Source organism: Monodelphis domestica, chromosome 6 (assembly GCF_027887165.1).
Source record: "Monodelphis domestica isolate mMonDom1 chromosome 6, mMonDom1.pri, whole genome shotgun sequence".
Taxonomy (NCBI): domain Eukaryota; kingdom Metazoa; phylum Chordata; class Mammalia; order Didelphimorphia; family Didelphidae; genus Monodelphis; species Monodelphis domestica.
In genome coordinates this window covers 187,779,814-188,039,125 of record NC_077232.1, presented here as the reverse complement: position 1 = coordinate 188,039,125, position 259,312 = coordinate 187,779,814, and the positions used below count along the sequence as shown (strand labels likewise).

The 259,312-nt window shown below is 37.1% G+C and overlaps 2 protein-coding genes across 11 annotated transcripts; one reads left to right on the top strand and one right to left on the bottom strand.

Annotated features, from left to right (window-relative positions):
- Positions 1 to 35,629: 35,629 nt before the first annotated feature.
- ARFIP1 (ADP ribosylation factor interacting protein 1) lies at positions 35,630 to 209,669 on the bottom strand. 7 transcript variants are annotated; one of them, XM_016423169.2, is made up of 10 exons: positions 209,281 to 209,668; positions 194,633 to 194,706; positions 180,483 to 180,584; positions 143,283 to 143,391; positions 138,455 to 138,550; positions 136,610 to 136,722; positions 119,446 to 119,667; positions 106,144 to 106,301; positions 94,558 to 94,732; positions 35,630 to 37,468 (listed from the first exon to the last, which is right to left on the bottom strand). In XM_016423169.2, exons 2-10 carry the CDS (start codon positions 194,702 to 194,704, stop codon positions 37,313 to 37,315), a joined length of 1,203 nt encoding a protein of 400 aa, XP_016278655.1. In that variant the 5' UTR covers positions 194,705 to 194,706; positions 209,281 to 209,668; the 3' UTR covers positions 35,630 to 37,312. The 7 variants fall into 7 exon arrangements, with proteins under 7 accessions (XP_016278655.1, XP_056658752.1, XP_007496293.1 ...); XM_056802774.1 differs by lacking the exon at positions 194,633 to 194,706 and having other exon boundaries at positions 209,398 to 209,669; XM_007496231.3 differs by lacking the exon at positions 194,633 to 194,706 and having other exon boundaries at positions 209,281 to 209,666.
- On the top strand, positions 186,030 to 230,528 carry TIGD4 (tigger transposable element derived 4). Of its 4 annotated transcripts, XR_008912915.1 has the most exons (4): positions 186,030 to 186,375; positions 190,767 to 190,926; positions 196,689 to 197,931; positions 200,946 to 201,248. XR_008912915.1 is itself a non-coding variant. In XM_056802772.1 (3 exons), exon 3 carries the CDS (start codon positions 227,175 to 227,177, stop codon positions 228,705 to 228,707), a length of 1,533 nt encoding a protein of 510 aa, XP_056658750.1. In that variant the 5' UTR covers positions 186,032 to 186,375; positions 190,767 to 190,926; positions 226,587 to 227,174; the 3' UTR covers positions 228,708 to 230,528. The 4 variants fall into 4 exon arrangements, 2 of the variants coding, with proteins under 2 accessions (XP_056658750.1, XP_056658751.1); XM_056802772.1 differs by lacking the exons at positions 196,689 to 197,931; positions 200,946 to 201,248 and adding an exon at positions 226,587 to 230,528 and having other exon boundaries at positions 186,032 to 186,375; XR_008912914.1 differs by lacking the exon at positions 196,689 to 197,931 and having other exon boundaries at positions 186,060 to 186,375.
- The last annotated feature ends 28,784 nt before the right edge of the window (positions 230,529 to 259,312 follow it).

Sequence of the window (259,312 nt, the reverse complement as noted above, 5' to 3'; positions counted from 1 at the left end):
ATATAGAATATGTAGAGATATCTTCAAGACCAAAGCAAAGGCCTCATCCTTTAACCTCAAGTTGACTGGATTCCTCCTGGTCTCACATACAAACCCCTCCCTGTTAAACATTCTTTGCCTGCTCTCTCTACCTCTTCTCTCTTCCTGAATTCTGAATTTCTTCCCCATCATCTGGATTGCACAAAACAATCTTTTTTTTTTTAAGATAAATATAATTTTCCTTGATCTCTCTGCAGCCTATGATACTGAAACCCACTCCCTCCATCCATCTCTCCATGAAATTTTCTCTTTTTTTACCAGTTCTATCCTCTTGCTTCTTTTTTCTCCTTCATTTGTTGAATTAATCATTTCTCCCAACTCCTGCAATCATTTCTTTCTCTTTTTTTTAAACCCTTACCTTCTGTCTTAGAATTTGTGTCTTGGTTATAAGGCAGAAGGCCAGTAAAGGCTAAGCAAGGGGGGGCTGAATGACTTGCCCAGGGTCACACAGCTAGGAAATGTCTAAGGGCAGATTTGAACCCAGGACTTCCCTTCTCTAGGCTTAGCTCTTACCTACCTATTCCTTCTGTTAGATTTAAAATAGTTTTGAGCATTAAATAGTTGTAGATAAGACAGTGGGAGCCATAAACTGTGATAATTAAAATGTTTGGAAGCAAGGGAAATATATATATATGTATATGTATATATCAATTATGACCTCTGAAATATGTTTTCTACTGTGTCTTGGGTTTATATAAATATAAGATGGTCACCAGGGAATATATTCCCAATTTATGAATATGCCCAAGCCAACTGGGTTTTATAGAGAAATTTAATTTATAATACACTGATTAATCAATAGAAAAAGAGAGAAAGGAAGAAAGGAATAAGAATGAAGGGCCTCAAACCAATAAGGCCTAGACCTCAGTCCTAAGAGATAAATCAGTCAGTTGGTTTTATCACTCACCCAAGATCTCTCTAGGTAAGGCTTCTCATGCCAACCTCAGGCTCCACCTTCAAGAGAGCCTCCTTTCAAGAAATATTTCCAGAGAATTCTCCCCCTAACTCCTCCCGAGTTCTCCTTCCACAGCCTCCTTCAAGACCTCTCCAGGAGCTCTCCCTCCAGGACCTCTCTCCTCTCAGACCTCCTTCAGAGCAAAAAAAAAAAAAACCCTTCAGTCCTCAGACCCCGCTATCTTTAAGCAAACAATCTACGTTCCCTCCCCTCAGTTCTCACATCTACCAATCACTGTTGATGTCTCCCCTGTGCCAATGGTGGCTCTAGCTTAACCCAGGACTGCCCAGAGGTCTGTTTCCTTTGCACATGTCTGTTGAAGGTCATATTCTCAAATAATTAAATCTTGATCTATGCTGCAGCCCTTCCTAAATCCTGTTACTTTGAGTAGGGTGGAGATTGTAGTTTCCAAGACCTGGTTCTGTCATTCCAAGTATCTCTATTGTATCAATTCTAAAATCAATCATGACTCAAAGAACTTCCTGTTCTACGCTTAAGCATAGGTCAAAGCCCTTTCCATTGTTTAGCAAAAGGTTTCTGTCCTAAAGTAGTCTTAAGTAGGGAGGAGAAGGATCCTCCCATGCCAAGGAGTTTCATATTCCAATAGAGTTCTTACTATCAGTAGGAAATATTTTCAAGTATGAAATTTCCCAATGGTGAAATTTCCAACATTCATAAGTCTAAGAAATTTTAAGGTTTACATTCTGCTATCATTTCTATGATGACAACTCACAGAGCTTCACCTCCTCCCTTGACTTCTCACTGGAGCTCCAAGAAACATTCGTCTACCCAGAGGATATCTCCACTTGAATATCCCTGCCTAAAATCTCTGACTTTGAATTGATCTTACTTACTAACATTAATCTTCCTAAAATATAGCTTTCAACACATTATTCACCTTCTCCAGTCCTTCAGTGGTTTCCCATACTTATAGGATAATCCAAATTCCATATCCTGATATTCAAAGTCATCATCCTACCTGAAAGTACTCTACTTTTCCAACTTCCCTCTATATCTCCTGCTGGAAACATGACATTCAAGTCAGGTCTATCTCCTCATTATACCCTGAATATGTCATACTCATAGTATCATAGAGTTTAGAGAACTGAAAGGGACCTTGAAGACAACTTTGATGCCCATAGAGTTTTGGCCCAAGGTCATGCAAGTATTAAGAAGCAAAGATGAGAAAAAAAACTCCAAACTTAACCTTCTCCCCTATTCCATGGTGACTTCTCTTCCTCCTTTCCTACTGGATTCTAACAAGGTAAGGACTAGCTCTCTGAATAGGGGAAGAGAGAAAGCTGGACCAGTGTGGATAATTCCTAGGAAGAGAATTGATTAGGAAAGTTCCCTCCTAGATAGAATGGGGTAAATTATACAACATAAAGAAGCCTGAAAAATCATTATAGAGAAGGGAGTATAAGGATGGTGACAAACACTGCTTAAACTTTACTCTCATCATAAAGGGTGCAGAGTGGTAAAAACAAATGTACTCATTGGAGTATAGAATTATATCTTACCCTACAGAGAGGTAGAAGGAGAATAAAACAAGGGAAGGGGGAAATGGGGGAGGGTGATAAAAACAAAATACTGGTGAGGAGGAATAGAGTGAAAGGGAACAGAGTAGGATATAAAGGAGAAAATAAGATGGAAGGCAATACACAATTAGATCTTAACTCTGAATATGAATGGAATGAACTCACCCATAAAATGGAAACAGATGGCAAAGTAGATTAAAAACCAGAATCCCACTAAATGTTGTTTACAAGAAACACATTTGAGGTAAGGTGACACACACAAATTAAAGGTAAAAGGCTGAAGCAGAATTTATTATGCATCATCTAAAGTAAAAAAAGCAGGAGTAGTAACAATCATACTAGACAAAGCTAAAATAGAAATTGATATGCTTAAAAGAGATAAGGGAGGAAATTACATTTTGCTAAAAGGTACTATAAATAATGAAATAATATCATTACTAAACCCTTATGCACCAAATGGTAAAGCATCTAGATTTCTAAAAGGAAAGTTCCCTCCTCAAGTTTAAGAACCACTGCTGGGTCCAGGGAAGTTGGGATATTATGGCCTTTCCCTCTTCACTAAGGAACCCTTCTCAGTTTGAACCTAGCATGCAGGGATTGAATTCAGGCTAAAGGGAACCTGAACTCCATTGAGAGGAATTAGGTTCTTTTTTTTCTCATTGCCTTTTTGAACTCAGTTCTAGCACCCTAGGGAGAAAAAAACCCTAAGAAATAGATGATCTTTAAAGGTACTTATCAGTCTCTGGTTTGTCAATGAGGGATTTGGTGGGCATACTGTTGTAATTTTCAGAATCTTTTACAATTGGCTTTGTTGCCTTGTACATCCTTAGAGAAACTAGTGCTTAACAAGATTTAACATACATTTATTCTTAAAATGTAGAACATATAAAAATTTTATACTGAATAAATGATATTCATTAAGCTGGAGGAAAAGGAAGAATTTACAAGGGTTTTTTTTTCTTTTTTAACTACATTATCTTGAAATACAAATGAAGATTCTCATCCCTAAAAAATCTTTGAGTTGCATTTCTTCCTTTTCATTTTCCTGTATATTTCTTTTTTGTTGTTGTTGACTGTATTGGTAACCATTTTCCAAATCAATTCATAAACAACCATTTCCACACCTTGATTCATGAAGCAAATTGTGATTGGCTAGTCTCCCGAATAGAGCAAGACTTTATACATAGAGAACTAAGATTCTTCTCATTTCTACTATCTCCTCAAAGGGAAGTTTAGGAAAGTATTGAATAAAAATGTAAATCAGGTTTGGGACAACTATTTATTTCTTCCATGAAAAACAAATGCTAAACACAAAATGTTCTCACAGTCTCAAATTAACAAAGAACAGAAGCCTTACTACTATTATACTCTCCTGGAAGGGTGATACTTAAAACATGAAGATGATATAATGAGAAGGACTATTGAACAATCATTCTACATTTTGGTTCCGCTCTGTACACATGGCCCAGTTTCCTCCATGTTCTTGCCTTTTTGCAAGCCAGGAAAGAGGTTAGACTCATCCTCCAGCTGGTGGTTATCTTCTCCTGAAGGTCGAACTGTGGAAGTAGAGAGACTAGCTCTTATACAGGATGAAGGCCCAGACCTTGAACTCACAATGGATCTCTAATGCTAAAAATGTCCATTTCAAGGTGACCATTCAGTCTCCTATTATCAAGCAAAGAACATAGAGAAGAAGCAATAAAAGGTCCAAGGCTCACTCAAGATCACCCAGCAATTTGCCATTTCTGTGAGAGTTGGGAGAAGGATGGTTTGTTCCCCTATCTCTAAAGAATAAGACTATTTGGGGGGCAGCTGGGTGGCTCAGTGGGTTGAGAGCAGGCCCAGAGACAGGAGATCCTGGGTTCAAATTTGACCTCAGACACATCTTGGCTATGTGAACCTGGGCAAGTCACTTAACCCCCATTGCCTAGCCCTTACCTCTCTTTTGCCTTAGAACCAATACATAGTATTGATTCTAAGATGGAAGGTAGGGGTTTAAAAAAATAAAAGAAAACAAAAATAAAAGAATAGGGCTATTTACCAAACAGAAGGCTACAAAGAGAGAACAATCCACAGGTGTCTTTTCTTTCTAAATTCATGCAGTCCCTTCCTTGTCAATGTCATGGGGCAAAGCAACCAATGAAGTGATTACTTTATCATTGCAATGTACCTGATCCTCCAGAACTGAGCTAGCATAAAGCAATTGGCAAGTAGATTTGAACATTCTCCATGGAATGCAAATCCATATGACCCAAAAGGAGACTTCCTGAACTCTTTCCTGCCTCCTATTTAGAGAAGTGGGAATTTCCTGCACAATGTTAGTGTTTCTATATTACCTGTGAGGTGAAATAAAGGTTATCCTGCACCCGGTAACTGCATTTGTTACCTTCAGTGCCTGTATGGGAACTGAGGTCCCCCTTCAAACATATTGGTGGAAATCTAGACGTGTAAGTATATTCTAAGATTTCTCAAAGTAAACTAGGAGTGGGGTCATAATAATTAAGAAAGAGAGACAGAGATAGAGGAAGAGAGTTAGATTTTTTGACTGACCCCGAGATGGGACTGAGTGCATGTAAACTGAGTGCTGGGGGCCTTGAACCACAAATTATAGCAATAATTCATTTTTAGCTTGATACCTTAGTTCATGCTAATCATAGAATCATATAATATCAAGACTGAAAGGGACTTTAGAGATGACAGTCTAAATCTCTCATTTTACATATTGAGGAAACTAAGGTCTAAAGTATAAAGTAACTGGCTCATGGTCTCACAGGAATACTATTTAGCAACTAGCTCTGGGGTGTAGCGGGGGGATTTACACCTGATATATTTTAAATTTTAAGTGGTATTATTATTTTTATTTCTTTTTACAAATTTAAGTATTTTTCCATGGTTACGATTCATGTTCTCTTCCCTCCCCCTCCCAGAGTCAACAAGCAATTCCCCTGGATTATATCTATTTCCATATTATTCATTTTTGTAATAATCTTTTAAAAACTCAAACCCTACAATCAATATCCATATGAACTAGTGAATAATCAAATGTTTTCCTTCTGTGATTCTATCCCAACAGTTCCTTCTCTCCATGTGGCTAATATTCTTTCCCATAAGTCCCTTGGAATTATCCTGGATCATTGCATTGCTATCAATAGCAAGGTCGATTACATATGATCATCCCACAGTGTATCAGTCTCTGTGTACAATGTTCTCCTGGTTCTGCTCATTTCACTCTGCATCAGTTCATGGAGGTTCTTCTTGTTCACATGGAATTCCTCCAGTTCATCATTCCTTATCACACAATAGTATTCTATCACCATCATACACCACAATTTGTTCAGCCATTCCCCAAATGAGGGGACACCCCTTCATTTTCCAATTTTTTTGCCACCACAAAGAATGCAGCTATGAATATTTTTGTACAAACATTTCACCTCATTATCTTTTTAGGGTACAAGCCTTGAGGGATCAAAGAGTAGGCATTCTTTTAAAGCTTTTTGGGCATAATTCCAAATTGCCTTTCAGAATGGTTGGATCTAATTGGTTTTATTATTAACATTTTCTCTGTCACCTTTTCAGTCATATACAATCAGCAAAATAAGAACTCAAACTCTGATTTGTATCTTTTGCCAATTTTTAAGCTACAAACAGTCATACTGAAAAAGTAATGCTCCGCTCTTCTCATTTGAAGCCAGGCCAATATGTCTTGCCAAACAAGATAATTTCAGAAAAAACTGGAAAGATCTGCAAGCACTGATGTAGAGTGAAATAAGCAGAACTGGGTGGACATTGTACATAATAATATTGAATAATGATTATCTATGAAAACTTGGCTACTCTCCGCAACGCAATGATTTGGTACAATCCTGAAAAAGTTATAGCCACCTGCAGAGAAAGAACTGTTGGAATCATCTTTCATATCAGTGTATCCTTGGTTTTATTTTATTTGTGTGTGCTCTTACAGCAATGATCAATATGGAAGTGTGTTTTGCACAAGAATAAAATACAATTTAAAACTTTTTAAAAGGATATTAAAAAATGTTCATGTAGCAAGTTAATAAGTTGAGTCATGACTCCCACTCCAAATCTAGTTCCTTTTTCATTCTGCAGAGCTGCCAGTCATCTAGCACTCTTTTCCATCCTCCTATATGTTCATCCAAATCCTGCCCATATTTGGAGGCTAGAGTGAGTCCCACCTCTCTGTGACAACCACAGCAGCTTGTCCATACTGATCTCTCCCTCCTTTTCACTCTGATAGCATTCTTGTCTGTACCACTCATTTTGGCCCTTATTCATTTTGGCATTTGTACACACATGAGATAGTTCAGGAACAATGCAAGGCCGGATGGATTGTTTTCTCCACCAGATTTTGCAGGAGAGCAGAGACAAAATCATCTATTTTCCCTGTATTTCCCCATGGCACCAAGCTGCATTTCGTACTGAAAAGTTATCCTTTGAAAGCCCATGCTTAAGTATGGTGATAGTCAGATACATCCCCTATATATGGCCACTTCCATACTTGGATGGGTCTGAGATCTCATCCATGTGGACACTCCCTTCAGTGATGTAGATTGAGGCTCATCTTGTACAACTCAGGTCCGACTCCTCCTATAAACTCACCAAAGTGGGGAGATGAGAGGAGGAAGCGTTACCCTAATATGCTAGGGCTCTTCCTCTGGTCCAGGCATCTTAACATGATGTCTGTAAGTTAAAATATACTTATGGGTATGTGTGCATAAAAACTATTTCAATGGAATTGTTTTCTTTCCTTGTATTTTATGCATTCAAGTAACACTGACTGCCTGTACCTCTGTCCACAGCTGGATGACCCAAATTGCATCAGTCTTTGCTTACCTGCCAAGACATCCCTGTACTGCTTTCCCACTCAATCCTGCCTTCTGCTTCCTTATTCTTCTGACATTCCTCTTGCCTTACCTGTGGTGTGGTGGAGCAAGTCCTAGACTTGGAATCAGGCTTCCCACCCTGCCAGAACTGGCTCTATAACTTCTCAGAGCCAGAGTTTCCTCATCTATAAAACAAGGATAATCACATCTGCTCTTCCTGACTCACCTGAGGATCACTCCAAGGCCTTCCTACCTCTCTTGCTACCCAGCCACCACTACCAGCACTGACATTTCACCAGGTTCCTTCACCCCACTTGCCTATTGGTCCCGATTCCTTCTGGTTCATTTAGAACTATGCCCCCAAAGTGACTAAACTGTGCATGCCTTTGACCCAGCAATACTACTACTAAGGCTAAATTCCAAAGAGATAAAAAAAAGGAAATGTACACAGAAAAAGATTGATAGCATTTTGTTGTTGTTGTTGTGGCAAAGAACTAGAAAACAAGGAAGTATCCTTTAATCAGAGAATAGCTAGACAAATCATTCTAAATGAATAGAATGGAATACTACTGTACTGTAAGAAACAACAAAGGGCCAGGAGGACCTGGATCCAAATTTGACCTCAGATACCTTCTAGCTGTAGAACCCTGGGCAAGTCACTTAACCCCAATTACCCAGCCCTTAGCACGCTTCTGCCTTGGAACTGATACTTGTATCCTTTCTAAGACACAGAAGGTGAGGGTTTAAAGAAAAAGAGAAACCTGGGAAGGCTTTCATGAACTGTTGCAGAGCTAAGTGAGCAGAACCAAAACAATCTGTAATATAACAGAATTGCAAAAGGGAACAATTTTGAAAAATTTCTGAACTCTGATCAAGACAACAACCAACACAATTTCAGAGGATCAGTGAAGTACATGTTGTCTACTTTCACCGAGAGGTGACAGACTAACTATGAGAAACAAGACATTTTTAGAATGGGAATATAGAAATTTGTTTTGCTTGACTCTATAAGGATTTTGTCTTTTTTTATTCAGTGGGAGTGGGGAAAGAAAATAAATATATATGAATTTTTAAAAACTGTAAATCCTTCTTATTCTTTTCTCTAAGGCATTCCTTAATTTCTCATGACCAAGTTTTCTGGTTTGATAGTTTCTAAACAATGCTTTGACCCTCTGTTCTCATAGGTTTCCATTCCTCTCATAGGAAGCATTTCACTTTTAAATTTGCCTATAAAAATAACTTAAGCAAAGGCTTTAATCAGAGGGAAATAAATCAAGATCTGTGTATATACAATAATCTATAAATGATAACCATTCTTTTTAAGAATACTCTGTCAGTACTGAAATAATACTATCATTATGCTTGAAATTTGCTTAAGGGATGAACCTCAACCCATGACCTGACTTCACATAGTTTCTGGCCCTTTGGAAACCATGTTGGATGCATTTAAATAGCTCCCTGAGGCACCCAGTTAATGGACTAGCCTGATTTTGACATCAGTTTCATTACCGTCCTTTCAGCCTTTTGACACTGCCGACAAGGATTTCTTCTGCTTAAGTTTCTCCTATCAAATACTTTGTGGGCATCTTTGCACTAAGAAATAGAAAATGGGCAGTTGTAAGGAGGGAGGATGTTTGGGTTCCAGGCTTCTCTAACAAACCAGACTTCAATATCTGGATAATTCTGCAAGCATTCTATGAGTCCCTGCCATGTGGCACACACTGTGCTAGGCATTGGACATGCAAAGACAAGGCAACAATAACAACAAAAATGATAACAACTGCCCCTGCCCTCAAGGATCTTACATTCAATTATGGAGGATAAGAGGGACATATCTACTAACTAGCAGTAATTTGGGGATAGGGAGGACACTAAAAGCTGAGGAGAGCAATAAAAGCCCTCTGTGGAACCATATGGTCATAGTGATAAAGGCTAAAAGGTGATCATCTAACTCGACCCTTTTGACTTGACAAATGAGGAACTGATGCCCAGGGATGTTAAGGGACTATCTCAAGATCATCAAGTAGTAAATACAGAATGCAGGATTTAAACCCAAGTGAGGGTACGTACTGGGTCATGTTTTAAAGGAAGTTAAAGGTTCTTTATGGTGAAGGTGAGAAGAGAGTGATTGGCCCTTATAGATACATGGAAATAAGAGATAGGATGTCATGTGTGGGGGAATAGCAAGTAAGCCTATTTGTGTATGAGCAGGAGTGATTTGAGAAGTCTGGAATGACAGGTTAGAGTCAAATAACTGAAAGAGCTCTAAATGTAGCCATAAGAGTTTATGTTTTATCTCAAAGGTAATAGGGAATCATGGATGCTTCTTTTCCCCCTTTTTTCTTTTGATATTAATCTCCCCCCAATTACATGTAAAAAGTTTCCAACATTTTTCAAAGAATATTAAGTCTCTAATTCTCTCCCCTCCATCCCTCCAACTCCATATCCCCCTTGAGATGGTAAGCAGTCTCCTATAGATTTTACATGTACAATCATATAAAACATTTTTCCTATATTAATCCTTTTGTGAAAGAAAATTCAAATAGAAAAAAATCGAGAATTTGAAAAATTAAAAAATGGAAAAAATTTTGCTTTCAGACTCATCAGTTCTTTTTCTCTAGAAGTAGATGGCATTTTTTATCATGAGTTCTTTGAGATAGTTTTGAATCATCATATTGCTGAGAATAGCTGTAACTCACAGTTGTTCATTGTAAAGTATCCCTATCATTGTATGGCGTCCTCCTGGTTCTGCTTATTTCACTCTGCTTCAGTTCATGCAAATCTTTGCAGGTTTTTCTGAGTTCCTCCTGCTTGTCATTTCTTACAGCACACTATTATTCCATTACAGTCATATACTGTAACTTAGTCATTCTCCAATTGCTGGGTATGCCTCACTTCCCAAATCTTTGCTCCCCTAAAAAGAGCTGTTTTAAATATTTTTGTACATGTCAGTCCTTGCCCTTTTTGTTTTTTCACCTCTTTGGGATATAAACCTAATGATGGTACTGCTGGGCCAGAGGATATGTACTGTTTTATAGCCTTTTGGGCATAGGTCCAATCTAATGATTTAATCAGGATGATTAAATCAGTTCACAATCCTCTCAACAATGCATCTGTGTCCCAGCTTTCCCATATCACTTTCAAGGTTTGTCATTTTCCTTTTCTGTCACAACAGTTAACCTGATAGGTGATTTGCTTTAATGTGCATTTCTCTAATTAATAGTGATTTAGAGCATTTTTTGCATGACCAAAGAGAGTTTTAATTACTTTGTTTCAGAACTTCCTTCCCCTCCTATTTTCCTATAGGATAAAATAGTTTTCTAAACCCAATTGATTGTGTATGTTCTCTGTGAGCTAATTCTGATGAGCCTAAGGATCACATGTTTTCTTCTCTACCTTCTCCATTTGATCACTCTTCCATGCCTCTTTTATGTGCAGTAATTTAACCCATTCTATTTTCCCTTCCCCCTCCTCCCAATGCATTCCTCTTTCTCAGACCTTAATTTTATTCCATTTTTTATATCATCCCACCATAATCAACTCACACCCTCACCCTCTGTCTATGTGTATTTCTTTTAACTGTCCTAATAATGATAAAGTTCTTTGGCATTACAAGAATCATCTCCCTATGTAGTGATTTATACAATCTAACCTTATTGAATATCTTTTGATTATTTTTCCTGTTTGCCTTTTTATGCTTCTCTTGAATCTTGTATTTCAGAGTCAAATTTTCCATTCAGCTCTGATCTTTTCATCAGGAATGTCTGAAAGTCCGCTATCTCATTGAATACCCATTTCCCCCCCAAAGAAGTATGCTGTTTCACTGGGTAAATGATTCTTGTTTGAAGTCCTACTTCCTTTGCCCTCTTTAATGTTCTGATTCATTAATGCAGAAGCTAATGTCTTGTGTTATCCTGTCTGTGTCTCCATAATATTTGAATTGTTTCTTTTTGGCTGTTTGTAATATTTCCTTCTTGACATGGGGTTTCGGAATTTGGCTATGATATTCCTCAGAGTTATCCTTTTGGGATCTCTTTCAGGAGATGATTGGCAGATTCTTTCAATATTTATTTTTCTTCTGGTTCTAGAATATCAAGACAATTTTCCTTGATGATTTCTTGAAAGATGATATCCAAACTCTTTTTTTAAATCATGGCTTTCAGGTAGTCCAATAATTATTAAATTATCTCTCTTGGATTTATTTTCAGGTCAGTTGTTTTTCCCATGAGAGATTTCCTATTTTCTTATATTTTTTCATCCTTTTAACATTATTTGATTATTCCTTGATGTTTCATGTAGTCACAAACTTCCACTTCCCTCATTCTGATTTTTAAGAGTTTCTTGAGTGATCTTTTCTACCTTTCCCCCCATTTATCCAATTTTACTTTGTAAAGAGCTCTTTTCCACAGTGAATTTTTGTACCTCTTTTCCCACACGGCCAATTCTGTTTTTCTAAAGCATTTTTTGGGGGGTTCTTGGTTTGTTTTTTTTTTTTTTGGTGCCTCTTTTACTAATTGGCCTATTCTGTTTTTAAAGTATTAATTCCATTACTCAAATGTATAAGGTACTAAATCAATTGTATTAAAAAGCAAGCCATTCCCCAATTGAAAATGGGCAAAGGATATGAATAGGCAATTTTCAGATAAAGAAATCAAAACTATCAATAAGCACATGAAAAAGTGTTCTAAATCTCTTATAATTAGAGAAATGCAAATAAAAAAACTCTGAGGTACTACCTCACACCTAGCAGATTGGCTAATATGACAGCAAAGAAAAATAAGGCGCTGTTGGAGGGGTTGTGGAAAAATTGGGACACTAATGCATTGCTGGTGGAGTTGTGAACTGATCCAAGCATTCTGGAAGGCAATTAGGAACTCTGGCCAAAGGACGATAAAAGACTGTCTGCCCTTTGCTCTAGCCATAGCACTGCTGGGTTTGTACCCCAAAGAGATAATAAGGAAAAAGACTTGTACAAGAATATTTATAGCTACGCTGTTTGTGGTGGCAAAAAATTAGAAAATGAGGGGCTGCCCTTCAATTGGGGAATGACTGAACAAATTGTGGTATATGTTGGTGATGGAATACTATTGTGCTCAAAGGAATAATAAACTGGAGGAATTCCTTGTGAACTGAAAAGACCAAGGAATTGATGCAGAGTGAAAAGAGCAGAACCAGAAGAATATCACATACAGAAACGGATACACTGTGGCATAATTAAATGTAATGGACCTCTCTACTAGCAGCAATGCAATGATCCAGGATAATTCTGAGGGACTTATGAGAAAGAGGAATCCACATTCAGAGGAAAAACTGTGGGAGTAGAAACACAGGAGAAAAACATTTGCTTGATCTGATGGTTCGATGGGGATATGATTGGGGATATAGACTCTAAAAGATTACCATAGTACAGTTATCAATAATATGGAATTAGGTCTTGATCAATGATACACATAAAACCCGTGGAATTGCTCATTTACATCCCTTTTGAGCTACTTCATTAATTCCTTTTGAGTTTGAGAGAAATTCATATTTTCCTTGGAGGCTTTGGATGTAGCAGTATTGGCTTTGGTACATCTTCTGAGTTTGTATTTTGTTTTTCACTATCACCAAAATAATATTCTCTGTTGTTTCTTTTTTTGTCGTTTGCTCATTTTTCAGCCTTTTCCTTTTCTTTTAGTTTAAAAACTGTTAAAGTTGGGCTCTATAACTGAGGTGAAGGGAGCACTGTTCCAAGCTTCAGGTTCTTTATGCAGCTGCCTTCAGAGCTGGCCCTGGAGATCCATCTGCTTTCAGTTCTTCTAAGGTGGTATAATGTAAGGAGAGGTGTGTTTAATACTTGCCTGCCTGTTCTATCCTCTGTGAGTAACCCCAAGAACTCTTTTTTCCCTTAGAATTGTGACTAGGGTTCCCTGTTCCCCTGTGACTTCAAGTGCTAGTGTATGTTCTATCTATGGGCAATACAAGAGTCTAGTACCCAGAACAAGTAAAGGGACCCCTGTAATCTTCTTCTGAGCAATTGTCTGACATCCCCTTACTATCTGGGGCTGAGAATTCCAAAAGCATTGGCTATTGCTTCAGCTGGGTCCAAGCACTGTTGCTTTGGTGCTTGGGCCTGGGTTGGCCCTGGGGTCCTGCGCTCCATCTCTAACCTGGAACATTAAATCCCCTGTACCTGACTTCTAAGTTGTTGTGGGCTGAAAAATTACTTCCCCTTGTCTTTTTGCTCCAGAAATCAGTTTGAGGCATTATTTCATAGCTTCTTAGAGGAGAATTTGGAAGAGATCAGATGGGTCCCTGTACCTTCTCCACCATCTTCCATGGATGTTTCTTGAGCAGAGGAGTGATGTGGTCATACTTGTCCGTTTTGGAGCTCAATGGAGGATCCTTTGAAGAGTAAAGAGATTGAAGGAAAAGAGGTCATTTTACCTATTGTGAAAGTCTAGGCAAATGGGAGAAGGGTGTAGAAGGTTGGGTCTGTTAAAGAAGAGAAAAGATGAGACGGAGGAAAGATGTCATGGAGATAGAATTGGCAGAAACTGGAAACTCTTGAATGGGGGTGCATGAGGCAAAGGAAAAAACCAAGATAACACCAAAGTTATGAATCTGAGTGCCTGGAAGGATGGTGATGCCCTGGACAGAAATAGGGAAGCAAAGGAATCAGCATTTATAGAGTGCCTACTTTGTGCCAGGCATGAAGATAAGTAAGTACCTTACTCAGACCCAAAGAGATAGGCACTGTTATAGTCCCCATTTTGCAAATGAAGAAACTGAGACACAGAGAAGTAAAATGACTTGCCCAGGGTCACACAGGTAGGCAGTGTCTTAGACTAATTTGAACTCAGATTTTCCTGATTCCATACTCACGGAGGGGCAGGAAGGGAGAAAGAGGAGGGGTATCTATTCTGATATGTTGAGTTAAAAATACCTGGGGGGCAACCAGGAGATATCTAGCTAGCTAGGCAATTGATGATAGGTGATTGCAGCTCCAAAAGAGTTGGTAAGATTGATGGAAGAGGCATCTGGATAGAAATGATAATTAACCCCATGGGAGATGATGAGAGAATGTGTAAAGAGAGAAGAAAAGAGGGTCTTGAACAGAGAGAGCCCTGAGGAATATCCCCACATAAGGGGGAGGGGTGAGAAATGGAGGATGATCCCATGAAGGAGACTGAGAGGGAGTAGTCTGATAGGTAAGAGGAGAACCAGGAAAGCACAGGGCAACAAAAACCCAGAAAGAGGAAGGAAGCAGGAGGAAGTAGTCAAATATCAAAAGTGACGGAGGTCAAGAAGGATTAGAACTGAGAAAAGGCCTCTGTGTTTAAAAGTGAGGAGCTTTTTGGTAACCTTGGCAAGAAGTGTCAGTGGGGTCAGGAACAAAATCCAAGGGGTTAAAAAGTGATTGGGAGGTGGAAAAGTGGAGGAAAGGCATGGAAAGAGCTTTTTCTAAGAGTGTCAGTAAAAGGGAAGAGAGACAGAAGAGGATAGCTTAAGGGATGGGGAGATAGAAGGATAAGACTGAAGAAGAGCAAAAGGAAGGCATGGGGTCCAAGGCACTGGTGTTGGTCTTAGTAAGAAGAAGGACCACCTGGAACAATCTAAGTCCCTGGCTTCCCTCAGTGGGCCTCTGTGACACTGATTAAAGTCATTCTGCAGTGGTCAGCACATTCCCATCCGCTCCTACTGTCCCCATCCCAGTAATTCAAAACTATTTGCCCATTCCCAACTGCCAGCTTCCCCACTCCCATCCCCTTCATCTCTACTCCCTAAATGTCTTTCACCATATCTACCCACTATTTCCTTCCAATGTGTACTCTCAAATGCCTGCTCAATAATTAACAAATTTATGCACATCCCAAACCCTTCTCTTTTGCACAACTTTCATCTTCTGGCACTCACTGAGCCCTAGCTCCGTCCTGATGACACTGCCTCACTGGACACCCTTTTCAGAGCTGGCTGCACATTCACTCATATCCCTAGACCCACTGGTCCTGGTGCGGGAGTTAGAGTACTCTGCTTCCCTCTGCTTTTTCCAGATGATTCCTCAAACACCATCACTTAAAAATAACCTCTCCACCTTTGAGGTTCATACTATTCCAACTCACCATCCATTTTATTTTTATTTATTTAAAAAATCCTCGCCTTCTGTTTTAGAATCAATACTAAGTATCGGTTCCAAGGCAGAAGACTGATAAAGGCTAGGCAATCAGGGTTAAGTGACTTGACCAAGGTCACACAGCTAGGAAGTATTTGAGGTCACATTTGAACCCAAGACTTCCTGTCTCTGAGTCTGGTGAGCCACCTAGCTGCCTTTCACTGTCCATTTTAGATCCCAGAGTCTTTTATTTCTTTATCCCCACCATTTTCTCCTTCCTTCCTCAATGAGGTCAGTTACTACCTCCCCATTTTTCTTTCTTGTGCTTCATATTAGGAGACTTCAACAAACATAATGATACTCTCTCAAATCCCTCAACTTCCCAGTTTCTCAGTCTCCTCAATTCTCATGACCTACCTCTACTCTACACAGAATAGGTCATACTCATGATCATATGATTATCCACAATTGTTGCGTGAATTTTTGTTTTACTCCACCTTGCTTAGTCTTTAGAATTCTAGCAACCAGGGATGTATACACTCCCACTTAAGGATTAAGTATTGGGGAGGAAGGCCTATGACCAGCATGTGCTAGCAAGTGACAAATCAGAAACAACTGATGGACCCCCTGGGCTATCCTACGCCAAGCTTAAGCCACCATTGGTACATGTGAGACACAGGAAGTGATGTAAAGAACTGCCTTTATATTTTGCATCACTTCCTGTGAGAGAAACACTTGTTGAATTTGGCCCTGGAACTTGACCCTAGAGGAGCCCAGTGTGAGACCTCAGACCGCTTTCCTTGAGATGGTCATGTGGTGAATGATAAGGCTGACTCCTTTTTCCCTTGGCTTCTGCAGAGGTCCCTTGAACAAGGTCTCTGAACTCCTGTCTGGCTCAGCCCAGGCCAGAGCAGTTCAATTTCCTTCTCTCTCTCTCTCTCTCTCTCTCTCTCTCTCTCTCTCTCTCTCTCTCTGTCTGTCTGTCTGTCTCTCTCTCTCTCATTCTTAATGTCTTCCTTCTATTGTAAATAAACTGCCATAAATTCCATTCTGACTTGAGTATTTCATTGGGATTTAGAATTTAAGTCCCTGGTGACCAACTATAATTATATTCAATCTCAACCCCTAATTTTACCCTTAACAGTTGTTCTTTATGTTCATGAACTTTGAAATTCTTTTATCTGGTCCTAATCTTCTTTCATTCTATTTCCCCTCTATTATACCTCACCTAGGTTGGGTTTTTTTTTTTATCTTTACTTTCTCTCTTAATATCAATTTTAAGACAGAAACGTGACAATCAGGGTTAAGTGACTTGCCCAGGGTCACACAGCGAGGAAATATCTGATTTGAACCCAGTTCCTCCTCTCTATCCACTCAGTCACGGAGATATCCCATCTCAACTCTGCTCTTTATCCTTACCACAATCTCCAGTCTCTCAGTTCTTTCCCAGGCTATCACCCTATGCATTGATCACATTTTGTTCTGTCCCCTGTAACCCCTTGGTTAATCAGTTCAATTCTATACTCTTCTTCACATTGGAATTCCTTGTCTCCTTGCCCTGTCACTGATTAAGTTTTGCCAAACCTCAGCCTCTTAGATTAGTCTCTTCATCTTTGACTTCACTCCTATTGATTCATGGGATGCAGCACAGAGCTGGAGAAAGTCAAGAAAACATTCAGATAAAGTCCACTAGGAATATGTTACATCATCTCAGCTAGGCCCTTACTCTACAAGAGTGTCTGTTTATAGCTCTCTAATCCACTGACTGCTGCTGCCCAGAATGGCTCTTCTAACCCTTCCATCTCTCCTCAACCCTTCCATGGCACCTTCTACCCCCACCTTCTAGCTTGCCTCATGCTTCACCTTGCCAATTGAGACCTTCCTCTCTTCCTCTCTTATCTCACATCACTCCCATATGTCCTGGTATCATCTCTTCCTTCATCCTGAGAGTACACATAGAGTTAGCCCTTTTCCTGACCAAGGCAAACCTTTCTCATAAATCCTCCATGCCATCTCTTCCTGGTTTCTCCAGTAGATTGCCCCTTATCATTCTTATTCTGTTTGACTCTATTGCACTCATTCCAGACATACAAACCTGTGACGGAGTCTTTTGTCATTTTCACCATCACCATATCCTTCAGACCTATTCCCTTAGCTGTAGTCATATGTGGCACCTGGTGCAGGGCTTCATCACTGCATGCTAGACTATTGCTACAGGTTCCTGGTGGGCCTCATGGTGTCTTTGGGTTCTTATACAAGACTTATTTCCATGTTCAGCATGCCCGTCTCCTCTCAAATCTAATGCCTTCCCTCAGTTAACTTTTTCCTATTTATCCCATAGAGAGCTTGTTTGTATAGATTTGTTTGCCCATTGGCTCCTCATTTGATTGTAAATTCCCTGAGAGCTAGGACTGTCTTTTGTCTCTTTTTTAATCACCAGGGCTTAGCACAGTGCCTGGCACATTCATGGAAGATATTTCTAAATGTTTACTGATTGATTCATTGATTGATCAGTACATTTACTAGGGCTGAATAGTTGGCATCTAGGTGGCACAGTACTGGACTTGCAGTTGGGATGATCTGGTTGAATCCTACAAGCTGAGTGACTGGGCAAATCCATAAACCTCTTTAAATGACTTTCCTCATCTGTAAAATGGAGATACTTGTACTAGTATCACCTTACTCAGATTGTTTTGAGGAAAAAAAAAGATAAAGTATGTAAAGGACTTTATAATCTTAAACCACTTTATAAATGGTAGCTACTATTATTATATGTTAACATCAAGACCCAGTGATTTTATTGATAGTATTCCTACTGATTACTGCCTTAATTGAATCTCCTTGGCTAAAAAGCCAAGAATGATAAAAATCACATAACAAATATGTACATAGTCCAACAAACCAAATTCACTTTGGCTGTGATCAGAAACGTCTGAATCATTTTCCAGACTGAGTCCATCATCACTTTATCAGGAGGCTGGTGGCCAGTTTCATTTTCAGTCCTCTGGGCTTTTGTTTTATTTTTGCATTGATCAGAGTTCTAAAGTGTCTCTCAAAGATGTTTTTTGGTTCCTCTCATCTTAATTTGCACTAGTAGTTATAGGTCTTTCTTCCTAGTTACCCCTGGAATGGCCCCTTTCATTTCTTATGGAATAATAATATTCCGTGACATTCCTATACTATAATTGGTTTAATCATTCCCCAGTAGGTGGGCAGCCCCCTTCATTTCCAGTTTTGGATTACTGAGAAAGGAGCTGTTACAAATATCTTTGGATCCTTTATGGGTCTTTTCCCTCAAGCTCCGACCTCTTTGGGGCTAGTTATCTAGACATTTCTTTCAAAAACAAAACAAACAAACAAAAAGCTTCTGTGCCCTCGAGGTATGGAATGCAGCCCCGGCCCAAGGCTGCCACAAAGAATCCCAACCTTCCTTTAAGGCAAAGATTGGGGGAGGAGGTTGCGAGGTGGAAGCACTACTTCCTACCCGGAGCTTTCCAGGTCTGTACTCTCTTCTGGAAACCGCTTGGTGTTTGTTTGTTTTATTGGGATAGATGCTGAAGCCCCAACCCAGAGTGTACATGCTTCCTCCTCATTCCAGAGGAGAACCTAAACTTCTTTAGATCATTGACTAGACTCATGGCTCTTGTATCCCAGGGTGCCTTGCACAAGGCAATATGCTTGTTGAATAGAATGCTTCTTGATTATCGTCTGTCTATCTATCTATCTATCTATCTATCTATCTATCTATCTATCTATCTATCTATCTGTCTGTCTGTCTCTCCATTATCCATCTATCCATCCATCCATCCTCTCCCCCCCCATAGATATATATCAATAAATGCATCTTGAATAAAATTGAACAAAAATTTACATGTAAAAGAAACGGAACACTCACAATATTAATAATTGGAATCAGGATAGTTTTCCTGACTAAATAGTAGACAGTAAACAAATTTTGGCTCTTGCCAAAGAATTATGCAATTGCCAGTTTAAATTCGCTTTAAAGTTGTGGCCGTGGGCAGAAAAGAATCTCCCCATCAAGATATTTACCATTATAATTACAACACATAAGTAGCCCTCTCTGCCTGGAGGCTAGGGCTGAAGAGGAAGGGGAGGAGATGGAGGAGAAACAAAAGGAGTCTCCTAGTTAGGATCAAACCTAGGATTTCTCTGGCTTGATATCCAACTCTCGAGATTGTTGTCCCTTTAATCTTAATTTATGGGAATGTATTTTTCTCTTTTATTTCAAGACCTTTCTTCAGTTTGGTATTTTTATGTATATGAATTCTTCTGAATATGAGTCCTTTCCACTACCAGATACTCCGGAGGAAGAATCATTTATCTGGCATCCTCCTTAGCATGTCGCGGGAGGTGTGGATTTCAAGGTCTTGGACTAACCCCCCCCCCCCAAAAAAAAAAAAAGCAAATGACTTTATATCTTAAGTTTCCTTGTAATTTGGCTCCAATTATATGTGAAACCCAGCTAGGCACCAGCACTCCCTCTGCCTCCTTAGTGAACCAGCCCCAGTATCCTTCCGCCTTGGGACAGTCACTGCAGCCCCACTCTTCTTTCTTAGCTTCTCTCAGCTTCCAGCATCCCTGATGCTTCCACCCACCTGTGTGTGTGTGAGAGACAGAGATCGAGCGAGAGAGAGAGAGCGAGCGAGCGAAAGCGAGAGACAGAGAGAGAGAGAGGGCGAGCGGTCGGGGGTGGGGGTGGGGGGGTAAGGATGGAGGGGGTGGAGTGGAGAATTAGTTTAATTAGTTTAGATGGAAAAATTGCAGAGTTTATTTTTGCTGCAGATCCTCTGACTAGGAGGGAATGGGACAGTTTTGCTCTGATTCTCGCCTCTAGGACAAGCTGGCGTTAATTACGACGCCTTTCCTTTCTCCAGGCATAACACGCTGTTATAGAGAGATTACTGGACCAAGAGCCAGGGGACTTGCGCTGCATTTAAATCCTTGCTCTTCTAGGGCAAGGCACCACCTCTTTGGACGTGGGTTTTCTCCTTTATAAAATGAGAGGATTGAACTAAATGGTCTAAGGCGAAAGTGTCAAACCGTTGTCTTGCAGAACCCCTAATTGCAGCCCGAAGCAGGTTAAAAAGTAATTGGGGAATATTTAACATTGTTTTATTTATATTCCTATTATATTTCTGTCTATAGAGTATGCTTATATTGTATTAAGTAAATACAAACACAATAAAGCACAGATAATTTTAATAATGTTTTCGAAATCACTATGAGCTTCTCAAGAAGTGATTCAGTGCCCCTTGTTTCTAGTTGAGTCTGACACCTCTGCTCCAAAGTCATTTCCAGCTGTAAAGAGAAAATATCAAAAGGAGGAAAAAGAAGGGGCTCCAGGGACGGCACTATATTTTCTCCATACCACCTTTCGTCACTTTATTTGCCCTAAAAAGGGAGAAGTAAAATTTCCCTTTCTTCCTACAGTCTCCATACCCCCTTATCCATGGTTTCCCTTTTGGTCAACTCAAAGCGCTGGAGGTCACGGTCTGAAGCACCCGAAGTCTGCCCTAAAGCGCCTTGGAGACCCAAACTGAGGGGCGGAAGTGAGAGAGAAGGCACATATAGATGGGTTCTCTAGGTGTCCATGTTGGTCTTGGAACATATCTGGCTCTATTTAGTTCAGACAAGGAAATAAGGGGGAAAGTTGTAGTGGATAGAATGTTGGTCTTCAAGGCAGCAAGACCTGGGTTCAAGTTCTACCTCTGATTGTACTGATTGGCAATGGGATCTTGGACGGGACACAAACTCTCAATGCTCCCAGGCCACTTTCTAAGACTCTATTTGTATCTACTTAGACTATTATTGATGGCGGGACTTTTCAGATTTCCAAACCTGGTCCAAGTTAATGAGATCAGAGTTCTGCCCTTCGGAATTCCCTTCCAAGGGCAACTACTTATTATTGAGGATCCACCGGGCCTGGCAAAGTGCAAAGAGCGTTGGATTTGGAATTCGAATCCTTAGTTTCAAATTTTGACTCTGTCATTTATTATGCTCATGACCTTGAGCAATTACTTCGGACTCCTTATCCATAAAATGAGAAGGTTAGACTAGTTAGCTCAGTGCTTTCGAATATTTTTTTTTTGTTTCAGCAAAAAGTTTTGTGCATCCCCAGGGTAATTTAATGTCTTACTCAGAATCTTCTTTTACATTTATTCATTAATGCTTTTATTAACTATTTTTAAGTTTTATTAACTTTATTATTTTTATTGACTGATAATGACTTTTGCCCCTCAAATATCCCAAATATTCTAAGTTTAAATCTCCATTATATAATTATCAAGTAGAAAATGTTATTCTACCCAGAATTGCAAAAACTCTAAGTATTCTAAATGTGAAAGATTTCTAAATATTTTATGTGGAACATTTGGTAAGAACTAAAAGAAGTGCTCCAGCAGCTCCTCTGATGCTTAGTTCTATCTGTAAGACCTCACATTAAATCACTGGTGAATCAGACCTATAGTGCTTCATCCAGGCACTTGCTTGTTGTCCCAGAGGAAAAATATATTTGTAACATAACTGGGCAATTATTCATTGCTTCAGGTGCTTTTGAATAGTTTTTAATGTAAACATTTTGGATCATCATCATGAACCCCTAGGACTATCTTTGTGAATTTCTTTGATCGTTGTCATTAAACTCTAAATAAGAGCCTCTAAATTAGATTTTTAACTCTAAATTGATATCTGCATGAGTTCAAATACACCCTCACTCAAATATGAACTGTGTGACCCTGGGCAAGTCACTTAACCCTGTTTGCTTCATTTTCCTCATCTGTAAAATGAGCTGGAGAAGGAAATGGCAAACCACTCCACTATCTTTGCCAAGAGTTCAAGTCTGGCATCAGATAATTACTAGCTTTGTGATCCTGAGAAAGTCACTTGGCCCTATTTGCTTTAGTTTCCTCATCTGTCAAATGAACTGGAGAAGGAAATGGCAAGTCACTCCAGTATCTTTGCCAGAAAACCCCAAATGGGTTTAGGAAGAGTAGGACATGACTGAAAAGAATGAACAACAAATGATCATTCTGATGAGGCAGAGTTGGCATTTACTGGCATTGTGCATCTGAGGTCTGTATAGTGAAATGAATTCTGTCCAAGCATCCCTTGCAGTGCAAAGGACCCAGAAATCAGAGAGGGAGGCCCCTCCTGACTATCCTGTTGGTTGAAGGGCGTGGTAGGGCCAGCCTCCTGAGTCTGTAAGGATCTTGGATGCCAGGATAAGGAGAGGGGTCACTCTTGAAAAGAAATCTGATTGGTCTGGTAACAGAGTCAGAGAAGTGGGGCGACAGGAAATGGAGAGTTCGCTCCATCAGAGGTTTTCCAGAATCCTTGCTTAGATTCCAAACATTGACTGTAAGCCGAGAGTACATGGGATAATGGCTTGTAGTTTTGCGTACTATGAAATTAGGATTTTTTTTTGTTTAGCCAAGAATTCTGAGACAACCACATAATAAGACCTTGTCAGAAGCTTTTCCTCATCTCTCTAATTATTAGTACTCTTTCCTTTCCCTGATGATCATGTCTATACTTATCTGGGTACATGTTGTTTCCCTCCAGTAGAATATGTTCCTTGAGAAGAGGGACAGTTTCAGTTTTGCAGCCACAGTATCTAGCACAGGGTCTGGAATAGAGTAGGTGCTTACAAGTCTTGGCTGCCTTGAATCCATTCTCTTTCAAAGGGGTGCTTTTGTGGAAAGGCAGCTGAATTCCAAGTCCAAAGATTTGGTTTATTGTCTCTCCTTCTCATTTTACGGGTGAGAAAACTGAGGCCAGAGAAATGAAGGAACTTGTCTGAGGTCATCTGGATAATAAGTCAGTGCCTTCAAAGGCTCTGAGGGGTGATGTGGTACAATACAAATAGTCTGGATTTGGATTTGGAGTCAGAGAGTTCAAATCCTGCCTGGGTGACCTTGGATACATTACTTGTGTTACTCCTATAGGCATCAGTTTCCCTATTTGTAAAATGAAGGAGTTGAACAAATAACCCATACATTTTCTTCCAAATGAATTTTATGCACCTATGGAGAAAGTTATATTCAAAGTTCCAGGCTATTTAATAATCCTTTCCTCCAAGAGAATATGAATACCTGGAGGACAGGCACGCTTTGTGTTGTCTTTGTATCCTACAGGGCTTGGCTCTTTTTGAAAAAATCCTGGCTCTTTATCAGTTCTAAGACCCAAGAGTGGACAAGGTTAGGCAATTAGGGTTAAGTGACTTGTCACACAGCTAAGAAGTAGCTATGGTCCCATTTGAACCCAGAACCTCTTCTCTCTAGGCTGGCTCTCAATCTACCTTCCATGGCCCCTAGCTGCCCCCAGTGACTTACTCTTTATAAAGAAGCAGGTAAAAGGAAATGAAGCTGTTGTATCATACTGACAGGCAGAAGAGGGAACAGAATGTTCCAGGTACAAAGTGAGGTCTAGAAAGAAGTAATGCACCATACTGTTTCATTTTCTTTCAAAGCATGAGGCCTTGGATGACAGAATGTCAGGTTCAGTTACCAGGCACTGAAGGGCATTTACTTTTGTCCTAGCCTTCCTAAAAGGAAAGAGTCTCTGCGAGCTGGGGGCTCTGCTCCTCCAAGGTGGAAACTTGTCTGCTGGGAAATTAGTTGTTGTTTTTAATAAATTTGCTGATTGATTGATTGAGAATATTTTTCCAAGGTTCCATGATTCATGTTTTCTCCCTCCCCTCTTCCCTCCACCCTCCTAGGGCTGACAAGCAATTCCACTGGGTTATACATGTATTAATGCTCAACACCAGGAAATTAGTCTTTTGATGTGAAACATCTGAGGTGAATGGTCATGGGCCACACAGGCTTACAGCTGGCACATAGTTGTTGTCTTTTGTTTTTGAAGAGAGCCAATGACACCAGGGAGTGGTCTGGACGCTGGCATGAATTGGATTTAAGTGAGGCAGACTTGGGCAAAGCCATCAGCCTCCCTCTCTCTTCCAGAGGCATCAAAGTCCTGAGGCAAGGCAGAAGTGATGGCTCTGGAGGCAGTGGATGATGGTAGAGTCTTCAGTGTCCAAAGGAGCTCTAAGAGCTCCACAGCCATCTTCATGGCATTGGAAAATCTGCCAGGGAAAGTCTTTACATGTCTGGGGTAGACACTCCTCCAACTTACCAACAGGTTTTCAGTTCCATTGGTTATCCCCAACCTGCTGAGATGTATATCCTGGGATATGGCCACCATGCATGCTACAGCTTATTGGAGCCATAGGTGAGGACTGAAGGCTAAGTGTACATCAAGGGTGGATGAGCAGCCCTGGAAAGGGCTTGGCAAGCCCTCACACCAGAAGTGCTAGTTTTCCTTGAACCACCATATACCCCAGATTCTGGATATCTCAGTTGGTAGAGAAGAAGATATTTTATCTGAGAGTCCAGGGTTCAAGTTCCTGTTTGGTTTTAGCATAGCTTGGCACATAGTAGGATGCTTTTTAACCCTTGCCTTCTGTCTTGGAATCAATACTGTGAATTGAAGAAGAGCAGTAAGGGCTAGGCAGTGGGGATTAAATGACTTGCCCAGGGTCACACAGCTAGGAAGTGTCTAAAGTCAGATTTGAACAAGGACCTCCCATTTCTAGACCTGGCTCTCAGTCTGCTGAGCCACTCAGCTGCCCCTAGTAGGATGTTTAATAAAGGATTGTTGGTTGCCACGTCCTGGCTGTGTGACGCTGGGCAAGTCACTTATTCTCAATTGCCTAGCCCTTAGCATCCTTCTATCTTAAATGATACCATTCTAAGATAGAAGTCAAGAGTTTAAATAAAGACTCATTGCCTTTTTTTAATGGTGACAAGAATAGTAGGTGAGCACAGTGAAGCATTGCCGAGCATGGGGTTTTAGCCAGATGGAAGTCAAGTCTTGTTTTGAGATGGCTCCCATGGGGAACAGCAATCTCTTGCTTTGAGAGCTTGGGCAAGACCTTTCACATGAAGGAGTCTGGGCCATGAAATTAAGCAAAGGTGCCTGGGATTGAGTATCCAGGGGTGTACCCTCCACTCTTCTGGGAGTCTATGCCAAAGAAGTGTGAGTCCTCAAGCTCAGTAGTGTCCTAGAAGGAGCTACACCCTTCGGGAGACATCTGTATAACCAGGATCACAAACTGGGCTCCACCAAACCCATGGGTGAGGCCCTCAAGCCTCAGAAGCCAGGACAAGCACATTAAAAAAAGCAGCCCACAAAAGTCACCAGCCTGGCAATCCATTTCAGGCTGATGCATCTCAATTGAGTGGTCCTACTTTAGTCCCCCATGAAAAGAAATTCCCATAAAATTCCACTGCATAATTTATCTAGAGACAAGACTAAACTGGCAGAGATTTTCCTGGAAAAAAGCAAGGTCAGGGCTGAGGTCATCCGCAAGGAAGTTCGGGGCAGCCCAGACTGAAGCTGCTTGTGTTAGGGGAAAAAAGACTTGTTTTCATTGCTCCTGGTCATGAGCACAAATATTCACTCCAAATACTGGAAATCTCAAGCTAACACAACAGCCTTACATTATGTCATTGTATTACATTTTTTTTTAAAGGACAAAGGGGCAAGTTAAGACCAGTGTCTGGCTATGAAGCTTTAATACTGAACTTTGCCTTGCTTTATGGGTTCAGGCAAGGTCTTTGCCATTCATGATTTGGAGCAAGAAAATTAAAATTAACTCTTTGTTCATTTCCAATCGTTCCACATCCACTTGGTTCATTTTCTTTGTGGTAGGTTTGTTGGGAGAAAGCACCGGAGGACAACAGACCTAATTAACTTTTGGGACCATAAAGATAACAGGCTTTGGTTTGGTTTGGTTTGGAAGGGGGAGGCTTGGTCCCTGGAGGGAATGGAAAAATTAGAGTTCCAGAAAGAAACGATGAACATAAATTCAGAGAAGTGTTGTAGGAAAGGGCTGATTCAGATCGGCCTCCTGGTAGTTAGGATTCCAGTTCAGAATGAAGTGAGATACACATAGTCCATTTAACAAAAGGAGATTTATTTAGTTAGTGGTAGGAAGGCCAGGATGGTCAAGAATAGCAGGGACTCCTTGGTGATTCATCTTGGTGGCCTCTCAATTGCCCAGGAAGGTCAGCTGTTTGAGGATCAGTGGCCTTAATCATTCAGCAAACACTCAGAATAATTTAACCTTAGAAAAAGGACCAAAGCCTCCCATTCTTGTCCACCCTCACTCGTGGAAGTATCAATGACTATGTAGCATCTGAGAACATTTTTGTTTTGTTTTTCGGTCTGGACCTGTGATTTCACTGGTATGAGGAACTTCCAGTGTGGAAATGCTTTCACAGATATAAAGCTTCTTCAAAACTAGGTGTATTTCCTAGCTGTGTGACCTTGGGCAAGTCACTTAACTCACATTGTCTAGCTTTTACCACTCTTCTGCCTTGGAAACAATACACCGTAGTGATTCTAAGGTGGAAGAGAACAGTTAAAAAAAGCCAAACAACTAGGTATGATTTCCTATTTCTCTCTCTCCTACCCTCTCTTTTTAGAGAAACTAAAATTTTACAAATTCTGAAGATGAAATTGGGTGGGGGGAGGTGAATTTTACTTTTAAAAATGGAGGTTAAAATAGAGGGAATTTCTTTTTTTTTTTTTATGTGTTAGAACATTGTCCAAATGTGCCAATCTAGAATCAGTGTTGGCTTTGACCATGAAAGTGTATTATGTCTAAGTTGCCTTGCTCCAAAAATGGCCATGTATGGCATATTAAAAAGCAGAGTTTATCCAAAGAATTATTTTTGTTTAATTTACTTGTAAATATTTTAAATTTTGTTATAAATGGAATGTCAAAGAATCCAGCAGCTCCTGATTTTTGCCAGTTTCTGAGAAGCTGGGGAAAACTTGAGAAGTGAAGAAACCATCAATGTTATCGTAAAACAAAGAGAGCAATTATGCTTTTTGGATTTCATATCTTCTTCATGGTCAAATATATACAGAAGGCACTCAGTTTCAGAAAAAGAATTGGGAGGCTGGGGGAGGGAGAGAAAAAGCCCAAACCAAATGAATGCAACTTTTGCCATAAGGAATGTATCCATCTCAGTTTTTGAGCTAGAACTCTCAGCGATTTCATGTCTTCCCACCACCCTTCCAGATATCGAATTTAGATCATCCTTGAGGACTTTAGGAAATTGGTTTGCCTGAATCAAGGCAAGGTGTTTTGTTTTGTTTTGTTTTAAAATTGGGGACATTTCCCAACATTGAGCCATTGCTTTTGCCTGTTCAATGAAGATTCTGAAATTGGCAGGAAATAATAAGGGTTGGAGTTCGTGTGGTCCAAAGACCTTGCCACCATGGGGCAGAAAGAGATAGACATGGAAGAATCCCAGACTCTTCCTGGAGGATATTCGTTCCTATTTGGACCCTAAAAGGTTTATTCTGAGAATAGATCTATTCAGAATATACCCAAATGGCATATTCTACAGCACTATAATAAGTATATTTTGAACATGATGTGTCTTATGTAGAATCATATCTATTTCCTGATACACTCAATTGGTCAGGCAAACTAGGTAGCTTGAGTCAGGGAGACTTCAGTTCAAATCCAGCCTCAGACACTTATGATCTGTGGTGACCCCAGACAAGTCATTCAACCCTGTTTGACTCAGTTTCCTCATCTGTAGAATGAGCTAGAGAAGGAAATGGAATGTGTAACTAGATGTGTAACTAGAATCCATTCTCCTCCCCCCAGCTCATCCCACTTTGCTGCCTAACTGGATGTCATGAGAAGAGGTCACAGATGAAGAGCCCTAGAAACATGACCTGGAACTAAAGGTTAAGGGTCCAGATCAATAATAATGATAAAGGTGTGGAGCAAGACATGTCCAGTGTCTCTCTTCCCTTGGACAGGGCAGTGGAGAACCGTGGCTGAGAGAGACAGCCATGTGGAGAACCACGTGGTCAGGGGGAGGTTAAATTAGGCTTAAATCTCTATCTATCTGCTTTCTCTATTTCAAATGATTATTAATAAACTCTATGGAAAATAAGAACCTGGAGTTATTCATTTCAATCTAACACCACTCCAGTTGTTTGCCAAGAAACCCCCCAAACAGGGTCATGAAGAGTTGGACAGGACTGAGATGCTTGAACATTCTTGATGATATTGAGGCTGGTATTTCTGCCTTTGGATCCAGGTACTCCAAAGCAACACAAATTCTTCTGGGCTCAGTGCATGTTGTACTGAGCTTGAAGTCATCACTACTTGGGGTCAAAATCTCACATCTGCCACTACCTGTGTGACCCTGGGCCAAGTCACTTAAATGCTCTGAGCCTCAGATAAGATTTACTTACTGAATCAAAGTTGGGGGTGGGAGTTCCCTGCCTGATTAAAAGAAAAAAACCATCGATCGGATCCATGGAGTATGTGCATGTTTCATTATAATGATCGGACAACATAGATAATTTCATTATTTATTTATTTAGAATATTTTTTCCCATGGTTTCATGATTCATGATCTTTCCCTCCCCTTTTCCTTCCCTACTCCTAGAGCCTGACTAGCAATTCCACTGGGTTATACATATAAACATAGATAATTTTAGATAAAAATCACAGGACTTGGAGTTAGAAGTGCCCTCGCCTGCTAATGCATAAGCAATGGGAATCACCAGTGTCACGTACCTAACAGGTGTGCATCCTGCCCATGCTGGACCTCTATGGAGGAGCATCCTCCTAGTTTTTGAGATAGCCCTTTCCACTTCTGGAAGTCTTGTCACAGTTGATGTTTCCTATTTCAAGGGAAACAGAATATTAGGGATGACAGAGCTAGTCTGGCTCCTTCTTTTTACTGATGGAGAAACAGGTCTGGAGAGAAGCGATATTTCTGTTTCTTTTAATTGTTGTTATTGGTGTTGGTCCTTCATTTTCAAAATGCACCAACCAATGACATCATGGAAGATGTCTTGACTCATGCATGAATTGGATTTAATTCCATTTAGTTGCACAAACTATTATTAATTTTTTTTATCAATTACTCATAATAACAAATTTCCACTCAAGTTTTCCTTCATTATATGATTGAACTTATCTCCCTCCCTCCCTTTCCTTCTCCCTCCTGGTGCTGGCAGGCAGTTCAGTCTGGGTTATACATATATTACCACACAAACCTATTTCCATAATGTTCATTTTTTAAGTGAGTAATCTTATAAGACCAAACCCCTCAAATATAAACCCAAATAAACAAGTCAACAACCATATGCTTTCATCTGCATTCTGCCTCCAAAAGTTCTCTCTGGAGGTTGAGAGCATTTTTGCACACAGTATTCTTAGCAGATATTGAATCTAATTGAGCCCTGTAATTGAGGGGGCTTCAATTAAAAAAATGGACATGTTGGGGGCAGCTAAGTGGCTCAGTGGATTTTGGGATCCAGACTTGGATATGGGAGTTCCTGGGTTCAAATCTGACCTCAGACATTTCCTAGCTGTTTGACCCTGAGCAAGTCACTTAATCCCTATTGCCTAGCCCTTACTGCGCTTCTTCCTTGGAGCCAATACATGAGGTTAATTCTGAGATGGAAGGTATATAAATGAATGGCCATCTTGCCCTCCGTCAAGCACCATGCTAGATGCTGGGAAAACAAAGACTTGGACTAACGCACCCTTGCCCTCCAAGACTATGCCATCCAGCATAGACATAAGTAAAATGGAAGGAAAACTGAGGAGAGAGAAAACAATTGTAGAGCTCAGGGAAAGTCTCCCTTTGAAAGGAGGTGACCTCTCAGTGAGCCTTGGAAGAAGACAAAGATTCCGTGTGGCAGACAGGAGCAGGGAGTTTAGACAGAGGGGATGGCGTGTCTGAATGCAAAGGAGGAAGGTGGTGGAGTTCAGGGAATGGCATGCAGCCCAGTTTGGCTGGAACTTAGACTGGGAAGGGGAAGAGGAGGAAGTGAGACCAGAAAGAGATCAGAGCCCAAAGGTGTAAGGCTCAAACCAGGAGCTTGTCCTTGTTTCTTCTGTAGGTTTTTGAGCAGGAATGACACAGCCTGACCTATGCATTAGGAAAATGGTTTGGGCGCTCCGAGAAGTCAGATTATCAGCAAAGACGATTGGACTAGTTGAAGGAAGAGACAATTAGTGCCTCAACTAGGATGGTGGCCATACAGAGAGAAGGGGACCATCATGAGAGATGGTGATGAGGCAAAACTGTTCAGATTTGCCAGCTAATTGGATTATAAGGGATGAGGGAAAGCGAAGAGTCAAGGATGACTCCAGTGTTATGAACCTGGGGGACGGAGTGATATTCAAGAGAAATAGGAATGAGGGGAGTTAGGTGGCTTAGCGGATTGAGAACCAGGTTCAACTCTAGCCTCAGACACTTTCTAGCTGGGTGACCCTGGGCAAGTCACTTAACCCCCCACCCCCCATTTCCTAGCCCTTCCCACCCTTCTGCCTTGGAATCAGTATACAGTATTGATTCTAAGTCAGAAGCTAAGGGTTTTTTTTGGAGGATAGCTTAGGAGCAATGGTTATGGCTTCCATTTTGGAAAGACTGAGTTTGAGAAGCCTATAGGACACAGCCAGCAGGCACTTGACAGTGAGCAACTGGAGAGTAGGAGAAAGATTGGGGCTAAATATGTGGATCTGATAATCATCTCCATAGAGACAAGAGATGAAATCTCCAAGGTGGGGAGCTTGTAGTGTGGATAACTAGGTTTAGGAGATATAAGGCAAGAGGGAGAGATAAAAGAACAAGAAACTATGATGTGAAAGAAGGTCAGAGTTACAAGTTCTGGAGGTTGTTAACTAAGCTAGTTCAGGTCATGGAAATTCAAGAGGTTGAGCAATTTAAGAGGCTAGTAGCTAGGTGGAACAGTGGATAGGGTGCCAGGTTGGGAGGCAGGAAGACTCATCTTCCCAAGTTCAAATCCATCCTCAGATACTTCCTAGGCAAATCAATTAATCTTGTTTGCCTCCATTTACTCATCTGTAAAATGAGCTGGAGAAGGAAATGGTAAATGATTCCAGTATTTTTGCTAAGAAAAGTCCCTGAGAGATAGACATGACTGAACAACAACCAACTTGGAGGCCAGGGTATTTGAGAGAACATCATTGGTTGGTTAGTACAACACAGTGTTCTAAAGATGCAAGTCAGGTACTAAATTTCTTTTTTTTTTTTTGACTTTTTAAACATTATTTTATTTGGTTATTTACAAACATTATTCATTGGAAACAATGATCATTATCTTTTCTTCTCCCCACCCCCCTCCCACCACTTCTCCTATAGCCGGCGCACAATTCCACTGGGTTTCACATGTGTTCTTGGTTCAAACCCATTTCCATGTTGTTGGTATTTGCACTAGAATGTTCATTTAGAGTCTCTCCTCAGTCATTTCCTCTCAGACCCTGAAGTCAAGCAGTTGCTTTTCATCGGTGTTTTTACTCCCACAGTTTATCCTCTGCTTGTTAAATTTCTAAAGAAAGGAAACTAAGTGATCTAAAGGCTGGTAGAGCACATCAAGGAGAATCTGGTCAGTTGGAGTGAACTCCAAAAGTAAAGTTCATAGGATTATGAATTTAGAGCTGGAAAGAACCTTTGAGGTCATCTCAGCTTTTTCTCCTCAAAGATTAAATGGTGTTTTCGGAATGATTTCAGCCTTTATTTTATATCTGGAGACACTGAGGCCCAAAGAAATTAAGAGATTGTCCAACATGACCAAATTGCAAAACTGAGGTTGAGCCTAGGTTCCCAACTCTAAAGTCTTTGTTCTTTGGCCCACAAGCATGATGACAGATGGTGGCAGAAAGTCTGCATTTTGTACAATATAAAAAAAAATATATATTAAGCATAATATCTTCTTTCCTCTGATGTCAAAGTTATTTACCTTGAAGTTTTATACACACACACACACACACACACACACACTGTAAGATCCTAAGAAATATGGCTTAAGTACAGTTACCTAAAAAATTTTTTTTGTTTTTTTAACACTATCTGAACAGTATCTAGTTGTTCTTTTATCTAAATCATCATCTTCTATCATGGTAGAAGGAAGTAATACTGGAAAAGAATTTTTGTTATTAAAGCGAAGAGAAAGTTTTGATCAAACTGAGGTGGAGTGTCTTGCTCACCCATTGTGGAAGTTTCAGGCTTATGAAAATATCAGGGAAATCCTCTTGTTACCTTGACTTGGTATGTTGTTCACTCAACAGAATAGAAACTGTGGGCAGTTCTCACAGTCAACAATGTCATTCTGTAGGTAAGTATCACCTACCAAATGGTGGGATCAAAAAAGAAATACCCCCAGAGTTAATCAATAAGTGAATCCTTATTAGGAAGAGTCGAATTTTATTCCTCACACAAAAGTAGTTTACAGTTCTTGGTACATTGAAGAATGTCACACAGCAATTTATTGTAAAGGATCGTTTGTGCGAAGAAACCTGTTGAGCAGGAAAATTTTATAACAATTTAACCCAAGCCCTGGAAATACAAGTATCTTAAAAACCAGAAACACTGATTATCTTCATTTTATTATTATTCAGGAAAGTTTTGCTTTAGTCTAAATTACTTGATAGAAAACTACAAGTTTTTTTTTTCCTTCCCAGTAAAACCTGCAACCATAATGCAAGGCAGAAGAGAATTTGGGATTAAGAGAATAGCATAACCCATCCAAATGCAAGAGTCAAAGGCAATGGAATACTTCCACCTCTATTTGGCTAGAATGAGATGACGAGGGCTCAAGTGCTCACTCAGTTCTTGTGGCCAATGATTGCAGTACCGACAGTCTAACACTAAGAGTACACCTTGTAGGAGAAATTTTGGAACACAACTGTGCTAGAACGATTGTATTTCTCTCTGAGGAAAAACTTGAACTAATGAAATAAAATGAACTCACTGTGCTAATGGTACTAGTTTATTATAGAGACCTCCGATGGAATCTCTGGGGTATCTGTGTAACGTGGGATGAGTCCCTCGACCTCCCTGGTACTCAGTTTCTTGACAAGATGATGTCCAAGGTCCATTTTGGCTCAGTCTATGTAACAGAAAAAAGCAGTCAGAAGACTTACATTCCAGGCTCTGTTCTGCTTCTACCTGTGTGACCTCGGATGAAACAACCTCAATGGGCTTCACCTTCCTTAACAAGGCAATGAGGATCTTAGATAAGATGATCACTAAGGTTTTCCCATAGGGCTAATATTCTAGAATTATATATTTTTTAAGATTTTTTTTCATAGCAATAAACAATTTTCACCTGGGAGAACTATTGAAAAGAAGTGAATAGATGATACCTTTTATTAAGGCGGATAAAACTTTTCTAATTTGATTATCCATTTAGTATACATTGAGTATTATCTGATTTTGAAGTTGCTGAATTATTATAATGCATTCTTATTCACAATCTTAGTTTTACTATTAGGAATAGTATTCTATTTCTATTCTATGTCATAATAGGAAACTATTATGACAATGGACACAATTCATTTTTTTAGAGAATGACTTGTTTGAAAGTGGCCTTAAATATTTTAAACTTTGGGGGAAAAGTCAGAATCCTCAATATTATTTGTAGACATTTACTATAAAATAAACAAGGTACTCTTTGCCCATTGTTTCTAATTTTATGGTTTGAATTTTAATAGATATTTCAAGTGATCTCACCTTTATATGGTTTAATTTGTTGGCACTTCAAGGCTAATAAGTCATTACTTATAAACAACACATACACAAAAATATACAACTCTATAACTTCTGATGTAGGCAGCAAATCTATTATTTTATTTAATCCCTCATAGTTAAAACATTTTCAGTTCCCCATGACAGGACTTTCTTCTAATCATTGGTTCCTAGCAAAATATGGCACTGGAGCAAGAGAGATCTTAGCCTGTGGCTTTCCCGGCTTGTCCCTGTTGCCAGAATAAGCCCTAAAATAGAAAAGGTGGCAAAGAACTATGTTGTTCTTTATCTTGTGAAAAGTTTTCAACTGAGTCTGCAAAGGGCATTTTTTAAAATGAGGGGAAGGAGGAAGGTCCTTATTTTATAACAGATCAGTGACAAAATTCAGCATTCTGTCATTTAAGATCTAAAGTGCTGAATGGGAACGGCAGATGTTCAAGGGCAGTAAGAGGTCATCTTAAAGCCATGGATGGAAGACAAATAGTTCCAAGTGAATGGTGGCATGAGATAGATTTCATGCACACTAGAACGAAAGGCTTTTCCCTTTGTGATATGTTTTAAGTGTAATTAGAGAATCCATACTTTTGTTTTGATGGGCTTAGAGGACCATAAAGCAAAGAACCCAAGGGGATCTTACTCATTTGAGTCACATATTTGACTTTCCTTAGCGAGAGATGTAATATTGTAGGCAAGTTTCTGAAACACAATCACAGTTGTGTCACAAGTCTTGGAAATCTTGGTTTCTAAATTCTGCAAACATAGTATTTTTTTTTAGGTCCTAGTTTTTCTTCTCTGTACATTCTTCATTCTAGACCAGAAAAACCTGTATATTTTTCATGGATAATTTAAATTTTAAGGGGAGACTTATAGGCTAACATTTTTTCCTATTTCTGTCCAAAAGATTCTTTCCCTGAGTCAATTTACTTTTTTTGGTTAAATACTAACCATGAAACTGCTTCATGTAGATCCCCCCTTCATTTTGTTGCCATCTAAGTGGTCAGAGCACCTGGACTGGAGTCAGGAAGCCACAAGTTCAAATCTGCCCTTAGATATCTACTAGCTACGTGACTCTAGGTAAGTCCCTTAACCTTTTTGTCTTAGCCTCTCCTCTATAAAATGGAGATAATAATAGCACCTACTTCTTAGGGTTGTTGTGAGAATCAAAAGAGATAGTAATCGTTAAGTGCTTAGGCCCAGTGTCTTGCACATAGGAAGCACTGTATCAGTGTTAGCTATTATAATTTGTATATTTCATTCACAAAAACATCAATAACTATATTAAAGAAAGTAAACTCATGAAATAGTTTACTCTGCTAACTAAGGCAATCTTCACTATGCTAACATGTTCCTGCTGTCTAAAGATGTTCACTTCCCAAATGAGATTCAGTCCAAATGAGAGAAAACAATTAGTCAAAGAAGAGAGAGAAATTTTAAGGTGGCAGAATTTTTCTATTAAACATCACATACAAATAAGTTATTGTAAGCTGATGGTATTGCTTCTAAGGGTATCCATAGCCTAAACCAGCAAGAGCCGAGAAACGAGGTAGCACAGTAGACATCTTTAATAAGAATATAAAATTCACAATGGAGGCACATTCTGGGAGATATAAATGAACTATTATCACAAGAAGAAATTGTGCCAGAAGAATAAACCAAGGCTCTGACAGAATACAAATATGCAGTAAGGAATGATTTTAAAATAGGTTTATGATTTACAATCACGTTACATCGTGTTAGGCATCGAAAACAGACATAATAATTCAAAATGTCTTTCAGCTAAAAGGCTGAAGTTGAACACATATAACAAATCATAAAGTTGACATGGTTGTAAATAACGGCAATTTTTGAGTACTTCATTTCAACACACAATAAATGGACATCTGCAAGAGATACCTCTCAAAATAATATTAATTTATAATGTCTATGATAAAAAATTTAACAGAGGATTTACATTTAATAAGGATTACACTATGGATGAAGAAAAACAAGATGTCACTCACATGAAGTCAACACTGCCCAGTAACTAAAAGATTACTGGTTTTACTTATTACTGTTGCCTTTCTTCCTCCTACAACCCAAACTGCACCACCCCACTCTCCCATCAAAAAAGGAAAAAAAAAGGCCTTTCCACTTTATTATTCCTCCAAAGGAATAAAATGTTAAAAAGTGATTTTTCCATAAACTTTAAACTTGGTTTAGCAAGAACAAAGTATTTCAGCTTTTCTACAGTGCCCCATTCTGCTAGAGACAGACACAGCAAACATTATTTGGAAGGGGCTGCACTATAGAGTATGTACACTGGTTCAAAGAGAGTTATTGTATCTAAGAAGGCACTTCTCTGTGATTTAAGGCTAGTATGGCATTATTACAGTGAAATCTGTTTGGGAATCTACTTTATTGAAAGGACAACACTGCCTAAAAATTTTCTATCACAGATTTTTAGACTAGAAATGCCCAAGAACTTGTATTCCAAAGTTTACTTATCAAAATGCCCAAGATCAACCAAATGGCAAGAGGGTGGTCTCTTCAAGCAGCTTTCATTTTATAAAAAATGAAATCTCTAATGAGAACCACCCAATCAAAGTCTCATGTAATATAAGTGTGATCTTGGAGCTTTGGGTGATTCTTGTTTGTTCAAAAATTTTAAAACAAACTTCTAGTGGTGCAGCTCCATCCTTAAAGGAGGGATCTGTCAATTAGCCATCACTTACAGCTACTTTCTCTGCTTGGATGCTGCATAAATGCCCTATAATTTTATTCTATAAAATAGTATTACTCTATTCTTTAAAATAACACATGGAAAAGAATCTTTTAAAGATGTTTAATATATTCATATATAAAATATTAGATGTTGATACAAATCATGTAAACCTCCCTTTGGAAAAATCATAACTGGCCCATCCTGAGGACCAGAAACCACAAATTTCTATCTTGTCAGTGCAAAGCTCTTTTAGATGTTTCCAAACTACAGAAATAGCCAACAACCCTCACAATACAAAAGAAGTTCTCCAAAAGAAAAGCTATGTTTGGATTATAGAAATTATGTTTACAGTAAAGCCACACCCACCTTCCCCTCAAATTGAACAGTTCAACTGTTAAAGTATTAAAAGGGAAAAATTAAAGCTCTTTGTGCAAGAATCAATATAAGGGTCCTCTCTCCTCCCCTCCCCTTTTTAATGCTTATTAGGTTCTCAGATCACAATGGGTCTTTTTCTTCCAGGTCCTGATTACTGTTCTTCAAGCCAGGATGGGGCATCCACTCCAGGAGTTTTCAATTTGATGTGGAACTGTTTGAGTGTCTGTTCAAGCTGCTTCTGATTCCCAGCAAAGTAAGCTGTGATGGCATTGTGGAAAAGGACTAGCTGATTGTGCAATACTTTAACCTGTGGACAAAAGCAGAGAGTTAAAAGACTGACACTGAGCTGGAAGGTAATTTATTACATGCCTTAATGAAGTAGCACAAGTCATCGCCCTCCTTCAGAAAGTTATTCAGTAGTGATTTAGTATTCCATGCAGCCTGGGAAGAGATCCTCACTGCATACTTCATGTTTTGATGGTTACTGAAGGGGTAAGTCCAACAGCTGACCAATTCTAAAAACGACACCTACATTTCAGTATTTCCAAGCCCTCTTGGATGCATTCATTGACCGCCCCCCCCCCCCCCCATGAAGTTTGTTCAGAATCATGTAGGATGTCAGCTGGGTACGGTGCAGCCTACACAACTACTCTCACCAAAGAAAAGACTCAGCTTCACATGAAGTGGCTGCTTAGGAGGAAAAAAAAACTGGATACAAATGTAAAACTGAGCAATATGGTTCTTTTCAAATAATTTATAATTACTAAACCACTTGCCCTTAAAAATTAAACTAAGAACAGTCGATGCTTTTCATAAAGCCAATTTATTTCAACCTCATATGACTTGCTTAGCCATTTTCAAACATTTGGTTCTTCCAGTGATTTATATTAACAGGTTTTCCTTAGCCAGGGAACTGAAGCTGCTCAGCTTAAACATTTTTTTTTAATAACTATTTCAATATAGTTGATTTCCTTCTTAATTTTATATACTTTATACTTTATTCATTTAAAAACATTTGGAGAAGGGGTCCACGGGTTTCACTAGATTGTAAAAAGGGGTCTCTCATACTATTTCTAGAACAATTTAAAGTTTAGAGGAACTACCATATAACCCTTAAAGTGATTTTAATATTTTTACACAAAAGAACATCCCTTGCCTAATCTGAATGTTCCAGATTTCCTTCTCAATATCTCACAAAATTGAAAAGGGGAAAGATGTACAACTTTTCCCAGGAAGAAAGAAGCTGCATTTATCAAGGTACAAACATTTTTACATCAGAATGCAATGTTGTTTTGGTAGCTTACTACAAAGAGCAAATATTTAGAAAGGGTAGAGCGATTTTAATGATCTGTGCTATCTATGTAGTTTAATTATACTTTTAAAGTTTGGAGAGGTTGAATCCATTTTTATTTGTGATTTGTTCAGCCTTTGAAATTAGACCAAGAAATAAAAGGCTAACCTACTATGAGCTCCACTGTCCCACCTTGCCTTCTAAACAACTATGACTCACTGCACCTGGCCAGATGATTTAGTACGACACCACCAAAGAAACACACAAAGCTTCTTTCCTGAAAAGATCCCCAGGATCAGAACTCTTCTGAGCTGGCTTTTGTACAACTGCCCTGAATGACTTTTGAGAAGGGGGTAGGGAGGGACAGGAGAAAATAATGGTAATGGGAACAATAAGTAGTGGAAAGATGATTTTCCAACATATTTCTGTTGGATACATGTAGCCCTCAAACTTGGAAAAAGTGTGGGTTCCAACAATTTGTTTTTAGATTGGTTATTTATGATTTGGGATGTGTTTTCTTACTCTGTTTTTTTGTTAAAAGATATTTTGTTGGGGGCAGCTAGGTAGCTCAGTGGATTGAGAGCCAGGTCTACAGATGGGAGGTCCTAGGTTCAAATTGGGCCTTAGACACTTCCCAGCTGAGTGACCCTGGGCAAGTCACTTGACCCCCATTGCCTAGCCCTTACCACTCTTCTGCCTTGGAACCAATACACAGTATTGATTTCAAGATGGAAGGTAAGGGTTTTAATAAAAAAACTTAAGAAATAAGATCAAGTCTCCCTCTTTCTTCCTTCCCCCATCCCAGAAATAGTAAGCAAAATTTGATCCATGTTATACATGCATTATCATTTAAAACACACTTCCACATGGGTCACTGTTGTAAGAGAATATTCATATAAAACCAAGACCCCCAAATAAAAACATAAATTAATGTGAAAATAGTATGCATTGCTCTGCATTCTGACTGCAATAGTTCTTTCTCTGGGAGTGGAGAGCATTCTTTGTCATAAGTAATTCAGAATTGTCCAGGATTATTGTATTGCTGAGAGTAGCTAAGTCTTTCACCGTTGATCATTCCACAATATTGCTGTCCTGCTTCTGCTTATTTTGCTCTGCATCAGTTTATGTAGTTCTTTCCAGCTTTTTCTGAAATCACCCTGCTTATCATTTCTTGTGGTACAATAATATGCCATCATCATCATATACCACAATTTGTCCTGCCATTCCCTAATTGATGCCCCCCTTCCAATTTCCAATTCTTTGCCAACACAAAAAGAGTTGCTATAAATATTTTTGTACAAGTAGGTCTTTTCACCTTTTTTTTTTATGATTTCTTGGGTTACATATCTAGTAGTGTTATTACAGAATCAAAGAGTAATAAGCAGTTTTATAGCCTTTTGGGCATAGTTCCAAATTGCCCTCCAGAATAGCTGGATCAGTTCACAACTCTACCAATAATGCATTAGTGTCCGAATTTTGCTACAACTCCTCCAGTATTTTTCACTTTCCTTTACTGTCATATTGACCAATCTTGATAGGTATGAGGTGGTCTCTCAGCATTCTTTTAATTTGCATTTCTCTAAACAAGCATGATTAAGAACATTTTTCCATATGATTATTGATAACTTTGATTTCATCTGAAAACTACTTATTCATATCCTTTGATCAATTGTCAATTGGTGAATGACTTGTATTCTTATAAAATTGACTTTTGATAAATTTGATTATTTTGACTATTTTGACTATTTGATAAATTAGACCTTTATCAGAAAAATTTGTTTTAAATATTTTTATTAGGATTCATTTTCTCATGGAAACAATATTGTTCAAGGTGCTTAAGATGTTTTTCTGGCCAGTATACAAAAACTAACCTAGAGATTGTCCTAAGAGACTGCAAAATGTAAACTATCATATCAAATAATGTTTCTATAGGAAAATGAACCCAGAAAGCCCATTTAGGGTCCCACCAGGAATTTCCCTATCAATCCAGAAATGGAAGTGGGAACTTGAATGGTTTTAAGTCCCTGAGGCTGGCTTGCCATGGGCAAGAGTCCAGCAGGAAAGGAAAACAAAACAAAACAAAACAAAAAAAGCCATGAAGCAACTGAGGTCTTGGTAATAAAGTACCCATAAGAATACTAGTTCTCTAATGACCTTAAAAAATTGTGGGGGGGGAAGGGGAAATCAGTTAGGTGACTCAGTGGATTGAGAGCCAGGCCCAAAGATGGGAGGTCCTAGGTTAAAATCTGGCCTCACACTTCCTAGCTGTGTGACCCTGGGCAAGTCACTTAACCCCCATTGCCTATCCCTTAGCACTTTTCTGCTCTAGAACCAATACCCAGAATTGATTCTAAGATGGAAGGTAAGGGTTTAAAAAAAAATGAGAGTACCCCAAGGTTTGATTGCTTATCTGCTTTCTTGTTCCTGCTACCACCTGTTGTTTCTGACAAAAGTCTTTATTCTTCTTGGCCCAGTGAATACATGATTTTTTTTTTTGGCTTTTGCTTTCTAAGGGAAACTGAAACAATTAATCAATAAGCACTTATTGAACACCGACTACATGCTAGGTGAGGGGGAAATGAAATTCCTACTCTTAAAGGGCTTATGGTCTATGGGGGCCAGTGAGGAGGGGAACAATGACAAGATGTAAAAATAAGCATATGCAGAATAAATATAAGATAGTTAAAACAAATGTCCTTAGGGCAACTGGGGGAGAATCATAAAAGGCATGTAGAGGATGAGGAAAAATGCTAGGGAAGTTGGGGCCCAGAAAGTTGAGAGGAACAGTCTTAAGGATTTCCTCTCTTTACCTCCTCCCTTTTAGTAGGGCTGCTACTAATGAACCTGGCAGGGTTTGAGGGAAATAAGGGCTATCCCAAGAAGCAAGAATGAGCAGGAGAAGGGAGTTCATTTAACTAGGAAAGCTGCTTTAGGGACATGATTCATATGTAAGGGACATAAGTCAGTGACTGCCTATGCAGGTTGAAGTCATCAATTTAGTACATTCCAAGTTGCTAGAGAAAGTGGGACAGTTTGGCACAAAGCCAGAATCGGAATATTAACTCTCGAAAACCAAATGGAGCAATACAATATCCCAGGCTGGGCTGAGATGTACTCCAGTTTCATTTGCTTTTGGAGGGACACTTCTGTTCATTTCTATGGAATCCTAGGAAAACAAATTCTGTTTTTTTCTATTCCAAAAGGCAAGGGAGGAGAGAAGAGCAGCTGAGATCAGTGACCAACCCACACTGCTGAAGCTACAGCATAGGACAAGTCTGTGCATTTTAATCTGAAAATGTTTAACTGAGGATCACCACCTGAGTCATACTCAGTAGAGTCACACTGTCAACATAGTACAGCTTGGATCCACCTTTCATTTCAGTGAATTACTTTATCTATCTCACAGGACCCTTGGTGGGTGGAAAAAATAAGTCATTTCCCCCAAATAACCTCCTAGATAAATGTGATATAGTCAGTAAATCAATAGGCAAAGAAACATTATTATAATGATTTTTTTTTATACTGCTCATCCCAAAGAGAGTTATACAAGGAGGGGAACTGGGTGGTACAGGCATTCCTGGCAACTGAGAACAAGAGGGTAAGGTAAGCTCTTCAACTCTTCAAGCCTCTCGGGTATCTAACAGTGTTGATTCACCCCAAGGTCTCAAAACAAAAGGATTTTTCCACTTTTCCTCTGACAGAGATAAGATAGCAGATAAGGAGTATCTTGAAGAGAGCTACTTCAACAGGAAGGAGTTAAAAGCATCAAGCAACAACATGGAAAACAGCAGCTATCTGCACAATTAACACCAGTCATCTTGGGCTATCCCAGAACAGAAAGCCCAATGAACTTTCTCAAATGAAATCCTTCAATCTAGAAAGAACACAGGGCTATAGAGTTATAGAAGCTAAGCAGTTGGCACAAGTGATTTTTAAATATTAAAAACCTTTTCTTTTTCACGTCAGAAAAAATCCTACTTTAATTTAAGGATTTTCATTTGCTTTGGCTAAGAATGACAGTAAGCTAATATTAACAAACAAGCATGTAAAAATGCCACTTTCTAATAGCCCACAAATATTTATGTCCTAAGTCAAGACTCCTATAGGTTATAACGGGGAGGGGGGGATGGGTAAGAGAAGAGACTATAGACACAGGCTGCAATTTCCCAGTCTTGCCTGGAGCATACAAATGTCTTTTATTAACTCTGCCCTATAGCCTACTCTGAAATCATCAACCATTCTTCTTGTGTAGCACATAAATGTTTTAATTTAAAAATGACAAAAATGTTTATGTCCCTTTATCTACCAGATGTCATGTACTCCATGGTGGTCAAAGACAGAAAGAAAAGCACCACATATATCAAATACTCCCTGCAGCATTTTTGTGGCGGTAAAGAAATTGGAAAGAAGTTAGGGTTAAGTGAAGAACAGCCAAACAAGCCTATACAATGTAATGGATTATTGCTCTGAAAAAAAATCAATAAATATGTAGAATTCTGAAAAACAAGGGAAAGTATATATGGACTGATCCAGCATGAAGTAAACAGAACCAAGAAAATAATATGCTGGGGGCAGCTAGGTGGCTCAGTGGATAGAGCTGGGACTAGAGATGGGGAGTCCTGGGTTCAAATTTGACCTCAGACACTTCCCAGCTGTGTAACCCTGGGCAAGTCACTTGACCCCCATTGCCTAGCCCTTACCACTCTTCTGCCTTGGAACCAATACAGTTTTAATTCTAAGTTAGAAGGTAAGGGTCTAAAAAAAAATGCTAATAGCTACAACAATGTAAATGGCAATAAGAAAACGAAATGACTACTATATAATTTTAATAACCAAAACTGAGAAGAGTTGAAACAATGCATTTCTGGACCCTCTATGAAGATGAGGACTACCATGGTAGACTACTTCAGAGGGTGTTGGGCATCATGCATGTGCCAGTAGGTTTTGTGAAATGATTTCTCTTTTTCCTTTTTAAACTCTGTTAAAAGAAAGGCCTGATAAACTGAAAGATGGGAGTGGGGTACTGTTGGAGACGAATGTGATGTTTAAACAAAGACATCATCAATACTTTAAAAAACAATTCTAATTTAAGTTTACAACCAGGGCATACATTATAAAGTCAGAGGAGGTGAGATTTCAAGGATGAAAGGAAGGCCTCCAGTCTTCTATAATAGTTCCTTCAAAAGAGCTGGCAAATGATAAAATTCCAGCTACAGAGTTTCATTACTTAAAATGTAAATATTTAGCATAATATACATTTTAGTCTGAAGAGTGAGGTTTTCATCTGGGGAAAGAGATGAGGAAGGGGAAAGGAGGAAGACAGACTCCAAAGGTAATGGGGATCTGAAGAAGGGAGGGAGAGGAAGAAAATCTGTTTTACTCAAAGTCTTGGGTATCCAGTAAGGCAGAAAGAGGGCAGGAGTCACAGAGAACTTGGAACTAAACTGGGACAAGAACCTGGGTTTTATTTAGGCTTACAGTTAGTTATAGCACTCTTTACTTAAACAATAAAGCACTGAAACCTTGGCATGGTATTCACAGAAATGTACTTTTTAAATATGCTGTTTCACTTAAATGGAATCTTTTCATCCCCAAAGTTCTTTTCAGTTTCTAATCACTAACCAAGTCGTAAATACATTATACCTACAAATAGGTAAGCATCTTTGCACACAAAAGCCTTGGAGCTGCAAAGACATTCCAAACCTGTTCTCTAAATTCAGCTTATCTTTTAATTCTTATGTTGAGCCTGCTCAGAACCTAAAGAAACATCCTCTACCTATACTCCCCAACCTTAAATTCCTCTGTCCAAATGAAGCTTTCTTAGCAAAAGAGGTGGAGGTAGAGAGAAAGGGTGAATGCACATTTTCTAACCAGAGAAACAATTCATCCTATTTGCTGCTTTTAAAATTCAATAAATGGCTGTTCTCTGACAGCACAAATCCTGTTCAGGACTTGCCCAGTGAATTACAGGAGGAGATAGTGTGATGAAGCATAAAATGGGTACCAGGAGGTCTTGGGGATAAAGTTCCAGCTAGCAGGTGTGACTCTGAGCAAATTACACAGCCCTACTGAACCTCAATTTCTCTTCTTTAAAATGAGGCTGGATGAGATGATATTCAAGATTTTTATAACTTAAAATTCTATGATTGTAACTAAAACTTTGACTTCTACTTTTTCATGATTCTGTCTTATGAAAAGACAGTTTTCTCAAGCAGATCTATATTTTTGGAACCTTAAATGTGAAAGTTGTCCTATTTCTTCCAAGAAAATTTATCCAAATTCAGTGGAGGATGAGGGTTGTTGGCTTTTTCTCACTTAGATAAGTCATACTGTGTATGCATGAGAAATACTTGGGCACTAATGGTGCACACGACTCAGATCAGAAAGACCTGGGTTCAAATCCAGACTGTGACACTGGCTTTATGAAGACCCCAGACAATGAGCTTGATTTCTCTGAGCTTGTTTCCTCATCCATGAAATGTTCTAAGTCCTTTAAGTTCCCTTCTGAGTCTAAATGTATAAGCTTGTGATTCTTGAGCTATTCAAGATTCCATGATCTTGCTTCTCTCATTATAGGTATTTATAGCCCACTTATAGACACTGGGCACAAGTGACTTGTGGGGGTCACAAAGTGGCTTTCCACAATGCTTTACTAGTATTGGTAGGGCGGTTTTCTTAGTTTTCACATTCAGGAGAGTCTCATCATAATTAGTCAGTGTAATTTATGGGTCTGAACCAGAAGGTTTTTCCAGAGACTGGGAAAGGCCAGGAAGAAAGGGAACATTAAATTGCTGATTTTACTGATATTCACAGACCTTTCCAGACCTCCTCTCTGTGAGGGTGGTAAAGTGAACTAGATGGAGGTGGTGGGAAAGATTTTACTTGTGTCTGATGAAGACTTGACACAATGCAAATAAAGCTTAGACACTGTGTGCAAAGCTGTGTGTGAGTGATCCCTTCCCCCCCAGATGGAACTTGGTTTCTTAGAAACCATGAGACATCAAGTGACTTTTTAGGAGGAATTTTAGTTTCCAAAACAGAAGGATACACTATATGTTTACCTAAACTCACCTGAGAAACTTAGTTGAAATGGAAATATAGAAGACAAGCTTAAATTCCTCTAGGTAGCCAAAGTCCAGACCAGTTCTCTAATAAGACTCTTTATGCTACTTTGCAATTGTCAAAGGTGGAAAAGACACAAATCCACATGGAAACTTAATACAGTGTTTCCCTTCTGAATTCTAGTCACTTTTTTTAACCAAATAAACTTGTAACATTGTTTCAAACCCTCAAATTTTCATATCACACCCAAACTGACAAATCCAGATTCCAAGAGCCTCCTAGCTGCAATTCTGCTAGCACTTTATATATAATGAATATTACATTAAAATACTGCTGAATTCCAGTACTTTCCTATGAAATTCAGATATGACTCTAAATAAGAATGCTAAATTGCCACCTTATTCCACCACGAAAATGCAAAAATGAAAAAGTCAGAGTATCAGAACACAATGAAATCATTTTACTTCAAATCAATCCCCCAGATCATTTCTGAACAGAAACATACTAAATTTGGCACCAGGAGAAGACTAAGCTTTTCTGCATATAATCTTTGTAGTCTTTGTTAACAAAGAAGCGGCCCTGTAACATGCATTAATATGCAGAAAACTAGTCCACTCTGAACACTACTCTGTCTAGTGTTTTTTTTTTTTTGAGATACCCATTGAGGATATTTTGGATATTAAAATAAATTTTAATTGATATTTTTTAGTTTTATGTTGCCAAAATTTGCTCCTTTATTCCTACCCTTCCCTCTTCTAGAAAGCTATTATAAAGTAACAAGGTTTAAATTTTTACTGTTACTACTAAAAGCGTAAGAGAGGAGAGGAAGCATTGTAAAGTGGAAAATGGGTGGAGTAGACTGGGCTTGAGAAGACACATTCTATTTTTTTTTCTTTTTTTCTTTTCTTTAAACCCTTACCTTCTGTCTTAGAATGGATACTAAGTACTGGTTTCAAGGTAGAAGAGTGGTAAGGGTTAGGCGATGGGAATTAAGTGACTTGCTAAAGGACACCCAGCTAGAGAGTGTCTGAGACCAGATTTTTTTTTCTAATTTTTTTTTATTTAAAAATTTCCCCATTTTTTATTGTAATGCTTCTATGTTGGTCACTGTTGTAAGAGCAAAGTTATACATAACCCAAACCCCAAAATAAAACCAAAGATACACTAATATGAAAGACAACACCAACAGTTCTTTCTCTGGAGATGGATAGCATTCCCCATCATAAGTCTTTTAGGATTATCCCAGATCAGTGCACTGATGAGAGTAGTCAAGTTTTCATAGATAACCATCATCTAATATTGCTGTTATTGTGTACAGAATTCTCCCAGTTCTGCTTATCTCACTCTGCATCAGTTCCTGCAGATCTTTCCAGTTATTTTTTCTGAAATCATCTCAATTATCATTATAGCACAATATTCCATTACTCATATTACCACAATTTGTTTGGACATCCTCTAATAAATGGACATCTCAATTTCTAATTCTTTGCCACCACAAAAAGAGCTCTTAAAAATTTTTTGTCTAAGTAGGCCCTTTCCCCTTTTTTATTATCTCTTTGGGATACAGACCCAGCAGTGGCATTAGTGGATCAAAGGATATGCACAGTTTTATAGCCCTTTGGGTACAGTTCCAAATTACCCTGAGGCTAGATTTGAAGGTAGAACTTCCAGTCTCCAGGCCTGGCTCTCTAACCACTGAACCATCTAGCTTCCCCCATTCTATTTTTTTGAATCTTATTTTATTTTATTTTATTTATTTATTTATTTTTTTATTTTTTTAAAACCCTTAACTTCCATCTTGGAGTCAATACCATGTATTGGCTCCAAGGCAGAAGAGTGGTAAGGGCTAGGCAATGGGGGTCAAGTGACTTGCCCAGGGTCACCCAGCTGGGAAGTGTCTGAGGCCAGATTTGAACCTAGGACCTCCCATCTCTAGGCCTGGCTCTCAATCCACTGAGCTACACAGCTGCCCCCTGAATCTTATTTTAATCTGTAAAATTAGGATAATTTATATGGTCTCTACTTACAACTCATTTTTTCAAATTAACTAAAAATGCTTTTTAGGAAAGTGCTAAAAATGAGATATTACTTTATATTACTATGATTTTATTTTTAAAATATTTTTCCATGTTTACATGATTCACTTTCTTTACCTCCCTGCCTCCCAGAGCTGACAAGCAATTCAACTGGGTTATACAAATGTTAATGCTTGATACCTAATTCCATATTATTCATTTTTGCTATAGCATGATTAATTTCTATTAGTATGATCTGCTATGCTACTAATTTCTTGCCAGTATCAATAAGATTAAAATAAAACTACTAATAATAATCTAATTGTATTAATCAGTTTTATTTCACTACTGATATTAAGGAGTAATACAAAGGAATCTAATCTCTTAAGTAAGGTAAGTTTAGGGTAAGAAGATATAAAAGGCTAGATGAGTGGTCTAGGAGCATTGATAGAAATTAAAAAAATATAATCTTAATTAATTAGGTTTGACTAGCTTGAGCGATAATAGATGAATTGACCCAGTGACAAGAAAATTAGCAGATTTTTTTTTAAAGCAACAAAACAGAAAAGTAAGAAAACATCAGGTTATGAAGGGTTTTAAAGACCAAAGAGAGGATTTTATATTTGATCCTAGAGGTAATAAGGAGCTACTAGAGTTGAGAGAGAGAGAGAGAGAGAGAGAGAGAGAGAGAGACAGAGACAGAGACAGAGAGACAGAGAGACAGAGAGAGACAGAGAGAGACAGAGACAGAGAGAGACAAGGAAAAAGGCCTGTGCTTTGAGGAAGGTCAATTTGAGTTTCAGATAAAAGTGAACGAGAAGAGACTTGCAAAGTCCAGGCATGAGGCAATGAAGTCCTGCACTAGAATGGTAGCAGTGACACAGGGGAGAAGCAAGTGTACATGAGAGATGCTACTAAAGCAGAATAAACAAGATTTGGCAACAGATTAATATGGGGAGTGGATCATTACACCAAGGTTGTAAGCCTAGGTGATTGGGAGGATGCTGGTAACTTTGGAAAGTAACAGGGAAGTTAGGCAAGGGAAAAGTTTTAGGAGAGATAATGATTTCAGTTTGGTTATGTTCAGATGTCTATGAGATATATAGTAGGTGATGGGAAATGTGAGCCTGGAAGTTGAGAGAATTGAGGGCTAGATTAAGTAGAATTGAGAATCATCTGCATAGTGTATAGATAGAATTTTCTCCCCAGGACTTCTTACCCAGCATCCGCTTTACGTGCTCATACTGAGTGCAAACACTGTGTGAGTATATAAGGAAGATAAAGTTTTGGGTCTGACTCTGCCTCTCTCTCTCTCTTCTTCCTGGAACTCAGCTGTGGAGAGTGGGGGGAGAGCTTGGCAGGAAAGTTTACTCACATGGTCATACTTAAGCTTTGTACTTCTATTTTTTTTCTTCTACTTCAAGTGATTACTAATAAATTTTATAAAATATAATACTTGGAGTTATTGATATTAATTTAATCCTTACAATAGAGATAACTAAATCTATATGAACTAATGAAGTCACTAAGTAAAAGCATGTAGAAGAAAAAGAGAAGAGAATTCAGGGTACACCCATGTGGTTATTGGGCATGACCTGGATGAAGATCCAGCAAAGGTAACAGAAAAGGAGAGACCAGGAAAGAGTGGTGCCACAAAAAGCTAAAGAGAAGAAAATATCAAGTAGAAAAGGGTGACAATAGTGTCAAAGGATGAAGAGAGATTAAGAAGGAAAAGTCTGATTACAGCAATATATGGAATCACAAAGATCATACATCAGGTGGAATTTATAATAAGAATGCAGGGCTGGATCAATATTAGGAAAATTATCAGCAAAATTGATCATGTCAATAATAAAAACAAAAACCACATGATTATGTCAATAGATGCAGAAAAATAACACTAGAAAGCATAGGAATCAATGAAGCCTTTCTTAAAATGATAAGCAGTACCTATTTAAAATCAAGAGTAGCTATTATCTATTATTATTGTTATTAGTTTGATCAACCCAAAGATCCAAGCCTTTGGAACAAGAATGCATCATTTAAGAGAAATTTTTAGGAAAACTGGAAAGCAATTGGGCAGAAATTAGGCATAGAAAAACATCTCATTGTACAGTAAAATGTTAAAATAGATAAATTTATGTCTAAATCATAAGTAAATCATGGGAGCATGGAAAAATTTACAGTCAGATTTATGGATAAAGGAAGAGTTTATAATCAAATAAGTAGTGAGGATCACAGGAAATGAAATGTAATTTTTTGATTACATGAAATTAAAAATCTTTTGCATAAACATAAAATGCAGCCAAAATTAAAAGGAAAACAGGCAACTATGAAAAAATTTCATAGCAAGTTTCTCTGATAAAGGCTTCACTTCTCAAATATGAGACAAATTTTTAAAAGTAAGAGTCATCCCCCAATTGATAAATGGTCAAAGGACTTGCACAGGAAGTTTTCAGAAGAAGAAATCAAAGTATTAGTATTATTGTAACACATGTACACAAAAACATAAACATGGTTAGGATACATTGATTCACTAGTTGAATGAGTGAAACAATGTATAGCTAGATACTAATAACAATGTTATAATTATTTATAAAGTAGTTAATCACTAACAAAAATAGCTACTTAGTTTAGAATAGTAATAGTATAGGTAGATAAGATTAGTTTTAGGAGATTTTATTAAGATAGGGCTCGTAGTTAGATTAGAGTTTAAGACTGATAAGACAGGTAAGACTGAATTGCATTACAAAATACACTACAACATACATTACATAGCACATGACATATAACATCACGTATCACACAAAAATGTAAATACACATGTAAATAGTGTATATAGATCATATTTGCCAAGTTCTTAACATAGAATATGGTTATATTTAATTTTCATCTATTGTTAAATGTATTTTGCATATGTAAGTTTGATGGTTTGGTTTAATTAAAAAAATCTTATGCAATATTGTATTTACTGTATTTTTCAAAGTTTTGTCTGCTATTTATGCACTGCAATAGTAGGGTTTTCTGTATTAGTTGATAAGTTGATAAGATAGTATTTTATAATTTTAATGTTTTGCATGAATTTGTGTTTATATTTTGATTTTGATGTTATTTTTTTGTTTTGCTTTTGCATATGTTGGATCTGTATTTTGAACTTTGTAATTGTTCATTGTATACTTCCCCTTTTTTCCTTTCCTTGATTAAATCCCTAGAATAGGATAGTATTAAATAGGATAAGATAGATGATTATAGGTTATTTGTTATTTTGGGTAGAAATTTTAGTTTAAGGAAAATATAACTTTGTTAGTGCACAAATGCCAAAATAGTGTTTTCAACATAATTTTGGCTTTGTGCAAAGGGGGGAATTGTTGTAAGGGATTTTTAGCAGGAGCAAGCTGAAAGCAGGAGATCCTACCGGCCAACATTCTGGGGCTCTCAGGAGCTGAGGAACTGATAACTCAGTTTTTGGGAGCAGTTGGTTGTCTTCTCTGAAGAGGAGAGGGAGCCTTGAAGCTGCCAGGAGATTGGACCTTCCTACAATCAAAATCATCTTAAGGAAATGGTGGAGATAATAGATAACATTACAACAGTGGATGGTGTGTGTTAATCCATCACTCCCCTTCTGATCCTGATTCCTGTAGTGCTACTCTTCATACTGGTACTTCTGCTTGACCCAAAGTGGACTCCAGTTGTGTGAGATTAGCTTTGACTCTTATTCTTGTTTCTACCAAACCCTCCCAATATTAATTAGTAATTAAGGTGTTAGTTTAGAATAGGTATAAAGGGTTGTTAGGATTTTAGTCTCTGATTTGGGTGTAAAGTTAGATGTTCCCTGATCCCCTTTCCCTTCTCCCTTTAGTTAAAAAAATCTGTTCTTTTGTTATATATATTCAGTTTGAACCCTTATTTAATCCACCTACCTATTTCAGTATTCACATGAAAAAATGCTCTAACTTATCACTGATTAGAGAAATGTGAAATAAAACAAGTCTGAGATACAATCTCATACTTATTGCATTGCCTAGCATGACAAGAAAAAAATGACAAATGTGGAAGGGAATGTGGAAAAACAAAACACTAATGCATTGCTGTTAGAGTAGCGAGCTGATCCAACCATTGTGAAGAACAATTTGGAACTATGCTCAGAGGATTATAAAACTGTGCATATACTTTGACCAGAGAGAGAACTGATAAACTCTTCTGTACAAATTGGAGCATGCTTTTCTCATTTTTCTTTATTAAACTTTTTTAAAATTTTAGTATATGTGTTTTCTTTTGCAACATGGCTAATATGGAGATGTTTTGCATGGCATCAAACATAAACAATATTATATTGCTTGACTTCTTAATGGTTAGAGAGGGGCAGAAGAGAAGGACAGAATTTTGGAACTTCAAATAAAAAAATGAATGTTAAAAATTTTTAATGTAATTGAGAAATATTTAATGAGATAGATTTTTAAAAATTCTTCTAAAAGGAGGCTGAGAATGTGAAAAAGGCATTTGATGTGGCAATTCAGAGATCACTGGTAATTTTGGAGAGAGCTGTTTCAAGTTGAATGATGAAATTGGAAGCCAGACTCTAGGATTAGCATGAGAGTGACAGGAAAGGAAGGAGAGGTACCGAACTATGAGAAAATAGCTAGAGGGAATGGACAAAATCTAATGAGGGTTTTTTTTTTTTTTGAGGATGGGGGAGACATGGATATGTTTTTAGGCAGCAGGAAAGCAGCCAGTAAATAGGGATAAACTGAAGATTAGTGAGATATTGATTTTCCTAGGCTGTCTATTGGGTATTGATATCTGCAATAGTGGTTACAACACAGCAGAAAAAAAGAATCTAAGACCTGGAAAGAAACTTAAATCATCTAGTTTAAACTCTCCACTTTATAGATGAGGAGCACGTCACCAGGACTTGACTAAGGTTAGCTGTTTACAAGATGGGCCAGTATGGTGCTCTTTGCACATATCACATTGCTTCTCAAAGGAAGACTAAACTCCATTTGGAATAACATACATATTAAATAAAACATTTAAGAATGATTTCAACAGTTTTACAATCTAAAGGGAAGGAGAAGAGTGGAAGGGTACCAAAGATAACCTTTCACCTGCTTCACAATTCTGTCCAGTGGCTTATCTGGGCTAGGTGGGAAGAAATACCAAAAGCTAAATCTGATTTCTAAAGCTAGGATAACAATACAGTACTGAATTTTCACTAAAGTCCTCCATTTTGAAGGAATAGAAATCAACACTCATTCTCTTATCAGAAATGATATGACACATTTGGCAGATTCTCTAAACTTAATACCAGAAACAATTTTTGCCAATTCAATTATAATAAACTTTTGATCAACCAAATTCAGAACAGTCCCAAGTATAAACACAAGTTGGAATAATTTTGGAGTAATATTTGCTGAGACCTAAATTATAATAAAAAATAGTTTAATTGGTGGCTGAAAAAACAAATACCAATATTCATGGGTAAGGACAGAGAGCTCAAAAGAGTTTAAAGTGGAAACTAGGTGACGAATAAATCCCCAAAGATGAACTGATAGCTGTGCCAAATGGATTAGATTGGAAACTTCACTATTATATGTAGTTAATGGCTTTTAAAATAGGCTTTAAATATATGTTGTATGTGACCCTAGGCAAGTCATTTATCCCTTAGTATCCAGAACATTCTCTAAGTGGAATATGGACTAATCTGCACTGGAAAGGAAGTGTTCTCCCTTCAAGTTTGCTCTATCAATGAAATCATAGTCTGTTTTGTTTTGTTTTGAAGCTAGGGTAGGCACCAAAGCCGTAAATTGCCTTTTATTCCCACCCACTTGAGCTTTTTTACGCAGGCCTCATTTAGCTAATTAGTACAAGTACATCTACTTAACAACAGATATTCATATAATAAACACAGAAGCAAAGACATTTCCTTGTTGTTAAAAATGAGTTACCAAATGTGAATGTGGTATATAAATGTTAAGTATTTCACAAAAAAACTATTAATTCTCTTAGTAAGCCTATAAGGTAGTGACAGTATTACCTATAGAAACACCAAACCAAGGCAAATGTTTCAGCTTTGTGGAACAGAAGCAATACACGAAAAATTTTAGAAATTTCGACTTTTTGTTTTACTCTGATGATTCTTAAATATACTGAAAGTTGGAATAAGGACTGTAGCTATATAAAGTTCTTTATTATTCCTCTTTTCCCAGCAGATAAGAAACCAGGAGAAAAGCACACAAAAAAGCAGCAACCTATTGTTCTGAATTCCATTAGCTTCATGAGGTATTATAATTTTATTAGTCCATTAATATTTTTGGAACTACCTGTCATGTCAGAGCAATCTTGAGTTGGGGAAGAAGAGAAGTAGCATCAGGAATATGGGTGTGGGCACTGTGAACAGAGTAAGAGAAGCAAAGCCAAATCTGAACTGCCAATGGGGGTGGAAGAATAGATTTGACTTTTCTGACTCATAGAGAAGTTTCAGCACATCACTGACAGTCAAGGTAAGAAAACAGGAAATCCTAGAAAAGATGGCAGCTTCCTGTTCTGAAAAGTTTCTGCAAGTATTACTGATGAGGCAACACCTCATCTGTAAAAACCAAGGCAAATTATAAAGTTCCAATTTATGTTTTGGGAGTTGGCAAGTCATAATAAGTTTTATGATCTCTCCATCCATAGGAAGGGTGAAAATACAAATGTTCACCAATGAAAGGCATTTGCAAACTCTCCTCCATAAATTTGTGTTTGTTTTTCTTGTATAAGAGTTAGGAGATGCATCGTTTTTTGTTTTGCTTTTGTTCTCTAATTTTAAACTCTGTTCTAAGAGATTAATGTCTCTTTGTAAACAATCCAACACAGAGCTCCCTCCTAATGTATGGTAATAAGCAATAAACTTGTTACCTGGAGGTCATCTGTCATTAAGCAGACAATTCTGGCTGTTGGATACATTGTTGAGCATCTTGAAATAATGAATTGTGGTAAGGACCATGGGGGATTTGGAAGTTTTGTACCCCAGAAAGTACAGAATGTGAAGAGTCAAGGAGGGGTCTCGGTAATCACCTGGTCCTAAGCATCTGTGAACAAGAAATACTTCTATAGAGTAGCTGTCAAGTGGTTATTCAGGCTTTGCTTGAAGATCTTCAGGGAGGGGGAATCTATGATGTCAAAATTAGTCCATTCCACTTTTGAATAATTTTGATAAGAAGTTCTTCACAATATCAAACCTCAATTTCACTACTTTGTGACCTGGAAAACCTGTAGGAGGGTTGGCCAGTACTGCATACTTTTCGGTGCTTTCAATTGCCATACAGGAGGCTTGGAAAGAAAGAATAGAAAGAACTTGGAGTTGCCTACTTTTGGTAGAGCAGGATTCAGACTGTGAATCTGCCTAAGACCCAAAGGGACTTCCTATGACAACTGTGAATTATTTGCATTTTCCACTCTGGTGTGGCTCCAGAAGACTATAAAATTACTAGGTGAAAGCAAATTGGGCATTCAAAATGCTAAAATTCTATGGATGGTGGGGACTTATTTCTACCTTTGAAACACTCCCAGGGACTGTCTAATGTTAGTGTCCTCCAATATCTATAGAAGGCCTTTAGATTGTGTGAATTAAATATTTATAGGTCCCCCAATCCTGGAAGACTCATCTAATGGGGAAGGGGAACGGTGATGTGTCTTAATTTGCAAGCATGCTAGGCAAAATTCCTGACTGGCAGAAGGCAAGAGATGTGATGATCTTGGGCAAATGGTTTAGACTGAACTTAAAAAGCTAGTTTGTGAAGTGGGCTGGGGTTCTCTGTCATTTTTTTGGCTTGTGGAAGAAGTTCTCTCACTGCTGAGCAGTCCCAGTACATTATCTCTGGCAAGCTGAGCAGCAGGAGGCTGGCACAACACTGGACCATCTTGCTTGCTGACATTTGAGTCCTACTCTTAGCACTGTCTATTGCATTGAAGGGTAATAACTGCATATAATTTCTCTGCTAAATTAAAACAACATTAAAATGTATTTAGACTCATATGAGAAGCAGCAAGGTGACTCAGTGGATAGAAAACAAGGTCTGGAGTCAGGAAGACCTGAGTTCAAATTCAGCCTCAGACATCTAACTGTATGACCCTGGGCAAGTCATGTAACTTCTTTTTGCTCTAATCTACTGAAGAAGGAAATGGCAAACTATTCCAGAATCTTCACCAAGAAAATTAAATAAACAGAATGGTCCCTGTGAGTCACGAAGAGTTGGACACAACTGAATTGATATTAAATGCAATAACCAATCTTTGTTCCAGAAGAATGATGTTGAAATACATTTCTCCTTGGGAGTAAAGGAGGCCAATGGGTGTGGGATTCTGCATGCACTTGAAGACATGGCCAGTGACCAGTGTGGTTTAGCTTTTTTTTATCTCTTCCCACAACAAATGAAGGTTGATATGAGATGAATGGGCGACACACACACACATGCATACATATATGCACATACACATGGTACTTAAGTAAAACAAAAAAAAAATCAACACAATTTTTTAGAAGTCCCTCTCTCCTCATGGATCAGAGAAGGGCCTACTTAGAGGTAGAGTGGAGAAGTCTTTAAATGACATGTTTGCATATTACATAATAGCTACTCTAAAATTTAAGCCTATTTTCCAATGAAGGAGAGGGAAGGAGAGGAGAAAGAACAAAAACGCTTAAGGAGAAGGTAAAAAGGTAGGAGGCAACTTATTGCAAGTGCAAGGAAAGGCTACAGGTTCTGGAATCAGAGGACTTGGATTCAGGTCCTGCTTCTGACCATGGCCTGTGATGTCTAATATGAGCCACAACTTTCCGGGCCTCAATCTCTTCATCTGTAAAATTAGGGAGTTAGACTAGAATACATTAAAGGTGCTGATGAGGTGAGGAAAACTGGAGCTAACTCTTATGTGGGACAGCGGCTACAATCTTTCTCCAAGGGCCTTGGTCAAAAGGGATTCTATCCTATCCAATCCTATCCAATCCTATCCTATCCTATCCTATCCTATCCTATCCTATCCTATCCTATCCTATCCTATCCTATCCTATCCTATCCTATACCAGTAAGTACTAAAGCTTTTGCTTCAAAAAAGCACAGGGAATAAGAGGAATTTTATACGTTCTACAGTTCTACGCCAACCCTGCATGTGATACAAGAGATCTATCTAGTCAAATAATGTTAGCCATGCTCAGACTGCTGGCTGCTCTGGCCTTCCTCACAGAAGAGCAGGTGAAGGGCCTCGAAAGCCAGCTTCTTCTGTGTATTAAGGAGAAAAACATGAAGAAATCAGAGGGGAAAGGGTAAACTGGGACAAACAAGGAATATTGCCAACAGAGTAAATTGTGGATCACCTGGAAAGAAAAAATAGATGAGAAGTTCAGGAAAAGCACAAGACTAGCAAGAGCACGAAGGCATACTATAATGAGTCATGGAGGGCTTCAAATATTCAGATGCCTTGTGAAGCCCTGCCACTGACAAAAATAGTAACGAATAATTAGTGGGAATTTTATCCTTCAAAAGTTGAGGAATCAAGGAAAGGAACTACCATTCTGGACAAGAACCTCAACAATAAGGAGGAAGTGGTTGCTGGAGTAGAAAAGATAAGAAACATGGATGGGGGGGGGGCAAGGACGGCGGTGTGACCATACTATCTTGGAATTTGTGAAAGAGAAGAGGAAACTTCAGATTCTGGCATAGACCTCAGAACTGGTCAGATTTAAGAGGAAGGATGAAAGCTCTCAAGAGGACAATTCTAAAAACATAATGTGAAACTCATAGAAAAGCCTAGCTCTCCCAAGAAAGAAGCCCCCAGCAAAACACCCCCCACCATCCCAGAAAAACTAATGATAAAATTGGGGGTGGGTGAGGGGCTCTTCTAAAGTAAGTTTCTCTATCTGGTCCAGAACTGCAGAAGAAAGCCAGAAGAGGTAGGTGAGGAGGAAGACCATGGGTTGTGGGACTGTCTCATTAGGGAAGCTAACTCAGTCTCCAGTAAGCCAGAAGGAAGCTGGGAAGAGGAACTAACCAGCAAAGGATCCAGCTAGTAAAGAAGAGAGGAGGAATTGTGATGAGGTCCTGCAAATGGAATTGAAAACAGCCAGGCAGTGCATTCAGGGTGGAGGTTAGTGAAAGTCATCACAAGCACTATTAAAATGGAACTGAAAGCAGATCCTGACCCTGGCTTCTAAGGACAGAGGCAGAGACAAAGGCCAACCCCCAAAGGTCACTGTTCAGGGAGATCTGTGTCTGGAGGGGCCCTCCTCAGAGCACTAAGGGCCTCGGCAGTAGACAGGGACAGCTCAGGGTCTGGGGCTCCAGCACCAGGAGAGCTGTGCAGCAGGTCTGAGATTAGCATATCACCAGGCTGTCAGGACCACAGCAGAGGATGGAATGAGCTTCCAATTGGGGATCAAGCAAGGAGAAGTTACAGTTCAGCTGAGGCCAAAACCCAGCGTACCACCAGGAGCCTGATACAGAAGCTAGACACTAAGACAGAGGATGGAGCCTAATAGCAGTCATGACATCTGGATTGACACTGACAACAGAATGCTAAAAAGAAAATGGGACCAAACAAAGCCGAAACAACTCATCCAATTTTATTTACATATGGAAATCCAAAGCGACTCAAAATAATATAACAATAGAAGCTAGAATTTATATAGCACTCTAAGGTTTGAAAAATGCTTTACAAATAAATCTATCTCTACAGAGATAAAAAATCTTTTTTTTTTACCCTTACTATTATTAACCCCAAAGTAAGAGAAGTTAAATGAATTGCCCACTGTTGATCACCCAGAGAAAAAAGTATGTGAGGCAAGATTTGAATTTAGCTTTTCCTGGCTCCAGGTCTAGTACTCAGTACCCACTGCACTATCTAGTTATCTCTGAAGGTAAAAAATCTCCAGCTATTAATGTCTTTTTTTTTCAATTTACAATCTTAAGAGTTGCCTAGAGGGCTGAGAAATTTAATTGACTTGACTGGGGTCATAAGAACCAGTATAAGTAACAGGCAGGATCTGAACCCAGGCTTTCCTATCTTCAAGGCCAACTCTCTATCTACTATGCCACAGGTCTCCCTCTTGTAAAGGTAACTACATAAATCAGTTAAGCAAGGAAGGAAGTACCTTTCAAGACTATAAACAGATGAAAGAGAACTTAAATAACCTAAGGCCTGAAAAAGATCACAGTAGATAAATGGACAATTTTGATTCTAATAAACTGAAAATTTCTGCACACACAGAATCAATCAAGCAGAAGAGCAATGTTTAATGAGGGAGAAAAAGTCTTTGTAGCAAGTTTCTCTGATATAAGTCAGCTATCGATAACCTGCTTCTGGGTAACTAGGGTGGCAGCGTAGACCCAGGACTCTTCCTCTCCTCACCACCTACCGATATAGACAATCTCAAAAGACCAAAAAACCAAATTCATGTGAACAAAGGGACTCTACAGTAGGGCGCAGCATTGAAGGTATGTGGATTTGGGCATTTCCACACAATAAGGGGGTGAAATAGCTCCCATCAAAATGCAAACTGATCAACCCTCCCCCACCCCACCTATGGAGCCAGAGTCAGAGCCAGTGCGCTAGAATCAGTGAGTGAGTGAGGGGCACCACTAGAGAAAGTGAGAGGCACCTCTAGGTCCTAGTAGTTGACTAAGACCACCAAAGACCTATCCCTGAGAGCAGCTAGACCTGAGACCCCAACAGGCTGAAGAATACAAACCTTGGGCACCCACACAGAGATAGCTCAGGGAAGGGTGGCACACAGTAGAAGCTGGGGAGATTCAAGAGATGGCCTCAGGCAAAAACCACACTCCTTACCTTCATACACAGAGCCTGCCTTCCTCACATAGACTTCTGACTGGAAAAGGAAGGAAAAACCATCATAGTGATGTCAAACAATGCTCAGGAAAAACAACTTCCCAATACCAAGAAAAATAAGAAGGCATTGACCCTGGATAATTTTTATGAAGGAAAAATCCAGACTACAAAGGAAATAGCAGAAGAGGACATACAAATAAATGCACCCAAACCTTCCAAAACAAAATATGGAAACTGGCCACAAGCTCTTGAAGAATTTAAATCAGAGCTTATCAAAAAGATGGAAGGATTTTGGCATGAAAAGTGGGAAATAGTTCAAAAAGAAAATAATAGTTTAAAGGACAGGAACTCCCAATTGGAGAAACAACTAGAAGCCACGAAAAGCAGGATAGACCAAAACGAAAAGGAAAATCAAAAGATTATAGCAGAAAACCAGTCCTTAAAGACCAGAATCAGGCAATTGGAAACCAATGATCTTGAAAAACAGCAAGAATTAATAAAGCAAAGTCAAAAGACTGACAAAATAGAAGAAAACATAAACTATCTCAATGACAAGATGATAGATCAGGAAAACTAGTCTTGAAGAGATAATCTGAGAAAAATTGGTCTACTTGAAAACCCACATATAAACAGAAATATTGACATCATACTACAAGAAATTATCCAAGAAAATTGCCCTGATGTTCTTGAACAAGGCAAGTGGGCAAAATAGATATTGAAAGAGTTTACAGAACACCCTCTACACTAAATTCTCAAAAGACAACCCCCAGGAATGTAATTGTCAAATTTAAGAGCTTCCAAGCTAAGGAGAAAATTTTACAAGAAGCAAAAAAAAAAAAGACAATTCAGATATCAAGGAGCACCAATCAGGATTACACAATTTGGTAGCTTCCACACTAAAGGACCACAAGGCTTGGAATATGATATTTGGAAAGGTAAGAGAATTGGATCTTCAACCAAGGATCACCTACCCATCAAAACTGACTATATACTTCCAACAAAATAGAAGATTTCTAAGAAATTGTAAAGAAAAGAACAGAACTAAGTGGGAATTTTGATATCCAAACACAAAAATCAAGAGAAACATGAAAAGGTAAATAAGAGAGGGGGCAGGGAAAAACTGTCTTCTTATTTAAATTTTCTTCTTTAAGGGCTTCAATAAGATCAAACTGTTTATATTAATATATGGAAAAATGTTATTTGTAACTCTCAAAAATTATATTCACTATTATAGTAATAGAAGAATCATTCACAGGTAGAGATTGGGGTAATAAATGGCATAAGATGATATGCAAAAAAAGAAAAAGGGAGGGGGAAATAGAAGATGGCACCAAGAGAAATATGAAGGAGTAAGAGAAATAGGATAATCTATATTACACAAAGAGGCATATGGGAAGGGGAGGGGACGAATACTATTATAAGGAGAGGAAGAGAGTGCTAATATGTAATACTTAAACCTTGCTCTCAGTGAAATCAGTTCTGAGAGGGAAGAGCATCTAGATCCATTGGGGTATGGATTTCTACCTTAACCTACAGGGAAAGTGAGAAGGGAAAACCAATGGGGGAGTGGGGCGGGGAGTAAAAGGAGATATGGAAAGGGGGGGGGTAGGGAACTAAATAGACCCTAAAAAAATAGATGAATAAGGGAACAAAAAGGGAGGGAGCAGAAAGGGAAGTATAATAAGGGTGGGGATTAGGGGGGACTGAGTAAAAACAAACTACTGGTTTAAAAGGATAAAGTGAAAGAAGAAAGGGCAGAATTAGGAGACAATATCAAAATGTTGAGGAATACACAAGTGGCAATCATAACTTTGAATGTGAATGGGATGAACTCAACCATAAAATGAAAGCAAATAGCAAGAGTGGATTAGAAACCAAAACCCTACCATATGTTGTCTACAAGAAACACAAGTGAGGTGGGTAGACACTCACAGGGTTAGAGTTAAAGGCTGGAGCAAAATCTTTTGGCCCTCAACTGAGAAAAAGAAGGCAGGAGTTGCAATCATGATATCTGCCAAAGTAAAAATAGATCTGATTAAAAGAGATAGGGAAGGTAATTACATCCTGATAAAAGGCAGTATAGACAATGAGGAAATATCAACACTCAACATGTATGCACCAAATGGCATCTCATCCAAATTTCTAAAGGAGAAACTATTGGAGTTGAAGGAGGAAATAGATACTAAAATTATACTAGTGGAAGACCTGAACTTACCACTATCAAATCTAGATAAATCAAATAAAAAATAAATAAGAAAGAGGTAAGATATGTGAATGAAATCTTGGAAAAATTAGAATTAATAGATATATGGAGAAAAATGAATATGGACAAAAAGGAATACACCTTCGGTTCAGCAGCACATGGTACATTGACAAAGACAGAACATATACTAGAGCACAAAAACATGGCCAACAAGTGCAAAAGGGCAGAAATAATAAATACAATCTTTTCAGATCATAATGCAACAAAAATAATAATTAGTTAGGGTACATGGAGAGCCAAATAAAAAATTAATTGGAAATTAAATAATATGATTCTCTAAAATTGGTTAAAGAAAAAATCATAGAAACAATTAATCATTGAAGAAAATGACAATGATGAGACATCCTTTCAAAATCTATGGGATACAGCCAAAGCAGTACTCAGGGGGAAATTTATATCCCTGAGTTCATATATTAACAAATTAGGGTGGGCAGAGGTCAACAAATTGGACATGCAAATCAGAAGACTTGAAAGTGAACAAATTAAAAATCCCCAGATGGAAACTAAATTAGAGATCCTAAAAATTAAAGGACAAATTAATAAAATTGAAAGTGAAAGAACCATTGAATTAATAAAGACTAGAAACTGGTCTTTTGAAAAAACAAATAAAATAGACAAAGTACTGGTCAATCTAATAAAAAAAAACAGAAAGAAGAAAACCAAATTAATAGTATCAAAGATGAAAAGGGAGACCTCACCACTAATGAAGAGGAAACTAAGGCAATCATTAAAAACTACTTTGTCTAATTATATGGCAACAAATATGGCAATCTAGGTGATATGGATGAATATTTACAAAAATATAAATTGCCTAGATTAACAGAAGAAGAAATAGAATATTTAAATAATCCCACATCAGAAAACAGAAATTGAACAAGCCATCAAAGAACTCCCTAAGAAAAAATCCCCAGGGCCTGATGGATTCACAAGTGAATTCTATCAAACATTCAAACAACTAATCACAATAGTATATAAACTATTTGAAATTATGAGCAAATAAAGAGTTCTACCAAATTCCTTTATGACACAACTATGATACTGATTCCAAGCCAGGCAGGGCAAAAACAGAAAAAGAAAACTACAGACCAATCTCCTCAATGAACATAGATGTGAAAATCTTAAATAGAATACTAGCAAAAAGACTCCAGCAATTGATCACAAGGGTTATTCATTATGATTGGGTAAGATTTATACCAGGAATGCAAGGATGGTTAAATATTAGGAAAATCATCCACATAATTGACCACATCAACAAGCAAAACAACAAAAATCACATGATTATCTCAATAGATGCAGAAAAAGCCTTTGACAAAATACAGCACTCATTCTTATTGAAAACACTAGAAAGTATAGGAATAGAAGGGCCTTTCCTAAAAATAATAAACAGTATATATCTAAAACTATCAGCTAACATCATCTGCAATGGGGATAAACTAGATGCATTCCCAATAAGATCAGGAGTCAAACAAGGATCCCATTATCCCCTCTATTATTTATATTGTACTAGAAACACTAGCAGTAGCAATTAGAGAAGAAGAAGAAATTGAAGGTATTAAAATTGGTAATGAGGAGACCAAGCTACCAGTCTTTGCAGATGATATGATGGTCTACTTAAAGAATTCTAGAGAATCCACTAAAAAGCTAGTGGAAATAATCAACAACTTTAGCAAAGTAGCAGCATACAAAATAAACCCACATAAGTCATCAGCATTTCTATATATCTCCAACACAGCTCAGCAGCAAGAGTTAGAAAGAAAAATTCCATTTAAAATCACCCTAGACAATATAAAATACTTAGGAATCTATCTGCTGAGACACAGGAACTAAATGAACACAACTATAAAACACTTTCCACACAATTACAACTAGATCTAAATAACTTGAAAAACATTAATTGCTCATGGGTAGGATGAGCTAACATAATAAAAATGACAATCCTACCCAAAAAAATTTACTTATTTAGTGCCATACCCAAAGAACTTCCAAAAAAAACTTTTTACTGAATTAGAAAAAAGCCATAACAAATTTCATTTGGAAGAACAAAAGATCAAGGATATCCAGGGAAATAATGAAAAAAATATGGGAAGGAAGGTAGCCTAGCAGTACCAGACCTCAAACTATACTATAAAGCAGTGGTCATCAAAACACTATGGACCTGGCTAAGAGAGAGAAAGGAGGATCTGTGGAATAAACTTGGGGTAAGTGACCTCAGCAAGACAGTCTATGATAAACCCAAAGATTCCAGCTTTTGGGACCAAAATCCACTATTTGATAAAAACTGCTGGGAAAATTGGAAGGCAGTATGGGAGAGAATGGCGTTGGATCAACATCTTACACCCTACACCAAGATAAACTCAGAATAGGTGAATGACCTGAATATAAAGAAAGAAACTATAAGTAAATTAGGTGAACACAGAATAGTATACATGTCAGATCTTTGGAAAAGGAAAGACTAAGACCAAGCAAGAGTTACAAATTGGGAAAAAAAATCTTCATAACAAAAACCTCTGACAAAGGTCTAATTACTCAAATTTACAGAGAACTAGATCCATTCTACAAAAAAATCAAGAAATTCCCCAATTGATAAATGGGCAAGGGACACGAATAGGCAATTTTCAGATAAAGAAATCAAAACTATTAATAAGCACATGAAAAAGTGTTCTAAATCTTCTATAATCAGAGAAATGCAAATCAAAACAATTCTGAGGTACCATACCTCACACCCAGCATATTGGCTAATATGACAGCAAAGGAAATTAATGAATGTTGGAGGGAATGTGGCAAAATTGGGACATTAATTCATTGCTGGTGGAGTTGTGAATTGATCCAACCATTCTGGAGGGCAATTTGGAACTATGCCCAAAGGGTGCTAAAAGACTGTCTGCCCTTTGATCCAGCCATAGCACTGCTGGGTTTGTACCCCAAAAAGATAATAAGGAAAAAGACTTGTACAAGAATATTCCTAGCTGCACTCCTTGTAGTGGCCAAAAATTGGAAAATGAGGGGATACCCTTCAATTAGGGAATGGCTGAACAAATTGTGGTATATGTTGGTGATGGAATACTATTGTGCTCAAAGGAATAATGAACTGGAGGAATTCCATGTGAACTGGAATGACCTCCAGGATTTGATGCAGAGTGAAGGAGCAGAACTAGGAGAATATTGTACACAGAAGCTGATACACTGTGGTACAATTGAATATAATGGATTTCTCTAGTAGTAGCAATGCAATGATCCAGAACAATTTTGGAGGGATTAATGAGAAAGAACACTATCCATATCCAAAGGAAGAACTGTGGGAGCAGAAATGCAGAAGAAAAACAACTGCTTGATCACATGGGTCGATGCGGATATGATTAGGGGTGCAGACTTTAAATGATTACCCTAATGCAAACATCAACAATATGGAAACATGTTTTGATCAAAGACACATGTAAAACCCAGTGTAATAGCGCATCAGTTATGGGAGGGGAGGGAAAGAAGATGACTCTTGTAACCAAGGAAAAATATTCTAAATTGACTTATTAAATAAAAATTTCAAAAAAAAATTATAACCTCTAAAAAACAAACAAATAAATGAAGGTCAGATATCTAAGACATGTAAGGCATTGATATAAAAGACAACAAGTTATTCCCTAATAGATAAATGATTAGATTATGAAGAGTCAGTACTCAAAAGAAGAAATGAAAGTTAATGACCGCCAATTACAAATTAAAATGGCTCTATATAACAACTATCAGATTGGCAAAGATGAAAAAAGGAAAATGGCATTTCTTGGAGGTGCCATGGGTCGATAGGCATACTAACAGACTTGAGAAAAAACTTTAGTTATTAATAATTATTATAATTATTTTTAATGAATATTTATCAATTTGATATCTTTTTCTTTGATAACAATAAAAAAGACCCTTGTTACAAGTGACCTATATTGTTGGTATGCATTAATATATTATGACATGTTATATATTATGCACATAATTATATAATATTAAAAATATATAACTAGTTTTTATAATTGAATCAATTAACAATATATTAATATATAGTCAAGCAAATAAAATTTCTGCATTGGCTAGGTTCAAATATCTGTCTATCTTGAGTCTATCATTATCACTGACCTGAAATTGTGGTTGGTCATTGTATTGCTCAGAGTTCTTAAATCTTTTAAAAGTGATTGTTTTAACAATGTTATTATGTAAATTATTCTACCGGTTTTATTGTCTTAATTCTACATTAGTTCATTCAAGTCCTACAATATTTCCTTGAAAATCACTCACTTCATCATTTTTCTTAACAATGGTATTCTATTATATTCATATCATATTCTATTCAGCTATTCTCCAAATGATGAACACCTCCCCCCTTTTTTTCCATTCAAAACAAAACTTCTATCAGTCATTTTTTGAAGAAAAAAACAAAACAAAACTTTTGTTCATGAAAACTATAACTTGTATGTAAAAAATCTTTCTCTTTGGGAAAACTCTGAAGACTTGTATGGGTATGTCTTTCACAAATATTTCCAAGTTAGAAATCTTAATAAATCCGGAAACTCATTATGGCATAAGAAAACTACGTTTCCATTCCTAACTGACAAACAGATTTTAAAGCTAATTAATTTCAGATAGATAGGGCTGGAGTAGTTCCAATTTCCAAAACAAAACAACAAACATTGCCTATGTTCCTTTTTAACGTTTTAGTTTATATGAAGGTGAGTCTTTTCTGTTCCATTCTAAAGACAGAAAGCAGGCAATGCAGATCATTTGTAACTTTTCCCCATGGTATCTGGAAGGCAATTCAAACTTTCCTTAAGTTAGATATAGCATTATATTGAATTCTTTGTATTTTTTTCATATGAGTTTTTGCTGAGATAAGGGTTTGGAGAATCTTGTTTCTCATAATCTAGAATCTATTTTGATAAAATTGGTTAGTAAGAATTTAACAGTATTTGTTTAGTGAATGAAGGATGGTGAAATTTAATTCATGCATTTCTGAGTTGCCAAACTAAAGCTCCTTTAAAATTCCTATTTAATTTCTTATGCTGACCCACAATATATTGAAATCATCATGGGAAAAGTGTTTTTTTTTTTTAAGTTTTTAAAACATTATTTTAGTTGGTCATTTTCATACATTATTCATTGGAAACAGAGATCATTTTCTTTTCCTCCCCACCCTCCTCCCAGGACCCTTCCCCTAGCAGACACATGATTCTACTGGGTATCACATGTGTTCTTGTTCCGAACCCATTTCCTTGTTGTTGGTATTTGCAATGGGGTGCTCATTTAGAGTCTCTCCTCAATCATGTCCCCTCAACCTCTGTAGTCAAGCAGTTGCCTTTCCTCGGTGTTTTTACTCCCACAGTTTGTCCTCTGCTTAAGGATAGTGTTTTTTCTCATAGATCCCTGCAGATTGTTCAGGGACATTGGATTGCCTTTAATGGAGAAGTCCATTACATTCGATTTGTACCACAGTATATAAGTCTCTGTGTACAATGTTCTCCTGGCTCTGCTCTTCTCACTCTGCATCACTGGAGGTTGTTCCAGCCTCCATGGAATTCCTCCACTTTATTATTCCTTTTAGCACAATAGTATTCCATCACCAATATATACCACAATTTGTTCAGCCATTCCCCAATTGAAGGGCATCCCTTCATTTTCCAATTTTTGGCCACCACAAAGAGCGCAGCTATGAATATTCTTCTACAAGTCTTTTTCCTTATTATCTTTTTTGGGTACAAACGCAGCAGTGCTATGGCTGGATCAAAGGGCAGTCTTTATTGCCCTTTGGGCATAGTTCCAAATTGCCTTCCAGAATGGTTGGATCAATTCACAACTCCACCAGCAATGAATTAATGTCCCTACTTTGCCACATCTCCTCCACCATTCATTACTTTCCTTTGCTGTCATGTTGAACAATCTGCTAGGTGTGAGGTGATACCTCAAAGTTGTTTTGATTTGCATCACTCTGATTATAAGAGATCTAGAACACTTTTTCATGTGCTTCTTAATAGTCTTGATTTCTTTAACTGAAAATTGCCTATTCATGTCCCTTGCCCATTTTTCAATTGGAGAATGGCTTGATTTTTTGTACAACTGGTTTAGCTCTTTATAGATTTGAGTAATTAGACCTTTGTCAGAGGTTTTTGTTATGAAGATTGTTCCCCAATTTGTTGCTTCCCTTCTAATTTTAGTTACATTGGTTTTGTTTGTACAAAAACTTTTAAATTTGATGTAGTAAAAATTATTTATTTTACATTTTGTGACTCTAAGTCTTGCTTGGTTTTAAAATCTTTCCCTTCTCAAAGGTCTGACATGTCTTCTGACATCTGTGTTCACCTAAATTACTTATAGTTTCCTTCTTTATATTCAAGTAATTCACCCATTCTGAGTTTATCTTGGTGTAGGGTGTTGATCCAAACCTAATCTCTCCCACACTGTCTTCCAATTTTCCCAGCAGTTTTTATCAAATAGTGGTTTTTTGTCCCAAAAGCTGGGGTCTTTGGGTTTATCATAGACTGTCTTGCTGAGGTCATTTACCCCAAGTCTATTCCACTGATCCTCCTTTCTATCTCTTAAGCCAGTACCAAATTGTTTTGATGACTACTGCTCTGTAATATAGTTTGAGATTTGGGACTGCAAGGCTACCTTCCTTTGTGTGTTTTTTTTTCATTACTTCCCTGGATATTCTTGATCCTTTGTTCTTCCAAATGAACTTTCTTATGGTTTTTTCTAATTCAGTAAAAAAGCTTTTTGGAAGTTCAATGGGAAGTTTGGGTAGGATGGTCATTTTTATTGTTAGCTCGTCCCACCCATGAGCAATCAATGTTTTTCCAATTGTTTAGATCTAGTATTGTGTGGAGAGTGTTTTGTAGTTGTGTTCATATAGTTTCTGTGTTTGTCTCGGCAGATGGATTCCTAAGTATTTTATATTGTCTAAGGTGATTTTAAATGGAATTTCTCTTTCTAATTCTTGCTGCTGAGCTGGGTTGGAGATATATAGAAATGCTGATGACTTATGCAGGTTTATTTTGTATCCTGCAACTTTGCTAAAGTTGTTGATTATTTCCACTAGCTTTTTGGTTGATTTCCTAGGATTCTTTAAGTAAATCATCATATCATCCGCCAAGAGTGACAGCTTGGTCTCCTCATTGCCAATTTTAATACCTTCAATTTCTTTTTCTTCTCTAATTGCTATTGCTAGTGTTTCTAGTACAATATTAAATAATAAAGGTGATAATGGGCATCCTTGTTTGACTCCTGATCTTATTGGGAAGGCTTCAAGTTTATCCTCATTGCAGATGATGTTTGCTGATGGTTTTAGATATATACTGTTTATTATTTTTAGGAAAGGCCCTTCTATTCCTATACTTTCTAGTTTTTTCAATAGGAATGAGTGTTGTATTTTGTCAAAGGCTTTTTCTGCATCTATTGAGATAATCATGTAATTTTTGTTAGTTTGCTTGTTAATATGGTCAATTATGTGGATGGTTTTCCTAATATTGAACCATCCTTGCATTCCTGGTATGAATCCTACCTGATCATAGTGAATAACCCTTGTGATGACTTGCTGGAGTCTTTTTGCTAGTATCCTATTTAAGATTTTTGTATCTATATTCATTAGGGAGATTGGCCTATAGTTTTCTTTCTCTATTTTTAACCTGCCTGGCTTTGGGATCAGTACCATATTTGTGTCGTAAAAAGAATTTGGTAGAACCCCTTCTTGGCTTATTCTGTCAAATAGTTCATATAATATTGGGATCAGTTGTTCTTTGAATGTTTGATAGAATTCATTTGTGAATCCGTCTGGACCTGGGGATTTTTTCTTAGGGAGTTCTTTGAAGGCTTGTTCAATTTCTTTTTCTGATATAGGGTTGTTTAGGTAATTTATTTCTTCTTTTAGTCTAGGCAATTTATATTTTTGTAAGTATTAATCCATATCACTTAGATTGTCATATTTGTTGCCATATAATTGGGCATAGTAGTTTTTAATGATTGCCTTAGTTTCCTCTTCATTAGAGGTGATGTCTCCCTTTTCATCTTGGATACTGTCAATTTGGTTTTTTTCTTTCCTTTTTTTAATTAGACTGACTAGTACTTTGTCTATTTTATTTGTTTTTTCAACCAGCTTCTAATCTTATTTATTAAGTCAATAGTTCTTTGACTTTCAATTTTACTAATTTCTCCTTTGATTTTTAGGATCTCTAATTTAGTCTTCATCTGAGGATTTTTAATTTTTTCACTTTCTCGTTTTTTAATTTGCATGCCCAATTCATTGACCTCTGCCCTTCTTAATTTGTTTATATATGAACTCAAGGATATACATTTCCCTGAGTACTGCTTTGCTGCATCCCTTAGATTTTGAAAGGATGTCTCATCATTGTCATTTTCTTCAATGAAGTTATGGTTTCTACAATTTGTTCTTTAGCCGGTTTTGGAGAATCATATTGTTTAATTTCAAATTAATTTTTTATTTACCTCTCCATGTTCCCTTACTATTATTTTTATTGCATTGTGGTCTGAGAAGGTTGCATTTATTATTTCTGCCCTTTTGCACTTGTTTGTAATGATTTTGTGCCCTAATACATGGTCAATTTTTGTGAATGTACCATGTGCTGCAGAAAAGAAGGTGTATTCCTTTTTGTCCCTATTTATTTTTCTCCATATGTCTACTAACTCTAGTTTTTCTAAGATTTCATTTGCTTCTCTCACCTCTGTCTTATTTATATTTTGGTTTGATTTATCTAGTTCGGATAAGAGGAAGGTTCAGATCTCCCACCAGTATAGGTTTTTTATTTATTTCATCCTTGAGTTCCTCTAGTTTCTCCTTTAGAAATTTGGATGCTATGCCATTTGGTGCATACATATTGAGTACAGATATTTCCTCGTTGTCTATACTGCCTTTTATCAGGATGTAATTACCTTCCCTATCTCTTTTAACTAGATTTATTTTTACTTTGGCTTTGTCAGATATCATGATTGTGACTCCTGCCTTCTTTTTATCAGTTGATGCCTGATAGATTTGGTTCCATCCTCTTACTTACACCCTATGCATATCTACCTTCCTCATGTGTTTCTTGCAGACAGCATATGGTAGGGTTTTGGATTCTCATCCACTCTGCCATTTGCTTGCGTTTTATTGGTGAGTTCATTCCATTCACATTCAGAGTAATGATTACTAGCTGTGTATTTCCCAGTATTTTGATTTCTACTCCTGGTCCTGCCTTTTCTTCTTTCACTATTTCCTTCTACAGCAATGTTTGTTTATAGTCAGTCCCCCTAGTTCCCACCTTTATTTTACTTCAATTTCTACCCCCCCTCCGTTCTTATTCCCTCATAGTCTTTTAAAAATTTCTCCCCTACCCTGCTTCCCTCCCCACCAGTCCGTTTTTTACCCTTCTACTCCCCTATAGGGCGCAAATCTATTCTCTTCCCCAATGGATTGGATTGTTCTTCCCTCTTTGGGTCAGTTTCAAAGCACATAAGAGTTGAGTGTTTATCTCCAACCTCTTTACCCTTCCAGTGTATCGATATTCTCCCCCCTCCCGCCATGAGCTTCTTTATGACATATAAATTTACCCTATTTGTTTCTTTTCCCATTTCTTTTAGCATTAACCTCTTTTTTTTTTAGCTCTGGTTGTATATATATATATGTGAACATATATATATATATATACACACATACACATGTATATATATTTATGCATGTATATGTCTATGTACCTATTTATGTCTTGTCCTTTCATCCTATACAGTTTGTCACTGTTTCCCTCTAAGTGTAATTCTTCTAGCTGTCCAGGTGATAGCAACAGTTTTTAAGATCTACCAATGACCTCTTTTCTTATAGGGATACATATCATTTTAACTTATTGAGTCTCTTAAAAATTTTTGTTGTTGTTGTTGTTTTGTTTTTCTTTTCCCCCTCTTTTTAAATTACCTTTTGATGATTCTCTTGAGTTCTGTGCTTGGACATCGAATTTTCTGTTCAGATATGGCCTTTTCTTTACGAATGCTTGGAATTCTTCTATTGTGTTGAATGACCATACTTTTCCCCTGTAAGAATATAGTCAGTTTTGATGGGTATTTTATTCTTGGTTGTAGACCTAGTTCCCTTGCTTTCCAGAATATCGTATTCCATGCCTTTCGGTCCTTCAGTGTGGATGCAGCCAGATCCTGTGTTATCCTCACCGTGTTTCCGTGGTATCTGAATGGCTTCTTCTTGGCAGGTTGTAATATCTTTTCTTTGGTCTGATAGTTTTTGAATTTGGCTATAACATTTCTGGGTGTTGTCAGTTGGGGATTAAATACAGGAGGTGATCTGTGGATTCTTTTGATCTCCACTTTCCCCTCTTGTTCTAGGATATCAGGACAGTTTTCCTGAATAATTTCCTGTAGTATTATGTCCAGGCTGTTCTTTTGTCATGGTCTTCTGGTAGTCCAATGATTCTTAAATTGTCTCTTCTTGAACGATTTTCTAAATCGTTTGTTTTGTGAATGAGATGCTTCACATTTTCCTCAGTTTTTTCATTCTTTTTTTTTTAGTGTCCTGCTGCCTTATGAGGTCACTTAATTCCAGTTGTTGTATTCTGGTTCTTAAAGATTGGATTTCATCTCTGGCTTTTTTGGTCATCCTTTTCCTTCTGGTCTGATTTTCTTTGAAGATCGTTTTTCATCTTCTTTACCTCGTCTTTCATCTCCTTTGCCTCATCTTTCATCTTCTTTGCCTCATTTTCCAGCTGGTTGATTTTGGCTTTCAAGACACTATTTTCTCGTTTTATTTCAAGTGCCTGTTTCTAGATGACTTATCTTAATTTTTAAGTTCTTTTCCCAATTGTATTCAGCCTCTCTTAGTTGTGTTTTGAGTTCTTCCAGTCTGTATCTAATTCGCTGGGATTTCTGATTTATTGTTAATCTCTCCCCCTCTGTTCCATTTGCTGAGTAGAAGCTGTCTATTGTAGTTTCTTTCTTCTTTTTCCGTTGTTTCCTCAAATTCACCTCTTCTTTACTTCCCGTATTTTTCTGTGCTCTTGCTCCTCTCACTTTTTTTTTGCTTTTTGGGGGCTTCTATCTGTCTCCCCTCTTAGAGCTTTAACAGAAGATCTCTTGGTATAGTCTCTGGGGGAGGGTTGTTGGGGCTTTGAGCTTCCCTGTCCTCTGGAGGCTTTTGATTGGCTTAAAGTCCAGCAGTCAATGAGGATGGGTGTGGAGCCTGGGTTTCCCTGAGTTCCGGAGACTTTTAATGGGATTTAAGTTCAGATTAGTTGGGCTGGGTGTGTTCTGAGTCCTAAACTTCCTGGAAGGTTGGAGCAAATATGGAGGATCTCCAAATCTCTAGCCAAGCTGCCAGGTCTATGCTCTCTCTAGCTCCTTCCCCGCCATCTGTGTTGGACGCTCTGAACTTGGCACAGTCCTGCTCTCAAGCTTTGCCCTTTAGACCAGCACCTTTGCCTGCCCAGAAGTTCCCACTGCTGCTGGAATCTCAGCACTCTGGATGGGAGGGGGGATGGGTCCTGGGACCTTCCTTTTGTCTTCCCCTTAAACCCGAGTGTTCTCGGATTCAGGCTTTTCAGGGGCTTCCCTTTTGAATTGAGTCTATCAGGAGGGTTCCTTGATTCTGTCTTGTTGTTAAGTTTGGTTTTCAGGCCTCTGGGAGAATTCAGTTTGTGATCGGTAAGGAAGGGTTTTCAGAGGTCTGAACTTCTGCTCCTTCTAGGCTGCCATCTTGAGTTTGCCTCCTCGAAAAGTGTTTTTTTGGAGGGAATACTTGTAATATGTTCATGTATAGCTGTACTAGCTAGACGTGTTATTTTTGTTTAATTAAAGCAACTGTAAATTCAGCAATAATTCTACCCAATTTGATAAGTAATTTCTCCAACCTTTCCCCCTCTCCCCCATACCATCAAGCTTAACCATGGATATAAAAAATAAGAAAAACTGCTGAATGAAAAATCCTCTTCTTAATTCTTAATTTTCCAGTAGTGGGAGGCCAATGGTAAATGTGAATTTCAAAACTACTCCACCCTATTCAGACCATCCTTCAGAAGACAGGATTTAGCTATTTCCTGATCAATAACAATAGAGATACTTGGAATAACAGAATCAGGTCTTAGAAACTACAATCTCCACCCTACTCAGGGTAACAAGATTAGGAAGGGCTGTAGCAAAACTCAATATTTAATTATTTGAGAATATGGCCTTCAACAGACATGCAAAAAGGACAGACCTCTGGGAGGTCCTAGGTCAAGCTAGAGCCACCATTGGCACATGTGAGACGCAGGAAGTGAGGTAGAGAACAGCCTCTGGAGTTCTTATGACTTCCTTTGAGGAGGGCTAGAGGCAGTTGGAGGCTGGTGCTTGGAGTTGGAGGAGCCTGGGGACTGTTTTTCTCCAGATTGGTCACGTGAGTGATAAGGACTGATCTCTTTCCTTGCCTTGGCTATCCAGGGCCTTAAAGCCTGCTTTGGCTCAGGCTGAGCCAAAGTGGGTATTTAAACCCTCTATCCTTCTTTCCCTCTTCCTTCTCTCTCTCTCTCTCTCTCTCTCTCTCTCTCTCTCTCTCTCTCTCTCTCTCTCTCTCTCTCTCTCTCTCTCTCTCTCTCTCTCTCTCTCTCTCTCTCTCTCTCTCTCTCTCTCCCTCTAATAATTTCTTCCTCCTGTTTGTAATTAAACACCATAAAAAAGGTTGGCAGCTGACTTGAGTGTTTCATTTAGGAATTACATAAGTGAATTCCCTGGCGACTTTAAATTAATATATATCAGTCTTTTAAAGTGATTTCAATATCACATAAAGAGACAAATAACTCATACACAGGCATACAACAAACATTTATTAAGCACCTACATCATTCTAAGCACTGGGGATAAAAAAAAACATGCACATGCATACATATAACTTAATAACTACAGAAATCAAATATCCTTTCAAGAAAGGTCAAATTAACTTAAAAATTCCTGCATAGTAGCTGGAATACCAAAGGGTATCTTGTAATACTTTCCCATATATGGAAAGGATATACTAATGAAACAGGATTTCACGGTTTGAAGGGGCCTCAGATACCATCTACCTGGAACAAGAATCTCTTGAATATTTCCTTGAAAACCTCTAAGAAGGTGGAACACACTACTGCCTTAGATAACCAAGTTCCACTTGGATAGTTCTTTTATGAAATTATTCCATAAATTGAGATTAAATTTGCTTTTCTATAATTTCTACCCTTTGAGGGGATCTTGGCCTCAGCAAATAATCTGTTTTTCTTCATATTCTTATGGTAGAAAAATCTGGGGAAGTCAAATGTTCCCAATTATCTTTAGGATAAAATAGAGACTCTTCTGTTTATTTATTTATTTTTAACCCTTACCTTCCATCATAGAATCAATACTGTGTATTAACTGGTTCCAAGGCAGAAGAGCAGTAAGGACTAGTCAATGGGGATTAAGTGACTTGTCCAGGGTCACATATCTAGGAAGTGTCTAAGGCTAGATTTGAACTGAGAACCTCTTGTCTCTAAGTCTGGCTCTCAATCCACTGAGCCATCTAGCTGCCCCCTTAAAAAAAATCAATCAATCAAACAAAAAACCCTCACCTTCTATCTTAGAATTGATAGTTAAGTATTGATTCTAAGGCTTGCTCAGGGTCACACAGTAGGAATTAATTGTCTGAAGCCAGATTTGAATTTGGCTTTTTAAAAGCCATTCCCAATCTGGCTCCGGTGTATATTTCTAAATTTATAAAAAAATGAAAGAATGGCTAATATATGTTTACTATGTTATAGACGCTATATGTGCTAAGCACTGGGGATACATAAGAAAGCCCTTGACTTCAAAGAGGGGAAGACAACATGTATAAGGGAGGTCCAGAGGAGTAGTTTGTATAGGGAAATCAGAGAGAATGGTGACTGAGGATTATTAAGGCAAACTGGTTGGGACAAGCTTCTCAGGAATGGTAGTGTTAATTTGATTTCTCTTCTGTCCTAGAATGGATTCTAAGACAGACAGGCAGCAAGGATTAGGCAACTGGGATTGTGATTTGCCCAGAATCACACAGCTAGGAAGTGTCTGAGGCCAGATTTGAAACCAAAATTTCCTGACTCCATATCTGGGGCCCTCTATCCACTGTGCCCCATATGATGATGTTTTACTCTGATGTAATATTTATAGAGAACTTGAAGGAGAGGATATTTTTGGTCTCTTCTTTATATTCCTGGTACCAAGCTTAGGGCCTGGCACACAAGTAGGTCCTTAAAGGTTTGTCAAACAAATTGTTCAAAGGGTAACGTGCTTGCATGCTTAAAGGAAGCCCACAAATAATAATACTGATTTATATCAGTATAAATCATTTATAGTTTATTACAACATACTTCCCCATATGATATGTCACCTGATCTTCCCAGTAATTATCTTGTGGGGTAGGGCAGATTAAGGGATATTCTCTAGTCTTGTAGTTGAGGAAATTAGTATCACAAAAGTTCAATGACCTAAACAATGTAATGGGCAAGAAGTGATGGATTGTGGACTTAAATCCAGTCTTCTCAGTTCTAGTTCAGTGTTTTTACCTAAGTAGAACAGTTAAAAACAGCCCACAAATTCAAATTGTACATATTAAGGTTCATTTGGCACTAATGTAAGGCCAATAAGGAAACCCTTAGACTAGAAATGCAGAGGCTGAGGGTGATTAGTCATCTAACAATGTGTCCTGAGGAATGCAGCTGTAAAGTACAATTACATTAACTGATTACCACCTGGCCTTGACAAATGATAAATACCAGAGATAACCAATTGAAAATTGAGGGCTTCTTGCAAAGACTGAACCATTTAGTTTAAAAATTTTAAACCAGGAAAAGGATTAGTGAAAAAAAATGTTGTGAAGTCCAGATATATATATAAGAATTCTGAGTGTATGTAGTAATTCAAATGTGGATTCTAACCTCTAATGCTCACAATTTGGAAAGTATAATTCAAAATAAATCCAAGAGAGGTCCCTGTACAGTTAAGGGCCTGGAGTTCATTCAATATAAGGATCAGCTGAAAGAAAAAGAAAGGTTCAGAGCAAAGAACTGCAGACTTAGGAGACACATGACACTTGTCTTCAAGGACTTGAAATACTGTCACCTACAATAGGGACTGGACTTATTCTGTTTGGCACAAGAAGACAGAACCTAGAACAATGGAGAGGAGCTCCAAAGTGGCCAATTTAGGTCTGATCTAGGTAAAAACTTTTAAACACTAACAATGGTTCAAAAGTAGAGTGATATGCTTTAGGAGGTAGTGAGCTCTCCTTAAATGGGAGGTCTTTAAACAAAGAGGGGAGTATCTGGCAGAAAGTGTTCAGATATGGGCTGAATTACAGATGAGTCCTTTCAATTCTGAAATTCCATAATATCAAAACACAAGTCAAAGTAAGCAGAAACATACTCAAGAGTAACACAAATATGCTATATAATGGAGATTACTATTAAAATAGGTCAAACTATTTTGGGTGAAGATGGTTCTTTTAAGGAGGCTGCAAAATTTGGAACTATGCCCAAAGGGCGATAAAAGACTGTCTGCCCTTTGATCCAGCCATAGCACTGCTGGGTTTGTACCCCAAAGAGATAATAAAGAAAAAGACTTGTACAAGAATATTCATAGCTGCACTCTTTGTGGTGGCCAAAAACTAGAAAATGAGGGGATGCCCTTCAATTGGGGAATGGCTGAACAAATTGTGGTATATGTTGGTGATGGAATACTATTGTGCTCAAAGGAATAATAAAGTGGAGGAATTCCATGGAGACTGGAACAACCTCCAGGAAGCGATGCAGAGCGAAAGGAGCAGAACCAGGAAAACATTGTACACAGAGACTGACACACTGCGGTACAATCGAAGGTAATGGACTTCTCCATTAGTGGCAATGTAGTGTCCCTGAACAATCTGCAGGGATCTAAAAAACACTATCCACAAGCAGAAGATAAACTGTGGGAGTAAAAACACTGATGAAAAGCAACTGCTTGACTACAGGGGTGGAGTGATATGACTGAGGAGAGACTCTAAATGAACACTCTAATGCAAATACCAACAACATGGAAATGGGTTTGAATCAAGAACACATGTGATACCCAGTGGAATTGTGCGTGGGCTATGGGAGAGGTGGTGGGAGGGAAGAAAAGAAAATGATCTTTGTTTCCAATGAATAATGTTTGGAAATGACCAAATAAAAATTTAAAAAAAAAAGGAGGCTGCAAAGTCCTGGAGCTTAATGCAATCAGCACATCATCTGCAAACAGGACCTCACAATACATGTTGCCCTTAATCTCAAGGTATTCTTGTTTTATGTCTTGCCTGATATTAATGGGGAGTGTCCTTGGGCCTTGAACAAACTCCCTCCACATTGTTATGACTAAAATTTTCTGAAGACCGCATCTTAATTCATAATTATTTATTAAGCATTAAATAATAAAAAGCGGGCCAGAGAAAGAGAAAGCACCAGCCTTGAATAGTCAGCTGCCTGCTGCCTTCCATTCTGGGAAGTCACTGACCACACACCTACTCACTTTAGATTCCAAAGAAAAAAGCCTCTAATTCCTTCCTGTACTCTTTGGTGATGGTGATGTCCCATTTCTAATCCCCAGTGATTGGAGCACTCCAACCTCACTTTGGACAAGAGGAGGATCTTCCCAACACAAGGAGTCATGAGATCTTTAGAATAGCCTCTTTACATAGTGACATGTCCACTTTTCTCTGCTACATTATCTATCTTAAGAGGCTAGTTTACAGATAAATAAAAAAGCTTTGTCTCACCCCAATTCAGCAAGCAGTTCGGGGGAGAAGAACATTAATATTCAGCATTTAGTTTCAATAGCTTAAATCTTAAGATTAAACTTTTTTCCTCTTTAAGACCCAAGGGTTGTCTTGGGGTGCTGGAAAGAGAGGTACAGGGGTTAGTGTGAAATGTCCACAACATCTTTACCTTTTAGAAGTGTTAGTTGGAGGGGCAGTGCACCTTGAGGGAGTGCCACTCTGTCTCCTCACACTCTCAATCTTATCACTCAATCAAGCATTTATTAAGGGTCTATTATGTTTCAGGCACAATGCTGAGCACTGGGGATAAAGGGACAAAGAATGAAACAATCTCTACTCACAATGAGCTTAAATTCTAATGTGAACATTATATCTATATCTATCTATCTATCTATCTATCTATCTATCTATCTATCTATCTATCTATCTATCTATCTATCTATCTATCTATCTCTGAAATAAAAGGTAATTTGGAAAGAAGAAAAGTAGCTTGGGGGAACAAGAATAGTGTGCTGCATCTTAAAGGAATAGAGATGGAGCTAAGGAGGAAGTGTATAAAGGAAGAGATATGACAAGTACAAAGCACCAAGCCAAGAGATGTAGTGTTGTGAGGAACAAAGAGAAGACCAATCTGGCTGGATCACAGAGTGTGGGAGGGGTATTAATGCCAATGAGTGAGGAAAGATAGAAGGAAAAGGGAGCAGCTGGAATTGACTGAGTTGGGGAAATCACATTGAAAGATCTGTGCTCATTATAAACTCTCTGAGGGCAAGGACTATCTTTTGCTTCCTTCTGTATTTCTAGCATTTAGCACAGTGCCTGGAACATGGTAGGCACTTAATACATGTTTACTGACTGGCAGCTTAAGGAAAATTACTTTTTTTAATGTTTTATTTTTATTTTAATAACAACTTTCTACATAAGTTTTTCCAAGGTTATATGATTCATGTTGATGCCTTTCCTTTTTCTGCCCCCCCCCCCCTCCAGGAGTTGACAAGAAATTCAGTCTGGGTGGTACATGTATTATCATCCAAAATGTATTTCCATATTATTCATTTTGTAAGTGAATAATCATATAAAACCAAAGCCCCAAATCATTTGTCAAATAAACAAGTGATACATCATATGTTTTCATCTGCATTTCTTCTCCAACAGCTCTTTCTCTAGAAGTGGATAGCATTCTTTATCACAAGTCTATGGGAAATTATTTTGGCAGCAATGTGTAGGATGGATTGGAATTTTTATGTTCAGATGATTTTAATTTACAAATGACATAATTTGTTGTAGGGAAACCTTTAAAATAGCATCTTGCTCTGCTGAATCAAATGTTTTATAAATCAAAATTTGACCAGTCTTTTGATTAAAGAAATGCAAATTAAAACAATTCCAAGGTGCCACTTTATATCTAGCAGACTGGCTAATATGACAGAAGACAAAAATGACAAATGCTAGAGGGGATGTGGCAAAATTGGGATACTAGGGAAGTTGTGAACTGCACAGATGGAAAACCTGCAACACCTGAGCAATATTCCCAGCATCCTCTTAAGTTACGTCCTCATTTTATGTAAGGATGCTTAGGAGATAAACTCAGGCTGTGAGGCTCTTTTTTTTCAGAGCTTGTGCTTTTGGTAAAGTGTTGTAGGTGTGAGTCTCTGTCTCTCTTTGCTCTGCTCACTTCACTGAAAACCTTTTTTTCTTTTTCCTCTTTTGATTTGGTATTAAAATCATACATATTTTTAAATACTAGGAGTATTTATTCATTTTTACTCCTACCGAGCCAATCATTCTACAGAGCAATTTAGAGCTCAAAGGGCTAGAAAATTGTGCATATCCTTTGACCCAGCAATACTACTATTAGGTCTATGTTCCAAAGATTTAAAAAAAAAACAAAAAAAAGAACCTACTTATATAAAAATTTGCATAGCAGCTTTTTGTGGTGGCAAATGATTGTAAAATAAGGGTATGCCCACCAATTGGGAATGGCTGAACAAGTATATCATTGTGATAGAATACTATTGTGCTATAAGAAACGACGAGCAGGATGCTTTCAGAAAAATCTGGAAAGACCTACATGAACTGATGCTAAGTGAAGTGAGTAGAAGTAGGAGAATATTGTACACAGAAATAGAAATATTTTATGATGAACAACTGTGAATGACTTTGCTATTCTTAGCAATATGGTGATCCAAGACAATTCAGGAGGACTTACAATGAAAAATGCTATCTGCCCCTAGAGATGGAACTGATAAAGTTTGTATGCAGAAGAAAGCATACTTTTACTTTATTTTTCTTTTCTTTCTCTCTCTTTTTTTGGTCTGTATTTTCTTTAACAACATGATTAATATGGAAATGTGTCTTGTATGACATCACACATGTATTAATCGATATCAAATTGCTTGCTTTCTCATGAGAGGAAAGACAGGGAGGGAAAAAATTAAAATTAAAAAAACAAAACAATGTTAATTGTTTTTACATGTAACTGGAAAAAAAAAAAAGAGTAGACCAGCCTAAGCTTTCCAGAATGACCAGAGATTGCTTCTATTTCTAGAGGAAACTAGCAGAAGGCATCCCTGAGGAAGCTCCAGGATGGTTAGCTGGGCCATTTATCAGCACTCAGAAAGGGAACTCAGATTAGGAAAGCCCAAGCCTAGAGGTTGGCTCTGAGGTACCTAGCCCCTGGTCTTGAGGGGTATTAAGGAAGTTAAATAAGAGAAATGGAGGCCCAGGTTGGGTGGGTTGGAGGTTCAGATTAGTTTAGTAGGTTTGAAGGGGAGATAGAAAAGAGAATTCAATACACACCAAGAGTTTGGTGTAGAACTATAGCAAACTCAACTAAGGAGAAAAAATGGCAGGGTTAGGAAGCTAATAATGGGGAGAGAATAGCTGCAAGCAAAATAAATTCTTTGATTCTGAAGGAAGGAATAAAAGAAGGAGAAAGGAATTTGAATCAAAGGAGGCACTTTAGATTGCTTCCTGGACAACTAGGGAACTGACTGGTACAGGAATGGAATGGAATGTTATTGTGTTGGATGTAATGGCAAAGGAGAGAATCCTGATAACATGAATCAAAAGAGTGAAATGAGAAGAACCTGAAGAACAATTTATTCACAAGTGACCATATGTAAAGAAAAGTAATGCTAAACAATTTAAGAACTTTAATTAAGGCAATGACCAGCCCTATCTTCAGAGGACATAGGATGAAATGTTTATCCATCTCCTGGCAGAAGTGATGGATGCAAGGTACAGAGTCATACATTACTGAATGTGACTAATGGATGGATTTGTTTTGCTGACAATGCTTTTTTTTTTTTTTAAACCCTTACCTTCTGTCTTGGAATCAATACTGTGTAAGGGCTAGGCAATGGGGGTCAAGTGACTTGCCCTGGGTCACACAGCTAGGAAGTGTCTGAGGCCAGATTTGAACCTAGGACCTCCAGTCTCTAGGCCTGACTCTTAATCCACTGAGCTACCCAGCTGCCCCTACCTTCTGTCTTAAGACTTATTCTAAGGCAGAAGAGTGGCAAGGGCTAGGTAACTGAAGTTAAGTAATTTGCCCGAAGTAACACAGCTAGGAAGTATCTGAGGTCAAATTTAAACCCAGGACTTCCAGGCCTGGTTCTCTATCCATTGTCCTACCCAGCTGTTCTAACAATGATTATTTGTTACAAGAGTTTTACTTCACTCTTTCTCTTGGTTAATTTGGAAAAAAGAGTTGAAGGAAGTTAGTAGGAAGAATGCCAAGAAAAGGAGGACCATTGAAATACTTTTAAAAATGAATAAAAGCAAACAAAATAAAGTTCAAAAGGAAAGAGGATAGTTTTGAAAGTAACATGTACAATTTAATATATACTTTTAAAAAGGCAAGCGGCTTGACATTGAGAGTCATAGTTTCACAGAGGATTCTATTTTGGAGTTTGTTATGTGTTTGAGGATTTTTTTTGGTGTTAAGGATAAAAATTTAAAATAAATCAGCAAACAGTAAACACAGTGGGAACAAGTAGATGAAGAATGCTTCTTGTTTAGATTACAGCATAATAACGAAGGTAGTTCCTCTCTATAGTGGATTGTTAAGTTTGTAAAGCCCCTTTTTATACATTTTCTCATTGATCCTCATAATAATTTTGTGAGGTTGAGGCTACTACTCCATTTTAGAGATGAGGAAACTGATTTTCATAGAGGCTAGGAGATTTATTCATGACCATACAACTAGTAAATATCTTCGCTGAAATTTGGTTTTATTTATGTCTTCCTTACTCCAATAATACAAATTGTGGAACTTGTCTATCAGTATAAAACATCTTGGGCAGAGTTCAAATGTACAAGTTGGCCTAGAAATAAAAAGAGGGGAAAGCCAGCTTGATTCTTTTCAGGAAATTTCAAAGCTACATTAATGATTCCAAACATCTCAGAAGCATAGGCCCATCTTCTTCATGTTAAGATTCTAATGGTACTGTTGTAGAATACTATACTCTCCGAAGAATTAAAAATAAGTAGCACTCAGAGGGCAGTGGAGAGGCACATGGTAGATGCAAGCAGGTTATAATGAGGAACTATGAGAAAAGATATCATACATAACACATAAAAATATATACACAGGAAATATGGGCTGATCATTGATGTCTGGAGAAGACAAAGAAGACCCTATCATATCATGTGACCTAATGGGAAGGCATCAACAAGATGGACAGGCAGGGTTGGATTGTGGCCTGCCTCTTTGGCAGGAACATCCATATCACTGAGATCACAAATCTTATTGATATTTGAGTTTTATCATGTTCAAGTAACAAAAAATATGGTGAAGCTCTCTCCTCAGGAATCAGCCTAAGAGCTTTTCCCACAGAAACAGAAGTTAACAAGGCTGAGGCCTATCAAGGTAAACTCTCTTGTCTCAGGCCATTCTGCCAGTCTGTGACAGAACCAAGTCTAGAACTCAGATCTTTTCATTTCTAGTTTGGAGCCTTCAGGACATGGAGTGAGTTTGCTCCTTATAACCTCCAAGTCAAGGTTTCAGTAATTAAGCCTGCAATGAATGTGTCTATGTGCTTTTATTTTATCTACATAATAAATCTGCAGTCCTCTTTTAGATTTTTAAATTAATCCAAAGAATCACATTATGTACATCCAATATCTGTTCCTTTGACATAGGTCAGTTCTGAAACTTGGAAACATGTACACTCTCATGTGGAAAAGAATCCTATGCATAACAACAACAAATAATAAAAATGCAAAAAAGATAGGTGGCAGCACAATGGGGTGGAAGGAACACTAAGAACAGCATGGACCCTGCTACTAGTTAGTTGTCTCATCTTGGACAAATCACAACTTCTTTGGTCTTAATTTCAGTATTTCTAAAATGGGGGGGAAAGTTAGGCTAGATAATCTCAAAGGTCCATTCTGGGGAACCTAGGAAACACTGGTCCCAGAGTCAGAGAGAATCATCTTCCTGAGTTCAAATTTAGCCTCAGACACTTATTAGCTGTGTGACCCTGAGCAAGTCACTTTAACCCTATTTGCCTCAGTTTTCTCATCTGTAAAATGAGCTAGAAAAGTAAATAGCAAAGCATTCCAGTATTTTTTCTAAGAAAACCCCTATGAAAGGTCACGAAGAGTTGGATACAATTGAAAACAAAACAAAACAATTACTGAATATATACTAGGTCTCATGGTTGAAAAAAAAAATGACTGAGAAACTTAGAAAGCTAACAAAGCAAGAGAGAAAACTGAGAGTGAGAACAAGGATGAAAACCAGACATGAGTTTGCAATACAAAACAGCAAGAGGAAGCCAGTGCTATTCTAGGCAGAATAGGGAAAGCATGGAAACATATGTTAATTCTCCTTAATCGGACACTAACAAAACCACTCCTGGAATATAGTATCTTGTTTTTGGCAGTGAAGACTTGGAAAGATCATTGAAAACTGCAGGCATTTAGCAATGGGTAACCAAAATAAAAGAAGGAAAAATATTTCTCATGAGAAAGACGGCATAGCTAGGGATGTGCTGGGGCCAGAATGTATCAGCTAGAGCTGACTTAGATTCTCAGTGTAAGCATTTACATCTCTGAAATCAACAAATGCTACAAATCTAGTCTCAAGAAAGTGATTGAGAAAATGTTAAAAGCAGATTAAACTTAAAAGTGTGTTGTACATACAAGTCTCCTCCACTCCCTGAGAAATTGTCCTTAAGCATTTGCTTGATATGCCCATGCATGAGAGGTATAATACATAAGAGAATTTCTAGACAGACTATTAAGAATGGAAAAATATTTTTTCTTGCCACAGGGAAAATAATATGAAATTAAAGAATGAAAAGAGGAACATCAATAAAATGGTTAAGCTGCAGAATTCTCTCAAAGCTATAGAAGCAGGAACCAGTTGTGGATCATGAAAAACTGCACTGATTTAATAGGCATTATGATGAATCTTAAAGCTGGATGGCACAGAATATCTTTTTTAGTCCTATATTTTGAAAATGGCAAGACTGTGTTGTATCTCTTTAAGAAGTCACATATATTTTTGTTATATAGACTATAGTTGGAACAAATGCCAACTGTATTTCTGGAAAGGATCTGCTATTACACATTAGTTTCCAAGGGAGATTAAGAAAACAATTCCTTCCACAGTGATTATTTGTGTGCATTTTCAGTAGAGGATTCTTCCTTTCACTATGCTGTGACCTTCTTAAGCAGCTGGCCAAAGGAGAGCTCACAAGCCTTACTCTGAAGCTCAAGGGAACCATTTAAAAATACCAAAATTTCTGAATTATCTTAAAGCCTACAGTGTTTCTGTTTTTTAAAAAAGATTAATGACATGAAATAAGATATTAACTTATAAATTGAAATATATTCAATTAGTCAGGAGACAGATTTGGGCAGAGAAAGCTAATGCTTTATATCCCAGATCCAGTTACTCTACTGATGAAGCATGATACAGGCTAGTTCTAAAACTCTCTGAGAAACTTAGAAAGCCAAGAAGTTTCTCTCTCGGAGAGAAAACTGGGAGTAAGAGGCTGAAAATGAAACATGAGTTTGCAATACAAAACAGCCAAAGGAAGCCAGTGCTATTCTAAGTAGAGTAGAGAAAGCACAGAAAAATATGAGGGTGATGGGAAATGTACCCATCTTTTTGTTGTGATTCAGTCGTTTGTTCTGTCTGATTCTTTGTGACTCAATATGGGGTTTTCTTGACAAAGAAACTGGAGTGGTTTGCCATTTCCTTTTCTAGCTCATTTTATAGATGAGGAAGAGGCAATTAGGTTTAAGTGACCTACCCAGGGTCCCATAGCTAGTAAGTCACTGGGGTGATTTAAGTTCACAAAGAAAAGTCTATATGATTTCAATCCCAGTGTTCTATCTACTGTGCCACCTAACTGCCCTGTACCCATATCTAGCCCAGGGAATATATGGTTCAAGGGCCACTTCTTCCCCCAAGCTACTTATGGCACTTTAACATTCCTAGATCTTGATTTTAAGTCACAGTGAGGAAGCTTTTGCCCTCACTTTTTTTAAACTTGATGCCTATCCATCAAGTACCAAAAGATGGATACTCTCTGTACTCCGAGTTGTCAAAATGCAAAAAGACTTTTAAGTTTTTAGGAGGAATATCCCAAGAGGTCATGAAATGAAAATGTTAGTCCATGGAAACAGATTTTTTCTCTATAAAGTGAGATTAAATATTCTTCATTGCTCAGAGCAAGAAGACAATTTTCTTCATTGAAAATAAGGGAAAGGAGATTCCAACTTAAAAACACAGGCTAAATGCTTGCTTTATGTAAAATACTATTAGGAGCTAGATGGCATACAAAATTCAGTTCTCAAGAATTTGCAAATGTCTTTGTTTAACTTTAAGTAAGGGTTTTTAATTCTTTTTTTTTTTTTAAACCCGTACCTTCCATCTTAGAATCAATACCATGTATTGGTTCCAAGCAGAAGAGTGGTAAGAGTTAGGCAATAGGGGGTAAATGATTTGCCCAGGGTCACACAGCTAGGAAGTGTCTTGAAGCCAGATTTGACCCTAGGACCACCCATCTCTAGGCCTGGCTCTCAATCCACTGAGTTACCTAGCTGCCCCCTTTTAATTCTATTTTAAAAATAACAAATGCTATTAATGTTTAAGAACAAAACAAAATTTAGATGGTTTATTTAATGTTTTTAAAGGATAGTATTAATAAATGAATTAGTATTTTCCTATTACAGTTTTGGCCAGGATGGCCATTGTATTTGTATTTTTTGTATTCTTTTAAAAAATTGTCATTTTACTTTTATTCTGAATTTAACAAATGCCAAATAAAATGGATATATATATATATATATATATGCGCTAGAAGAAAGTTGAATGTGAGACTGTGAATCTCTATTATGCAAACTTTGTTTTCCTTTTAATAATATAATAAACTGGATATGTAACTTCTTTTTTTAAACTTTACTTTAGAATTGATACTAAGTTTTGGTTCCAAGGCAGAAGAGTGTTAAGGGCTTGGCAATTTGGGTTAAGTGACTTGCTCAGGGTCACACAGTGTAATTTTGGGGGACTCTTACTCCTTAGATGGAGAAATAAGGGTTGAAGGCAGTGAAGTTGATGAAAATGGCTTCCCTCACTACTCCCTCCCAGACTCCCTGAATTACCTGAGGGAGACAAAATGGAGATCTCCCTTCAGTGAAGGCTTGCCCCTTGATGGCTGTGCTGGCCCTCAAGGGCGGCGGGGAAGTCTTCTCTATCAGGAGAGGTATGTGGGACCTCAATCCGGAAATGCACTGTTTTGGGGCCCTCACAAGCCTCCCCTTCATGTCTTCTTGAAAACTGGCAACAAGACGGAGTCTGCCAATGGGTTTATTCTATAGATGTAATAAACGAGCTTGAATTTGCTATCTGACTGGTTATTTGATTTAATTTGTGATTGGGGTAAAGGGTAGAGGTTAGAGGAGTTGTAGGTCACCCTAAATCTTTTTCTAAATAATCTAATTACTGAAGTAAAATGTTTTCTTGTAGGCAAGAGAGAGGCAGAAAAGGGGAGAGCACTGCACACTGATTTGAGTCCAGTATCTCAAAGTTCATGGAATAAAAGTCTTTGAAGAAATTAGGTTCCTAGGTTCGTTCGTTCATTCCTTCCTTCCTTCCTTTAATAAAACCTTACCTTCTGTCTTAGAATCAATACTGTGTATTGGTTCCAAGGCAGAAGAGTGGTAAGGGCTAAGCAATGGGGGTCAAGTGACTTGTCCAGGGTCACATAGCTGGGAAGTATCTGAGACCAGATTTGAACCTAGGACCTCCCGTCTCTCAATCCACTGAGCTACCCAGCTGCCCAGAAATTAGGTTTCTTGACAGGAACCAGTCATGTTTTAAACAGGAACCCATGATGTTAAGATTTCTGTCAGTGTCAGAAATCCCCAAAGGTGTCTTGAATGGTCCCGAGAAACAGCTCCTCCTTCTACTCCCGTCTGTGTCTCAGCAGAGAATTTCCCAGAAGTCTTTGTCCAGTTTCCAACTGCCTTTTCCTGCCTCACTCACTGTAGAGCTCTCAACATCCCATTTCCCCCTATGGTTCTTTTGCCTTACTCCCCATCATTACAACAGTTAGGAAGTATTTGGGGTCACTTCTGAATCCAGGACCTCCCATCTCTAAGCCTGATTCTCCAACCACTGAGCCACCTAGCTGCTCCTGATGGTAACTTATAAAGTTGTCCCACTTATGAGTAATTTTTTTGGAGTTCTTTCTGCCCTCTCTCTCATTTTTTCCTGCTGGTGGTAGTAGTGTTAGGAAACTACTCCCTAAGTACCCCCCAGTCATGGAAAATAAATAAAATCCTCGAAACAAATATGCACAGGCAAACAAAACAAATTACCACTCCAGCCATGTCTGTATTCCCTTCATTAGTAATACATATGCATAAAACTAAATAGTCTTTCATTTCCTTCTCCTTTTCACATACAGTTTTCATCTTTATGTAATATATCTGTCTACCTGTCCTTATGGATGGGCCACTTACATTCTTTCCCTCTCAAACCCTCTATCTCCATCTCTCTTTTGTCCTCTCTTGCTTCTTTAGATAGCTATTACACAAAACTGAAATATGCAAAGACAGCTTACTGATGAGTTTTATGTACTCTTATTATTTTTAAAAGTAGATGAAATTTTTAATATTTAGAAGTACCTCCTAGAATATTTTTATAATAAAACTCTCTGATAAAGGTTTAAACTCCCAAATATATAAGGAACTAAGTCAATTGTACAAAAAAAATCTCACCATTCCCCAATTGATAAATGGGAAAGGGACAGGAATAGGCAATTTTCAGATAAAGAAATCAAAACTATCAATATGCACATGAAAAAGTGCTCTAAATCTCTCATAATTAGAGAAATGCAAGTCGAAACAACTCTGAGGTACCACCTCACACCTAGCAAATTGGCCAATATAACAGTAAAAGAAAATAATAGATGTTGGAGGGGATGTGGCAAAATTGGGACACTAATGCATTGCTGGTGGAGTTGTGAATTGATTCAACTATTCTAAAGGGCAATTTGGAATCATGTCCAAAGGGCTTTAAAAGAATGAATACCCTCTGACCCAGCCACAGCACTGCTGGGTTTGTACCCCAAAGAGATAATAAGGAAAAAGACTTGTACAAAAATATTCATAGCCTCACTCTTTGTGGTGGCAAAAAACTGGAAAATGAGGGGGTGTCCATTGATTGGGGAATGGCTGAATAAATTGTGGTATCTGATGGTGATAGAGTACTATAGTCCTCAAAGGAATAATAAAGTGGAGGAATTCCATGGGAACTGGAACAACCTCCAGGAACTGAAGCAGTGAAAGGAGCAGAACCAGGAGAACATTGTATACAGAGACTGATATACTGTGGTACAATCGAATGTAATGAACTTTTCTGCAATGATCCAGGACAATCCAGAGGAACTTATGAGAAAGAACACTATCCACATCCAGAGAAAGAACTGTGGGAGTAGAAACACAGAAGAAAAACATATGATCGATCACTTAGTTCGATAGGGATATGATTAGGGTTTTGATGTTAAAAGATCACTCCACCGCAAATATGAATAACATGGAAATGGGTTTTAAACAATGATATTGTTCAAAATTGGAATTGCTTGTTAACTCTGCGAATGGAGAGGGAAAAGGGTGCTTCATGAATCATGTAACCAAGGAAAAATATTCTAAGTAAGAAAAAAAAAATAAAATGAAAAATGGAAAAAAAATTGTCTCCTATTTGCATACTCTTGAGTCAAGGTTGCTTATGCTCAACCAGAAATCCAAAAGGTAAGAAAATTCCAAGCATAAATACCATTATTGTTTATAAGTCACAATGTACATAAACTGTTTCACAAAGCTCTAAGTATTTCAAGTAATGAGAAATTCTAAAATAGCTCTGAATTAAAGAATTATGTTTGATATTCACTGTTAAAATCCTACTCCAATGTCTCATCATAGTATAATGGCAACCTTGGGTTCTCAAAGGCTAAACTAGAAGAATACAAGCTCTGGCAGGTCCAGACAAGCTGGAAAGGTCTGGAGTATAGATTGAGTGAGATATAGCCCATGCCTGTTGTCCAATGACCCACCTAAGTGTGGACAGGCGGGAAGCTGATAACATTTTATTTTTCCTCAATTATATGTAATAACAATTTTTAACATTTGGGTTTTTTTTTGAGTCCAGAATTCTTTCCTGCCCTCCTTTCCCTGCCCCACTCCACCCTCACTGAGACAGTCCATAATCTCATGTAGATTTTCCACATGCAATAATGTAAAACATCTTTTCATGTTAAGCCTAAACTGGTGGAAGGTTGGAGAGAGCAGAAAGTTGGTGACTAGCTGTTGATCTTTCTGGCGGAGATAACACCCAAATTTATAGCATCATATATCTTTTATAATTCTCTCTGTTCAATAAGCCTGGTTTAGCAACACATAAAAAAGTACTACAATTTAGAAAAATCCACCAAGACTAAATAAAACAGCATAAGATTTAAGTTATTTGGGAAAGCTCTAGATCATAAACTCTTAAAAAAAATTTTTTTTTAAACCCTTACTTTCCATCTTGGAGTCAATACTGTGTATTGGCTCCAAGGCAAAAGAGTGGTAAGGGCTAAACAATGGGGGGTCAAGTGACTTGCTCAGGGTCACACAGCTAGGAAGTGTCTGAGGCCAAATTTGAACCCAGGACCTCCCATTTCTAGGCCTGGCTCTCAATTCACTGAAATACCCAGCTGCCCCCTGGATCATAAACTCTTAAAAGTTTCCTGTGACATTTGTCCCTTTGGTAGTCTGCTTATCTCTTCTCCAAATAATGTTCTTAAATAGATGGAATTCAGAGGATTGTGAAGGAAACCAATCACACTGAGAGTTATCAAAACAATAAAAACCAATTACCTAGACCTTAGGCTGAGAAACCTTACTCTAGAAAAGTAAAGAATCATTATCCTTGTCTTGTACCAGATCTTGCTCCTTTTTTTGACCTCTACATTGTTAACTACAGCTATAATTTAAAGAAACAACAAAAAACCCTCACAATTGCTAGAGTTTAAATTGCCGAGAGACAAAATACAGATTATAGTCAATTCTTACTTTGGCAAAAGGCTCTATGTTTGCTAGAAGTTAGAGAAGATAAAACCGTAAAAGTTGCTCAATCTGACTATAAAAAACCAAATAAACTAAACAATGACCTCGAATCCTCATTCTAATTACAGCTGCTGCTTAAAACAACACAAAATAACCATACCTGTTTGTAATTTTAAAAAATATTCTTTGGAACCTCCTGCTATGAACATTTTAAAATAATTTTTCTTGAAGAACAATTAATCTGAAAACATCTTTGGAAATTCAAAAAGAAAGAGTACTTTTCTATTGGCCTCAAGCTCCATCTTCAATTTCTGCTTGCAGATGGGTCCTGTTTTCTTTCATACCAGGTTTTAAATAGCCAAAACCAAATCCATTCTCTCCTTCTCCATAAAATCAGCCCTGTATTCTTGATTTCTGCCAGCAATGATTTATAACTTCTATCATTTATGTTTTGCTTAAATGTTTGTAAACGGCTTTCCTTGTAATAGTCATGTAGTTTAAGTACTATTATCTCTATTTTGCAGATGGGGAAACTGTCAAAACTTTATGATTCTGCCCATGCTTGTGTAGCTAGTATAAATACTGAAGGAAGGACCTGAACTCAGCTTTCTGAACTCCAAGTCTAGCAGCCCATCCTGCTATGCTACCATCATTCACTGTCACTCAGGCTTGTTTTGGATAGCCATCTCTGCATTGTCTGCTACCACTTCTCAATCCAATCAGTCACTGAGGGCTATCAGTTTTCTTCTTTGCAGCCTCTCTCATGTCTTTCCTTCTTTCCATTCCATAATCCAAATTTATCACTTCACACTTGGTTTCACAGCTTCCTGGGGCTCAGTCACTCCTCACAAGTCCCTCTGTACATCATCACTAAATTAATCTTCCCAAACACCATTCGTTTCACATCACCCCCAGCTCACATATTGTCAAAGGTTTGTCACTCTTAAGTTCAAAGCTCTTTAGGCTGGCATTTGTTGCTCTCTTCAAATGACCTTTAGGTCCCTATTTCCTACTACCTCACGACATAAGCTCCTTAGCCTGATCAAGCTAGTTTGCTGGTCATTTTTTGTAAAGGCTTTGCTATTCCTGTCCACAGCTTTGGCTCTGTATATCTTGTTACTCTGAATACTGTCCCACCTTCCAATTCAAATTTTACCCATCCTTTAAGGTTCTGGTCAAGTTCTTAGTGCTCCATGACTCTTTTAATCAGCCTCGTTCAGAGACACATCTCTTTCCTCTACTCCTGTAACCTTCAAATTTATTGGATGCATTGCATTGCTCATTAGTGTTTTCTTACTATTACATTGGATTGGAAGCTTGAGAGACCACGTCTCCTATTTCTTTGGATCCCTCACATTGCAAAGATAGGGTCTTGCAAGAGAAAATACTCTAAATGAATAAGTAAATGCTAAGCTAACTAAAAGGGACACATTAAATAAGGCCACTGAAATGAGGAGAATTATAGCACTTTTAAATTTGATAGAATACTAAAGGTTAATGAAATATACTCACAGATAACATCCCACTTCTTCACTCTTAAAAGTCATAAGCGCAGGGGCAGCTGGGTAGCTCAGTGGATTGAGAGACAGAAGGTCCTAGGTTCAAATCTGACCTCAGACACTTCCCAGCTGTGTGACCCTGGGCAAGTCACTTGACCCCCATTGCCTAGCCCTTACCACTCTTCTGCCTTGGAGCTAATATACAGTATTGAATCCAAGACAGAAGGTAAGGGTTTAAAAAAAAACGTAAGTGCAGTAATTCTCCAGACAGAGCAGCGCTATTTCAATTCACAAGGCTTGGGTTAACAGAGGTCATTTCCCTAGTCCTGTCCAAGCCACAAATGTTGGTTTTATGGTATTTGGGCAAAAGAGTATCTTTACCTTGGCATCAGGACTACAGAAGCTCCAAACCCCAAAGCAGGAATCATGTGAGTAATGTGACCAGAAATAGGAAGTTACACTATGTGCACATTTCTTAGGAGGCTCAGATATGCTTTTATATTGTTCAAACTAAGGCTCTTGCAGACTCTATAGAAAGCACATGCCTTTATGGATATCATCATGAAGGGCTATTCATTTCTACCAATTTGAAGATTTCTTATAAAGAAATGTGACTAACTTATGAAAAGTGGCCAGCAAAGCAACCAACTCCTGAAAGTTGGTTGGAGTGATAAAAGTGACAACTAGGCAAGCTCAACTTGCCTAACTTCTGTACTCATCATATTTAGTGACACAGGACTCAGAGATAGCTTAAAGGGACAGTTTTTATCTACCAAATGAGATTAAGTTTTACCTTTTCAAAAATTTTATTGAAACAAGTCAATGGGCCTATAAAATAATGACATTAAATACTAGTACATATCCTCTAACTGAATTAATATCTGATATAAATATAATATATATATTATAGTTATATATAATATAAATTGTACCAAACAAATGAAAGGGTAGAAAGAGAACCCCAAGTGTTTCAGATGTTCCTCACACATAAAATTCCATTCTGTTTCCCTCCTCATCTCTACTTTTGGGAATCCTAAATTTTCTTCAAAGCTTCATCTCACTCCCTCCAAATTACCTTGTACTTAGTTTGTATACTTACATTACTGTTTCCCTTGATACACTGTTATCTCCCTGACTTGAGGAGCAGGGTTTGTTTTATTTTTCTATCTTTTATTAATTAATATATTCACTTCATTTATTTATATATTTATTTTTATCTTTGTATTCTCAATGCTAATACAGAGCCTTGGCACCCGGATTATGCTTAATAAATGTCTTACAAAAACTTTTTTTGGTGCTGGATTTCTAGCAGTTTTAGTTCCACTTTCTCAAAAGATGGTAAGCAATTTGCTATTGGTTATACACATACTATTATACAAAACAAATTTCCATATTCATCATGCCATGGAAGAAGACATATTAAAGAAAACACATAAAAATAAAGAATGGACGGCTTGTTTCAATCAGCATTCAGATTCCTTCAAGTTTTTTCTTTGGAGGTAAGCTTTTCATAAGCTCTTTGGGAATAAATGCTTTTGGTTAAATGATTTAAAGAAAATTCTCCTCTGAGAATATCACTTATGAAAAACCAGAATAGTCAGACTGTCATGGATTCCCTATTGCCCACAACCTTCTTCTTTGACCTGTCTTCCCTTAAATCTTATTAATACTTTTAGGCTGAGGACTTAAAATATTTCATGTGCTCTTTTTACTTTAAAATTAAATTTAAAGTTTTGACTTTAAAATGTCAAAGCAACTTATTATGTTGAACCAAATCCCAGGGACCACAAATAGGTCATTATGCCTTTCATCTTCTAACTGTTAAATGTGAAAAGTGTGGTGGGGCAGTGTGGGTGGCAAATGTTATAATGGAAAAGTATGTATACTTTGTTAACTTTTTATCATCCAGGGCTCAGAAACAGAATTCCTTATTGTGACTATCGTGGGAGAAAACAGATAAGAAGACCAAAAACAATCCTCGATTCTTCTACTTTGCCTTTTGAGTCCCTTTTTCCTATTGCCTCTTTAAAAAAAAAATCTTTCAAACTACATTCAAGGTTCATAGAAAATATCTATAATGTACCTTAGAGAGTTAAGTATAAATTTACCTTGTTTTCTTCTAGAAACTTCAATTTGATAGATACATCATTGCGTATTTTATCATATTTTTCCTTATGTGCTTGGAATAGATGCTGTGACTGCTCAATTTTTGGCAGAGTGTTTGCATCACGTGGTCCAAGGTTCAATTCTTCTAAATCAGTACGGTATGCATCATATTCAATCCTGGCAGGAAGAGAATATAAGGAAATGAGAATTAATACTATAACACATAAATAAAACAACTTTATCAGACAGATTAGATATACTAGAATATTTACACACAAGATTTAATTTTACAAGCTATTATTTATTTAAACACAACTTAATATTTTTGAAAAAGTTCAGAAAAACACAGCTTCTTCCTAATATCATCCCTTCCTTCCAGACTAAAGATCAGTTAAAACTCCTAAATTTTTCTTAAATTGAAAACCAGTCCTTAGAACATAATGACAAGATCAAGGTCATGAGATTGATCCCTATATGGGTCAGTTGGCTTTGTTACCTTCCACAGTCATGGGCTTTATTCCCTAACCTGTCAGTTTCTCACAACACATTATCACAGTGGAAAGATTGCTTAAAAATTTTTTTCATCCACACTCCCGAAAAAACAATTTGAACTTGTAGCAAATACCATTAAAAATGTATTCTATTCCATCATGAATGACCACAATTCTAGATTTTCAAATAAACAACTAATATCAGAAATACTAAACAGAAATCTGGAGATGATAAAACTGTAGCTACTCTTTATATATGTATCACTACAAGTATCTGTATTGATCATTTATCATATTTCAGTATTTCAATCTTCTTATGGAGAGGCATCATCTCCACTTTATAAAATGCTATTAAAACTAGAAAACATTCATTTTGCTGGTGTAAACAGGTCACAAAACAAAAAGTTAATATGTCGGATAAACTAATAATTCATTAAATAAATATAACGGAGTAATATATAAACCTATAATAATAAGCAGGTATTTTATGGGTTCTTATATGAATTCATGTTCATGGGTGAATTCAGTTCAGTGAACAAATTAAGATTGTTCAAATATTAAGAAGCTATGAATGTGCCACTCAGTTATAGAACATTAATTGACTACTAGAATTTAAGATGATTCCCTTACAATTTAAGCAGTTAAGCTGGGCAGAAGAGAAAGGACATCTCTTTTGTAGAATGGTTACATATCTGGTAATTCCTTTCAGACCTTCCTCTATTCTAAAAGCACTTTGTTCTCAATGAATTTCTGAAAACCCAATTTCTCATCTAAGAGACTTAATTTGGAGAACAGAGGTAGACATTTCATTTATTTTCCTTTGGACACTGTTGGATTATAGCACAGCTCAGCCAGTAATTAGAGTAGGCACTATGAAATAGCTGAGTCATGTAAAAAGTGACCATTCATTGAGCAGCAAGGTGGTTCAGTGAACATCAAGTATAAAGACGAGAAGTCCTGGGTTCAAATCTGAACTCAGACACTTCCTAGCTGTATGATCCTGAGCAACTCACTTAACCTCCACTGCCTGGCCCATACTGCTCTTCTGCCTCGGAAACAGTGCACCATATTCATTCTGAGATGAAAGGTAAATGTTTTTTTTTTTTTTTTTAAGTAGTCAAAAGGTGAGACTTCTGAAGGATTATATTTTGAATAACAAGATCTAGAGTTATTTTCTGATATGGATTAATGATTTAATTATCTACTTAAAAAGACATGTTGTCTACTTAGCTCATCAAAAGTAGCTCTACTTTGCTGGAAAGACCCTCATGAACTGATGCAGAATGAAATAAGTAGAACCAGGAGAACATTATACACAGTAACAGCAATATTGTGGAACAATCAAATGTGAGACTTTGCTACTAACAGCAATACAATGACCCAGGACTATTTTGAGAAACTTATGACAAAGAATGCTATCCACTTCCAAAAAAAGAATGGTTGTAGTGAGAATGCAGATTAAGACACAATTTTTCACTTTAGTTTATTTGGGTTTTTATTTTAGATTTTCAGTCATATGATTTCTTTTACAAAAATGAACAATATGTAAATGTTTTGCATAATAATACATGTATAACCCCGATTGACTTGCTTAACAATTCCAGGAAGAGAGAAGAGAGGGAGATAATTTGGATCATATAACCAGAAAATTTATGTGGAAATTTGTTATTTCATGTAATTGGTAAAATATCTTTATAAAATAAAAAAAGTTCTACTCTGCCCATTATGTTAATCCTTTTCCATGAGGACAAGACAGGACAGATGGTATAGATGCTATATTAAGTTAATGCAATTCATAGATTAAATTTGAGAACCCTTTTATCTAAAGAGGAAATGGCCAGGATATAAACTAAGGTTATGGCCATGGAAGAGAGAGGGGGAGAAAGAAAGGACAGACATAAGAAATATTAGAATGGAAGAAATATGATAAAGGTGATAAAGAAAAAAGAACAGTCACAAACTGAAGAATAGTGATAGTGGCAGAAAAAAGGTAACAATTACTCAGTTGATATAAGATGTTAAATAAGCAACACTTTAAAATAAATTCTCTTCTAACTGCTCTGCTTATGGACACTCTGATTAAATTGATTAACACTTCCGTGCCATCCATTTGATTGAGCTAAGATTGAAGCAAGCATCACTTCTCTATGGCCAGTGAATGGACTTTAATATTTATCATGCCAATACTACGGAAAATTTGAAATTCCACTAGACTGCAATCTGGACTCTTCTATCATGGTCCAGAAAATGCTTTATTCAGAAGATCACACTTCAGTCTTTCAAATCATACCTGAAGCCCCTCCCTCGGGTTAGATGGCTCTTCCCAGAATATCCATTCTAGGAGGGTCCAAGTCAGACATTTCCTCATTTTTTACCTGAATGTAATCAGGATGCCTCCATCATTATTTCCATGCTAGGCACCTTCTCCTTTTCCCTTCCCTCTTCAGCTTCCCTTTATGTACTATCATTCCCTATTAGGATGTAAGCTCTTTAGGGCAGAGATTCTTTTCAGCTTGTATATATTTCCAATGCTTAGCACCAGTGCCAGGCACAGAGTAAGTTAAATCTCTGTTGACTGGATGAACCTTTAGGACGCTTTTGGAAATTTGATTTTGAGGAAAGAGCAAATTTTTTATAGAATTTGTAGCTTATTGCCATGTCAACAGGGAAATCTGTCAAACAAGAAATGTGATAAAAATGAGCCTTTTGCAACATATTCTTTATGTACTTAAGATGCTTTAAAAATCTGACCATCTGCTGTTTATGTACATTTCTATAAAGAAAATGAAGTTACTGAAGGGGAAAAAAGCCCTCCAAACCCTCATTCTCACCTTCATTTTCCTATGAGGTAAGGAAAGGACAATGTTAATGGTGGGATCATGAAGGTATTATTGGAAGAATACGGATGTTAAAAAAGATAGGCTTCTGTTTTAGGGTAGAGCCTAAGATCATTTGCCAGAGGTAATTTAGTTTTTCCTCTTCTTATATTCATATAATTCTTATATTCATATGGACCTGGGTCACAGGCTGACCACAATGTTTGTTTAAGAGTCATGAAACAACACAGTCTCAAGAATTAAAGCTTCAAATCACCCATGGGAAATGGAGAGGCACATGGGAAGTGAGAATACACTATACTGCAATATAGTAGCAACTGAGAAGGAGAAGTAACTTAAAGGATATCATAATCAGAGGGTTATATAATTGGAAAAGGAGGTAGGTCAGTCACACAGCAAAAAGAAGGGATATAGTCCATAAGCTCCATGGGTATCCTTGCAAGGCTGACAAATCTGAGGAATACCTGCAGGTAATCTTCTTCTTGGAGAACTTACAGAATATGGACAAGAATTCATAGGGTAAAGTTTGAATGGAATGCAGTCTGCATCAACAAAGGGAATATGAATGACAACAATATCAGAAAAACTGAAGTAGGGTCTGAGGTTTTTGTGTCTTTATAAATATTAATGGGAGTATATTTCTTCTGGTTCATCTATACATTCTACCCTTTAGAAGACTGAGGAATCTTTGGAAATTATGACTTTCTATAGACCTTTTATAGGCATCTTACCATCTAGACATCACTGGTGACTAAGATCATAGAGACAGTGCATCTCGCTGTCAGAATCTCATACTAGTTACTGAAAATAATGAATCCTGATAAGTGATCCCAAGAATTTGGTTGAATTCACACTATCAAAAGTTGTAATTATGTAAAATATGATAATAGATTTTAGCCCAAAGGAAGTTTGTAGTACAAATCAGAATTCAAATAATGGATCACTTTATGAGATTCATTACACTACTTATTTGAACCAAGCAGCATCTAGACTGGGAAGTAAGGAAAGTGAAGATCTATAAGTACCTATTTGATTTCACTTATGGCATTAAGGTACTTTATATATAACTATAATCATTGTGTAATTCTTTCCCACAGTAGCCATTTTTCTTTTAAACCTAACCACATTACACTCTTTTGCTCAGGAAGCTCAGTGTCTCCCTATTACCACTAGGATAAAATACAAATGATGCTGGCATTGAAAGTCTTTAGTAAACTGGTTCTTATCTTTTCTCCAGACTTCCTCATGCAGTCTATCAGTCATCTGGCTTCCTCACTGTTTTTTATACAATGCTATATTTCCCATATGTACCCATGCCCTTGCATAATGTAGTTTCTCAGGCCTAGGATGCTCTCTAAATTTTTCTCCTCTTAGAATCCTTTACTCTTTTTGACACTCACTTCCAGAGTTAACTCCTTCACAAGGTTCTTATTTATCCCCTCCAGATGTTCTCTCCACCCTGAAATTACTGTTATTTTCCAAGACATATTTGCTATTTATTTAAGTGTATATGCTATTTTCCCTCAGTCACACTCAAGGGGCAGGGACTGTGTAGTTTTAGTCTTTTTATTCACAATTAGCAACAATTCCCAGTATAGTAGGAACTTAATGAATGTTTGCAAAATTCATCTGAATTAAAGTAACAAATCTGGGAGAAAAAAAGGGAGGGAGGAATTGAAAGAGAAAGATGTAGAGGAGGATGCTTCCTCATCATCTGTGGGGTGATCTGTGCAACACCAGAGATAGCCTGCGGCTTCAGATTCCACTAGAACATCAAATACTAGGCCTGGGACTTCCTGGAGCAGAGGTGGCAATAACAGGGATTGTCATCATTATTCTCCTACCTAGCTGTAAAAAAACCCAATTATATATTAACAGTCATATTCTCTAATGTGACAAATATCTTTGCATGGAAGTCATAAGAACTGTAGTCTCTCTAGAACAAAATTGGATATATGGCAATTTAAACAGATCAATAACAAAGACAAATTTTTATTAAAAATGGAATTATGCATAACTCACAGGTTCATTCCTTTCTTATGACTATAAAAGCCTGGTAAGCAATAAGGATTATTGTAATTGCTTTTATAAAAATCTTTCTAAAATATATTTTAAAATCCTCTGACTTGTTACAACAGTGAATATAATTTAATTATATCTTCATGAATCCTGGGCCTCATCAGGAGCAGTAGTCATTATATTGTCTTGCAGTTATGGATGAAGATGGAAGTAGTGACAGAAATGAATGAATACTGACCTCACGAGATACCCTGAAACTTTTTTTCTTGGAAAAAACAATCCCTGGTGTCAGTTTGCATTTTGAGCATCTGCCTCCTTCCAATGAAGGTGGAGCAAAGGACAGGATGTGCAGCTGCATGACCTTCAGGGCAGTAAAATGAAGCTACATTTCTGAACAATTAATTATTGAATCAAAGATCAAAGCAGTCTTCTCCCAAGAGGTTTTCTTGATTTTCAGAAAATCTTGTCCTTCATGGTTTTAAGTGCCCTTTGGCTGGTCAGCAGCATTCAAAACACTATGATTTCTGTATCAATAACACAACATATCACATCAATCTCCTTATCAGTTTTAATCCACATCTCTATCTCACTTGCAATACAGATGTAATGGGACATAAAGGAAGAATTCTTTACCCCTTCAAGAATTCATACTACTGGATTTTGAGAGGTATCACGCCAAAGTCAATAATTTGAAACTGACATCATTACCAGAGGATAATTCTATAACAGAGTATAATGGGTTGCATTTTCCTCCAATACTTCCTCCAATACTGTTTCTGTGGGTCTCAGTCATTGACTTTGCTTTTAAGGACCATGGCCTCTAAATTCCATCTCTTCTTCTGCTGTCTATTACCTTTTGGGATCGAATACTTTCTCTCTTTTCTCTTTCTTTTTCTTGCCTCATCTCTGCTTTGACATTGGCAGGGGTTGCAGTTTTTTATTTTTGGTTATCATCAACTAAAGAACAATCCTTTGGGTTGATAAACTTCTTAATCTTCATGTCTTTGTTCTGTGAACCAAGGAGTTGAATTTATGGTAGCTTCAATATAAAAAATGATATTAACATTTACATATGTGAGGAATGAAATGACAAATCTAATACTAGGCAGTTGGAAGTTTTAAATCCTGCACTTTCTGAACCACATATTTATAACATGAATAACTACTCTCCAAATATTTTAATGCAGATGAAAACATTAATGTAGGCTCTATAGTTCCAGGCAATGCTAATGAGGAAAAAAAAGAAGATTTTACAAAAAGTAAACATAAACTCACAAAGTATAGGGGTCTGGAGCCAGGCAATATAGGAGTGTGTATGTGTTGATATATATATATATATGTGTATTATATATAAATAAAAAATATATATATTATACATAATATATATATATAAATGTATATTTATATATATGTAAATATATAATAGATAGTAATATCTATCTATTCTATCAACAGCCTCCAAGAGACACCACTGTGTCATAAAACCAGCATTTTTATTCACAGTAACAACCTCGAGTTAAACACAAAAAAACTAAGTTAACTTATTGCAAAGTAGAAAGAATGCCATACATCTTAGAAAGTTCTGGTATCCAAAGGTTAAGTTTGTTATCTGGACTTCTCAGGGATGCCATCTAAAGAATGGTGTTCAACTTTATACTTTCTTATTGAATATCCTCAATGTTCAGTTATACAAATTTTGTGGGATAATGATAATTTATGACAATGTTTTTAGCTTGTTGTGGAATCATTCTCATAAAAAAGTTGGCATTTATATAGGATCACAGATCTAGAGCAGTAAGGGACTTTACAGATCCTCTAATCTAATTACCCTATTTATAGATTAAGAAATTGAGTCCTAATGAAGTTAGATGACTTATCCAAGTTGCACATGTGATCAGAAGAGATGGGGAATGAACTCATCTTTTTGATTCCAGAGCTATGTGATTCTTTTCACTTTACTCTATCAATATATAACTTAAATATTTGCAAATGACTTGATATACATAAACCACATGAAAATAAATGTATCTGATAATGCTGGGAATTCACAATGCTTCAAACAAAAGTAATACACTGAAAATATTCTATCCATTATGTGCTTGGCTCTCCTTTCCCCTTCCACTCTGGGAATAGGTTGCATCTCTTGTCAGACTAATGAAAAGGATGACTATGTCAAACTGGTTTATTAAATAGAACAAATGATAATGTCAGTGCCAATGAATTTGAAAGCAAAATTTGTCTTAAGATAATTGAGTTACAGGGACAACTGGGTGGCTCAGTGGACTGAGAACTAGGCCTAGAGATGGGGGTCCTAGGTTCAATTATGGTCTCAGACACTTCCTAGCTGTGTGATCCCGGGCAAGTCACTTAACCCCTATTGCCTAGCTCTTACTGCTCTTCTGCCTTAGAACCAATACATAATATTGATTCTGAGATGGAAGGTAAGGGTTTAAAAAAAAAAGATAATTGAGTTACAAAAAGCCACTGATTTCTTGGCATTAGCCAAGAAATATGACAAAAGAAAATGCATCTAAGATCATTACTCCAATTCAAAACCAGGTACACAGATGTTTCTGAATTACCTAGGATGATAATAATTTTGTTATATCTAACTTTATCATGTTGAAGTTAGATACTTGAATATTTCATTTAGAGATTAAAAACAGCACCAACAAGGAAACTTTTTCAATGCCACCACACCGAAGGGCCAACTGTGTTAAAAAACACTATAAGGACACGTATTTGTCCTTAGAAGAGAAGCTTTGCAGGAAGATTAGACCAATTACAATGCAAAATAATCCACAAGTGCTCAAGAAAGATGTAAACAAAGAGCTATGACAAATGTGGGAAAGAAGCTTCTAATTGATAAAGGCCATCAAGACTTCTCAGAAGAGGCAAGTTTTCAACATATGATGGAAGATGGGAGTAGGAAGTATTCCAGACAGAAGAATGGAGGTTCTGGAAGCAAGGGCAAATGTGTGGGAGATAGTGAATCCTAGAGTTTGGCTGAAATATAGAAATCCTTTTAGAGTCTTTTAAAAACCAGAAGGGTACATTATAAACTTGCAAAGGGATACAGTTTTACTACATGATTGCTAATGTGAATTCAGACCATTTGGTAAAGGATGAAAAGTTAATGCTTTTTGAAGGCTTGTCTAAAATGAGTTGGTATTTCTCAAGTCAATTTCCAAAGGACAGGTGTCTCCATATGAAAACCCTTTAGTACAAATGGCCCTTTTGTTGGTAGCTGCTGTGGAGCAATAAAAAAGTGCTGAATGGGCTCTTATTAAGACTAGCTATACACTAAGCACCAGAGGGTTGGAAAATAATCTTACACAATGAGAATAGTCAGAACTAAAAGGCCACCCAAGCATTTACTCAAATTGCCACTTGCTGTCCTGATCAAACAGATGACCCTTGCCCTAAAAGCCAACAAACTCCTGGCCTTGATGGAGAAGAAAATTCCATCACAGAAACTTTTAATTGGGGATTTTCTTTGAATCCCTTGCCCTCAAACTTTCAACTTAAAATAATCTGCTGAAGTGCTTTGACTGGTGAGTCCTTATACTACTCATAAAATATGTACTATTCATAAAACACCAAAGAAGGGTAGATCTTAGATTAAACTCAATGAAGGAAATCAATACTATGCATTACATTCACAAGGTAAAAGTATTCCTGTATAGTAGATAAAAAAGTGCCTAAGGACACAGGCAAACTTTGCTTTGGGCAAAGAAAAGACAAATTTACAAAATTTAGCAAAACCAAAAAAATGGCTTAAGGAACAGTGACTACAAGTGAACTACAAGTGACTAGAAGTGAAATGCCATTTAATTCACAGCTTTTCAGTTAATCTACATGCTATGTACATTGAGGGAGAGATTTGTACCACATTTTTGCCAGGGTCAAAGAATCTCTCATAACTTAAGTATAAAGGCTTTCTTTAACTTAGCTCAAGGTTCAGGCTCATTGGTTATTACTAATATGCTGAACCTAGTCTGTAGTTATGGCTAAAAGACAATAGCCCAGACAGGCAAAGCTCCTATTTTGCAATTTCTATGCATATATCTTTGTTTTTAAATAAGATGAACATTAAGAAGAAAATTCCATTAATTGTTAAAACGGCACTCTTTCTTGGGCAAGAATCAAGTGTTAATAACCTTTCCTGGAGTCATAGGTACATATATTTGGGGTAAGAGATAAAACTAACAATGACACCAACCAACTGAAGATATTGCAAAAAAAGACAGCAGAGGAATGCAGAATCTCCATTCATCTTGCATGTAGGGCAGTGAGTCAAAAGGTCAAACTGCTAACTGAAGGTCATGTTCACTTCAGTTATCTCTCTATCTCTCTCTTTCTTGAGAGTCTTTATGTAGGGTCTGTACAAGACATTGCTGGACATTAAGACAAAGGTAGAAAACACAATTCTCGCCCTCAAGGAATTTACAATGCAGTTAGAGATTTAGAAACAGGAAGCAAAGACATGAAGAGTATTAGAATAAGTATGAGACAAAGGATGTCATGATCAAGGGTCAGTAAGATTACTAGTTCGGTTAAAATGGAGAAATTATGTCAAGAAATGATAGGAAGAGGCAAAACTATAAAGGCAGACTTAGACTAGCATACATTACTGAGTTAGAGGCCCAGGTATTTGTATTTGATCCTGTAAGCACTAGTAAACCATAAAAGGCTTCTCAGGAGGGTGCTGACACAGAATTGGCATTTTAAGAATACTAATTTGGTAGAGAGTAGAAGAAGTCATAGGCAAGCAGATTAGTTAAAAGGCTATTGCAATTCAAGAATTAGTTGAAGAAATGAATTGGGAGTAAAAAGGATAGGTGGGAAATTTTAAAAAGCAGTCAATAGCATTTGGGAACAGGGTGCAAGAGAAAGGGATTCAAAGATGATTCAAGTTACCAAGTCTAAATGCCTAGGAAAATGGCAGTATATATAGGGTGGAAAAGGAACAAGTTTGGCCTGAAAGGAGAGAGTAGGAAGGGGAGGTAAAAAGGTAAAAGGGATGGGGAGGAAGATGACTTTAGAACTTGGATAACTAGGGGAATTTAATATGCACATTTATCTTTTATCCCAAGGGTTTTTCTTCTTCCTCCTATTGGCATTTGGGTATGAGTGAAAGAAAAAATTGTCTTAAAGAAATCCAAAAGGACAATGAGAGACCGGGTAGTTTTATTTTGTTTTCTCTCTTACAGTTAGGGACCAAATCTGCCTAAATAAACATTTTATTGAAGAAAATTTCCTTTAAGAATTCTATTATACCCAACAGCATTTTGCTACTGCTAAGGTTATTAGCGAGGTTCTATAGTAGAAATACCTGGAAAACATAAGGTAATAAATTGAAAGAAAAAATGTACAAGTTGCAAAATTATCATGGAACTAATTACATGTAGTTACTTTGTAGAGGCAATGGCACTTGAAAGACTAAACAAAATCAACCAGAGTATTTAAATATCCATGATTCATTTAAAACATTTTATACTTACATTTAGCTTAGAATGATTTCCCGAAAAAAGACCTTGGAAGTTATTGAATTTATCTCAAAAGAAAATTATTCATGGTCATAAATAGAGCAAAGCAGCAACTTCAGGTTGTCCCATTATTATGAACAAAAGCAGCAATAATACTTTGTTCTATGTATTACTTTTTGTCTAACAGTTCAAAATGACTTGGGACCATAATTAAATCTAATTCTTTTAACTTTGTTGGAAGGTAAACAGCAAACATTTCCATTTGATAACTTCAAAATCCAGACTGCCAAGGGATAGAGAATCTCTAGACAAGTTTAAACAAAAGGTTTATATTATAAAAACAGGGAAAAAAGATGAAACATCCTACTAGGGCAATTCCATTGTGTGAACAATCTTTAGATTTGCACATGAGGATCTTGGTGTTACTATAAATCTAGACAAAAGAAGGCCTTTAAGTGAGAAGAAACAAGTTCTATCTACTTAAGTCCTGGAATTCTTTTGGTTATTAAAATGTCTTAAGTTACATATTTTTCTTCTTTCCTGCTTATACCTAAAATGTCTTAAAAAAAAAAAACAAACCTCAACATAAAAGATAAATATATATTTTAACATGCCATAAATTAATCTGTTCTACTATACTCATTACTTGATTTGTAAATTATCTTAAAATTATTTTTACTAGTTAAGATCCACATACTGTAGTTTTGAGGTCTGTCAACAAGATGGGTATTATGACAAAAAGATGTACTCACCTGACACTTTCATATTGTTTCACAGTCATTAATGTATCTTCTATTGTTTTGCTCACCAATGTGTTTACGCTTGCAATAAAAAAATTAATAGCTCCAAGAAGAGTTTCTCCATTTTTAGCTAGTAATTTTTGTGTATCTGCATTGTAGCCAAATTCTTCCTAAAATAAAGATAATATGTAGGTCATATAACTAACCTAGCTATATGTTAGTGAGCCTTAAAGGAAAAAAAATTAATATCACTAACAGGAAAATACTTAATGTAGATATCAATATGAATTTTTCAAATTAAGAACTTTGCTTTTTCTATTCTCAAAATAATGAGAAAAAGAGGTCACTATTAGCTAAAGTTATAAAATAGGTTGAAAAAGACTATATTTGTATATAACCCTACTACTGCTTAAAAAAAAATCATATGTAGCATATATGCTTTAATTAGTATACCATAAATGTACAGCTTTTATAGTTCAATAGGCAACCTTATAAAAGGAAGTAGGTAACTCTCATCTTCTTAAGATTTTCCCTTGAAAACTTGTTACTCAGGATCTATCAGGCAATCCTGAAACAGTATTCTAGGTATGGATTCATTTAAAAAAATATCACTCCGCTACTCTGATTTAATATTATTATAGATTGTGTTTCACTCAATAAATCTAATAGAATGCATTTTCAAATATGAAAAGTCTTCTACACCAGTTTTATACATCACTGAATATTTTGAAGCTCTGGGTCCAATGCTAGTACTAACTAATGGAAACAGCTGATTGTATTTAAAATAGGCCCGAATTAATTAATACAATTATGACTCAGTATTCTACACTGAGTGTAAAACATTTTAATTTGTTGTGAGTAGTGGAAGGGTCATTAAAAGGGGTAGTGATTTTGAAGAGACAGAAATTTTACTTAACATTGCAATGTCAAATGATTATTGAATTTTGGGCATGGTTTCAAATCTCTCCTCTAACACCTTTAGCTATGTTCATGAACATGGGAAAATCTCTTGGTCCTCTTAAGCCTCAGTTTCTCTATCTGTAAAATAGGGATAATACCTATATACTCTTTACAAATCTACCTGACAGGGTTGATGTGAGGCTCAAATAACAATGTTAGTAAAGCATTTTGCAAACCTCAAAGCACAATGTAAATGTCAGTTATCATTAATATTATTAATACAAATTTTGCCTTAAAAATCTTTCTTAAATAACTGAACTGATGGATTATAGAGAGAGCAGGCAGTCTAACAGAAGAAAAGATGTTAAAAATTTAGTAATTTTTATGTATTATAAGCACTTTTACTTCAAGGCAGTCCATGTGACAATATATTTTTTCTTTTGGATCTGGTTATCAAAATTTCCTAACTCAAGATAACCAAAAATGCTAATTTGTACATTGGTGTTTTCTCCTCTTATGGGTACAGGTGGTGCCATGGATAGAACTTTGGGCCTGGAAAGTCAGGAAGACCTAAATTCAAATCCAGCCTTAAAAATTTTACTAGCTGTGAGATCCTTTTAAGCTACTTAACTTCTGTTTACCTCAATTTTCTCAACTATAAAATGGGGATAATAATAGCACCTACCTCCCAGTGTTGTTGTGAGGACCAAATGAGATAGCATTTATAAAATGCTTAGTATTGTGCCTGTCACATAGCAGGTTCTATATAAATGCTTATTCCCTTCTCTTCCCTCTATCATTACAAATAAAAATACATATGCAAAACTAGCCACAAAAACCATCAGCTAGGTTAGTTCTTTTTCTGGCTTGTAGACCACTTACTTTTATACAAGTAGTAAGTCACTTGAATAATTATATAACTTTATTGGAGGTAGAGTGGGAGAATTTAAAAAGCTCCAGTTTTAAAATATATTTATAATGTCTGACCAATAAAGATTCCTCTAAGAGAATGTAGGGGCTTTTTAACATTTTTCTTTATATTGTAGGAGCTCAGCCTAGTGCCTGGAACACAGAAAACACTTAAATGCTTCTTGATGGACTGACTGATAAATTATAAAGAGAGCAAAAATAAAATAATATATTTGTATTCTAAGACTCGTTTCATTTGATGTTCAATAGGAAAAAGTCAGAGTTAAAACCACTTGTGGAATTGTAAGAGTTGGATTAGATGGGATCTGAGGTCCATTCTGACTATAATTTTATGACACAATGGTAAAATTAGGATTAGAATATTAATGGGGGAAATGTCTGTATTTCAGATCATAAAAATATGATTAGCCAAAAAAAAAATAAAGTTCAGGCTTCTTTCCCTCTTTCTGTATAGTGTCCCCACAATATTCAGCTTTTATTTCTTTCGTTCAACTCCACAAGGCCTCATGGTCAATTCTGGAGCTGTTTCATAGGGTTAACCACAAGTAGCCAAATATAATCAAGAGGATTAATTTTTTCATATTTTTTTTCTGTTGAATTTGTTCTACTTAAAAATAATATACTACATAAGGAAAAAGCAATACGAACATCAAGGTCTTAAAACAGTTTTAAATCCTGCTGCAACATCCTAATACTTATGAAGCTGTAAGAATCAGGAGAGTAATTACTTTTTAAAAGTCCATATTTTACTTAGGTCTCTTTAAATTATAGACTAATCATGAAAGCAACTGACAGGATCAAAAATAGACCAGGCTCTTGGAACAGAATTATCAGTACATACAAAAGAAAGAGGCTTTAAATAGTGAAAGATTAAAATTAGGGCTCCCCACCCAATTTTAAATACTAACCAATAAATCGAGTTGATTCTAATATACTAAGTGAACTTTATGAAGTTACACTTGATTCAAATATATTCTAAATAAATGTTGGGATTAATGAAGCTTTTATAAGAGATACAGTATAGTATAACAGTAAAGGATATTGAACTGAGAAAGCTAGGATTTGATTTAGACTCTGCCATAAATTAGCTCATTATATGACTGAGTCTCAGTTCACATACCTGGATGAGAGGGCAGAAATATTCCTTGCTTGTGATTTAGTAAATTGAAAATTTAATGCAAACCCTAATGGAAATCCCAAAAGGATATTACATAGAAACAGTAAAAGTAATAAAAAATTCCTAAAAAAAAGTCATTAGGTGGATACTCATATTAAGAACTATGAAAAAGAACTAGTGAAGAGAAATTTACTGTTTAGAGATCAGAAAAATCATTTGGTATATAGGGGGGGAAAAAGAGAAATAATGAATGTAATATTATCTGGGTTCTTTTTTCCAGCTTCCTCTTGTGTATAAAAGTAACTGTTTACTAAACTCTAGTCTAAAATTTACAGAATTATGAGATTATTATTTGAATGAAAACTGTTGGGAAAACAAGAGTTGCTTACTGAAGCTGTTAAAGAATTATACTTTATGCCAGATATTACAGTCAACAGGAATGAATTAAATAATCTAAAAAGAAAAGAATTTAAAAACTAAAAAAGGATTATTTATATATATGTATATTATATATATTTTTATTTATATATTTGTCTTAAATATGGAAAAGGGAAACATTTGATTAATTCCAGCTAACAGAATTGCTCCTTGATGGGAGGGCCTTATTTATCTTTTTCCATATATAAACTTAGCAAAATGCCTAGAACAGTAGATGACTAATAAATGCTAAAGTGGAAAAAAATAAGACTACTAAAAACAAAACTAGTGGATTCAATTTTAGAAAAATAAAAAATTTTTATACCAGGGAATATCTTTAAAACAAAAATGTCTGTAATTTTAAAAGTGCACAATATTTACAGCAAACTTACTAGGGAAAGGTTTAACATCCAGAACTATATAGACTTATAGAAGTAATAGGCATTCACTAAGAGAAATAGTCAAAGGACATGATTAGATATTTTGGAAAGGAGAAAAACAAATTGGGAATAACTACATAAAATGATACCCAATGTCCTTCATATGTAGGGAAATGTCAAATCAAAATAGCCAAAGAATAACCCTACGTACATTAAATTAGAAAGAAATATCAAAATATGATAAAATTAAATAGTTGTCATTGCCATACCTCCTACTACATTATACTGTTGGTAGAACATTAGCTAGTCTAACTTTTTGGAGAACAATAGGATAACATAAAATTAATGTTATCTTATGACCCAGTAATGACATCATTAGTGCTTTATTCTAAAGAAATCACCAAAAGGAGAGAAAAGTTTTATCTACATACAAACAATTGTGGCAATTTTATAAACACAAAAAACTAGAAATAATCTACATGTCCATCTACTGGAGAAAGGTGGCATAAAATAAAGGTATTGCAAGGTTGGCACTATAAAATAAATATCAAGTCTGTGAGGAATATTCAGATACAAAATGATAATAACAGAGCATGTCAGACAGCATAAAAAATGTATGATTACATTTTTTTAAAAGAATATACTTTAAAGTAATTCAGAAGGCGATAGAGCAAATATATATTTCATTTATTAGTTGTCTAACTGGTTTGTCTGATCTTGCATTGTTAAGTAATACAAGAGTATGATGGTGGGACACTAGATTTGATGAGTAGAAAGTCATTAATGACCTTTGAAAAAACAAGCCAGATAGCCAGGCTTTGAAGAGAGACTGGGGAATAAGGCAGTGGAAACACTGGATGTACTGATTCTGGGGTCTTTGGTGGGGTTGAAGGGGCATGAGAGGCATTGGGTTTGAATCTGGATTCTGTTAATTACGAGCTAGGTAACCTTGGACAAATTATTTAAAACTGTGGACCAGGATTCTTTGTAAAATAAAGGCTCTGGCTTAGATGACTGGAATCCCTTTTAGCTCTAAATTTATGAATTTAGCTTTACACTTATTTACTCTTTTTTTTCTGTTTCCCTGATTGCAATCTAATTGGAATTGAAATTTGGGGCACTGGTTAGACACACCCCACATTTACTGATTGTGACTAGTGTTTGCCATAAATAATCAGTGTATGTGTAATACATTTTTTTTATTATTAGAGGGATAAGACTAATCAAGGGTAAGCAAAGTCACCTATTTTTATATAGCCACAAGTTCAGGATGGTTTGAACATTTTAATATAAAGTTTCTTATAATCAAAATGTAAAAAATCATTCTTACCTCAGTGGAGGAGGAAGAAAGTTAGATTTGTCCCTTTGTCCATAGTTTGTTGATGTCTGAACTAGGCGATTTCTTTTTTCTTTCTTTCAAACCCTATCTTCCGTCTTAGAATCAATACTGCGTATTGGTTCCAAGGCAGAAGAGTGGTAAGGGCTAGGTAATGGGGTTTAAATACTTGCCCTGGGTCACATAGGCAGAAAGTATCTCAGGCCATATTTGGACCCAGGAACTCCCATCTCTAGGCCTGGCTCTCAATCCACTGAACCACCTAGCTGCCCCTGGACTAGGTGATTTCTAAGGCCCTTTTACCAGTTCTATCATTTGATGATTCACATTTTTAAAAATAATGAAATAAGATATAGTACAAAACTGAAAATATATTTTCCAAAAAAGTTTTGTTAAAGTGTTCCATTTTAAAATTACAAATATTTACAGATTATCCCCATTTGGGTGTTTTGTAACAAAATAATTAAATAAACCTACCAATTTAGTGATCTCATTTGAAAGTCCATGAAACATTCCCCACCTGAGGTATCTCTCTCACCTCTCAATTAAAAAAAAATTATTACAAACATCTATCTTTTGCTATTTTCCACTTCTCATCCTACTGAAAAAACAGGAGAAAGGAAAAACAAATTCCTTATAACAAATATAGTCATGAAAAGCAAATTCCCTCAGTGGCTGTATGAAAAAAAAGTCTCAAATCGTACCTCAAATTTACCACCTTTCTACAATGAGAAGAGTTATGTTTCATCATTGCTCCTCTGGAATCATGGCTGGTCAGTACACTGACCTTAGTTCTTATAGCTTTCCAAGTTGTTTGTCTTTATAGCACTGCTGTTATTATATAAATCATTCTGCTGGTTTTGCCTCAGGTTCTCTTTGCATCAGTTGATATAAATCTCTCTCTATCTCTTTGAAATCATTTGCTTCTTAATGGACAGTAGTTCACAAATTTTCTAGTCATTCCTCAACTGATGGGTATCCCTTTAGTTTCCAGTTATTTTGGTATGAAATAAAGAGCTGCTGCAAATATTCTGGAACATATAGGACCTTTTCCTATTTTTTAATCTTTTTTTTTTAGTTTTTAAAACATTATTTTATTTGGTCATTTTCATACATTGTTCATTGGAAACAGATAATTTTCTTTTCCTTCCCCCCCAAACCCCCCCACCCCTTCCCTAGCCGACCCACGATTCGTCTGGGTATCACATGTGTCCTTGCTCTGAACCCATTTCCTTGTTGTTGGTATTTGCATTAGGGTGCTCATTTAGCGTCTCTCCTCGATCGTGTCCCCTCAACCTCTGTAGTCAAGCAGTTGCCTTTCCTCGGTGTTTTTACTCCCTCAGTTTGTCCTCTGCTTGAGGATAGTTTTGTTTTTTTTTCTCGTAGATCGCTGCAGGTTGTTCAGGGACATTGTAAGGCCATTACTGGAGAAGTCCATTACGTTCTCTTGTACCACAATGTATCAGTCGCTGTGTACAATGTTCTCCTGGTTCTGCTCCTCTCACTCTGCATCACTTCCTGGAGGTTGTTCCAGTCTCCATGGAATTCCTCCACTTTATTATTCCTTTGAGCACAATAGTATTCCATCACCAACATATACCACAATTTGTTCAGCCATTCCCCAATTGAAGGGCATCCCCTCATTTTCCAATTTTTGGCCACCACAAAGAGCGCAGCTATGAATATTCTTCTACAAGTCTTTTTCCTTATTATCTCTTTGGGGTACAAACCCAGCAGTGCTATGGCTGCATCAAAGGGCAGTCAGTCTTTTATCGCCCTTTGGGCATAGTTCCAAATTGCCCTCCAGAATGGTTGGATCAATTCACAACTCCACCAGCAATGAATTAATGTCCCTACTTTGCCACATCCCCTCCAGCATTCATTACTTTCCTTTGCTGTCATGTTGAACAATCTGCTAGGTGTGAGGTGATACCTCAAAGTTGTTTTGATTTGCATCACTCTGATTATAAGAGATCTAGAACACTTTTTCATGTGCTTATTAATAGTCTTGATTTCTTTAACTGAAAATTGCCTATTCATGTCCCTTGCTCATTTTTCAATTGGAGAATGGCTTGATTTTTTGTACAACTGGTTTAGCTCTTTATAGATTTGAGTAATTAGACCTTTGTCAGAGGTTTTTGTTATGAAGATTGTTTCCCAATTTGTTGCTTTCCTTCTAATTTTAGTTACATTGGTTTTGTTTGTACAAACACTTTTTAATTTGATGTAGTCAAAATTATTTATTTTGCATTTTGTGACTCTTTCTAAGTCTTGCTTGGTTTTAAAATCTTTCCCTTCCCAAAGGTCTGACATGTATACTATTCTGTGTTCACCTAATTTACTTATAGTTTCCATCTTTATATTCAGGTCATTCACCCATTCTGAATTTATTTTGGTGTAGGGTGTGAGGTGTTGATCCAAACCTAATCTCTCCCACACTGTCTTCCAATTTTCCCAGCAGTTTTTATCAAATACTGGGTTTTTGTCCCAAAAGCTGGGGTCTTTGGGTTTGTCAAAGACTGTCTTACTGAGGTCATTTGCCCCAAGTCTATTCCACTGATCCTTATTTTTTGATCATTTAAGGGCAGTACTATAACTGGGTTACTGATACGTATTATAATTTTTCTATATAATTCCTAAGTTTTCTAAAATGGCTATACCTATTCACAGATTCATCATGAAATTCATTATTTTATCTGTTTTCCCAAAGCATCTCCAATATTTGTTATTTTTCTTTTCTCATCCTTTCCAATTAGTGAGGTAGAATCTCAGAACTGCATAATTAGCATTTTTCTAATTAGTAATGATTTAGAGCATTTTTTTCACATGGCTAAAGTAGCTAGCATTTTTTTCTCTTGAGAATTGCCTGTTCACATTATTTTTAAAAAATCATTTTATTAAAAGAATGCCTGCCCTTTGATCCAATCATACCACTGCTGGGTTTATACCCCAAAGAGATAATAAGGAAAAAGACTTGTACAAAAATATTTATAGTCGTGCTCTTTGTGGTGGCAAAAAATGGAAAATGAGGGGATGCCCTTTGTTTGGGGAATGGCTGAACAAACTGTGGTATCTGTTGGTGATGGAATATTATTGTGCTAAAAGGAATGATGAACTGGAGGAATTCAATGTGAATTGGAATGACCTCCAGGATTTGATGCAGAGCAAAAGGAGCAGAACCAGGAGAACATTGTACACAGAGACTGATATACTGTGGCACAATTGAATGTAATATGCTTCTGTACTAGCAGCAATGCAATGACCCAGGACAATTCTGAGGGACTTATGAGAAAGAACACTATCTACATCTAGAGAAAGAACTGTGGGAGTGGAAACACAGAAGAAAAACAACTGCTTGATCACATGGTTTGATGGATATATGATTGAGGATGTAGACTCTAATCGATCATTTTAGTACAAATATTAATAATATGGAAATAGGTTTTGATCAAAGATACACGTCAAACCCAGTGGCATTGCTTATTGGCTATGGGAGGGGAGTGGGAGGAGGGCAGGGAAAGAACATGAATCATGTAACCATAGAAAAATATTCTAAATTAATTAATTAAATTTAAAAAATCCTTTTATTGGGAAAGGGACTTTTTCCAAATGACATATGGTCTAAGAGTATGAATAGGCAGCTTTCAAAGGAAGAAATTTAAGTGATCAACAATTATATGAAAAAATGCTCCAAGTTATAGCTAATTTGAGAAATGAAAAATAAAAGAACTCTGAGGTACCATCTCAGTGACTGTATGGAAAAAAATTAGGTTGGCAAAGTTAACAAAAAGGGAAATGGCAAATAGAAAAGGTCTTGCTTAAACAAAAATATTTATAGATACTCTTTTTGTGGTGGCAAAGAATTGGAAACTAAAGGGATATTGGAGATTGGCTGAACAAATTGTGGTATATGATGGTGATGGAATGCTATTGGGCCATAAGGGATGACGAACAGGATGGTTTCAGAAAGAGCTGGAAATATCATGAACTGATGCAGAGTGAAATAAGCAGAACCAGGAAAACACTGTGCAAAGTAACAGCAATACCATGGAATGATCAACTATGAAAGAATTAGCTACTCTCAGCAATATAATGATCCAGGACAAATCTGAAGGACTTGTGATGAAGAATGCTATCCATCTCCAGGGAAAGAACTATTGTGAGAAGGAATGCAGATGAAAGCATATAATTTTTCACTTGTTTATTTGGGTATATGATTTGTGGTTTCTGTTTTATAAGATTAATAGCAAAAATGAACAATGTAGAAACATGTTTTGTATGTGTTAATACACGTTTAACTCAGATGGAATTGCTTATCAGCTCTGGGAGGGGGAAGGGAAAAATGGAGGAAGATAATTTGGATTATATAAAAAAGTTATGTGGAAATTTATTATTACATGTAATTGGTAAGAAAATTAAAGTAAAAAAGGGGGATGGCAAATGATGGAGGAGCTATGTGGGAAAACTGGTAGTCATTCTGAAAAGCAATTCTGAACTATGCACAAACATGTAATGACTAATGTGGACATTTAGTTTGCTGGACTACACATGTTTTTAACAGGTCTTTCTCAAAGGAGAGAAGAGGGAAAGAATTTGGAGTTGAAAATTAAATTATAAATTAAAATAAAAGTTTTAAATTTATAAATCTGAATCAGTTCTTTATCTTGGAAGCAATGACCTTTATCAGAGAAACTTGCTGCAAAAATCACTGCTTACAGAACGCACACCTAAATTGGAAAAAGATTAATTGCTCAGAGGTAGGGCAAGTTATTATCATAAAAATGACAATATCACCTAAATTAATTTACTTATTCAATGCCACACTAAGTAAACTACCAAAGATTACTTTGCAGAACTAGAAAAAATAAAAATGAAAACCAGATGTTAGCAAGAAAAACAAAAACAAAAACAAAAAAAACAACCAAAAAACAAAGGTCAAAAATCTTATGGGAAATAATGAAAATAACTGGGAAACAAAGGGATCTAATGGTACCCAACCTCAAACTCTACTTACTAAGCAATAATTCCCCCAACAATTTAGCAATTGTTAAAAAGCTGAGTGATTGGATATCTAGTATTTGATAAACACACTCTAGTTACTAAGATAAGGGCTTCACTATGTGACAAAAATTCCTAGGAAAATCAGATAGCAGTACAGAAGAAATTAGATTTAGATAACATCTCACACCTTATACCAAGATAAATTCCAAATGAATACATGACCTATATATAAAAAGATCACATTATAAGCAAAGTAGAGAAACATGGAAAAAATATCCATTTGATCTACTGAAAGGAGAAAAGCACATTACCAAACAAGAAATAGAGGATTACAGAAGATAAAATGGATAATGCTGATAACATAAAATTTAAAAATTTTGCATAAACAAATCAATAAAGCTAACCTTAAAAAGGGAAAACTTTTTGCAGTAATTTTCTCTGATAAAGATCTCAATTTCAAAACAGATAATAAAGAAGTCAAAGAAGGACACTGAAAAAATGATAGGGGAAGTTTTCATGCTGATAATAAACTAGTTTATTTTTTAATCACTAAAAAAAAAGAAACTTTAGGTCAACAAGGATAACCAAGCAATTACTATGCATCAAATGAATACTTTTAGAAACAAATGGCAAAAGTTATACTTTAAAATTAATAATTAATACAAACATTAGTGACTTAGGTTAACAATGTATGTATGATGAAGTCAGTCAAGCAGGTAACCACTTGCTCACTTAACAAGAGCCATTACCACATGAGTCTTAAAGATTGGGCAAGTAGCTGTTCAGATGAATCAGAGCTGCCTCGATGTTTCTGTTACTAATCCCTAGCAGACAAAAAAATATGGTGGTGACTAGTAGTAATTAGACAAGTAGGAGAGTTGTTCATTGCATTCATATACCATAATTTGTCCATCAATTTCCTAAACAATGAGTACCCCTGCCACTAGTTTTAAATTTACTGTCACTACAAAAAGAACTGCTATGAATAATTTTGTACATTTAGATCTTCTTTCTTTAATGTCTTTGGGGTAGAGGTCTACTAGTGCTAACTCCTGATCAAAAAGTAAATGTAATGGGGCAGCTAAGTGGCTCAGTGGATTGAGAGCCAGGCCTAGAGATAGGATATTGTAGGCTCAAATATGGCTTCAGACACTTCCTAGTTGTCTGACCATGGGTAAGTCACTTAACCCTCACTGCTTAGCCCTTATCCACTGTTCTGCCTCAGAACCAATACACAGTATTGATTCTTCTAAGACAGAAGACAAGGGTTTTTTAAAAAAGTATACATATTTTATTAAACTTGTGGACATAACCAATGTAGGAATTTGTTTCACTTAATCATGAATACTTGTTACTATGATATCTCCATCCCTTGCACCCTCACTTCATCCCTCTCCACCCCATAGATCTATGTGGTTTTTTTCTCCCACAATGGAGAGAAAAAAATAAATCTTATTAACTGTAAAAGTAAAAAAGAGTGTTGTTCTCTCCCTAATTAAAAATTGTACTCTACCACATTTCCTTTCCCTGAAAAATTCTTCAGAACTGCTTTCAAACTTTAAATGAACAATATTCACAGAATCTCAGAGATGGAATAATTCTTACTTATAATAGCCCACATTTACTTATGACTTTAAGGACTGAAAGTACTTTATACATATTGCACCATTTAGTCCTCACAATAACTCTTTAAGTCTTAAAAAAGTTAGATGACTTACACAGTCACCAATCTAAAAAGTATCTAAGGAAGGATTGGAACCTAAAATTTCCTGACTCCAAATCCAATGCTCTTTTCATTCTACCCTACTACTTCCCAAAGGATATTTCACTAACATTGTAACATAGTGCTTGTTAACCTGCCATTTAGACCTACACATACAAAAAAAAAATTTCCATTACGGCATAACTGACAAGTGATAAAGAATATAGTCTTTGCTTAAAGGTCTCTGCTGAAGGAACTCACTGTCCAATATCATTTTGAATAGATCAAATCATTATCCTTACATGGAGCCCAAGTTTACCTCTCCTGCTCTTAGCTCTGCCCTTTGGGATCTTAAGAAGCACAGCCAGTGCTTCTTTCAAAAGAAAGCCCTTGATGGAACTATGCACAAAGGGCGATAAAAGAATGTCTACCCTTTGATCCAGCCATAGCACTGCGGGTCTGTACCCCAAAGAGATAATGGACAAAAAGACTTGTACAAGAATATTCATAGCTGTGCTCTTTGTGGTGGCCAAAAACTGGAAAACAAGGGGATGCCCATCAAGTGGGGAATGGCTGAGCAAATTGTGGTATATGTTGGTGATGGAATATTATTGTGCAAAAAGGAATAATAAAGTGGAGGAATTCCATGGAGACTGGAACGACCTCCAGGAAGTGATGCAGAGTGAGAGGAGCAGAACCAGGAGAACATTGTACACAGAGACAAACACACTGTGGTATAATCGAAGGTAATGGACTTCTCCATTAGTGGCGGTGTAATGTCCCTGAACAATCTGCCGGGATCTAGGAGAAAAAACACTATCCATAAGCAGAGGACAAACTGTGGGAGTAGAAACACCGAGGAAAAGCAACTGCCTAACTACAGCGGTTGAGGGGACATGACAGAGGAGAGACTCTAAACGAACACTCTAATACAAATATTAACAACATGGCAATGGGTTCAAATCAAGAAGAACACATGGGATACCCAGTGGAATCACGCGTCGGCTACAGGGGGTGGAGGGGGGAGGAAAAGAAAATGATCTTTGTCTTTAATGAATAATGCATGGAAATGATCAAATAAAATACTATAAAATTAAAAAAAAAAAGAAAGTCCTTGAAACATTTGAAGGAGAGCTAAAATGTGGTCCCAAGTCTTCTTTTTCTTTAGGTGATACAGTCCAAGTTTCTTCATTTATTTGGGGCTCATGCTCATGGGACTAGATGGATCATAAAGGAATTCCTCTAATCCATGCCATACAATTCTGACTATTTATAATAAATAGAGATGCAGGGTATGACAGTTAGAAACTTTGGTTCATTAATAATTTTTTTTAGTATCAATCATTTGTTATTCTTAACTTATTTATGGTTCTAGTGGGTCTTCAGAAGTTTCCCTAAATCATGAAAAAAAAAAAAGAACTGGTCTATAACTCCCTTATAACATATATGTGTTTGTGTATATAAATACATGTGTATTTATGGGTGTTCTCCCTTCCCACCCCCTGTTCCCAATCTATTAGAAGAATCTTACATGGAGTTCCAGGGACTTCAAACTCAGGTCAGCAAATGCATCTCCGAGCTGCCTCTGAGTGTGTATCATCTGGAAGAGCTGGGAGGATAGTGTCTGAGCCAGTTTCAATATATTTTCATATTTTTTCTTGTTTTCTCTTAATATATCAATCTGAGCTTCCAGTTCAAGGTCCACTGTTCTTGAGCCTCGACCCAGCTTCTCAGAGATTATTTGGCGAGTACACTAAAAGCAGAAAGATAAAGTGCATTTAGAAAAAAAAAAGCAAAATGATGTAATAACTTAAAAGTTACATATGCTACAACGTGCAGTGTACACCCTTTTTTGGCTTCCAAAGAGCTAGCTGAAATCTTATGCAATCACCCCTCCCAAGTTCAGAATGTATACTAAATTGAAAAGTGTCTGACTCCTTAGAAGTTTATCAGGACTCAGCAAGAATGTTTACTGAACAAGTCTCAACTCTTACTCATCTGAATATTTACATTTGTTTTCAGACAGTATTTAGAGTTAACTAGCTAATTATATTCTGTCAAATAAAATTTACTTCATTTGGTGAAATATAAACCTTAATTTTTCAGTGGATTCTAGAAACTGTGAATATGGTAGAGTATGGAGTCTTAAGTAGTTGCAAAAAAGTGAACTTTACTGAGTAGGCAAGGAGGCCATGGCAGTTTCTGAACAAGAATAATAATATGGTAATTGGATCCAGTATGATCATGACTTTAAGCCTTACTACCTTTGTGGCCTTTATCTGCTAGTTCTCAGTTTCCTTATTTGTAAAATGAGAGGACTGGATCCCAAGGTCCTAGGTCTCTGCCACCTTTAGATCTATGATTATAGGAATTCAATATAACACTTAAGGGCAAATAGAATAAAAAAGCAAAGAGGTGGCCTTTTCTTACAGGGGAGAGGGTAGACTTGAATATGATTTTAGGCAGATAAGAACCAAGAAGAAAGAGAAATTAGCAATATATGACTGACAATGGTACAGCTGACACTGTTTGACTGACTACCATTTTGTGTTAGATACCACCTCCTTTGGGAAAACTCTTCAGGTTCTCCTCCTACCTGCTTGGCTGCTCCTACTCAGTATCTATTGCTGGCTCATCATTCATATCATCCCTCTAATTAATATGCTTAAAGGCTAAAAAACAGTAGAAGTCTTCTGGGTTCTGTCACCTCTCCTCATTCATTCCTCAGAACCTGCATCACCATTCATTCACCCCTTGTTCCCTGTGGCCACAAAAGTCTCTTTCTCATTAATATTAATTATCTCTTTCTTTTCACAAAGGTCAATTCCCTTTATCTGAGTCACAGGTCCCATTCTCTCCAGTTTTTTGAATATATTACACATTGGACCTGAAGTCTGAGGGCATGGGTTCATGTTTTGGTTCTGATACTAACAGGTATCTGGATATCTATGGGCAAGCTGCTTACTCTGTGAGCCTCATTTTCCTCATCTACAAAATGAAGAAGTTGGACTTGAAGATAAGGATCCTTTGATCTTTCTCTTCCTCCCCTCTCCTGGCTCTTTCCCATATACCTTTATAATGTTCATGCCTCTTAATCCTCTCACAAAAGGCCTGACCCTTCAACTCCAATATAGTTCTGTCTCCACATAAGAACACTCAACTTTTCAATGACTTATCCTCTAATTCTCTTTTAACCCTCATTATCTGGCTTCTGTCTCCTTGACAATGCTAAGATGCTCTTTCAATGATCACTAATGACCTTCTAATCATCAATCTAATGGCCTTTTCAGGTCCTTAGCATTCCTGCCCTCTTTGAAACACCTCCTCCTATAATATGCTTTCTTTTGGGGCTTTAGACAGGCCCTGCTCTCCAGGTTCTTTATCTATGTTTCTTCTGTCTTCTTCGCTGGATCCTCTTCCTATTTCTAATACTTTAAGGAAAGCACTTCCCAAGGCTCAATATTTGGTCCTTTTCTCATTTCTCTCTCTCCTCTTTCCCTTGACAATATCATTCAATTTCTAGGGCTTTAATGAAGGGCTTCTATGAAGATGACTTCCATGCTAAATTTATACTTTCCTTTTGGGTTCCAGAACTGAACCTCTAGATGTGCAATGAGCATCTCCCACAAGATGTTGAAATACTTCCAACTTAACACATTGAAAAGTGAGCTCACTATTTTTCCCTCCTGAACCTAGTGATTCTTCTGAACTACTAGTAAGTGGTACCACCAGAGACTTGTGTCTCATATGAAAACTTTGGTGATATCTTTTTTATTCTTTTCTAAGAAAATTATACAACTAGTTCAAATCTGGCCTCAGATACTTCCTAGCTGTGTGACTCTGGGCAAGTCATTAACTCCCACTGCCTAGCCCATAGCACTCTTCTGTCTTAGAACCAATACATAGTATTGATTTGAAGGTGGAAGGTAAGAATTAAAAAAAAACAAACACTTTTTTAATTAGCAAGAATATATAGCAAGATAAGAGCTACTGTGTTCATCTTGCTCATCACCATACCCAACTAGAATTTTTCCCTTTTACAGATGGAAGCTTTACTCATCTGTAAGCGAAATCAAGTGGTACTTCCATTAACAATTACTGGAGGACATTTTCAGTACAAAGGTCAAAAGAGCTTTTATAGACAAGGTTGAGTGCCAGTTATGTTCTTTGTTGACTCAGTAGTAGACTATTACAGAGAAATAAAGGGTAAGGGGCAGCCTTCACCCTCTGTGGTAGGAAGAAGGTCTAATGAGCAAATGCCTTTTGTTTTTAGGGAACTAAGGAAGTGAGAAGGAAAAAGGAGGAAAGGTTATAACTCTGGGTTATAGTGACCTAGAAATAAGAATATTTGGGTGGCCTTCCTAAAGAGTACTATACTAGTAACCTTTTGTAAGAAGAGGATTCACAAAGCATTATTCTTTGGATTCTAGAACAAATATGCTTAAAAAATATAAATTGCTTCCAGATGTACTTAAGAATTCAAACTGCCAGTTTAAGAAAATATATATTAGGGACGTTAGCCTATTTCCCCATCCCTACTATAATAATGACTTGACAATTAAAAAAAAGAACTATCAGTTTTTTCGCCCATAAGAAGTTGGATTAAATTATCTTTAGAGGTCTATGTTTCCACCTATTCATGTTATTTAGTTTCTCATGTTTTTCTCCAAAAAATATTAATTTTGTCAGTAAAGGGGTGGAGAGTAATAACAACAATTGTAATTAGTATTTACATAGTATTTTAATTTGCAAAGTACTTTATAAATATTACTTCATTTTATTCTCGCAACAACTATGGAGCTGTTATTATACATGAGGAAACTGAAGCAGAATAAAGTTACTTGCCCAGGGTTATCCAGCTTGTAGGTGTCTGAGTCTGAATTTGAACTCAGGTCTTCTTGACTCTAGGCCCAGGGTTCTATCCATTGTGTCACCATCTGTCTCTAAAATCTTTACTCCCACATTTGAGGAAAAAATTCTGATTAAAAAGTGAATGGGCAGGGAGTGGGGAGCTACATGGCTCAGTGGTTTTGTATAATTGAAAATTTGTTACCCTAAAAAAGAACTACATTTCCTGGGAGCCCACTGACTTCCTGTCATTATGTACTTCCTGTAGACAGAGGATATTAGGCATGGACATGGAGGGTCCCGCCCTCTTTGGCTTGTAGCCCATGGTGGTAGTAGTAAGCAAGGGTTTCAACTGGCTGATCAGCCATGGGCATGTGGTTTTTATTTTGTATCCTCTTTACTCCTTGATTTCTAATGATCATTAATAAATCTCTCAAAAATATTACATTTTATTATTTGAGATTTAATTTTCATTTTTACATTTTTGGCAACCATTAGTCAGAGAAGAACCTCTCAATTTCTTAAGAGAGCCTAGATAAAATTTTTTAAGCTATGTTTCTCCTGCCAAGGCTTTTCTCCCTTCCTCACACACCCACCCTCTAAAACTCCAAGGGAACTCCAAACTCTCTTTGGAGCTGCTGTTTTATTTCCACTGTCCTCACTTTTTGCCCAGTAGCCCTCCCTACTGGCCAGGCTATTTTTAGCCGGGTGACTCTTGGGGAAGAAGAGATAAGCCACTTCTCTTGCCCATCTGCTTGAGCCCATGTTCCTCAGTTCCTCACTGCTGCCTCTCGTGTTGCTATTGCTGCTGCTGATACTGCCTGCTCCTGAATCAGCCCCTGCCCTGACCCGGACCACTGCTACTGATCCTGGTGGGCTGCTGATTGTTGCTGCCAAGAAACTAGGTGTTCTTGGAGCTGCTCTCTGGGCCACTGGTAAAAACCGGGGTGTATTTTCCTTAGGCAACAATTAGCCTCTTAACTCCCTCTCCACATGGCAGGGGAAACAAACTGCTCCTTAGCATTTTTACCTCAGGGGGAAGGGGAAAGAAGTTACTCTTCCAAACAAGAAGTAAAAATTGCAAGCATGGGGCATTCTTTGAATGAAGAGTGAATTACCTATTTCAGACAGCTTCCAGTTTTAGGATGTTTTTTCATGAGTGCACTGATTCTTTCATTTATCTTGCCTGAGATTTGGGGGGAAATTCATCTCTCTACAACTCTTTGCCATTTGGGACTTTCCAGTCTCTAAGATTCATCCTGTTAAAGATTCTTCAAACCCATGTTCTCCCTCAATATGGGAGATCCCAAAGCTCTGACAAAAGGAATCTGAATGGATAGAGAAAAGAAATTTAAAGAGACTGGAGGTGAGAATTTTAAGCCTCTTCAGTTTCCATTGTTTTATGAAAGTCTCTGTATTTTATTGTATTTTGCTGATTGCTTGAAGATTTAATTTTATTGCTTTACGTTCATATAATTAATCTGATCAATACTATTTTGTTACACTGGATCATTTTGATCTACTGTGTTTTAACTATTAGATATATTCTGTTGCTTTTCCCCTATGACTAATGAACAAAATATTGTAAAATATTGAATAAGCCCATAAAAAAAAAAACAGCCTTTTTCCTATTTTGGCTATGTTAATTGTCACATAGATGATGGATGGACTCAACCTGGTTAACAACTTTTGAAAAATTTAATGAGCTAAATATCTTAAATTGAGTTTAAGGGGTCTTCAGACATGATTTTTAGATTTTTTCAACACCTCTGATCATTTTGACGGCCTCTGAGTTATTTGTAACAATAGGTAAAGGGTCCATTTTAGTAGCTGAAGTGAAGTACAATTATAATCCCCACCTCCCACATTTGTGAAAATGTGAATGGATGGGACATAACAGTCTCATACCAAAGGAGCTGGAAAGTTGATCCCAGGGCATGGTACCCCTGAATGGCTCCCAAGAGGGAAGCATCTCTCATTTGTAACTCTTCAGCTTACTCCACCCTTCCATCAGAATGATTTAGATTCTTGGTGAAATTTTTAGACCCAATATCAATAGTACAGAGATTTGGTTTTTTCTAGACTCCTCTGTCACATTTTTGTAATGATGGCAGTAAAAGATTAAAATAAAATTAAAAAATATATATATATATAGATCAGTCAAGGTTGACAGATTGCTACACGTTAAAAACTTGTGACAATTATCCATTATCTTCTAAGGTTTTTTTAAAATGTCATACAGCAGACTCATGTGAATTCTAATGATAGGGGGTTTGTTTGTTATTGTCATTAAATGGGTTATTAACACTTTGAGGGATTTTGATGCTTTTTGGATGTGCATGACCAGTTGTATTACTGTTCTTTATAAAAAAAAAGAACTGTTACTTTGTAAATAGAGGATCATGGCCACGTTTGAAAAGGAAAGGGATTTCATTTTTGGGTGAGAAAACTTTGTACTCTACCTTTCCTTAGCTGACACAGTGTGTCAATGATTGTAAGCTATATATTTTTCATTTTTAAAACTTTTTTATTACTGTTTTTGCTTGTATGTACAATATACTATGTTTTTTTCTTTTCTTTTTGTATTTGAAGCACATGTCGCCAGTATTGAAATTTTAACTTTTTTGATTTTGCAGTAATATAAGTTTAAAATACATTTGCCTTAATATCAGTGCATACCCCAAAAGCTTTAGACTATAAAAATTATGCCACTGACTGTTTAAAAAAATATATGGGTCTTTGCTTAATTATTCTGTCTGATTCCAGGAGAAGGGAATACAAAAAGAGCCACTGCACAGTGCCAAAGAAGCACAAAGCTACTTGTATAGTGACAATTGTAAACCTCAAAATTTCTTAGACTTATAAATGTTGGAAATTTCACCATTGGGAAATTTCATACTTGAAAAATTTCCTATTGATAGTGGGTCTTGACTATTGGAATGTGAACCCCATTGGCATGGGAGGTTCCTTCTCTTCCCTTCTTAAGATTACTTTAGGACAGAAACCTTTTGCTGAACAATGGAAAGGACTTTGACCTATGCTTAAGCATAGAACAGGAATTTCTTTGAGTCATGATTGATTTTAGAATTGATACAATGGAGATACTTGGAATCAATCTCCACCCTAGATCAAAATTTAATTATTCCAATCTCTACCCTACTCAGGTTAACAGGATTTAGAAAGGGCTGTAGCAAAGGATCAAAGATTTAATTATTTGAAAATATGACCTTCAACAGACATGTGCAAAGCCAGAGACCTCTGGGAGGTCCTGGGTTAAGCTAGAGCCTCCATTGGCACAGGGAAATTGATGGACAGGTGATTGGTAGATGTGAGGACTGAGGGGAGGGAACTTGGATGGTTTCCTTAAGGATAGGGGGGTCTGAAGACTCGAGGGGGGTTGAGGAGTTTGGTCGGGGTGATTGCGGTGGACTCGGAGAAGCTTGCGCTGAAGGAAGCTGAAGGTGGGGGCCCCGGAGACTGTTTCTCCATTTTTGGTCACGTGAGTAATAGGGACTGATCTCCTTTCATTGCCCCAGCTATCTAAGGGCTTGGGCCTTTTGGCCCAGCCTAAACAGAAGGGGTATTTAAGCCCTATTCCCTTCTCTTCCCTTTCTCTCTCCCTCTATCTCCCTATCTCTAATTCCTTTCTTCCTCCTGTTTGTAATTAAAACTCCATAAAAGGTTGACGGCTGACTTGAGTTTTCATTAAGGAATTACATAGCTGAATTCCTTGGCGACCTTAAATTAATATATATCAGTCTTTTAAAAGTGATTTCCTTGTCACACAATAGAGCATAAGGTCAAAAAGGACCAAACCAATCCAGGCAGGATTGATGAATTTCTAAGCCAATACAAAAGGACTTCAATCTAGTGTGAGACTTGAGGTTGCGACACTTGACATATGTTAAGACATAGGACACTTTGTACCACACTCTTTGTGAAATATTCACAGACAAGTACCGAAGTTTGGCTATCATTCTGGCTCCCCCTATCCCTGAGAGTGAAGGTAAAATCAGACCAGGGAATGACACTTCCCTATCACACAAAAATCTAGTCCTTTTTTCTTTCTTATAATATGGCAACTTTCTGTAGTCATGGCTACTGATTGGGCAAGTGCATAATTACATAAATCACTTTAATTGGGTCCTGATTCAAGGACCTGTTATAAAGTTATTTTTCTTTTACTTAAAATTTTTACACATAAGACTTTGATAGTATATATTTCATCCAGAAATTATTTTTTCTTTGGATTTTTTTTTGTTTTTGATTTCTCTTGTCAATTGATTCATATACCTCATAATTCAGCCATGCATCCTTAAGTGATCCCTGTGTTTTTTCAACACCCTCTTCAGGAGGGAACTTATAATTATTCTAAAATGCAAAGTTTAAATTCTTTTTGAGAGTAATTTTAGGTTAAAACATGCTACCTCTCTGAATCCAGAAAGTGAACTGTTTGGAGAAGGCACCATGAAGATGCCTCCACAGACCACAATCTGCACCAGAAGATCCAGAGTGAACTTTGGGATGTGGTGATTCGAACTGTGTGGGGTTGAATGTATTTGTTTTGTATGAATGCTTTTATGCTGAAAGGGACTGCATCCTAACTGGCTTTTTGTCAATGAGCCTAGTAATCATGGGTTTGTTCTTTTCTCTTTTATCCCCAAATTACTGTAATTTAAAAGTTGATTATGTTAAATGATCAAATTGGGGAGACTAGCCACCCCCAATTGATCATCAGAGGGAATGTAAAATTGAAAATCTGTTACCCTAAAAAAGAACTACATTTCCTGGGAGCTCACTGACTTCCTGTCATTATGTACTTCCTGTAGACAGAGGATATTAGGTGGGGACATGGAGGGTCCTGCCCTCTTTGGCTTACAGCCAGCATGGTGGCAGTGGTAAGCAAGGGTTTGGACTGGCTGATCAGCCATGGGCATGTGGTTTTTATTTTGTATCCTCTTTATTTTTTGATTTCTGATGATTATTAATAGATCTCCTAAAATAGAATTTTTTATTACTGAGATTCAATTTTAATTTTTACAGTTTGAAAGCCAGGCCTAAAGATCCTGGGTTCAAATCTGGCTACAGATACTTCCTAATTGTGACTCTGGGTAAGTCACTTAACTTCCATTGCCTTTCCCTTACAGCTCTTCCGCCTTAGAATCAACATACAGCACTGACTTAATGATGGAAGTTAAGGATTTTTTAAAAAGAAGTGAATCAGAGCTTATTTCCTAAGTGCTGATTCTTGCTACCATAAAAAAATTTTACAAGAGGAGGAAGGAAGCCTACAATTATTGGCCTGCTGCCAACTTAGCCCTATATTAAGAAGTTGCATGATAGAATGAGAATAGTACTAGACCTGATCCTAAAAGAACTTGGGTTTGAATTCTGCCTCCTACCTTAGAGTGTTTGTTTACTCATCTGCCAAAAGAGGATCAAGAGTATAACTTGAAGAACTTATCCCAGAAGGTTGTATGAGCTTTTACCAAGATAATGCGCACAAAGAACTTTGTAAACTTTTAAATATTCTTAAGGAAAAAAGGTGGAAAAATAGAATGAAGAGTGAACACAAGCATCAAAGTAGGTAGATAGGGACACATTACATCAGAGTAAAGAAACTGCAAAACAAAGAGTGCTAGGAAAAGAGAAGGTAGGTACCCAGGTACAAAAGGCAGATATCAAAAAGTGAGCTAAGGTAGAAAAGTAGTATGGGGACATGGGTGAAAATATTAACAAATGAGTAGGGCAATGGGCCAATCAATGAACGAATGAGACAACGTAAGAAGAAAAATAGACCTGAAAGTTTAGAAGATACTGCATTTAGAGAAAGGAAAGATAGGCAGATGAGGTTCAGTGGCAACCCTGGTGATAGAGAGTCTGAAGGATTTTTTAGGGCATTTAGTGTTTTGGAAATGTGCCAAGTAAACCTGCTCTGGAAACTAAAATCTAGGTTATTCTTCTAATAAAGAGTAAGGCAGATTTCTTCCACATCTCCTATTCTAGGCCAAAAGAAAGGAACATATGTAATAATTTGTTTTCATGCACTATTGGAAAAAATAGCAATTTGATAGCAAGTTGATCTATATAAAAGTATAAATTGCACATAGTCAGATCCTGATTTAGTTATGTAAATAGTTCTTGCTCTCTCTCCTCAATTAGGTTACAATAACACAGTAACTTTTATGTCCCTAAAACTGTTACCCCATATACTCTCAAGTAACAATTTAATTTAAAATGGAAACAAGACCCAATACATACTGATCACTTTAAAGATAATATTGTTTCCTAGCATCATTTGGTTATAAGGATTTAGTTCAGAAGAATTCTTGTCATCACATTCCTTAAGTCCAAAGTATATTTGTAACACTAATTTAGAAAGGCATATTCTATGTACAAAATGGAAAAAGTAACATCATGTGAAGTGTGAATCAGACTTTCTTTGTCTAGCATCAGCAACTTTAAAATTGATCAACCAAAACTGAAAACACCCCTATTTAACACTTTGTAAGCCATCAAGTAAGAGAATTCCCAAGTCACTTACTTGGAGAGTTCCACACTTTTAACCCAATCAATCAGAAACTTGTGAATCTTATGATAAGAGCTGATACCTTCAGAGGCCTTTGATAAGAGTTGATACCTTCAGAGTATGAAAAGTGTGAATCCCAGACACTGCCCCCTGGGCAGTGCTAGGCAATTTGGAAGTTGTGACTGGCCCCTATGAAGAGGAGAAGGGACAAAAAGGACTATAAAAGTCTTGATCTTTGGTCGTTGTCTTCAGTAGTTTTTGACAGGTGAGCTGCCTCTTGGAGGTAACTTGGGACTTGGACTGCCTCTTGGATTAGTGACTAGCTTGCTTTCCTTTCATGGTGTTTGGAGAGAGATTAGTTTCAGAGAGGCCTTTCCTTCTTGGAGGAGGCCATGTGGGTGGAACTCTAGGTCCTCCAGTCGAGGGTTAACAAGCCCTGCTGGCCTGAGCTGAGCACTGGAGCAATGTTTAATGTGACAGGGTAGACATCCTCTCTAACCTCTTTTTGTATTTCTCTACTTTCACTCTTTCCACCTTTTTTTAAATAAAAGCTATTAAAAATCATATTTATTTGAGCTATAATATTTTAAATCGGTGACCACAAGATTATTTTAGAATCCTCCTATGTTTACTCAAACCCTTAAATTTAATTCCTTACAAAAAACCATCAAACATAATACTTTTCTCAAGCCCAATTCTGTTCCCATAGTTTAGACAGGTCTGCATTAAGAGAAAAACTTTAAATAAAAAGCAATCAGGGGCTGTGGGAAGACAAGAATATTAATATACTTTGGTGGAGCAATCAATCTGTCCATCCACTGTGCAAGAAAAGAAGAAGTCAGTGAAATCTTTATACTATTTGACTCAAGGCTCCTACTATTGGGCATATATTCTTAATAAGATTGCGAAAACACAGACCCCTTTATACTTAATACTTATGGTAATACTTTTTGTGGTAGTTAAAGATATAAAGGAGGTACTGACTGATGGGATACAGTTAAGCAAATAATGGTATATTAATTGGATGAGATATAAATGCTTTGTAAGAAGCAGGGAATACGAGGAACTCAGAAAAATTTGAGAAGTCTTCTATAAACTGATGTATGGTTAAGTCAAACCAAAAGTATAATGTGTAAAAGGAATAAAAATGAAAACACCAAAAAGGAAGTATGGTCTAAGTAACCATAGACCAATCTTGACCCTGTGAAGAGGTGAAGCAGAATTTCCCTCTTCTGTAGAAAAGTGAGGGGAGCTACAGGTGAGATGCTACAATACAGTCAGCTGGATAGCCAGTGTCCTTTAGCTTTTGTTTCTTATGGTCTCCTTCCCCCCCAAGATTATATGGTGATCTCATTTTTTAATTTGTCCTTCCAATCCTTCCCCCTTCCCCAACATGGTAGGCAATGACACAGATTGTACATGTGTTATCATACAATACATATGTTCATATTCATTATGTTGTGAAAGAAGACATTTATTGCTTACACTAGAGAAAAATTCATGAAGGAAAAAAATGAAGAATGGTATGCTTTAATCTGCCTTTAGATTATTTTTGTCATGCATGAGTCTCTTTTAGTTGTCCTATATCCTTGCATTGCTGATAATACTTAATTCATTCACAGTTGATCATTGTACTTTATTGCTGTTATTGTGTACACTGTTCTAGTTCTGTGCACTTCACTTTGTATCACTTCATGAGTCTTTCCAAGGTTTTTTGCTTTCATCTTGTCTGTCATTTTTTATGGCACAGTAGTATTCTATACCACAGCTTGTTCAGTAATTCCTCAATTGATGAACATTGCTTCAGTTTTCAGTTCTTCTTCATCCCTCAAAAGAATTGCTATAAATATCTGTACAAGTACATCCTTTCCCTTTATCTTTGGTATACAGATCTAGTGTAGGTATTGCTGGATTAAAAGGCATACACAATTTTTTGGCCCTTTTGGAATGGTTCCAAATTGCTCTCCAGAATGGTTTTATCAACTAAGAATTCTACCATGAGTTTTTTCCCAATTTTTCCACATCCTCTCCAACATATATCATTTTTATATCATATTAGCCAGTCTGATAGATGTGGTGGTACCCCCAAGTTATTTTCATTTTAATTTCTCTAATCAATAATGATTTGGAACATTTTTTCAGATGACTAAAGATAGTTTTATTTTCTTCATCTGATGTTTAACTGCTTTTCCTAGACTGATTCTTTATTATAGGAAAGAGCTGCCAGGGAAGAAATTTAATCAGCTTCCATTTTTGATATGTCATGAATATTTTTCACAGGCCCTCTGCTGCCATTAAAAAAGGATGATTAGCAACAACAATTTGGTTGACCCTGAGGTAATGAACATACCATAGGGAGTTGTATCATTGAGAGAGGCAGATAGACAGACAGACAGACAGACAGACACACACACACACACACACACACACACACACACACACACAGATCTATTAAAGTTAATCAATCTGGCAGGCTAGAAGTGGTAAAGTTGGAAGAAAAAACACATCAAAATAAGATTAGTCTCCAACAGTTTCTTGGAATAAAAAATTCTATCTTATGTTAATTGACTAATAATAATTTGGCTTACAAAACAAATAAAAAGGGAGTTAGAATTACAAAACAAAAGCCTCTTACCAACAAGACTCTGGTAGTTTCTTAGGCAAAGAAAGAAGGCCCAGTTAAACAATTACTTTTAAGACTGGATGGAGAAAAAGTGAACAGATGTGGCACATCTGGGAAAGAAAAAAGAAGTTAAAATCTAATCCCCCCAATCCTTCACAGATAAGGCCTAGGGAGTTCTAAAAGATGGACAGATAAGATGGCAAAGAAATGTTTTCTCTTGTGGAAAAAGTTAAAATACAATAACTTTGTCATTAAAATGTTATAAAAACAGGGAACACTGGAGGCAGCTGGGAAGCTCAGTGGATTGAGAACCAGGCCTAGAGATGGGAGGTCTCTAGGTCTCTAGGTTCAAATCTGGCCTCAGACACTTCTCACTGTGACCTCGGGCAAGTCACTTAACCCTCATTGCCTAGCCCTTATCACTCTTCTGCCTTGGAACCAATACACAGTATTGATTCGAAGATGGAAGGTAAGGGTTTAAAAAAACAAAAACAAAATGGGGAACACCACATATGCATACATCCAGTAAAAGGCCTTAAAGAATCATTTAGGTCAGAAAAGAACAGGATGTGATTTTTAGCACTAAATTTGAGATTTTTATTTTTAAAATAAAAGGAACCTTTGTTAAGAAGATTCATGTAAATTCAATTTTGATAGACATGGAATTAACAAACCTAACCCTAAAAATCATAAGGCATAAATATTCTTAAGAGGTCTATGAAAACCTGAAATTAAACCTGTCAACGCTGCAAAAGTAAAGAAAATAACATTTTTAGTTGTTTTAAATGTCAGGGTAGAAGAGCCTCTAATTTGAGGGAAACCGGAGAAACAGGCCTAGCAAGAAAAAGAAAAATTATGATTGTCATTGGGAAAATTAAGAAAATAGTTCAGTATTTGGAGCAGAAGAATCCTCTAATTCTTTTTGGGGCTTTCTGTACTGTCACTAAGCTCATTAGGGACTGTAAGTGATACTAAACTGCCCAGTGTAGCCAGATTCTGGTAATGGGTTTTATGCAGTTATGTATAAAATGCTTCTTACCCTATCCCCTGATCTCAGTCAAATCATCATTACCATATAGTAGATCCTATGATTATATAGTTAGATTTACCCATTTTTCTTCTAGCTTTCTTACTTGGTTCTTGAACTCCTTTTTGAGTTCCTTGAGGGCTTGTGACCAATTTCCATTTTTTTTTTTGAAAGTTTGGATATGTTTGCTTGTTTGTCACTTTCTGCTGTTGCTTCTGTATTTTGCGCTTTTCCTCCATAGAAATTATTCAGGGTCAAGAGATTTTTTTTGCTGCTGCTTATTTCTTTTGCCACTAATAGATTGGGGTTCCTGCACGTTGGTCATTGCTTTCTTAGCTTCTGCCTTGCAGGGCTCTGCCTTGGTAGTATCTTCCATTCCCAGTCAGAAGCCTGAGTGAGGGCAGGTAGCTCTGTGATGTTCTTTATGTAGCATGCTTTAAAATGTTTTGCCCTGAGGCTATCTTTCCAGCCCCTGCTGCCTCTGCTGTAGCCAGTCTCGCTTCTGCTCCAGCTTCTGCTGCCCAGGCTCTATGCTCTTCATCCCTGAGTACCAAGTCTCGCTGCCAAGGTCTAGCACTGCCCTCAGGGGTAAGTCTGTGGTGCTCTCAGTTAGCCCTGCAGAATTCAGAGATTGCCCTAGCCCACCCTCTGACTCTTCTATGGTAGGTGGTGTGGGGAAGGGGTGATCAGCTCACGCTTTGGGAAGTGTAATTTTGCCCCCTTATAGCATGGAAATCCCCAAACACTGCCTGCCTTTAAGGCTGCATTCCATGGGAGAGCCCCTTTATTTGTCTGATTTTTATTTCTGTCCTTTAGAGATGCTTTGTAATGATCAGTTGGAAGGAGACTCAGAAAGCTCCTGTTACTCACTCCTTTGTCATCTTAGCTATCCCCCCCCCCTTAAATCTAGATTATGGAAGATTTACCCTGAGAGATTTTTAAGTCACCGTGGTTGAAATTAGTCAGTATATTTCCAAGGGATGTTTTTACCAAGTACTAAGTGACAGGGTAGATATAAAAGGAACAAAAATGAAAAAGTTGATGTTTTTTTCATGAAGATATTACACTTTTTCTTATTACTTTCTAGAAAAAGAGTAAAAAACCAATATTAAGATCCATAATTATGTTTATTATTATCCAGAACCATTTCAGGGGAAAAGATTCCCCCGGATTAGCTCTTAAAAATTTAGCTTAACTTCTCTCAACTCTTTGCCTTTATTAATGAATATAGATGATTAAAGTGTCAGAATATTTAAAGTCTCTGCATTTCATTGTTATAAAATTATTACTAAAGATACTTTTTTTTTGACCATAGGATTTTTTAAAAGAATATTTTTCCATGGTTACATGATTCATGTTCTCTCCTTCAACTCTTCCCTCCCCACTCCCAGAACTGACAAGCAATCCCACTGTTACACATGTTTTAATACTCAAAATCTATTTCCATATTATTTACTTTTGTAATAATCTTTTAAAAACCACAATCACAAATCATATACCCATATAACCAAATGATAAATCATGTTTTTCTTCTGCATTTCTACTCCCATAGTTCTTTCTCTAGATGTGGATAGTATTCTTTCCATAAGTTCCACAGGATTGTTCTTGATCAGTACATTGCTATTAGTAGCAGAGTCTATTACATTTGATCATGTCACAGTACATTAGTTTCTGTGTACAATAATCTCCTGGTTCTACTCATTTCACTCCACATCAGTTCACGGAGGTCTTTCCAGTTTACATAGAAATCAAACAATTCATCATAAAAAAAGATACTTCTAAGGAAGCTAAGATGTGCATTTTAGGAGTACTGATGAAAGGAAGACTATTTACAGGGAGTAACAACTTGGCTGCTTGATAATTTCCCCTAAAATAGCATCACATCTTATAGTTCTTTTTTCCTGAGAGGCAGTATGGCTTAATTGACAAAGTATTTGATCTAGAGTCAGGAGCTCCTAATTTCCTCAGCTGTGAATGATATTAATATTTGCAGCATTTACTTTGTAGGATTATGAGGCTCAAATGAGATTATAGAAAGTTTGTCTAATGCTATGGTACTATATGAATACTAATTATTGTTACAATCATATGGGTGTAATTATTAAAATAAACCTTTCACTTGACAAATGGTTTTTATTAAATAGCAAACTGTCCTGCATTTAAAATATTATTCAATTCACAAAAAATTTAGAATTATTATAAGTATATATTTGTGCCATAAATATATATTTATACATTACAAAATAATATATAATTTCTAAAACATTATTATACACAATTTTTCAGGATATATTCACTGTACAACATAAGAGATACAGGCATGATGAAGAAAATATTTTTCAGCAGAGCAATCTTGGGTAAGACAAAAGGGGAAATGCTCTGGATAAAAATACATGTATTTGTACCTGTGCACATATATAACTACAGATACCTATATATGTAGTCCTTAAATTATAAACATTTAGAAATGACCCTTTTGACCTTACATCCTCAAAGCCAGTGATGGTGAACCTAAGGTATGGGGGGGGCCATGCAGACAGATACTTGGAAATCCCCCCCCCCCACTGAGTTCATTACTAAAAAGGCAGAGGTACTTGGGTGAAGCTGCTTCCCTCCCCCTCTCCACTGTGCCTGACATTTTTTCACATCACTTATTCCTCTGCCCAGAAACCCAATGGGAGCACTTCCCTCCCTCCCTGCTGGGGTGAGCATGGCACTCTGTTTCTGATGGGGGGATAGCACAGCACTCAGTCTAGGGTGTGGGGTAGAGGAGGAACCTGGCATTCCATTTTTAAAAGGTTTACCATCACTACTCTAAGCCATACATAAATAGCTGCTCTTAGTGCCTTTGCCCTCTTATAGTATTTTGCATATTGTAGATGTTTTTGGACAAAGAGATTATTCACCTTCTAAGAAGAGCCCTCCAACCCTGCCCACTGAGCCCTCTTGTTATTAGACTTCAGAAAGCCTCCGGTCTCAGAACACAGAATGGCTTTAAAGAATTTTGGAGTTCAAATCTTCTAATACTATTTTAATAACATTATGGGTTAAATAAAAATATGACCTTTCTATGGACTGGCCTTGGAAATTATTTGTGAATTATAGCAGAAATTCTATAAGAATCAATCAATGACTATTTATGCCAGGTGCAGGTGACACAACAAGCTCCCTCAATCCCAATCACTCCCCCAAATAATCCCTGCCCTCAGTTTATAGTATATTTTAGTGGGGGGAAATAATAGGTACATGTGTTAAGTTCTATACACTATAAAAAAACCAGTATAAAAACCTGAAAACTGTCTATGTCAGGAATTGTATATTATTCAGGCATAGCTATTTTTACCATTTACACTGGCAGGGAGCACAGCCTTTCATGCTTGTATATCCTTATGAGGTACAAAGAAGGGAACTTCAGAGAGGCAATGGGATTGGGTAGAGTTTATTGCATTCCAAGGTAACATGTGACACCATGCTTATATTTAATTTATATTTGACAAGCACTTAATAAATTAATGCCAATTGTTTGCAAAGCACTCTATAGGCCAAACCTCCTTTTCATTACTGGCCCTGCTAATTTTATACATTATGCTGAAAACAGTCAATAGACAAGCTTTGCAGTTATTCAGACAGTTATGTAAATATATAATTCTGTGATAAAATTTTCAAACCTTATAAGTGTTCAGGCTCCATTTTCTTACAAGCTCTAATTTCTCCATTGCAGGATTTTTAGTTTCATCTGCTAAAATAACTGGTCCACTTTTCTGCTGTGTTCTCTGGTCACCTACATGATAATAACAAAATACATGTAAACATAAAAAGGAAAAACCTAACACTGATAAAATTTTGTTTAAATTATTGAACTGTGAAAAATTAATTTTCTACAAAACAAAGGTCTAAAACTTGTTGAGGTCTATGAAACTTTCCCACTGGCTAGGACAAGTAATTCCTATTCTCTATAGGAGCTTAGCAAGTCCAGAAGGCATTTTATTACCATACAGATTCTAATGCAAATTTCATACTCTGGTTAGGAAAGAGTAAATAACCTATGGCAAAACTTAATAACTAGTTCAGTCTTACGTGAATTACATTGGATAGGTCACTTAACCCTCTTGGATCTCTGAGATGAGATGCTTTGCCCACATTATTTTTAATGTTCCTTTTTAGTCCTAAATTTAAAGAATCTATAAAAATTTAAAATAGTCACTAAAAACTCCTTATTACCCACAAGAAATGCTGTCATTAGTATTCTTATGTGATCAAATACCTTTACCTGAGGGGGAAAGGGCAATATTAAATGACACAAATGCTAGGGATTTTGTAAGAAGCAAGGATAATCATTCTTTAATCAAGTAGGCCCACAAAAATTTAAAACAAAGGCATTTTATACACAAAACTTATTAATTACAACAATGTAAAAAGTGCTATTTAATGTATAGAAAAATCTTTAGTAATATAATTGAAATATTAAATAACTATTTAATAATATTAATAATTGAAATAAGGAACAAATAATTAAGTATTTGGAACAGACTTTTTAAAAAGGGATTTAGTTAGCATAATCAAAGAAGGGAAATAAGCACTGGCTCTGGGATCAAAGGACCTATACTCAAATTATGCTTCTCAAACACTACCTGTATGACTTTTGGCAAGTCATTGAACCTTCATAGGCCTCAGTTTTCTTAACTTTAAAATAAGGGCATATGACCAGACAGCATCTTAGATTGCTCCCAGTTTGAAAACTACATCACTATGCCCTATGATCCCTGTGAACAAAACACCTTGCAAAAGATTTTTTTAAAGACAAAAATGGGGTACCTACAAAAATTTAACTTGCCCCATTCAATCTTAAATTCAAAACCTACTCTTCTTCTTACTGTTTTCCATTCCAAAATATGAAGAGAACACTATATATGTCTAAAGGCAGAGTTTACACAAAAATCTCATTCACAAAGCAAATATAGTCATAAAATAGTCCATTAAAAACAGGCTTATAATTTTTTGAAGTTGTTTTTTTCCCTTCCCACATCATAACATATATACATTACCCAGGCCTATAATGATAAGTGCAACAGAAACTAAAAAGAGGAAAACAACCCTTATCAATCCCATTCCCACTACAAAATTACTTGAGTTAAAGATGCATTTATTTAGTTGGAAAAACAGGATAAAGCTGCAAAGCCATAAAGCTGAGCGTTTAGGGACAAACAGATACACCTAAATTTTCCAGAACTAAGCAAGGAAGTAATTAACTAGTATAACATTTCAGGTATTTTACCTTAGGAGAAGGTAAAGTATAAGATTTAGCTCATCCTACTAATGTCAGAAAAGACAGAAAAATATGCTAAGTATAGAAAGCACAAATGTCTTCAATCAAGGTATTAAAAATGGCAGCCATCAAAAAAGCAGGAATTACACACACCTAATAATACAAGGCAAGTGATTATAAACTGTAGGGGATTAGTGTAGCTTCAGCAGTGGCAAAGAGGGACTTATCCAGGCAATGCTGTGAATACCTGTAGGAACAATTAAGTCCCTTCCTTGTTCAGCCAGTCTGCTAGCTGCAGCACTGCTAGGAGATATAACAGAAGACATGGGTGGTGCTGGGGAACCTGAAAAGGGCATATACATTTAACTGTGAAAATCCATTTTTCTTCTCTTAAAATACACTGTACATTTTCAACATATTAAACAGATCATTTTCACTGACAAATGAGTTAGTGTCTTTAGGAGAGGCTAAAACTAGAATGAAAAGATAAAGTGAAGGAAGGGGTGAGAGTCTATCGAATGAAAGGAAGGTGGTTGAACTGAACTTCCACAAAACCTTTTCTTTAAATTGCTACACAAATTTCAAAAAAAGATATGTATGTATATATAAAATATATGTCTGTAAAGCTATCTTTCATAGTTTGTTTATATCATTCAATAGTTGTTCCCAAGGGACAGTAATTTTATTTTGATAGTTCATAAAGTTTTAAAAGTTGTTTATTTTGATAAAAGAATTAAATACAAATTCTTTAAATCATCAGTCCTTAGTGGTTTACTTAGGATCTGATAGATTATTTTGCAGGGGGAGAATGGAAGTTCATATGCAAACATATATACATATAAACATATAAATATATGAACAACCTAGGTTTCAGTTTCAAATGAATATACATAAATACACATATATGCATGCATCCCCACCCTCAACCAAATTACAGGCAGCCTAACAGTGGCTCTCTAGCCACTCTGAAATCAGACACTAAGATCTCAATGCCCTATGCATCTTCTCTAAGACTAACTTATTCTTGCTTATCTGTATTTGTGCGATTTCCTCATCTAGTTTTCAGTTTGCAAATGAAATTACTGGTTCAAAAAAAATCTTCAAACCATATCATGTTTCTCGAAATTCTCAAAAAAATTAAGAAGTCACAAAATTAACTATATTATAGATTTTCATTCTGAACAAAATATACCTGCCTCATGTATATGGAGGGTGGAGAGTAACTTGTTAGACATTCTTTCAACATACTATCCCACCATTTTGTTTAAGTGCCAAAATAAGGATTCTTTTGTCTACTTGATGGTGGATAACAGAGTTAAACTCTTCTGAGCGATTAAAGATCTTAATGTTCCAGGGCTTGATACTATCTGTGTCAGTCATTTGTAAACAAGAGGCCTTTGCCTTCTTAGAAAGTACCCCCTTTTCCCTTTAGACTCTGTAGCAAATATCTTTGTATTCACATCTTATTGTTTGTATTTTGTGTGATAATAATCATAGGGTTATGGAAAAATATGAATGAATTAGCACACATTAAAATCTATTCATGAGTCTCTTTCTTATCAATCAGCAATGAACGTATTCCTATTCACTACTTATATAGTAAACAATTTCATCATTCTTCAATGTACACTGAAGGCAACTAGATGATGCAGTGGATAGAGTACCTGGGCTAGACTCAAGAGATTGAGATCAAATCCAATCTCTGACACTTACTAATTGTGCAACCCCTGGGCATGTGTCTTAACCTCTTTTTTGTCTCAGCTTCATCATCTATATAAAATGGGGATAATAATAGTACGTACCTACCTCCCAGGATTGTTGTGAAGATCAAATGAGATAATAATTTTGCAGTGCTCAGAACAGTACCTGGTACATTGGTAGTTTTATATTGAAAAGTCCACTTGAAACCATGGTACAACCCACTTCTGGCATTAGAGAACCAGTGATCAAATCCTTCCTCTGCTGCTTGCAACTTGTGTTGCTGTCACTTAACCTCCTGGTGTCTGGGCTTCCTCACCCATAAAATACTTACACCACCTATCTCATATGGTCATTATGAGAAAATGCTTTGGAGTCTAAAGGCAGTATGTGGGATTGTATTCAACAGGTTGTCCAAAAAGTCCACCTGTTATGGATCACAGAATGACAGCTAGAAAGGTCCTTAGAATTCATCTAAACCAATCACCACACTTAATATATGAGGAAATTTCTTTCATCTTTTAAGGAATTGTATATGATAATGTTCACATAGATGACATCTTATTGAAACTTTTAAGGTTGTATTTTGCTCTCCTGAATAAAATACTTTTTGATTTTCAACCAAAATAATGGTGAAATTAAGAAATTTAAATTTGGATGGTATCTACCAATACAATGAAAATTTCAATTTCAGTAAATTCAGTAAAAACTAATTAAAAATATGTGCCTAAGTCAGTTACTTCAGTATGCTATACTTTCCTCATAAGTGTTTAAAAGCATTTAAGGACATGGGAATCTCTGAGATAAACCCAAATGAAACAACTTTTCAATGTTTGATAAGGAGTCAGATCCTGAAAGTCTAATGAGTAAAGCAAACAACTAGCAGTAGCAGAGTCACATTAAAACATGAGTTCTCAACTCTTAAGTTCACTGTTCTTTCCACTAATTACAGTGTTGAAAAAAAAGTTATTCATGGAATTCTTGACCTAGAATGATAATCTAGCATATATAGCATTTTAAGAAAAGATACTATTTAAAATAGTCAAGACATAGGTAAACTCCTATTAAAATACGACTGGCTAAGTAAGTGATATACTAGACAGAATGTCAGGCCTAGAGTTGGGTGGACCTATGTTAAAATCTGGCCACAAGACTCTTTACTTAGCTGTGTGATCCTAGGCAAGTCATTTAAGTTCATTTGGGTACCCTTTAGAGTTGTTACTAGGACAGAAAGTAAGAGTAAAAAAAAAGCTAGTTGTCTTTACTTTCATTAATTTCATAGCCTTTCTTAGTAGCCTGAAGCCTTGCTTCATTCTAGTGTTCCCTCTGCTAATTATTTACAATTTACCCTCTAGATATAGTTTGTCTGAACATATCTTCTAGACTGAATTCCTTGACAGCAGAGACTACCTTTAATATTCTTTGTATCCCCATCCCAGTGCTTTGCAGTGTAATACACAGTAGGCGTATGCCTACTGACTAAATTCTTAGTAAAATGTGAAAATTTCCCCCTTACATTTTCAGTTCAATTTCTTCTATAAGTTTTATCCTCTGCAGAAAATAGCTTGCCCATGTTACCTGTATAACAAATCATCGCCTACCTGAAAGCCAGTTATTATACCATACATTTGTAGTTCTTAACTGCTCTATCATATGTCCCCAGGTCCTAGTTTCAGATCCTTTAATTATTACTGTTGAAAATCTTTGGTATTAGTCCAATTTCTCCATCCTTCAGTGTAGATAAACATAGAACCAAAGATGGGCTTCAACAATTATAATTATAGCAGAATGAGTGCTTTCCTTTAAACCTATTTTGGAGTTATATTCATTTTGAAAAAAATTCCTTAAAAGTATTTTTCCAAAATCCAAAACACTTTGATTTTTTATATGTTTATTAAAGTTTAAATTATTAAGTTGCTTCTAAGGTAAAAAAAAATGGCCAGATTTTTTTTATGGCATTATTTTGCACTGCTCCTGTTAAAAAAAAAAAGACATGTAACCAACATGTGTCAGTTAAACTGTTTAAGTGAAAATGCTAACACATAAAATATTTTTCATGTGTGATTTTTTTTTGGTCAAACAGCCTTAAAAGATGGTATATGTAAGTGGAACTGCTTTAGATCAAGAAGACAACACTACCAGTTGCTCATTGAGCATTTTCAATCTTTTAACTTTCATTTTAGTAAGAACATGTATGTGCTCCTTTTTTTGAATAGTAAGGATTAAAGAAAATGATGTCACTTGTATATTTAGTTTTAAATTTAGATAAAAATATGTAAATTTATTCTAAATATTTGTTAATAGGATACACTGCAAAGAGATGTATTTCATAACTTTATTTGATTGACTATATTGGGATTAAAAAAAAAACCAAAAATATTACTTAAAAGATAACAACTTACACAAGTATATATACCAGATTTTTAAAGTGTGATAGACTGTAAGACTTCATCAGAATGAATGCAAGCTCCATTGGGGCAGGAGTTTTTTTAACTCTTATACCTGTATCATTAGCAACTGGTATGGTATCCAGCAGGTAGCATATATTTTATGAACATCTGTGGATTCACTGATTGACTATTGTGAGAGGACCACTCTAGGCCTCTCAGGCAATTCATAAAGCCCATCTATTAAGTTAAATAAGGACGAGTGATTTGCATAAAAAAGTACTCACACCTATGAAATCAGGGATCTTTAAATATTTCATGTTATTAAGTCAAAGGATGAGAAAAATCTTGTCTACATGGGTAATATATTACTAAAATAGCTTTATAGCTCCCCCATCCTGCTCCATCACAAAGCTGCATATGACCACTTGTATAACCTTAATCAATTGCCTTAAAATATAAAGGAAATCCATATATGCACAAACCAAATCAAATTTATAGCTTTTAGTGTTCTGGACAACTTTCTAATGCTATTAGGTTGCATGGATGCTGCCAACTTGCATTGGTAGAAGGGGTTTTCTCACCTGCTAGTCCTCCATACCAATGAAATCATAAATCTACTCCCCCTCTCTATTTTTCGCAAAACAAAAACAAAAAAACAAAAAAACAAAAAAAAATCCCTTAGCATTCCCTTAAGCCTGAAAAAGATTTCAGTGTTGATATTTATTATACTGATTATGCTCTTAAAGATTTTAGAACTATTTTTTAAGTTACATGAAAATATATGGCCAAAAGAAACTGTGTTGTGAATACTGAATCGTTTACATGAAGATTATTAAAAACTATTTTGATCATTTGAGGATTATAATGATGATTACATAATACTGGCTTGTTAATAGCTAAAAGCATTTGAGGCATTAATAAAATGTAATGGAGTTATTTATTAGATGATTTTTTTTATAGTTAAAAAAGGGAGTAGAGGGCTCTTACCTTGAAATGGTCCTGCTTCAATGACCCCTTCTTTGGTGCTGTCAAAGCCATGAGATGTAATTTGGGTTTCTGATAGACCAAGTCCAGCTGGTAATGAACACTTCAAATCCTTAGCAATGTTTGAATAAAAGGGAAAATCCATGTAAAAATCCCATATTACATAATGTTTAGGCATGATTGTATTATCTTAATCATATCTTAAACTGGTCTTTCTGTGCTGTCTGGAATTTGTTTATGGTGTCATAGCGTTCTAATGTGATGTATAAGCAGCAAAATGATAAGAAAGGCTTTTAAAGGTACCAGAGTGTCAATAATCATTAACTAAATAAATAGCATGTTGGAATTGCAAAGTGTATTTTCAAGTTTATAATATGCCAAATTCAAGCAAATGGTAAAAAAGCAAAATTAAGATGGAGAAGGAGGAAAGTTATTTCTTAGCTAATGTTCAAGAATAGCTGAATGTTCCACATTATCTAGATGGGTTAGCTAATGCTCAAAAGAAATTAAAACCCCACAAAACATTCTCTTGAGATCCAAAATGTTTCTCTCATGAAATACTTATTAATAATTAGACTGGTCACACGTGAAGTTCTTAAAGATATGGATGTTTTCTTCTATTTTGTTTTATATTGAATACTAAATATAAGACAAAATATGTATTATTATTCAGTTTTGCATATTACCAATGAAAAGAAGATGAAGGTAATCTGCATGCTTTTCAAATGGGCAGATCTTGCTACACAAAGCAGGGTGAAACATATTCTTTTTTTTTAAACCCTTACCTTCCATCTTAGAATCAATACTGTGTGTTGGTTCCAAAACAAAAGAGTGGTAAGGGCTAGGTAATGGGGATAAAGTGACTTGTCCAGGATCACACAGTCAGGAAGTGTCTGAGGCCACATTTGAACCTAGGACCTTCTGTCTCTAGGCCTGGCTCTTAATCCACAAAGCCACCCCGGTTCCCCCATGAAATATATTCTAAAGTACTTCTTCCAGGATTCTAAAAATCAAGTGGTGAACAATTAACCAGCCCATTCCTGACCAACTGATCCCCACCAAAAAGAGTGGCTAAAAAGGCCTAAAATAATGAGGACACAAAATAGCATTAACAAAATCATGACCCTCTTCATCAACGATAGTCCAAGCACATATTTCTCAACTCTCTTTAAGGTAAGAAACTTCCTCATTAACTTACTATTCTAAAAAAACAAGTTGTAGCAGAAACTGAAACTAGCCTATGTATCTAATAGGAAGCACAGTGAAATAAAAACACCATTGTCTAAGACAATCTAACTTCTTTTTAACTAGTTATCTTGATTAGTTTTCCTGAGAAATAGCAGACAAGAACAAAAAGGATCAAGACAGATGAGTAATTTAACTTGATGGATCATATTAAAAGTGTAAGTTGATCTTTACAGGCCTTCAAATTTTGGGGAACACCATTAAGGCCAAAGAAGTGTTATATTAGGTATTTATTTAAAGACTGCCAAGGGCAGCCTCAAACACTTCCTAGCTCTGTGATTCTGGGAAAGTCACTTAATTTCAATTGCTCAGCCCTTACTCCTCTTCTGCCTTGGAACTGATACCTGGTATCTATTATAAGACTGAAGTAAGGATTTTAAAAAAGTTTGTTCAACCTGTAATGTTTTTCACCTTTTGGGTCAAGCACTGCTTAAAAAATTTATATATAATTTTTTTAATTAACAAAAATCTGGTTTTTTCCTCAACTGACTCCCACTGAGAAAAAAATTAAAAGAAAAATAAAATCCTTATAATAAATATGTATAACCAAGCAAAATAAAACCATATACTGGCTATGTCATATATATCTATATCTCAATTCTGAACCTCAAGTTGGTCACCTCTATCAAGAGGTATGTAACATGCTTTCTTATTGGTGTTCTGGGAGAGTGTCATGGCATTTATGAGAATTCTCAAATTCTTGAAAATCTTTGTTTCAAAGATAAGGCAGCTAGGTGGTGCAATAGAAAGCTGTGCTTGGATCAGGAAGATGAGTTTAAATTCAGCATCTGATGCTATCTTTGTTATTTTGAGCAAATTACTTCTATTTGTCTCATTTCCTTATCTACAAAATGGGGACAATAATAGTACCTACCCCATAGGGTTGTTGTGAGGATCAAATAAGATATTTGTAAGAAGGGCTTAGTATTGTGCCTGGAACATCAAGTGCCACATAAATGCTTATTTCCTTCCCATCCTTGTCTTTACAATGTTGTTATTATATAAACTATTCTGGTTCTGCTTGCTTTACTCTATCAGTTCATACAAATTTTCTCAGGTTTTTCTAAAATGAACTCTAATAGCATAGTTACTGATATTATCGGTTCCAAGGCAGAAGAGTTGTAAGGCTAGACTGTTGGAATTAATACTATCACATTCATATGCCATGATTTATTCAGCCATTTCCAGTTCATGGTCACCTCCATAGTTTCCAGTTCTCTGCAATAACAAAGAAAGAACAGCTATATATATTTTTACATATGAATCCTTTTCTTCTTTCATTGATATTTCTGGGCTATTTCATCTTTTGCTTTTTAAACTTCTACCAGGCCTAGTAGAGTACTTGGCTGATCACTAGGAGAAGAAAAGTATGGGCTATATTAAGGAGATGATATTTTATCTGGGAATATATATGCATTCACATACATATACATCTTCAACTGAAGAAAAAAAGAAAACATGTGTAAGAAAACAGGTCTTTAGAGAAGGGAAAGATTATTAAGGATTAGATTAATTAAGAAAGGCTTGAAGGTGATGGCTCTCAAGTTATGTTGCAAGATGCAGTGATTTTGAATGGGACGATGACTGGGGAAAAGGAGGGCAACTCTACATTAAAGGTATTAGATTAGGGTGTGTTGAGAGACGGATAATAGAGAAGAAGGCAGGATAAGAAAAAATAGAGATAGAAATTATCATGGTATATACTATTATTAGATAGTTGACTTCTTCAACAGTAGCATAGTCTTTAGTGGAGAATAATGATAAATAAGGTTTAATGGAAAAGGCAGGATAGTTTATGGAAGACCTAGAACGACAAGAAGAGTTTTGGCAACATGAAGATATTATGAGTTAATAAGCAATGTATATAAGAATAAAGGAAGGGATAAAACACTTGATAAATAAAAAGATATAAGCATTTATTAAGTACTATGTGCAAGGCATAGTGCCAAAAGCTGAAAATACAAATAATATAAGACAAAAGAAAGATAGTCATTGCCCTCAAAAAGTTTACATTTTAACTCAAGAAGAAAACAAAAGGGAGCTGAAAAAGGAATGAGGTAGTGGAGGAAGGAAGATGGAGAAGTCCAGGGACTCAGGAGTGAATCCAAAAGGGAAGTGAGTATGGCTGCCTTGGGCATTTCCTCAAATCCAGGTTCCAGGGAGGATCTCGCCAATCAGAGGAAGGTGCTACAGTGGTGCAGAGGCATCTTTCAGAGTAAGAAGGTTAGGGAAAAGTTAGAGAATTGACTAGAAGCAGAGACCAACTAGAAAGCTACTGCCATCAATCTGGAATAAGGAGACAAATAATTAATTGTCTTGTATTCTGAACTGCATGTACACTAATGATTAGGACAGTGACTGGGTCTGGAAAGACAGGAGGGGACTGAATCAGATATAAAGCAAAAAGAGTCTCAAAGGGCAGTCATCAGGACTGCTTTAAAGCTCCAACACCAAGGGATAGGTGCAAAGTGAAAAATCATTTACAAAAGTAGAGATTCAGGTTGGGAGGTCAGTACTGGAAGCATAGGCAACAAAGAAGGTATTTAGGGAACTGACATTATCTGACTCAATCTACCCATTCAAAATATTAGTCTTTTTTACGATGGATAAAATATTTTCCCAGACTCCGTGTTACCATATTGTCATGGTTACGGCTAAAGCTGCTACTCCCACACCTGATTCCAGTTGGTGGTTTGGTAGAAGATGATCCTTACTCATTCTGGGGTATATATAACGAACCAACTCCCATCCCCCCCTTTCAGGCCCTAAGAATATTCTGAACAATATATTCAGCTTGACCATCCAAAACAAGTGATGACTGGCATAGGCAAAAACTTGGAAGTGAGACCATTAAAATAAAAACTAGGTGAACATGAGGTGGTCACAGAATAAGGAGAGCAGTCTAAGTGAAGAGATAATAGACTTTCACCAAAGGACTCAGAAAAGGGCTGACTTCCTGGCACAGAAGCTTCACGGAAAGAGTCAGACCTAGTCACCTACATTCAAGGATTCCTAGAGGTATGGCAAAAGCCAGCCCAACCATTGCATGCTACGTAGGGGGACCAAACCAGACTGGCTTAGGCAGCCTTTGACACTTAAGGAGTAAATGACTATGGAAGCAGTGGTATTTGTAGTGCAAGAATAATAACAATCCTTATTGTGATACTGAGGCAATTTGACATAGTACACAGAGAGCTGGCCTGGGAATACTCAAGACATGGGGTTAGGTCCTACCCTGACCGATACTGGCTATGTGACTCTAGAAAGGCCCTTAACCTCTCAGTGGCCTAAGTAACTAAGATGATATTTTTTGCTTTGTTATTCATTATAAATTTCATAAACAACAAATATGAGAAAACATGTCAAATACAAAGAAAAAACAAAAAAAGTGGTATATGAAACCATGAATGTCTAAGATAACTTGAAAAGTTGTATACTAAAAAAAGGAAGACATGACTGAGGAAGCAAAGGTTTCATCTTCTGAGCATATGGATTTATTAAGCAGCACATGCCAACTGTTTAACACATCAGGACCAAGAAGTCCCTTCTTTGACTTAGGGCTGGACCTCAAATACTGGGGGAGAAAAATTTCTATAGGTTAAAAAACAATTCATCAAATAAGACCAATTAATTAAAAGGAACTGACACAACACTGAATTTCTAATTGGATAAAAGATTAGGGATTTCCCACATTGGGAGGGGGAGTGCACAGGTACAGCTCCCTGAATGCAAGAAAAGAGGTGTCCTATTCCTCCCCAACTATATGTAAACAATCACTGACTGAGCAGTGCAAGGCTAAGTTTCATATAAGACATATGGATTGAGATGCACATATGAGAAAACTCTATTCAATCTCAGGATAAAAAAGCATCAGTCGGGATCTCACTGGGTTTCTGGTCAACCTAGCCTAGGTCTGAGATTTCTAACTAGCAGGGTGCTGGGGTGGAGTCAAGATGGTGGCTTAGAAGGAGCAGAAGTTCAGACCTCTGAATACCCTTCCTTACTGATCACAAACTGAATGCTCCTAGAGGAATGAAAATCAAACCTAGCCTCCTGTTGGACTCAATTCAAAAGGTACCCCTCCCCCCAAAGCCGGAATCCGAGAACACTTGGGTTTAAGGACAAGGCAGAAGGAAGGTCCCAGGACCCCTCCCCCTACCCACCTAGAGTGCTGAGACTCCAGCAGCAGCGGGAACCACTGGGTGGGCAAAGGTGCTGGTCTGGAGGGTGTACCTTGCGGGCAGGGCTGTGCCAAGCTCAGAGCGTCGAACACAGATGATGGGGAGGAAGCTAGAGAGGGAGCATAGAGCTGGCAGTCTGGCCAGAGCTGTGGATATCCTCCATATTTGCTCCAGCCTTCCAGGAGGATTTGGCCTCAGAGAACACCTAGCCCAGCGGTTTTCAACCTCTCAATTTGTAGCAATGAGAATACATAATGTATATCAGGTATTTACATTCCGAATCATAACTGTAGCAAAATTACAGTTTTGAAGTAGCCACTAAAATAATTTTTTGGTTTGGGGTCACTGCAACATGAGGAACTGTATTGCGGGGTCAGGGCATTAGAAAGGTTGAGAACCACTGACCTAGCCCAATCCAGCTGAACTTAATCCCATCAAAACTCTTCAGAACTCAGGGAAGCCCAGGCTCCACACCCCTCCCTCATTGACTGCTGGTCTTTAATCCAATCAAAAGCCTCCAGAGGACAGGGAAGCTCAAACCAGCAACAACCCTCCCCCAGAGACTGTACCTAGAGATCTTCTGTCAAAGTTCCAAGAGGGGACATTGACAGAACACCCCAAAAACAAAAAAAAAATGAGAGGAGCAAGAGTAAAGACAAATATGGGGAGGAAAGAGGGGCTAAATATGAGCAAACAACAGAAAAAGAAAAAAGAAATTACAATAGACAGCTTCTATACAGCGAATGGAACAGAGGAGGAGGGATCAGCAAATGATAAATCAGAAATCCCAGCGAATTGGATACAGACTGGAAGAACTCAAAATGCAATTCAAAACACAATTAAAAGAGGCTGAAGACAATTGGGAAAAGAACTTAAAAACTAAGATAAGTCATCTTGAAACAGAGGCACTTGAACTAAAACGAGAAAATAGTGTCTTGAAAGCCAAAATCAACCAGCTGGAAAATGAGGCAAAGGAGATGAAAGATGAGGCAAAGAAGATGAAAGATGAGGCAAAGAGGATGAAAATCAGACCAGAAAGTGAAGGATGACCAAAAAGCCAGGGATGAAATCCAATCTTTAAGAACCAGAATACAATGACTAGAATTAAGTGCCCTCACAAGGCAGCAGGACACTATAAAACAAAACCAAAAGAATGAAAAAATTAAGGAAAATATGAAGCTTCTCATTCACAAAACAGAGGATTTAGAAAATCGTTCGAGGAGAAACAATTTAAGAATCATTGTTCTACCAGAAGACCATGACAAAAGAAAAAGCCTGGACACAATATTATAGGAAATTATTCAAGAAAACTGCCCTTATATTCTAGAACAAGAGGGAAAAGTGGAGATTGAAAGAATCCACAGAACACTTCCTGTACTCAATTCCCAACTGAGAACACCTAGGAATGTTATAGCCAAATTCAAGAACTATCAGATCAAAGAAAAGATACTACAAGCTGCCAAGAAGAAGTCATTCAGATACCATGGAACCACAGTGAGGATAATGCAGGATCTGGCTGCATCCACACTGAAGGACCGAAAGGCATGGAATATGATATTCTGGAAAGCTAGGGAACTAGGTCTACAACCAAGAATCAACTACCCAGCAAAACTGACTATATTCTTACAGGGCAAAGTATGCTCATTCAACAAAAGAGAAGAATTCTTACAAACTGTATAGGATGAAAGGACAAGACATAAATAGGTATATAGATATATGCATGCATAAATCCACATACATGTGTGTATGTATGTATATATATGTATATGTATATGTATATGTTGTATGTGTATGTATGTATATATGTATATATACATACATACACACATACAACATATACATGTATGTGTGTATGTATGTATATATATACATACATACACACATACAACTAGAGCTAAAAAAAAGAGGTTAATACTAAAAGGAATAGGAAAAGAAACAAATGGGGGTAAATTTGTATGTCACAAGGAAGCTCATGGCAGGAGGGGTAAGGACATCAATACACTGGAAGAATAAAGAGGTCGGAGATAGGAAATACTCAACTCTTATGTGCTTTGAAATTGACCCAAAGGGGGAAGAACAATCCAATCAATTGGGTAAGAAAATAGATTTGCGCCTTATAAGGGAGTAGAAGGGTAATAAATGGACTGGTGGGGAGGGAAGCAGTACAAGGGAGGGAGAGGATGGGGGGGTAATTTTAGAAAGACTACAGGGAAAATAAGGGGGGAATAAGAAGGGAGGGGGATAGAAAGGGAAGTAAAATAAGGGTGGGAACTAGGGGGACTAACTAAAAACAAACATTGGTGTAGAAGGAAATAGTGAAAGAAGAAAAGGCAGGACCAGAAGTAGAAATCAAAATGCTGGGAAATACACAGCTAGTAATCATAACTCTGAATGTGAATGGAATGAACTCACCCATAAAATGCAAGCAAATAGCAGAGTGAATTAGAATCCAAAACCCCACCATATGCTGTTTACAAGAAACACACATGAGGAAGGTAGACACGCATAGGGTGAAAGTGAGAGGATGGAGCCAAATCTATTGGGCATCAACTTATAAAAAGAAGGCAGGAGTCGCAATCATGGTATGTGACAAAGCCAAAGTAAAAATAAACCTAGTTAAAAGATACAGGGAAGAAATAGAACAAGCCATCAAAGAACTCCCTAAGAAAAAATCCCCAAGTCCTGATGGATTTACAAATGAATTCTATCAAACATTCAAGGAACAACTAATCCCAATATTAAACAAACTATTTGACAGAATAAGCCAAGAAGGAGTTCTACCAAATTCATTTTATGACACAAATATGGTACTGATCCCAAAGGCAGGCAGGTCACAAACAGAGAAAGAAAACTATAGGCCAATCTCCCTAATGAATATAGATACAAAAATCTTAAATAGGATACTAGCAAAAAGACTCCAGCAAGTGATCAGGAGGGTTATTCACTATGATTGGGTAGGTTTCATACCATGAATGCAAGGATGGTTCAATATTAGGAAAACCATCCACATAACTGACCATATTAACAAGCAAATTGACAAAAATCACATGATTATCTCAATAGATGCAGAAAAAACCTTTGATAAAATACAACACCCATTCCTATTAAAAACACTAGAAAGTCTAGGAATAGAAAGGCCTTTCCTAAAAATAATAAACAGTATATATCTGAAACCATCAGCAAACATTATCTGCAACGGGGATAAACTAGAAACCTTCCCAGTAAGATCAGGAGTGAAACAAGGATGCCCATTATCACCCCTATTATTTAACATTGTACTAGAAACACTAGCAGTAGCAATTAGAGAAGAAAAAGAAATTGAAGGTATCAAAATTGGCAATGAGGAGACCAAGCTATCACTCTTTGGGGATGATATGATGGTTTACTTAAAGAATCCTAGAGGAACAACCAAAAAGCTAGTTGAAACAATCAACAATTTTAGCAAAGTTGCAGGATACAAAATAAACCCGCATAAGTCATCAGCATTTCTATATATCTCCAACCCATTTCAGCAGCAAGAATTAGAAAGAGAAATTCCATTTAAAATCACCTTAGTCAATATAAAATACTTAGGAATCTATCTGCCGAGACAAACACAGGAACTATATGAACACAGCTACAAAACACTCTCTACACAATTAAAACTAGATCTAAACAACTGGAAAAACATTGATTGCTCATGGGTGGGACGAGCTAACATAATAAAAATGACCATACTACCCAAATTAATTTACTTATTTAGTGCCGTACTCATTGAACTACCAAAAAATTTTTTTACTGAATTAGGAAAAAAACATAACAAAGTTCATTTGGAAGAACAAAAGATCAAGGATATCCAGGGAAATCATGAAAAAAAAATGCAAAAGAAGGAGGACTTGCAGTCCCAGATCTCAAACTATACGTTAAAGCAATGGTTATCAAAACAATTTGGTACTGGCTAAGAGACAGAAAAGAGGAACAATGGAATAGACTTGGGGTAACTGACCCCAGCAAGAAAGTATATGATAAACCCAAATATCCCAGTTTTTGGGACCAAAACCCACTTTTTGATTAAAAACTGCTGGGAAAATTGTAAGACAGAACGGGAGAGATTAGGTTTGGATCAACATCTCACACCCTACACCAAGATAAACTCAGAATGGGCAAATGACCTGAATATAAAGAAGGAAACTATAAGCAAATTAGGCGAACACAGAATAGTATACTTGTCAGATCTTTGGGAAAGGAAAGACTTTAAAACCAAGAAAGAGCTAGAAAATACCACAAAATCTAAAATCAATATTTTGATTACATCAAATTAAAAAGATTTTGTACAAACACAACCAATGCATCCAAAATTAGAAGGGAAGCAACAAATTGGGAAACAACCTTCATTACAAAAACCTCTGAGAATGGTCTAATTACTCAAATTTATAACGAGCTAAACCAGTTGTATAAAAAAATCAAGCCATTCTCCAATTGAAAAATGGGCAAGGGACATGAATAGGCAATTTTCAGTTAAAGAAATCAAAACTATTAACAAGCACATGAAAAAGGTATTAAATCTCTTATAATCAGAGAGATGCAAATCAAAACAACTCTGAGGTATCACCTCACACCTAGTAGATCGGTTAACATGACAGCAAAGGAATATAATGAATATTTGAGGGGATGTGGCAAAGTTGGGACATTAATTCATTGCTGGTGGAGTTGTGAATTGATCCAACCATTCTGGAGGGCAATTTGGAACTATGCCCAAAGGGCAATAAAAGACTGTCTGCCCTTTGATCCAGCCATAGCATTGCTGGATTTGTAGCCCAAAGAGATAATAAGGAAAAAGATACGTACAAAAATATTCATAGCTGCGCTCTTTGTGGTGGCCAAAAATTGGAAAATGAGGGGATGTCCTTCAATTGGGGAATGGCTGACCAAATTGTGGTATATGTTGGTGATGGAATACTATTGTGCTCAAAGGAATAATAAAGTGGAGGAATTCCATGGGGACTGGAACAACCTCCAGGAAATGATGCAGAGTGAGAAGAGCAGAACCAGGAAAACATTGTACACAGAGACTGATACACTGTGGTACAATCGAATGTAATGTACTTCTCCATTAGTGGCAATGCAATGACCCAGAATAACTTGGAAGAACCTACAAGAAAAATCACTATCCACATTCAGAGGAAACACTGTGGGAGTAAATTCACTGAAGAAAAACAACTGCTTGAATATATAGGTTGAAGGGATGTGGTTGGGGACTCTAAATGAACATCCTAGTATAAACAACAACATGGAAATAGGTTCTGATGAAGGACACAAATAATACCCAATGAAATTGCGCGTTGGCTCCAGGAAGAGTGGGTGGAGGGGAGGGAGGGAAATAATGTGATTATTGTAACCAAGGAATAATGTTCTAAATTGACTAAATAAACTTATTCAAATGGAGAAAAAAAAATAAATATAGTTCAAGCTTGGGGAAATAAATAAATAGCAGGGTGCTCCAGTTTCCCAGTCACACAGGACTAGGTTCAAACAAATAAGGTTCTCTCCCAATTCTCAGAAGACAGAATTTAAACTAGGTCCAAAATGGAACAGAAATGGAACTAAACTTGAGAGCGTGGACAATTTTGTTTGTTTACTCAATACTTTGCAAAGTGACTGGAATACAGTAGGAACTTAATAAATGCTGACTAATTTGAATTGATTCTCTGGGTGACCAAACAAGTTTTAATATTTGAGAATATAGGTAACTAAAAAGTTGATTCTTGAAAGACAATGCACAGCAAATTAGGAACTGATTATGGTGCAAAATAGTCTGAAAGTGCTCTTAAGTTCTTATATCCAGTGAGGAGGGTATACTGAACTCCCTTAAGGGGGACTCTAAGCAGCTCCTGCTCCCAGACTGTAGAGTTGTCCTCTCCTAATCCACCCAGAAATTGGGTCATGTTACATTTCCTGCCCTCTTCACTCATTTATTAAAGCTGTGGTATTAACCTTTCATCATAAGTACATGTCTGCAGCAAGAAACAGAAACAGACCATGGATCTATGATAAAGATATCCTTAAAATTAAATAAACCAAAAGACTAATTTCAGTTCCTTAGCCAAAAGTTCATCTTCTTTGTGGGAAGAATTCAGACAGCCAAATTACAAAGAATCCTTCCACCATATTCCACAAAACTTGCATGTAATTTTATGAGGAGGTCCTCCCAAGGGCACTACTGTAATCCAACCTAGAGGTCAGTAAGGCAAAGATTACTGCAGTATCAGTGACATTCAAGAAGAAGAAAATTGGCATGAACAGGGAAATAAAACCTCCTACTTAACAGTTTCAACAGATGAGTACTTTATAGAAAAAACTTTATTGACAGAGGGCAGTCAAAATTTAAGAAGTATTAAAGAAACTAGAATCAGACTCAGAATTGGAAAGGATTCTCTAAATTTAAATCTACCTACAGTAAAGGAATGAGGTCATAGGCTGGGCCCAGATCTCCTTTTTTTGGTATTTTATGAGAATGCAAAATGCTCATTTGAACTGCTGGAAGACAGAGAAGAGGTCCATGACTGGTGGCTTCTGGCACCCATAATTTACTGTCAAGTGGGAATTCTCCAGGAGGACATGGCTAGAAGCTATCTGCAAAAGCAGACCAAATCGTCTTCCTTGTATACATTTCCCCTTTAATATCCCCAAGTCACTACATATATTGTTAATCAAAAACCTCTATATACAAAATCAACTGCAAACTGAGTAGTACTTTACCACAAAGAAGTTGGGGATCCCTGGGCATGGGAACAAAAAACTTAGAAATTGCATGAAATAATCCATGTATATAAAGCTAAAAGCAGAGCATAAAAATTAGCTGCCAAGGCTAGGGTTTTTTCTTCCTTTTGTAGGTCAAATTGCCAAGAGTTAGAGAAAGGAAATCTGTGACCTATAGTGATGTTCACAACACAGACAGGTTTGTTTCCCTTTCTCTGTTTTTCCTTATCCCCTAAAACTAGACCTGGGTCACTTCCGGTCAAGATGGCGGCTTAGAGAAAGCTAAAGTTCAGACCTTCGGAAAACCCTTCCTGACCGATCTCAAACTATAAGCTCCTAAGGCGCCGAAATTCAAAACGATCAACAGCACAGACCCAGGGAATCCTCCTCCTGGACCTGGACCAGGATCAAAAGGTACGGCCCCCCTCAAAAGCCAGAACCCGAGATCACTCAGACCTAAGGGGTAGGAGCACAGAGTCCAAGGTTCTGGGAAGCCGCGGCCCCGCCCCCCGCAGAGAGCAGGGTCCTCTGAAACAACAGCAACCCTCAGGGCCGACAAAACAGCCTCACGGCCAGGTATTCTGAAGGCAACTTCCGGAAAGCAACCCAACCCAGTCCAGTAGAGGGGGCACCTTAGCAGCAGGGAAACAGAGAGAACCGGGGGAGAGGGTAGCCCCCTGGTCCGACCCTTCCATTCCAATTCCAGTGAAAGTCATTGCCTTAAGGCATACTCAGTTTAACCCAGGGAAAGTTCATAGAACCGACAATCTGCCCAGGACTAAAGCCTCTGAACACCAGACAGAGATAAGAAAAGCTAATCCTCCCCATTCAGAGATGGCAAACTCCACAGAAGCACAGAAGCCCCCAAATCCCAAGAAAAATAAGAAGAAAGGGGCGACTTTGGACACATTCTACGGAGCCAAAATACAAAATACAGAGGAGATAGAAGACGATACACAAGAAAATGCTCCGAAACCTTCCAAAGGAAATGGAAACTCTCCACAAACCCATGAAGAATTTGAATCAGAAATGACCAAAAAGATGGAAGCCTTCTGGGAGGAAAAGTGGGAAATAATGCAAAAGAAATTCACGCATCTACAAAACTGGTGTGACCAAACTGAAAAGGAAAACCCAGGCTTTAAAGGCCAGAATCAGGCAACTGGAAGACAACGATCGTGTAAAAGAGCAAGAATTAATAAAGCAAAGCCAAAATACCAAGAAATTAGAAGAGAACATAAAATATCTCACCGACAAGGTGACAGATCTGGAAAATAGAGGGAGAACAGATAATTTAAGGATAATTGGACTTCCAGAAAAGCCAGAAATAAACACCAAACTCGACATCATGATACAAGATATAATCAAAGAAAATTGCCCAGAGATTCTAGAACAAGGGGGTAATACAGCCACTGACAGAGCTCACAGAACACCTTCTACACTAAACCCCCAAAAGACAACTCCCAGGAATGTAATTGCCAAATTCCAAAGCTATCAAACAAAAGAAAAAATCCTACAGGAAGCCAGAAAAAGACAATTTCGATATAAAGGAATGCCAATCAGGGTCACACAAGACCTTGCAAGTTCTACTCTGAATGATCGTAAGGCATGGAACATGATCTTCAGAAAGGCAAGAGAGCTGGGTCTCCAACCAAGAATCAGCTACCCAGCAAAACTGACTATATACTTCCAAGGGAAAGTATGGGCATTCAACAAAATAGAAGACTTCCAACTTTTTGCAAGAAAAGACCAGAGCTCTGTGGAAAGTTTGATACTGAAAAACAAAGAGCAAGGAATACCTGAAAAGGTAAATATTAAGGAAAGGGGAAAGGAGAAAAATGTTATCTTCTTCTTTTACTCAAATTCTCTTCTATAAGGACTACATTTATATCAATCTATGTATACTAACATGTGGGGAAAATGTAATGTATAAATAGGGGGTAAAGAAAGACCAAATAGAATAATCTTTCTCACACAAAGATTCACATGGGAAGGGGAGGGGAAGAAAACTCCTATAAGAAGGAGAGGAAGAGAGGGTTTTTTACTTAAACCTTAATCTCAGGGAAATCAACTCTGAGCGGGAAAAACATCCAGATCCATTGGGATCTTGAATTCTATCTTACCCAACAAGGGTAGGGAGAAGGGAAAACCAAGGGGGGGAGGGGCAGAGGGAAAATAAAAAGGGAGGGAAAGAGAGGGGGGAGGGGGAGGGAACAAAAAGGGAGGGACCAGAAAGGGAAACATATCAAGGGAGGGAACAAGGGGGACTGATTCAAAGTAAATCACTGGACTAAAAGGTAGAGCCGAAGAAGAAAAGGTTAGAATTAGGGAAGGATATCAAAATGCCAGGGAGTCCACAAATGACAATCATAACTTTGAACGTGAATGGGATGAACTCACCCATAAAACGTAGACGAATAGCAGAATGGATTAGAATCCAAAACCCTACCATATGTTGTCTTCAAGAAACACACATGAGGCGGGTTGACACCCAGAAGGTCAGAATCAAAGGATGGAGTAAGACCTTCTGGGCCTCAACTGACAGAAAGAAGGCAGGAGTGGTAATCATGATATCTGATAAAGCCAAAGCAAAAATAGACCTGATCAAAAGGGATAGGGAAAGTAATTATATTTTGTTAAAAGGGACTTTAGACAATGAGGAAATATCATTAATCAATATGTATGCATCAAATAATATAGCACCCAAATTTCTAATGGAGAAACTAGGAGAATTGAAGGAAGAAATAGATATTAGTGGGAGACTTAAACCAACCATTATCAAATTTAGATAAATCAAATAAAAAAATAAATACGAAAGAGGTAAAAGAAGTGAATGAAATCTTAGAAAAATTAGAATTAATAGACACATGGAGAAAAATAAATAGGGATAAAAAGGAATACACCTTCTTCTCAGCACCACATGGCACATTCACAAAAATTGACCATATATTAGGTCACAGAAACATAGCACACAAATGCAGAAAAGCAGAAATAATGAATGCAGCCTTCTCAGATCACAAGGCAATAAAAATAATGATTAGTAATGGTACATGGAAAACCAAATGTAAAACCAATTGGAAATTAAACAATATGATACTCCAAAATCGTTTAGTTAAAGAAGAAATCATAGAAACAATTAATAATTTCATTGAGGAAAATGACAATGGTGAGACATCCTTTCAAACCTTTTGGGATGCAGCCAAAGCGGTAATCAGAGGTAAATTCATATCCCTGAATGCTTATATTAACAAACTAGGGAGAGCAGAGATCAATCAATTGGAAATGCAAATGAAAAAACTAGAAAGCGATCAAATTAAACCCCCCCAGCAGAAAACCAAATTAGAAATCCTAAAAATTAAGGGAGAAATTAATAAAATCGAAAGTGATAGAACTATTGATTTAATAAATAAGACAAGAAGCTGGTACTTTGAAAAAACAAACAAAATAGACAAAGTACTGGTCAATCTAATTAAAAAAAGGAAGGAAGAAAAGCAAATTAACAGCATTAAAGATGAAAAGTGGGACAGCACCTCCGATGAAGAGGAAATTAAGGCAATCATTAGAAATTACTTTGCCCAATTATATGGCAATAAATACACCAATTTAGGGGATATGGATGAATATATACAAAAATACAAACTGCCTAGACTAACAGAAGAGGAAATAGAATTCTTAAATAATCCCATATCAGAAAATGAAATCCAACAAGCCATCAAAGAACTTCCTAAGAAAAAATCCCCAGGGCCTGATGGATTCACCAGTGAATTCTATCAAACATTCAGAGAACAGTTAATCCCAATACTATACAAACTATTTGACATAATAAGCAAAGAGGGAGTCCTACCAAACTCCTTTTACGACACAAACATGGTACTGATTCCAAAACCAGGCAGGTCAAAAACAGAGAAGGAAAACTATAGACCAATCTCCCTAATGAATATAGATGCAAAAATCTTAAATAGGTTACTAGCAAAAAGACTCCAGCAAGTGATCAGAAGGATCATTCACCATGATCAAGTCGGATTTATACCAGGGATGCAGGGCTGGTTCAATATTAGGAAAACCATCCACATAATTGACCACATCAACAAGCATACCAGCAAGAACCACATGATTATCTCAATAGACGCAGAAAAAGCATTTGATAAAATACAACATCCATTACTATTAAAAACACTAGAAAGCATAGGAATAGAAGGGTCATTCCTAAAAATAATAAACAGTATATATCTAAAACCATCAGCTAATATCATTTGCAATGGGGATAAACTAGATGCATTCCCAATAAGATCAGGAGTGAAACAAGGATGCCCATTATCACCTCTACTATTTGACATTGCGCTCTTTGTGGTGGCCAAAAACTGGAAAATGAGGGGATGCCCTTCAATTGGGGAATGGCTGACCAAATTGTGGTATATGTTGGTGATGGAATATTATTGTGCAAAAAGGAATAATAAAGTGGAGGAATTCCATGGAGACTGGAACGACCTCCAGGAAGTGATGCAGAGCGAGAGGAGCAGAACCAGGAGAACATTGTACACAGAGACAAACACACTGTGGTATAATCGAACGTAATGGACTTCTCCATTAGTGGCGGTGTAATGTCCCTGAACAATTTGCAGGGATCTAGGAGAAAAAAACACTATTCATAAGCAAAGGATAAACTATGGGAGTAGAAATGCCGAGGAAAAGCAACTGCCTGAATACAGCGGTTGAGGGGACATGACAGAGGAGAGACTCTAAATGAACACTCTAATGCAAATATTATCAACATAGCAATGGGTTCAAATCAAGAAAACATGTAATGCCCAGTGGATTTACGCGTCGGCTATGGGGGGTGGGGGGGAGGAAAAGAAAATGATCTATGTCTTTAATGAATAATGCTTGGAAATGATCAAATAAAATATAAAAAAAAAATTTGAGTTCAAAAAAAAAAAAAACTAGACCTGGGTGCCAGTAAATTGAGATTGTGGGGAGAAGAAGGAAGATAAAGCTTTCTTTACCTTTTTGCAGTAGTATCTGAATACTCCATTTGCAAGGTCTGAGAAACAGATAGGGACAGGACAGCAATGTAGAGGTTGTACACATAACTACAGATCATAATGTGAACAATGGGTACAGGTTCGTTCTTGTATAGGTGGTTAGGCCAAACCCAAGTGATTCTAGATTCTACAATTAGAAACAACAGAAATCCCTCTTTGATTTGTACTCTGTGTTGGATCAGCCAAACACCATTGGCAGGACATGGCTTTCTGTTTTATACCTAGCTTGATTTTAGTAAACTGAGGATCAAACATTATAATACAGCTTTAAAAGAATGTTTTATTATCATCATCTTTCTACATCACCTTCATTTTCTAATATATATCCTTTCCCTTTCCCCTCCTACATACTCATCCCTTACAATAAAGAATCAAAGAAAAAATCAGTTGAGTAAAACTAAATAATACATTAATCAAATTCTAATTCACAGGTGGTTCTAGCCTCAAAGTCACTCTCTCCACTTCTACATTCTCAGAGCTCATCTTTGGGTTTAAGCTTGGCCAATATAATTTCTCAGCACTCAGTTTGGGTGATGTTTCCCATTTATCTTGCTGTAGATATTGTGTAGATGGCTTTCTTCATTCTGTTTACTTCATTTTGCATCAGTTTATATAATTTTTCTCTGGTGAGAAAAATCTTATCAAAAGAATAATCAGATCCAAAATTGAAAAGGAGAGCTAGTCCACTTTTGGATGATCACAAAGGATTCTTTTAATGATTCCAAGTTTCTTCTTGGAACAAAAACTTTTTGATACTAATCTTCTTTTGATGCTGCTGAATGGTTTGTAACCATTGAATAATAACCTCTGAAGAAATTAAGCTGCCAATCACTACAAGGGCAATGAAGAGGAGCATGGTGATCATTACAAACAAGAAACTATGAAAAGACAGTTTATAGGATTTTTGTCAAAGAAATATAAAAGTAAAAAACATGGGCTGATCATGTGATGAGATCATAAGATAAAGACTGTCCAGCCTGTGTGCTCTTAAATGGTACCCTCATAATGTCAAGAGAACTTGAGAAAAGCTCTCAGTACAGTGGGGTACAACCTTTTGGTGAACTCTTTTTTTTTAAACCCTTATCTTTCATCTTAGAATCAATACTATGTATCTTCAAGGCAGAAGAGTGGTAAGAGCTAAGACAATGGGGGTTAAGTGACTTGCCCAGGGTCACACAGCTAGGAAGTTTCTGAGGCTAGATTTGAACCTGGGACCTTCTGTCTCTAGGCTTTGCTCTCAATCCACTAAGCCATCTCACTGTCCCCTATAGTGAACTTTTGAGAGAATACCTTTGAACAAATGCTATACAAGATGAATAAAGAAGATGGGTGATCTGCATTATCAGAGGGCACATTGACATCAGGAAGACCACATACCCATAAAGTACTGGAAAATATATCAGGCAATAAGTGAAGTAAAAGAGAAGGCTGAAATGTCAGTTGATAAGCTCTAGAGGTTTCCAACTTTAAGATGCCCAAAATAAAAACAAAGTCTTTATCAAGTTTCTTTTAGAATCTAGGTATAAAGCACTATCCTGCCAAAGATAGCATGGAATGTATGTGAATAAGGCTAGAGTCTTTAATTAAATAACTAATAGCAAGGAGGAAAGAGTGATGGTAATTTACTCATAGATATGTGTAGATTTATGAATACAGCAACTAACATTTTAAAATTTTCAATTATGGTTTAAAATGGTTTTTAAGAATCCCCTAAAAACATTAGCTGATTTTTATACTCTTGCATTATTTAAATGGTATTTTGTTTGAGACACAACATTTTCTAGCTACTCTTTCTGAAGTCATTACATAATGGTATAAATGGTAAAAAAAAAAAAGAATTATTTCAAATATAGCATCTCTGTTGTACCCTCCCCCTTCCCATATAATTAACTATCACATTTCTGGCACCTAGAGATCTTTGACACACTGAGTTTCTTAGAAAAGTAATAGAATTTATACAGGGAAAAAAGGTGAGATGAGAGAGGAAGATGAAGAAGATGGATAAGGAGAGGGCAGTGGCAAGCAAAACAAACTTCCTGATCCTGAAGGAGTTGTTAAAAACAGAAAAAAAAAGAAAGAAAAGAACTAGAATCTAAGGTATGAGTGTGTTGTGGGGGGGGGAATGGAAAGAGAGAGAATTAAGTTGGGAGATGACAGAACAAATTGTGGCATATGGATGTAATGGAATATTACTGTACTATAAGAAATAATGAAAGAGAAGATTTCAGAAAAATGATGTTGGGTAAAATGGGCAGACCTAGGATAACACGTTTTGCAAGGACAACAACATTTAAAAACAACTCTGAAAGACTTAGAGCTCTGTTCAAAGATATTACCAAACCAGGGGCAGCTGGGTGGCTCAGTGGACTGAGAGCCAGGCCTAGAGATGGGAGCTCCTAGGTTCAAATCTGGCTTCAGACACTTCCCAGCTGTGTGGCCCTGGGCAAGTCACTTGACCCCCATTGCCTAGCCCTTACCACTCTTCGGCCTTGGAGCCAATACACAGTATTGATTCCAAGATGGAAGGTAAGGGTTTAAAAAAAACAAAAACAAAGATATTACCAAAGCATCTTGCCAGAGAAACTAATGAAGCATATTGTCCATCTCCCAACAGAGCTAATAGATACAACATTCAGAAAGAGACATACATTTTTGGATGTGGCCACTGTATGGATGCTAGTTCTAAGGTTTTTTTCTCCTCCCTTTCAGTATTTAATTAGAGGGAGAGGCCTTTTGTTACTAAAGTAACAATTATATATAACTCACATTCACTACAATATGCTGTGTAAGGAGCTGTCATATTAATGTGCTGTATCTCTCATTTTAATTTAATTTAGCCAATATTTAGCACCTATTATGTGCTAATCACTTCAGTAGGCACTGTGTTGTAGTTGTTAGGTTGTGTCAGACTCTTGTAATACGATTTGGAGTTTTACTGGCAAAGATACTGGAGTCGTTTACTATTTCCTTCTTCAGCTCATTTTACCGATGAAGAAATTGAGGCAAACAGTTAAGTGACTTGACCAGAGTCACAAAGCTAGGAGGTATCTGAGGCCAGATTTGAACTCAGGAAGATGAATCTCTTCCTGACTCCAGGCCTGGAACTCTAACTACTTCACAACCTAACTGCCCATTGGGTACTGTAGAGTAATATAAAAAAAGTATACTCCATATATTTAAGGGGCTCAGAATCTTACTGGTGAGAAGAGCCATGTCAAAATAAATTAGTTGGATAACAAGAGGCAGCTTAACACTGTATCAAAGTCAAGCATAAAGACAACAATTACTATAAGAATTCAAAGAAGGGATGATAGTTGTTGGAATCATTTTACTGCAGTAGAGACGGGGCATGAACTAAACAGGAAGGACAACCCAAGTTTTGTAGGTTTAGGGAACAGCTGTGGAAGAGAGAAGAAAAAGCATAAGTAAAATCTCGAAGATGAAAGATGGTGTTCAGGAACAATGAAGGGTTAGAGTGAAAGACCAGGCCCAAAGAGAAATTGTAGGAGATATACACACACGTAATATTTTAGAAACACTGATCAGGTGACAATGTACAGGACAGATTAGAGCTGGGAAAGACTTACAATGAGGTTACTGAAGGCCATTAGCTGACAAATGCTTTCATGCTTCTGTTAAGCTCCCCAATCCCTAAAACCTATGCCTTTACTTCAACTCAATCACAGCCTTGGTCAAGTTATTGCCCACAAGGACTCCATCCAAATGACCCAAAGTTCTGAAACTCCTCCTTGATCATATTCTCTATCTCTCTATTTCTTCTTGTTCTACAGTCTTTCTGAATGTATTTTTCCATCCTCATGAGAAGCATGAAGCCATCCACTCTTCAGTGGTTTCTGAGGATTGATACTGATGTCCTAGTTCTATTTCCTTCCCTTTAAATACTTAATTCAAGCTATTTAATTAGTTGAATTAAATTGTCTTCTACTCTTGAATCCCTTGACCTTTACAGCTGGATGCCTGTGTGGATGATAGAGGGCTAGACTAGGAGTCAGGAACATGAGTTCCAATCTAGCTTCAGACACCTCCTAGCTATGTTACCCTCTGTTTGCTTCAGCTTCTTTGACTGTAAAATGGGAGTGATACTAATACCTACCTTCCAGAGTTGTCATCAAGATCCAATGAGATAGATGTTGGTAAAGCATTTAGCATACAACGTGGCAAAAGTCAGAATTTAATAAATGCTTGTTTCCTCCCTCCCTTCTTTTCTTTCTTGCACACATGGTTAGTATGTGCTAGTATATAACAGTGGAAGAATTTAAATCTAGTTCTTCCAGACTAGTCCTCTATCCATTATATCATATTGTTTCTTATCAGTTAAAAGAACTGGGAATTTTTAGTCTGATCTTGAGATAAATTCTATCAACTTTATGTAACTTTTCCTGATACTACTTACTCAATTAAGATTTATTAAGTGCCTACCATGTGCCAGTATGCTAAGTAAGCACTAAAGCCACAAAGAAAGGCCTAAAAAAAAACCCTACTTTCAAGAAGCTCACAGTCTAATGGAGGAGACAACAGGCAAGTAAATATGTACAAACATGATAAACTGAGAGTTATCTTGAAGGAAAGTCATTAGCAAAAAGGGGGACAAGGAGGAACTTTACTAACACTTAAAGGAAACCAGTAAAGCTAGGAGGCAGAGATGAAAAGGTAAAACATTCCAAGTATAGAGAGAAGATTGAAAGTAAAATACTAGGAGTCAGGAGATGGAGTGCTTCATGAAAGGAAGTCAGTGTCACTAGAGGGATGTAAGAAGAAACCCAGGTTAATGATTCTATATTTGATCCTGGAGATATAATAGGGAACCAGAGGAGTTTCCTGAATGGGAGGTGGGTGAAAAAAGGGGAGAAGGGGAGAGAGGAGAGAGAGAGAGAGAGAGAGAGAGAGAGAGAGAGAGAGAGAGAGAGAGAGAGAGAGAGAGAGAGAGAGAGAGAGAGAGAGAAGGATGGATTGGAGTAGATGACCAGGTAGCAGTCTAGTTCTGAGGTGATGAGGTTTTGGTATCAGAGGAGAAAATGGGCAAATAAAAGAGATGTTACAAAAGTAGGAATGGCAGGATTTAACCACTGATGAATTTAGTTTGGACATGTAGAGTAGGATAATCCAGTTTGAGATGTTGAGAAAGCAGTTGGAGATGTGAGACTGGAAAATGGGAAAGGTCAGGACTACACAAGTTGCTCTGAAAATCCTTTACACAGAGATCATTAAAACCCTGGGAGCTGACTATATTCACCCAAGTGAAATAGTATGGATGGAAAAGAATGCCTAGCATTGTGCTTTGGGAGGCTTCAGGTGACCTCCTCAAACAGGCCTCAGTTAACTAAAACTAGCTAGACACCAGAAATTCAGCGATTTCTGCCCTGACCACCAGGGACTCTCCATTTGTACAGCTCTAGTACCTATAACCCATCCCTCATCCACTTTTTATTCAAGGATGCCTAATCAAATCAACATTACTAAGGATCATATATATTATCATAGACTTAGAGATGGAAGGAACTAGGAGATCAATGAATCCAACACCCTCTTTTGACAGAAGCATTAATCAGAAGCCCCTTAAGACTACATGACTTACTCATGCTCCACTCATAATCCCTGTGACTCTGAGCCACCATTCACTGCTCTATTCATACCCACCTATATTAGTTCCAACCCCCTGCCCAACTCTTCCATTGTGTCCTCTGAAATCTTTGTTCTATTGTTTAAAAAAAAAACCCATTCTTTCATATTATATATGTTCTCTCTGCTGAAATCCTTATACTTTGTATTGGGCTTCCTTTCTTCCTTTTAAAAAACTTATCTTCTGTCTTAGTATCAGTTCTAAGATCAGACAGCAAGGGCTAGGTGATTGGGGTTAAAGTGATTTGCCCAGGTTCACACAGCTAGTAAGTATCTGAATTTGATTTGAATCCTGGACCTTCTGTCTCCAGGCCAATTGCTCTATAAACTGTGCTACCTAGTTGCCCCTGAATTGAACTTTCTTAGTATATGTTTGTGTGTTTGTTTGTTTCTCACAAGAGTATCCTTCTTAAGAGCTGATACTAATTGGTTGTTGATAGTCTGCAATTCTTTTGAAAACTGCATGCTCTTTACACTCATTGAATAAGAGCATGATGATGCTTGGTAACATATTTGGTGCTCATTTCATATATATGTATATGCATCATCAAACTAAAATTATTTTAAAGCTATGATTTTAAGTTGATTCAAGTGTTTCAGCGAGGTTCAAAGATTCTAAAAAATCAAAACAAAAATACAATGCAGGCCCTTAGATTAATAGTATTTCTTTAAATTAGCTCTTCCATTCTGCTTTATGTTTGTTTTTGAAGATAGTAAAAATTTAGGGGCAAGCTTGCAAGTAAAATAGTCAATGTGTCATTTAATTCAGATTGTCATAAATTATCTTGTAGCAAGTAATATAGATTATAGTAAGTTACATTGTAATAAGCAATATAGAAAAATTATAGCAACTTATATTGCTTATAGTGAGTTATATTGTAACAAGTCATATAGCAAGATTATAGCATGTTATATTATGTATATATATAGTAAGTTATATTGTAGCAAGTTATATTGCTTATGAATAAAGGTTTTCCTCCCCCTTTTCATTCCTACGAAAACAACTTGATTATAAGCCACGTACATGGGCCATTAATGAATACATAATGAATACATAATGAATACTCCTTTGTCTTTTTTTAACTTTTCAAAGACCTAATCAGTCTTAATGTTTCAATACATGAGACTGGCAGTTTTAGGTTCTGAGAGCTATATGTTTTACAAACAATTATGCTCTGACATAAGGGTTTCTATGAACTGATGGTTGCTCTTAGTTCTAAATCAATTTCATCCTTTTCCAAGACAAAAGGAAGGCAGTTCAAAATGTTGTATAGGGAAAAAAGTCAAAATATTTAGTTTATGTCACAAACAGTCCTTTTGAGCTTTTTGCAAATATAATCCATATGTTATTTTTGATTTTCCTAGTTCCACAAACTCCTTGCTAAGTCACACAAAGTCATCCACCTCAAGAGTTTTGCAATGAGCAATTATAAATTATAAGAGAGCAAATAATCATAAAACTATCATTAGTCATAGATGTTTCTGCTACAGTTATCTAATGGTATAACTAAAGTTAACTGTTAATAATTGGCCAGAGAGAATTTATTTTTTGAGGTGAATTTGTTATACTCAATAAAAATAGAAGGAAAAACCAACACCCTCTAATTTTACTCTTGACCCCCCCACCTCCAAATCCCAGAAAACTTAAGAAAAAATATGCTAGCTTAAAACCCAGAGTTTTGGAAAACCGAAAATTTTCTAATGAGTCAAATTGGGGGGAAAAAAAACCCCAACACACTTAATATACTATTTCTGGGCTTCTACATGATTTGTAAAACAACCACCACCTTATAAATTCAAACAACATAACTATCAACACATTTAATAGGTACACTAAATAATAGCCAGAGGGATTTCTCCCTACCCATTTATCCTTTCTACTTAGAGATAGAGTGAATGGTAGCACTTTTGACAGTTATTTCTATAGCAACTGAAAGATATTACAAAACACACTTGGGATTTGATTGAAAGGTCAAGAGCAAGAAGCCAGACTTTCAAGGAGTGAGTTCTTTTAAACAAACATTAGAAAGAAAAAAAGATCAACTTAAAAAAGGGACTAAACAAAACTCTTTCTATATCTTTAATACTCTGATTGCTCCACTGTCAAACAGTATTCAGAATCAAGTAATAAATTACTTCTGGCAAAATTACATAAATTTTATAGTCTATAATTTAAAATTCTAATTAAGTGCCAAACTTATAAATAAGAAAATGACATATGTAAGTTACTATCCTTATAAGAGATATAGCATCATACTGTAAAATACTTATATAGCCAATACTTCCACATATATTCTAAATGTATTATGGTTTTTAAAAAGCAGTTGTTGAGAGATAAGGCTAGATAGAGGAGCTGAGAGATGTAGATTAGTATTTATTGTGCATTTACTATGTAACAATCACATCAAATAGAATAAAAAACAATCCATATTATAGAGATACCCAGTTATTTCTCAGTAAGAGCCCAGAAAACTAATTTTAGCTACAAGAGGTACATGATTCCTACACTAAATGCTAAAACACTAAAATTTAATAACACCAGGTTGTCACCATGACTAAACTAGAGAAGCCCTGGTACTAAGAATATTTTAAAATATATCACCTCAAGCAAGACATTATTAAAGCAATGGATGTAAATAATTCATTTAAGTCCTTATTCTTTAAGGTACATTTAAATATAATTCTTCATTTTTAGCACAGTCTCACCAAGATCAAATGCCACTTATATACTGGTTATTTACTGAATCGCAGATAATAAATTCTTTTTTTTTAAAACCCTTTGAACTAGTCCTTGAAACAAAATACTTTTTATGGATGGCAAATATAGATAAAATGATAATTATTTCTCTGTCATGGATAATAAATATAGCCCCCCCCCTCTTTTATTCCTACTTCATTAGCACAATTACAACCCAGAGACTATATTGTATTTGGCTCTTATTGAATATTCCTTGTCTTTCTAACTTTTCAAACCCCTAAAACTTATATTGCTTATCAAAGGGTTGAAAATCAGTCTTAATATTTAAACATGTGAAACCAACAGTTTTAGATTTTGTATATATACACACACAAATGTCCCCCCCACCCTCTATAAGTTTTGAAGCATGCTTTAAAATACCAATTTAAAAAATATTTCTTACCAAAGGTTTATCTAAGTTTAGAGGGTTTTTTTTTTTTTAAACCCCTACCTTCCATCTTGGAGTCAATACTGTGTATTGGCTCCAAGGCAGAAGAGTGGTAAGGGCTAGGCAATGGGGGTCAAGTGACTTGCCCAGGGTCACACAGCTGGGAAGTGTCTGAGGTCAGATTTGAACCTAGGACCTCCCATCTCTAGGCCTGGTTCTCAATCCACTGAGCTACCCAGTTGCCCCCTAGTTTAGAGGGTTTTTAAAACTACTTTGTAAACTTTTTTTTTCATGAACTTTTAAAAAGGTATTTTTATTTCCATATAATTGGTTTACTTTGTAGTCCTATGTAAGTTATTTTACTTACTAGAAGGGATTCATAGGCTTCATCAGACTGTCAAAAAGAGTTCATGACATAAAGAAGGTTAAGACCTCTTGATTTAGACAAATTCAAATCTTTCTTAATGGGTAATTTCTTTCTGTTGCAAAATAAAACTTTTCTTCGTGGTTATTTAAAGCCTTTTGCCCAGATTTCTTGAAGCTTCTTCCTTTCACATTTATCTTAATTCATTAACAATAATTTTGGAATAAAAGCTTAAAAGTTCACATTCTAACCCTTTCAGCCAAACATAGAACACTCTACAATTTGATAGATATCATTTCTTTTAAAGTACAAGTCTCTTCTTTATATGAAATAACATCTCGTTCTCCATAGGAATTATTTTTTAAAATCTCCAATAACTACTTTTTCTACTTCCTCAAAAAGTGATCCTACTACAGATGCTATATAGTTAAACACACAATAACTCAGAAGTCCAATTATTGCTATTAAGTCAAATCAACACATTTATTAATATTTACACAAAAGTCATCCCATTTTCCATATGTAGATTAGGTCTATCATTGACAAACTTCCATATAGAACTATTAAAATACTGAAAGACACCGCTACTGTGCCACCACAAAAATAGTCTTTTTCTTATGCAGATTTTTAGGGACAGAAGAGTTAACATAGAGACACTAGTAGTTGAAAGTTTCTGGACAATCTTTGAAAAAATAATTAGGTCTTGATTTCTTCCCTATTGTTGCCTTTCAGATTCTTTTAGAATGTGATTGATTCCTCAATGCCTTCAGCACTGTGTCGCTTACAGCATAGATCTGTTCTATGCATACTTGGTCTGGTCCAACTTTTCTTCTTATCTTTTTAGTGTCAGTTCTACTGCCTCATGTAAGCACACCATCAGGAACTGTGACAATAGAGTACAAATGAGAGGGTTCAACTGTAACTATACAAAAAAGATTTTGCTGGGGAGATCTATACAGATTTTTCCATTTTTCATCTCTTGGATATTCTCCTCCCACTTTCAACATTAAATGATCTTGGGATTATCTGGCTTAATTAGATCTTTCACCAACAAGCTTCAAGTAAACAACTTCTTGGCTTTTCATAAGCTGATGATGTTCATAATCTTCCCTGCTAAGATTTTATAAACAAATTTTTCTTCTAAACCAAAGTTTCATTTGGCTGTTGTAATTCTTTCCTACCCCAAGAAGATCATCTGTTAGCTGCCTAAAGTGAGGCATTTAAAAGTCCTTTTGGATATCTCATGGTGAATGACTGATTTCCACAAAGAAATTTCCATTTTCTTAGAAAATGATGATATTCTGTGTTTGTGGCTTTTTTATTCATTTTTCCTGTTTTTCAGTATCAGTAGTAAGAATGCACACATATATAATTTCATTCCTATAACATGTCCACTTAGTTACTGTATCAGAACCTAACTTTTAGAATACCAAGCATTACTATTTGCAATTGACAAATTCTGTCGTTTTGGGGCTGTAAAAACATAAGAAACATTAAGGGGATCATATAGAACCAAGGGCTATCTATTTTCTATTTGTCTTTCAGTTCATGAGTTTTCCTTGACCAAAGAATTTGTCACTACATGACTCAGCCAACAAGTGGTAAGTCTCCCCATATTCAGCTAGACTGATCCCCAGAAATCAGATATAATTTTATTCTAAAATCATAAAGCCAGAGCGCTTCCATACCCTTCAAGAACCCAGAGTGAGAGGGCAGCTGGGTAGCTCAGTGGATTGAGAGCCAGGCCTAGAGATGGGAGGTCCTAGGTTCAAATCTGGCCTCAGACACTTCCTAGCTGTGTGACCCAGGGCAAGTCACTTGACCTCCACAGCTTAGCTTGTACCACTCTTCTGCCTTGGAACCAATACACAGTATTGGTTTTGGTTCCAAGACAGAAGAGAAGGGTTAAAAAAAAAAAAACAAAACCCAGAGTGACATTCAGGAAGCAAGGAGGCAATAGGGCTCTTGATATGATAAGCTACTATACTACTTCAGTATTCCAAAGATTCACAATTTTACTCAGGTGAGTATTCCTTCTACCAAGGCAGACTGCAACCCATCTTTATGGATTCACATAAGATAAAAGAGACAATTTTGATTATGTAAAATTATAACATTTTTGCACAGATAGCTTAGTGGATGGTCCCTGATATCTCTTGGCAAAATAAACAAGAAAATAGAAATAATTGCTCTGCAGCCAACCTCGGGATGAACTTCCTTGAACTAAACTAGCATAGTTAGTTTTCAGACCACAGCTCTCGCATTCTTTGAGGTCTGTTCTCTGCAGGGCCTTTTGCAACATGGAAAGAATTTGTGTTCCATGGTATAGGCTTCAAGAACTCCAAGGTATCTCCAAGCCACAAACCAGAGGAGACTTTGGTGGAGGCACTCCTCATGTTAACAAACTTTAGGTTTTAAAGAACAAGCTGTGCTCAATATAAAGGATGTTCTGAAATTTGGCACATCCCCAAGCACCATGTGACAGAGGATATCTACCAAATATACTAAAAGAGTATACACATCATTGCAAACATGCAGGGCATAGTCAGCAATGTGGTACTATAATTTAAAAGGTTAAGGAAAATAGTGTGATTCTCACCCTTTTACAACCTGGCTTCTGACAGGACTACATGACAAACTGCTCTCTAAAGGTCAGCAAAAATCTCTTATGAATCTAAATGTCTTTTCTCAGTCTTAATTCTGTTCGTTATCTCTGCAGTTTCTGAAACCGTCTACCTCCCTCTTCTGGAATACCTTTTCAGTCTCCTTTGCTTGATCATCATGCATCTCTCACCCATTAAGTCAAAAGACCCCGCCCCGCCCCCCCCAAAGTTTCATCTTGGGCCTCTTCTCTTTCAGGCTCAATGTACATAGGTAGTTGGTAAAGTGAATGTTTTCTCCAAAACACAACTTTTGAAGCATACTTTCAAAATAACAATTTAAAAATACTAATTACCATAGGGAACAGCTGGGATTTTCAACCCGGAGTCTATGAACTTTTAAAAAAATTTAGTAACTATTTCAATACAATCATTTTACTCTGTAATCTTATGTAATTTTATGAATTTTAAAATAACATAAGACAAGGTCCCTAAGCTTCAGAATGCTAATGGAGTCCATAACGCACAATGAAATTTATAAATTTCTGCTGTATTGGCATCTCAGACACAAATCTAAAATAGAAATGATTAGTTCTCTCCAACATTCTTCTTGAAACTTTCCTGTTTCTGTTGAAAGCATCTCCATCCTTCCCATTATCAGATTTTGCAACCTAGGAATCATCCTTGAGGAAGTGTGATAAAGTTTACTATGTGCCAAGACTTGTGCTAGGGTATGAGGGATACAAATACATAGAATGAAATAAGATGGCCAGACTGGAATCAGAAAGACCTAAGTTTAAACCTGTCACCTTTGACACTTCCTACTTACTGACTATGAATAATTCACTCAGCTTCCCCAGACTCAATTTTTTAATTTTAAAATGGTTTTAATACCTATGTTGTCTACCTGAGAGAGATGTTGTAAGACTCAAATTAAAGAATGAATATAAAGCATTTTTATAAACCGTAAATTGCCATGTCATTTATTAAGTATTATTAATATCTTTGATTCTTCTCTCTTCCTATATGTTAAGCCAGTTGCCAAGTCTTGCTGAACCTAACAATTCTTGTATCTGGTCCCATCTCTCATTTCTCACAACACCCTAGTTCAGACCTTTCATCAATCTTTGGGGATTAGATACAGAATTTTTAGAATGATTTAGTATGCCTCAGACCTACACTTTTAAATCATTTAATACTTTATCTGAAAAGCATCGGCTCAAAAGGCAAGTACTTGGAAGACACAAAACTCTTCTTGCAACTTAAATTTCACAAAGCTGAAAAAGTATCATTTCTCCATCATTTTATTTTTTCATTCTTTAAAATTTCTCAAGCCATAATTAATCAATGAGCTCACCAATATGGATACTAATGTACCAATACCTAATCTATTACATGTAAAGCATTAGGCTGGGGAAGGGTGGAATCATAGGAACCAATTACAGAGAGCTGCCCTGACACTTGTGATGGATATCATCATAGTGTTCATTTCAGATACATGTTGTGAACTGAAAGACTACTTCCCATACAGCTCTTCTTAAAGATTCAAATATTTCTATGTTGGTTTTTTTTTTAACACTTATCTTCTGACTTAGAATCAATACTAAGTTTTGGTTCCAAGACAGAAGAGTGGTAAGTGTTGGACAAATGGAGGTTAAGTGATTTGCCCAGGGTCACACAGCTAGAAAGTGTTTGAGGCCAGATTTGAACCCAAGACTCTCATCTCTAGGCCTGGCTCTACAACCACTGAGCCACCTACCTGCCCTATTTCTAAGTATCTTAAAAGCCTGAAGAGGGGGAAGTGGGTGGAATTATTTCCCATTTAGCCACTGACTGGAAAATGAAACTTTAAAAGATTATTTATTGCAGTTTAAAGTTTTATGTAACACAAATATAAATGTGTTTACTCATTTTCTTCTTCAGGCTAGAATTTGGGTTGATGGCATTGATGGCTGGAGATAGCCCTCTACCCCCAACCAGAACCAGAATTCTTAAGAGGAAATCCTGTAAGCAAACTCAGCCTGGTAGATTTGCTACAGATCAGAAGCACTTCTAGCTCTTTGATATTGTGCCACAGATTTTCTGAATTCACTTAGTACCATGTATTTTGTCTCATTATTGTTTTTATAACCAATATTTAGGCATAAGATCTGGTCCTTCAATCACCTTAATTGCTTGGTATCAGTGGCTACTGATGTATGCCAGGTTCAATTTATCTTGACTAGTGCAAGATGTAAACCTCAAATTTCCTTAGACTTATAATTGTTGAAAATTTCACCATTGGGATATTTCATACTTGGAAAATTTCTTACTGATAGTCTATTGGAATGGGAACTCCATTGGCATGGGAGGTTCCTTCTCTTCCCTTCTTAAGATTACTTTAGGACAGAAACCCTTTGCTGAACAATGGAAAGGACTTTGACCTATGCTTGAGCATAGAACAGGAATTTCTTTGAGTCTTGATTGATTTTAGAATTGATACAATGGAGATACTTGGAATAAATCTCCACCCTATTCAGTCCTAATAGGATTGAGTAAGGGCTGCAGCCTAGATCAAAATTTAATTATTCCAATCTCTACCATACTCAAGTTAACAGGATTTAGAAAGGGCTGTAGCAAAGGAGTATAGATTTAATCATTTGAAAATATGACCTTCAACAGACATGTGCAAAAGCCAGAAACCTCTGGGCGGTCCTGGGTTAAGCGAGAGCCTCCATTGACAGGGAAATTGATGAAGAGTGATTGGTAGATGTGAGGACTGAGGGGAGGCAACTTGGATGGTGTCCTTAAAGATAGGAGGGTCTGGAGACTGGGAGAGGGTGGAGGATTGAGTTTTTGGTCGGTGTGGTTCCTGGGCTCTGAGGAAGCTTGCTCTGAAGGAAGCTGAAGGTGGGGGCCTCTGAGACTGTTTCTCCATTTTGGACACGTGAGTAATAGGGACTGATCTGTTTTCTTTGCCCCAGCTATCTAAGGGCTTGGGCCTTTTGGCCCAGCCTAAACAGAAGGGGTATTTAAGCCCTATTCCCTTCTCTCTATATATATATCTCTAATTCCTTTCTTACTCCTATTGTAATTAAACTCCAAAAAAGGCTGACGGCTGACTTGAGTTTTTCATTTAGGAATTACATAGCTGATTCCTTGGCGACCTTAAATTAATATATATCAGTCTTTTAAAGTGATTCCCTTGTAACAAAGATGAACTCTTACTCTTTCAGGCTTTACAAAGGATCTGAGAGCAAGCATATTTCTGGTGAAGCCTTATCCACAGGTAGGTCAAGGAAGAGAGAGAAAAATACAACATTTTGTTTTTCAGTGAAAGCAGATTATTGCTATATGACTCAAAACTGTTCTACCAGCTATTCTCCAACTATCTGACAAGAGGAAATCAAACTTAGATGTAATGATGACCAATATGAGTCAATGAATGACAAAAAAAAATTTTTTTTAGTTTAATCCTTCTCATTTCAACCTTCAGGCTATATATTTGACTCTTGGAATGTGAACCAGTACAGCAGTATCACTCTGGTCCGGATGAATAGGTTAAAAAAGCAACTATTAATGAAGCAAGAACTAGGCAGTAGCAGACACCACCTTAAAAGTGAAATCTTCAGTTCTACAGCTTAGGTCATAGCAGCCCCTGCTGGACAGTCAAGTTATGACCAATATTAAAAATATCTCAATGTTCCACATAAAGTTAAAAGCTGCAACGAATTCTTCAGATATGAATTGAGTATGAGGAAATGGAAAATTGGTGAAAAGTAAAAAAGAAATCTGCAGGTCTGGTTAAGAAAAACATCTTTAAATTCTTCAGTTGACAACATCTTTTCATTACCTAAGACCACACCATTATGTAATACAATTTTAATAGCTATACTTAACTCAATGAATTTGGGTCAAAGTAAAAGGGTAATATAAAAATATTGTCATATAGGACATAATTACTCTCTCTTACTGTTATTAAAGAAATAAAGGAAGACTGGGTAAGTTTTTGATGGCAGACTTATGGACCATAAGAACTCATTACACAAAATGATATTTTAACATTTTGAAGACCTGCCTGAACACTGATAATGATAGGTTAATTTATTTTAAAATCCTTTTTTCAATTAACAAGCATTTATTCTTTCTCTGAAAACAAAAACTGAACAAAAAAAATTGAAAAAAGCAAAGAAAAAATCCTAATAACAAACATTTATAGTCAAGCAAAACAAATTCCCACATTAGCCTTCTGTCCCCTTCCCCAAAGTAAACAAAAAAAAAAAACCACCCCTCAATTTGTACCCTGAGTCCAGCATCTCTTTTTTTTTTCTTGAGATGGATGGCATGTTTTATCTAGTTTTCATTGGATTGGTCAGAATTCCTAAGTCTTTAAAAGTTCTTTGCCTTTACAATATTGTAGTTATTGTATAATTTGTTCTCCTGGTTCTGCTTACTTCATATTTCATTGATTCATACATGTCTTCTCAGGTTTCTCTAAAATCAGCCCCTTTGTCATTTTTTGTAGTATAATAGTATTATTCCATACCAAGATTTGTTCAGTCGTTTACCAATTGATAAGTAATCCTTCATTTTTTAATTCTTTGCCTCCACAAAAGAAAACAAAACAAAAACCTGCCTTAAACCTCTTATTTACTTGTCTTTTTCCCCTTTCTTTGTTCTCTTTAGGGAACAGGACATATGAGGTATGAAGAATTTAATAACTTACGGGCATAGTTTCAAACTGCTTTCCAGAATGGCTAAACTAATTTACAGCTCCACTAACAGAGCATCAACATGGCCATTTTCTTACAGTCCTTCCAACATTGGTTATTTTTTCAACTTTGCCAATCTGAATAGTGTAGGAAAGGTAGATTAAATTAGTAATTAAATTGATTTAATTTATATTTCTCTAATGATTTTGAATTATTCTTTTCAGTTGGTTATTGATATATTTAATTTATTCATTGAGTACTGCCCTGCTCACATCCTTTGACCATTTATCAATTAGATAATGGCTCTTAGTCTTGTAAATTTGAATGTTTCTTCTCCATTTTGGAAATAAGGCCTTTACCAGAAACAATTACTGTAGGGGTTTTCCCCCATGAACTATTATTTCCTTTCTGATCTTGAATGTATTGAATTTGTGCAAAAACTTTTAAATTTTATGTAATCAAAATAGTCTATTTTATCTTTGGTGAATTTCTTTATCTATTGTTTGGTCAGAAAGTCTTTCCCTATCCATAGATCTAAAAGATAATTTCTTCCTTGCTCATAATGTAATCTTTTTTAAATTACTCATAATGTAATCTTTTATATCTAAGTCATGTATCCATTTGGAGCTATGCTGGGTATGTATAGCTTGTGAGATGTTGATCTAAACCTAATTTTGACTAAACTGCTGTCAAGTCTTCTTAGTAATTTCTGTCAAATAGAGAGCCTTTACCTCAATAACTGGGGTTCTGAGTTTTACTAAATAAAAGACTACTAGTTTCATTAATTTCTCTTTATGGTGTGCCCCAATCCATTCCACTGATTGATCTCTATGGACAAGTGATTTTTTAAAAATTTAATTTAAGGTAAAGGACTCCAAACTTCTGGTTGACTGAAAAAAGAGGTCAGTATAATGATGTGGTTGTTTACAACAGGAGCAGGGGAGCAGGCAGCATCAGAAACAGAAGTTTGGGAAATGCAATTGTTTTTATTTGAAGGGGAAGAGTGACAAGACTGACTGGCTTACTGCTGTCACAGAGCCTTCTGATCTAATTCTGCCATAAAGTTCATATTCATTTTGGGGGAGAGAAAGTTCAAGGGCATATATTGACTTTCATTCTTTTGTATGAATACCTTCATACTTTATTATTCTATAGAATTTTTTTTAAATATTATTCTATAGAATTTTTTTTAAATTTTCTATAACCAGCTAAAATTCTGGCTATCATAATATAGCGGAGAGAACGCTAAGCTTATAAGCTCCAGAGCCTGTCTGAATCCCAGTTCTGCCACTTACAACCTGTGTGAACTGGGACAAGTCATTTCAGCTATGTAGGACATAGTTCTGTCATCTGTAAAATGAGGGGCTGGATCACCTTTTAACATTCTAGATCTTATACTCTGATCCTATAAAAAAAGTTCTTATACATTTTACTTTTATTCCATGCTGCCTAAAAGCTAACTGAAAACAGTTCACCTTTTAACACTACACATGACATATTTTGAACCTTTTTGTTTGATTTAAAAATCAAAGCTAATCATTTGTACACCAAATTTCTTTGGTACATAGGTACATATGTTTCATCTGTAAGATATTCTGTGTTAACTAAAAAGTGAAATTCGATGTCAAGAATATTTTGCAATAAAGATAAAGATACTTCAAATATAAAGATTATATATATCTAAAGTTTTTGGCTGAGGTGGATTTTTTTTCACTATTAGTGAATATATAATACATAAAAACTTCATTTCTTTTCAATGATCATTCAAACAACTGGAATAAATCACCTAAAACTTTAAACAATAAACATTTTCAAGGCTCATTTTCCCACTAATTGGTTTTTGGATATTATGGAAAACTATTTACTTGGAAACACTTAACTGAAGACCTAGTTTTATCTTGAAATGGTAATATATAACTAACTTAGGAATAAAAGAAAATGCTGACTTGAAGCATCTATCTATCTGCACACACACACACATACACACACACAAAATGTTAAGATTAAAAATGGGAAGATTTTGTAATCTTTATTAATCAGAAAGGAGAGGACGAGAGAAGAGTGAGGATACAGACCATTCCTAAAGAAAGGATTAATATATACCGTCCATTTTGATGACTAAGGCCTAAATCTTCTTATTGCAGCAACCACCTAGAATGTCTCATCTATCTCTGTCCTGGAAGCCAAGAGCCTGAAATCCAGTCTGGCCTCAGTTTATCTGACTTTCTCTCTGCCCACTGACTCTCACATATGATGCCTTGTGATCCAACTGGCATCCTTTCTCCTTTTCATTAGTCAGCCAGGGGACACCTGGCCTGCCTCATTGATTCCTATCTCAACTACTAGGCTTTTCCCACTGGCTTCCGGGGCACCAGGGTTTCTATTCTATTCTTATGATCAAAGTCTTCTCAATAATTTCCTTCACATGATATATCTGTATTTTTTTAAACCTTACTTTCTGTCCTCAAATCAATACTATCAGTTCCAAGACAAAAGAGCAATAACGGTAAAGCAATTGGGATTAAGTGACTTGTTCAGGATCAAATAGCTAGGAAATAACCGAAGCCAGGTTTGAACCTAGGATCTCCCATTTCCAGGTCTGGTTCTCTCCTAACTGAGCCACTTAGCTGCCCCAAATATTTATATTTTTGTAAAGATTTACCAAAAGGCCGAAACCATTTGTTTAGCAAAAAGCAGCTTATATGTGGTGGTGGAGGAAAGCCAGTTATGCATTTAAATATTCCCAAAGAAAATTTTCTAGAATTCTTAGTATCCAACAGTGGGATATACTCACTGGCCTTTATTTTCCACTAAGGTTTATTTGTGCCTACATAATCACAAGAACCCTAAGCTAGTTAGTACAAGACCAAGAAGGATTTGATTGGGAATTACAGTATTATACTAAGGGTATTTACATAAGAGACTCAAATAGGTCAATTTCAGAGAGGTCAATTTTTATTTTCCCCCCACCTACAACATAATTCTAAGAACTCAAATGGACCTATGATCTCAGTGGTATTGATGTTCCCTCCAATGATGAAGATCTTATCTAAGTACATCTATAACTGTTTGTCTTGCGTAACTCTTGTTACAGATCCTTCCAAAAGGATGGCTACAGGGGGTCTATTCAACATACTAGAGAGTCTTCTTGCTTCTCAGAATCTTGAGGATATATCAGTGAAGCATTTCTCTGTCCACCAACATGTGATTAACTCTTGTTGTTTTTCTATATTCCCTTGATAACATCATTAACTCCTATCCTTCAGAGTTCCTCATTGATTTTATGTGTCAGCCTGTGCAACATTATGGAGTTTATATTTTTAAGAACAGTGAAGTTCTGGTGACAAAATGGAAATTTAATTTTAAATGGTTATTGATTTAGAATTTAATTTTGCAAAATACTTGGCTAACAGAATATAGCCTAGTTAATCCCAACATGTTAATATTTAATACTTGGAAATACTCCTTTTCCAAAAAAATATTGTTATGCTAAATTGTCTGTTATTGTTACTTTAACATTTACGAATTAACAATGATTTAGTGATTCTTTGCATTGAAACCAAAAAAAAATTGGTCATACCCTGCTAAAGCCATGTTCATGTAAATCTTCAACTTCTCCATTGCTGGTCACTGGAATTTCTGCTGCTGAATTTTTGGGAGATTCTTGGGCCATGGCAGATTCCTACAGAAGAAAACAGAGCAAGATAATATTCATACCAGAAAACAAATACCAAGTGGCCTCTATTTCAGCTGTGAATCTATCTTTGTATTAATATTTTGCTAGTATTTCAACAGATATGTGATAGACAAGATAATGTAAGCAAAGATACCAATAGCTTTAGAGGAGGGAATCTTAGCAATTCTCTACACTCTTTTGAAGTTGAGGAAAACTACTTAAAAGCAAGTAACTTTTTGTAAGAAATGGTGGCAAACACTTGTTTCCAAAGGATCCCATGTATCATTACCAATCTGGCTCTGCTAACCTGCCCTCATCCCCTACTCTTTAAGGCTTGTGTCCATCTCATCACACACACATTCCACCCTATCCCCCCTCTCCAAATGCTTGCTTCATTAATTATCCCCTCTCCTCTCCACCGCCTTCACACCTGCAAGTTCTACCTCCATCAGACTCTTCCAAATACTTCCCAACCCCCAACTGTGCTCCCATTATTTCACATTTTTCTCACAGCCAACCAACTGCCCTATTCCTTATTTATAGCTCAATGGCAAAAAAAGGTAGCTATTATACTTCCTTACTATACTTACTCTTTTTTTATGTGATATTTTTTCCAGATTACAGGTAGATACAATTTTAATAATCATTTTCTAACATCTTACAATCCATGTTCTCTTCATCCCTCCCCCCACTCCTCTTCCTGGAGATGGCAAGTAATATGATATAGGTTGTACATGCACTATCATGTAATACATATTCTCATGTTCATCATGTTGTGAAAGAAGACACATATCACTTATATTAAAGAAAATTCACGAAGGAAATGAAGAATGGCATGTTTCAATCTGCATTCAGACTCTCTATCAGTTCCTTCTATGGAAGTGGATAGCCTTTTTGGTCACAAGTCTCTTGTACCTACTCTACCTTAAAAAGACAAAACTGAAGCAGTGCCATCAAGGATCTTATGCTTTATCAGAATGGACAAACATGTACACAGATAGGCATTTGCAGAGTAGCTATATGGTAATGGGGGAGGGAGAGGGTTTGGCAGATGAGGGAATCAGAAAAAGCTTCATATAAAGATCACACTTAAGCTGAATCCTGGAAGAAACCTGGATCTAAGATTAGGAAGCAATGAAGAGGAAGTTGTTTCAGGCATAGGTGACAGCTTATACAAAGGCAAGATGATGGGAGATGAAGTACCTTGGCAGCTTACAGATGTACCACTGTATTAAGCCATAGAAAGAATCACCTCTACTTTCTCCCACCCAACCAAGGAATCCACAGAGGGATCCTTAAAGTCTTGTTGATATCCAAGGATAAATTGGAACCTTGGACCCAGTATGGCACTTCCTAAAGCAGAGCCTGAACCTAACCCCCAAGCTAAGAGATAGCAGCTTCAGGGACCAGCAGAGAATCAGCTGCCAGAGCTAAACTTCACAAGAAAAGCCTTGGGAAAATATACTCTCTGAAACCTTGCCCACTCAAGCCATGGCAGAGAAGTTCTCCATTTGCTGGCTTCCCTGGTTTTCTTTAGGTCTCAACTGAAATTCTATCAACTACAGGAAGCCTTTCCCAACTTTCTTAATTCTAGTGCCTTGCCTCTCTTAGTTGTTTCCAATTTATTCTGTGTATAGCTTGTTTGTACATACTTGCTTGTTTTCTCCCCTATTAGATCGTGAGCTCCTTGAGGGCAGGGAGTAAGTCTCTTTTGCCTCTTTTGTATCCTTAGTGCTCAGCACAGTGTCTGGAACAGGTTGAGCACTTGATGTTTGTAGATTGATATTTGACATCTGGTTGGCACAGTGGCTAGTCTTATTTCAGACACTTACTAGGTGTGTGACTCTTGGCAAATCATTTAACTACTCTACATCATATTCCTCAACTATAAAATGGAAATAATAATAGAACTGTATCTCTCAGGTTGATGAAGGGGAAAAAATGAGTACAAAATGCTTTGCAATCTTAAATTGTAAACTCCTTGAGAGCAGGGAATGTCTTTTGCCTCTTTTTGTATTATCATTGCTTGGCACAAGCTCTGACACAGGAAAGATACTTAATATTTAATGCTGGTCAGTAAGGGAATAACCCTTGAGCCTAGTTGCAAGGATGGAGACTGCATTTAGGAGAGTTCCTGAGATTCTGTGGAAAAAAAGTGTCCTCAACTAAACTATTATCAGCAATGCAAGGTTCCAAATAAGCCCAAGGGACTCATGGTGAAAAATGCTATCCATAACTAGAGAAGGAAGTGTGGGAATCTGATTCCAAATTGAAGCATGTTATTTTTCACTTTACTTCCTTCATGAGTTTTATAAATTGTATATGTAATATGTATCTTCTGTCAACAGCATGAGCAATGTAGAAATACATATTGCATGACAGCACTGATATAACCTTTATCAAACTACTTGGGGGAGGGAGGGAGGAAGGGTAGGAAAGAGGGAGAGAATATGAATAAAAAAAGGTCAGATAACTGTCAAAAATTGCTTCTACATGTAATTGAAGGGGAAAAAAAACCCCAGTGACCCCAGACAAAGTCAAGCCCTGTATCAATACAAGAGTCCCTTAAAAACAAAACAAAACAGGGGCAGCTGGGTAACTCAAGTGGATTGAGTCAGGCCTAGAGAAGGGAGGTCCTAGGTTCAAATCTGGCCTCAGACACTTCCCAAGTTGTATGACTCTGGGCAAGTCACTTAACCCCCATTGCCTAGCCCTTACCACTCTTCTGCCTTGGAACCAATACACAGTATTGACTCCAAGACAGAAGGTAAGGGTTTTAAAAAAAATAATAAAAATTAAAAAAAACACCTCTATTCTGGCCCACCACACTCAGGACCCAGCAGGCCTTATTCACACTATTTAATTGGGAATAAAATCCCCAAGGCACCTAGGGAAGTTCTAAACATCAAGGGTATTCCTTGGTTTGAGAGTGTCCAAGAGGATAACCTTCCTTCCAATCACAGAAGATAGCAACACCATAAGTCCAAGGAAAGGTCTAGAGAAAAAAAAAGATCTTACTCACAGACTATACAAGAGTACTTGGAGGAAATGAAATGAGAGATAAAGAATGGAAAAGCCAGGAAGAAAAGAAAGGCAAGGAAAACCGGCACTTTAGGTGGGGAGGGGATGGCACACCTGTGGATAAAGTCAATAAATAAATAAACAAAGAAGAAAAAAAGGATTCCCTGAGTGAATGAGGAATCAAGATACTATTGTTTCTGCCTAACAAATTCCACTCAAGGGCCTATTCCCACAACTCACACAACTCATGCAGGTAACTTAATGAGGCTTTAAGAAAATTAAAAAAACAACTCCTCTTCACAAAAATGTTGGGAATTTAATTGAAAAATGAGGGGGTGTCCAATGATTGGGAAATGGCTCAATAAATTGTGGTATATTTTGGTGATGGAATATTACTGTGCTGAAAGGAATAAATAACTGAAAGAATTTCATGTGAACTGGAACAATCTCCAGGAATTGAGGCAGAGTGAAAGGAACAGAACCAGGAGAACAATGAACACAGAGACTGATACACTGTGGTATAATCGAATGTAATGAACTTCTCTACTAGCAGCAATGCAATGATCCAGGACAATCCTGAGGGACTCGTGAGAAAGAACACTATCCATGTCCAGAAAAAGAACTGTGGAACCAGAAATGCATTAGAAAAATTTGTGATTGATCACGTAGTATGATAGGGATATGATTGGGGTTTTGATGTTAAAAGATCACTCTACTGCAAATATGAACAACATGGAAATAGGTTTTGAACAATGATACATGTATAACCCAGTGGAACTGTTTGTCGGCTTTGGGAGGGGGGAGAAAAGAGTTGGGGGTGGGGGAATCATGAATCATGTAACCATGGAAAAATATTCTAAAATTTAAAAAGGAAAAAATAAAAAATAAATGTTGGGAATTTGTGCATACCCTTGTACATATTTACATCATTAAAATTTTTATTTTTGATTAACTTGTCTAAAAGTATGGATGGTGAAAAACCTTATTCGTTGTAATGAATATGAGTAACTGAATGCCCTAAAAATTAGAATGGCCCAGGGGGAAAAAAAAATCAATAAATTATTGTAAGAAAAAAGTCTAAGTACTTGATCTCATGATATCAGAAATGAAAATTATCAATCAATAAACCTTTATTAACTGCCTAAGCCCATACCAAAATTCATAGAACCAGAGGACAAAGTAAAAATAGAAAGAACATACTGGTCACTTCCAGAAAGCAACCTTAAATGAGAACTTGCAGGACCATCAAAATGCAAATCCAGAGCTTCTAAGTCAAAAAGAAAAAAAACAAAAACCAAAAAAAACCAGAAGCACCTAAGAAAGAGTTCAAATACTGAGGTTCCACAATTACTTATTTCCATGATATTGGACAAAACAGTTTTGCTTATAAATAATGGTTTACAAACAACAATGCAGACACCTGGGAAATTCTAACACTTTGGGAATCATCATGTGATCAACGCAAAACTTTAGTATGTAGAAACTGAATATCTTCCTAAACTAAAAAATCCCAAAGATAATAATACTCAAGCTCCCCCCCCCCCCACCATAAACTTCAAAATATGCTGGAGAAGGCATGATATAAATCTCATTCTTACCTTAACAAGTATACTAGGTGACCCTTTTGCAATTAAGGAAAATGGCAAGGTCTAGGAACTTAGGACTAAGTCACATCTAAATGATAGTCATATCTTAACACCAATATCTCAATACCCAGCTCGAGGTTCTTTCCACTATATTTCATACTTGGAGAAATGACACTGACTAAATTTCTAATACTATATTTAAGTCTCCCAATTGGTGGTCACAACCATAGTTCTTCTCTCTGAAGTTTGGTAGGATTCTGAGTGAGGGAAAAAAATTTTTTGAGAGCCTCTTGACTAGAGGTCTCATACCTAAAACATATATAGAACTTTGTCAAGTTTATAAGAATAAGAGCCATCCCCCAATTGATAAATGGGCAAAAGATATGAATAGACAATTCTCAGATGATGAAATCAAAGCCATATACAGGCATATGAAAAAAAAAAAGGCTTTAAATTACTACTGATTAGAGAAATGCAAATGAAAACAATTCTGAGATATCACACATCCATCAGTTTGACTAAAATGTCAAAAGGGCAAAATGACAAATGCTGGAGGGGATGTGGGAAGAATGGAGACTAGTACACATTGTTGGTTGAGCTATGAAAGTCATAAAACTGTATTTCTTTAGACCCAGCAGCTTAGTCTGTTTCCCAAGGAAATCAGGGAAAAAGGAAAAGAATCCATATGTTCCAAAATATTTATAGTAGCTCTCTTTGTGGTGGGTAAGAACTGAAAATTGAGAGGATGCCCATCAGTTAGGGAATGGCTAAACAAATTGTGGTATGTGATTATGATGGAATACTAATGTGCCATAAAAAATAATGGGCAGGCCAATTTAAAAAGAACTACACAAGATAATGAACAACGAAACGAGTAGAACCAAGAGAACATCATACACAGCTACAGAACTAATACTGGAAGAATAAATTGTGAATTTTACCTCCAGAGAGTGAATTGAAAGGTGGAAACATGAAAGACTTAATTTGAATGAATATGACTATCTCCCAGACAACACCTTTTGTGATGCGGGGAGGATGGGAGGGGCTAGGGCACTTACAGATAAATTCAATAAATAAATAAATGAAGAAAGGGGAAAAGGATTCCCTGAGTGAATGAAGAATCAAGATAATATTGAGCCTACCAAATTCCACTGAAGGACCTGTTAGCACAACTCCCACCACCCATGCAGGTAAATCAGTAAGGTTTTGAGAAAATAAAAAATAACTCCTCTTCACAAAAATGTTGGGAACTTGAACTTATCCTGTACATATTAACACTACCAAAAATCTTATTTTGAGATAATTTATCTAAAACTACTGTCTTCTGCTACTTTGAGAATCATTATATGTAGAATTCAAATATACTGTGAAGTAAATAGAAGGAACATAAAGTCTAAATTTCCTCAAGACACTGAACTTTTAAACTGCCTTTCACATTGCATAAAAGTCAAACTTTTTTTGATTATGTTGATCAGTTTTACTAAAATTTTTCCTTTTTCCCCTCTTTTTATTTTAAAATATTCTTTGGGGGCATATGAAAACAAAAGATATCAAAATCCATTTTTAAAAATTGCCTTTTGGTTATGATCTGACTTCTGGATCACAACCTTAACTCAACCATTCTATTGTACCTTGTGCTATGTCCAAAATAAATTACCTTATAGCATTTTAAAGACATTTCAATGACTGTGATTAGTTAGCAGTAATATTATTATTATAAATTAATGATAGTTGAAATTTATGTGACATTAAGATTTCCAAAGCACTTTATTCATTGAACAAGCATTTATTAAATATCAAATGTAAGCTTTATATACATTATTTCAGTTTTAAAAATCTTCTCACAATCCCCTAAGTTACTACAGGTATTGTTATCTTCATTTCACAAAGGAGGACTGAGGCTCAAGATAAATTAAATGACTTGCCTATGATCACAGTAAATTTTGGAGAAAGGATTTGAATCCATCTCTCCTTACTCCATGACCGCTTGAAACCATATCTCCCCCTTTCACCTTATCAGGATAGCAATGACAAGTAATGAAAAATGATGAAGCTCAATGAATTTTTCTAGTAATCATTAAACATATTCTTAAATCATGAGAATGTGTCTTGAAATATTAAAGCAAGGCTCGTCTGTTTTTGATATATGCTAAGGAAAAATAAAGAGTACATTATTAAAAGGCATGCTTGAAAAGCACAAAAATCTTTTCAATAATTCAAGAATTTAACAGAGGAAAAGTTTATTACTGTGACAACTGTATGACATTACTCATGGCAAAACAAGTTTTGACAGAGTAATCCATAATAACACAAGTTGTCTCAAAGGGAATTAAAGTTAAATGAAGATAATTCTTGACTTCATCAAATTAATGAGCATATATTCAGTACATATTTTGTTCTATTGACTACATTTTCTTACAAAGGATGTTTAAATGCTTAAGCATTTGTCATATGAGATAGAAGGCAAACAGATGAGAGGACAAAATAATTAGTGTGAAAACAAAGGGAAAACAGGGTGAGCTGCAAAAGTCTCCAAATTAACTGTTTCAATTATAGTTTGAGACAATAAAAAGATAGCTGGTATTCAATGGATTATTGACTATGCCTGCCAAGAAAAAGGGAATGGATCCTCTCCTTAGCTGACTCTGAACAGACAATTATAGTAAGGTTAGAAGTACAAAGGACACAACAGTGTCTATCCTTCTCGAAAACGACCTGCCAAGCTAGAATATGTTTTTTAACTGATCTGTAGAAACAAAGGGAAACCAACTGTTTTGTCTATCAAATAATCTATACTTGCTCAGAATATACAATGAAATAATCAATACTTAGAGGAACATTTGGGAGTAGAGATATTAGTTTTTTATTTATCTCCCCTAGTGAAATTTTGCATCTACCACTAACATAGTGATCAAGGGCAGGCCAGAATCTCTCCGATCCTTTGCTTCCTCAATAGGCATTTTAAAAATACTTGAATTGAATGGTTGATGTATTACCTTATTCAAAAATTTAGTCATAATTTGATCATCCGACAGCTTATTGTACATATATTTCTAGAACAATGTTTGCATTTTTAGTATTACTGTTTCTCACCAATGCTAAGTTTTAGACACTGGAGCAAACATGTCTGCTACCTACAGTTAGTATCATTTAGTAATGTCTCAGCCAGGTCATAGGCAAAGGGCAAGGTAGAGCTAGGCAAAATGGGCTCCCCACTGAGCATGCATGGGAGCATTGGCCATGGCTACCGTGCATGGAATAGCTCTGTGTTACTACACCTGTTACTGTTTAGGTTTGGAGGGAAGTGGAGTTTCAGGCCACAGTACTGCCCTGTTCTCAGAAATGCCTAATCATAATCCTTATACAATATCATGAATCTTCAAGATGTCCTCTTCAATTCAATTTAAATCTATACCTTATTTCATTTTCTATTTCTATCATTTCTTCTATTTTCCCATGTCCTCATTTCGAGTCCCAACTCTGCCACTTGCTATTTTTGACCCTGGGCAAACTAGAACTCCGTAACCTTTCTGAGTTTCAGCTTCCTGATCTACAAAAATGAGAAACGCTACAAAACAATTCCTCAAGACCCATGATGAAAAATGTCAGAACTGATGTATTCTAAAAGAAGTGAAGCACACTTTTTAAACTTTATTTTTTCTTGTTTATATTTTGTCTGTACTTTCTTTTGAAAGTTAGCTAATATGGAAATATGTTTTATATGACTTCATATGTGTAACTGCTATAAAATTGCTTGCCTTCTCAAGAAGTGGGGAAGGACAAAAAGGGAGAGAATTTGGAACTCAAATTTAAAAACTTTTTTTTACATGCAATTAGGAATTAGTTAATGAAAAATTAAAAATACATATTTTTTAAATTTAAAAAATCTGATTTGAAATTCTGCATCTACCACTACCTGGGTGATCAAGGGCAGGTCAGAATCTCTGTGATCCTCTGGTCCTTCAAATGTAAAATAGGGAAAACAGCTATGATCTCACAGAGTGGTACTGGGGTTCCAATGTGTAATAAAGGTAAAGAACTTAGTGAGCCTCAAAGCACTAAATTTCAGTTAATAATAGCAATAACAACAGTGTCCAAAGTTCAAGTACTTTAGTTATCTCACCAATGCTAAGTTTCAGCTTCTGTAGCAGACATTTGCTCCTTACTGCTAGTATAATTTAATAATGTCTAGTAATATAGTTGTGCAACCCACCTGATGGGGCTGTTACAAAAATCAAATTAGAATACATATAGAGCATTTTGACAATGTGAAGTACTATGAAATGGGAGATTACGAATCTAAACAAAAACACTAATTCAACAGATACCTGTTAAGCATCTGTGACCAGAGTATTATTCTAGGCAATGCAGAAGTCACAAAGTTTTGATTAGATACTTGCTTTCATAGTGTAACTGGGGAAAGGACACATATATAGATCAGTGAAACACAGAATAAGTGGCATAAAATAAAAACCTGCCTGAGGTCTAAAGGAAAAGGTCTGTTGTATCACTGTTTCTGCAGTGATCAAGAACTCAGAGAAGTCTTTAAGGAGATGACAGAGGTTTTTAAGAAATTAGAGGGTTTTTTTATTGATATTTTTCACTTGTGCAGTGCCTAACCTTCTGAGTTCAGGTTGAAAGGATGGGACATGAATTTGACAAGCACAAAAGGTTTAACCGATCAATGACTACATGCTAGAGATAAGCAGAAAGGGGGGAAAAATTCCTATTGTTGAGGAATTTTTATTCTACCGAGGGAGACAGAATAACATTTAATTATATACAGAATAAAGGCAAAATAGTAAAACACAAAAGAGTGAGGAGACTAAGAGTTGGGAGAATCAGAAGGCTTCCTAGAGGAGAAGTTTGAGCTGAAATGAAGGGATACTTGAGGAAGACAGAGGGACAGAAGGAGGGCATACCAGGCCTTGGGGCTGATGATCAGTGCAAAAGCAGAGACTGGGGGTAGATGAGGAACAGGGAAATGGCTTTTCTAGCTAGATCTTTGAATGTGTTGGAAGAGTAGTCAAGTGAGACTGGGCTATGCAGGCTTTTAAAAATCAAACACAGGGGCAACTAAGTGGCTCACTAGCTAGAACCAGGCTTGGAGAAGAGAGGCCCTGGGTTAAAATCTGGCTTCAGATACTTCCTAACTGTGTGACTGGGCAAATTACTCATCACAATTGCCTAGCCCTTACTTAGTATTAATTCTAAGACAGAAGGTAAGGGTTGGGGGAAAATAACACGGGTGTTTCTGGAGTTTACTGAAGAGACTGTCATGATTAGATCTGTGCTTACACAATACTGTTCTGACAGTAGGGAAGATGGACTAGAGTACTTGAGATCCTGAAATCCATCAGGCAGCCATTACAACAATCCAGGAAAGATAATGAGGGCCTAAACTAAACTAATGGAGAGGAAGGCCATTTCAGGTAAGGGAACAATTTGGCTAGGACATAAAGAGATACAATAAGAGCTAAAAAAGGAAAGGCAGATAGGTAGTTTAAGATTTTAGAAGGCTTAAAGCACCAAATAAAGAATTAGAACTTTGCTAACTTTTTTTCATTCTGCTTCACCAAAGGAATGCTGTAACCTGATGAAGTGTCTGAGGACACATTTGAATTCAGGAAGATTAATTTTCCTGACTTTGGGTCTCTATCCATTGTGCCACCTGACTGCTCTACTGGTGTCTTAACCACGTTGGAAAAGGCAAGGGACTCACCTGAAGGGTGGAACTAAAGGTATTATATTCTCTGCCCTTTCTGCTGTCGTTCCTGTGTTTATAATGAGAATGAACCATGAGGAATATGATAATTATTTTAACGTTTCCAGTAACACCTCTTTATTAACTGCATGGGCCCCAGGTAAACATCATATATGACAACTTTGACATTATAGAACTCACAGTAGAGATACTATGACTAGTTGAGCCTTTTTGAGCATAGTACTGCCCAAAACATAATTCATGCTGTATGAAAGAAATTATCTAGGGGAGGTTGATCCCTAGCTGAGAGTATAGCCCTAGAGTTCCCTGACATCAATGTGGGTGTCCCTAAGTAACCAGGAAGAGTCAGCAGAATGTCGGCATGGAAGGGCAGAAAGGCATAACATTTGAAAGGCATGACATTTGAAAGCCAGTGGAAGCTCTTGCTTTGCTTCCAGACCTGGACTCTAAGCCATCCAGGTGCCAGCTTATCTTGGCTCTTAATCTTTGGAGCTTATCTTGGCTCTTAATCTTTGGAGCTTATCTTGGCTCTTAATCTTTGGTGAGCCGCTACTCTACCTCAGTGACAAGGTTTAGGCAGCCAAATGATAATCAGTTCTAGTTAGGGTGATCTCTCTCTCTCTCTCTCTCTCTCTCTCTCAAGCAATAGAAAGGTCTTTAAAGGGCATCCTAGGTTGCAAAGATAACCAGGTTGTATCCTGTGACTTTCACAGCAATGCCCACTCTTCTTCCTTTGAGGCTGGCCCTAGCACTGCCCTTAATGACCACTTTGTCAAGCTCATTTCCTGGCATAACAATGAGTTTGATTAAGGAAATCTTACAGTAGACTTCATATTCTGCTAAAATAGTAGTTTTGCCACCAGATTATGTCATGATTCTGGAACCTGTTCTTTGCTATAAATAAAAACCAAGATCACATACCCTCTGGAATGGTTGTCTCTATGCCATTTATCCATCCAAATACCATCCATTCTTTGAAGTCCATATCAAATCCCTCCAACTGTGAAGACTTTTCCTGCCCATCCCAGCCAGAAGTATTCTTCTTCTTCTGAGCATGTGCCATCTTCAATTCTATTTAACACTTGGATTTCCCATCTTATATTATAGTTATCACGTTTGTATCATTTCTTGTCTCAACTGAAAGTTTTGACAACTGATACATGTTTTTCCCGCATGATGTCTTACAAGGAGTACTCACCTCAATATTTATAGGTTGACTGCATGAAACAGTATTTTATATCTATACAATGATTATTCTTTACATAAAGAATAGCTTAGGGGGCATCTGGGTAGCTCAATGGATTGAGAACCAGGCCTAGAGACTGGAGGTCCTAGGTTCAAATGTGGCCTCAGACACTTCCCAGCTGTGTGTGACCCTGGGCAAGTCACTTGACCCCCATTGCCTAGCCCTTACCACTCTTCTGCCTTGGAATCAATACACAGTATTGACTCCAAGATGGAAGGTAAGGGTTTAAAAAAAAATTTTTTTTTTAAAATAGCTTAAATTTATCTAGACCTTTAAGTGTTAGAAAATTTTTACCAGCAGTACCACTATGGAACGTAGTTGCTGCAAGTATCCATTTTTGTCAGATAAGGAAATAAGGTAGAAAAAGATGAAGGGACTTGCCCAGGATGACAGTCAGAAGGGGAAAACAGGGCTTGCATTCAAGTCTCTCCATATTCTTTCAGGGTTCCTTCCATGAAAGAAGGACACAAATTGCCAGTGACTTGTGTATGGTGATATGGCTGAATACAGGGTAGACTAAATTTCTGTGATCATATTACAGAAACATGCAGAGAAACAATGATTACTCTTCTGGATTTTGTTGCTTCTTCTAATATGTAGTGTTTAACCTGCATAAATCATTATAAGCTAGGTTTTACTATCTCCATAGTACTAGGAAATCCTCTGCCTTAACACCTGCCATGATGGTTCTTCACACATGACAGATAAACAATATCAATTCATCTGTTGATGAAAGAAGTAACTTCATGTTGCATTTATGGTTTACCACTGAATCTACTTCTCTCCCCACAATGCTCAAGCTACTTCTTTATTTTGCCTTGCTTTGAACCTTTTTTTTAACATACTCATCAGACCTACTCTGGTCACTTCTTGAAGTGGGCACATTGAAAAGTACAGCTGAAAAGAAATGAAAACTATTAAGTGCTTGCCACATGCCAAAAATTATGCTAATTCAGAACTAGAGCTAGATTTCACTGCAATAAGGAATTCCTGGATAAGGAAACACCCTTCATGTTTCTCTGAAATTTACTGAATCTTGGAGAATTTTTTAGCCCAGGCTTTCCTAAGTCCAAGGCCAGCTCTCTGTACGCTAGGCCACATGGCCTCTCCTTCAGGGAATAAATATATAAAAGTAAGAGATTGGTATTACTCTTGAGAAGCTTACATTCTTTTTTTCTCGTTTAAAAAAAAAAACAACCTGAACTTAAATGTCAAATGAGTACACACATGTAGTAGAACAGAAAATGGGGGTTATACATGAAACTGTGCCGATGATGGCACACATAGGGACTTGGATTCTAAGTAGAGAGACAACTTATACAGGGGAATGGCAGCCAAGGAAGAGTCATCAGAGAAATCACAAAGACACCATGGAACAAGAGAGCAGAATATTAAAAAAAAAAAAACATTTCTAAAGACAATGGAAGCAAAAGAGGCAGAAAATCAGAAGAATTTTTGGCAGATCCTTAAGAAGATGAGAATACAAGGAGTGCAAGGAGGAAAGAGCCAAGGAGCTGAGCTTCTCTCCATCCTGGCCTCTGTTGTTCTTGTCTGGAGAGCTGACTTGACAGCAGCAAAAGAGAGTAGAGATAAAGACACAGGATCCTAAGGCTTGCACACACTCTAAGTCCTGTTAGTCTGAACATACTATCTAATGACTCAAGTGAAAATGACCTGGATCCTGATTCATTGGATAACACGTGACCAGAAAATCTTATAATTATTTTATCCAAAAGGCCTGGTGAGTTTTGCCAACTTTACATTGTGGGACCATATTTAACTATGTGGCTCCAAAACACTGTCAGGTGATTCCAAAAGCCAGGTAACTTGAATTCCACTTGGTATATTACAATCATTTAGCCCTGCGTCTCACATGACAGGTCAGAGCTGGAAAGAGCCTTAGACGCTAGCTATGTAAACTGGGCCTCAATCTCCTTATCTCTAAAATGAGGGAATTGGGCAACAGTTTCTAATGTCTCTTCAAATTCTAAATACTTCAGTCAAGTTCAACCTTTGTTTTAAATAAGGGGAAAGAGTCCCAGGGAAGTGAAATGACTTCATGGTAGAGTCTGGCTCAAATCTAACCTAGACACTAGTAGTCTTATGCAAGAGGTGCTGCTCAGAAAGCACTGATTTGATTGGAATATAATATAGTTTCTTTTTTTTTTCTGTTTTGATGAACTAGAAAGAGTACATTTATTTGGTTCTGGAAAATTTTATTTGGATTAGTCAATTTAGAACAATTTAGATTCTTGGTTACAAGAATCATTCTTTCCCTCCACTTCTCCCATCCCTTTCCATAACTGACGTGCAATTCCTCTGGGTTTTACATGTGTCTTTGGTCAAAACCTACTTCCATATTGTTGATGTTTGCACTAGGATGATCATTTGGAGTCTCTATCCCCAATAATACCCCCTCGACCCATGTAGTCAATCAGTTGTTTTTCTTCTGTAATGCAAAATATCACCCAATCACCTCAGAATCCTGTTCTTCTGTAGCTGGATTAGAAACACCAAGAATTGTGGAATCATTGATGGGGTCGGACATTCCTAAAAGTGAAATGTTTTGAGTATTCATTAATTATTTAGGACCCAGAAGAACTCTGTTAGATCACCAAGACTATATGTAAACTTAAATATTTTTCCTAAACCAATCATTCTCCATACATCAGAAAGTATCATTTCTTAATTAACTACTATTTTTATATTAACTTATGATTATGAGTTGTGAAATAATTCAGAGCACAATTTGTGCTTCATTAGTTGAATACTGGCAAATAAAATTATTTTTCATGTCATTTCATCAACAGAATATATTTTTTCCTTTAAGAATAAAAAATGAATATTTTACCAAATTCTGTACATCAAAGTACAGAATTTGGTAAAAATATCTAATGTATTTTTATTAGAGTTGAGAAAATTGAACAATGAAAAATTTATTACAACACTCTACATGCTTTAAATATCACCATTACAAAGATTCCAACTTTAGATACCAAAATTTATGTATTAATTCAGCAGTCTCAGCCTTAGGATTATGGACTCCCCATCCCCAAGACACCAACAAACAGTAGCTTCCATTGCTGGAATTAGAAATGGGATATTGGTAGACATTTCCTAGTTGTGTTATCTTGGGCAAGTCACTTTTTCCCAACTGCCTGGCTCTTAGTGCTCCTCTGCCTTAGAACCAAAACAAGGGTTTAAAAAAAGAAAATAGGAATGTTGGGATTAGAGGTCTGAGAGAAGTGAAAAGCCAGGGCAGAGGTAAGAAAGTAGGATGGGGACTGAGGGAAAATAAACTTGAAGTTGGGATTGGTAAGGTAAGGGGAGAATTAAGGAACAGATAATACATAAATTGGGGTAAGGGAATTGTAAGGAGAGGATCCAAGCAATAGGAGCAGGGTAGGGTTTTCCTTTCCTTCCTCCATCCTCAGCTTGCCTCACCATCCCTTGAAGGCACATAGGCTAGAGTTTCCACTTCTTTCTCCCTTCTAGGTCTCCTAGGAATCAAGCCTAAAGGAAAAGGAAAAGAGCAGCAGCAGGGGTCATAGGGGGCTTTACAAGGTTGGCCATGTGTCTTTAGCAACTAGGACAAAGAAAAGGGCTGGACCTCCTATAGTAGCAAAAAAGAGAACAGCTGCCAATCTGAGGGACTGGGGTGGGGGTTTGGAATCGGGAAGATTCATCTTCATGAGTTCAAATTTGGCTTCAGACACTAGCTGGGTGATCCTAGGCAAGTCCCTTTACTCCCTTTACCACAGTTCTCACCTATAAAATGAGTTGGAAAAGGCAACAGCAAACTATTTTAGTATCTTTGTCAAGAAAACCCCAAATGGGATCCCAAAGAGTCAAACATGACTGAAAAATGGCTGAACAACAATCAATCCTTTGAAGAGACATTTTTAAGTTGAGTTCATGTACTGGAAAATATCTGTACCTAGTCTATTAAATTGATCTTCACAATTAACAAAGACATAACTAATTTACTGTTGCCCAAAGAATAAACAATGTTTAAAGAAATTCACCGAAGGCCCTAGAGGTTCTAATTCTTCATCTCTAATACAATGTATCCAAAAAACTCATCAACTCTCTCTCCCCAAACCACCATCTAGAGCACCGTCATTCTTCTAGTCACTCTGGTCCACAAACTCAGTTATCAATTCCTCAGCTTCTCTCACCTCACATATCCACTCAGTTACCAAATCTAGTTTCAAACTCCAAAACATTCTTCTTACAAAATCATTCCTCCACATAGTTTCCAACGTGATTTTTTCTAAAGCACAAGATTGACATTGTGATTCCTCTGCTTCTCACTGTTTCAAGAAATAAACCCAGATTCCTGTTCAGTATTTAAAGTTCTTCAGAATCTGGTGCAAGTCTATCTTTCCGGACTTATCACATATTACTACCCTTTGCACATTCCATGGTTGTTTTGAACTTTGATTTCCAAAGAATTTCTTATTTTCAATATTTATGTTAACCTTAATACTAGTTATCTTCCTTTCCATATTGTTACTCCACAATACAAAAAGAACCAGAAGGCAAGCCTCTAATGCATTAAGTGGATCTTCTGTGAAAGGCTGATCAAAATTGATGAAAAAGAATTGCAAAGAAGTTATGATACACACCAAAATCTTCCATGAGGTATTTACAACTGTCTACAGTCTGGCTCCTCTTTGTTTTTCCAGCTGGACTTCCCACCCCTTTCCTCCTATGAGCACCCAGGACCTAGACAGACTGGCTGATTTACTATTCTTTGTACCTAAAAGGAATTCCATCTTTCATGTCCATGCCTTTGTATAAGCTGACCTCATTCCTCCAGTGCTCTCTCTTCTCTGTCCCACTTTCCAGGTTCAGCTCAAATGCTACCTCTTAACTGATTTCCTTTGGTTGTTAATGCTCCCTCACTTGAATGACTATGTATGGATTTTATTTTTACTTATTTATGTTTTGTTTTCCCTGGTGGAATGTAAGGGTTTGAAGACAGGGACTGTTTTGTCCTTATCTTTACTTGACAGAGTCCTTGGTCCATAAAAAGATGTTTAATAAATGCTTGAATGTAACTGGAGAGAAGGCCCACAATAATTAAATTATTGATTCTTGACAGCTGAAGTTCATGAAAGTAAACCCAAAGCCACAGAGTTATTATTAGGTGCTAGGCACTGCTTCATATGAGAACAGAGTGGGGTGTAAGAATTCCTGTCATTACCTACAAGAAAAACTGATAAAGATGAACAACTTGAAAATGACAGTTAAAATGAATTCTCAAGTCCTTTCCATAGCTTAGGGTATTAAGTAACAGTGCCAATTAACTGTCTCCATTGAAACAGAGAAACTCTCTGCAAGTCCCATGTTTTCCCTGGTATGGGTTTTCTTTTCATCAATCCATATCTCAGTGCCTCCAAATCTTTCAAGACTAGTTGAGATGATTGCTGTCCACATGTTCCCAAAAATCTTCGATAGGGAGATTTGCCTTGGGCAAACAAACACAACTGTCACCCAGGTGGTCTATTTGCTGGATCTCTGTATTCCCCATGTGACAAACTCACCTCCTTTTCTGGGCATACATATCCTAAGTAAGGTTTTTAAATTCTAATTCTTACATGTGAACATCAAGGATCAGGTAGGACAGTCTGCTCCTACCTTTTTCTATTGTCCTCCTTGGTCACAAAATCTATACTTTCCCTTTAACACAATCTAGTCTGGAAGTATATCTGGAAACACATCACCAAGAGAAAACTTTCTAAAACAGAAGCTATCTCCTTCCCTTTTAAGGTAACATTATATTATATGCAGGGATTCTCAAAGGTCAGAAAAATACTTGAGCATTTGCTAAAATAAATATATAATATAGTATATAATATAGTGCTAATAGTACAGTGTGCACTTCAACTTGCTTTTTTTAATAGTACTGATAATGTGTGCTCTTCTAGTCTATTCTTTTAATAAACCAATATGCATTCCATACAAATTATATTAGAACTACAAGAACTACAATAGAAACCATATAGTCAAACTCCCTTATTTTTCTGAGAGGAAATTTACAGGCTGACTGGATAGATTAAGGAATAGAATCTGTGGTCATGCAAAAGATGGACACCTACTAAAACCTATACGGCATAGCTTTACCATGACTATAATTTAGTACCTACAAAGCTATTTATTTTTTGTTTAAATTTTTAAAAATTTAATAACAAATTTCCACATGAATTTTCCAAAGTTATATAATCCAAATTGTCTCCCTCTCTTCTTCCCTCCCCCTGCCCAGAGCTGGCATGCAATTCAATCTGGGTTATACATGTATTATCACACAAAACATGTTTCCATATTATTCACTTTTTTAAGTGAATAATCTTATAAAACTCAAGCCCTAAAACATATGCCCAAATAAACAAGTGATTAAATCATATGCTTCCATCTGCATTCTTACTCTAATAGTTCTTTCTTTGGAGGTAGATAGCATTCTTTGTCATAAATCTCTCAGAATTATCTTGGATTATTGTATTACTATAAGCAACAAAGTCTATCACATTTGATCATTCCATAATATTGCTGTTACTGTATACAATGTTTTCCTGATTCTATTTATTTCACTCTGCATCAGTTCATGTAGGTCTTTCTAGTTCTTTCTGAAATCATCATTCCTTACAGCACAATGGTATTCCATCACCACCATATACCATAATCTGTTCAGTCATTCCCCAATTGAAGGACATCCCTTTAGTTTTCAATTCTTTGCCACCACAAGAGAGCCAAACCTATTTCTTTTGAAGCACCAATATACATACAGTCTGATAAGTTTCTGTGGAATACAGTCTAAACACAAGTCTCTCATCAAAGATTTTTTCCAGGTATAAAGAGCATTGATAGGGCTAGTTGCAACTAAACTTCCACATTCTCAAGTCCCATGTGTGTGAAAACAAAACAAACCAGGTTTTGCATACACAGTCAGGTATTTAAAGCAGAGTTTTGTTTGACGGATTTTAACACTTAGAGTATTGAACTGACATCTAAAAATGTTATTTCTATTTTTTCATATGGTGATTCCTGTGTTTCTATTCAGTTAATCTACTTTCCAATGCAGAATCTAAAATTATTTTGGGACAAGCAAGGACTTCTTATAAATTCAAGTCTCTCAAAAAAATGGGATATATTGTATGTTTTTATTCAATTGAACAAATATTTATTAAATACCTACTAAGTGCAAAGCGCCAAGCTGGGTGCTGGGGATACAAGGACAAAAACCTAAATAGTCCTTCAAGTAGTTTCCATTATACAGGAGAAAGTATACACAGAAATAGAATACAAGAAAGAAAAGTACACTAACAACCAGCAGGATTTGGGAAGGCTTGAGGGAGGAGGTGGCAGCTGAGCTAAGTCTTAAAGACAAGGATTAGAAGTAGTAGAGATGAAGATGTGCAGTCTTGGGAAAAATTCTGCAAATGCACAAACTTGGAAGATGCTGAATATAGGGAACAGCTAGTAGTTTTGTTTGACTAAGATGTAGACTGTGTGAAGGGAAGTAGTGAGAGTTAAAACTAGAAAAGGCACATAGAAGCTGGAGTTAGCATTTTTTTCTTAAAGGAGGTTGGGGAGCCACTGAAAGTTTTTATATCAGGGGGATGACATGATCAGACTTGAAGGAAGGCAAGAGGCAGATAAGGAGAGAAAGAATTCCAAAGATATTAATAGCCAGTGAAAATTAAGAAATAGTGTCTTCTGCAAGGAACAACAAGGAAGCTACTATCAGTAGATTAGTGAAAGGAAGTAAAGGTTAAGAAGACTGGAAAGGTAGGAAAGGACTAGTCCTGAAGGGCTCTAAAAGATTATTTTATATTTGATCCCAAAAATAAGAGGGAGCCACTACTATTGACTGAATGTGAAGGGCTTGAGGGAGAGGACATGATGAGACTTGTACTTTAAGAAGATCAGTCTGATAGCTGAATAAAGGATAAACTAGAGTGAGAAGAGACTTGATGTAGGGTGGTCAACCAGCAGGCTACTGTAATAGTGAGTTGACAAGAGCCTGAATGTCAGAGAAGAGAAGGGGGTATATGTGAGAGATGTTAGGAATGTAGAAAAGACAGCACTTGACAAACAAATTAGATATGTGGAGTAAGACAGGGAGGAGTAAGACACCTTGGGTGGAAGCCTGGGTAACTGGGAGGAGGATGATATCTTGGTGGTGCCTTGGACAAGTAATAGGAAAGTTAGGAAGAGGGGACAGAATAGATGCTTAATAAATCTAACTAAAAGAATGGATTCACAATACCATCATTAATATGATGTAACCAAATGCCACCAAAATCTTAATTAGGCTATATCCTTAGAACTCTGGACATAAATGTCTATAAGTATTGAATTTGAATATGTCAACTATTAAGAATTGAGTTTAAGTATTTATCTCTCTTTTCATATGCTGGCCACCATTCTAGATGATGTGGCAAACATTGGTTTAGACATCCTATTTACTTAATAGTTGATATATTCCTAGGTATAAGGAAATCAGTTCTGGTGTGGGAAATGAAATTGGCTTTCCAATTTTCCAATGTTGAAGAATGGTATTTGTAAAACTGCTTTTCCGCAGCGCTTGTTGCTATACTTTATCACCTTTGCTGCAAGACTAAGTCAAAGAACTAAAACAGGAAACAGTGACTTTTATTCAGGTTGGGGTGTACTAACCCTTCACTGATAAAAACCATTGCTGGTTTCACTTTTAAAGGCAGCAATCATGAATGCTGAGCTAGAAGGTAAAGTAACAAATCATTTTTTTCTTCTCTTCTTTCCAGGCTTTTAAACTGGCCAATAATCTGAAGTGAGAGAGAATGAAACTCATAAAAAACCAAGAAAGGTTTTTGGAGAAGGGAATTTTCTTGGCATGATGAAGCAGGATTAAAAGGAGAAAAAATCATGCTTAAATAGATGCTTTAAGAATTATGTTTGTAACAGACTAAAGAATAAAAACCCTCCACAGAAAATAATGGATCCTGCAGCAATATGGATTTCTTTCCTTCCTCTAATTTATATTGTGATGCTCAAGCATTATATTATAATTATTTACTAATTACCTTTCCCACACAATTAAGCATTTTACTACAGAGATTGCTGTTCATGATTTCATGTTAGTCTTGCCCTCTCAAATTCATTATAGATAGATACATCTTATAATTCTTTTCCACTTTCATAGTACAGTTCCAGGAATAAAGTAAGCACTCAATAACTATTGATTTTTCAGATAACTAAGAATAATTGCACAACTCCTTTCCCCCTATGGAATTATAGTGATTTTTACATATATTCAAAGATAGCACACTGTACTAGGAAGAGCCCTGGGCTTGGAACCAGGAGACCCAAATTCACTTGCCAAGTTCTGACATTTACTGCTTGTGTGACAATGGACAACTCATGTAATTACTCTGAGCCAGTTTCCTCTTCTTTGAGATGTGGACAATAATACTAAATATCAGCTATTCCACAGGATTCTGAGAAGAAAACACTGCTAAATTGTAAAACACTAAAAGCTAAGTTATCATTCTAATAGCACAGAATCTAATTTTCAGTAGGTACTTGACAATTTGTTCAATTCAACTTGGGGGAAAAAACATTAAACATTTAATTCAGAAACAAAAGGAATGTCACCTAACAGGTAGGCTATAAAACCAAGTTAATAATTCTTCCACTTATTCACAAGATGTCGTTTCTACCTTTGTTTCAATAAACTGTTATCTCCCACATTTTTTCAATATTAAAAATATATCACAGAGGAACTAAACTCACTCATAAAAAGGATAGATTACAAAATAGAACCCAGCAATTTGCTGCATACAAAAAACACACTAAAAAACCCAAGATACATAGAGTTAAAATGGTTTATCAAATAAAATGAATTTATGTTTCAGGCAAATCCAAAAATGCAAGAGTTACAACCATGACCCCACAATTTTATAACAAAAAGAGATAGTTAAGATGTCAAAGAAGGAAATTCCACTATGCTTAAAGGTATCACAGATAAGAAATGGCAGCATTCACTAGAAAGGACAGTAAAACAAGGATTATAGATGACTTTGGTACATTTCTTTTTTAGAGGTTGATAAATCTAACAGAAAGATGAATGTGATAAATACAGAAATACTTGTATGAACAAACACAAAGTGAACTAACTAAAACCAAGAAAATAATGTAACAACAACTAAATAAGTCAAAAGGAATGCTTTGAAATCATAATGGTCATGCCTGGCCCCAAAGGAGAAATTTGAGGAGAAATCTCTCTCTACTTCTTGGCAGAGGTGAGGAGAACACAGGTGTGAATACTATAGTGGTTAGTTTTGTGAACCCCTCCCCCCTCCCTACCCCTGGTTCTCAAAAGTGGGGTCCCTGGATCCCTGGGGCTCTCTCCTACCCTTTCAGGTACACTGCAAGGTCAAAATTATTTTCATATTAATGCTAAGACATCATTTGCCATTTTCCTTTTTGTCTCATAAGCATATGGAGTTTTACAGAGGCTACATGACCCAGGCTTAAATATATGGCTACAGACATGAAGAATGAGTTAATAACTCAACTGCAGAATTGTACCTTTGCCTTACAAATGGGTAAATTTACAGCTGTAGCTGGACTTAGCTATCTATAAATTTCATTAAACATGCTAAAAACTAACGAAGATTTACTTTCTTAAACATGTGACAGTAAATATTTAAATAAAAAACATGAACTAAAGGGGACAAATGACAATGACATTTCATCAACTAACTAAAAAATAAGAATTTAAACCATTTTTAAAGTTGTAGTAATTAAAACAAAAATACTCAGCTTTACATTTCTTCATCTTGCCAGTGAATCAGAAACCAAAATGAGAGAAAACAAAGATCAAATTAAGTTTAATTCTGAACCTGAATATTTTATTTACTCATTTAACAAATATTCATTCAGTTCTAATTATAAGCAAGACAGAATGGGGGATACAGTAATGCATGAGAGATTCCTGATTCATTAGTATAAACACTTGTTCCTCTAATTAAACTAAAAGCTTCCCTTTTCTGCTAAAATACTTTCTAAATAATATAGCATTTTAGCTCAGAGATAGGATTAATTTACAGGTAAACTGGGAACTCCACTGGTCCTAAATTGCCATTATCTCAGAAATCCCAAAGGTAGAGATTCTCTATATAAAGGACGAAAGGATCTCAAACAATATGAACAAGGAAATTAAAAATCACGAGCCAAGGTTCTTGGAAAAGTCACCTGGACCTGCTTCTTACTTTCAAGAGGATAAATCTTCAGGACAAATTATTGTCCGCTCTCCAGGGAGCCGACTGAACAACTTCCCATTTAGCTACTCCAGTTTTTTAGCACCATGCCCAAAAGTTTATTCTTATGTTCAACTAACCTCTCTCCTGTTTTTAACTATAAATGCCCTTTGTATCTCAAATGACAAAAAAAAAATCAAATATATGTTTTTGAGAGATTGCCAACAATAAATCAAGTATTCTCTTAGCCTCTGTCAGTAAGATAAAAAAAAAATCCCAATTCTTTTTAATGCTTCCCCTAGGAACTTAGTTTCTATCCTTTTAATCATCTAAATTGATAATTCTAAAAATTTCCCCTAGCTTTTCATTAGAATGTTGTCAATTGATAAGGGATAGACATGAGGTTCTTTGAAGAAATTACAAATCATAACTATAAAGAAATCTGACTCATTTCTAACAAAACATATAAGAACGGACAAACGTCCCCTTCAAAATTATCATTTGGCTGCACACTTAATCCAGAGATGGCACCATGCTTCAAAACACATTGAGAATGATACATGTAAAACCCAGTTAAATTACTCACTGGCTATGGGAGGGGGGAGGGAAAGAATGCAAATCATGTAACCATGGAAAAATATTATAAATTAATTAATTTAAAAAACATATTGAAAGTCAATTACTATTGACAGTGCCTTCTGAATCTGCTATACATTTCTTTGAATATTCTCAATAACAGCTAATTTTCAACTCTGACTTTACCAAGTGTAGTGAAATAAGGTTATGTATGATCAAGCTGGAAAATACTGTTTTAAGTTAGGATGGAGAGAGAGAGTGAAAGAGACAGAGAGTCTGAGAGAGATTGAGATTATAAAGTAGAAAAACTGATAACTGATAATCCCATCTGTCTCATGAACAAGTTTTGAAGGCAGTTCTAAAAGAGGAGTTTGCAAGACTATAGCATTACAATAATAGTAAAAATGTATATAGAGGAGGTAGCTTGGTGGTTTAGTGGATTGAGAGCCAGGCCTAGAGATGGGAGGTCCTAGGTTAAAATCTGGCCTCAGCCACTTCCTAGCTGTGTGACCTTGGGCAAGTCACTTGACCCCCACTGCCTAGCCCTTATCAGTCTTCTGCTTTGGAACCAATACACAGTATTGATTCCAAGATGGAAGGTAAGGGTTTAAAAAAAAATGGTATATAGACCCTAAGGTGTAGGGTGTCTATTCTGATGAAGACAAATATCCAATTCTATTAACTTTTTAAAAAATCCACCTCGTTACTTTAGAGTCATACTATGAAATCAACAATCATCAAACTTCATTTTTACATCTGAGCACTGTCAATAGGGCTAAATCAATAGCTGTGGGTTAACTCTATCAGCCCTAAACACAGCATATAGAAAAAGGAAAAATAAAGAAGCTAAGAGAGAAGAGAAAAAGAGCAGGGAGAGAGAGGAAAGATACAGAAATATGGGAGAAAGAGTATGCTGTAGGTGATGGACACAAAAAACTGCCATGTTAATCAATGACATCCAAGCCACAGATTGTTTAGACTATAAGAATATATAAAAGACGGTCTATGAACCTTTAGTCATTTTTAATGTTATCTCAATTATTGATTACCTTTTTTCTGTTCATGTATATCCAACCAGTGATCAGTTCTAGCTTCTGAGTCTTTTTGTCCTGCACTCTGCCTATACTTACAACCTCTATGTGTCATGTCAGTTTTTCTACCAGTGGTACTGTGCTCCACCAAGAATACTTCATTATTTTTTAAGTACTCTCTTAATTTATCAAGGTCTTTCTGAATTCTTCCTATTCCCAAATCCAAGCTCCTACAAATCTATTACACATATTTTTCATCCCCTTATATCCAGGTCATCAATAAAAATGTTGCTTGGACCTTGAACCAATCCATGGGACATTTCAAGCCATGCCCCTAACTTAATTACCTCAAATAACTAACTTTGGGTGTGGCCTTCAAATCAGTTGTTGTAAACCACAGGATAGTATAGTGAAGACCATGCTTTGCTAATTTCTTGATGAAAAGATAGACTTTTAGAATGGAAGAGTATCTTAGAGGTTATCTTTTTTTTCTTAAAAAATTTTATTTAATTAATTTCTTAGAGGTTATCTAGTTGCTATCTCTTCAATTCAAGACTATTCTCTTAATACTACTGACTATGGGGTACTCCTATAACAAGGCAGTTTACTTGAAAAATTGCAAGTTGTTAGATGGTTCTTCCTTCGGTTGGTTGTAGTCTTTCACTCGGTATCAAATAACTCTAATTTCTCTTCTACATGATTACTGAAGACTATTATCATGAGACAGCTAGGTGTTGTGGACTGAATGTGTGTTTGGAAATTAAGTAAAACTGGGTTCAAAGCATACCTATAACAATTGCTAACTGTAGCCATGGTTATATTATTTCAACTCTGAGCCTGAGTTGTCCCTATTTGTAAAATTAGGATAAAATATTTAGAATATTTATATAATATCGTTATTGAGGTTCAAATGAGATAATGAATATAAAATCCTGTTAAGTTATTAATGGGATCAACAAGCATTTATTAAATATCTACTCAGTGCCAGGTACTATGCAAGAAGGGAAACATTTGTAAATCCTTGTTTTCAAGGAGCTCATAGTTTAATAAGGGAGACAACATTCAAACAACTATGGACCAACAAGATATATACTGAATAAACTGGAGACAGTTTTTTAAAGATGGCCCTAGCATTAAGGAGAATTAGAAAGGCTTATTGCAAAATGTGGCACTCTAGCTGAGACTTCCAAGAAGATCAGGAAGCCAGGAGGTGAAGAGAGGAGAGTCAGTGAAAAGTAATGGAGTGGGAGATGGAGTGTTTTGTTCAAGAAACAGCAAAAAGATCAGTGTCACTAGGTACTAGAATACATGGAGGGGATCAAACTGGGAAGACTAGAAAGAAAAGGAATATGCCAGGTTATGATGGTTTTTAAAAGTCAAACAGAAGATTCTCTATTTGATCTTGAAGGTAACAGGGTGTTACCAGAATTGACTGAATGCAGTGGGGCTAGGGGGGGGGGGGGGAAGCTCACTAGGTCAGACCTAAACTTAAAGGAATTTTAGAAAGATCAGTTTTGACAGCCAGGTAGAGGATGAACTGATAGGGTTGGTGAAGGGGCAGAGATGGAGGTTATGGGGAGGGGAGGAAGACTTGAGGCTGAGACCAACCTGCAAGCCAGATGTGAGATAAAGAGGTGATGACCCCAAGTTTTTCTTCAAGTTCAGAATATCAGTTTCCCTTAGCAGAATCTCCAATGACATGGTTTCAAATCCCTTCATCATCCTGGTCATTTAAAATTCGGCACACAGAACCGAACATGGTATTCAAGTATCATTTAACTGGTACAGAGTACAATGGGACTATCATTTCCCTTGTTCTGGACACTGTACTCTATTAAAGCAAATGATCAAGTTAGATCTGCAGATTGCCACATCAAGCTGCTGATTACTGAGCCTTTGTCAAACAAATCCCATCTTTATTCAATGAACTTTTGATTACCACTTATTCTTTCCTTGTTTTTTTTTCCTGATTTTTTAAACTGAAGTGCATGACTTTACAATTATCTTTATTAATGCTATGAGACAGAAGAAAAATACTACCATCTATTCCTCTTTACTTTTGTTATGTATGATTGTAGAAGGAAATTAAATTGGTCTGACCAGATGCTTTTCACAAAACTTGTGGGAGGGGATGCTGGCCAAAAGAAAGTATTATTCTGTTCTTAGGTTAAAGGGTCTGGTAACTCATCAGAGAAGACAAGTTTCCAAAGCAAAACATTTCAAACTTCAACTCCTCAAATTCATTCATTCATTTAATAAGTGGTTATTAAGCACCTATTATATGCTAGCTACTTTGCTAGGTGTTGAGTATCCAAAAAAAATTTTTTTAAATAGATGCTCACCCCCAAGGAGCTTATATTTTCCTCAATAACAAAGGGCTATCACACCAAACTCAATAAACACTATTATTAGTACTAAAACTTAGAAGGCAAGAAAATAGCCAAATGGAAAGAGAGCAGAGTAGTAAGAAAGGGGATGACGATGTGATGACCAAGCTTCCAAGAACATTCTTTTAACCCTGTCTAGAAAAGCAATGTTTCCGCAATACTAAACCACAAGATACAGCCACAAGAAAAGGGGAAATGGAAGTAGAAAGTTATAACAGCACATAAACTTATATCTGAACAGTGCCTTACACAAAGAGATGTTTTGGTAATTATCTGATAACCAAAAGCACACTTCCAAACCCCCTTAACACACCCCTATAAGATCTCACAGGTAATGCTTGGGGAACCACTGATAATAATGCTTAGAAAGAAATCTCAAAACCAGATAAGTAACTAAAAAGCAAATGACAAATTTCCTTTTTTATGAAGGTAGAAAGATTTTAGTCTCTAAAGTTGTAAAAGATCTCTGTAATTTCATTTTCTTGGGTTCAAGAGTTTCTATTGTCAAAAATGTCAGTCAGAATCAGAACCTAAAGCAAACAACTACATCAAAGGAAAAGTAACTTAAACTTACTAACCTCAGAGAAAATGTACAGACTGAATGTTTAATACAGGAATAAAAGCCCTTTCCAGGCACTATTAGATTTCTGAGAAGAGAAGGGTTAAAGAAACATTAGAACTTGAAGAAAGGTTTTGAGGTAAAAACAGCCCTAGCACATATCAGAGGGGGCTGTCATGAGAAAGGACAATTCCATTATTGTTGTGACCTTAAACACAATGGACCTAAGCTTACAGTAACCAATACTAATACAAAATGCTATATTAATGCAATTAAAAATTAAAGCTTGATCACATCAATCCAGGTTTTTCCAAGAAAAACCATCAGCGGTTTTTTTAAACGAAAATCTGAAATGAGTATATAAAGACTGAGTTTTAAATACATTCAATTTAACTAATAAAAGAAGGGGAAGGGAAAGTACTAGTGTACCTGAAATCTTAAAAGTGGTTTGGAAGAACGGTGGGAAGTGACAACTACTACAAATTCAGAGATCAAAAAGAACATAAAAGCTGGATAAAGGAAGTAATCTTTTTTTTTTTTTTAATGAAAGGAAGGGAGTGTCTAGGAACTACAGGAAAAACTAAACTCTTTTCCAAGATAAGTAAAAAGTAGTGAACAGGGTAGAGAAAAGTAGACAGAAGCACAAAAAAAAAAAGAAAAAATCTTGGTTCTGGGTGCACTCCTTTGACATCACCATCTTCTTGCAACAAACACATCAGCTCCCATATATTGAAAACCAAATGGAAAAAGTTTCACACGGACCCATCTAGTCCTCCGGCTGCCAAACTGGAGTCATTTCGTAGAAATCTCCGGGCAGCCAAATGTAGGGCGTTGTACAGACTTTATCAAGTTCCAGACTCACTTTCCCCTTACTTTGGGAGCAGGGGCGGAAACATGCAGCAGGAGACAGAAAGGAAGAGGCGAAGAGCAGAGGCCACCCCCCGTCAAGAAGCCCCAAGATCCGGCCCCTTCTTTCCTGCAAGTGTCCAAAGCTCCTCACCCTGCATTCACGGCCGGTCAGAGGGAATGCCGGTCAGAGGGAGCAGGGAGCCAGTCCCGGTCCCTCCAGGACCCGGCGGGAGCTACGCACCGGCAGGGAGGAGCGGCTGGAAGGGAGGATTGGGGATCCAGTGAAGGAGGTCAGCGCAGGGGCGGGCGACGTGTCCAAAGCCCGTGACCACACCCCCGGCCGCCACCCCAGAGTAGGGGCCGCCGCCGCGACTCTTCCCACCACCGGGGTGCCCAGCTCGCGGGCGGATAGCAAAAGGAAGAAGTGAAGGGAAGCAGCTGCCCCGGCCCGGACCCAGTTCCCGCCCTTCACGCACCTTGAACCCGGGGGAAGGTGGGTCGGGAGCCCCAGTGGCTGTCCCCAACTGCGACTTCCGAACTACTAGCACAGCCCTTAGCGCCTCCTGGGGTCCCCTAGTCCCGAAGAGCCAGACCTGGAGCTGCGGAGCCGGAAGTGAGGAGACCGGAAGCCACGTTGTCCCTGGCCCTGGCCCTAGCTGGCCTCTCTTTCGGGTTCAGCCTGGCCCCATGAGAGTCTCTATGGTGACCACACCTCCTGGGTCGGGAGTCACACTCACTCCTCCTTCTCCCTATTCCCACCCCTCCCGGGTTTCCCTAGAGGCGGTGGCCCAGTTTAGGCCTCCTCCTCCTTCCCCCGCCCTTCCAGGATGTCTCCCGCCATCCCGCTAGAGGCTCCGCCCACTCCTCATTCCCTCTTTCCACCCCTCTCGGGTCTCCCCAGTGGCGGTGGTCCCTTTCGGATCTCCCAGCAGGGGAAGCCCCGCCCACTCCTTCCCTCACCCCTTCGAGTCTCTAAGGAAATGAGGCCCCGCCTACTCCTCCTTCCTCCGCCCCTCCCAGATCTTTCCTGCTCTCGTAGTCTGTCTCTCTTGTCTTCCTCCGCTCATCCTGGGTCTCCTCATCCCCAAGCGGCGGCCTTAACAACCACATCCGGGGACCAGCTGAACTGGTGTTGGCCTAACGCATCCAGGGAAACCCCGCCTGCCTGCTTGCTAGGAAGGAGACCTCGCTGGCAGAGCTGGGGACTGCGCAGCGCCGCCTGATGCCGCGAAGCGGGAGGCACCACCGCGGCCCGGGCAGGTGTAGGGGCCAGGGGCCAGGGGCCAGGCGGGAAGGAAGCCCCGCCTCGCACCCACAACACCACTGGTCACCCTGACACTCTGTGGATGTCTTCCCATTCTCTCAGTCTGAGCAAGATTGCATCCTTCTTCCCCTGCCTCCTTCCCCTCCCTGCTTCCTGGGGTCATTTTAGAGATAAGGAAACTGAGACAATAGAGGTCAAGCGACTTGACCACGGTGACTCGGGTTGTAAGCATTAAGGCAAAATTTGAACCCATGTCCTCCAACTCTTTTCTCAGTGCTCTTTCTATTTTTATCATCATTCCTTTGATGAACATTTATGAAGCATTTTCTTTAAAAAAAAATGTAAACCCTTCCCTTCCATCTATGAATCAATACTATCTATTGGTTCCAAGACAGAAGAGTGACAAGGGCTGGGCAATGGAGTTTAATTGACTTGCCCAAGAAAACGTTTGAGGTAAGATTTGAACCCAGAATCTCTTGTCTTTAGGCCTGGATCTCAATCCACAGAACCACCTACCTGCCCACTTTGAAGTAGATGTGGAAGTGGATGCTGAACCTACGGGCAGGAAAGCCTGAGTTAAAATCTTTCTGAAGTGGGTTGAAATGTCCCACAAATCCTGGCAAATAGCTGTATACAATCAAAAGAACCTAGAAACAGTAACTAGTTGATTAGCATGGGGCTACCTTTCATATAAGACATATGAGTTGCATAGATTCACAATTACTAGAAAACTCTTCACATCAATCTTTAGACATAACCTAGGTCCCTAGTTGGGGTGGAGGAGTGTCTCTGAACAGCAAATATACACTGTTCAGTTTCCCAGTCACACAAGATTCAAACAATGCTCTATTGCCACACTCACTGCTTTTCTTGGCGTCTGCAGAGAAAAAAGCAAAATTTGACCTAAAGTTTCCCTGGAGTATTTAACATACCATTAGCATGCTATTTATATTGAGGTTTACACCCCCTGAGTGGACAGAGTAAATCATGGGTAAAACTGCACAGAACAAAGTAGACCATGGGTAAAGTGGCATCAGATCTCTGGAGACACAGGGAAAACTGCCCAAACAAATGACCCCTTCCTTTACTATCAAGATAAAAAGCATTCCTGAGAACCCCAACCCCATTTTCTCTTAGCTTTTACTCTTTTACACACTCTTTACTCTCTCACTTTCTACTTACCACAACCTCCTCACCTTCATTACTTACTATACTAGCTATTCTGTTACTATATTCTCTTATAATAAAAGATTATTACCTTGAGTCATCTTTCTTTGAATGAGACCCAGTAAGCATTAGTTCCATTATTTCCTCAGACTCTCCCTAGCTGTATGGCCCCAGGCAAATCTCTTAATCTCTCTGAGCCTTATTTTTCTCATCTGTAAAATGAGGATAATAATTGCACTGACTTCACTTCATCTCATTTTGATGTGTACAACCTGGGTCTTCTTGGTCAAGTGACCGAACCTTTCCACTTCAATTTCCTCATCTCCTTGTGAGGCTGAAATGAGAGAACATGTAAAGATCTTTGCAAGCCTTCAAACACAATAGAAATACCAGCTACTATGATGTTATGCATTTGTGGGGAAGAAATATGAACAAGTCATTAAGTAAATATGAAATATATAGAAGGAAATTTGGGTGGGGCCACTAATAAGTATGTAAGAGGTGACATGAGCTGAGCTTTGAAGCAAGAGATTCTGTGAGTTGATGACCGTTCTAAGGCACAGAGAAGAACCAGTTGCAAAGGAATGGAGATGGAAAGTGGGAATGTAAGGGCAGCTGGGTAGCTCAGTGGACTGAGAGCCAGGCCTAGAGAAGGGAGGTCCTGGGTTCAAATGTGACCTCAGACACTTCCCAGCTGTGTGACCCTGGGCAAGTCACTTGACCCCCATTGCCTAGCCCTAACCACTCTTTTGTCTTGGAACAATACATAGTATTGATTCTAAGGTGGAAAGTAACAGTTTTAAAAAAAGTGGGAATGTCAACCTAGGAAGGAATGCCAAAGGGTTATAATGTGAAGTGCACCTGAACAAGCAGGCTGGAACCAGATAATGTTAAGTCTTTACATTTGTATTTTATCTTAAAGGCAATAAGGACTGACCAGAGATTTTTAAGTCATCTTTATCAAACCTATACTTTGGGTTTGGCCTCAGTGTGGAGAATGCATTCAAGATCTGTTTTCTTGTTGTTTGTTTTCTGCAGATAAGATTTGCTCTTCTTTTAAGCTGTACATTACAGAGATCTTCACATAGTCATCATTTTAGAGCTGGAAAGGATCCTAATATTTTAAGCTGGAAGTTTGGCTAATCTCTCAGTCCTAGGAATTCCCTTTCTATTTCATGCCTCTGCCTCCATTATTGGTCTCTCATACTACATTCTCTCTCTCATACCACTTTGGGCAGTGGAATGAGCCCAGGAGTTAGAGAGTCAGAATCAGAAAATTTGGGCTCCAATCCCAGCTCAACCATTTGTAACCATGAGGCAAGTGACAACCTCTCTGGGCATAGCAGTCTTCATCTGTAAAATGAGGAGGTTGAACTACATGGCCTCTAAGGCCTCTTCCAGCTTTAAATATATGGTTCTGTGCCTACCACAGTATCTACTGTATCTCTTCCCAAAGGTATAGTTAGGAAACAGCAACTGAGAAACAAAAAACAGACTCTAGGCAAGTCAGGTAGATTAGGTGTCTCTTTTAAGTTGGCAGTGGAAAGGAAAAAAGGGACTGAGATTCTTGCAGAAAATGGGCTCTGTTTGCCATACATTTTTAGTTTACATATTTTGGTTCTATACCTTCCCTCTCCCACCCCCACCCCCACTATCAGGGATATACTTGATGTTAATTTTAAGCTAATTTTACTTGTATAAAGGTGCAGGGGAGCTAAGGTGAATGCATATAATGTGTTTACTCATTTGTTTCACTCCAATCCCTCTTGCCTTCACTCCATCACCTTTGGAGGGAAGACCTTGCCACCTCTGAACTCTTAAAATTTTTTATCTCTTTCATCTTCACTCCTTTCCTCTCACATAAAGGGTAGCTGTTAAAAGTCTATTTTGCCTCTCTATTTCCATAGGCAAACCATATCTTATCCACCTGTTAAACTCCCTCACATCCTGTGAAGAATTTTAGTTCAGCAAGGTGGTATAGTAGATAGAGCATGGGGCTTGGAATCAGAAGATTTTAGTTAGAAACTGGCCTCTGACAGTTGACTAGCTGTGTGTCTCTGGACAAATCACTTCACCCTGTTTGCTCAGTTACCTCATCTGTAAAATGGGCTGGAGAAGGAAAAGACAAACTACTTCAGCATCTTTGATAAATGGAGTCACAGAGAGTCAGATATGATTGAGCAAGAATTCTAGGCCACTTTGGGAGGGGGTAGGAAAGAAATGGAGTAGAGAGGGATCATGAATCATGTAACCATAGTAAAATATTCTAAATAAAAATTAAAAAAAAGAATTCTAGGCTACCAAAAATATGTTCAATGTCTACTAGACCTAACATTCCTATTCTGCGTTACTGCATGCCTTCCCTTACTGAGAGCTGTAGCCCCAAACTCTTGTTTGTGTGAGGAGTTTGTCTGAGGACAGGTAGATCTGTTCTGAAGAATAGAAATCATCACATAAATGTATGACAGCTTATACCTAACCAGCAGCAACAATGTCGTTTTCAACAGATTCTACAGCCTGGAAACATTCTGTTATCTTTCAGTCAGAGAAGAGCAGGAACTTAGTAAAGGCATTTAGTTGATTACTTAAGATTCAAGAGTGGTAAACCAATGGCTCATTTTAACTACCAGTTAAAAAGTGTATATACTGCATTTCCTAGCTGTGTGACCCTGGGCAAGTCACTTAACCCCCATTGCCTAGTACTTACCACTCTTCTGTCTTAGAACCAATACACAGCATTGATTCTAAGACCAAAGTTAAAGGTATTAAATAAATAAATAAACAAATAAACAAACAAACAAACAAATAAATGAATGAATAGATAAATAAATAAATAAATGAAAGGTGTATATATTCAATGGTGTGAAAAAAGGGAGCTTCTTGGGCTAGAATAAGCAATTCAGGTTGAGTTTGTTTGGTAGTTTAGGGGATACTACTTCCTTTTCCTTATAAAGTCTAAAGGGATAGGGGATGAGAATAGCTGATTTTACTTAAGTTGTTAGGGTATGGATTTTACTCTTAGGAATGTGGACTGGTGCTTCAGTATTTTGTACATGAATGAGGATTTACTTAACCAGTTATTAGGACCAATAGCTTTACATTTAATGTATTACTAAGATTGACTTACCATAATGTATTAACAATGACTTCTTCCAGGCAGAAGTGCTGGTGCCTGAATTTTCCAATTTATTAATCACCCTTGTGCAAGGTGCTGTTGTGGGCGCTTTGTGAAATTAATCTCTATACCTAGCACTATTCTGTATAAGGTATTGCAAAGGATTAACCCTGCCTTGATCAGTACTGTCTCAGGGGAAATTAGCATGCTAGCTGATTTATGGAAAATAAAGGCAGCTGCTTTTTCACTTGCTGATGGAAAATAGTGAAATTCTCTGCAAGTTCTTGCTGCTACTATGAACCATTCCCTTAGGGATAGTGGGTACAGCTATTGCATTTCTTTGTTTTAGGGGGAAATATTGGAATAACTGATGAACCCAATCTTAGCCCTAGCTCTGCTTATATCTTTTGCCAGGACTTGGGTTCTAAGCTGGCTGCCCAGCAACAAAAAGATCCTACCCACTATCCATCCTGTTGGCATTAGTGTTTTGGGAGAGATGGAAAGGAAATGAAAAGAAGAACTTCTTCCCTAGTCTTTGTGCCAAGGAATGGTCACCTGTTTGGTTTTTTAAAAACCTCCTTCATTTTCCACTGGGACAGTATTGGCCATTTACTCAGCTTCTAAGAAATGCTATCTCTTCCTTCCTTTCTTGAAGTTGGACACGGTTGTTCACCCTGATTTCTGGGGCTCAGGTAACCTGTCTTTTTATTTAGCGGCCCGGAAGGAGACAGGATGAGCGGTTGGGGAATAGCATTCTTATTTCTGCTTGAATGGGGGTAAAGTTGAATGCAGTCCTCTGTCTGCTTTTCTGAGACTGGATACTGCCTACTACTAATTAGTATTGATTGCTGAGGCAAGGACAATAGATGCCATGTTAGGTGCTTTTGTCAGATTCTTCTCCAGTATAAAATCACTAATGATCTCTTCTAATTTTTATCACTTCTAATCAACAACTCCCTTACATAGCATAGTAATGCAAAATGTAATACTCCAGTTTGCAAAAGGAATCCTCTTAGTAGAGTGGGAGAATTGTCAAGTAATTAAAGTAGTCATAAATATTTTAGACATGGACTATAGTAACATGTCATGTTTTAACAGGACTTGGGGGGGCGAGTTTCTAGGGCATTGTTTATTGTGTTTCTTATATTGAAACAGCAAATTTCATCTTTCCAAACGAGATTAACTCATTAATTTTGAGTTCTTATTGGGGAGTGTTTTTCATAGTAAGAATGTACAATATTATTGTATTCTACACACAATAGACAATTTAATATACAACAAACAATACAATAATAAATACAAAATGATTTGTATAGTTCTTTAGAGGCAGCTAGGTGATTCAGTGGATAGAGCATTGGGCTTGGAGCCAGGAAGATCTGAATTCAAATCTTGCCCTAGACACTTACTAGCTGTGTGTCCTGGTGCAAGTCACTTAATGCCTATTTGCCTCAGTTTCTCATTTGTAAAATGAGAACACACTAGAGAAGGAAATGGTAAACCTCTCTACTATCTTTGCCAAGAAAACCCAAACAGATCATGAAGAACTGGACTAAATGACTAAACAACAAAGAGTTCTTTAAGGTTTTCAGGACACTTTCAATGCTACCTTATTTGAAGTAGGTGTTATTACTATCTTCTTTTTACATACAAAGAACCAAGGCTGTGAGAACTTCTGATATAACCTGAATCACACAGATGGTAAATAGCTGAGGCAGGATTTGAAATCAGTATTTTCTGACTAAAAAGTCTAGCATTTTATCTACTATAATACCTCTTTGCCACAAAAATAATTTTTAATGCTAAATTTTGTTCTCATTTTTGTTGACTACTAGAACCAAAAGGGTTAAGGAATACTGCTTGAATTAGAGGATCACTTATTATATATGGTGTCCTCCTCCCCCCCCTAAAAATTCCAAACCTAATAGTACCCTCAGTATAAGCAGCATTGAGGTTTGGACTAGTAGGACTTCCTGGCAGTGCAATAATGGATTTAAAACTTTTTATATTAGTTTCAGGGGCATAGTATTAGAGGAGCAACAGACAAATTTGGAAGAGGAGTAAGTGAGGAAGAACATGGACTCTATTTTTATGAATTTTTCAATTCCCAATATTTTTTCCCCTACTACTTTTCACCCTTCCTCCGTAGGGGGAAAAAAGCAAAACAAAATGTCACAAAGAAGCATAATTACAAAAAAGAAATCCCCTTGTTGGCAATGGAAGAATAGATCTCTAAATGAATAGTAGGTAAGATATATATATATATATATACATATATATATATATATAGAAAAAGCAGTTGGAAGAAAATCCAATATCTTATTAGAACTATCAAGGAGTATTTAAAAAGGTATACATATATGCATGTATATGAAGTTTTATCTTAAGCATTACCATCAGTGATAGAATAACTTCTTATTTGTTTGGTCAATGTCTTTGTTTTCTCTTTCTGGGAGTGAAAGCTACCTTAGCCTTATATTCTTTTTTTCTAACAATTAGATGTTAGCTCCTCTTATATGAGTGCAGATAGGTGGTGCAGTGGACAGAGTACTGTGCCTAGAATCAGGAACTCTTCCTTTGTTCAAATCTGACCTCTGACACTTCCTAGCTGTGTGACCCTAGGTAAAGCACTTAACCCTCTTTCCCTCAGTTTCCTCATGTATAAAGTGAATTAGAGAAGGAAATGGCAAATCACTCCAGTATCTTTGCCAAGTAAAACCTCATATGGGATAGAGAAAAGTTGGACACAACTGAATTAACAACAAAGCTGGTTATATGTGCAAATTTTAGGATAATACCACCAACTGTTAATTAACTTTGGGGGTTCAGTGAAGAACAAAGTATATTTTTAGGAAGAGATATTAGAAATCATTGCCATAGTTTGGAGGGGGACTATAATCAGACTAATCAGATAAGACCTGGAAACTGAGATTCAAATATTGGTTCTTCCTCTTACTACCTGTTTGTCTCTGGATAGTCTTTAATAGTAAGGCGTTATATGGTTGTATTTATAGCTGTTTAAGGTTTAAAAAGATCTTTACATTTTAAAACTCATTTGATCCTCCCAACAACCTTATGAGATAGGTGCTATTATTATCCCCACTTTACAGATGAGAAAACTGAGGCACAGAGCAGTTAAGTGATTTTCCTAGGTTCCCAAAGCCACTTAGTGTCAGAGGTGGGATTTAAATTCAGATCTTCTTGAATCCAACTCTTTTGATTTATTTACTGTGCCAAAGTTCACCTATTTGTTCTCAGTTTTGACATCCATAAAATAAAGAGATTATATTAGATAATAAGTTCCCCTCTACATCTAATCATATTGATGTAACTAGCAAAGAGTTAAATAAATGACATAGTTCTGAACAGTAGGATTTCTGGCTTTCCCTTTGACATTGGAGAATCCTAGTTGCTTCTTGAGAAGGGGATTGGTACTGTAATAAAGGAAACTGATTATGGTTGCTTAATGGAAGAGAATAGAGGACCCCCAAGGGATGTTTGATGCTATTGAAGCTCCAGAAAGTTGCTGGGTATAGGAGAATGGGGAATGTGGATATAATGGATTAGATAAAGTTGGCTCTTAATTCTTCTCCAGGGAAGAAGGCCGATTTTTGTGGTTTGGCTTTACAGATGTGTTAGTTTCAGGAATGGAGATATATTGAGTTTTACTAGCTGGGATGAGGGTGCTTTGGCGACTGTTGTAGAAATAAATGTAGGCTGCTATCTTAATTTAGGAATCATTCATTTGCCTTTTGCCAAGAAATTATCTCCTTTCTTATTGACCAGATGAAATGACTAACCATTTATAATAGGCAAAATGCTGTCTTCTATCTCTCATTTGGGAGATAAGAACTGATATATGAATATGTATTAGGGGCAAGGGAGGAAGGGTGGAAGTGCTTATTTCTAATTTAACTGGAAATTAACCGGAGAAGAAAGAAGAATTTGGAAAGACTCCTCTTTCTTCTTGGAGGGGAGTTTTTGTTTATTCAAGAGACTTGGCTCTCGTTTTTTCTTTTGTTCTTTTCTGATCTGGGCCAGATGTTGATTTGTGTTGAACAGAAAATTCTCAGTGGAAAGGTCTGCTGGTGAATATGGTTGTTATTTGTCCATATAGAGTGGGTAACAATTTATTCTTTAGTGAAGTTCTGTTTTTTTTTTCTTTTAAGAACTGGAACAGCTTTATAGAGTGTGCTCAGACTGTATCTGGGATTAGGGGCTGTAATAGGTGATAATCTTCATAGTATAATTCAAAGACTACCCCAAGGCCCTACCTTATAGCTTGGTGCTCTCCTTCCATATACCCTGAAATTCCTACTTCGAAAGTTATCCCTTTAGATAATATTCTAGATATTCTGGGATCTAGATAACCTAGACATCTAGATAATGTCCTAGAATTTAAAGCTAAATACATTAGGGATCATCTAGTCCAACCCCCTCATTTTGTAGTTGAGGAAACTAAGACCAGGAGAGGAATAGTGAATTGCTCAGGATTATGGATTTAGAGCTGGAAGGGACTTTAGAGATCATCATCCAATTCCCTCATTTAAAAAAAGTATTGATGCTTTCATATCACATTCATTTCCAAATATCCCTTCATTACCCTCCCTTATCCAGGTAGCCTTCTCTTTCAACAAATAATGATAGAGCAGCAAAATCAAGCCAAACATTGACTGTGTCTGACAGTCTCCTCTTTGAAGAAAGAGAGAGGTAGATTTCCTTCTCTCTCTTCTACAGCTAACATTGTCGTTCTAGTTACACTACATTTAATTTCATTTATTATTCTTCCCATTTACATTAGTATGATCCAGTGATCCAAGACAGTCCTCAAGGACTCATGTTGAAAAATGCCATCCACCTCCAGAGAAAGAATTGCTGGAATCTGAAAGCAGGCAGAGACATACTATATTTCACTTTATTTCTTCACTTTTGTTTGTCCGATTTCTCTTTCACAAAATAACTAATATGGAAAGATGCTTTATACCATTACATATAAAATTGAAAAAAAATTAGTACGATCATGTATAATTTGTTTTCTTAGTTCTATTGACTTCATTCTATGTTAGTTCATTTATGTCTTCCATATTTCTCCAAATTCCTGAAATGTTACTATGGCACAATAATATAATATTGTAATTATGCATTGAAGCTTATTTAGGTAATGCCCAATTGATCATTTTTTTTACCGGGGTTTATAGAGATTTAATTAATACAAATGAGGAATTAAAGAAAGTGAGAGAGAATACCAATTGATCATTTTATTTCTTTGTTGTTCAGTTGTTTCAGTCACGTTGGACTCTTTATGATCCCATTTGAGGTTTTCTTAGCAAAAATACTGGAACAATTTGCCATTTGCTTCTCCAGCTCATTTTACACATGAGGAAACTGAGGTGAACAAGGTTAAGTGACTTGTCCAGGGTCACACTACTAGTAAGTGTGTAATTTGAATTCAGTAAGATTTGAACTTTGAACTTCCTTTCTTCAGGCCTCTCTACCCTCTTGATTTCTAGTTATTCTCTTCTACAAAAGTGCTACTGTGAATGTTTTGATATATTTACAATCTTGCTTTTTTTTTTTTCCATGAAGAAACTGAGGTCTATGGAAGAATTAGGTTACCCAAAGTCTTACAGTTAGCATGTGGAAAATGCAGGATTTGAAGTCAGGTTTTCTAACTCTAAATCTAATATTCTTTCCATGTTACTACCCAAAAGGAAGCAGAACTAGAGAAACAGTAAGGCTATTATCTTCAAAAGGGCACTGCTAAAATGAACAAATAACTCCACAAAGAAAAGAGTTGTTGGGGTTTTTTTTTCACTCAGTAATAGATTATTGGCTCAGATTAGCACAGATTATTAGTTCATCAAATAAGATAATCACTTTAGAAAGGAGAGAGCAGAGCCCTGAGGACTCCGGATTCATAAGACACTATGTGTGTGTTTGTGTGTGTCTATGTGCGTGAAGAATGATTTTAATAATAAAAAGATGAGGTTTAAAAAAATAGAAGAGGCAAATGAATCCTTAGGGAGCCAGCAGGCACCTGATAGCTACCTTATAAGTCTGTGTTTTGTCTACCTTGCTTTAGGACATTGTTTTGAGTGAAACATCTTATTTACATATACATTTCATAGCATTATGTAATCAGAGAGTGATTAAAAAACACTATCCACAGCCAAAGAAGGAATTGCTGGAGCCTGACTGCAGATCAAAGCAGGTCATCCTCCACTTTATTTCCCTCATGATTTTTTTTATTGCATATGCAATATGTGTCTTTAATCTTGAAGGAATGGGGAGTATGGAAATACATATTGTATGAAAGCACTGGTACGACCTATATTAAACTATCTACTGCCTGGGGAGGTGGAAGCAGATAGGGGAAGAGAATCTGAATCTCAAAATTTCAGAAAACAATTGTCAAAAATTGTTTCTACATGCAATAGAAAAAAAATTTAGTTAAAAAAAAGAACTACTTAGAGATGATGCGGCCTGATCCCTTCATTTTTAAAGTGAAAACCCTGGAACTTAAAGAAGTTAAAATGTTTTGCCTCAGCTCTGTCTAAACTGTCAAAGAAAGGGGGAAATAGAGACAAAAACAAAATAATCTCTACCCTAAAGAGCAAATATTCCATACAAAAATGGCAGGTACATATGTGAGTAAATTTTGTGTGTATATAATAAAGTCAATAAAAATTAATACTAGATCATGCATGTAAATATATATATATATGTTTATATGTATAATACAAAATAAATGCTAATTTATGGCAGAATTAGGACCAGAATCATAATCTGCTAAATGCTAGTCCAGTTTTCTTCTTTCCCATTATATTATATCCTTTCTCAGTTTGATAACAATTGCTATTTTTAACAAAACACTCTTGCATCCTTTCCAACTCTGTCTTCCTTACTATTCCTAATACAACCATCTATAACTCTTTCTTAGATATCCAGATCATGTTCTCCAACCACAGGTGTCACACAGAGTCTTAGACCCTGTTCTCTTCTCCTTCTATATTGCTTCACTTGGTGATCTCATCAGCTCCTATGGATTTTGTCATCACCTCTTTGGTGATGATTCTCATATTTACCTTTCCTGCCTCACTCTTGGAGCTGACCTCCAGTCTGCCATCTCCAACTGCCTTTCAGACATCTTCAATCGGATGTCCAGTAGGCATCTTAAATTTAACATAGTCAAGACTGAATTCATTATCTTTCCCCTTAAACCCTTCCTACTAACAGCATCCTCCCAATCCCTTAGGGACCCAGGCTAGGTAACATCTTTATCTCCTCACTTTTCCCCCCTCCACCCTCCATATCTAACCTATTGTTAATTTTATATTTGCAGCATCCCTAGAATATGTCCACTCCTCTCCTCTGACACTGCCACCCCATTGGTGGCCTCCTCCTTGTTTTGGTACTGTGACCAGGGCCCCTGCTCCCTTGTGACCAGCACTCCTTTCCCAGAGTGCTTCCAGTCAGCCCCAGCTGTGTCCAGTGCCAGCAAATGGTCCCCTGTAATATCTTTCTGATCAGTTGTCCATCCCCCTTACCTTCTCTGGGCTGAGAGCTCCTGAAGCTGCTGCTGCTGTTGCTATTTCTGCCACTACTGGTCAGTGTACTCTAGGGCAGCACCTACCTGGGTGGTACAGACTTCTCCTAGTCATCTCCTGAATTTTCTTAGGTCAGGAAAAAAATATCTCATCCTGACCTTTTGTTGGCTCTACTGCTCCAAATGCTGATTTGAGGTGTTATTTTAAAATTGCTCACAGAGGAATGTCAAGAGAGTTTAGCTGGCTTGCTGCTCTAATGTGCTATTTTGGCTTTGCCCCTCTAGGCTAATCCTGTGTATTTTTTGCTCTAGTGATACTGGCCTTCTTTCCATTCCCAGTCCATTACTTGGCTTTGGTTATTTTCTGACTGTTCCTCATGCCTGGAATGCTCTCTTATCTCTATCTGCTGGTTTCCCTGGTTTCCTTTAAATCCCAGCTAAAATTCCTTCTTATATAGTAAACCTTTCCCAAGTCCTCTTAGCTCTAGTGCCTAAAATATTTCCCATTTATCTTAAATTTACCTTGTTCATATATATCTGTTTCCTTGTTACCTCCCTTATTATATTGTGAGCTTCTTAAGGGCAGGAACTATCTTTAGCTTCTTATCACGTCTCCAGGGTTTAGCACAGGGTCTGACACAATTGGTATTTAATAAATATTTATTGACTGACTGACTATTACTCTACCTGCCTAAATGGTCTTCCCCCTTCCAGTTCTGTCCACACAATGCTTATAATATTACTCTTAAAATTTCATATCATTTGGTTACTCTTCTTTTCAAAAGCCTTCATTGTCTACCATATGCCTACCAAATGTAACCAGTTCTGACCTATTCAACAAATAGTAACTACCTACTATATACAATGAATTATGCTAGATTCTGGGGATGTAAAAACAAGATAAGATGCAAGGATTTTATAGTTCTGGAAGAGAGATAAGATAAGACAGATATGCTCCAATTTAGTCCATTGTGTAAAATCATAAAGGAGATAGAAAATAAAGTGATATGAGAAAGGATGAATTTACTGTTTGCTGGAGAAGGAAAATGGGGAAGGGTTGAGGTAGGAGATAACAACTAAGCTGTTTTGTTTTTATTTTTTAAACCCTTACCTTCTGTCTTGGAATCAGTACTGTATATTGGTTCCAAGACAGACAAGTGGTAAGGGCTAGGCAGTGTTGTTAAGTCCAGGGTCACACAGATGGGAAGTGTTTGAGGCCAGATTTGAACCTACGACCTCCCATCTCTAAGCCTGGCTCTCAATCCCTAAACTGGACATTTGAAGAAAGGAAAATATCTCAATAGACCATACCAGGGAAGAGAGCCTAGAAGTACCAAAAAAACAAAGACAGGAAAGAGGAAGATGAAACTATTGTTGTTTATCCTTCATTTTTATTTGTTTGTTTGTTTTTTCAAAGAGGCCCAATGTATATCACCAGATGATATCTTGCACATAAATTGGATTTAAGTGAGGCAAGTTGGACAAAGTTTGGGCCTCCTCTCTTCCAAAGTCATCAAAATCCAGTAGCAAGACAAAAGTCAGTATAACCCGTCATAGTGTCGCAGCGTGAGTTGTGTGGGAACACGAAGGGAAGTAGTATGCAGGAGTCAGACTAGAAAGGGGCTGCTTGAGAAGGGCTTAAGTGTTTGACTTGTTAGACAGTTAGTTATTTGGAACTCAAGAAAGCTTCTGAACCAGGGAATGATGAGGTGTATTAGGGAGGGAATGTCTTGTGTATAAAGCAAGGGTGCTTGACCTTTTTTTGTCTCCAGGACCCCTCAAGCAGTCTGGTGAAACTTTTGGGCCCCTTCTCAGAATCATGTTTTTAAATGTACTAAATAAAATATATAGGATTGCCAAGGAAGCTAATTATATGGAAAAGCAATTATGAAAAAAAGGTTTTTAAATTCATAAATCCCAGGAATAAAGGATGAGTTGAAGAAAGGAAAGACAGAGAGACCAGTGCAGAGCTTGTTAAAGTAATCCAAAGGGGAAATAATGAGGATTTCAATTAGTGGTTATAGCAAACAAGTCAGGTTAAATCAGCAAGCTTTTTAGTAAGCACCTACCAGGTCTCCAATTCTGGAATACCAATGAAAGGTACAAATAATCCTTGCCATTAAGGATCTCATAGTCTAATGGGAGATGCTACATACAAACAACTATATTCAAACAAGATATATATGAGATCATTTGGAAATTATCAAAAAAAGGAAGGCCCAAGGATTAAGGGGGTCCTTCCTACAGAAGGTGGGATTTTAACTACAATGTGAAAAAAAAGCAGGGAATAAAGAGGTGGAGATGAGTCTTATCTCCATATCAACTTTGGCAACCTTATTTCCCACTGCTCCCAGACCTTTATGTTCTAGTCACATGGAACATTGTGCTGTTCTTAGACTTCCTGCCTCACTTTCTTTCCTCCAGACCTTTACTTATGTTGGAATACTTGGTTCACATAACTGCCTACCAAAATCCTACCCATTGTTCCAGAACCAGCTCAAAAAATCATGCTAAGAAGACTTCTGTGATTACTGAAGCAGAGAAAATAAACTCTTATCAGAAATGCCTTATGTTTTGGTATAATTAATGAAACACTGTCTTCTGCTCCCCATAAACTCCTCAAGGTCAAGGACCAATTATATTTATTTAATTTTATTTTTACATTTAACTTTTTTATTTATTTAATTTAGAATATTTTTCCATGGTTACATGATTGATGTTCTTTCTCTCCCCTCCTCCCTCCCCCCCTTTCCATAGCCTACGTGCAATTCCACTAGGTTTTACATGTATCATGTAGGTCAAGACCTATTTCCATATTATTAATATCTACAATAGAGTGAACATTTAGAGTCTATATTTCCAATCATATCCCCATTAACTCATGTGATCAAGCAGTTGTTTTTCTTCTGTGTTTCTATTTCCATAGTTCTTCCTCTGGATGTGGATTTCTCTTTCTCACAGCTCCCTCAGAATTGTCTTGGATTGTTGCTGCTAGTAGAGAAGTCCATTACATTCGACTGTACCACAGTGTATCAGTCTGTGTACAGTGTTCTCCTGGTTCTGCTCCTTTCACTCTGCATCACTTCCTGGAGGTCCTTCCAGTTCACATGGAATTCCTCCACTTTATTAATCCTTTGAGCACAATAGTATTCCATCACCAACAGATATCACAATTTGTTCAGCCATTGCCCAATTGAAGGACATCCCCTCATTTTCCAATTTTTGGCCACCACAAAGAGCACAGCTATGAATATTCTTGTACAGGTCTTTTTCCTTATTATCTCTTTGGGGTACAAACTCAGCAGTGCTATGGCTGGATCAACGGGCAGCCATTCTTTTATCGCCCTTTGGGCATAGTTTCAAATTGCCCTCCAGAATGGTTGGATCAATTCACAACTCACCAGCAATGCATTATTGTCCCAATTTTGCCACATCCCCTCCAGCATTCACTACTGTTCTTTGCTTTTGTTTTTGTATATTTAGCATCTAGTATAGTACCCTGAACTTATTTGTTCATTAATGTTTATTGTTATACTGCATTCCCTTTTAGTTATATGTATATCTATTTAATCGCTTCTCTTGCTAATAAACTCCTCGAAGGCAGGGGCTATATTTTAATATATTTTTTACTCTTCCTATTGCACTAGCAATGAGAATCTAATAAATACCAAATGAATGAATAAATGCTTAAAAACCTCCTGATTACCTTCCGTCTTAGTATAAATTCTAAGAAGAATGGTAAGGGCTGGACAATCAGGTTTAAGTGACTTGCCCAGGATCACACAGCTAGAAAATGTCTGAGGTCTGATTTTAAACCCAAGTCCTTCTGATTCCTGCCCTGGTGCTTTTCCACTATGATCCCTGGATGCCCTATGAATATATATATATATATATATATATATATATATATATATATATATATATACATACATACTTTTAATACTATGTTGGATTAATAGAAAAGGTGATGGTTATTATGTACATTTAGAGTAATGTTTGGATTTCTAAAGAATTATTTCCTTCCAGAGACCTATGGAGTAGTCACTGCTTTCCCAAAGAACAGATAGATAATGTGACAACATAGAGGAGACTGGCTTCAGAGTTCAGTGAGCCTGGGTTCAATTCCCACCCCTGATACAAAACAGCTATTTGACCCTGGACCAGACCCATAAGCTCTCAGTGCCCCCAAAGTAGCTCTTCATTAATGTAAATTGCATATCTGTATTGGTGAAGGGACTTTCTTTCCTGGGATTTTCCTCTGCCAATGACATCATAGACCTGAAATCTCCCCAACCTGCTTCCCCAAAGTAGGAGATAATGACAACTGTCTAGTTTTATTCTTGTTCTTCTTTTAGAACAGGCATCGGAGACAGTTTAGGACTGCATGCAAAAGATAGCCATGAAGAAGCTAGCCAGCGTCATTTTTAGTTTTTTATTTTTGTTATGACATTTTGGAAACAGATTAAATTTAGTTTATTTCCATAGCATATATAAAGCACTTATTCAAATAGACTGAGAAAACTTAATTTGTGGCAGATCTAGAGAACTTTCATAGAGAGAACATGTAAGAAGTTAACATTCCCTCTAAAAGCTGTGAGTTTTATTTTTAGAAAGTCTTTGGCATTGTTTTTTAAGAATAATTGGGATAGGGGATGATGCATTATCTTCTAACATTTCTTTTTCTTTCTTATAGTTGCAAGAAATTGAGGAAGATACATCAAGACACAATAATCTCAGAAGGATTCTACTCCTTTCCAAATCCTGGAGAGATAAGAAAAACTAGCAAAAAATATTTTTCTCACAATAATTTTGTTTACAAAATATTTGTCCCTTTATTTCTGAACTGTTCTAAGGAAGTTAATTAAACAGAAACAAGGAAGATTTGTGAATAAAGTAAAATTTCTTCAAAGGGCTGATGCTCCAAAAATATATCAGCAGGCTCAGACAAGTTTGATATAATGAGATTTCTATTTTTGTTTGACTTTTGGCACTTCATTTGAACTAAAAACTGACCTCCAGTTGCTACAGAGACTTTTTTCCTAATAAGTTTGTTAGCCTGATTACAATTTTTTTTTTTTGTAAACCCAAGTAACTTTAAATGAGTGATTTTGATATTAATCCCTGGGAGTATCTGTACAACTACTTGGATACTTTAGATGCTGACCAAATTTTTGCATTTGTGGTGTGACACACTGCATCAGATTGTGCCATATTGGAAACTGTCAACGGAAGCAGATAACAAGAAGCAAAAGAAGAAATCTCTTCAGAGACACTGGATGAGATGGCAGAGGCTTCAGTGGGTCCCTTACCTCTCCCTGTAACAAGGAAAAAGAAAAGTGTGTCTATTGAAGAAAAGATTGACATCATCAATGCAGTAGAAAGTGGTAAGAAAAAAGCAGAGATTGCTGCCAAATATGGAATAAAGAAAAATTCACTATCTTCAATTATGAAGAATAAAGACAAGGTTCTAGAAGCCTTTGAATCTTTAAGATTTGATCCCAAAAGAAAAAGACTCAGAACTGCTTTTTACACAGATCTGGAGGAGGCATTAATGAGGTGGTATCGAATTGCCCAGTGTCTAAATGTACCAGTTAATGGTCCAATGTTGCGTCTCAAAGCTAACGATTTTGCTCAGAAACTGGGACATAGTGATTTTAAGTGTAGTAATGGTTGGTTAGACCGCTTTAAATCAAGATATGGATTAGTATTCAGATCTCAGCATGTAGAAACTGCAGCAACCTCTGTAGATGCTGCCACTGTCTGGGTGCAAAATGTGCTTCCATATTATTTAAGTGATTATCACCCCAAAGATATATTTAACATAAAAGAGACTGGTTTGCTCTATCGAATGTTGCCTGCTAATACTTTTGCATTTAAGGGGGAAGCATGTTCAATTGGAACACTAAACAAAGAAAGGATCACTCTAGTAGTTGGGTCAAATATGGATGGCTCAGAGAAGCTTCCTTTGCTTGTTATTGGGAAAAAGAAAAACCCACTTTGTTTTAAAAATGTAAAATCATTACCTGTAGATTATGAAGCAAACAAAATGGCATGGATGACCCCTGAAGTCTTTGAGCTGTGGATGCAAAAGCTTGATGAAAAATTTCAAGCTCAGAAACGACGAGTTGTGGTTTTTCTCGATTCTTTACCAGCACATCCAGAACTAAAAAGTCTAAAATCCACTCAACTAGTTTTCTTTCCATCTTTATCTTCCCAATTTGTAGCTATGAAACAAGGTGTTATTAAAAATCTTAAGGTCAAATACCGATTTTGTCTCGTCAAGAAATTTTTAGACTCTGTCGAAAGCAGCAAAGAATTTACTTTCTCTCTTCTAGATGCAGTTGATATGTTACATCTGTGTTGGAGAGCTGTAACCCCAGAGACTATTGTTGAGAGTTATGAAAAGGCAGGATTTAAATCACAACATGGAGACTGTGGTAAGACAAATGGGGAAGTTGAAAATGGCCTAGATTTAGTTGCCCATGCTCTCGCTGCAGGAGTAGAATTTCCAGAAGATTTATCTCTGGAAGAATATGCATCCCTGGATGATGATTTGATGACATGTGAAACAGCTTCAGAAAGTGAGGTGACATGGACCAAAGAAGATAAAACAAATGAAATGGACTGTTATACTTCTGATGAAGAGGATGAAGATGGATCTCCAGAATCCGAACTACTTTTGCCATCAATAAAGGAGGCAGTGACTGCTTTAGAAACTCTTAAAAAATTCCTCAGAAGTCAAGAAATCAATGACACCCTTCATGATTCTTTAGCAGATCTTGAAAATTTTGTCCAATGTTTATCACTGAAGTAATTATCAAATGTAAGTTATCTAAGAAGGAATAGACTTTTCCTAATTCCATTGTAAAATTTAAGGAATATAAATGGAAAATATAATTGGAAAACAAAAATGAAAACCATATAGTCTTGGGAACTTGTGATTTAATTGCAAAAGCCTTTTACTCTGAGTTAACAAAACTGCCTAGGAAAGGTGAACTAAAAACGTGTCAATTAGGTGTGATGATTAAGTGAAAAACTTTAATTTAACAAGCAATATAGGTTTGAGATATTTTCCTTAGGCTCTTTACTTGGAAAATATGGTTTACATCTTTCTAAATGAGAATAACTTTGACTCACACCTTCAGATTGAATCATTGCTATTTTCTTTTTTTTTCTATAACTTTTACCTTCCATGTTGAAATCAATACTGTGTATTAATTCTAAGGCAGAAGAGTAGTAAGGGCTAAGCATTGGGGGTTAAGTGACTTGCCCAGCGTCACACAGCTAAGAAGTGTCTGAGGCCAGATTTGAACTTGGACCTCCCATCTCTAGGCCTGACTCTCAGTCCACTGAGCCACCCAGGTCCCCCCGCCCCCCATTTTCTATTTCTTTTCAGAAGTGTAGGTTAAGATCCCGATAGTTTAAAGTGATCTTTTCTGAGGAATCAGTAACTAAGGTGAACAGCAATTATCTTCAAAGCATCTTATAATGGAAGCATGAACAAAAATGGCTCCAAGTGTATGTTGTAGAAGTAATAGATAATATTTATTAGCATATATAATGTATGTATATAGTAGTGTATGCAATATAATAGGATTTTTATGAAGAAGGCAATTTGCTTTACTTACTGACCTCTTCAGATAGTCTAATAAGACTCAGATGGATCATTTCTTTGGTTTACCAAGTAGCCTGGTTTTTTTCTAGGGATTTCTGATATTTTATTAAATAAGTAATTGTGAAAAGCAGCAATTCATGTACTCATGAAAATATCCAAGGTGAGCATACTGACAATGATAAATATAATATATATATATCTACATATATCTACGTACACATGCACATATATTGTCTGACATTATTTAAAGGGTCATTTGTAAATAAGGGATCAGATGAAAGAAAAAGACCCCACAGTGTCTTCTTGATTTCCCTAACTTGTAGTGAAGTTATATCCTTTGAAAAGGCTTTTCCCCCCTAAGTTAAATGTAAATACAGAAAGATTGTGCATTATTTTCATTAGAAATTGTAACAATCTCTTGTAGTATTTAATATGCATAGTAATACAACTTTCATCAAATAAAATGTGCCAAAATTTGTAAAATATACATGCCACAAGCATTTTTATTTATAAACGAGATCTCACATGCTATTAGATATTTCTCTAATTTTGCCAATACCTTTTTAATCTAAACAATTTATTTTTTGTTTTGATGAAAAATGTAGGGTTTTTAAAATAAATTTTAACATCTCAGCTATATTTTTATCTATTCAGTCACTTTTATGTGCAGATTCTAACATATTTATCTAAATTTTCCTTTGGAATAGTGATAGTCACACTGATTGCCTTTATAATGGTAAAGCATATATCCATTCATAAAGTACATGATGAAATAATGGAATAATGTAACTCACTGCACTTCCAAAATTTTGGCTGAATCTTACTAAGACTCTTACTATGTATTCTCTTCAAAAATTTATCCATGACTATTTGGCCAACACACATAAAGCTAATCTGAGGTGTCTTGTCAAAACAAGAGAAATTTTTGTTTAGATTTTTTTCTACCTATTCAAAGCTGACTGCAGGGAATAAACTGAATTTGTTTTTCTTTCAACATTCAGTAGTCCAAGCCCTAACTTACTAGGATTAAGAAGTTATTTTTTCAATGAGAATATTAGTAACTTATATTTCTTAAATAATTTTACAAATTATTTTAGAACTAAACATTCACATTCATGTTTGGATCTAGAATTGTTCATCACTTGGTGGCAACAAAGATCCACTAAGTGTCAGGATGGATATTTATATAGTTATACACTGTCTTCTCCTATGAAATGCATAGCCTGGAAGTCTGCTTTCTGTGGCCCTGTGGAAGCCAGTTTGTGAGTCAGGAAAAAAAATCATTCAATTTATTTTTGTATTCAATTCAACAACTATTTATTAAGGTGCCGAGAATACAAATATAGGAAGGGGTGAAAACCCCCGTCTTCAAAAAGATTATATTCTCATGGAATTGAAAAGGACATTATGATGGCAAGTAGTTCACCTTATGACATTATTCTAGACCATTCCATGTAATTCTGTTTTTATTCTCTTCATTGTGACTAATACAGTAAAGAAATTTCTGTTTTCAAGGTTTTATTCTAATTTCTGAAGGTTCATCCTTAATTTCCTATGGTGGAAGGAATTCAGTAAGCTGTAATAATTATAAAAAAATAAATGAGAGAATGACTAAAGCTTTAAAATTCAGAGGCTATGTGATTTAGTAGGAAAAAGCTCTGACCTGTGGAGTCAAAAGCCCCTTTTGAATAAGAAAATCCAAAGCCTGCTTTGCTATTTACTTCCAATGCTAGGTCACTAAACCTTTTCAGGTCTCAATTTGCTGTAAAAGAAAAGGATTGGGCCAGATGATTTTTAAGGTCCTTTCCAATTCTAAATAAACTTTTAAAAATCCTTAATGTTCTGCATCATTCTATGTTGTTTATAAGATGGGCTATAGAAACTAAAAATTAGAAGAGACATCACAGACCAGCTAGTCTAAATCCTACTGGATCCAAAATTCTTCTTACAAATTCCCCAACAAGATTGATCAGTCATAGTGAAGGTACATACCGTAGTGGGAAAGGTGAAGGGTTTCTCTCTTTAATTAATTAATTAATTAAATTAAAATGTCACCCTGACTCATATTGAGATTACAGACCACTAAAAAAAAGCCCAGATCTTTTCCACAGAATTTCTTAGCTAGCTCTGCATTCTCAGTCTTCTGTATTTGTATAGAACAGTGTGTGTATGTATATATTTATATTCATGTGTGTATCCACACAGCTATAAATGCTTTAAGATAAGGGAACTCGTAATAATAAATGGCTTCCCTTAAGTCTCAACTAAAATCTCATCTACTATAGGAAGACTTTCCCTATTCTTCTTAATTCTAGTGCTTGCCCTTTCTAAATTATTTCCTATTTATCATATATCTACATATACATATATCTACATATATATACTTACATATTTCTTCTGTACCCACACATATTTTTTAAACCAAGTTCATGGTTACATTTATCCATGTTCAATTTCTTCCTAGATTTAGTTTATTGTTTTAGATTGAAAAGACCATTTTGGCTTTTGATTTCTGTCACAGAATGAGCTAAGTGGCCTTCCCAGCACTGGGTCACCTAGAGATCTGATAAATATGCCCTTTGTGCCTTCCCCAAAGCCATAGACAAAATTACTGGACAGCAAAGCACCAAAGGCTTTGGGGAATGCACCAGAGCTCAGCCACTGTTATCTTTCTTCAGGCATTCAAGAAGTTCTGAATTGAAATAACTATATTCTCATTTAGCATATCTTGTCCAGTGCAATAGTAACCAAGAAATCAATCAACTTATTAAGTGGCTGCTATGTGCCAAGCACTGTGCTGAGCACTGGGGATACAAAAACAGGCAAAAGATGGTCCCTGGCCTCAAGGAGCTCACAGTCTAATGGGGAGAAAATCAACAAACAAATACGCACAAACAAGCTATACGGGATAAATGGGAAATAATTTAGAGAGGGCAGGCACCAGGATTAAGAGGAATGGGGAAGCTTCCTGGTAGAAGATGAAATTGTGGGCTCTCTTATCTCTAAAAATTTTTTTTCTTTTTTTATTCCAGATTTTACAATACCAAATATAATAAGCATTTCCTTATACAAAGAAAAAGAAGATAGTATATAACTTCTCTTACCTTGAGATAGGTTTATAAGTTGAACATCAAAATGGAAAAATAAATACTGGATCATGTGGAAGAGGGATTACCATGGTCCTTCCTGGTCTCTCCCACCAGTGCCTTAGAGAAACAGACCTGGAATCACGTATGGAAAGATTTCTCAACTTCTTTAGAACTGTCCAAAGAATAAATAGATTGCCACTGGGGCTATAGATGTTTAAGTGAAACTTGCCTGGGGAAAGTATAGATATGTTTTGGGCAGGGCTTAGACTTAATTGTCTCAGAGATTTGCTGACTCTGTGAAGGGCATCCGTGGTTCTTTACTTTTTCCTCTCATTTATCATCATCATTGTTGCTATCCTCATTAACCACCTTACGATGTTTTAAAGTTTGCAAAACACCTTACAAATATTATTTTATCTTCATCACCCTGAAGTTGCTGCTATTAATGCCATTTTTTACATATGAGGAAGTTGAGGGAAAAGGAGGTTAAGTGACTTGTCCAAGATTACATAGCTAGTAAGTGTTGAAGGTTGGATTTGAACTCAGATCTCCCAGACTCCAGGTCCAGTGCCATGTGGTCAGGTCTTGCTATTTCTGCCTTCACAATATCCCCCTTAATAGTTCACACACATGATCACTTCTCTAGCTGAGGCCCTTTTCAATTCTTACTTCTTTTGAAATAACTATCCAATTGGTCTCCTTTCCTCAAATGTCTTATCTTTCCAATCCATACTCTACACAGGAACACCTAAATTCAAATTCAGCCTTAAGTACTTTCTACCTATGTGTCCCTGGGTGAGTCTGTTTGCCTCAGTTTCTTCAATTGCAAAATGGGAATGATAATAGCACCTACCTCCTAGAGTTGTTGTGAGATAATATTTGTAAAAAACTCTTAGCACGGTGCCTGGCACATAGTAGCAGCTATAGAAACATTTATTTCCTTCCCTTCCTTTCTACAAAGCGATATTCCCAAAGCACAGTTCTAATCATGTCACTTCTCTACTCGAAAGCTCCAGGAGCTACCTGTTGCCTCTTGGATTAAGTGCAAACTGTCCTGTTTGGCATTTAAAGCTCTTTGTCATCTAACTACCACCTGTCTTTCCAGGAATAATAATAATAATAAAAGTAGCTGATATTTATATAGCATCTACTGTATGTCAGGCACTGTACTGAGCACATTACAAATATCTCATTTAATCCTCACAACAATCTTGGAAAGTAGGTGCTATTATTATCCCCATTTTACAATTGAGAAAACTGAGTCAGAGGTTAAGTGATTTGCCTGGGATCACATAGTATGTATCATAGATTAGATTTGAACTCAGGGCTTCCTGAATCCAGGTCCAGCCCTCTATCCACAGACTCATATAACTGCCTATGATAGTTGTCTCTGTTGAGTAAAAAAGGGAATTATTATTTTAGCAACTTTGACCATATAAAAAGTTGTTGATTGTCCTCTAAAATTATTCTTAAAGTATTCATTTTTACCATTGATGAATGAGTCTATATGTTTCTCTAGATAAGGTTTGTCAATTCCATGGTTATGAAATGGTATCTCAAAGGTTGCTATTTTTAAAAAATTTATATTTCTGATAGACTAGACATTTTTTCCAAACTACTTTTAAACAATGAATTTTTATTTGTATATATTGCTGGCACAAAATTTCACAGCCCTATATTATATATAGATGAAAAGATGTCACAACTCCTAGAAGATTGGGACTCACTGCCATGGACTTTCTTTTCTTTATTCTGATGAAGAATTCCATAGTGATATCATCTACAAAGTTGGTTCTAAATGAAAAGTTATTTTTCAGGAAATATGACTTCATTCATACAGTAGTTCTTTCATCAATTCTCCAATTCTTTGATATCAGAAATAGTTCTATTGTGAATATTTTGGGGTGTCTATGGGTGGGGTTACACTGATATCTCCATTTCTTGTAGGCAACTTAATTGAATCAATAAATCAATAGAGAAAATTATCAAGAGAATTTCCTATAACTCCATGATATAAGAATTAGTCTTTAATCAATTCATTAGTCTTTTGGCCACTGGATGAGAGGCAAATAACACATAAGGAATATTTTATAATTGGCTAAAAGAATCAGACATTTTTCCTGACCTAGTACAAGTAGGAAAAGGAGAGAGAGAAAGGAGAAAGAATAATGGAAAAGGAAGAAGAGAGGAGAAGAAAAGGGAAGAAAGGAGGAGAAGGAAAAGAAAGGGAAGAAGAAAGAGGGAAGGAGGAAGAGAGTAAGATGATGATGACCTCAGAGAGACTAGTAGGAGACAATGTGTCTAGGAATGGTTAAAGAGACACAGGGAGAACAAAGACAGAGAGAGATACAGAAAAATAGCCACCCAAGGGAGGAAGCAGCTTGAAGGAGCCCACAAAGATAAGTGTAGCCTATGGATCCTACAAAACTACCTATTATCAGAGTCTAGCAAAGAACTTTATCCAAAGGAAAACTCATGAGAACTCTACAATGGGAGAAAATGACTTTTAGTAACCAGGAGCTATGGTATACACCTTTGCCACATGTATTGCCCATGTACTTACACATGGGTCTCACTGCAACTTTACTGTAAGTTTGACTTTAATATCTCCAGTGTATATGGGGGAAATATCTCTGATTTGGAAAAAATATTTCATACTAGGTAGTTTTTACTAAGTTCAGTAAATATCTTTTGGCAAAAGCTAATTGAAATTACTTGCTGATTATCAATAGAAACACACCAGTGGGGGCATGTGAACAACATTAGCAGAAATATAGACCTTTAGGTCTACCTGATAGAAACATAAGAATTATATTAGTCAACCAACCTGGGGACTCTTTCCTCAAGTGAAAATGTAAGTTGGGCAAGAGAACCTAGAGAGGATGCTACGTGTGTGTTTTGTTTCCATCATTGACTTCCTTGGAGTATAAATAGCAGTATGATCACTGGATCAAAGAGCATGGATCTATGCATGCCTATCTTGTGTGTGTGTGTGTGTGTGTGTGTGTGTGTGTGTGTGTGTGTGTGTGTACACATATATACCTCTTTTCCATGCCTTTCCATCAATCCTTTTTCCAGGTTTAATTTAGTTATTTTTCTTCCATAATTCTTTCTAATGTGTTTCTAATCTGTTTTCTGTATTACCTTGACTAAAAATTCATCTAGTAGCCAATTTTCTGGGGATAAGCCTCTCTATACTTGGGTAGTTCTCATTTATAATCAGAGCATTCCCAATTTGGGAGCACATACTAGATAGATAGCTTTTTCTATGAGAAAATGAGGCTGGGGGAAAGTGGCAAAAATTCACCAAGGTAGCAAATAAATGTTTAGGTGACCATATGAAAACATGCTCCAAATCACTGATAGTAAGAGAAATACAAAATAATACAACCAAGATTTTATTTCATACCATGCTAATTAGTAAAGACCAAAAAATGTCAATAGTCAATGTTGGAGGGGCTATGGAAGATAGACACATTAATTAATACACTGTTGGTGGTATGGCAAATTATTTTAATTATCCTGTTTGTCAAACTGATTGTTTTAAATGTACATATGTATTTATATATAGGTATCCCCATTAAATTTAATTTTATAAGTCCAATATTTTAGGCCAGTGATGTCAAACTCAAATAGAAATAGATCTCTGTCTCCACATGTTGACTTAGAAAACTACAAAATAGCATTATCTAGTTTGCGTTGCATTGCATTAAGAAAAAAAAAACATTTCCCCATTACATTTTAATCTGATTCCTGCAAGATGAGAAGCTTTTGATGAGCATGGTCCTCTGTTTTAGCCCATTAAGAACTTTTTTAGATCTTGAATCTATCATCCAGAGTCTTAGCTATCTCTCCCATGTTTGATTCATTTGGCAACTTGAGAAACATGACATTTATTCTTTTTTTTTAATTATTACTAAAACATTAAATAGTACATTGTCCAGTAAAGCTCCCTGGTCCATTTGCTTAGAGAATTTCCAAGTCAACATTGATGCACCAATAAGTAATTTTTCAATCCATTCAGAGTCCACCAACCTAATTTTCTTTTGGGTCCAGGTTTTGACAAACTACTGAGTATTCAAATCTGGCTTGTAGCTGAATGGGGCTAGCAGCCTGTTTTTATACTACCATTAGCTAAGAAAAGTTTTTACTTTTTTAAACACAATAAAACTTCATTAACTCCATATCTTACCACCCTGTTCACAAAGTTAGCCATAGAGAATTTGCCAAAAGCTTTGCTGAAATCCAGGAAAAGTATGTCTCTAACCTTTCTCTAATGTCTCAATCTAATATCCCTTCCTGCACAATGAAATGAGATTTGTCTGGCATGATTCCTTCTTGATTTAACTCAGTTAGTTCTGAATGATCATATTCTTGAGGAAACTTGACTTGTTCTGGATTATCATATTTCTGGCCCTAATACTTGGATGGGACTCTGATCTCATCCAGATGGACATTCCCTCCAAGGATCCAGATTGAAAACCATCCATGTCTGCCTCTTCTGGGCAATCCTTGTTCATGTACTCCCACAAATCCTCCTAGAGGGAGTCTATCCCCTTTAGATTTCTTTAAGTTGCATGGCTATCGATATATCATGCAGAGTGTTCAACTGCTACTAAGGGCACTTGACCTCCTCTTCTGTCTTTGATTTGCTCCCTAATAAAGGATGGGCAGAGAACTCTAAGCTTGAGGAAGAAGAATCCTTAAGGCTATTGTGAGGCTAATGAATGAAGATGGATGTGTTTCTGGAGCCAAATTGGCATCTAATTTTTTGGTAATCAAATATCATGCTTCATTGTCTCTCTCTCTACCTGGCATAGAATCTTTTAGTCCTGCAGTGATAGCTTCAGGTTGCCAAAGGAGATTCATAAAAACATGTAAAACTATACTAAGTTAAATCCATCTTATGTTTAGTTCTAGCAAGCAAAATGGAGCAGCCTAGGTCCTGGAAGAGAAAGCTCAATGTGAAGGAATTGAAGATCTGTGCAAGTAAAAACAGTAACTGAAAAATGAGCCCTCATAACATAATGAATCACAAAGAATATCATTAGAGAAAAATCATGAGTTAACCTGTCTTCTACACCCAAAAATTTCAGTACTTAAGAGTTTTTAACTATAGCTGGGCCTTAAATGGGAATAAGAATAAAGACAACTTTTGAAACATTTTTTCCTTTGATGTTTTGCTTTGATGTATCACTGATGTAGCAACAGTAAGTGTGAGAAAGATTTATTTCCATTCTGTGGACAAGTAGATAGATAGTATTATGGGTTAAGAGTTAAAAAAAATAAAAAATAAATGATGTTTAATTGAGCCTTCTGGATTTGTGTCTGTGAATATGTGATTGAGCATGTCACATAGGAATTTGGAGAGAGAAGAGAGATAAAATGATGCATTGATCAATCAAAAAGGATTTGCTAAGCACCTACTGTGTGTCAGATACTGTAGTGGTAGTATTCAAATATAAAGAAAGGAACAATTCCTATTTGATAAGAGTTGGGAGGTTGGCAGGTTCCTAATGGAGACTGATTTCCTATGTGTTGAAAACCCCCCATTTTACTGGAATTGTAGAAAATTTAAGCTGGAAGAGGACTTGGAGACTATAATTAAACTCTGTTGTTTTATTAATTGCTCAGGAATAGTTTTTATCAGCTTTTCTCCTCCATCAAATTTGATTGAAATATAAATTCTTGACTTCATTTTCTCTTCTACTTCAGAAATGAGTTCTTGCACTTGTTGTCACAATCAGCTTAGTATGATGTTTTAGTTGGATCATCTGATTTGAACACACTTTCAAGTCCCTGAGAAATTAGTCCAATGCAAAACCCTTCACAGCATTGAATTAAGTTGTAGAATTTTAACTTTGAATCTGTTTCTTTCAAATTGGACAGTGGGCATTGGGTTAGTAATTGAGAAATTAGAATCAAGCATTAAAATTCTAGCCAGTCCTAATTGGCTTTACTATTTTTAATTCAGTTATTTGGGGATTTTTGTGCTTCTAAATTGCAACATGTGCATTAATGCATAATTTTATAGTTAATATTTTAGGAGGGGAATATTATTTCTATATATGACAGTGGAGGGAGTACTGGGTTTTAGAGTCAGAGAACCCTGGTACAAAATATGACTTCTATGATGTTATCTTGGGCCCTAGTTTATTTTAAAATGTGGAGTTTGGACTATATGATCTGTTTGATCTCTTCCAACTCTAAATTGATGATTCTTTGTAATATCAATTTTCTTATGAAACCCTTATCTACAGCTGTGAGAAAAGTTTTGGGAAATTATGTTTTGGCAGTTTAAAGAACCATACTTTAATTTTTAACAAGTTCCCTGCTTTCAGCAATTCTTCTCTAGTTATGAATATAGTAGTTTGAAATAATAAAAGCACATCATGAATTACTTAACTTCCCTCAATCTCAGTTTGTGATATAATATTTATGGATGAATTATATCAGGATGCCTCACTGAAATTCAATATCCTATTCTGAGAGTAAGCCTCAACATATATATATATATATATGTATATATATATATATATATATATATATATATATATATATATATATATATATATATATATATGAGAATTGGAAGAGGCTTTAGATATTAGATAGTTCAACTCATCTCCAAAAAGAAATTCCCTCTACAATCTTCCTGACTAGTTATTGGTCATCCAACCTCCAACTTAAGAACAAGACAATGGTGGGAAACTTACTCCCCTTTAAGATGGTAATTCATTCAACTTTGAGACAGATCAGACAGAAAGCTTTCCCCTCATTGATCTTAAATCTTACCTTTTGCAACTCCTACCCTTATTTGAAGTTGTTTGGGCCAAGCAGAAAAAGTCTCCTTCTACCTGACTGTCCTACAGATACCAGAAGACAGTGATGCATTTCCCTATGTCTTTATTTTTCCAAGCTAAATATCCATTTTCATCAAATAATCATTCCTTATGTAATATTGTCTCTCATCCCCCTCAACATCTTGGTTACCCTTCAGTTCCAGCCACAAACATTACGCCTAAAATATGATGCCGCTATCTGAACACAATGCTCCAGATGTGGTCAAACTTGGGCTACGTACAGTAGAACCATCATTATCTAGCTTCTGGATCCCCCATTATATCTGGAATGTCTGAATACATCAGAGAAGCTGTTTCCTCTAAGCAAGGGCAGCTAGTAACAAGCATTTAAGAGTAATGAAGTTCCATGTTACTCTGTCATAAAGAGAATTTTCAAAGGCCAAACAATGAAGAGATTTTTGGACAAGTTTCTCCAAAGGTTTTTCTTCTGTAAAATTATAATCTGGGGGGATACCTTTCCTTTAAATTGGGCGGCTACAAAGACTGTCTGCCCTTTGATCCAGCCAAAGCACTGCTGGGTTTGTACCCCAAAGAGATAATAAGGAAAAAGACCTGTACAAGAATATTCAGAGCTGCGCTCTTTGTGGTGGCAAAAAATTGGAAAATGAGGGGATGCCCTTCCATTGGGGAATGGCTGAACAAATTGTGGTACATGTTGGTGATGGAATACTATTGTGTTAAAAGGAATAATAAAGTGGAGGAATTCCAGAGAGACTGGAACAACCTCCAGGAAGTGATGCAGAGCGAAAGGAGCAGAACCAGGAGAACATTGTACACAGAGACTGATACACTGTGGCACAATCGAATGTAATGGACTTCTCTACTAACAGCAATGCAATGATCCAGAACTATTTGGAGGGACATATGAGAAAGATTGCTATCCATATCCAGAGGAAGAACAGTGGGAATAAAAACACAGAAGAAAAACAACTTCTTGATTACATAGGTCGAAGGCGATATGACTGGGAAAGGAGACTCTAAAAGATCACCCTAGTGCAAATATTAATAATATTGAAATAGGTCTTGATCAATGACACATGTTAAACCCAGTGGAATTGCACATCAGATACAAAGGGGGTGGGGGAGGGGAGGGAAAGAACATGAGTCTTGTAACCATGGAAAAATATTCTAAATCATCTATTTAAATAAAACAAAAAAATAAAAAAGAACAGTTTAAAAAAATAAATGAATTGGGCAGCTAGGTGGTACAGTAGATAGAGTACCAGGCCTAGGTTCATCTTTCTGAGTTCAAATCTGGCCTCAGATACTTACTAGTTCTGTGACCCTTGGCAAGCTGCTTCACCCTGTTTGCCTCAGTTTTCTCAACCATCAAATGAGCTGGAGAAGAAAACAGCAAACCACTCTAGTATCTTTGCCAAGAAAACCCCAAATGGGGTTGTGAAAAGCTGAGTAGCTGTGAAAAGCTGAATGACTGAACATCAAATTCCCTTAAGTTGTCTATCCCAAGTCTGAAATCAGAGGAAGTAAATCCAAAGTGAATCTTTTGATTAAAGGTTTTAGAAAACAAGGGATGCAGCCATTTCTATAGCCCTTTCCCCCAATTTCCTAAACCATTATATTTTAAGCACTCCCTGAGTCCTCTTGGCTTATTCAAACAAAGTCCATTTTAGAGATAATCATTGCCTTCTTCGCTAAGCTGGGTTACTATCACTTACTACAGTTTCATTATTTCCCTGCTTAGTGAGTACAGGGAGCAGGCACATGAATCCTTATTGCTACCTTAATTGAATTCTCTTTCCTTTCCCCCCCTTTCCCCAGTTAATTAAAAAGGCCCCAATTCACTTAAAGAAGCATCAACTTGATTCTACCTGGTGTCCCTGGCTAAAGGATGGCTCTCTCTTTTCCCAAACCTTTGAGGAAGGGTTCCCACAAGCTTTGGGGAACAAAACGTCTTTTTTTTTTCATTCAATAATGTTAATTTTTTCTATAGGCACTAAGAAGATAAAACTCCTTTGAGCCTGGGAAGAACCACAATTCCTAATTAACTGCCCAACAGAATGGTGTGGGAATAAGATAAGGGCTTCCAGTAGTTTTTGTGAGACCCCAGGGAGGTGATACAAAGTTTTTAATCAGGCAAAACAGAAAGCAAACACTTTTTTTGAAGTGACTTAACAACTCCTGCTCATAAGAGAACTCCAGATGGACAAAACCCTAAGGAAAATCTCTAAACATCCAGGCAACTCTCCACAAGCCAGTGAGATAATTAAATGAAATAAACTGAGCCTTTGCATATTATATTACAGTCACAGAATTTTGAGTTGGAAGGGACCTCAGTGGCCATCAAGTTCAACGTATTTATAGCAAGTGGTTATTTAGGTACTACCTGAAGGCCTCTACTGGTCACTACTATGGGGGCAGCTTATTCTTAATTATGTATATCACTTAACTTCCAGCAAGTGTTTTCCTGATGTCAAAGACAAATTTTCCTCTTTGCATTTTCTACTTGTCACTCCAGTTTTGTCTTGAGTGGCCAAACAGAACACACATAATCCCTCTTCCATATGGCAGCACTTCAGATTCTTGAAGACAACTCTCATGGTTCCCTCTCCAGGCTCAAAATTTTCAGTTCTTTCATTTGATTCTTATATGGCATGGCCTCAAGGTGCTTCACCATCTTGGTTATCTTCCTCTGAATGTTTTCCCCACTGTCAAGATCCTTCCTAAAGTTTGGCACCTGAATTGAACACAGAATTCCATCTGACCAAGACAAAGAATTTTACAATTTTGAGACAAAGGAGAAAGAACTCTAGGTTTAAGAACAGGTTGATCTTAGGAATTTGAACCCAAGAGGGTAATTTATCCCTTTGGCTTACTCCCCAATCCCCAGCTCCTCCCACAGAGTTTTATTCCAAGGAAATCTTAAAAAAAATTGGGTACAGTTTGTGACTAGATTTCCTCAAATGTGGGTAACAGGGCCCCTGACTCCTATAAGTCACTTAATATACAAATGGGTATATCTGGTATGGAACAGCTTTTTTTTTTTCCACCACCACAAAAAGGACTCAAAGGATCCTCTTAACAGTACAGAAACATAAAGTCCTGAACCAACTGGATTCCCTCTGAAATTTCAGGGGCGATTAAATAAGCATTCCCTTTCACTTTTCTTCCTGTCTGAGCTACTTAAAGCAATAGCAGGTAGGGTTAGTAAGATCCAGATCTCCCAAAGCCTTCTCAATCATGATGTGGTCCCAACGAGGAGACATGTTGGCAGCTCATTTTCTTCTCCAAGAAGAATATTGTTGAGGAAATTTCCCTGTATGAATTGTCAATGTAGGAAATCTCAAATTTGGGATTACCTGTGAAGCATTTCTCAAAGCTTGTAGTGCCCAGAAAAATATGTTTCTGTCTAAAGCACGAGATTCCCCAGCATCTCACAATTTAGGGAATTCAAACCACTTTCCTCAAAGACACACAGGGTTGGAATTCAAGATCAATGTCCTTCACTTTCGCTTTTTGGGTTACATGAAAATTCGCGTCTACTTCCATTATGCTTCACCCCCCCCCCCCCATTATGCTTTTGATGCAAGTTGCTATCTGGGATTAAGGGAAAGGGACAAATTTCCTCCTCCAAGAATCCAAAATGAAGATTCACTCTGCTGCACTCCAGTGTCAAAGTCCAAGAGAGGCAGACAAAACAAGATCAGTCTGCATTTATAAATCATGAGGGCTGAGAGGAGTGGGAAAGGAGTTTTAGCAAGGTGTCAGGTGTCATTTTGTCATTCATAGCGAAATAACTCAAGAGATTTGCTGTATGCTCACACCAAGGGGCACCAACACTTTGATGAGGTGCTTTGATCTCTTCAGACAAATATTCACAGCCTTATCATCTCATTGACTTGTTTGGGAAAGTTACCCAGTTAATGAAGGGCACTTAATAAATTCCTGAAAGAGGTCAAATGCAAGTGGATTTGAGATACAAATTCAAAATGAAGGCATGCTCCCCTCCTATTGTGAGGAGATTGAGAGGGGGTGGCTGAAGGGAGTAAAAGCTGGAAGGCAGGGAGAATAGCAGTAGATTGAGGCTTGAATGACCATTATTACCATAATTTATAATAATAACTTTGAGTTCAATAGCATTTTAATGTCTCCAGTTCAGATGCTATGCAGGATGTTAAAAAAAAAAGGCATAAAACTGAGGAGAGGAATCTAGCCTCTCCATTGGTTCTTATCATTAGAAGTTCAACATATACTTTAATCCTCCATTGTAACCAGGATCTCTTCAGTACTTCTTCCAGTGATGCAGATTGTAACCCATTCTTGGTTGAACCTTCTTAGTGTAAAAATAAATTTGGTGAGTTATAAAAATAAAATATTTAGATGGAAAAATGGTTCCAATATAGGTTTCACTGGCCAATTAGGTTCAAACTGTTCAGATACTTTTGGATACTTTTGATAGAGGTAATAAAAAGTATCCTCAGTGGGGGCAGCTGGGTAGCTCAGTGGATTGAAAGCCAGGCCTAGAGATGGGAGGTCCTGGGTTCAAATCTGGCCTCAGACACTTCCCAGCTGTGTGACCCTGGGCAAGTCACTTGACCCCCATTGCCTAGCCCTTACCACTCTTCTGCCTTGGAGCCAATACACAGTATTGACTCCAAGATGGAAGGTAAGGGTTTAAAAAGAAATGTATCCTCAGTGATGAAGTGAAGCTCAAATGTGAACTTTCCTTCAGGGTCAGGTGCAGGGATGCTAAAGAGACTCTTATTATAAAATAAAATAAAATGTTTATTGAAATATATAAGAATAAATAAAGGATTTCTAATTCTAAGGGTTCTAAATCTACCCAAATAAACTCCCAGGTTCTGCAAGGAACCACTTCTCCTGTGTTTCACAGGCTATTCTCATCCTCCCTGATCTGACTAACCCAAATTTATACTATCTAAATAAAAACTACCACTATTTTCCTTATAAATTTTAACTTTTCCTTCAAATTATAAAATAGCAAAGGCTAGCTGGTTGAGTCTCAACAAGAATCAAGTCCAAACCAAAGACCAGGTTTTTCTTTGGTCTCCTCAGAGTTAAACAATCTATAAAACCACAATAGATAGTCAATAGTGTTTCCCAAGTTGGGAAAGGAAAACACTGAGCTCCTTAAGGTCTTTCCCTCAGACAGAGAGAGAGACAAAGATGTTACTTCCTCCAGCCCTGAGAGAGAGTCTCAGAGAGTGTGTCTCTGCCAACTGCCAGAGAGAGTAATTGACATAGAAAAAGGGTTATAACTGTCACATCCGAAATTAACATGCTCTCTCAGCTCTGCTTCAAACTCTAGTTCTTTTCTCAAGCCAGAACTCCACTTTTTATCCCTAAACTAATAAAACAATACTTATCTTCTAATATCATCCTTATATTAGTGACAACTTGTTTATCTTTCCCCATTAAGTTCACTGAAAAAGGTCTGCTTCCTTCCTTTTTTTAAAACCCTTGCCTTCTACCTTACAATCAATAATGTGTATTGGTTCCAAGGAAGAAGAGTGGTAAGGGATAGACAATGGGGGTTAAATGACTTGCCCAGGGTCACACAGTTAGGAAATGTCTAAGGTCAGATTTGAACCTAGGACTTCCTATCTCTAGGCCTGACTCTCAATCCACTGAGTTACCTAGCTGCCCTCCACTTCCTTCCTTTTTTGATACCACTGGAGCACACAGCCTTCACTTTTGTTGTTTCTTGCTCCTACCACATGACCAACCCATCTTTGATCATACATTTAACTGATGATATCCTTTACCCCTCCTCTGATTCAGAGCTCCTCATTTGTTATCTACTTCTGCCTGTTCACACTTGCCACTTATTTAAGGAAACATATTACATGAGAATTAGTCAAAGGAATTGGGAAAGGAAGACTCAGAGGTGACATGACATGATAATTATCTTCAAGGAACTAAAAGGCTGTCACATTGAAGAGTGATTATATTTGATCTCTTTGGCAACTGAGGGCAGAAGGAGGAACAGTGAGTGGAATTTGTAAGAAGAAAAGCTTGATGCCCAGGAAAGCTTCCTAAAAGAAGAGCTGCCTCCAAATGGAATAAGCTGCTTTCCAAGATGATAGGTTCCATCTGCAACAAGGACTTGAGTTAGAATTAGATGACCAATGGTCAGATCCATTGTTTTTGATTAAATAATTGTTAGAAGAAATGATCTCTGAGTTACTTTCCAACCCTGAGATTTGTGCTTCTGGGAAATTATTTTTCTAAATTATTTGTGTCAGTTGCATTGCATAAATTTTCAAGGCAAAATAAACTATGCTACCAATTCAACTTTTTTGCTTGTTAATAGTATTTCAATAGCTCAATGCAACAAGCAATTACTAGCCCTCTGCTATGTATGTCACTTGCTTTTCAAAAATGAATATCATTCTTTGCTCTCATAGAACTCACATTCTAATAAGGGATAAAACATGAAATCAGCTGTATATGTGGTAATTTGAGGAAGGAAAGAGTATTAACCACTAGAGGGAAAGACTAAACCAAGAAAGTGCTACATGAGATGAACCCTTGGTTCTAACTGAACTTCTCCTACTTGTGCTCCAAACTGTGCCCAAATTCCATCTCTATCCTCCAGGCATTTATGCAAACTAGTCCTGTTTTTGGAATGTACTCTCTCCTCAGCTCAGACATTTACAATCATTTTCCTGACCCATTTATTATTAGTGTTCTGTCCCTCCTGAAAAAAGTTTGGTTACTCCCCCTGCCCCTCAAGAATATAATTGTTCACAGCAGGGACTATTTCATCTATATCTTTGTATTTCCAGTTTCTTGTACATAGAAGGCTCTGAAGTGTTTGTTTAATTGACTTTACTAGCTACTATTAGAGGCAGCTGCATGCTGCAGTGCATAGAGTGCCAGACCTGAACTCAGAAACACCCATCTCTCCGAGTTCAAATCTGGCTTCAGCTACTTACCAGCTGTGTGAACCTGGGCAAATAACTTCACCCTATTTGTCTCCAATTTCCTCATCTGTCAAATGAGCTGGAGAAGGAAAAGGCAAACCACCCCAGTATCTTTGTGAAGAAAACCCCAAATGGAGTCACAAAGAGTTGGACATGACACCCATAAGACTAGCCATTTTGAGATCAACTCTCCGCAAGCTGACTATTGTATCCCACCAGCAAGTATTTTTTCCTCTTCTTTCCTTTTTCATAGCCATTCCTTTGCACATCTCTTCAGCACTCACAATGCGTTTAAAATTGGGGGCTGATGGAATGAATCCCCCACATAGAGGAGGCTGGCGAGTCTACTTTCAGAATCATGATGACATATAATGGAAACACCCTGGAAAGACTTGAAGCATGCATGCACATTTTACAACTGGCTCTCATCTGCCAGTCATGGGATGAAGCAGGAATCTTGCTCATTGGTTGTATAACTAGAAACAGGGTGCATTTGAAAGGCATTGGTCCACTAGGGCTCATTCCTCTTGGTCTAGCTTCTTTGTTCCTTGTTATGTTCTAGTGAGAGAAGAGAAACGCAGAGTAGTAGCCTTGGACCCTCCCCAACCCAAGTCAATATGTGGTCTGGGAATATGGGCCTTTGCTCTCTGTGTTTGTTTTTCCTGATTTTAGGTGAAGGAGATTGGACCTCGCTACAATGTTTTGAGGTGTGAAAAGTAGGGTTAGCCACTAGGATTCTTGGAAGTCAAAGTTAAGTTTGGCAGTCAAAATAGTTCAGGATCAAGGAGTGCATCTACTGATCCAGTGGCTCAGTAGATGCAAAGACCTGGACTCATTAAAGCATTAGACTTTGTAGAAGCAATGCTATATACATACGGTCTGCACTGACTCTCCTGAGGGACTAAGGTAGTAAAGGGCAGAATGTGCCGCATAGGTATTGGTCCTTCTTTTTTGGTTATATCTTCAAATAATTATCCCTGTGTGGAAGCTAATTAATGCTAATTGATTCCATGGAACTGGAGTGTTAATGATGGAAGCTAACAGCAGAGGAAGGAATACGCCATATTGGGGACTCAAGTTGATAGAATTGGAGAATTGGAGATTCTGGAATTCTGAGGGGGAAGTGTAGTTAGCTTTGCTCTGCGAGAGCAAAGTCAGAGAAATTGCTACATACTAGTTTGTACTCTAGTTATGTATTTATTATATCTCCCTGATGGTCTATAGGTTCCATGAGGGCAGAGACCAAATTTTAGCTCTACTTCTATCTACTTTTCCCTCCCTATCCCAATACCGTGTACTAAGTAGAGAGTACTTTCTGCCTTGCATTGCCTCACAGAAGTAAGTGATCAGATATGGAGAAACTGAGAACTGCTCATTTGTGCTAGTGAGACCTTATGGGGAATCCAACATGTGTCAGGCAGCTTTGGCCAAACAACTTTGAAAATCTTCTAGCTTATTGGGTCATGAGGAAGACCCTTAACTGAGGAAATAAATAGTGCAAGACAGTATATGAAGGGTCCAAGCAATCAATCCTATAAGAGTTCAAAGGAGGGAGAAAGGAAAGTCTTCTGGCATGGTTAGCATGGCTTTTATGGAAAGCTGGGGCTTGAGTTGGTCCTTCAAGATAGCTAATATTTAGATACATAGCAAAATACTGAAAGGTATTAGAAGCAAAAGGGAGCGAATGTGTGGGAGCAGGAATGAATGAAGCACGCTGGGGATAGAGAAGGAAAGGCTTCCTAACATGGCATTAACATGGCTCTTTTGTGGTTGGGAATGTATTCTTTAAAGAGCCCTCTAATATTTGATATTAGAATGTGTTAAGGAATACTCTGCTGTTTCCCCGGGGAATACAATGTTGGGTTAACTGCCAAGTCGTGCATTTGATCTTACTCAGACCCCACGGAAACGATCTGTTCTGGATGCTGATCACAGCCACCATATATACATGTTCTTTTAATCTCCCTGAACAACGTCTTTGACAGTTGCTGCTGCCCTTGCTCAGAGCCCCAGCTGTCACAACATAATACTCTGGCAGGAGCAGGCTAACTAATGTTCCGGGAGGACATTATGGATATCCCCTCCAACTCCTTTTTTCCTGAAGTGTGTCATCAAGTAATAGGAGAGTTGCTTATCCCCTCCTTTCCCACACCTGGTGTCCAGATTTTTAGATTCAAAATGTAAGTCCAGTGGGGAAGTTTGGAGAGGACACTGGACTAGTCTGGAGACCTTTCCTGACCTGCCCAGTCATGTGCTCTCCTGTCCTTCCCCTCAATTATTTTGGATTTACTTTGGATATATTTTGTATTTGCTGATCTTGATACATGACTTTTGTCCCTTATAGAACTGAAGCTCCTTGAGGGCAGGGACAGCTTTGCTTTGAGTCTTCTGACCCTGGCACTTAGCAAGGTTTCATCACATATTAATAAATTCTTGTTGCTTATACATGCATATATATGCTTAATAAATTCTTGTTGAATTGAAATAACCTTGAATCAACTTTGCTACTTATTGGTTGTATGACTTGAGCAAGTCACTTACCCTTTTTGGAGCTCAGTTTCCTCATTTTTTTTAAACTCTCACCTTCCATCTTAGATTCAATACTGTGTATTGGTTCTAAGACAGAAGAGCAGTAAGGGCTAGGCAATGGGAGTTAAGTGACTTATCCAGGGTCATATAGCTAGGAAGTGTCTGAGGTCAGATTTGAACCTAGGACCTCCCATCTCTAGGCCTGGCTCTCAGTCCACTGAGCCACCCAGCTTCCCCCTCAGTTTCCTTATTTTAAAAGTGAGTGTTCCAAGAGGGCTACTTCCAGGCTGACCAGTTAAGTTAAACAGGGTTTTTGGTTGTTTGGCCATTTCATCCATTTCTGACTCTTTGTAGCCCCATATGGAGTTTTCTTGGCAAAGGTACTGGAATGCTCCAATTCATTTACATATTAAGAGACTGTATTTTAATTTAAAATCTAAAAATTTTTGAATTTTTTTGTTTAAGATTGTATTGTTATAAATATCCAAGATATTGATTTTGTTCGAGAAAATAGAGTTTTTTCTTCAAGAAAGAAGCTTGAAACTCCTATATCCAGACAATGAATTGTTGCAGAAAGATGCCAGAAAATCCACACTTCATCAAGAAGATCAAGAATGGACTTCTGGTCAAGATGGCGGCTTAGAGAAAGCTAAAGTTCAGATCTCTGGAAACCCTTCCCGACCGACCTCAAACTATAAGCTCCTAAGGTGCTGAAATTCAAAACGATCAATAGCACAGACCCTGGGAATCCTCCTCCTGGACCTGGACCTGGATCAAAAGGTACGGCCCCCCTCAAAAGCCAGAACCCGAGATCACTCGGACCTAAGGGGTAGGAGCGCAGAGTCCAAGGCTCCGGGAAGCCGCAGCCCCGCCCCCCTCAGAGAGCAGGGTCGTCTGAAACAACAGCAACCCTCAGGGCGAGCAAGACAGCCTCACCAGCTGGATCCTGCTATCCAAGTCTCAGTGAAAGTCACTGCCCTTGGAGCTCCTGGAAGCCATGGCCCCTTCCCCCGCAGAGAGCAGGGTCCTCTGAAACAACAGAAACCCTCAGGGCTGACAAAACAGCCTCACGGCCAGCTATTCTGAAGGCAACTTCTGGAAAGCAACCCAACCCAGTCCAGTCGAGGGGGCACCTTAGCAGCAGGGAAACAGAGAGAGCCGGGGGAGAGTGTGGCCCCCTGGTCCGACCCTTCCATTCCAGTTCCAGTGAAAGTCATTGCCTTAAGGCATACTCAGTTTAACCCAGGGAAAGCTCATAGAACCGACAATCTGCCCAGGACTAAAGCCTCTGAACACCAGACAGAGATAAGAAAAGCTAATCCTCCCCATTCAGAGATGGCAAACTCCACAGAAGCACAGAAGCCCCAAAATCACAAGAAAAATAAGAAGAAAGGGGCGACTTTGGACACATTTTATGGAGCCAAAATACAAAACAGAGGAGATAGAAGACGATACACAAGAAAATGCTCCGAAACCTTCCAAAGGAAATGGAAACTCTCCACAAACCCATGAAGAATTTGAATCAGAAATGACCAAAAAGATGGAAGCCTTCTGGGAGGAAAAGTGGGAAATAATGCAAAAGAAATTCACTCATCTACAAAACTGGTGTGACCAAACTGAAAAGGAAAACCAGGCTTTAAAGGCCAGAATCAGGCAACTGGAAGACAACGATCGTGTAAAAGAGCAAGAATTAATAAAGCAAAGCCAAAATACCAAGAAATTAGAAGAGAACATAAAATATCTCACCAACAAGGTGACAGATCTGGAAAATAGAGGGAGAAGAGATAATTTAAGAATAATTGGACTTCCAGAAAAGCCAGAAATAAACACCAAACTCAACATCGTGATACAAGATATAATCAAAGAAAATTGCCCAGAGATTCTAGAACAAGGGGGTAATACAGCCACTGACAGAGCTCACAGAACACCTTCTACACTAAACCCCCAAAAGACAACTCCCAGGAATGTAATTGCCAAATTCCAAAGCTCTCAAACAAAAGAAAAAATCCTACAGGAAGCCAGAAAAAGACAATTTAGATATAAAGGAATGCCAATCAGGGTCACACAAGACCTTGCAAGTTCTACTCTGAATGATCGTAAGGCATGGAACATGATCTTCAGAAAGGCAAGAGAGCTGGGTCTCCAACCAAGAATCAGCTACCCAGCAAAACTGACTTCCAAGGGAAAGTATGGGCATTCAACAAAATAGAAGACTTCCAACTTTTTGCAAAGAAAAGACCAGAGCTCTGTGGAAAGTTTGATACTGAAAAACAAAGAGCAAGGAATACCTGAAAAGGTAAATATTAAGGAAAGGGGAAAGGAGAAAAATGTTATCTTCTTCTTTTACTCAAATTCTCTTCTATAAGGACTACATTTATATCAATCTATGTATATTAACATGTGGGGAAAATGTAATGTATAAATAGGGGGTAAAGAAAGACCAAATAGAATAATGGTTCTCACACAAAGATTCACATGGGAAGGGGAGGGGAAGAAAACTCCTATAAGAAGGAGAGGAAGAGAGGGTTTTTTACTTAAACCTTAATCTCAGGGAAATCAACTCTGAGAGGGAAAAATATCCAGATCCATTGGGATCTTGAATTCTATCTTACCCAACAAGGGCAGGGAGAAGGGAAAACCAAGGGGGGGGGGGAAGGGGAGAGGGAAAACAAAAAGGGAGGGAAAGAGAGGGGGGAGGGAGAGGGAACAAAAAGGGAGGGACTAAAAAGGTAAACATCAAGGGAGGGGACAAGGGGGACTGATTCAAAGTAAATCACTGGACTAAAAGGTAGAGCCGAAGAAGAAAAGGTTAGAATTAGGGAAGGCAATCAAAATGCCAGGGAGTCCACAAATGACAATCATAACTTTGAACGTGAATGGGATGAACTCACCCATAAAATGTAGACAAATAGCAGAATGGATTAGAATCCAAAACCCTACCATATGTTGTCTTCAAGAAACACACATGAGGCGGGTTGACACCCACAAGGTCAGAATTAAAGGATGGAGTAAGACCTTCTGGGCCTCAACTGACAGAAAGAAGGCAGGAGTGGTAATCATGATATCTGATAAAGCCAAAGCAAAAATAGACCTGATCAAAAGGGACAGGGAAGGTAATTATATTTTGTTAAAAGGGACTTCAGACAATGAGGAAATATCATTAATCAACATGTATGCACCAAATAATATAGCACCCAAATTTCTAATGGATAAACTAGGAGAATTGAAGGAAGAAATAGACAGTAAAACCATATTAGTGGGAGACTTAAACCAACCATTATCAAATTTAGAAGAAGATCAAGAATGAACTTTGGATATGATTGATTGAACTGAACTTTGATTGAACATTTATTGTAAATGTACACATTTATGCCAAAAGGGACTGCCCCTAATTTGGCTTTCTGTCAATGCGCCTAGCAAAACATTGGTTTTGCTTTCTTTTCTTTTCTATTTCCTCCCTCACTATTCTAATTTCTCTTAGAAAATTGAATATTGTGTATATTTATAGTTAGAAATGCATCTAGGATTACAAAATGATTATGTTAAATGATCAATGGGGAGACTAGTCTCCCTATGATCATCAGGGGGGGGGGGATTATAAATCTTGAAATTTCTCAGTCTTGTGAATGTTAAAAATTTCCCCATCGGGGAATTCTCAATTGGAACAGTTCCCTACTGGGAACATTCCACATTTGGATGTGAGAACTCTACTTGGATCAGAAATGGGAGGACCTCTACTCCACCCATACCTAGGACTGCTTTAGGGGAAAAAACTCCTTACTAAACAATGAGGGTACTTGGGCCCATACTTACAGTGAGGCAAAAAATTCTTTAAGCCATGCCTATTTTTAGAAGTAATACAAAGGGTGTGCTAAGTACCTATTAAAGGTCAGGCAACTTGTAAACTTGCCAGGAGCAAAGAGGTGAAAACTTATTCGGAAGTTTTTTCTGGTTCAAACTTACTAAAGGGATTAGTCGACCCAGCAGTGAATTCTAATGGGCTGTCCTTTGGAAAATGTCTACAGTGATTGGTAGATGGAACAACTTAGGGGAGGTGACATAGGAGAAAACCCCCTATATAAGAAAAAGCAGAATCTCTTATGAGAATCCTTTTGGAACAATCCTTTTGGAAGAATCTCTTGAGAGAGGCTCTGGAGAAGGGAAGCTCTTGGAGGACAATCTCTAAGGAGGTCTCGCTGGAGCTCCTCTGAGGGGACTCTGTCCTTCTGGAGGCTCTTGAGAGAGGCCCTTTGAAACAGTCTCTGACTGGAAGGCTCTTTGAGGAGGACTCTGGCTGGAACTCTCTCTGAGGAGACTCTGTCACTAGAATCCTTGCTTAGACAGACCTTGTGGTGAGTGATAAAAGACTGAGTGATTTCTCTCTCTTAATACTCAGGTCTAGGCCATGTTGGCTTAAGGCCCTTCATACTTATTTCCTTTTTCTCTCTTTCTCTCTTTTCTTTAATTCCTCATTGTATTATTAATTAAATTCTCTATAAACCCAGTTGACTTGGGTATATTCATAATTGGGAATATTTCCCTGGCAACCACCTTATATTTGATTTAAAACCAAGACACTGTAGTGAAACATATTTTTTGCGGTCACAATTTACTCACCCACTCTTATATCTACAATAATTTATATCTTCTACTATTTTACTCACTACAGTTTACAACCTCAACCATTTTAACTCTTATAGTTTATGACATATACTCCTTTTAATTATTACAGTTTAAGACCCCAACTCTTTTAACTGCCACAGTTTATGGCAGACACCTATTTTAAATGTTACAGCTGAGGCAGACAGGGTTAAGTGATTTGCCCAGAGTCCCACATTGTCCAAGACTAGATCTGAACTCAGGAAGCTGAATCTTCCTAATTTCAGGCCCTGTACTCTATCCACTACACCATGTAGCTGCTCCCCCGAAAGGGTGAGCAGGAAGATTAAATGAGCTAATATATGGGAAAGCACTCTGTTAACCTATAAAGCACTGTGCTAACATAAAACGTTATTATTCCAATTTTTCTAAACCTAGCTCTCCTTTTTTCCTGTCCCTAAATAAAAAAAAAACATTTAATTCACTTTGGAAGTTTCCATTTTCATAGCATGTAAATACTCAATAATGGCTATATGCTTTATTAAATGTATTTGTCATTCTTTGGGACTGGGTGCCTCTTTAGAAACTCAGGGCATCTATTCTAAGTTGTAACCTCTTAGGGGAGGCAGGTCCCATGACTGTTCCATTTGCTATGTATAGAAATCAGCACATGTTCTAATCAATGCTTTCTGATGACGATGACAGACTGGTTTTTAATGGCTCTCCAAACTTAGCACTTGCCATCGCTCGGAAAGGAAAGGTTAGTGAAGACTGAACACATGCTTCTGAAGTAGGATATTTGGGATGGAAGTTGGCTCCAGTTGGAGATACCACCCAATTCTGCTCAGCGTGAGGTTACATGTGAAGCCTAATTATTTTGGGACTTAGTTTAGCCTAAGGTGTGGCTAGAAAGCTGTTGGGCTCAAGTTACTTTTACCCAGCCAGGGCGGCCCCATCTGGAGCAAGTTGACAGACTGGGAGTGTGGAGCTGTGTGTACACAAAGCCCCAGAGCGATGAAAGGACAATGAAGCCTCCCCTCCTAAACTTAATATGCTCATTCTTCCCTATGCTGGGTCATTTATACATGTACCCCTGGTGCCTCCTTAGCATATATGAAATATAACTGGGACAACGTAAGTCAATTTAAATGCAGATTTTTGGGATTACTCGTAGAATATCTAGATCTGATTCCTTATGGTGGCTGGCACAGGGGGAGAGCCTGGGTAACAACATAGCCTACTACGTTGGTGAAACATACCATGACAGCTATCATGCTGGAAAAGCTTTGACTACAGGTCCAACAATGATCCAATTGTACGCCTGCTGTCTGGGGACCAGCCTGGCTAAACTGAAAGTCTTATCACCACTCTGGTGGCAGTATGAGGGCTTTTCTACCTCAGTAATGCTTGAAGATCATACCCTGTCTTCTGCCTTTTTTCCTCTAAAACCCCTGGATAGTCAGTGGCTATACTTTCCTCTGTACTACCTCCTATGCTTCAGCTCCCGATTTTTTTTTAACTTTTATTAAATAAAATTAAATTAAATAAAAAAAAAAACCTTGCCTTCCATCTTAGAATTAATATTGTGTATTGATTCTGAGGCAGAAGAGCAGTAAGGGCCAGGCAATGTGGGATAAATGACTTGCCCAGGATCACATGGCTAGGAAGTGTCAGAAGTCAGATTTGAACCCAGGATCTCCCATCCTTCTGGTCCTAGCTCTTTACCACTGAGCCACCTAGCTAGCCCCTCCTAATTGCTTTTGTTCTATGTGAAAACATTTCAAATTACTTCCCCTTGTTGACTTAATTCAAGAGAGAGCATTGGAGAAATCAAAGGGTGATGTAGGAATAAATATTGTCCTTGTCTAGGACTCTCTCTCTCTCTCTCTCTCTCTCTCTCTCTCTCTCTCTCTCTCTCTCTCTCTCTCTCTCTCTCTCTCACACACACACACACACACACACACACATCCTTATCACTTTCAGAAGGGTCAGAGAATGTTCCCTTGACAGAGAAATTTCATCGACCAAAAGGTGAAGTGACATTGGGAATGAAATGAGATGTCATTCACAGAGAAATGAAATGTCTGGGATATGCTAAAGGAAAGAGACAGGGATGAGAAGAGCTGAGAGATTTGTGTAGACAGCTTTTTAGCATAAGTTAATTTACTGGCCAGCTCAGGCCCAAAAGATGCCTCTCTCTAGGATTATCCCCTGATATATTAGAGCCTGACAAGGTACTAGAAGGATGGGAAGAGGGCCATTTTCAAGGATGTGCCTGATATATTTTATGTATGAGCAAAAAAACACTACATGTACCAACAAGAAACGGATCAGTGTTTTCATCTTATGCAGACTCCTGTCCCCTCATTACCTGTCTCGTCTTTTGCTAGAAGGCAAGACCCTGACAATTTTAATGCTTCTAGTTGAGCTGTATAGTTCTGAGATGAGTGGGGTATTTTAATTTGAACCCAGTTAGCTCTCTGACTCTGTCTCTTTCTCTCTGTCTGTTACTCTTCTCTCTCTCTCTCTCTCTCTCTCTCTCTCTCTCTCTCTCTCTCTCTCTCTCTCTCTCTCTCTCTCTTTCTATCTGTCTGTCTGTCTCTACCTTTGTCTCTGTCTCTCCCTATCTCTGTCTCTCTGCCTCTTTCTCTATCTCTCCCCCTCTGTTGATCTCTGTCTTTCTGTCTGTCTCCATATAGAGATGTGTCTTCCATGAAATTTCCACTCCTGCGTAATAACAACAGAGAGGGGAACCTCAAATTCTTAAAAGTTATATCATTACAGTCCAAGATCCTTCCAAAATGAAAATCTTCAAATGAGGACCCAGTTATGTATTCTGTGTGTGTGTGTGTGTGTGTGTGTGTGGTCCAGGGACCATCCTTTCTAACTGGGAGAATATCAGCACAAGGCTGGCCAAGGCACCACAAGAAGACTATTTCCTAAGGATTGTGGACCTAGAATAAGAGGAGACCTTGGACGTCATGGAGTCCAATGCCTTCATGTTTCAACTGAGAAAACAGAGGCCCAGAGGCATTAAGTTACTTGCCCAAGCTCACACAGGTGCCAGATAAGAATGCAAGTTCTCTGATGTCAAATCAAATGCTCTGACTACAGCCCCACACTGCCTTCTATGTATATGGGTTTTGCAGATGTGGGAATACCTATTCCTGTGAAATCATGGAACATTGGAATATTGAAAGAAATATTCATTCACATGTATTCATACACACATGCCCATAAATGTCGATCTTTATATCTGTCTCTTTATCCAGGATCCTTCTGTGTGAAGCTGCCCAAAAGGACCACTGGGACTCTGTGGAGAAAGCACAGAGAGTAGCTGTTAGTTCTGTCTCAAACTAAGTCTCTGACAGTTGGAAGTACCAGAAACGTCTCTCCCATGAAATCTAGGACTGAAGCACTGTGAAAGACCAGTGGAGGTTTCTAGGAGAGATGAGTTTGTCTCTTAGAGCAGTGGTGTCAAACTCAAAGAGAAATGGAGCCCTGCAGCCCTATATTGACTTAGCAAACCACAAATTATTATCATCTATGTTATGTTATGGGGCAGCTAGGTGGCACAGTGGGTAGTCCTAGAGTCAGGAAGACTTGAGCAAGTCACTTAATCCTGTTGTCCTCAGTTTCCTCATCTGCCCAATGGACTAGAGATGGAAATGGAAAACTATTCCAATATCTTTGCCAAGAAACCCCCAAATGGGGTCATGAAGAGTTGGCCATGTCTGACAAAAAACACTGAACAACAGGAAAAATGTTGCTTTATATACATGTATACAATATATATTCTAAAACTCTTACCTTCCTTCTTAGAATCCATACTGTGTATTGGTTCCATCACAGAAGAGTGATAAGGGCAATGAGAGTTAAGTGACTTGCCCAGGGTCACACAGCTATTGCACTGTATTTTTATTTATTTTGTTAAACATCTCCCAATGACATTTTAATCTGGGGTCTGGCCCCTTCTGTGACACAACAATCAAAATACCGTCCAGTGTGAAAAGTACTGCATTCAGAACATCTTAGTGACCATAGCTGTACTTCTAGGGTAGATTTGCATTTGCAAAGTTTGTTTTAGATAAATGACTTTTAATTCATTCTCCTAGATGTGTTCATGCTTGCATGATTGAGCATGTTGTATAGCAATTGGAGGGGAGAGAAGAGGGGCGAGGTGTTGGAGGCTATTGGCTGATTCCTAATGGAGGTCAGTTTCCTGTGTACTGAAAATCCTGCTTTTGCTAGATATATTTATGACAACATAGGGGTGTTGTCTCATTTAGTCCTCACAATGACGTTGTGACATAGGTGCTATCATCACCTACATTATACAGATGAAGAAAAGGAGACCTCAAGAAAGGTCAAATGAGTGTCAGAGGCAGGATTCAAATTCGAGGTTCCCTGACTTCAAGTCCAGCATTCTATACATACTCCACCTCCTAGCTACTTATTAGAACTGGAAGGGAACCCTTCCTTTAAACGATTGTTAGAGAATACAGAACCCAGATCAGCATTTGTCCAACAAGTCAATAACGAGAACTTGAATCCAGACCATCAGCCTTGCCAGAAGTGGGGGAATGAGGGGAAAAGGATTAGGCTGATGATAGTGAAATAAGGCAGCACCAGCCAGGGAAATGTATAATGAGACTTTGTGTGTCCTATTCCTGTTATGGGGCTCCAAATGCCTGGCAGTAACCCCCAAATGCTGATGAATGAGGCTCTAGTGATACCTTTGAGAGTTTAGCATCCTACTCAGTATAATGTGACTGATACATGCAGTGAGAAGTTTTCAAAATAACTACACCAAAAATAAATAGCTAACATTTATTAAGCACCAGGCACTGTGCCACGTGCTTTACAAATAGTATCTCATTTGAGCCTCATCACAGGCCTAGGAGGTGGGTGCCATTATCATCCCCATTTTACAGATGGGGGAATCAAGGCAAACAATCTAAATGTCTTGCTGTGGGGCCACACAGCTGGTAAGTGTTTGAGACCAGAAGACTCAAGTCTTCCTGCCCCCAGGCTTGAAAGTTTATCCATTGTGGCACTTAGCTGTTTCTCCTGAGCGCTTGCTAGCAAATAAAATCAAAACCATATAGGAGTAGGATGAAACCATCATCCCTGTCATTTTATTTGCTGCTTGACTTGTCCTAAAGATGATTTCTGGATGATCCTACACAAGAGGAGCTTCCACCCCACTATTTTTATTCAGTTGCAAAAAGTAACTATTTCACTTGCTTCCACAATAGCTTGTAGAACACTGAACATAAAAAGTGTCAGATTAGTGTCCTGGCCCAGCACCCTTTCAACTCCATTGAACTTACAGGAGAAGAATGACTTCCTTTTTTCACACCCAAAGATCACTTGAAGATTTACCAAGCAATTTCCTTATAACTGATAGGACTGCTATTGTGACTATTTCCATTTTTACAAATGAGACAGAAAAATTAGGTAAGTTGTCCAGGATCATACAGCTAGTAAGAGTTGGTGTGTGGGGGCAGCTGGGTAGTTAAGTGAACCGAGAGCCAGGCCTGGAGATAGTAGGTCCTGGGTTCAGATTTCACCTAAGGCACTTCCTAGCTGTGTGACTCAGGACAAGTCACTTAATCCCAATTGTCTAGCCTTTACTGCTCTTCTGCCTTAGAACAGATAAAGATTCTAAGACAAAAGGTAAAGGTTTTTTTTTAAGAGTGAGTGCTTGACTTTTTTAGGCAGCTAAAAACTAGAAAGTAGAGGCTCATAGACTGGGGAATGGCTACACAAATTGTCTTATGCATATGTAATGAAATATTATTGTGCTACAAGACAGC

What these genes read in the sequence shown, in the direction of transcription:
- TIGD4 (XM_056802772.1), top strand. Translation starts at nt 227,175, where the DNA reads ATGGCAGAGGCTTCAGTGGGTCCCTTACCTCTCCCTGTAACAAGGAAA.
- ARFIP1 (XM_016423169.2), bottom strand. Translation starts at nt 194,704, where the DNA reads ATGTCCGACCCCATCAATGATTCCACAATTCTTGGTGTTTCTAATCCA. An exon ending in CAGAAGAACAGGATTCTGAG is followed by an intron (nt 180,585 to 194,632) that starts GTGATTGGGTGA and finishes TTTCTTCTGTAG; the next exon opens with GAATCTGCCATGGCCCAAGA. An exon ending in TGAAGCAGGACCATTTCAAG is followed by an intron (nt 138,551 to 143,282) that starts GTAAGAGCCCTC and finishes TGCCCTTTTCAG; the next exon opens with GTTCCCCAGCACCACCCATG.